This window comes from Dicentrarchus labrax, unplaced genomic scaffold (genome assembly GCF_905237075.1).
Source record: "Dicentrarchus labrax unplaced genomic scaffold, dlabrax2021, whole genome shotgun sequence".
Classification (NCBI taxonomy): Eukaryota; Metazoa; Chordata; class Actinopteri; family Moronidae; genus Dicentrarchus; species Dicentrarchus labrax.
Genome location: NW_026136723.1, coordinates 4292693 through 4581050, shown reverse-complemented (window position 1 = coordinate 4581050; position 288358 = coordinate 4292693). Strand labels below are relative to the sequence as shown.

The following is a 288358-nucleotide window of genomic DNA, read 5'->3' as shown; positions in this document are numbered from 1 at the left end:
CTTTCAACATTTTTACTCATCACTGACAACATTGGACCAAACATTATTAAGGTTATAAAAAGTAAAATAGATCAAATGTGGATTATAAGAAACTATCAATTATATAACTTAAGAATTTAAGAGTTGTCATTAGAAGTGTAAATTACAGTATGCTGTACATCTACATCAACTCCAGAAATATGTTGCTCTCTCTGTCACAGTGTTAAACTGGTTCAGTCCCTAACTGTCAGGAAGAGATGATGTAGTCTCACTTGGTTAACAGTCATCTGCTACTATCAACTATAATCCCACAAGGCTTCATCCTAGGTCCTCTTTTGTTCAGACTTTACATGCTGCTATTGTTTGATACTGCAATCTATGGTCTATTTAAATCACTCTATATCTTTTCAAAATATGCAGAATCAGTTAACATGTATATCTCCAAGTGCTCCCAAAATCCAGACAGACATTCTTAGATATTAGATATCACATTTTCTGAATGGTGTCCAGAATGTGTGCGTCCACAGTGAAATATCTTACTGTAGTAAGATGGAAAGTAGAATTTCATACTGTACGCACAACATTTACTACTACTGACAGTAATTGATTAAAAATCTCCAAAATATTTGCCAAACATTTACACCACCATACAATGTGCTCCCTCAACCACATATCACTCCTGTTGTCCAAAGCCTCCACTGTGTCATTGTCCCACAACAGATCCAATTTAAAGTCCTTCTCCTCACTCACAAAGCCCTCTATAACCAGGCCCCCTCCTACCTCACTGACCTGCTCCACTGCCGCACTCTGTCACAAAGCCTCCGCTCTTCTGATGCCAACCTCCTGTCTCCCCCACCCAGGACCAAGCATCCAAACCAAGCCTTCTCCATAGCTGCACCCCAACTCAATCCTCAAACACATCAGAGACTGTACAGATTCATCCACATTAAAATCACTGATCAAAACCAGTCTTTTCAGAATTGCTTCAATGTGTGATTGTATTTTTGGGGAGTTGTTTCGTGATCTTTTAACCTATGTATTTTAACTTATGTGAAGTGTCTTGGAGTACATGGAAACATATATATGTACTTATAAATAAAATATCATTATTATTATCATAATGTTGTCATTATTGTAAGAACTTATAATCTCTGTACTAAATATCAAAAATCAGTTCTCTGACAACCTTAATGTACTACATATCCAAACGTTGCTTCATATAATTTATTCTGTCCCAAAAACAATCAGCATTGTTTGGTTACAAACCTTTTAGATACTTGTAAAGATAGTTAAAGTAGTGCTTCAAAACCACCTTAGCTGTGTTAAAGTTCAAAAACCTTTGCAGACTACTTATGTCAAAATACTGTCCTTCAGTTTGTTCAGGATCAGAAAAACTGTCTGAGGTTTGTGGATCAGTGTCTGAAGAATGTCTGTTTAAAGTTCAGAGGTTGAAATTAATGAACGTCTCTTCTTTTGTGGACTACAGATGCAACTGCATTGATCTATGTCTGATCACATATTTTATGTTTTCAATATGTGAGTTTGTAATTTTATTTCAGCTTTATGATCTTGATCTCTCTCTTGGGTCAGTTTTTCCAGATGGAGGTCAGGGTGATGTTTGCTGGAGAACAGGGGAACCAGGCTTCATCTTAAAAAACCTACATACATTTTATTGATCACCTGTTGGTTCTGTGGAAATTAATATTTGTTGAGTGGACAATGATAGACATGAGTGATTTTAAATTCTGCAAAATATGAGGGCAGATATGTTGTGCTGTGAACATGTCTGGGTTGCTTCAGTGAACTGTATCAGTCTCTGCAGTAGCTTCTAGCTACACCAATGAGAGTTTCTGTTCAGTCTGACTGAGGGAGGTTTGTGTACGACGCTTTTTCACTGTGTGAACACATACTGACTGTTGATATAATGAAAACTCTGACAGTAGTAAACTGCTGTATCTTCAGCCTGGACTCCACTGATGGTCAGAGTGAAGTCTGTCCCTGATCCACTGCCTGAAAAACGTCCTGGAATCCCTGACATTCTCTCATTGGTGTAGCGAATTAGCAGTTTAGGAGTTTCTCCATGTTTCTGTTGGTACCAGGCTAAACAGTATGCACTGCTACAACTCCAAACCTCCTGACTGCTCCTACATGTGATGGAGACGGAGCCTCCCACAGCAGAGCTCACTGCTCCAGGCTGAGTCACTGTGACCTGGCCTCTGGACTCTGAGGATACAGAGACAAAAACATAAAGCAGCGTCATGGTTCTGTGGGCTTCATTTCAGAGGGACGGATGTTCATAGAGAAGAGGAGTTTGATTCTCTGGACTTTACCTGTGAAGCAGCAGCAGAGGAGAGTCCAGATGAGGACGGAGATCAAAGTCATGTTTTTGATGAGGAGGATTTCTGTGTCTTCTGTTGTCATGAAGGACAGCTGTCAGTCATCCAGTGTTCAACTCTCAGGACTATAAACTCTCCCAGAGCACTGGAGCATGGTGCTGCTGATGCAAAGTGGCTCTCTATGGAAATGCTCTGACTGACTCCAACAGGGACTTGGATTACTCTGATGATGCTGTTTCTCAATGGATCAATGACTTTATCAGAGTATTGATTAACAATGTATCAGTGATCATTTTAATGTGGAATGGGCTTGATGACTGCACAATGATTTTCTTTCAGAACGTCTTCTGTCTGCTTTAATTTAATGCTAGAGAGATCAATGTTACTTTCAGACATATGGAACAATAAATATGTAAAAATGTGATTCATTCTGAACAATTGTGGCACTGTTTGATAAATAGAACATGAAATAGTTCATTCTTTTAAAAACAGGAACTGTTGATGTGGACTTTGTTGTGTTCAAAGTCAGAGAGCCGTGTCTCTCTACAGTGAGAGGTTTTTGTACGACGACTCAATCAGTTTGTATCACTGTGGTACACGTTCGGTGGAGGAACCAGACTGGAGGTTAACTGTAAGTACTGCTCACTTCTACAAGAACTCAAAATTAATTTAAAATCTATTTTTATTGAATGAAAACTTTTCAGAAATAATTTAGCTAGTAGTAAAATTAAAATAATATTAAAGCGACCATTAAAGTCTTCATTGTAATACAGAACAAATTCTGTCTGATGAAAGAACTTTTGACTTGGCCTTAAAATGTTAAATATGACTTTTATTTAAAACGTCAAAGTTTTTATTGTTCTTAAGATATACAGCCACTTATTGAAGACAACATTCTGTTCAATGATTTCTCCTCTGACAAAGTTCTGTTTTCAGACTTATTCTATTTAAATATTATTGACTATTTAAATGAAATAATTTTGTGTGGAAGAAATGTTTCCAACATTTATTTAGTGAGTGTATTATCTGGAAACATTGTTTTACTCTATCTTCCTCCCAGATTGATGAATGTAATGATATGTGACATCCTCACTATAACCAATGAATATCATAATTTGGGCGGCAGTAGCACAGTGTATAGGGACTTGGCTTGGGAACCAGAGGGTTGCCGGTTCAAATCCCACAGACCACAAAATATGGAGTGTGAGGTGCCAGTTTCATCTCCTGTGCACTGCTGAGGTGCCCTTGAGCAACACCCCAAAACTTGCTCATGGGGTGTGATTAACATTGCAGCCCCATCACTCTCTCTCCTCTTTGCATGTCCACAAGTGCATGAAGTGTGCATTTCAGCCTGTGTGTGTGTGTGTGTGTGTGTGTATAAAAAAAAGTGAAAAGAACAATTTCCCCTAGGGCATCAATAAAGTATATCTTCTTCTTCATAATCTCACTACAGGTTCTTCAAACACATGCTGTGTTAGTAAAATTCATATTATGAGTTGGAAAAAGGATTTCAGCAGTGAAGTCTGTTCAATTCAATTCAATTTTATTTGTATAGCGCCAATTCATAACAGAAGTTATCTCAGGACACTTTTCAAATAGAGCAGGTCTAGACCGAACTCTTTATAACATTATTTACAGAGACCCAACAGTACCACCATGAGCAAGACCTTGGAGACAAGGGCAAGGAAACACTGCCTGTTAAAAGGCAGAAACCTAGGACAAGAGAGAGAGAGAGAGAGAGAGAGAGAGAGAGAGAGACAGACAGACAGACAGACAGACAGACAGACAGACAGACAGACAGACAGGTGCACAGCAACAACAGTATTGGTAATGGAAGTCAAGCAGGACCATGGCAGGAGGCTCCACCAGGATTGATAAGAACCTGCGAGACGAGAAAGCACAAGAACTCTGGGGAAGAAGTGAAGTTAGTAACATGCATTAATGGAACATGAATGAGTGCAGAAAGAGAGAGGAAGAGAGGAGCTCAGTGCACCATGGGAAATCCCCCGATAGTCTAGGCCTATAGCAGCATAACTAAGGGATGGTTCAGGACTCACCTGATCCAGCCCTAACTATAAGCTTTATCAAAGAGGAATGTCTTAAGCCTACTCTTGAATGTGGTGAGGGTGTCTGCCTCCAGAACCACAACTGGAAGCTGGTTCCACAGGAGAGGAGCTTGGTAACTGAAGGCTCTGGCTCCTGTTCTACTTTTTAGAGACTATAGGAACCACAAGTAGCCCAGCATTCAGAGAACGTAGTGTTCTAGAGGGGTAATAGGGTACTATGAGCTCTTTAAGATATGAAGGGGCCTGACCATGAAGAGCTTTAAAGGTGAGGAGGAGAATTTTAAATTTTATTCTACATTTTACAGGGAGCCAGTGCAGAGAAGCAAGTACAGGAGAGATGTGATCTCTTTTTCTAGTTCCTGTCAGTACTCGTGCTGCAGCGTTCTGAATTAATTGGAGCGTTTTAATGGACTTATTGGGGCAACCTGATAATAAAGAGTTGCAGTAATCCAGCCTTGAAGTAACAAATGCATGGATTAGTTTTTCTGCATCTGTCTGTGATAGGATGTGTCTAATTTTTCTAATATTACGTAAATGAAAGAAGGCAGTCCTAGAGGTCTGCTTTATGTGGGAGTTAAATGACAAATCCTGATCAAAGATAACTCCAAGATTCCTGACAGTGGTGCTAGAGGCCAAGGTAATGTCATCTAGAGTGACTATATCTTTAGACAATGAGTCTCTAAGGTTTTTGGGGCCAAGAACAAGAATTTCCTTTTTTTCTGAGTTTAACATCAGAAAATTGCAGCTCATCCAGGATTTTATGTCCTTAAGACATGTTTGTAATTTAGATAATTTATTAAGTTTACATTAGTTAAAGTTCCTGAACTTGGAGAGCCACTGATAACTGTTGATGGGAGTTGGTGACTAATTTTCTCTCTAATAGTAATAATTTTATTATAGAAGAAGCTCATGAAGTCATTGCTACTTAAGTTTATGGGGATATGTGGCTCAATAGAGCTGTGACTCTCTGTCAGCCTGGCTACAGTGCTGAAGAGGAACCTAGGGTTATTCTTATTTTCTTCTATTAGTGCTGAGTAATAGGCTCCTCTGGCATTACGGAGGGCCTTTCTATAGGTTCTAAGATTATCTTGCCAAATTGAGCGATATTCTAATAATTTGGAAGAGCGCCATTTCCTTTCAGATTTCCTAGCTATTTGCTTTAACTGGCGGGTTTGGTGGTTATACCAAGGTGCTAGTCTCCTATGTTTTAATAATTTCCTTTTTATAGGAACGATAGAGTCTAATGTTGATCGTAGTGAGCCTGCAGCACTATCAACAAGATTATCAATTTGGGAGGGATTAAAGTTATTATAGGACTAAATTCAGACATGGCATTGAATTAAACACTGAAGGAATCTCCTCCTTAAATTTAGCTACAGCACTGTCAGATAGACATCTGCTGTAGGAAGTTTTGCCTAATGGCTTATAATCTAATAATAGAAATTCAAAAGTTATTAAATATTGGTCAGATAGGAAAGGATTATGTGGGAAGACTATTAAATGTTCAATATCAATGCCATATGATAGAACAAGGTCAAGAGTGTGATTAAAACAATGAGTTGGTTTATTTACACTCTGACAGAAGCCAATTGAGCCTATTAATGATATAAATGCGTTACTAAGGCTGTCATTGTCAACATCCACATGAATATTAAAATCACCTACAATAATTACTTTATCTGATTTAAGGACTAAACTTGATAAAAACTCTGAGAATTCAGATATAAAATCAGAGTACGGTCCAGGAGCGCGGTACACTATAACAAATAGAACTGGCTGCAGTGTTTTCCAGTTTGGGTGAGAAAGACTAAGAACAAGGCTTTCAAATGAATTATAATTTAGTTTAGGTTTAGGGTCCATTAAAACGCTCGAATCATATATAGCTGCTACTCCACCTCCTTGGCCAGTGCCTCGAGGAATGTGAGTATTAATATGACTGGGGGGGGTGGATTCATTTAGGCCAACATACTCCTTGTGGGACAACCAGGTCTCCAGTAAGACAAAGTAAATCAATATCATAATCTGATATTAATTCATTCACTAAAACAGCTTTAGAGGACAGAGACCTGATATTTAACAGTCCAAATTTCATTCTCTTATTTTGTGCTACTGCGGAATTAGTTTTAATTTTTATTAGATTTTTATGTTGAACTCCTCTTGTTTTTATTTCTTTAAATAATTTAGGTGGTCGGGGGACAGACACAGTCTCTATGGGGTTTTGGGTGGGTGACTGTACTAAAGAAAGCGCAGAGAAGTGTGTAAGACAGCAGCTCTGCTTCCTGGTCCCAACTCTGGACTGTCAGGTTTTAGAAATAAACTTTGCCATATTTCTAGATAAGAGAGTCGCTCCATCCAAAGTGGGATGGATGCCGTCTCTCCTAATCAGACCAGGTTTTCCCCAAAAAGGCTTCCAGTTATCAATGAAGCCCACATCTGTTGTCATGGTTCAGTAGTGATGCCTGCGTAAATTAAGACAGTAAACACACACCGTCTCTTACGAGTTTTGAATTGAGCTGAAAATTCAAAAAATAAAAGGGTAATGCCTTTTAAACTTTTAATAACATGTAATGATTTTTTAGGTTTGTTAATTTAACCAAAGAAAGAGTTTCCGCTCTCAACTGTTTAGTAGTTTTAACTTTTTTAGTTGCAGTGAAAGAGTGCCAGTTTTAATGTTTTATCTTTAGTACTGAAACCTGTCTGTTGCCATGGTTCAGCAGTGATGCCTGTCTGTTACCATGGTTACTGGGTTCAGAGTGGGAAGTGAAACACTGAAGACCAGTTTCATCCAATCTGAGGAAGACCAAAAGAAGCAGCAGCCTGCTACTGGTTTTACTCTGCTACTGCTCTCACTGTGCACTCTGTAACTATCTCTCTCTTTCATTTGACATGTTTCAGTCAGAATATTTACTAGCTTGTTGCAGTGTTTCAATATTATTTCACTGTTTCCAGATAATAAAGACGTGTTCATCAAACAACTGTTTCTGCTATAATCATTACAGATTTGTCTGCAATAATAAATCTTTGGAATAAAGCCCATGGTAGCAACATTTTAACAATAAATCATCCAAACATCTTTTATTACTGAACAGTCTTAACAGGGTAAAAAATTATTTTTTAATCTGATATAAAAAGCACAATATCATCAGTTAAAGGTTATAATTTGCAGTTCGACCCCCTTTAACTATTCTAATTCAATTCAATTCAATTCAATTCAATTTTATTTGTATAGCGCCAATTCATAACAGAAGTTATCTCAGGACACTTTTCAAATAGAGCAGGTCTAGACCGAACTCTTTAAAACATTAATTACAGAGACCCAACAGTACCACCATGAGCAAGCACTTGGTGACAAGGGCAAGGAAAAACTGCCTGTTAAAAGGCAGAAACCTAGGACAGATCCTCCGGCTCTAGGTGGGTGGTCGTCTGTCTCGACCAGTTGGGGTGAGAGAGAGAGAGAGAGAGAGAGAGAGACACAGACAGACAGACAGACAGACAGGTGCACAGCAACAACAGTATTGGCAATGGCAATCTAGCAGGACCATGGCAGGAGGCTCCACAAGGAGCGACAAGAACCTGCGAGACGAGAAAGCACAAGAACTCCGAGGAAGAAGTGAAGTTAGTAACATGCATTAATGGAACATGAATGAGTGCAGAAAGAGAGAGGAAAGGAGGAGCTCAGTGCACCATGGGAAATCCCCCCGATAGTCTAGGCCTATAGCAGCATAACTAAGGGATGGTTCAGGACTCACCTGTTCCAGCCCTTACTATAAGCTTTATCAAAGAGGAATGTCTTAAGCCTACTCTTAAATGTGGAGAGGGTGTCTGCCTCCCGAACCACAACTGGAAGCTGGTTCCACAGGAGAGGAGCTTGGTAACTGAAGGCTCTGGCTCCTGTTCTACTTTTTAGAGACTATAGGAACCACAAGTAGCCCAGCATTCAGAGAACGTAGTGTTCTAGAGGGGTAATAGGGTACTATGAGCTCTTTAAGATATGAAGGGGCCTGACCATGAAGAGCTTTAAAGGTGAGGAGGAGAATTTTAAATTTTATTCTACATTTTACAGGGAGCCAGTGCAGAGAAGCTAGTACAGGAGAGATGTGATCTCTTTTTCTAGTTCCTGTCAGTACTCGTGCTGCAGCGTTCTGAATTAATTGGAGCGTTTTAATGGACTTATTGGGGCAACCTGATAATAAAGAGTTGCAGTTATCCAGCCTAGAAGTAACAAATGCATGGATTAGTTTTTCTGCATCTGTCTGTGATAGGATGTGTCTAATTTTTGTAATATTACGTAAATGGAAGAAGGCAGTCCTAGAGGTCTGCTCTATGTGGGAGTTAAATGACAAATCCTGATCAAAGATAACTCCAAGATTCCTGACAGTGGTGCTAGAGGCCAAGTTAATGCCATCTAGAGTAACTATATCTTTAGACAGTGAGTCTCTAAGGTTTTTGGGGCCAAGAACAAGAATTTCGGTTTTTTGCTGAGTTTAACATCAGAAAATTGCAGGTCATCCAGGATTTTATGTCCTTAAGACATGTTTGTAATTTAGATAATTGATTAATTTCATTGGGCTTGATTGATAGATATAACTGCGTATCATCTGCATAACAGTGAAAGTTAATGGAGTGATTCCTAATAATGTTGCCTAAAGGGAGCATATATAAAGTAAATAGTATTGGTCCAAGTACAGAACCTTGTGGAACTCCATGACTAACTGTAGTATTTATTGAAGATTCATCGTTAACATGTACAAACTGCGAGCGATCTGATAAATATGACTTAAACCAGCTTAGTGATACTTCTTCTGATGAACCACAAAGGAACCACAAAGGCAAACAGAAGATTTGACAAAGGGACAGAATCAAAATGTCAGTGATAAACATACTTCATTAATCCTTTTTTGGTTGCAGTAATAACACACGTGTGTTTGTTTGCTGGAATAGAAAACGGACAAAATTGGTAAATTATGTTATAGACATTTCTCGAGATTTGTTAAATCTTTTTTACCAGTGAGTATGTTTGAGTTCCAATCAAAAATGCTTGGATATAAAATACAAAATATATAATATTTATCTTGTTATTATTCATACTCCATGATGAAAGAATTGAATTCATACCTTGACAGAGGTTACCTTTGATGTGCAGCAGCCTGTTCCCACAAAAGCATTAAATATAACTTTAAACATATGGAATATTAAGTGTTTAAATGTTCAGAGTGAATTATTATTAATCATATTTTTCATGAAACCTCTGTTGTTTTTGTGTCAGTGCAGCTGTTGAGTCAGATCAGTTCCTCTCCAGCTGAGGGAGGTTTTTGTACGACGTTGTATCACTGTGTGAGTGGTGTGTAAGCACCCTGCTGACAGTAGTAAACTCCTGAATCCTCAGCCTGAACTCCACTGATGGTCAGAGTGAAGTCAGAACCAGATCCACTTCCACTGAAACGACTTGAAACTCCAGAGTGACGAGTTGTGGCTGAATAAATCAGGAGTTTAGGAGCTTCTCCAGGTTTCTGAAGGTACCAGTGGAGGTTGCTACTAATACTTGTACTGATTTTACATCTGATAGAGACAGTCTGTCCTGGAACAACAGACTGAGTTCCAGGAGACTGAGTCAGGGCGACCCATCCTGATGAACCTGAAAACATTAAACAGAGGAGAAGGGTTATTGAGACAAATCCAGCTTGGAGAAAGATGATCAACATCCAAACAGAAGAGTATCATTTCTTTAACATGGAGAATAGATGGAAGAAGGTAAATGCTGCTTGTTTCACTGTTTCTCCATCATAGCAGAACATCATTGTGGTGAACCTGTTTGCATCCTGAAGCAAAGTTTTCAGAAGAGAGTCTCACCCTGAACAAGGAGCCCCAGGGTGGCCAGCAGTAGAGTCAGTGACATCATCATTGTGCTGCCGGCGTGTCAGTGGCTCTGAAAGGCCTGGACAGCCACTGATCAACACTGGCCTCTTAAAGGCTGGGAGCAGAGAGGAAGGACACATATGCAAACACACAGAGTCAGTGAACTTTAGCTGTCCTCAACATATCATGCTGTTTCCTCCTCACTGCTGGGAGTACTGACTGTTTAAATCATCCTCATGCTGATTCACAGAAACTCACAATGCTGTTTCTTAATGTCAAACTAAGCATTTTTAGTTTACAGAAGTATAGAAAAGTCATATTATGAGAAAATCTGTTATACAAGAGAGGTTCTGCCAGGAAGGAACACATGAAAACAACTGTCACACTTTACACAAAAAAAATGGAGAAAGTGATGGTGCACATACAGGTAATTCAAATTGACAATTAATATTCAATATAGATCATAAGGAATTCAATCGAGGACAGGCTCAGGGTAGTGGGCAACAGACACATTTTATTAGTACGAGAAATTCCTTGAGATGAACCATGTGGTTTTTCAAGGGGGTCTTCAACACAAAATAGAGTAAAGTACAGTACATAAAGCATTGCCTCATTAGCTATTCCTTAGTAAAAGTTTTATGCTACATGGTTGGTTTGGATCGTGGATGCACATATCAGATCAACAACCTTCCTCAGCTTGAGACACAACTGCAAACATCAGGTTACGAGTGGAGTTTGGAGGCACCAGTTGTGAGCAGCATGCCCTCTTCCATTTCTGTCAGGTCACCAACTGCAGCAGAAAATACTTTTTTCTTTACCAAACAATATGAAGTCCTCCTCCCTGTAAAACAAGACTAGCTGCACTGGATGTGTTGTAGTCTCTGCTAGTGTCATATAAACAGCTAAAAGCTTCTTTCTGACAGATCCTAGAGGGTTAGTAACCATAATTTAATCTTGATACCATACTGTGGATATTGAACACATTATTGTTTGCAATGATTTTACCATCTCCAAGGCCTTCCAGCACATCAGGACTGATTGGTGTGTCACATATCGTTGACATATTGCTCTGGAACTGAGGTCTGATTGAGTAATGCCTTCTTTGTGTCTTTAATGGACAGATACTGGAAAAATCTTTCTTTTTTTCATTTATGGGAGAATATGGGGACTGACAGACCCATACACTCCTTATCTTAGTAATATAAATAATAATATAAGCAAAAACGTGTTCTTACAGCAGCAGAATATGTTGCAGTCAAACCTGTCTGGTCCTTTATATGCATGAAGAGCAGAGCAAAGAGGCAAGAAGACATAACGTAGACAACAAAATACCAGAGTGTGTGGTATGACACAGTTAGACTGTAAACGTGAAACAGGCTCTAACTATAAAAGACACAATACCAAACTACTGTACATATAGGGGCTCTTATATATGTCTGTTAAAGTGTCCTCATACATCAGGTATTACTTCATAATGAACAGGACTGTTGAACTGTGTGTTGTGTAAAACACTCCTCATAAATAAGGTGTGTATTCCTCTTAATGCACAATGCTTTTTAGTGCCATTATTGTGTGTTGTATAGCTACTGTCCTGACAAATTTAATGAGTTAGTGTGTGTGTGTGTGTGTGTGTGTGTGTGTGTGTGTGTGTGTGTGTGTGTGTGTGTGTGTGTGTGTGTGTATCCTCAGTGAAGTGTATCAGTCTCTGCAGTAGCTTCAAGCTGCAGCAGTCAGTTCAGTTTCTGTTCAGTCTGACTGAGGGAGGTTTTTTGTACGACACTTTTTCACTGTGTGAACACATACTGACTGTTGATATAATGATAACTCTGACAGTAGTAAACTGCTGTATCTTCAGCCTGGACTCCACTGATGGTCAGAGTGAAGTCAGTCCTTGATCCACTGCCTGAAAAACGACTAGCAATCCCTGATGCTCTTCGATTTGCCCAGTAAATCAACAATTTAGGAGTTTCTCTTTCTTTTGTTGGTACCAGGCTAATATGTAGTCAGAACCATCATAGTGCACAGCAGGACTGCTCCTACAGCTGATGGTGACGGAGCCTCCCACAGCAGAGCTCACTGCTCCAGGCTGAGTCACTGTGACCTGGCCTCTGGACTCTGAGGATACAGAGACAAAAACATAAAGCAGCGTCATGGTTCTGTGGGCTTCATTTCAGAGGGACGGATGTTCATAGAGGAGAGGAGTTTGATTCTCTGGACTTTACCTGTGAAGCAGCAGCAGAGGAGAGTCCAGATGAGGACGGAGATCAAAGTCATGTTTTTGATGAGGAGGATTTCTGTGTCTTCTGTTGTCATGAAGGACAGCTGTCAGTCATCCAGTGTTCAACTCTCAGGACTATAAACTCTCCCAGAGCACTGGAGCATGGTGCTGCTGATGCAAAGTGGCTCTCTATGGAAATGCTCTGACTGACTCCAACAGGGACTTGGATTACTCTGATGATGCTGTTTCTCAATGGATCAATCACTTTATCAGAGTATTGATTAACAATGTATCAGTGATCATTTTAATGTGGAATGGGCTTGATGACTGCACAATGATTTTCTTTCAGAACGTCTTCTGTCTGCTTTAATTTAATGCTAGAGAGATCAATGTTACTTTCAGACATATGGAACAATAAATATGTAAAAATGTGATTCATTCTGAACAATTGTGGCACTGTTTGATAAATAGAACATGAAATAGTTCATTCTTTTAAAAACAGGAACTGTTGATGTTGACTTTGTTGTGTTCAAAGTCAGAGAGCCGTGTCTCTCTACAGTGAGAGGTTTTTGTACGACGACTCAATCAGTTTGTATCACTGTGGTACACGTTCGGTGGAGGAACCAGACTGGAGATTGGAAGTAAGTTCAAGTTTAGATTTTTTTGAAATAAAAAAATGTTCTGTTCTGCAGGTACTTTTTTGTCTAGCCATTGAAATATCAAATGTTTATTTCTATTTTTCTCCAGTAGTTTTGTATAAAGAAAGTAAACTGTGAGTTTTCAAATCCAAATTAAATTATGAATGTAATTACTACAATTCCTCGGTGAAGAGCAGAAGTCATTTATTTCAGTTTTGAGATTAAAGTGAAAAGTTGAGTACTTGCAGTTTAAACTTTGTCAGACAAAGTCAGAGAGCCGTGTCTCTCTACAGTGAGAGGTTTTTGTACGACGACTCAATCAGTTTGTATCACTGTGGTTGACTTTTGGTGGAGGAACCAGACTGGAGATTGGAAGTAAGTTTCTGCTCAAATATTAAATATGGTATCATCAGTTAAAGTTTTAATTTCTGTGTCTGAACATTTGTAGTAGATATACATTTCCACTGGGCTGATCTAAATCACTTTAAAGACTCAATTTTATTGTTGTTTGGCCTTAAAGTTGAACTCAAGGCAGCTTTAGTGAACTTTTCTTTAAATGTTCCAGTTAATTAGTGAAATGTGAACAGCTTCAACTGCAGGAAAGATTAAAGAGCAACACTCGTACTGTACAAATGTTTTTAAAATTCAGTCATTTATTCTGCATTTTTAACTGCAGTTAAAATAACATTTAATAGTGTGAATGATAAATGTTAGGAATGATTCCAAATCTCTGATCTTCTAAAATGGCACAAATTGTGTTTTAACCTCAGTTAGAAATAACGCTGACACTTTTCTGAAGCTTTTGTGTTTTTCAGTCCGTCTGTTTAACAATTCAACTGTGGTTGTCAATTAGTTTTAGCTGATAATTGATATTCAAAGTCTTTTTTTCAAATAGTCTAAAATAAAATCCCACCAAAGACATGTTTTTAATGTTGATATTTATAATGTGCTTCTGTTATTTGCAGTGTAGTTTGATATATTTCAGGTCATATGAGGACTGTGTCTGTGCTGATGTGCATGAGAGGTTTCTTAAAGGGAAGTGAAACAATGTGTGAGTGAGTGACTGCTGGAGCAGAAAAACCATCTGACAGAAACTCCTTAAAGGAGAAAATCAACTCTCACACAGTAAAGGTGTCCAAGTGTCTGCTGGTTGATTGACAGCTGTGTGGTCCCTGTCCTCTAATCTGATTGGTGTCTCCTAGGTGATGTCCGTCCCACCCTGACGGTGCTGCCCCCTCCAGTGAGGAGCTGCAGCAGGGGAAGGCCACGCTCATGTGCCTGGCCAACAAGGGCTTCCCCTCAGACTGGAGTCTGTCCTGGAAGGTGGACGGCAGCAGCAGCAGCAGCAGCAGCTGGGAGCAGAGCAGGAGCCCCGGGGTGCTGAAGGACGGCCACTACAGCTGGAGCAGCACCCTGAGGCTCTCTGCAGACCAGTGGAGGAAGGTGGGCTCTGTGACCTGTGAGGCCACCCAGGGCTCCCAGACTCCGCTCTCAGAGACACTGAGGAGAGACCAGTGTTCCCAGTCCTGACCTGACTCACTGGGACTCTGCTACTGGTTTTACTCTGCTACTGCTCTCACTGTGCACTCTGTAACTATCTCTCTCTTTCATTTGACATGTTTCAGTCAGAATATTTACTAGCTTGTTGCAGTGTTTCAATATTATTTCACTGTTTCCAGATAATAAAGACGTGTTCATCAAATCAGTTGTTTTCATCTTTATTATTATCAAAGTGTCTTAATGATTTTCTCTTCATGGTGTCAGTGACTGGATTACATCCAGTGAAAAACTGAGTCAATGCAAAGAATATATATTATTCTTAAATCTCTAAAACCACAAAAGTATATAAAAAAGCATATCATCAACATAGAGAGATTTAAAATGACTTTGATCAGTAAGTTCAACCCTGGGAATATTTACATACTGCTTTTACTGAACAGCTCAACTGTACAGACAAATGAGTTAAAGTTTTAAGTTTTAAAGTTGCTCTGTGTGTAATAATTGGTCCTCCCTGTTTAAATACATGAGGATGTCAAAATATTAGAAGCACCTGAATATAATGTAATCCAGTGCAACAACATCACTGACGTCAATGCAAAAACATATAATTATCACCTCTATGACAGTGTGAACAAGAAGTGAACATTATCGGCATCATTGAAATAGATTTGTAATTCATTATTTATTTATACTTACGTATGGATTTCATTATAATGTACAGTTGTAATGAGTGTATGTCTGCTTCATCAATAATACAAAATGTCTTGGGTTAAAGAGGTACATTACTATTTTAAAAGATTTGTTCAAATAAAAGATTTATTTATCCTTCAGTTTTATTAATCTGCATTTTTAGTGTTAATTTAAAGGTTTTGTTAAGTACGGCCTAGACTCTAAACTTCTCTAAATAAAGTCTGACCGGAGATAAATTCTGTTATAATTTATCACTATACAAATCAAATTATTCTATAATAACACAGAATTTTCAGTGAAACAAGAATTAACCTTCAGAAATTATGAGATGAAAAATTTCTTTCACACCAAAACATTTTGTGTTTTTGTGTCATAATTCCTTCTTAAACTATTTATTTTCTGAATGAAGCTTTGCTCTAAAACTGTTTAAGTAAACTGTAGATGTGTGATAAAATATTGTTTCAGTGATAATAAAATGATGTACTGAATTGTATGATAGATATTTTCACAATTAAAATAATACTGTCTTATACAATCATGAGTTTTCATTGTAGAGAAGCTTCTGTTGTTTTAGTGTCAGTGCAGCTGTTGAGTCAGATCAGTTCCTCTCCAGCTGAGGGAGGTTTTTGTACGACGTTGTATCACTGTGTGAACGGGAAGCTGTTACTCTGCTGACAGTAGTAAACTCCTGAATCTTCAGCCTGAACTCTACTGATGGTCAGAGTGTAGTCAGAACCAGATCCACTTCCACTGAAACGACTTGAAACTCCAGACTGACGAGTTGTAGCATAATAAATCAGGAGTTTAGGAGCTTCTCCAGGTTTCTGAAGGTACCAGTGGAGGTTGCTACTAACACTTGAACTGGCTGTACATCTGATAGAGACAGTCTGTCCTGGAACAACAGACTGAGATCCAGGAGACTGAGTCAGGATGATTTGTCCTGATGAACCTGAAAACATGAAACAGAGGAGAAGGGTTATTGAGACAAATCCAGCTTGGAGAAAGATGATCAACATCCAAACAGAAGAGTATCATTTCTTTAACATGGAGAATAGATGGAAGAAGGTAAATGCTGCTTGTTTCACTGTTTCTCCATCATAGCAGAACATCATTGTGGTGAACCTGGTTGCATCCTGAAGCAAAGTTTTCAGAAGAGAGTCTCACCCTGAACAAGGAGCCCCAGGGTGGCCAGCAGTAGAGTCAGTGACATCCTCATTGTGCTGCCGGCGTGTCAGTGGCTCTGAAAGGCCTGGACAGCCACTGATCAACACTGGCCTCTTAAAGGCTGGGAGCAGAGAGGAAGGACACATATGCAAACACACAGAGTCAGTGAACTGTAGCTGTCCTCAACATATCATGCTGTTTCCTCCTCACTGCTGGGAGTACTGACTGTTTAAATCATCCTCATGCTGATTCACAGAAACTCACAATGCTGTATAATAATTTCATACTAATCTAAAACTAAATTAAACAGTTTATTTTTTATTTACTTAAATACAGAAAGAGAAAGACATGGTGCTCATACAGGTAACTGAAATTGAAAACTAAGCAACTAACTTCATTTTACAGAAAGTTACTTTCAACATTTTTACTCATCACTGACAACACTGGACCAAACATTATTAAGGTTATAAAAACGTAAAATAGATCAAATGTGGATTATAAGAAACTATCAATTATATAACTTAAGAATTTAAGAGTTGTCATCAGAAGTGTAAATTACAGTATGCTGTACATCTACATCAACTCCAGAAATATGTTGCTCTCTCTGTCACAGTGTTAAACTGGTTCAGTCCCTAACTGTCAGGAAGAGATGATGTAGTCTCACTTGGTTAACAGTCATTCAATTCAATTCAATTCAATTTTATTTGTATAGCGCCAATTCATAACAGAAGTTATCTCAGGACACTTTTCAAATAGAGCAGGTCTAGACCGAACTCTTTAACATTAATTACAGAGACCCAACAGTACCACCATGAGCAAGCACTTGGCGACAAGGGCAAGGAAAAACTGCCTGTTAAAAGGCAGAAACCTAGGACAGATCCTCCGGCTCTAGGTGGGTGGTCGTCTGTCTCGACCAGTTGGGGTGAGAGAGAGAGAGAGAGAGGCAGAGAGAGAGAGAGCGAGAGACAGACAGACAGACAGGTGCACAGCAACAACAGTCATCTGCTACTATCAACTATAATCCCACAAGGCTTCATCCTAGGTCCTCTTTTGTTCAGACTTTACATGCTGCTATTATTTGATACTGCAATCTATGGTCTATTTAAATCACTCTATATCTTTTCAAAATATGCAGAATCAGTTAACATGTATATCTCCAAGTGCTCCCAAAATCCAGACAGACATTCTTAGATATTAGATATCACATTTTCTGAATGGTGTCCAGATTGTGTGCGTCTGCAGTGAAATATCTTACTGTAGTAAGATGGAAAGTAGAATTTCATACTGTACGCACAACATTTACTACTACTACAAATATCTGATCAAACATTTACACCACCATACAATGTGCTCCCTCAACCACATATCACTCCTGTTGTCCAAAGCCTCCACTGTGTCATTGTCCCACAACAGATCCAATTTAAAGTCCTTCTCCTCACTCACAAAGCCCTCTATAACCAGGCCCCCTCCTACCTCACTGACCTGCTCCACTGCCGCACTCTGTCACAAAGCCTCTGCTCTTCTGATGCCAACCTCCTGTCTCCACCACCCAGGACCAAGCATCCAAACCAAGCCTTCTCCATAGCTGCACCCCAACTCCATCCTCAAACACATCAGAGACTGTACCGATTCATCCACATTAAAATCACTAATCAAAACCAGTCTTTTCAGAATTGCTTCAATGTGTGATTGTATTTTCTTGCTGGTTGTTTGATGATCTTTTTAACCTATGTATTTTAACTTATGTGAAGTGTCTTTGAGTACATGACAATATATATATGTACTTATAAATAAAATGTAATATTATTATTATTATTGTTAGGAAGTTGTCATTATTGGAGGAACTCTCTGTGCTAAATATCAAAAATCAGTTCTCTGACAACCTTAATGTACTACATATCCAAACATTGCTTCATATAATCTATTCTGTCCCAAAAAACAATCAGCATTGTTTGGTTACAAACCTTTTAGATACTTGTAAAGATAGTTAAAGTAGTGCTTCAAAACCACCTTAGCTGTCTTAAAGTTAAAAAACCTTTGCAGACTACTTATGACAAAATACTGTCCTTCAGTTTGTTCAGGATCAGAAAAACTGTCTGAGGTTTGTGGATCAGTGTCTGAAGAATGTCTGTTTAAAGTTCAGAGGTTGAAGTTAATGAACGTCTCTTCTTTTGTGGACTACAGATGAAACTGCATTGATCTATGTCTGATCACATATTTTATGTTTTCAATATGTGAGTTTGTAATTTTCTTCCAGCTTTATGATCTTGATCTCTCTCTTTTGTGTCAGTTTTTCCAGATGAAGGTCAGGGTGACGTTTGCAGGAGAACAGGGGAACCAGGCTTTATATTACAAAACCTAAATACAGTACATGTTGACAGACTGAACAAAATATAGGGGCAGTTAGATATATTGTGCTGTTAATATGTCTGGGTTGCTTCAGTGAACTGTATCAGTCTCTGCAGTAGCTTCCAGCTGCAGCAGTCAGTTCAGTTTCTGTTCAGTCTGACTGAGGGAGGTTTTTGTATGACGCTTTTTCACTGTGTGAACACATCCTGACTGTTGATAGAATGATAACTCTGACAATAGTAAACTCCTGTATCTTCAGCCTGGACTCCACTGATGGTCAGAGTGAAGTCAATTCCATTCCCTGCTCCACTTCCACTGAATCTGGAGGATATTCCAGATTCTCTGCTTGATGTTCTGTAGATCAGAAGTTTAGGAGCTTCTCCAGTTTTCTGATGGTACCAGGCCAGGTAGTATTGTGAACCAGAGTACAGAGCAACTTGTCTACTGGCTTTACATTCAATAGAAACAGTTTGTCCCGGTTGGACTGATTTGGCTGCTGGCTGAGTCACAACAACATTCTGTCCAACAGACCCTGAGGAGAGAGAAGAAACAATGGACATGAGATGGTGAGGTGAAACTCAGCTACACTCCAAATGATTTTCACAGCACAGAAAACTGATTTTCCTCACCCTGAGTGAAGCAGAGGAGAGTCCAGATGAGGACGGAGATCAAAGTCATGTTTTTGATGAGGAGGATTTCTGTGTCTTCTGTTGTCATGAAGGACAGCTGTCAGTCATCCAGTGTTCAACTCTCAGGACTATAAACTCTCCCAGAGCACTGGAGCATGGTGCTGCTGATGCAAAGTGGCTCTCTATGGAAATGCTCTGACTGACTCCAACAGGGACTTGGATTACTCTGATGATGCTGTTTCTCAATGGATCAATGACTTTATCAGAGTATTGATTAACAATGTATCAGTGATCATTTTAATGTGGAATGGGCTTGATGACTGCACAATGATTTTCTTTCAGAACGTCTTCTGTCTGCTTTAATTTAATGCTAGAGAGATCAATGTTACTTTCAGACATATGGAACAATAAATATGTAAAAATGTGATTCATTCTGAACAATTGTGGCACTGTTTGATAAATAGAACATGAAATAGTTCATTCTTTTAAGAACAGGAACTGTTGATGTTGACTTTGTTGTGTTCAAAGTCAGAGAGCCGTGTCTCTCTACAGTGAGAGGTTTTTGTACGACGACTCAATCAGTTTGTATCACTGTGGTACACGTTCGGTGGAGGAACCAGACTGGAGGTTAACTGTAAGTACTGTTCACTTCTACAAGAACTCGAAATTAATTTAAAATCTATTTTTATTGAATGAATAAAAGTTTTGAAAAATAATTTAGCTCGTAGTAAAATTAAAATAATATTAAAGCGACCATTACAGGCTTCATTGTAATACAGAACAAATTCTGTCTGATGAAAGAACTTTTGACTTGGCCTTAAAATGTTAAACATGATGCTTATTTAAAGTGTTAAAGTTTTTATTGTTCTTAAGATATACAGCCATTTATTGAAGACAACATTCTGATCAATGATTTCTCCTCTGACAAAGTTCTGTTTTCAGACTTTTTATTTCTTGACCATTTTAAATAATTAATTTTCTGTGGGAGAAATGTTTCCAACATTTATTTAGTGAGTGTTTTATCTGGAAACATTGTTTTACTCAATCTTCCTCCCAGACTGATGAATGTAATGATATGTAACATCCTCACTATAACCAATGAATATCATAATGTCACTACAGCTTCTTCAACCACATGCTGTATTAGTAAAATTCATATTATGAGTTGGAAAAAGGATTTCAGCATTTAAACAGTTTGTCAGCAGTGAAGTCTGTCTGTTGTCATGGTTCAGTAGTGATGCTGCGTAAATGAAGACAGCAAACACACACTGTCTCTTATGAGTTTTGGATTGAGCTGAAAAATAGAAGAATAATGTCTTTTAAACTTTTAATAACATGTAATGATTGTTTATGTTTGTTAATTTAACCAAAGAAAGAGTTTCTGCTCTCAGCTGTTTAGTAGTTTTAACTTTTTTAGTTGCAGTAAAAGAGTGCCAGTTTTAATGTTTTATCTTTAGTACTGAAACATGTCTGTTGCCATGGTTCAGCAGTGATGCCTGTCTGTTGCCATGGTTACTGGGTTCAGAGAGGGAAGTGAAACACTGAAGACAAGTTTCATCCAATCTGAGGAAGACCAACAGAAGCAGCAGCCTCCTCTGCTGCAACCAACAGGGTGGAGTTTATTTTCTCTCTGTATGAACTTTCTTCATATTGTCTCTCTGTCTCCTCCTCCAGTGGGTCGAGTCGTCCCCACCCTGACGGTGCTGCCCCCCTCCAGTGAGGAGCTGCAGCAGGGGAAGGCCACGCTCATGTGCCTGGCCAACAAGGGCTTCCCCTCAGACTGGAGTCTGTCCTGGAAGGTGGACGGCAGCAGCAGCAGCAGCAGCAGCAGCTGGGAGCAGAGCAGGAGCCCCGGGGTGCTGAAGGACGGCCACTACAGCTGGAGCAGCACCCTGAGGCTCTCTGCAGACCAGTGGAGGAAGGTGGGCTCTGTGACCTGTGAGGCCACCCAGGGCTCCCAGACTCCACTCTCAGAGACACTGAGGAGAGACCAGTGTTCCCAGTCCTGACCTGACTCACTGGGACTCTGCTACTGGTTTTACTCTGCTACTGCTCTCACTGTGCACTCTGTAACTATCTCTCTCTTTCATTTGACATGTTTCAGTCAGAATATTTACTAGCTTGTTGCAGTGTTTCAATATTATTTCACTGTTTCCAGATAATAAAGACGTGTTCATCAAATCAGTTGTTTTCATCTTTATTATTATCAAAGTGTCTTAATGATTTTCTCTTCATGGTGTCAGTGACTGGATTACATCCAGAGAAAAAATGTTTAAACTTCTCCAGAATGTTTAATATTATGTAATGTACAGCCATATATACTGTATATCAAAAGAGTTTATACACTCTGATAAAACTCCTCATTATTGTTTGATTAGTACAAAACAGTGATGGGCGTAGTATAAGTCCATTATATGTTGTCATAATCAATATGAATACCTTCATTGCTGTACAACTGTTTCTGATATAATCATTACAGATTTGTCTGCAATAATAAACCTTTGGAACAATGTAGGAACATTTCAACAATAAATCATTCAATCATCTCTTCTGAAAAAGAGTCTTAATAGTAAGCATTGTAATATTGTAATTGCTTTAGGTGTATCTAAAGGACACAAATTATTCTTTGAATAAAACCACATAAGTTAAAAAATAAACTCTTAATGTGATATAAAAAGCACAATATCGTCACCATAAGGACAAACATCATAAATGTGATCTGTTGTTCTACCCCTTCAGCTATTTACATACTGCTTCTGCTGAAGAACCATAAACACAAATAAAAGAGATGATAAAAAGACAAAATTAATTGATTAAATTGATTTACATACTTCATTCATCTTTTTTTTGTTTTAGTTATAAAACACATTTGTTAGTTAGAATAGAAAACACACAAAATTATTAAAATATGTTATCTACATTTGTATGTAATTCATTTCAACAATGAGTATGTTTGACTATGAATGTTAAGATATAAAATGAATATATAATATTATAGTTTTAGTGTTTATGTGTTATCATACTCCATGGATTTCACTTATCGATGAATTGAAATCATACTTCGAGAGAGGTTACCACTGATGTGCAGCAGACTGTTTCACACCCTGTTTTCCTGAAAGCATTAAAAATATGACTTTTTAAATACTGAATATTTAGTGGCAAAATGTTCAAAGCCAATCATTATTAATGATGGGGTGTTTTTTTGTGAAACCTCTGTTGTTTTAGTGTCAGTGCAGCTGTTGAGTCAGATCAGTTCCTCTCCAGCTGAGGGAGGTTTTTGTACGACGTTGTATCACTGTGTGAACGAGCTGTAACTCTGCTGACAGTAGTAAACTCCTGAATCTTCAGCCTGAACTCCACTGATGGTCAGAGTGTAGTCAGAACCAGATCCACTTCCACTAAAACGACTTGAAACTCCAGACTGACGAGTTGTAGCTGAATAAATCAGGAGTTTAGGAGCTTCTCCAGGTTTCTGAAGGTACCAGTGGAGCCAGCCACTAACACTTGTACTGGTTTTACATCTGATAGAGACAGTCTGTCCTGGAACAACAGACTGAGATCCAGGAGACTGAGTCAGGGTGATTTGTCCTGATGAACCTGAAAACATGAAACAGAGGAGAAGGGTTATTGAGACAAATCCAGCTTGGAGAAAGATGATCAACATCCAAACAGAAGAGTATCATTTCTTTAACATGGAGAATAGATGGAAGAAGGTAAATGCTGCTTGTTTCACTGTTTCTCCATCATAGCAGAACATCATTGTGGTGAACCTGTTTGCATCCTGAAGCAAAGTTTTCAGAAGAGAGTCTCACCCTGAACAAGGAGCCCCAGGGTGGCCAGCAGTAGAGTCAGTGACATCATCATTGTGCTGCCGGCGTGTCAGTGGCTCTGAAAGGCCTGGACAGCCACTGATCAACACTGGCCTCTTAAAGGCTGGGAGCAGAGAGGAAGGACACATATGCAAACACACAGAGTCAGTGAACTGTAGCTGTCCTCAACATATCATGCTGTTTCCTCCTCACTGCTGGGAGTACTGACTGTTTAAATCATCCTCATGCTGATTCACAGAAACTCACAATGCTGTATAATAATTTCATACTAATCTAAAACTAAATTAAACAGTTTATTTTTTATTTACTTAAATACAGAAAGAGAAAGACATGGTGCTCATACAGGTAACTGAAATTGAAAACTAAGCAACTAACTTCATTTTACAGAAAGTTACTTTCAACATTTTTACTCATCACTGACAACACTGGACCAAACATTATTAAGGTTATAAAAACGTAAAATAGATCAAATGTGGATTATAAGAAACTATCAATTATATAACTTAATAATTTAAGAGTTGTCATTAGAAGTTTAAATTACAGTATGCTGTACATCTACATCTACTCCAGAAATATGTTGCTCTCTCTGTCACAGTGTTAAACTGGTTCAGTCCCTAACTGTCAGGAAGAGATGATGTAGTCTCACTTGGTTAACAGTCATCTGCTACTATCAACTATAATCCCACAAGGCTTCATCCTAGGTCCTCTTTTGTTCAGACTTTACATGCTGCTATTGTTTGATACTGCAATCTATGGTCTATTTAAATCACTCTATATCTTTTCAAAATATGCAGAATCAGTTAACATGTATATCTCCAAGTGCTCCCAAAATCCAGACAGACATTCTTAGATATTAGATATCACATTTTCTGAATGGCGTCCAGATTGTGTTCCTCCGCAGTGAAATATCTTACTGCAGTAAGATGGAAAGTAGAATTTCATACTGTATGCACAACATTTACTACTACTAAAAATATCTGATCAAACATTCGCACCACCATGCAATGTGCTCCCTCAACCACATATCACTCCTGTTGTCCAAAGCCTCCACTGTGTCATTGTCCCACAACAGATCCAATTTAAAGTCCTTCTCCTCACTCACAAAGCCCTCTATAACCAGGCCCCCTCCTACCTCACTGACCTGCTCCACTGCCGCACTCTGTCACAAAGCCTCCGCTCTTCTGATGCCAACCTCCTGTCTCCACCACCCAGGACCAAGCATCCAAACCAAGCCTTCTCCATAGCTGCACCCCCAACTCCATCCTCAAACACATCAGAGACTGTACCGATTCATCCACATTAAAATCACTAATCAAAACCAGCCTTTTCAGAATTGCTTCAATGTGTGATTGTATTTTTTTGCTGGTTGTTTGATGATCTTTTTAACCTATGTATTTTAACTTATGTGAAGTGTCATTGAGTACATGAAAAAATATATATGTATATATAAATAAAATGTAATATTATTAATATTGTTATAAAGTTGTCATTATTGGAGGAACTTTCTGTACTAAATATCAAAATCAGTTCTCTGACAACCTTAATGTACTACATATCCAAACATTGCTTCATATAATCTATTCTGTCCCAAAAACAATCAGCATTGTTTGGTTACAAACCTTTTAGATACTTGTAAAGATAGTTAAAGTAGTGCTTCAAAACCACCTTAGCTGTGTTAAAGTTCAAAAACCTTTGCAGACTACTTATGACAAAATACTGTCCTTCAGTTTGTTCAGGATCATAAAAACTGTCTGAGGTTTGTGGATCAGTGTCTGAAGAATGTCTGTTTAAAGTTCAGAGGTTGAAGTTAATGAACGTCTCTTCTTTTGTGGACTACAGATGAAACTGCATTGATCTATGTCTGATCACATATTTTATGTTTTCAATATGTGAGTTTGTAATTTTCTTCCAGCTTTATGATCTTGATCTCTCTCTTTTATGTCAGTTTTTCCAGATGGAGGTCAGGGTGACGTTTGCAGGAGAACAGGGGAACCAGGCTTCATCTTAAAAAACCTACATACATTTTATTGATCCACCTGTTGGTTCTATTAACAGAGGTGATTTTGAAATGATGCCAAATATAAGGGTTGTTAGATATATTGTGCTGTTAACATGTCTGGGTTGCTTCAGCGAACTGTATCAGTCTCTGCAGTAGCTTCCAGCTGCAGCAGTCAGTTCAGTTTCTGTTCAGTCTGACTGAGGGAGGTTTTTGTACGACGCTTTTTCACTGTGTGAACACAGCTTGACTGTTGATATAATGATAACTCTGACAGTAGTAAACTCCTGTATCTTCAGCCTGGACTCCACTGATGGTCAGAATGAAGTCAACTCCATTCCCTGCTCCACTTCCACTGAATCTGGAGGAGATTCCAGAAAATCTGTCTGATGTTATGTAGATCAGAAGTTTAGGAGCTTCTCCAGTTTTCTGATGGTACCAGGCCAGGTAGTATTGTGAACCAGACCTGTGAGCAACTTGTGTACTGGCTTTACATTCAATAGAAACAGTTTGTCCCGGTTGGACTGATTTGGCTGCTGGCTGAGTCACAACAACATTCTGTCCAACAGACCCTGAGGAGAGAGAAGAAACAATGGACATGAGATGGTGAGGTGAAACTCAACTACACTCCAAATGATTTTCACAGCACAGAAAACTGATTTTCCTCACCCTGAGTGAAGCAGAGGAGAGTCTTCTGTCTGCTTTAATTTAATGCTAGAGAGATCAATGTTACTTTCAGACATATGGAACAATAAATATGTAAAAATATGATTCATTCTGAACAATTGTGGCACTGTTTGATAAATAGAACATGAAATAGTTCATTCTTTTAAAAACAGGAACTGTTGATGTTGACTTTGTTGTGTTCAAAGTCAGAGAGCCGTGTCTCTCTACAGTGAGAGGTTTTTGTACGACGACTCAATCGGTTTGTATCACTGTGGTACACGTTCGGTGGAGGAACCAGACTGGAGATTGGAAGTAAGTTCAAGTTTTGATGTATTTTATAAATTCATGAGCAACATTTTCTTTTCTGCAGGTACACTTTTGTCCAGCCATTGAAATATCAAATGTTTGATTCTATTTTTCTCCATTAGTTTTGTACAAAGAAGGTAAACGGTTACCAATTAAATTGTTAAATTATCAATGTCATTACTACAATTCCTTGGTGAAGAGCAGAAGTCATGTATTTCAGTTTTTAGATTAAAGTGAAAAGTTGAGTACTTGCAGTTTAAACTTTGTCAGACAAAGTCAGAGAGCCGTGTCTCTCTACAGTGAGAGGTTTTTGTACGACGACTCAATCAGTTTGTATCACTGTGGTTGACTTTTGGTGGAGGAACCAGACTGGAGATTGGAAGTAAGTTTCTGCTCAAATATTAAATATGGTATCATCAGTTAAAGTTTTAATTTCTGTGTCTGAACATTTGTAGTAGATATAAATTTCCACTGGGCTGATCTAAATCACTTTAAAGACTCAATTTTATTGTTGGTTTGACCTTAAAGTTGAACTCAAAGCAGCTTTACTGAACTGTTCTTTAAATGTTCCAGTTAATTAGTGAAATGTGAACAGCTTGAACTGCAGGAAAGATTAAAGAACAACACTCGTACTGTACAAATGTTTTTAAAATTCAGTCATTTATTCTGTATTTTTAACTGCAGTTAAAATAACACAAAATAGTGTGAATGATAAATGTTAGGAATGATTCCAAATGTCTGATCTTCTAAAATGGCACAAATTGTGTTTTAACCTCAGTTAGAAATAACGCTGACACTTTTCTGAAGCTTTTTGTGTTTTTTAGTCTGTCTGTTTAACAATTCAACTGTGGTTGTCAATTAGTTTTAGCTGATAATTGATATTCAAAGTCTATTTTTATGTTTTTTTCAAATAGTCTAAAATAAAATCCCACCAAAGACATGTTTTAAATGTTGATATTTATAATGTGCTTCTGTTATTTGCAGTGTAGTTTGATATATTTCAGGTCATATGAGGACTGTGTCTGTGCTGATGTGCATGAGAGGTTTCTTAAAGGGAAGTGAAACAATGTGTGAGTGAGTGACTGCTGGAGCAGAAAAACCATCTGACAGAAACTCCTTAAAGGAGAAAATCAACTCTCACACAGTAAAGGTGTCCAAGTGTCTGCTGGTTGATTGACAGCTGTGTGGTCCCTGTCCTCTAATCTGATTGGTGTCTCCTAGGTGATGTCCGTCCCACCCTGACGGTGCTGCCCCCCTCCAGTGAGGAGCTGCAGCAGGGGAAGGCCACGCTCATGTGCCTGGCCAACAAGGGCTTCCCCTCAGACTGGAGTCTGTCCTGGAAGGTGGACGGCAGCAGCAGCAGCAGCAGCAGCAGCTGGGAGCAGAGCAGGAGCCCCGGGGTGCTGAAGGACGGCCACTACAGCTGGAGCAGCACCCTGAGGCTCTCTGCAGACCAGTGGAGGAAGGTGGGCTCTGTGACCTGTGAGGCCACCCAGGGCTCCCAGACTCCGCTCTCAGAGACACTGAGGAGAGACCAGTGTTCCCAGTCCTGACCTGACTCACTGGGACTCTGCTACTGGTTTTACTCTGCTACTGCTCTCACTGTGCACTCTGTAACTATCTCTCTCTTTCATTTGACATGTTTCAGTCAGAATATTTACTAGCTTGTTGCAGTGTTTCAATATTATTTCACTGTTTCCAGATAATAAAGACGTGTTCATCAAATCACTTGTTTTCATCTTTATTATTATCAAAGTGTCTTAATGATTTTCTCTTCATGGTGTCAGTGACTGGATTACATCCAGTGAAAAACTGAGTCAATGCAAAGAATATATATTATTCTTAAATCTCTAAAACCACAAAAGTATATAAAAAAGCATATCATCAACATAGAGAGATTTAAAATGACTTTGATCAGTAAGTTCAACCCTGGGAATATTTACATACTGCTTTTACTGAACAGCTCAACTGTACAGACAAATGAGTTAAAGTTTTAAGTTTTAAAGTTGCTCTGTGTGTAATAATTGGTCCTCCCTGTTTAAATACATGAGGAGGTCAAAATATTAGAAACACCTGAATATAATGTAATCCAGTGCAACAACATCACTGACGTCAATGCAAGAACATATAATTATCACCTGTATGACAGTGTGAACAGGAAGTGAACATTATCGGCATCATTGAAGCAGATTTGTAATTCATTATTTTATTTATACTTACGTATGGATTTCATTTTAATGTACAGTTGTAATGAGTGTATGTCTGCTTCATCAATAATACAAAATGTCTTGGGTTAAAGAGGCACATTACTATTTAAAAGATTTGTTCAAATTAAAGATTTATTTATCCTTCAGTTTTATTAATCTGCATTTTTAGTGTTAATTTAAAGGTTTTGTTAAGTACGGCCTAGACTCTAAACTTCTCTATATAAAGTCTGCCTTGAGTTAAATTCTGTTATAATTTATCACTATACAAATCAAATTATTCTATAATAACACAGAATTTTCAGTGAAACAAGAATTAACCTTCAGAAATTATGAGATGAAAAATTTCTTTCACACCAAAAAATTTTGTGTTTTTGTGTCATAATTCCTTCTTAAACTATTTATTTTCTGAATGAAGCTTTGCTCTAAAACTGTTTAAGTAAACTGTAGATGTGTGATAAAACATTGTTTCAGTGATAATAAAATGATGTACTAAATTGAATGATAAATATTTTCACAATTAAAATCATACTGTCTTATACAATCATGAGTTTTCATTGTAGAGAAACCTCTGTTGTTTTAGTGTCAGTGCAGCTGTTGAGTCAGATCAGTTCCTCTCCAGCTGAGGGAGGTTTTTGTACGACGTTGTATCACTGTGTGAACGGTGTGTCGTAACTCTGCTGACAGTAGTAAACTCCTGAATCTTCAGCCTGAACTCCACTGATGGTCAGAATGAACTCTGTCCAAGGTGAACTTCCACTTCCACTAAAACGATCAGAAACTCCAGACTGACGGGTTGAAGCATAATTAATCAGGAGTTTAGGAGCTTCTCCAGGTTTCTGAAGGTACCAGTGGAGGTAGTTACTAGCATATGAACTGGCTGTACATCTGATAGAGACAGTCTGTCCTGGAACAACAGACTGAGTTCCAGGAGACTGAGTCAGGGTGATTTGTCCTGATGAACCTGAAAACATGAAACAGAGGAGAAGGGTTATTGAGACAAATCCAGCTTGGAGAAAGATGATCAACATCCAAACAGAAGAGTATCATTTCTTTAACATGGAGAATAGATGGAAGAAGGTAAATGCTGCTTGTTTCACTGTTTCTCCATCATAGCAGAACATCATTGTGGTGAACCTGGTTGCATCCTGAAGCAAAGTTTTCAGAAGAGAGTCTCACCCTGAACAAGGAGCCCCAGGGTGGCCAGCAGTAGAGTCAGTGACATCATCATTGTGCTGCCGGCGTGTCAGTGGCTCTGAAAGGCCTGGACAGCCACTGATCAACACTGGCCTCTTAAAGGCTGGGAGCAGAGAGGAAGGACACATATGCAAACACACAGAGTCAGTGAACTGTAGCTGTCCTCAACATATCATGCTGTTTCCTCCTCACTGCTGGGAGTACTGACTGTTTAAATCATCCTCATGCTGATTCACAGAAACTCACAATGCTGTATAATAATTTCATACTAATCTAAAACTAAATTAAACAGTTTATTTTTTATTTACTTAAATACAGAAAGAGAAAGACATGGTGCTCATACAGGTAACTGAAATTGAAAACTAAGCAACTAACTTCATTTTACAGAAAGTTACTTTCAACATTTTTACTCATCACTGACAACACTGGACCAAACATTATTAAGGTTATAAAAACGTAAAATAGATCAAATGTGGATTATAAGAAACTATCAATTATATAACTTAATAATTTAAGAGTTGTCATTAGAAGTGTAAATTACAGTATGCTGTACATCTACATCAACTCCAGAAATATGTTGCTCTCTCTGTCACAGTGTTAAACTGGTTCAGTCCCTAACTGTCAGGAAGAGATGATGTAGTCTCACTTGGTTAACAGTCATCTGCTACTATCAACTATAATCCCACAAGGCTTCATCCTAGGTCCTCTTTTGTTCAGACTTTACATGCTGCTATTGTTTGATACTGCAATCTATGGTCTATTTAAATCACTCTGTATCTTTTCAAAATATGCAGAATCAGTTAACATGTATATCTCCAAGTGCTCTCAAAATCCAGACAGACATTCTTAGATATTAGATATCACATTTTCTGAATGGTGTCCAGAATGTGTGCCTCCACAGTGAAATATCTTACTGTTGTAAGATGGAAAGTAGAATTTCATACTGTACGCACAACATTTACTACTACTAAAAATATCTGATCAAACATTTACACCACCATACAATGTGCTCCCTCAACCACATATCACTCCTGTTGTCCAAAGCCTCCACTGTGTCATTGTCCCACAACAGATCCAATTTAAAGTCCTTCTCCTCACTCACAAAGCCCTCTATAACCAGGCCCCCTCCTACCTCACTGACCTGCTCCACTGCCGCACTCTGTCACAAAGCCTCCGCTCTTCTGATGCCAACCTCCTGTCTCCACCACCCAGGACCAAGCATCCAAACCAAGCCTTCTCCATAGCTGCACCCCAACTCCATCCTCAAACACATCAGAGACTGTACCGATTCATCCACATTAAAATCACTAATCAAAACCAGTCTTTTCAGAATTGCTTCAATGTGTGATTGTATTTTTTTGCTGGTTGTTTGATGATCTTTTTAACCTATGTATTTTAACTTATGTGAAGTGTCTTTGAGTACATGACAATATATATATGTATATATAAATAAAATGTAATATTATTAATATTGTTATAAAGTTGTCAATATTGGAAGGACTTATAATCTTATCTACTTATAAATAAAATGTAATATTATTATTATTATTGTTAGGAAGTTGTCATTATTGGAGGAACTCTCTGTGCTAAATATCAAAAATCAGTTCTCTGACAACCTTAATGTACTACATATCCAAACATTGCTTCATATAATCTATTCTGTCCCAAAAACAATCAGCATTGTTTGGTTACAAACCTTTTAGATACTTGTAAAGATAGTTAAAGTAGTGCTTCAAAACCACCCTAGCTGTCTTAAAGTTCAAAAACCTTTGCAGACTACTTATGACAAAATACTGTCCTTCAGTTTGTTCAGGATCAGAAAAACTGTCTGAGGTTTGTGGATCAGTGTCTGAAGAATGTCTGTTTAAAGTTCAGAGGTTGAAGTTAATGAACGTCTCTTCTTTTGTGGACTACAGATGAAACTGCATTGATCTATGTCTGATCACATATTTTATGTTTTCAATATGTGAGTTTGTAATTTTCTTCCAGCTTTATGATCTTGATCTCTCTCTTGTGTCAGTTTTTCCAGATGGAGGTCAGGGTGACGTTTGCAGGAGAACAGGGGAACCAGGCTTCATCTTAAAAAACCTACATACATTTTATTGATCCACCTGTTGGTTCTGTGGAAATTAACAGAGGTGATTTGGAAATTATGCCAAATATAAGGGCTGTTAGATATATTATGCTGTTAACATGTCTGGGTTGCTTCAGTGAACTGTATCAGTCTCTGCAGTAGCTTCCAGCTGCAGCAATCAGTTCAGTTTCTGTTCAGTCTGACTGAGGGAGGTTTTTGTACGATGCTTTTTCACTGTGTGAACACAGCTTGACTATTAACAGAGTGATGACTCTGACAATAGTAAACTCCTGTATCTTCAGCCTGGACTCCACTGATGGTCAGAGTGAAGTCAATTCCATTCCCTGCTCCACTTCCACTGAATCTGGAGGAGATTCCAGATTCTCTGCTTGATGTCAGGTAGATCAGAAGTTTAGGAGCTTCTCCAGTTTTCTGATGGTACCAGGCCAGGTAGTATTGTGAACCAGAGTACTGAGTAACTTGTCTACTGGCTTTACATTCAATAGAAACAGTTTGTCCCGGTTGGACCGATTTGGCTGCTGGCTGAGTCACAACAACATTCTGTCCAACAGACCCTGAGGAGAGAGAAGAAACAATGGACATGAGATGGTGAGGTGAAACTCAGCTACACTCCAAATGATTTTCACAGCACAGAAAACTGATTTTCCTCACCCTGAGTGAAGCAGAGGAGAGTCCAGATGAGGACGGAGATCAAAGTCATGTTTTTGATGAGGAGGATTTCTGTGTCTTCTGTTGTCATGAAGGACAGCTGTCAGTCATCCAGTGTTCAACTCTCAGGACTATAAACTCTCCCAGAGCACTGGAGCATGGTGCTGCTGATGCAAAGTGGCTCTCTATGGAAATGCTCTGACTGACTGCAACAGGGACTTGGATTACTCTGATGATGCTGTTTCTCAATGGATCAATCACTTTATCAGAGTATTGATTAACAATGTATCAGTGATCATTTTAATGTGGAATGGGCTTGATGACTGCACAATGATTTTCTTTCAGAACGTCTTCTGTCTGCTTTAATTTAATGCTAGAGAGATCAATGTTACTTTCAGACATATGGAACAATAAATATGTAAAAATGTGATTCATTCTGAACAATTGTGGCACTGTTTGATAAATAGAACATGAAATAGTTCATTCTTTTAAAAACAGGAACTGTTGATGTTGACTTTGTTGTGTTCAAAGTCAGAGAGCCGTGTCTCTCTACAGTGAGAGGTTTTTGTACGACGACTCAATCAGTTTGTATCACTGTGGTACACGTTCGGTGGAGGAACCAGAGTGGAGATTGGAAGTAAGTTCAAATTTAGATTTTTTTGAAATAAAAAAATGTTCTGTTCTGCAGGTACTTTTTTGTCTAGCCATTGAAATATCAAATGTTTATTTCTATTTTTCTCCAGTAGCTTTGTATAAAGAAAGTAAACTGTGAGTTTTAAAATCCAAATTAAATTATGAATGTAATTACTACAATTCCTCGGTGAAGAGCAGAAGTCATTTATTTCAGTTTTGAGATTAAAGTGAAAAGTTGAGTACTTGCATTTTAAACTTTGTCAGACAAAGTCAGAGAGCCGTGTCTCTCTACAGTGAGAGGTTTTTGTACGACGACTCAATCAGTTTGTATCACTGTGGTTGACTTTTGGTGGAGGAACCAGACTGGAGATTGGAAGTAAGTTTCTGCTCAAATATTAAATATCATATCATCAGTTAAAGTTTTAATTTCTGTGTCTGAACATTTGTAGTAGATATACATTTCCACTGGGCTGATCTAAATCACTTTAAAGACTCAATTTTATTGTTGGTTTAACCTTAAAGTTGAACTCAAGGCAGCTTTACTGAACTGTTCTTTAAATGTTCCAGTTAATTAGTGAAATGTGAACAGCTTGAACTGCAGGAAAGATTAAAGAACAACACTCGTACTGTACAAAGGTTTTTAAAATTCAGTCATTTATTCTGCATTTTTAACTGCAGTTAAAATAACATTTAATAGTGTGAATGATAAATGTTAGGAATGATTCCAAATGTCTGACCTTCTAAAATGGCACAAATTGTGTTTTAACCTCAGTTAGAAATAACGCTGACACTTTTCTGAAGCTTTTTGTGTTTTTTTAGTCCGTCTGTTTAACAATTCAACTGTGGTTGTCAATTAGGTTTAGCTGATAATTGATATTCAAAGTCTATTTTTATGTTTTTTTGAAATAGTCTAAAATAAAATCCCACCAAAGACATGTTTTAAGAGGCCAGTGTTGATCAGTGGCTGTCCAGGCCTTTCAGAGCCACTGACACGCCGGCAGCACAATGAGGATGTCACTGACTCTACTGCTGGCCACCCTGGGGCTCCTTGTTCAGGGTGAGACTCTCTTCTGAAAACTTTGCTTCAGGATGCAACCAGGTTCACCACAATGATGTTCTGCTATGATGGAGAAACACTGAAACAAGCAGCATTTACCTTCTTCCATCTATTCTCCATGTTAAAGAAATGATACTATTCTGTTTGGATGTTGATCATCTTTCTCCAAGCTGGATTTGTCTCAATAACCCTTCTCCTCTGTTTCATGTTTTCAGGTTCATCAGGACAAATCACCCTGACTCAGTCTCCTGGATCTCAGTCTGTTGTTCCAGGACAAACTGTCTCTATCAGATGTAAAACCAGTTCAAGTGTTAGTGGCTGGCTCCACTGGTACTTTCAGAAACCTGGAGAAGCTCCTAATCTCCTGATTTATTCAGCTACAACTCGTCAGTCTGGAGTTTCAAGTCGTTTCAGTGGAAGTGGATCTGGTTCTGACTACACTCTGACCATCAGTGGAGTTCAGGCTGAAGATTCAGGAGTTTACTACTGTCAGCAGGGTGCCAGCTTCCCGTTCACACAGTGATACAACGTCGTACAAAAACCTCCCTCAGCTGGAGAGGAACTGATCTGACTCAACAGCTGCACTGACACTAAAACAACAGAGGTTTCTCTACAATGAAAACTCATGATTGTATAAGACAGTATGATTTTAATTGTGAAAATATTTATCATACAATTCAGTACATCATTTTATTATCACTGAAACAATGTTTTATCACACATCTACAGTTTACTATAACAGTTTTAGAGCAAAGCTTCATTCAGAAAATAAATAGTTTAAGAAGGAATTATGACACAAAAACACAACATTTTTTGGTGTGAAAGAAATTTTTCATCTCATAATTTCTGAAGGTTAATTCTTTTTTCACTGAAAATTTTGTGGTAGTATAGAATAATTTGATTTGTATAGTGACAAATTATAACACAATTTATCTCAGGTCAGACTTTATTTAGAGCAGTTTAGAGTCTAGGTTGTACTCAACGAAACAGTCAAATTAACACTAAAAATGCAGATTAATTAAACTGAAGGATGACTAAAATGATCTTTAATTTGAACAAGTCTTTTAAATAGTAATGTGCCTCTTTAACCCAAGACATTTTGTATTATTGATGAAGCAGACATACACTCATTGCACCTGAAATTCATACGTAAGAATAAATATGTTCACTTCTTGTTCACACTGTCATAGAGGTGATAATTATATGTTCTTGCATTGAGGTCAGTGATGTTGTTGCACTGGATTACATTATATTCAGGTGTTTCTAATATTTTGACCTCCTCATGTATTTAAACAGGGAGGACCAATTATTACACACAGAGCAACTTTAAAACTTAAAACTTTAACTCATTTGTCTGTACAGTTGAGCTGTTCAGTAAAAGCTGTATGTAAATATTCCCAGGGTTGAACTTACTGATCAAAGTCATTTAAATCTCTCTATGTTGATGATATGCTTTTTTATATACTTTTGTGGTTTTAGAGATTTAAGAATAATATATATTCTTTGCATTGACACATTTTTCTTCTGGATGTAATCCAGTCACTGACACCATGAAGAGAAAATCATTAAGACACTTTGATAATAATAAAGATGAAAACAACTGATTTGATGAACACGTCTTTATTATCTGGAAACAGTGAAATAATATTGAAACACTGCAACAAGCTAGTAAATATTCTGACTGAAACATGTCAAATGAAAGAGAGAGATAGTTACAGAGTGCACAGTGAGAGCAGTAGCAGAGTAAAACCAGTAGCAGAGTCCCAGTGAGTCAGGTCAGGACTGGGAACACTGGTCTCTCCTCAGTGTCTCTGAGAGCGGAGTCTGGGAGCCCTGGGTGGCCTCACAGGTCACAGAGCCCACCTTCCTCCACTGGTCTGCAGAGAGCCTCAGGGTGCTGCTCCAGCTGTAGTGGCCGTCCTTCAGCACCCCGGGGCTCCTGCTCTGCTCCCAGCTGCTGCTGCTGCTGCTGCTGCCGTCCACCTTCCAGGACAGACTCCAGTCTGAGGGGGAAGCCCTTGTTGGCCAGGCACATGAGCGTGGCCTTCCCCTGCTGCAGCTCCTCACTGGAGGGGGCAGCACCGTCAGGGTGGGACGGACATCACCTAGGAGACACCAATCAGATTAGAGGACAGGGACCACACAGCTGTCAATCAACCAGCAGCCACTTGGACACCTTTACTGTGTGAGAGTTGATTTTCTCCTTTAAGGAGTTTCTGTCAGATGGTTTTTCTGCTCCAGCAGTCACTCACTCACACATTGTTTCACTTCCCTTTAAGAAACCTCTCATGCACATCAGCACAGACACAGTCCTCATATGACCTGAAATATATCAAACTACACTGCAAATAACAGAAGCACATTATAAATATCAACATTTAACCCTGTAAGACCCAAATATAGAAAAACCTTTAAAAAAAATTATTTTACCTTTCAGATGTTGTTATAGTAGGCCTTTGATGCAGAAATTAAAGAGTTTTAAAAAAAATAATGTTTATGTAAGTTTATAGAGAAATGTTGTAATATTGCAACATTGGGCTTAGGTGGGAGCAGAATTTCTGTATTTGTACTCATGTTGTCTGAACAACAATTCAGAACAACTACGGGTTAATTTGCAGGGTTGATTGCTTACTTAGCCCCATAAAGGTATATAACATGAATAATAATCACACATTAGTCATATTTTTATGAAGTCATTAATTAAAAAAACTATTAAACAGGATAAAAATCCATCTTTTTCTGGCAACTTCTTCATTACTTTTTTTCTTTTCATGACTGACTTTCATTGTTAGTGAAAGTCCCAAAAACAGTTCTTGTCCTCTGAAAAGCAAAGGCGAACATCACACTTGCTGCATTGGTGTTGGTGTATCCTTTATTGCAGTGTCTGCAGCGTCCCTCCCTGTCTTCACTGGGAAATGTGCAACTAGGTCCTTGCGTACATCCAATGTAAGGTGTGCACATCTCTTGGATGGTCTCTTCTGAGCATTCAGAGGGCTTTCTGATGTCACTGTCTGTGATGCTGGGCTCCCTTTGCCTGAAGATGGTCGTCCTCTCTTTGGAGTTCGAAGTGTTGTGTTTACCAGGATGAGAGGGGATGCTAGCTGTGCCTGAAACTGTCTCCCTGTTCATTGTCTCTTTGCTAGACATCTTGAGAGCTTTGCCGTCCCGCTTGTAGAGGAGCCATGCATTGACCACAGCGAGGATGATGGTGTGCCAGAAGATGTACATGTACCAGTACCAGCGACGGGATTTGATGGGGAACTTATATTTGGCTGTAAATGAGTCCAACAAATCCATACCTCCCATGTACTTGTTGTAGGCACCAACAATGTAAGGCCTCTCAACTTCAATGTAGGTTCTGGTGGCTTTGTCCCAGCGTTGAATCTTCTGCACAGGTTCAGTTCAAGCAAAGGATGTGTGACGGCCCTGTTGCCATACCATTTGACAGCACAGATGTTGTGATTCCCCTCCACTCTGACGTCATAGCTTCATCTCCCCTTTTTCTTCAAGCTCTTCTCGTCTTCAAGGTTACAGTAGGGTAGGCGCACCTGCCTGGCTGTTCCCACGTAATGAATTCCCCGATCAAGGAGTTTCACTAATAATGGAACACAGGTGAAGTACTTGTCTGCATACATTTTCTAGTTCTGACCTTCTGGATGTGTGGAAGCAAGCTTCATCACAACATCAACTGACAATCCAAGCTCAGATTTGGCTCGTATTCCGTTGACATTGCCTTGGTAGACGTCACACATCATGCCAGAGATTCCAGTTCTCACCCACACTTTGAATCCCCATGGGTTTGGCTTGCCTTGCATATATTGCTTGATGCTGCTGAATTTCCCCTTGATAGGATACTTTCATACTGCCTTGACAGCTTGTTATGCTCTCTACTTATCATGCTAAAAGAAATTTGCATCCCAATCACCAGCCATTTAGTCAAACAATACTGCCTTGACATAACAATACTGCGTTTTGTGCTCTCTAATTATCATACTAAAAGGAAAACATGCATACCCCCACTTATATCCACACCCCACATTCAGGAACATTTTCACCTTTCCCAGAACTGAATTGTCTGTTGATATCCTCTTTGTGGACAAAGTCATGGCATTTTAGGTCAGTCTGGTCAAATTAACTACATTTTTTAGAGATAAAACTTTTAAATCAGTCAAATTTGACCAGAACACAACACAAGGTTAGAATGTATACTGTCCATGTATAAAGAAAATACTTTGTTAGAGGCAGTGGTGTAGTGGAGGGAATGCAACCTGTTTGGGCCCACTGCAACAAGCCTGCTATTTTGACTACCACACTCACCCAGTGTTGTAGAATTGCAACAAATATATAACAAGCTCTAAATGAAATTTGATGAATCTATTCCACAATAACTACATATGTACATGCTCTGGACATTGTAATAACAACCAAAAAAAATGTAAAAGAAATTTTACTTACTAGAATCTGATGAATTTAGTCCAATGAAACAAAGAGATGTTGTTCGAAAGAAACCTTGAGAAGTTGAGTGAGTTCATGGCCATAAGGCGGGACTTATAAACAAATGTACCATCCAATAGCATTGTGAGACTGAACAATAGGACCCAATGACTATGTAAATGTGGTAAAACATAAGATAAAATATAACAGATTGTTTTTTAGAATGGCTAAAGGTAACGTTGTAATTTTACAACAAGGGGTGTTACAGGGTTAAAGGCTGGGAGCAGAGAGGAAGGACACATATGCAAACACACAGAGTCAGTGAACTGTAGCTGTCCTCAACATATCATGCTGTTTCCTCCTCACTGCTGGGAGTACTGACTGTTTAAATCATCCTCATGCTGATTCACAGAAACTCACAATGCTGTATAATAATTTCATACTAATCTAAAACTAAATTAAACAGTTTATTTTTATTTACTTAAATACAGAAAGAGAAAGACATGGTGCTCATACAGGTAACTGAAATTGAAAACTAAGCAACTAACTTCATTTTACAGAAAGTTACTTTCAACATTTTTACTCATCACCAGTGTTGTAATGTAACGAAGTACAAATACTTCGTTACTGTACTTAAGTAGAAATTTCACATATGTGTACTTTTACTTCTATTATTTATATTTCTGACAACTTTCACTTTTACTCCACTACATTTCTTAAATAAAATGTGTACTTTTACTCCGATACATTTCTCCTGACCATCTTCGTTACTCGTTACTACAAATTAAAATCAGAAGAAATTTGAGTTGGTGACGTAATGCCTGTTTGTTGTCATGTCAACCGCCAAGCGCGAAGAAGAAGAAGTCCCGCTTGTCCGGGCATGTCACATTATTGATGCCATCATGGAAGCACCTGCTGCAGGCTCTGCTGCTAACGTTACCACTCCGGTAGCAGATGAGGAGCATCTCGACTACAGTGGCGAACTTGGTGAACTCCGTGGTGGTGACGAAGATAACGAAGATAACGTTACACACCCGTGGCCGTATTTGCAAGAAATAGTTTCTTACGTTGGAGTGAAAGATTCTTCCTATCGGATTAAGTGCCTGTTATGTCTACCGAGAGTCACTGAAATATTGGCATTCAAAAACTCCCCGTCCAACCTGAAGAAGCACATCGAGGTAGATTAAATTAATTTTTATTCAATGAAGCCATAATTTCAACGTTATTTAACACGTATTAGTTATCATAAGCCTGTTCAGATATCTGGCCAACGTGATAGCCTGGCTAACGTGTGCTAGTTAACTTTCGGATTAGCCAATGTGCAGATATTTAACAACACCAATGATTTTTCCTCCGAGTTAATTCAACACAAAACTCTTGAAGACATGTCCATAATATTGAAATGGTTAATAACGGTTTCTGGTATAGCCTAATATTTCCTTAGGTAAATTAGCGTTACACCGGTGGAGGAATTTTTTATTTTTTTTTAGACCACTGTAGGCTCATTAATGTGAGGTTACAGAGGAGCGTTCAGGATTACTCACGTCTTCAAAAACACCATGCATTTTATTAAACTTGAGATTTGCTTTGAATTAATTACCTCAGAACTCAATTGTTATCGGCTATTGTCAGGCTAATGTTATATATTGTGAATGTAGACTTGCATATTGATCAAAGTCAAAGTGCTTTTATTGCCACACAACGAGTTGGTGAAATTTTTTTGTAGGTAAGCTAGTAACAAACAGGAGACAAACGACCAGTTAACACAAATACAGTACAGGCTACACAACACTAACAACAGCAATGAATTTAAGTCCGAGTTAACTTAATAGTGTTAGTGACTAGGTGGTAGGGTTGGGCTTCCATGAGTGTTTATAATTCTTGCAAATAGGTAAAGATAATATCAAATAATGGTCATTTGACTGTTATTGTTGAGTAACTTTTAAACCCTGTAGCTTAAGTTGTTTTGCTTATAAAATGTCTTTCTCTCACTGTTTCAGAGAAAGCATGTAGGCCACCTCAAAAAATATGAAGAGCTGACATCAAGAAAGAGAAAAAGGGCTCCTGAGACTCCTCCCAACACCTCTACCATTAGGCAGACCACACTGGTGAACACCAGGACTGTGTCTCAGAGGTCCATTGACAAAGCTATCCTGAAGTATGTGGTCCAAGGGCTCCAGCCATTCCATGTTGTTGAACAACAACCATTTTGAGATTCTGTGAAGGAACTGCAGCCTAATGCAAAAATTATATCACGGCTGACCCTGTGCTCCATGATTGATGATGCCTGAGGCCATGAGGGGAGTCGACCATATCGCCACCACTACTGACTGCTGGTCTGCCAGAAGGCGGAGCTTCATTGGCGTTACTGGCCATTGGATTGACCCCAACAGTCTCAAAAGATGCTCAGCAGCCCTAGCCTGTAAACAACTGAGAGGTTCGCACACATTTGATGTGTTGGCAAGCGCCCTGAATGACATCCACTCCGAGTTTGAAATTCGGGGGAAGATTGTGCGAACAACAACCGACAACGGCTCCAACTTCATAAAAGCTTTCCAAGATTTTGGTGAAGATGAGAACAACAATGCAGTCGGAAGTGATGGTGATCCTGGTAATGCATCTCAACCAGGAGAGGATGAAGAGGATCAAGAGGGGGATGAAGAAGTGGAGTTTGTTGACGTGTCAGCGCTCCTGAATGAAGATGAGGGTTTAGAGTTCCAGCTCCCACAGCACCAGCGCTGTGCTTGTCACCTACTCAACCTAATAGCTAAAGTTGATGCCATGAAAGCAACATCCAATGAGGCGTACAAGAAAGTGTACCGTTCAACATTTGGCAAGTGTAATGCACTTTGGAACAAATGTGGAAGATCCACCCTTGCAGCAGAAACTGTTGAAGATGCTTGCTCCCTCCAGCTGCTGCGCCCAAATGCTACAAGGTGGAACTCCTTGTTCCTGGCAGTGGAAAGACTGGGAGGCAGTGGAGAGGGGGCCATCAGAGGCATCTGCACCAACTTAAAGGTTCAAATGTAAGTAAGAATTATGTGTGTTTTAATTCATCATAATTGAACATGAAGTCTTACTATTTATTTTTCCAATCCTTTTTTGGACAATGAGAAGTTTAACATTGTGTCCCAACTTCCACTTATCATTGATCCATTTTACTTAATTATTCATCCAGCAATTTTGTTGAATCCAATGAAATGGTTTTAGTGTTATTATAAACAATGGTGTTGTGTCTTTGTTTTCATCAATTCAATTCAATTCAATTCAATTTTATTTGTATAGCGCCAATTCATAACAGAAGTTATCTCAGGACACTTTTCAAATAGAGCAGGTCTAGACCGAACTCTTTAACATTAATTACAGAGACCCAACAGTACCACCATGAGCAAGCACTTGGCGACAAGGGCAAGGAAAAACTGCCTGTTAAAAGGCAGAAACCTAGGACAGATCCTCCGGCTCTAGGTGGGTGGTCGTCTGTCTCGACCAGTTGGGGTGAGAGAGAGAGAGAGAGAGAGAGAGACAGACAGACAGACAGACAGACAGGTGCACAGCAACAACAGTATTGGCAATGGCAGTCAAGCAGGACCATGGCAGGAGGCTCCACCAGGATCCATGAGAACCTGCGAGACGAGAAAGCACAAGAACTCCGGGGAAGAAGTGGAGTTAGTAACATGCATTAAAGGGACATGAATGAGTGCAGAAAGAGAGAGGAAGAGAGTAGCTCAGTGCACCATGGGAAATCCCCCGATAGTCTAGGCCTATAGCAGCATAACTAAGGGATGGTTCAGGACTCACCTGATCCAGCCCTAACTATAAGCTTTATCAAAGAGGAATGTCTTAAGCCTACTCTTGAATGTGGAGAGGGTGTCTGCCTCCCGAACCACAACTGGAAGCTGGTTCCACAGGAGAGGAGCTTGGTAACTGAAGGCTCTGGCTCCTGTTCTACTTTTAAAGACTATAGGAACCACAAGTAGCCCAGCATTCAGAGAACGTAGTGTTCTTGTGGGGTAATAGGGTACTATGAGCTCTTTAAGATATGAAGGGGCCTGACCATGAAGAGCTTTATAGGTGAGGAGGAGGATTTTAAATTCAATTCTACATTTTATAGGGAGCCAATGCAGAGTAGCTAGTACAGGAGAGATGTGATCTCTTTTTCTAGTTCCTGTCAGTACTCGTGCTGCAGCGTTCTGAATTAATTGGAGCGTTTTAATGGACTTATTGGGGCAACCTGATAATAAAGAGTTGCAGTAATCCAGCCTTGAAGTAACAAATGCATGGATTAGTTTTTCTGCATCTGTCTGTGATAGTATGTGTCTAATTTTTCTAATATTACGTAAATGAAAGAAGGCAGTCCTAGAGGTCTGCTTTATGTGGGAGTTAAATGACAAATCCTGATCAAAGATAACTCCAAGATTCCTGACAGTGGTGCTAGAGGCCAAGTTAATGCCATCTAGAGTGACTATATCTTTAGACAATGAGTCTCTAAGGTTTTTGGGGCCAAGAACAAGAATTTCGGTTTTTTCTGAGTTTAACATCAGAAAATTGCAGGTCATCCAGGATTTTATGTCCTTAAGACATGTTTGTAATTTAGATAATTGATTAATTTCATTGGGTTTGATTGATAGATATAACTGCGTATCATCTGCATAACAGTGAAAGTTAATGGAGTGATTCCTAATAATGTTGCCTAAAGGGAGCATATATAAAGTAAATAGTATTGGTCCAAGTATAGAACCTTGTGGAACTCCATGACTAACTTTAGTATTTATGGAGGATTCATCGTTAACATGTACAAACTGAGAACGATCTGATAAATATGACTTAAACCAGGTTAGTGCGGTTCCTTTAATGCCAATTTGATGCTCAAGTCTCTGTAAAAGAATATCATGGTCAATGGTGTCAAATGCAGCACTAAGATCTAATAATACAAGTACAGAGACAAGTCCATTGTCAGAAGCAGTCAGAAGGTCATTATTAACTTTAACCAGAGCTGTCTCTGTGCTATGATGAACTCTAAATCCTGACTGAAAATCCTCAAATAAACTATTGTTATGTAGAAAGTCACACAACTCTTTGGCGACTACTTTCTCCAGAATCTTAGAGAGGAACGGGAGGTTAGAAATCGGTCTATAGTTGGCTAAAACCCCTGGGTCAAGAGTGGACTTTTTAAGAAGGGGTTTAATTACAGCTACTTTAAAGGACTGTGGTACATATCCTGATAATAAAGAAAGATTAATCATATCCAGTAAAGAAGTGCCAATTAAGGGAACAACTTCTTTAAGCAGCCTAGTTGGGATCGGGTCTAATAGACAGGTTGATGGCTTCGATGAAGAAATGATTGAAGTTAACTGATGAAGATCGATAGCAGAAAAACAGTCTAAATATACATCTAAGTTTACATTGGCAGAAGTCCCTGAACTTGGAGAGCCACTGATAACTGTTGATGGCAGTTGGTGATTAATTTTTTCTCTAATAGTAATAATTTTGTTATAGAAGAAGCTCATGAAGTCATTGCTACTTAAGTTTATGGGGATATGTGGCTCAATAGAGCTGTGACTCTCTGTCAGCCTGGCTACAGTGCTGAAGAGGAACCTAGGGTTATTCTTATTTTCTTCTATTAGTGCTGAGTAATAGGCTCCTCTGGCATTACGGAGGGCCTTTCTATAAGTTTTAAGATTATCTTGCCAAATTGAGTGATATTCTGATAATTTGGAAGAGCGCCATTTCCTTTCAGATTTCCTAGCTATTTGTTTTAACTGGCGGGTTTGGTGGTTGTACCAAGGTGCTAGTCTCCTATGTTTTAATAATTTCCTTTTTATAGGAGCGATAGAGTCTAATGTTGATCGTAGTGAGCCTGCAGCACTATCAACAAGATTATCAATTTGGGAGGGATTAAAGTCATTATAGGACTCTGTTAAATTCAGACATGGCATTGAATTAAACACTGAAGGAATCTCCTCCTTAAATTTAGCTACAGCACTGTCAGATAGACATCTGCTGTAGGAAGTTTTGCCTAATGGCTTATAATCTAATAATAGAAATTCAAAAGTTATTAAATAATGGCCAGATAGGAAAGGATTATGTGGGAAGACTATTAAATGTTCAATATCAATGCCATATGATAAAACAAGGTCAAGAGTGTGATTAAAACAATGAGTTGGTTTATTTACACTCTGACAGAAGCCAATTGAGTCTATTAATGATATAAATGCGTTACTAAGGCTGTCATTGTTAACATCCACATGAATATTAAAATCACCTACAATAATTACTTTATCTGATTTAAGGACTAAGCTTGATAGAAACTCTGAAAATTCAGATATAAAATCAGAGTACGGTCCAGGAGCACGGTACACTATAACAAATAGAACTGGCTGCAGTGTTTTCCAGTTTGGGTGAGAAAGACTAAGAACAAGGCTTTCAAATGAATTATAATTTAGTTTAGGTTTAGGGTCCATTAAAACGCTCGAATCATATTTGGCTGCCACTCCACCTCCTCGGCCAGTGCCTCGAGGAATGTGAGTATTAATATGACTGGGGGGGGTGGATTCATTTAGGCTAACATACTCCTCGTGGGACAACCAGGTCTCAGTAAGACAAAGTAAATCAATATCATAATCTGATATTAATTCATTCACTAAAACAGCTTTAGAGGACAGTGACCTGATATTTAACAGTCCACATTTCATTCTCTTATTTTGTGATACTGAGGAGTTGGTTTTAATTTTTATTAGGTTTTTATGTTGAATTCCTCTTGTTTTTATTTCTTTAAATAATTTAGGTGGTCGGGGGACAGACACAGTCTCTATGGGGTTTTGGGTGGGTGACTGTTCTAAAGAAAGCACAGAGAAGTGTGTAAGACAGCAGCTCTGCTTCCTGGTCCCAACTCTGGACTGTCAGGTTTTAGAGATAAACTTCGCCATATTTCTAGATAAGAGAGCCGCTACATCCAAAGTGGGATGGATGCCGTCTCTCCTAATCAGACCAGGTTTTCCCCAAAAAGGCTTCCAGTTATCAATGAAGCCCACATCGTTTTCTGGACACCACCTCGACAGCCAGCGGTGGAATGACGACATGCGGCTATACATGTCATCACTGGTCACATTGGGCAGGGGTCCAGAGAAAACTACGGAGTCCGACATTGTCTTAGCATAATTACACACCGACTCCACATTAATCTTAGTGACCTCCGATTGGCGTAAACGGGTGTCGTTACCGCCGACGTGGATAACAATCTTACTGTATTTACGTTTACCTTTAGCCAGCAGTTTTAAATATGATTCAATGTCGCCCGCTCTGGCCCCAGGGATACATTTAACTATGGCCGCTGGCTTCACTAACTTCATGTTTCTGACTATGGAGCTGCCAATAACCAGAGTTGGTTCCTCAGCGGGTGTATCGCTGAGTGGGGAAAATGTATTAGAAACGTGAATCGGTTTGTGGTGAACTGTGGGCTTCTGCGTTTTAGTCTTCCTTCGCTCAGTCACCCAGCCTCCCTGTCTTCCCGGCTGCTCGGGAACTACCGGGGGATCTACCGGGGGATCTACCGGGGGAACTACCGGGGGAACTACCGGAGGAACTACCGGGGGAACTACTGGGGGGGAATAACTGAACATCTGACACACTGAGCAGGACAGAGGAGAGGGAGAGGGAGAAGCCATAGCTAACTGCTAATGCTAATGAAACTAGAGTGTATATTTTATTCTTGAATTTATTTTATATTGTCTTAACTCTTTAATGATTAATTTCAATTATATTCAAATGTCCTTTTCAAAATGTGTTACTTTGGCACTTTGTGTCAGTGCTTGTTGCTGAAATGTGCTATACAAATAAACTTGCCTTGCAGGTGGGAATCAAGAACCGTTTTGGCCACATGTCAGGCGACCCTGAGTTAATCGCAGCTGCAATTCTACTTCCAAAATTCCATACAACGTGGACAAAGGATGAATCCACAATCAAAACAGGTAAGACATCATGGGGATAGTGAAAAAATAAGTGTATATTTTTAATCTTTCCGCACAACAAATTTATCCGTGGTTACTAATAAATAAATCTTGAATTATGGATGCATGGATAGTACATAAAATTAAAATAACAAACCTTAAATTAAAACATAAATTTGGGATCATAACATGTTAGAGAGTTGCATTAGATCTAAAATTTAGATTTTCATTGTCACTATTTCAGGAATTGACTACATCAGACATCACATCGAAGAACCCTCCCTTCAGCTAGCAGATGCCAACAGGTCCAGTTCGTCTGATGACGATGACTTTTTCTCTGCCCTGCTGTCGTCTCAAGCGCAAGATGGTGCCAAACAACTGGATGGATACTTGGCCTGTTCAGCCGATCACATGGACTTGCTGAAATCCTTCCCAGCGGTGTGCAAGCTTTCCGTGAAGCTGAACACTCCTCTACCTGCCTCAGCGGCCTGTGAAAGGCTCTTTAGCATCGCAGGACTTGTCTTCAGTCCAAGAAGAGCGAGACTGAATTCTCGCAACTTTGAAAACCAACTTCTTCTGAAGATGAACAGACACCTTTTCAGTTTCAGTTAATAACTTCATGCCAGTTGAAAGACGTGGAGGTTGAGAGAGAGAGCTAGTCACCATTGATGATGGCAGAAGTTTAATTTTTAAAGTTGAAAAAGTTCAAGCCTCTTTCTCCTGTGCCTGGATATTATGCTTTCACTGTAAGGAAGCCACAATAAATTTATAAATAAATATAATATAAAATATATAAATAAAATTCTAACCGCTCACTTTTTTTAAAAATACTTTTACTTTTACTTTTAATACTTAAGTACATTTTATATTAGACAATTACTTTTGATACTTAAGTACACTAAATGTCAGGTACTTTAAGACTTTTACTAAAGTAATATTTTAAAAGGCAACTTTAACTTCTACCAAAGTCATTTTCTGGTAAGATACTTGTACTTTTACTCAAGTATCGCTTTCAAGTACTTTATACAAGACTGCTCATCACTGACAACACTGGACCAAACATTATTAAGGACATAAAAAGTAAAATAGATCAAATGTGTTATAAGAAATTTTAAAATCTGAGTCTGCTTCTGGGTCCATACCTGTGCACAGCTATAAAGTTTATTCCTGCCGGATCCTCGAGGGTTAGCAACCTCAAATATAAATGATTATGGACATTAAAGATGTTTTACCATCTCTCTAATCTTTCAGAAATCAGGAGTGGTTGGTGTGTCAGATTATTTTGGAGATATTGCACTTGAACTGAGGTCTGACTGAGCGATACCTTCACTGTATCTTTAATACTGGCAATTGTTTCCAGTTGCATCAATACCCAGGTGGATTGGGGTCGGCTCAGTGCAATCGAATCTTTGTGTTTGATCAGTTAGAAATACGAGATTCTCATGGAGATCCTTAATACCACTTTTAGGCGCTTTGAACTTTATGTTTTAGACCAAAGATGTTCTTCAACTGTGCACCTCCTGGAACTCTCCAATCAGCTTTATGAATGTCAGCAGCAAAAATGTGAGCCTGCGTTTGGTAGATATTAAACATAGGCCAGACTGTTCATAAGACCATTCTCTTGTACTTCATTACTTACATTCTTCGTTTGTCCACCATCAGACAAACTGTCTGAGGTTTGTGGATCAGTTTTGAAGAATGTCTGTTTAAATTTCACAGGTTGAAGTTAATGAGCTAACTTTTTGGTACTGACAGATGGAAGTACTAGAACTGTGGCTAGATCTTATTTTTATGTTTCATCAATCAATCACTTTATCAGAGTATTGATTAACAATGTATCAGTGATCATTTTAATGTGGAATGGGCTTGATGACTGCACAATGATTTTCTTTCAGAACGTCTTCTGTCTGCTTTAATTTAATGCTAGAGAGATCAATGTTACTTTCAGACACATGGAACAATAAATATGTAAAAATGTGATTCATTCTGAACAATTGTGGCACTGTTTGATAAATAGAACATGAAATAGTTCATTCTTTTAAAAACAGGAACTGTTGATGTTGACTTTGTTGTGTTCAAAGTCAGAGAGCCGTGTCTCTCTACAGTGAGAGGTTTTTGTACGACGACTCAATCAGTTTGTATCACTGTGGTACACGTTCGGTGGAGGAACCAGACTGGAGTTTGGAAGTAAGTTCAAGTTTTGATGTATTTTATAAATTCATGAGCAACATTTTCTTTTCTGCAGGTACATTTTTGTCCAGCCATTGAAATATCAAATGTTTGATTCTATTTTTCTCCGGGAGTTTTGTATAACGAAAGTAAACTGTGGTTTTTAAAATCCAAATTAAATCATGAATGTACTTACTACAATTCCTCTGTGAAGAGCAGAAGTCATGTATTTCAGTTTTTAGATTAAAGTGAAAAGTTGAGTACTTGCAGTTTAAACTTTGTCAGACAAAGTCAGAGAGCCGTGTCTCTCTACAGTGAGAGGTTTTTGTACGACGACTCAATCAGTTTGTATCACTGTGGTGGACTTTTGGTGGAGGAACCAGACTGGAGATTGGAAGTAAGTTTCTGCTCAAATATTAAATATGGTATCATCAGTTAAAGTTTTAATTTCAGTGTCTGAACATTTGTAGTAGATATAAATTTCCACTGGGCTGATCTAAATCACTTTAAAGACTCAATTTTATTGTTGGTTTAACCTTAAAGTTGAACTCAAAGCAGCTTTACTGAACTGTTCTTTAAATGTTCCAGTTAATTAGTGAAATGTGAACAGCTTGAACTGCAGGAAAGATTAAAGAACAACACTCGTACTGTACAAAGGTTTTTAAAATTCAGTCTTTTATTCTGCATTTTTAACTGCAGTTAAAATAACATTTAATAGTGTGAATGATAAATGTTAGGAATGATTCCAAATCTCTGATCTTCTAAAATGGCACAAATTGTGTTTAACCACATTTAGGAATAACGCTGACACTTTTTCAGTCCGTCTGTTTAACAGTTCAACTGTGGTTGTCAATTAGTTTTAGCTGATAATTGATATTCAGAGTATATTTTTATGGGGTTTATTCAAATAGTCTAAAATAAAATCCAACCAAAGACATGTTTTTAATTTTGATATTTATAATGTGCTTCTGTTATTTGCAGTGTAGTTTGATATATTTCAGGTCATATGAGGACTGTGTCTGTGCTGATGTGCATGAGAGGTTTCTTAAAGGGAAGTGAGACAATGTGTGTGTGAGTGAGTGACTGCTGGAGCAGAAAAACCATCTGACAGAAACTCCTTAAAGGAGAAAATCAACTCTCACACAGTAAAGGTGTCCAAGTGTCTGGTGGTTGATTGACAGCTGTGTGGTCCCTGTCCTCTAATCTGATCCGTGTCTCCTAGGTGCTGTCCGTCCCACCCTGACGGTGCTGCCCCCCTCCAATGAGGAGCTGCAAAAGGGGATGGCCACGCTCATGTGCCTGGCCAACAAGGGCTTCCCCTCAGACTGGAGTCTGTCCTGGAAGGTGGACGGCAGCAGCAGCAGCAGCAGCAGCTGGGAGCAGAGCAGGAGCCCCGGGGTGCTGAAGGACGGCCACTACAGCTGGAGCAGCACCCTGAGGCTCTCTGCAGACCAGTGGAGGAAGGTGGGCTCTGTGACCTGTGAGGCCACCCAGGGCTCCCAGACTCCGCTCTCAGAGACACTGAGGAGAGACCAGTGTTCCCAGTCCTGACCTGACTCACTGGGACTCTGCTACTGGTTTTACTCTGCTACTGCTCTCACTGTGCACTCTGTAACTATCTCTCTCTTTCATTTGACATGTTTCAGTCAGAATATTTACCAGCTTGCTGCAATCTTTCAATATTATTTCACTGTTTCCAGATAATAAAGACGTGTTCATCAAATCAGTTGTTTTCATCTTCATTATTATCAAATGATTTTCTCTTAACAGTGTCAGTGACTGGATTACATCCAGAGAAAAAGTGAAACTGAGTTGATGCAAAGATTGCGCATCATTCTTAAAATCAGACCACAAAAGTATATAACGTTTTCTAAATCTGAATTGAATAGGGGTACATCATCAGCATACCGAGATTCAAAATAAGTTGATGCAAACAATATGCATTATCCTTTAAATAAAACTACAACAGAATTATCATCTTAAATTGATAACAGCATATCATCAGCATAGATAGAGTTTGATGTGTAAGTTTATCGCTGTGAACATTACAACATATTGATTTTGCTGAAGAGCTCAACTACATAGACAAATTAGTTAAAGTTAAAAAGAGAAGAAATTAAAGTTTTACTGAATTACATACAGTATAAATAATTTGGACACATTTATTTGTTAGAATACATGTTGGCTCTTTCAAAATAACGACATTAGCACAGTAATCGAATCATAACTCCCTATTTACATACATGAGTGAATCAGAATATTAGAAATACTTTTAAATACAACTAAAAAGGCGCTATATAAGTACAGTCCATTTACCATTCATACTTATCACCTCTATGACAGCATCAACAAGAACTGAACATTATAGACATCTTTAAAGTTGGGTTATTTAATTTAATTAATTTTAATTTTTACTTGTATTTGGGAAGAACATCTTTCTTGGATTGCATTATAATACCTAAGTGACTACTGAGTATGTCTCTGCTGCATCATTAAAAAAATAAAAAAGTTAAAGAGGGCAATTACTGTTTCAAATATTTGTTTAACTTAAAAGTAACTTTATTTAACCTTCAGTTTTAGTCCTCTGCATATTTAGTGTGTGTGTGTACGTTTTTCTTTCTTTTCTATAATTTCAATAGGAATACATGCTAACTCTATACTGCTCTATCTGAAAAGTGTCCTGAGTTAATTTCTATTATGATTTGGGGCTAAACAAATTAAACAAAATTGAAAAAAATATTCTATAATAACACAATATTCTCACTGAAAGAAGATTTAGCCATAACAATTTAATGAGATGAAATATTTCCTCCAGACCAAATGATTTAGTGGTTTTGTGTTAGAATTCCCTCTTCAACCATTTTGTTTCTGATTGAAGCTTTGCTCTAAAACTGTTTTTAAGTAAACTGTAACAATGTGATCTATCAAACACTGTTTCAGTGTAAATAAAGTAAGGTAGTAATATAAATAGAAAATTAAAGCGGCAAGCAGCATTGGGTGGGACCTCGCAGTCGTGTCGTCCCACGCCCATTCCTCATCGTCAGAAGCTGAGGGAGACCGCTCTACACTGTCACGCGTTTCAGACACCGTGCAAAAGACTTATGCGTTCATAGCAAGACTCTTAACTGTGAACCATGGAAATTCAGTGCCACGCCACAGACACACCGTTTGATGCACAGTTAATATTTGATTAACTTTTGATCACCAATGTGTCTAGATTGCAGTGATCGAATTTGAAGTCAATCCGATCAAATCTGTAGGAGGAGTTAGTTAAAATTGAAGCAATGAAATGCCGGAAATGGCATCACAGTTTGACATTCGATTCAACGTGGCCAACTTTGACGGCACGCCACAGACACGCCCTTCAATGTACAGTCACAAATCGCACAACTTTTAATCAGCAACATTGATTGTACTGACCAATTCTGAAGCAGAACCGACAAATTCCCTGGGAGGAGATTGTTCAAATACAAGACCAGGGAATTCAAAATGGCCAACTTTGAGGGCACGCGACGAACATGCCCTTTAACGTAAAGTCACAAATCGCACAAATTTTAATCGTAATGGTGTTTACATCATACTGACCAAATCTGAAGTCAAGCCGATAAAATCTGTAGGAGGAGTTAGTTAAAATAGAAGCCCTGAAATGCCGGAAATGGCATCACAGACATACGATTCAAAATGGCCAGCTTTGATGGCACACCACAGACACACCCTTCAACGTACAGTCATCAGCAGCATGTTTTGACTGTACTGACCAATTTTGAAGCAGATCCGATAAGTCCCCTATGAGGAGTACTTTCAAAAACAACGCAAAAGAGACCACAGAATTCAAAATGGCCAACTTTGACATCACACCACAGAAACGCCCTTCAACGTACAGTCACAAATATCACAATAATTAATCAGCACTATTTTTTAACTGTACTGACCAATTTTGAACCAGATCCGATAAGTCACTTTTAACGGGTCTGTTCAAACATTATAGGGGGCGCTACAAATACAACAAACGTGATTTTTGGTATGTGAGCTACAGGCTCTAGTCTACACATGCCCTGTGAATTTCATGTGATTTTCAAGAGCGCCACCCAGTGGTTTGTTTTTTACACATTAGTTAGCGAGCCTCAGGGAGTCATGGGCAATCATTGTACCAAGTTTTGCTTTAATCACATATGCCGATGTGGAGATACAATCTTCTTCGTTTTAAAGAGCACCACCTTGTGGCGATGGCCTGAAGTTGTGCATGATGCCTAATGAAGACATGGGGAACTATGGACCTAAGGTTGGTGTCAATCTGACATACCAATGTGGAGAAATGGTCCACTTCTATTTTTGACAAAAAATCTACAGTAAGTGCTAATTTTTAACATGCTTATTTCTTGAAATATCAAAATACTTTAAATTACTTTTTTTGCCAGGACGTTTTCCAGATGCTACGTAAATAGTTTCATTCAAATCGGTTAAAAAACTTTGAGAAGGAACTCGGAACGTTGTTCATGGACGGCAGTAGCTCAGTGTCGCTGGAGGGTCGCCGGTTCAAGTCCCACAGACCACAATATATGGAGTGTGGACTGGTAGCTGGAGAGTGGCCAGTTACATCTCCTGTGCACTGCCGAGGTGCCCTTGAGTAAGGCACCTAACCCCAAAACCTGCTCATGAGGCGTTGGTATTATGCAGCCCCATCACTCCACCATCTCTCTCTCCTTTGCATGTCCACAAGTGTGTGAAGTGTGTATTTCAGCCTGTGTGTGCATGTATATAAAAAAAGAGTGAAAAGAACAATTTCCCCCTAGGGGATCAATAAAGTGTATCTTCTTCTTCTTCACGCTGTGGTGAAAAAAATATATAGGCAGAAATGGGCATGGCCTGTATAGGGAGATGCAGCACCATTCACTGAACGCGTGGATATAAGGTTTTGGAAGGTGCGACAAACGATGCGGGAGTTATTAGCCTAAAAAAATTGCTTAAAAGTGGCGCCGCCTAGTGGCCTTCCTAGTGGCCGACCTGAAAGCAACGCAAAGACAAAACAACTTTTCCAAATAAAATTGAAACATTGTAAATGTCCAGGGGATCAAAAATGCAGTGAAAGGATCTAATAATAATAATAAACATTCGAAAAACAATAGGGACCTTCCAGTTGATACTGGCTCGGTCCCTAATAAGCGTCTGCTGTTGTAGTGTCAGTGCAGCTGTTGAGTCAGATCAGTTCCTCTCCAGCTGAGGGAGGTTTTTGTACGACGTTGTATCACTGTGTGAACGGGAAGCTGTAACTCTGCTGACAGTAGTAAACTCCTGAATCTTCAGCCTGAACTCCACTGATGGTCAGAATGAACTCTGTCCAAGGTGAACTTCCACTTCCACTAAAACGATCAGAAACTCCAGACTGACGGTTTGAAGCTAAATAAATCAGGAGTTTAGGAGCTTCTCCAGGTTTCTGAAGGTACCAGTGGAGGTAGTTACTAGCATATGAACTGGCTGTACATCTGATAGAGACAGTCTGTCCTGGAACAACAGACTGAGATCCAGGAGACTGAGTCAGGGTGATTTGTCCTGATGAACCTGAAAACATGAAACAGAGGAGAAGGGTTATTGAGACAAATCCAGCTTGGAGAAAGATGATCAACATCCAAACAGAAGAGTATCATTTCTTTAACATGGAGAATAGATGGAAGAAGGTAAATGCTGCTTGTTTCACTGTTTCTCCATCATAGCAGAACATCATTGTGGTGAACCTGGTTGCATCCTGAAGCAAAGTTTTCAGAAGAGAGTCTCACCCTGAACAAGGAGCCCCAGGGTGGCCAGCAGTAGAGTCAGTGACATCATCATTGTGCTGCCGGCGTGTCAGTGGCTCTGAAAGGCCTGGACAGCCACTGATCAACACTGGCCTCTTAAAGGCTGGGAGCAGAGAGGAAGGACACATATGCAAACACACAGAGTCAGTGAACTGTAGCTGTCCTCAACATATCATGCTGTTTCCTCCTCACTGCTGGGAGTACTGACTGTTTAAATCATCCTCATGCTGATTCACAGAAACTCACAATGCTGTATAATAATTTCATACTAATCTGAAACTAAATTAAACAGTTTTTATTTACTTAAATACAGAAAGAGAAAGACATGGTGCTCATACAGGTAACTGAAATTGAAAACTAAGCATCTAACTTCATTTTACAGAAAGTTACTTTCAACATTTTTATTCATCACTGACAACACTGGACCAAACATTATTAAGGTTATAAAAAGTAAAATAGATCAAATGTGGATTATAAGAAACTATCAATTATATAACTTAAGAATTTAAGAGTTGTCATTAGAAGTGTAAATTACAGTATGCTGTACATCTACATCAACTCCAGAAATATGTTGCTCTCTCTGTCACAGTGTTAAACTGGTTCAGTCCCTAACTGTCAGGAAGAGATGATGTAGTCTCACTTGGTTAACAGTCATCTGCTACTATCAACTATAATCCCACAAGGCTTCATCCTAGGTCCTCTTTTGTTCAGACTTTACATGCTGCTATTGTTTGATACTGCAATCTATGGTCTATTTAAATCACTCTATATCTTTTCAAAATATGCAGAATCAGTTAACATGTATATCTCCAAGTGCTCCCAAAATCCAGACAGACATTCTTAGATATTAGATATCACATTTTCTGAATGGCGTCCAGATTGTGTGCGTCCACAGTGAAATATCTTACTGTAGTAAGATGGAAAGTAGAATTTCATACTGTACGCACAACATTTACTACTACTACAAATATCTGATCAAACATTTACACCACCATTCAATGTGCTCCCTCAACCACATATCACTCCTGTTGTCCAAAGCCTCCACTGTGTCATTGTCCCACAACAGATCCAATTTAAAGTCCTTCTCCTCACTCACAAAGCCCTCTATAACCAGGCCCCCTCCTACCTCACTGACCTGCTCCACTGCCGCACTCTGTCACAAAGCCTCCGCTCTTCTGATGCCAACCTCCTGTCTCCATCACCCAGGACCAAGCATCCAAACCAAGCCTACTCCATAGCTGCACCCCAACTCCATCCTCAAACACATCAGAGACTGTACCGATTCATCCACATTAAAATCACTAATCAAAACCAGTCTTCAGAATTGCTTCAATGTGTGATTGTATTTTTTTGCTGGTTGTTTGATGATCTTTTTAACCTATGTATTTTAACTTATGTGAAGTGTCTTGGAGTACATGGAAATATATATATGTACTTTTAAATAAAATGTAATATAATTATTATTATTGTTAGGAAGTTGTCATTATTGTAAGAACTTATAATCTCTGTGCTAAATATCAAAAACAGTTCTCTGACAACCTTAATGTACTACATATCCAAACATTGCTTCATATAATCTATTCTGTCCCAAAAACAATCAGCATTGTTTGGTTACAAACCTTTTAGATACTTGTAAAGATAGTTAAAGTAGTGCTTCAAAACCACCTTAGCTGTGTTAAAGTTCAAAAACCTTTGCAGACTACTTATGACAAAATACTGTCCTTCAGTTTGTTCAGGATCATAAAAACTGTCTGAGGTTTGTGGATCAGTGTCTGAAGAATGTCTGTTTAAAGTTCAGAGGTTGAAGTTAATGAAAGTCTCTTCTTTTGTGGACTACAGATGAAACTGCATTGATCTATGTCTGATCACATATTCTATGTTTTCAATATGTGAGTTTGTAATTTTCTTCCAGCTTTATGATCTTGATCTCTCTCTTGGGTCAGTTTTTCCAGATGGAGGTCAGGGTGATGTTTGCTGGAGAACAGGGGAACTAGGCTTCATGTTACAAAACCTAAATACAGTACATGTTGACAGACTGAACAAAATATAAGGGCAGTTAGATATATTGTGCTGTTAATATGTCTGGGTTGCTTCAGTGAACTGTATCAGTCTCTGCAGTAGCTTCCAGCTGCAGCAGTCAGTTCAGTTTCTGTTCAGTCTGACTGAGGGAGGTTTTTGTACGATGCTTTTTCACTAACATAAATATGATCTGTAGTTCTGCCCCTTGATCTATTCACACACTGTTTCTACTGAACAACCACAAAGACAAACAAAAGAGTTGACAGGGACAGAATTAAAATGTCAGTGATTTACTTCATTAATCCTGTTTTTGGATTCAGTTATTAAACACATTTGTTTGCTGGAGTACTAAACACACTGAATGACGTAAGTTATAGATATTTGTACGACACTAATAAACTACTAAATGCTTTTTTATTATTCATAATCTCAATAAACATATGTTTCATATCATTATTTATATAATATGATGTAGATTATTGACATTTTTCAGGATTTAATGGAGAGTTTCTCTCTAGAAATATTGTGTCTTTTAATGAAAGAGAAATGAATATTGCTTGTACACATTCTCACAAACAAAAGGTTGAATAAATATTCATAGTGTGTGAGTTGATTTTAATACTTTAACCAGTTATAACATAAACTGGGTAAACTGGGAATGTGTTTGGTGAGTTTGTTTGTGTCAAAGTCAGAGAGCGGTGTCTCTCTACAAAGAGTTTATGCACTCAGGGAAAACTCATAATCCATCTAAAAAATAACCACAAAGGCAAACAAAAGATTTGACAAAGGGACAGAATTTAAATATCAGTGATAAACATACTTCATTATTCCTTTATGGTTGCAGTAATAACACACATGCGTTTGTTTGCTGGAATAGAAAACACACATATTTGGTAAATTATGTTATAGACATTTGTAGAGATCTGTTAAAGCTTTTTTTTTTTTTACCAATGAGTATGTTTGAGTTTTAATCAAAAAAGCTTGGATATAAAATAAAAAATATATAATATTTACAATATTATTATTCATACTCCATGATGAAAGAATTTAAATCATACCTTGACAGAGGTTACCTTTGATGTGCAGCAGCCTGTTTCAATAAAAGCATTAAAGTATAACTTTAAAGATATGGAATATTTAGTGTTTAAATGTTCAAAGTGAATTATTATTAATTATATTTTTTTATGAAACCTCTTTTGTTTTAGTTTCAGTGCAGCTGTTGAGTCAGATCAGTTCCTCTCCAGCTGAGGGAGGTTTTTGTACGACGTTGTATCACTGTGTGAAAAGCCAGCTGTGACTTTGCTGACAGTAGTAAACTCCTGAATCTTCAGCCTGAACTCCACTGATGGTCATGTATATATAAATAAAATATCATATTATTATTATCATAATGTTGTCATTATTGGAAGAACTTATAATCTCTGTACTAAATATCAAAATCAGTTCTCTGACAACCTTAATGTACTACATATCCAAACATTGCTTCATATAATCTATTCTGTCCCAAAAACAATCAGCATTGATTGGTTACAAACCTTTTAGATACTTGTAAAGATAGTTAAAGTAGTGCTTCAAAACCACCTTAGCTGTGTTAAAGTTCAAAAACCTTTGCAGACTACTTATGACAAAATACTGTCCTTCAGTTTGTTCAGGATCATAAAAACTGTCTGAGGTTTGTGGATCAGTGTCTGAAGAATGTCTGTTTAAAGTTCAGAGGTTGAAGTTAATGAACGTCTCTTCTTTTGTGGACTACAGATGAAACTGCATTGATCTATGTCTGATCACATATTTTATGTTTTCAATATGTGAGTTTGTAATTTTCTTCCAGCTTTAAGATCTTGATCTCTCTCTTGGGTCAGTTTTCCCAGATGAAGGTCAGGGTGACGTTTGCAGGAGAACATGGGAACCAGGCTTCATCTTAAAAAACCTACATACATTTTATTGATCCACCTGTTGGTTCTGTGGAAATTAACAGAGGTGATTTGGAAATGATGCCAAATATAAGGGTTGTTAGATATATTGTGCTGTTAACATGTCTGGGTTGCTTCAGTGAACTGTATCAGTCTCTGCAGTAGCTTCCAGCTGCAGCAGTCAGTTCAGTTTCTGTTCAGTCTGACTGTGGGAGGTTTTTGTACGACGCTTTTTCACTGTGTGAACACATCCTGACTGTTGATAAGATGAGCACTCTGACAGTAGTAAACTCCTGTATCTTCAGCCTGGACTCCACTGATGGTCAGAGTGAAGTCAATTCCATTCCCTGCTCCACTTCCACTGAATCTGGAGGAGATTCCAGATTGTCTGTCTGATGTTCTGTAGATCAGAGGTTTAGGAGCTTCTCCAGTTTTCTGATGGTACCAGGCCAGGTAGTATTGTGAACCAGACCAGTGAGCAACTTGTGTACTGGCTTTACATTCAATAGAAACAGTTTGTCCCGGTTGGACTGATTTGGCTGCTGGCTGAGTCACAACAACATTCTGTCCAACAGACCCTGAGGAGAGAGAAGAAACAATGGACATGAGATGGTGAGGTGAAACTCAGCTACACTCCAAATGATTTTCACAGCACAGAAAACTGATTTTCCTCACCCTGAGTGAAGCAGACTTTTATTTTGGCATTTCTCCACACTGGTGTAGTAAAGATACTTGATATAAAGTGTTTTTTATTCATCAGGGGCGCATGAAACACTTTAATGTAACATATTTTATTTTAAATGTAGGTTTGCATTATAGCTTACTGTTCTAAATACCTTTATTTTGAACCGGAAGTTAATACGCTGTTTCTCCGCATTTACCATAATGCTGAGAATACTTGTACACTCGAAATTTAAGTGCGGCTGATTTGACCACGGAGATCGGACTCACGGCTGGATTGACCGCAGTCTACTAGCCTACTGTTTCTTCTCCACAGCACCGTCCTGTTAATGACAACATCCGGTCTCAGAATATGAAACAACAGGCCTTTTTTCCGTTTCTGTTTTCTAGTGATTTTATTTTTTGTTATATGAAATAGAAAATGAAAATCGAAATTTTTTTAAAATTTCGCTCATCCCTTTTTGACCATGAAAAAGAAAAACGCCATGTATTTCCATTTTAATTTTTGTATTTTAAAACGAAAATCAAATAACCACTCGTGTTTTTTTCTGAAAGGAAAATCCAATGACCAAAAGATACACGGACCCTGTACCGGACAGACAGTCAGACTCGTCAGATAAAGCACGAGGAAGGAAAGAGAGAAAGAATGATACAATAGTAATACATATTTAAAAATCAATTACCATCAGATCGATATATTGATGCATAGTATGGACAAAATAATAGAAACACCTCAGTATAACGTGATACAGTTCAACAGCAGCACAGTCACAGGGAAAAACTGCTAGCTTTGCTGCTTACAGTGTGTAATGGATGCATTATGTTTTCCTCTTAAAACACAAGTTGAAAAACCAACATTAATCTATATACATTTATGTGTTTGTATGTCTGCAGGTGTTTGCTGAGTTCCATCGCATTATAAATGTGAAGCTATGTAATCAGTTCTACTGTGAGGTTGACAGATACACACCTCAACTGATTGCCCTGTACAGAGAGACGGACAGGCAAGACAGCAGAGGCACTCCGAGAGATCTTCAGGATTTATGACCGCCATGGGAGTTTAAGATTAACTTTGCTGGGAGCACAATGATGGATCTTGATGATGACTCTATGATTATGTAAGTTGAACTGGCTTGATGTGCTGGTAAATATTTCTATCATGATTATTATGTTTTGGTTGTCAATCTAGGAACAACATGATGTAAACATGAGACGCAGTCTGGTCCTTCGTGCCCCCCCGGTGTACCTAAGAGAGGATGACTATGAGTTCTTCAAGACCTGGAATGTAAGTATTTAGTGCACTCAGAAATGTCAATATCAATGACATGTACCATGAAATATAGTATGGGAAACGCCTCTTTTCATGTTCAAATGGATGGATAGGTTGTTTTTTCTCTCTCAGTATAATGCTAAAATGTGGTATGTACAATGAAAGAGTGATTGGGGACCTCCTCTCCAAATTAGAGAGAAATCCACAGTTCTTGTTTCATGCAAATCTCTTTCTGTAAGTGTATTTGAATCCAATATGAGTCTTCAGCTGTCTGAGTTAGAATGATGTTGACATTGTTAATGATACATGACTTTAAACCTTTTTACTGGAATTATCCTCGTCATTGGATTGTTTGTATTTTTCAGCAAGAAGATGAGCCAGATGTTGCTGACACTCCTGTGGGTCTCCTTACTGTGGTCACTGACAACACAACCCATTTCAGCCCCACGAGCATTTCTGTTGTCATCGAAGATGAAATTGTTGTGAGTGATCTCCCTAGGTTGACTGATGTTAAGTTTTTAGAGAACTGTTCAGGAATCAGTGTTCTTAACTCCTGCTTTTAAAATAAATCAGGCTGTGGCATTTTGTTTTATTTCTCATCTTAATGGCATTACTAGAGAATCTCTAGCAATGCCAACCAATGCTAACCCTATTGATCAGCCCAGGTTTTTGTACTGAACAACTTGTGGGAATTGACTGTTTAATTCATGCACTATACATGTTTAATGTTCTGTTGCCTAATGCCTGCATTGATGCACTACCTTGATGTTGCCAGTTGAAGTACGGCACAGTAGAAACCAGTACTTTATTTTAATGTTTTATTTTAAAAAGTGAGTTGCAGCCTTCCAAAATTTTTTTTAACAGTGTTAAATGGCTCCACATTCTAATAGTTGTCATTGCTGTTGAGGATGGATTATATTTAGAATCTTATTGAATTTGATCATGAATCCTTTGTGAGTTTTTATCATAATGTTTACTGAATAATGTAAGATGGAGACCCAAAATACTGAATCTACCCTCTGTAGCAATGACCACTATCAGAATATGGAACTATTAACACTTAATGTACTTTAAAACACATTTAGTTTTTTTTTCTTTTAATTGATGACAAGCACTTTGTTTTGACTGAGCTCCTTCGATTCGTAACTTTTAAAAATCACATTGTGTTGAATAAAAAAAGTTGTTAAATTGTCACTGTGGTGTCACTTTAATGTTTTCTAACATTATTAGCTGGTTATAATTGTGAAGTGGGCTGACATGAGTATTTCAGTTTAGAATTATTTTGAGTGGATGTCCCACATTATGAGTGTATTACTCCCTAATGTAAGTTGAGGAATATCAATATTTATAAGATAACATTGAGATAATTTATGGCAACTGTAAATGTGATTTTTATTTTATGTAAACTTAAAACATTTAAAAACATCACTAAAATATTGTTGTGTAATCTGTTACAAAATCATTTTGGAGTTGTGTGAACTTATTAGGGTTTACAGTGTAGAATACAAAACACACAAAATTACTTAAATATGTTATCAACATTTTTAGTGATTTGTAATTTATTTCAACAATGAGTATGTTTGACTATGAACAATGTTAAGATATAAAATTAAAATATAATTATAGTTTTAGTGTTCATGTGTTATCATACTCCATGGATTTCACTTATCAATGAATTGAAATCATACTTCGAGAGAGGTTACCACTGAAGTGCAGCAGACTGTTTCACACCCTGTTTTCATGAAAGCATTAAAAATATGACTTTTTAAATACTGAACATTTTGTGTTAAAACGTTCAAAGCTAATCATTATTAAGTATGTTTTTAGTGAAACCTCTGTTGTTTTAGTGTCAGTGCAGCTGTTGAGTCAGATCAGTTCCTCTCCAGCTGAGGGAGGTTTTTGTACGACGTTGTATCACTGTGTGAACGAGCTGGAACTCTGCTGACAGTAGTAAACTCCTGAATCTTCAGCCTGAACTCCACTGATGGTCAGAGTGTAGTCAGAACCAGATCCACTTCCACTAAAACGACTTGAAACTCCAGACTGACGGTTTGAAGCTAAATAAATCAGGAGTTTAGGAGCTTCTCCAGGTTTCTGAAGGTACCAGTGGAGGTTGCTACCAACACTTGAACTGGTTTTACATCTGATAGAGACAGTCTGTCCTGGAACAACAGACTGAGATCCAGGAGACTGAGTCAGGGTGTTTTGTCCTGATGAACCTGAAAACATGAAACAGAGGAGAAGGGTTATTGAGACAAATCCAGCTTGGAGAAAGATGATCAACATCCAAACAGAAGAGTATCATTTCTTTAACATGGAGAATAGATGGAAGAAGGTAAATGCTGCTTGTTTCACTGTTTCTCCATCATAGCAGAACATCATTGTGGTGAACCTGGTTGCATCCTGAAGCAAAGTTTTCAGAAGAGAGTCTCACCCTGAACAAGGAGCCCCAGGGTGGCCAGCAGTAGAGTCAGTGACATCATCATTGTGCTGCCGGCGTGTCAGTGGCTCTGAAAGGCCTGGACAGCCACTGATCAACACTGGCCTCTTAAAGGCTGGGAGCAGAGAGGAAGGACACATATGCAAACACACAGAGTCAGTGAACTGTAGCTGTTCTCAACATATCATGCTGTTTCCTCCTCACTGCTGGGAGTACTGACTGTTTAAATCATCCTCATGCTGATTCACAGAAACTCACAATGCTGTATAATAATTTCATACTAATCTAAAACTAAATTAAACAGTTTATTTTTTATTTACTTAAATACAGAAAGAGAAAGACATGGTGCTCATACAGGTAACTGAAATTGAAAACTAAGCAACTAACTTCATTTTACAGAAAGTTACTTTCAACATTTTTACTCATCACTGACAACACTGGACCAAACATTATTAAGGACATAAAAACGTAAAATATATCAAATGTGGATTATAAGAAACTATCAATTATATAACTTAAGAATTTAAGAGTTGTCATTAGAAGTGTAAATTACAGTATGCTGTACATCTACATCTACTCCAGAAATATGTTGCTCTCTCTGTCACAGTGTTAAACTGGTTCAGTCCCTAACTGTCAGGAAGAGATGATGTAGTCTCACTTGGTTAACAGTCATCTGCTACTATCAACTATAATCCCACAAGGCTTCATCCTAGGTCCTCTTTTGTTCAGACTTTACATGCTGCTATTGTTTGATACTGCAATCTATGGTCTATTTAAATCACTCTATATCTTTTCAAAATATGCAGAATCAGTTAACATGTATATCTCCAAGTGCTCCCAAAATCCAGACAGACATTCTTAGATATTAGATATCACATTTTCTGAATGGTGTCCAGAATGTGTGCGTCCACAGTGAAATATCTTACTGTAGTAAGATGGAAAGTAGAATTTCATACTGTACGCACAACATTTACTACTACTGACAGTAATTGATTAAAAATCTCCAAAATATTTGACAAAACATTTACACCACCATACAATGTGCTCCCTCAACCACATATCACTCCTGTTGTCCAAAGCCTCCACTGTGTCATTGTCCCACAACAGATCCAATTTAAAGTCCTTCTCCTCACTCACAAAGCCCTCTATAACCAGGCCCCCTCCTACCTCACTGACCTGCTCCACTGCCGCACTCTGTCACAAAGCCTCCGCTCTTCTGATGCCAACCTCCTGTCTCCACCACCCAGGACCAAGCATCCAAACCAAGCCTTCTCCATAGCTGCACCCCAACTCAATCCTCAAACACATCAGAGACTGTACAGATTCATCCACATTAAAATCACTAATCAAAACCAGCCTTTTCAGAATTGCTTCAATGTGTGATTGTATTTTTTTGCTGGTTGTTTGATGATCTTTTTAACCTATGTATTTTAACTTATGTGAAGTGTCTTTGAGTACATGACAATATATATATGTATATATAAATAAAATATCATTATTATTATCATAATGTTGTCATTATTGTAAGAACTTATCATCTCTGTACTAAATATCAAAAATCAGTTCTCTGACAACCTTAATGTACTACATATCCAAACATTGCTTCATATAATCTATTCTGTCCCAAAAACAATCAGCATTGTTTGGTTACAAACATTTTTGATACTTGTAAAGATAGTTAAAGTAGTGCTTCAAAACCACCTTAGCTGTCTTAAAGTTCAAAAACCTTTGCAGACTACTTATGACAAAATACTGTCCTTCAGTTTGTTCAGGATCATAAAAACTGTCTGAGGTTTGTGGATCAGTGTCTGAAGAATGTCTGTTTAAAGTTCAGAGGTTGAAATTAATGAACGTCTCTTCTTTTGTGGACTACAGATGCAACTGCATTGATCTATGTCTGATCACATATTTTATGTTTTCAATATGTGAGTTTGTAATTTTCTTCCAGCTTTATGATCTTGATCTCTCTCTTGGGTCAGTTTTTCCAGATGGAGGTCAGGGTGATGTTTGCTGGAGAACAGGGGAACCAGGCTTCATCTTAAAAAACCTATATACATTTTACTGATCCACCTGTTGGTTCTATGGAAATTAATATTTGTTGAGTGGACAATGATAGACATGAGTGATTTTAAATTCTGCAAAATATGAGGGCAGATATGTTGCGCTGTGAACATGTCTGGGTTGCTTCAGTGAACTGTATCAGTCTCTGCAGTAGCTTCCAGCTGCAGCAGTCAGTTCAGTTTCTGTTCAGTCTGACTGAGGGAGGTTTTTGTACGACACTTTTTCACTGTGTGAACACATCCTGACTGTTGATATAATGAAAACTCTGACAGTAGTAGACTGCTGTATCTTCAGCCTGGACTCCACTGATGGTCAGAGTGAAGTCTGTCCCTGATCCACTGCCTGAAAAACGTCCTGGAATCCCTGACATTCTCTCATTGGTGTAGCGAATTAGCAGTTTAGGAGTTTCTCCATCTTTCTGTTGGTACCAGGCAAAACAGTATGCACTGCTACAACTCCAAACCTCCTGACTGCTCCTACAGCTGATGGAGACGGAGCCTCCCACAGCAGAGCTCACTGCTCCAGGCTGAGTCACTGTGACCTGGCCTCTGGACTCTGAGGATACAGAGACAAAAACATAAAGCAGCGTCATGGTTCTGTGGGCTTCATTTCAGAGGGACGGATGTTCATAGAGGAGAGGAGTTTGATTCTCTGGACTTTACCTGTGAAGCAGCAGCAGAGGAGAGTCCAGATGAGGACGGAGATCAAAGTCATGTTTTTGATGAGGAGGATTTCTGTGTCTTCTGTTGTCATGAAGGACAGCTGTCAGTCATCCAGTGTTCAACTCTCAGGACTATAAACTCTCCCAGAGCACTGGAGCATGGTGCTGCTGATGCAAAGTGGCTCTCTATGGAAATGCTCTGACTGACTCCAACAGGGACTTGGATTACTCTGATGATGCTGTTTCTCAATGGATCAATGACTTTATCAGAGTATTGATTAACAATGTATCAGTGATCATTTTAATGTGGAATGGGCTTGATGACTGCACAATGATTTTCTTTCAGAACGTCTTCTGTCTGCTTTAATTTAATGCTAGAGAGATCAATGTTACTTTCAGACATATGGAACAATAAATATGTAAAAATGTGATTCATTCTGAACAATTGTGGCACTGTTTGATAAATAGAACATGAAATAGTTCATTCTTTTAAAAACAGGAACTGTTGATGTTGACTTTGTTGTGTTCAAAGTCAGAGAGCCGTGTCTCTCTACAGTGAGAGGTTTTTGTACGACGACTCAATCAGTTTGTATCACTGTGGTACACGTTCGGTGGAGGAACCAGACTGGAGATTGGAAGTAAGTTCAAGTTTTGATGTATTTTATAAATTCATGAGCAACATTTTCTTTTCTGCAGGTACACTTTTGTCCAGCCATTGAAATATCAAATGTTTGATTCTATTTTTCTCCATTAGTTTTGTACAAAGAAGGTAAACTGTTACCAATTAAATTGTTAAATTATCAATGTCATTACTACAATTCCTCGGTGAAGAGCAGAAGTCATTTATTTCAGTTATAAGATTGAAGTGAAAAGTTGAGTACTTGCAGTTTAAGCTTTGTCAGACAAAGTCAGAGAGCCGTGTCTCTCTACAGTGAGAGGTTTTTGTACGACGACTCAATCAGTTTGTATCACTGTGGTTGACTTTTGGTGGAGGAACCAGACTGGAGGTTGGAAGTAAGTTTCTGCTCAAATATTAAATATCATATCATCAGTTAATGTTTTAATTTCTGTGTTTGAACATTTGTAGTAGATATAAATTTCCACTGGGCTGATCTAAATCACTTTAAAGACTAAATTTTATTGTTGGTTTAACCTTAAAGTTGAACTCAAAGCAGCTTTACTGAACTGTTCTTTAAATGTTCCAGTTAATTAGTGAAATGTGAACAGCTTGAACTGCAGGAAAGATTAAAGAACAACACTCGTACTGTACAAAGGTTTTTAAAATTCTGTCATTGATTCTGCATTTTCAACTGCAGTTAAAATAACATTTAATAGTGTGAATGATAAATGTTAGGAATGATTCCAAATGTCTGATCTTCTAAAATGGCACAAATTGTGTTTTAACCTCAGTTAGAAATAACGCTGACACTTTTCTGAAGCTTTTTGTGTTTTTCAGTCCGTCTGTTTAACAATTCAACTGTGGTTGTCAATTAGATTTTGTTGATTATTGATATTCAAAGTCTATTTTTATGGGTTTTTTTCAAATAGTCTAAAATAAAATCCCACCAAAGACACGTTTTAAATGTTGATATTTATAATGTGCTTCTGTTATTTGCAGTGTAGTTTGATATATTTCAGGTCATATGAGGACTGTGTCTGTGCTGATGTGCATGAGAGGTTTCTTAAAGGGAAGTGAAACAATGTGTGAGTGAGTGACTGCTGGAGCAGAAAAACCATCTGACAGAAACTCCTTAAAGGAGAAAATCAACTCTCACACAGTAAAGGTGTCCAAGTGGCTGCTGGTTGATTGACAGCTGTGTGGTCCCTGTCCTCTAATCTGATCCGTGTCTCCTAGGTGATGTCCGTCCCACCCTGACGGTGCTGCCCCCTCCAGTGAGGAGCTGCAAAAGGGGAAGGCCACGCTCATGTGCCTGGCCAACAAGGGCTTCCCCTCAGACTGGAGTCTGTCCTGGAAGGTGGACGGCAGCAGCAGCAGCAGCAGCTGGGAGCAGAGCAGGAGCCCCGGGGTGCTGAAGGACGGCCACTACAGCTGGAGCAGCACCCTGAGGCTCTCTGCAGACCAGTGGAGGAAGGTGGGCTCTGTGACCTGTGAGGCCACCCAGGGCTCCCAGACTCCGCTCTCAGAGACACTGAGGAGAGACCAGTGTTCCCAGTCCTGACCTGACTCACTGGGACTCTGCTACTGGTTTTACTCTGCTACTGCTCTCACTGTGCACTCTGTAACTATCTCTCTCTTTCATTTGACATGTTTCAGTCAGAATATTTACTAGCTTGTTGCAGTGTTTCAATATTATTTCACTGTTTCCAGATAATAAAGACGTGTTCATCAAATCAGTTGTTTTCATCTTTTGCTCTTGTTGGGCCCATGCGCCATCCTAGTGGTTGTCTTATCAGCCCAATTATCCTGCCTTTGTTTTGCTCACGCTCCATCCTACTGGTGTCTTACTTGCCTGCCCCGTCAGGCCTATGTTCTTATCACAGAACCCACAGGCTTCATGGCCTACACTAGTAGGCCATGACATTTTCTTTTGGCTCTCCTTTCATCATGATTACACCATTAGAATCTAGTTTGCTGTACTTCTATTTTTTAAAAACCATTTATTACCTTTTCCTTACACCATTATGTCACAGATGTCTTTTACTGTATTTTTTAAAAACTTTATAAACTTTATAATATGATAAGAAACTTGTGTTACAACCACACACATACATTTGGTATAATCAGTGCTCATTTCTAGTTATGATAAGAAAACTTGTGTTCCAACCACACATTCTATATGTTCCACACATTAAATCAAAACTTTACTAAATAATCATGGTGCTTACTACTGATAAGAAAACTTGTATTTGTGCTTATCATGAAATTATATAAACTTGAAACACATGCCTTCATTAACATCCTTGTGAGCTTATACCAATCTATTCTACTTAACACTCAAAATCATCATTACTTAAAACATAGTGCTCTCTACTTGATTTCCAGTTATCTGTGTGAACAAACCATAGTGCATTAGAAAACTTTTGTGTGATTATTGTGTGATGAATTGATTACTAACTTATAATATGCACTAACCTACACTAAATTTTATACTACACATCTTTATTATGATCAAAGTGTCTTAATGATTTTCTCTTCATGGTGTCAGTGACTGGATTAAATCCAGAGAAAAACTGAGCTGAGAAAAATGTTTAACTTCTCCAGAATGTTTAAGATAATGTAATGTACAGCCATATATACTGTATATCAAAAGAGTTTATACACTCCAACAAAACTCCTCATTATTGTTTGATTAGTACAAACCAGTGATGGTCATAGTATAAGTCCATAATATGTTGTCATAATCAATATGAATACCTTCATCACTGTACAACTGTTTCTGATATAATCATTACAGATTTGTCTTCAATAATAAACCTTTGGAACAATAAATAAATCATCCAATCATCTCTTATTACTGAATAGTTTATATAGTAAGCATTGTAATATTGTAATTGCTTTTGGTGTATCTAAAGAACACAAATAATTTTTTGAATAAAACCACATGAATTAAAAAACAAACTCTTAGTGTGATATAAAAAGCACAATATCGTCACCATAAGGAGAAACATCATAAATGTAATCTGTTGTTCTACCCCTTGAACTATTTACATACAGCTTCTGCTGAAGAACCACAAAGACAAATAAAAAAGTTGATAAAAAGAAGAATTCATTGATTAAACTGATTTACATACTTCATTAATCCTTTTTTCTTTTAGTTATAAAATAAATTAGGTTTCTAGAATACAAAACACACAAAATTACTTAAATATGTTATAAAAATTTTTAGGGATTTGTAATTTATTTCAACATTGAGTATGTTTGACTATGAACAATGTTAAGATATAAAATTAAAATATAATTATAGTTTTAGTGTTCATCTGTTATCATACTCCATGGATTTCACTTATCAATGAATTGAAATCATACTTCGAGAGAGGTTACCACTGAAGTGCAGCAGACTGTTTCACACCCTGTTTTCATGAAAGCATTAAAAATATGACTTTTTAAATACTGAACATTTAGTGTTAAAATATTCAAAGCTAATCATTATCTACGATGGGTTTTTTTTGTGGAACGTCTCTTTAGTGTCAGTGCAGCTGTTGAGTCAGATCAGTTCCTCTCCAGCTGAGGGAGGTTTTTGTACGACGTTGTATCACTGTGTGAACGGAAAGCTGGCACCCTGCTGACAGTAGTAAACTCCTGAATCTTCAGCCTGAACTCCACTGATGGTCAGAGTGTAGTCAGAACCTGATCCACTTCCACTGAAACGACTTGAAACTCCAGACTGACGGTTTGTAGCTGTATAAATCAGGAGATTAGGAACTTCTCCAGGTTTCTGAAGGTACCAGCTGAGGTAGCTACTAACACTTGAACTGGTTTTACATCTGATAGAGACAGTCTGTCCTGGAACAACAGACTGAGATCCAGGAGACTGAGTCAGGGTGATTTGTCCTGATGAACCTGAAAACATGAAACAGAGGAGAAGGGTTATTGAGACAAATCCAGCTTGGAGAAAGATGATCAACATCCAAACAGAAGAGTATCATTTCTTTAACATGGAGAATAGATGGAAGAAGGTAAATGCTGCTTGTTTCACTGTTTCTCCATCATAGCAGAACATCATTGTGGTGAACCTGGTTGCATCCTGAAGCAAAGTTTTCAGAAGAGAGTCTCACCCTGAACAAGGAGCCCCAGGGTGGCCAGCAGTAGAGTCAGTGACATCATCATTGTGCTGCCGGCGTGTCAGTGGCTCTGAAAGGCCTGGACAGCCACTGATCAACACTGGCCTCTTAAAGGCTGGGAGCAGAGAGGAAGGACACATATGCAAACACACAGAGTCAGTGAACTGTAGCTGTCCTCAACATATCATGCTGTTTCCTCCTCACTGCTGGGAGTACTGACTGTTTAAATCATCCTCATGCTGATTCACAGAAACTAAACATGCTGTATAATAATTTCATACTAATCTAAAACTAAATTAAACAGTTTATTTTTTATTTACTTAAATACAGAAAGAGAAAGACATGGTGCTCATACAGGTAACTGAAATTGAAAACTAAGCAACTAACTTCATTTTACAGAAAGTTACTTTCAACATTTTACTCATCACTGACAACATTGGACCAAACATTATTAAGGACATAAAAAAGTAAAATAGATCAAATGTGGATTATAAGAAACTATCAATTATATAACTGTTCAGACTTTACATGCTGCTATTGTTTGATACTGCAATCTATGGTCTATTTTAATCACTCTATATCTTTTCAAATTATGCAGAATCAGTTAACATGTATATCTCCAAGTGCTCCCAAAATCCAGACAGACATTCTTAGATATAAGATATCACATTTTCTGAATGGCGTCCAGATTGTGTGCATCCACAGTGAAATATCTTACTGTAGTAAGATGGAAAGTAGAATTTCATACTGTACGCACAACATTTACTACTACTAAAAATATCTGATCAAACATTTACACCACCATTCAATGTGCTCCCTCAACCACATATCACTCCTGTTGTCCAAAGCCTCCACTGTGTCATTGTCCCACAACAGATCCAATTTAAAGTCCTTCTCCTCACTCACAAAGCCCTCTATAACCAGGCCCCCTCCTACCTCACTGACCTGCTCCACTGCCGCACTCTGTCACAAAGCCTCCGCTCTTCTGATGCCAACCTCCTGTCTCCATCACCCAGGACCAAGCATCCAAACCAAGCCTACTCCATAGCTGCACCCCAACTCAATCCTCAAACACATCAGAGACTGTACCGATTCGTCCACATTAAAATCACTAATCAAAACCAGTCTTTTCAGAATTGCTTCAATGTGTGATTGTATTTTTTGGGGGGGTTGTTTCGTGATCTTTTTAACTTATGTGAAGTGTCTTTGCGTACATGAAAATATATATATGTATATATAAATAAAATGTAATATTATTATTATTATTGTTAGGAAGTTGTCATTATTGGAAGAACTTATAATCTCTGTACTAAATATCAAAAACAGTTCTCTGACAACCTTAATGTACTACATATCCAAACATTGCTTCATATAATCTATTCTGTCCCAAAAACTATCAGCATTGTTTGGTTACAAACATTTTTGATACTTGTAAAGATAGTTAAAGTAGTGCTTCAAAACCACCTTAGCTGTGTTAAAGTTCAAAAACCTTTGCAGACTACTTATGACAAAATACTGTCCTTCAGTTTGTTCAGGATCATAAAAACTGTCTGAGGTTTGTGGATCAGTGTCTGAAGAATGTCTGTTTAAAGTTCAGAGGTTGAAGTTAATGAAAGTCTCTTCTTTTGTGGACTACAGATGAAACTGCATTGATCTATGTCTGATCACATATTTTATGTTTTCAATATGTGAGTTTGTAATTTTATTCCAGCTTTATGATCTTGATCTCTCTCTTGGGTCAGTTTTTCCAGATGGAGGTCAGGGTGACGTTTGCAGGAGAACAGGGGAACCAGGCTTCATCTTAAAAAACCTACATACATTTTATTGATCCACCTGTTGGTTCTGTGGAAATTAACAGAGGTGATTTTGAAATTATGCCAAATATAAGGGCTGTTAGATATATTGTGCTGTTAACATGTCTGGGTTGCTTCAGTGAACTGTATCAGTCTCTGCAGTAGCTTCCAGCTGCAGCAGTCAGTTCAGTTTCTGTTCAGTCTGACTGAGGGAGGTTTTTGTACGACGCTTTTTCACTGTGTGAACACAGCTTGACTATTAACAGAGTGATGACTCTGACAATAGTAAACTCCTGTATCTTCAGCCTGGACTCCACTGATGGTCAGAGTGAAGTCAACTCCATTCCCTGCTCCACTTCCACTGAATCTGGAGGAGATTCCAGATTGTCTGTCTGATGTTCTGTAGATCAGAAGTTTAGGAGCTTCTCCAGTTTTCTGATGGTACCAGGCCAGGTAGTATTGTGAACCAGAGTACTGAGTAACTTGTCTACTGGCTTTACATTCAATAGTAACAGTTTGTCCCGGTTGGACTGATTTGGCTGCTGGCTGAGTCACAACAACATTCTGTCCAACAGACCCTGAGGAGAGAGAAGAAACAATGGACATGAGATGGTGAGGTGAAACTCAGCTACACTCCAAATGATTTTCACAGCACAGAAAACTGATTTTCCTCACCCTGAGTGAAGCAGAGGAGAGTCCAGATGAGGACGGAGATCAAAGTCATGTTTTTGATGAGGGAGGATTTCTGTGTCTTCTGTTGTCATGAAGGACAGCTGTCAGTCATCCAGTGTTCAACTCTCAGGACTATAAACTCTCCCAGAGCACTGGAGCATGGTGCTGCTGATGCAAAGTGGCTCTCTATGGAAATGCTCTGACTGACTCCAACAGGGACTTGGATTACTCTGATGATGCTGTTTCTCAATGGATCAATCACTTTATCAGAGTATTGATTAACAATGTATCAGTGATCATTTTAATGTGGAATGGGCTTGATGACTGCAGAATGATTTTCTGTCAGAACGTCTTCTGTCTGCTTTAATTTAATGCTAGAGAGATCAATGTTACTTTCAGACATATGGAACAATAAATATGTAAAAATGTGATCTTTTCTGAAGCTTTTTGTGTTTTTCAGTCCGTCTGTTTAACAATTCAACTGTGGTTAATTAGTTTTAGCTGATGATTGATATTCAAAGTCTATGTTAATGTTTTTATTTAAAATAGTCTAAAATAAAATCCCACCAAAGACATGTTTTAATGTTGATATTTATAATGTGCTTCTGTTATTTGCAGTGTAGTTTGATATATTTCAGGTCATATGAGGACTGTGTCTGTGCTGATGTGCATGAGAGGTTTCTTAAAGGGAAGTGAAACAATGTGTGAGTGAGTGACTGCTGGAGCAGAAAAACCATCTGACAGAAACTCCTTAAAGGAGACAAATCCAGCTTGGAGAAAGATGATCAACATCCAAACAGAAGAGTATCATTTCTTTAACATGGAGAATAGATGGAAGAAGGTAAATGCTGCTTGTTTCACTGTTTCTCCATCATAGCAGAACATCATTGTGGTGAACCTGGTTGCATCCTGAAGCAAAGTTTTCAGAAGAGAGTCTCACCCTGAACAAGGAGCCCCAGGGTGGCCAGCAGTAGAGTCAGTGACATTATCATTGTGCTGCCGGCGTGTCAGTGGCTCTGAAAGGCCTGGACAGCCACTGATCAACACTGGCCTCTTAAAGGCTGGGAGCAGAGAGGAAGGACACATATGCAAACACACAGAGTCAGTGAACTGTAGCTGTCCTCAACATATCATGCTGTTTCCTCCTCACTGCTGGGAGTACTGACTGTTTAAATCATCCTCATGCTGATTCACAGAAACTCACAATGCTGTATAATAATTTCATACTAATCTAAAACTAAATTAAACAGTTTATTTTTGATTTACTTAAATACAGAAAGAGAAAGACATGGTGCTCATACAGGTAACTGAAATTGAAAACTAAGCAACTAACTTCATTTTACAGAAAGTTACTTTCAACATTTTTACTCATCACTGACAACACTGGACCAAACATTATTAAGGTTATAAAAACGTAAAATAGATTAAATGTGGATCATAAGAAACTATCAATTATATAACTTAAGGATTTAAGAGTTGTCATTAGAAGTGTAAATTACAGTATGCTGTACATCTACATCTACTCCAGAAATATGTTGCTCTCTCTGTCACAGTGTTAAACTGGTTCAGTCCCTAACTGTCAGGAAGAGATGATGTAGTCTCACTTGGTTAACAGTCATCTGCTACTATCAACTATAATCCCACAAGGCTTCATCCTAGGTCCTCTTTTGTTCAGACTTTACATGCTGCTATTGTTTGATACTGCAATCTATGGTCTATTTAAATCACTCTATATCTTTTCAAAATATGCAGAATCAGTTAACATGTATATCTCCAAGTGCTCCCAAAATCCAGACAGACATTCTTAGATATTAGATATTACATTTTCTGAATGGTGTCCAGATTGTGTGCCTCCACAGTGAAATATCTTACTGTAGTAAGATGGAAAGTAGAATTCCATACTGTACGCACGACATTTACTACTACTAAAAATATCTGATCAAACATTTACACCACCATTCAATGTGCTCCCTCAACCACATATCACTCCTGTTGTCCAAAGCCTCCACTGTGTCATTGTCCCACAACAGATCCAATTTAAAGTCCTTCTCCTCACTCACAAAGCCCTCTATAACCAGGCCCCCTCCTACCTCACTGACCTGCTCCACTGCCGCACTCTGTCACAAAGCCTCCGCTCTTCTGATGCCAACCTCCTGTCTCCACCACCCAGGACCAAGCATCCAAACCAAGCCTTCTCCATAGCTGCACCCCAACTCCATCCTCAAACACATCAGAGACTGTACCGATTCATCCACATTAAAATCACTAATCAAAACCAGTCTTTTCAGAATTGCTTCAATGTGTGATTGTATTTTTTTGCTGGTTGTTTGATGATCTTTTTAACCTATGTATTTTAACTTATGTGAAGTGTCTTGGAGTACATGAAAATATATATATGTACTTATAAATAAAATGTAATATAATTATTATTATTGTTAGGAAGTTGTCATTATTGGAAGAACTTATAATCTCTGTACTAAATATCAAAAATCAGTTCTCTGACAACCTTAATGTACTACATATCCAAACATTGCTTCATATAATCTATTCTGTCCCAAAAACAATCAGCATTGTTTGGTTACAAACCTTTTAGATACTTGTAAAGATAGTTAAAGTAGTGCTTCAAAACCACCTTAGCTGTGTTAAAGTTCAAAAACCTTTGCAGACTACTTATGACAAAATACTGTCCTTCAGTTTGTTCAGGATCAGAAAAACTGTCTGAGGTTTGTGGATCAGTGTCTGAAGAATGTCTGTTAAAAGTTCAGAGGTTGAAATTAATGAACGTCTCTTCTTTTGTGGACTACAGATGAAACTGCATTGATCTATGTCTGATCACATATTTTATGTTTTCAATATGTGAGTTTGTAATTTTCTTCCAGCTTTATGATCTTGATCTCTCTCTTGGGTCAGTTTTTCCAGATGGAGGTCAGGGTGACGTTTGCAGGAGAACAGGGGAACCAGGCTTCATCTTAAAAAACCTACATACATTTTATTGATCCACCTGTTGGTTCTGTAGAAATTAACAGAGGTGATTTGGAAATTATGCCAAATATAAGGGTTCTTAGATATATTGTGCTGTTAATATGTCTGGGTTGCTTCAGTGAACTGTATCATTATCTGCAGTAGCTTCCAGCTGCAGCAGTCAGTTCAGTTTCTGTTCAGTCTGACTGAGGGAGGTTTTTGTACAACGCTTTTTCACTGTGTGAACACATACTGACTGTTGATATAATGATAACTCTGACAGACTGTTTCATTAATAATACAATAATGTGCTGAATTGTTAAAAGTTAAAATATATATTTTTTTATACAATCCTGAGTTTTCATTTCAGAGAAGCTTCTGGGTTTTTTTTGTTGCAGTACAGCTGTTGAGTTAGATCAGTTCCTCTCCACCTGAGGGAGGTTTTTGTATGACATTGTATCACTGTGTGAACGGGAAGCTGCCAGTCTGCTGACAGTAGTAAACTCCTGTATCTTCAGCCTGGACTCCACTGATGGTCAGAGTGAAGTCAATTCCATTCCCTGCTCCACTTCCACTGAATCTGGAGGAGATTCCAGATTGTCTGCTTGATGTCAGGTAGATCAGAAGTTTAGGAGCTTCTCCAGTTTTCTGATGGTACCAGGCCAGGTAGTATTGTGAACCAGAGTACTGAGTAACTTGTCTACTGGCTTTACATTCAATAGAAACAGTTTGTCCCGGTTGGACTGATTTGGCTGCTGGCTGAGTCACAACAACATTCTGTCCAACAGACCCTGAGGAGAGAGAAGAAACAATGGACATGAGATGGTGAGGTGAAACTCAGCTACACTCCAAATGATTTTCACAGCACAGAAAACTGATTTTCCTCACCCTGAGTGAAGCAGAGGAGAGTCCAGATGAGGACGGAGATCAAAGTCATGTTTTTGATGAGGAGGATTTCTGTGTCTTCTGTTGTCATGAAGGACAGCTGTCAGTCATCCAGTGTTCAACTCTCAGGACTATAAACTCTCCCAGAGCACTGGAGCATGGTGCTGCTGATGCAAAGTGGCTCTCTATGGAAATGCTCTGACTGACTCCAACAGGGACTTGGATTACTCTGATGATGCTGTTTCTCAATGGATCAATCACTTTATCAGAGTATTGATTAACAATGTATCAGTGATCATTTGGATGAGGCTTTAGTTTGAGTTTCATGGCCAAAGTTTCTCCTTCAATACTTTGTGAATTCCTCCTGATTCACTACGACACTAATAAACATCATTGTGGGAAACATTTAAACCAAATAGTCATTTTTTTATTATTCATAATCTCAATTAACATGTTAATTTGTGTGTCTATATATACACTTTTAACATCTCACAAACAAAAGGTTCAATACATATTCATAGTTTGTGAGTTGATTTTAAACACTTTAACTAGTTATTACATAAACTGGGTAAACTGGGAATGTGTTTGGTGAGTTTGTTTGTGTCAAAGTCAGAGAGCCGTGTCTCTCTACAGTGAGAGGTTTTTGTACGAAGACTCAATCAGTTTGTATCACTGTGGAGGACTTTTGGTGGAGAAACCAGACTGGAGGTTAACTGTAAGTACTGTTCACTTCTACAAGAACTCAAAATTAATTTAAAATCTATGTTTATTGAATGAATAGAAGTTTTACAATAATAATTTTGCTTATAATATGTTTAATTACATTGAAGTGACCATTACAGGCTTCATTTTAATATAGAACAAATTCTGTCTGATGAAAGAACTTTCTACTTGGCTTTAAAATGTTAAACATGATGCTTAATTAAAGTGTTAAAGTTTTTATTGTTCTTAAGATATACAGCCACTTATTGAAGACAACATTCTGATCAATGATTTCTCCTCTGACAAAGTTCTGTTTTCATACTTACAGAAAAGATTTATATTCAGCAATAAGAAACAACATGTAATGTAGGAACTACAACAGGGGTGTCCAAACTATGGCCCGTGGTCCGTTTTTAATTGATCCGCAGCAAATTCTAAAAAATATAATGAATATGGCCCACACATTGAACTTGCACTTAACTGTATTGTACTTCTTAGTTTTAACGCTAGGTGGAGCTACTGTCTTTAACACAGCAGCATCTCTACAAAACAGGATTAATCAAAGACCAGAATGACAGAAACAAAGAAACACAAGATAGCGAGTGAATGTAGAAAATTTCCGACATGGCGGGAAAATGAATATTTCTCCACATAAGCTAAGGGGAAATGTGTCTGTTTGATTGGTAATGAAACTGTTGAAGTGATGAAAGAGTACAATGTACAATGAAACCGAACATCAGACCTACACGTCCTATACTGGCGCCGAGCGAGGACAGAAAGTTAAACAAATGGCAGCTAGCCTGCTAGCTCAACTACAGTATTGTCCGTGCTAACAAAACACAGGAAAATGCCACAATAGCTAGCTACGAGGTAGCTCAGCTCATTGCCTGACACGGGAAGCCTTTCTCAGATGGTGACTTCATAAAACAGGGCCTCACTAACGTAATAATGTGAATTCAACAACGTTAGCCTGTCCAGAAACAGTTGTGCAGCGAATCGAAGACTTGTCAGCTAACATAAAACATCAACTGTCAGATAAAGCTTTTGATTTTTATTCCATTGCATGTGACGAGAGCACAGACGCCACAGACACAGCACAGCTGGTAATTTTTTGGTGCAGAGTTTGTCAAGGCTAGTTGACTGAACCCAGGAGCACACACAGACAAGATGGACGGTTTAAGGGTCTTTATTCCACACGCACACACACTGAGGGGGATGAGGGGCGGCCACGGCAGGAACAGGCAGGTGAAGGGGCAAGAGAGACCGGCGACACGGAGGCACTGGGGAGATGACTCTGGAAACAGAACTGCACAAGAGGATCCCTGGAGCTCAGGAGAGAAAGTGGTCAGACAGGAGAACAGGCACAGGAAAATCACAAGTTGACTGGAAATAGCAAGCTACACACTGGAAGGAGCCACAAAAGTACCACCAAGTTGGCTGAAACAATCTGGCGCTGAATGGGAGGAAGACCGGGGTTCTTGAAGGCTGAGGTTGATGAATTGATTGAGCGCAGGTGAGATAGCACACAGGTGAGGTGAATAGAGGCCGCACCCTCATCAAACACACACACAGGGAAGGAGGAGGAGCAAAGGGAGCAGGAGGGGAGCAGAGCCATGACAGAGTTGACGATATAACTTTTGCATTACGTAGGAGCTGCTTGATCTTAGGAGTCTAAAGGGCACAACAACGGGTAAAGACATTTTTGAAGCTGTGTCAGATGAATTGACAAGATGGGACTAACATGGAACAAGCTGTGTGGAGTTACAACGGATGGGGCTCCAGCAATGACAGGCGAGCACAAAGGAATGGCCTCGATGGTGTGCGCCAAGGTGCAAGAGAGTGGAGGCGAGGCTGTTGAAATGCACTGAGAGTCTGCAATCAGAACTTATCGAAATGCAGTGTGATGATTCTCTGAAGAATCAACATCAGCTTCTCTTCTTACCCAAATTCTACCGTAGCTTGGAAAGGGCCAAGTTTCCTCTGATGAGACGCCACGTAAAACGAATGATGTGTCTGTTCGGCTCAACATACATATGTGAGCAGGCATTATCTCTGTTAACTCTGAACAAAAGCAAACTGAGAACCAAAATGACTGACAGCCATCTCTATGATGTCCTCCGCATCTCAAGCCTGGCAGCCTGGTGTTCAGAGAATAACCTTGCTCTGAACACCAAGAAAACCAGAGAGATCATCGTCGACTTCAGGAAGCACAGCACCGACCCAGCCCCCCTCTACATCAACGGCGAGTGTGTGGAGAGGGTCCACACCTTCAGGTTTCTCGGCATCCTCATCTCCGCCGACATCTCCTGGACAGAGAATATCACGGCAGTCTGCAAGAAGGCTCAGCAGCGGCTACTCTTCCTGAGGGTCCTCAGGAAGTACAACCTAAACTCCAACCTGCTGCTGACCTTTTACCGCTCATCCAGCGAGAGCCTGCTGACATACTGTATCACAGTATGGTACAGCAGCTGCACCGTTGCAGACAGGGAGAGGCTCCAGAGAGTTGTAAAGGCAGCACAGAAGATCATTGGCTGCCCTCTCCCCTCCCTGATGGACATTTACACCGCCCGCTGCCTCAACAGAGCTAAAACCATCACCAAAGACAGCTCCCAGCCTGGCTTTGACCTGTTTGAACTGTTGCCCTCAGGGAGGCGCTAGAGGTGCCTTAGGACTAGAACAAGTAGATTCAAGAACAGCTTCTTCCCAAAAGCAATAACCACCCTGAACTCTCACATGCACTGCTCTTAGTTCAACCACCCCAACCCCCGGACTCTCTTCAGTCACTATTAAACACTGTTAATTACTGTGCAATACCATTCAATGTGCAAAATTCCACACCATAATGGGCAATATATATATATAATATATAATGTGCAATATATATATATATATATATATATATATATATATATATATATATATGTCTTACACTGTATATAGCACCATATTTATTTGCAAATGTACACACTCCTCAGGCCTGCACACCCTACCTCCCTTTGTTTGTTGTAATTATCACTTCATGTCCTGTGTTTATATTGTATATACTTTGATAATTGTACTGTTTTTTTGCAATGCCATTGGAGTTGACTATTTAATCTCATCGTACATGTGTACAGTGACAATAAAGGCATTCTATTCTATTCTATTCTATTTAACCACCAAACTTACTCCTGACCTGCCACTGCTCCCACTGAGTGCAACACTGTTCCCATCATAGGTGAGTTAAAAATATAATACACAGTATTCATGTTTTAACAAGCCCAATAACTGATTTGCATGACAAGCTTGAAATGTACTCATTCCCCTTTTCCCCTTATTATCCTGTATATAGGTGGAAACTCTTTATACAGGGCTGTGAAGGGGGATCACCATCCTGACTAAGAACCAATCTGAGACTGCTGTTTTGAGAATGAACTGAATTAAAACCCATTAATAGAAAGATGTGAGTGATGTAGACTGTTACAGTTATCAAGCATTATTTATCTACATTTGATTGATTTTGCCAACTTTAATACTCTATAGGTGAGGCGATATACCTCACTATAATGAGTAGGCCAGCCTTTCGTATATATTGTTTTATATTTATATAGTATGTGTCCCTCAGTGAAAAAAGTTTGAACACCCCTGAACTACGATGTCTGCTTTCACACTTCTGAAACGTAATCTGTCAACACATACACAGTGCAGGTGAGTCAGGGGTCAGGGTTTATAATTGATCACAATGAATAATAATCATAAGATATTTATACATGGGCCTATAACAATATTAAAGTGTTTTATAAACCATTTATTAATTCTGTATGTATTCTGTGTTCGGATGGGGGTTGTTTGAAGTTTGATTGTACACTGTGTGTGTGTGTGTGTGTGTGTATGTGTGTGTGTGTGTGTCCTCAGTGAACTGTATCAGTCTCTGCAGTAGCTTCCAGCTGCAGCAGTCAGTTCAGTTTCTGTTCAGTCTGACTGAGGGAGGTTTTTGTACGAGGCTTTTTCACTGTGTGAACACAAACTGACTGTTGACGAAGTGTTGACCCTTACAGTAGTAAATTGCTGCATCTTCAGCCTGGACTCCACTGATGGTCAGAGTGAAGTCAGTCTGTGATCCACTGCCTGAAAAGCGACTTGGAGTCCCTGTTGCTCGCTGATCAGCCAAGTAAATCAGCAGTTTAGGAGTTTCGACACCTTTCTGTTGGTACCAGGCTAGAACATCTTTTGTTTTATTTCTGGCAACAGTTACCCTCTGACTGTGTTTGCAGCTGATGGAGACGGAGCCTCCCACAGCAGAGCTCACTGCTCCAGGCTGAGTCACTGTGACCTGGCCTCTGGACTCTGAGGATACAGAGACAAAAACATAAAGCAGCGTCATGGTTCTGTGGGCTTCATTTCAGAGGGACGGATGTTCATAGAGGAGAGGAGTTTGATTCTCTGGACTTTACCTGTGAAGCAGCAGCAGAGGAGAGTCCAGATGAGGACGGAGATCAAAGTCATGTTTTTGATGAGGAGGATTTCTGTGTCTTCTGTTGTCATGAAGGACAGCTGTCAGTCATCCAGTGTTCAACTCTCAGGACTATAAACTCTCCCAGAGCACTGGAGCATGGTGCTGCTGATGCAAAGTGGCTCTCTATGGAAATGCTCTGACTGACTCCAACAGGGACTTGGATTACTCTGATGATGCTGTTTCTCAATGGATCAATCACTTTATCAGGGTATTGATTAACAATGTATCAGTGATCATTTGGATGAGGCTTTATTTGGAGTTTCATGGCCAAAGTTTCTCCTTCAATACTTTGTGAATTCCTCCTGATTTACTGCGACACTAATAAATATCATTGGGGGAAACATTTAAACCAAATTGTCATTTTTTATTATTCATAATTTCAATTAACGTGTTAATTTGTGTGACTATTTATGTTAAATTATTTATATAATATAGTGTAGATTATTGATTTCAGCATTGGTATTGTGTGCCTTTTAATGAAAGAGAAATGAATATTGCTTGTACACTTTTAACATCTCACAAACAAAAGGTTCAATAAATATTCATAGTTTGTGAGTTCATTTTAAACACTTTAACTAGTTATTACATAAACTGGGTAAACTGGGAATGTGTTGGGTGAGTTTGTTTGTGTCAAAGTCAGAGAGCCGTGTCTCTCTACAGTGAGAGGTTTTTGTACAACGACTCAATCAGTTTGTATCACTGTGGTTGACTTTTGGTGGAGGAACCAGCCTGGAGGTTAACTGTAAGTACTGTTCACTTCTATAAGAACTCAAAATTAATTTAAAATGTATGTTTATTGAATAAATAGAAGTTTTACAATAATAATTTTGCTTTTAATATTTTTAATTACATTGAAGTGACCATTACAGGATTCATTGTAATACAGAACAAATTCAGTCTGATGAAAGAACTTTCTACTTGGCTTTAAAATGTTAAACATGACGTTTATTTAAAGCCAAGTTTTTATTGTTCTAAAGATATACAGCCACTTATTGAAGACAACATTCTGTTCAATGATTTCTCCTCTGACAAAGTTCTGTTTTCATACTTATTCAGTTTACATATTATTGACTATTTAAATGAAATAATTTTGTGTGAGTGTATTATCTGGAAACAATTTTTTACTCAATCTTCCTCCCAGACTGATGAATGTAATGATATGTAACATCCTCACTATAACCAATGAATATCATAATGTCACTACAGCTTCTTCAACCACATGCTGTATTGGTAAAATTCATATTATGAGTTGGAAAAAGGATTTCAGCATTTAAACAGTTTGTCAGCAGTGAAGTCTGTCTGTTGTCATGGTTCAGTAGTGATGCTGCGTAAATGAAGACAGCAAACACACACTGTCTCTTATGAGTTTTGGATTGAGCTGAAAAATAGAAGAATAATGTCTTTTAAACTTTTAATAACATGTAATGATTGTTTATGTTTGTTAATTTAACCAAAGAAAGAGTTTCTGCTCTCAACTGTTTAGTAGTTTTAACTTTTTTAGTTGCAGTAAAAGAGTGCCAGTTTTAATGTTTTATCTTTAGTACTGAAACCTGTCTGTTGCCATGGTTCAGCAGTGATGCCTGTCTGTTGCCATGGTTACTGGATTCAGAGAGGGAAGTGAAACACTGAAGACCAGTTTCATCCAATCTGAGGAAGACCAACAGAAGCAGCAGCCTCCTCTGCTGCAACCAACAGGGTGGAGTTTATTTTCTCTCTGTATGAACTTTCTTCATATTGTCTCTCTGTCTCCTCCTCCAGTGGGTCGAGTCGTCCCCACCCTGACGGTGCTGCCCCCCTCCAGTGAGGAGCTGCAGCAGGGGATGGCCACGCTCATGTGCCTGGCCAACAAGGGCTTCCCCTCAGACTGGAGTCTGTCCTGGAAGGTGGACGGCAGCAGCAGCAGCAGCAGCAGCTGGGAGCAGAGCAGGAGCCCCGGGGTGCTGAAGGACGGCCACTACAGCTGGAGCAGCACCCTGAGGCTCTCTGCAGACCAGTGGAGGAAGGTGGGCTCTGTGACCTGTGAGGCCACCCAGGGCTCCCAGACTCCGCTCTCAGAGACACTGAGGAGAGACCAGTGTTCCCAGTCCTGACCTGACTCACTGGGACTCTGCTACTGGTTTTACTCTGCTACTGCTCTCACTGTGCACTCTGTAACTATCTCTCTCTTTCATTTGACATGTTTCAGTCAGAATATTTACTAGCTTGTTGCAGTGTTTCAATATTATTTCACTGTTTCCAGATAATAAAGACGTGTTCATCAAATCAGTTGTTTTCATCTTTATTATTATCAAAGTGTCTTAATGATTTTCTCTTCATGGTGTCAGTGACTGCTTAAATAATTTTAAAGAGAAAAACTGAGCTGATACAAAGAATATATATTATTCTTAAAATAAAACCACAAAAAGCATTTCATCAACATAGAGAGATTTAAAATGACTTTGATCAGTAAGTTCAACCCTGGGAATATTTACATACTGTTTTTGCTGAACAGCTCAACCGTACAGACAAATGAGTTAAAGTTTTAAGTTTTAAAGTTGCTCTGTGTGTAATAATTGGTCCTCCCTGTTTAAATACATGAGGAGGTCAAAATATTAGAAACACCTGAATTTTAACAGGGACAGTGTACATTAATTACACATTCCTGTAAATGCACACACATACACACACACACACACACACACTCTCTCTCTCTCTCTCTCTCTCTCTCACACACACACACACACACTCTCTCTCTCTCTCTCTCTCACACACACACACACACTCACTCTCTCTCTCTCTCTCTCACACACACACACACTCACTCTCTCTCTCTCTCTCACACACACACACACACTCACTCTCTCTCTCTCTCTCTCTCTCTCTCTCACACACACACACACACACACTCTCTCTCTCTCTCTCTCTCTCTCTCACACACACACACACACACACTCTCTCTCTCTCTCTCTCTCTCACACACACACACACACACACTCTCTCTCTCTCTCACACACACACACACACACACATACACTGTAAACCCTGAACAGTTCTGCTAACTCATAAGAAATATGGTCACAGAACTGAAAACCAGCTGATGAGTGAACAGAGCACACAACTATTAAGAGCTGTTAACTACTGATGTTGTTTTAATTTTATGTGGATACATTTTTCTGAGTGAACATTTGTGTCTGTCACGACGTTCAGGCTCGGACTTCACGTTTCTAAAACATTCAAGATGGCTGCCGTTTGGCGAGCGAGAAGAATTTTGGAGTAACGGAGGAAAACTTTTAATTTACTGTGGGCTAGTTACAAAAGTCAAGAGAATACAAACATATTCGTAGCGCTGTTAAAGAAAGATTCGTTCTGTGTTCCTTTGTATTTTACCGCCGTGCACTCGGTTTATCAGTATGAAGAAGCAGTTTGGCGCGTTACTGTTGCACTAACGTTACCTAAAGAGTAACGTAACGTCGACTTTACGTTACAGGTACGGTCCGTGTATCTTTTGGTCATTGGATTTTCCTTTCAGAAACGGGTATTAAAAAACAGAAAACGAGTGGTTATATAGTGGTACAAATATGGACTTTTATTGTTGAATTTCTCCAAATTGGTGCAGTAAAAATTCTTGGTATTAAGTATGTTTGTAGTCTCATATGTGTAAAAGTCAAATATACCATCAGTAGCCAGGAAACACTGAGCAATATGTTTTTACAGTACCTCAAATATGGTCAATAAGACTTTTATTTTGGCATTTCTCCACACTGGTGCAGTAAAGATACTTGATATAAAGTGTTTTTTTTATTCATCAGGGGCACAACACTTTAATGTAACATATTTTAATTATAGCTTACTGTTCTAAATACCTTTATTTTGAAAACCGGAAGTAAATACGCTGTTTCTCCACATTTACCATAATGCTGAGAATACTTGTACACTCGAAATTTAAGTGCGGCTGATTAGACCACGGAGATCGGACTCACGGCTGGATTGACCGCAGTCTACTAGCCTACTGTTTCTTCTCCACAGCACCGTCCTGTTAATGACAACATCCGGTCTCAGAATATGAAACAACAGGCCTTTTTTCCGTTTCTGTTTTCTAGTGATTTTATTTTTTGTTATATGAAATAGAAAATGAAAATCGAACAATTTCTTTAATTTCGCTCATCCCTTTTTGACCATGAAAAAGAAAAACGCCTTGTATTTCAATTTTAATTTTTGTATTTTAAAACGAAAATCAAATAACCACTCGTTTTCTGTTTTTTTCTGAAAGGAAAATCCAATGACCAAAAGATACACAGACCCTGTACTGTACAGACAGTCAGACTCGTCAGATAAAGCACGAAGAAGGAAAGAGAGAAGGAATGATACAATAGTAACACCTATTTAAAAATCAATTACCATCAGATCGATATATTGATGCATAGTATGGCATTTCATTATGATAGTACAAATATTTGAAAAAGTAAACATATACAAGTTGAGTAAATGATAAACACGCAACAAAACACATTTAGTGTTTGCATATAAAGCTCAACTGAACCAGTATATATTGTAACTATTTAACATATGTTTGATAAGTACTGTATGTATTTTAAGTTCACTTATATCTTTTGTAATTGATCTTTCCTTGTAGGTTCAAGTGGAAGCACAGAGTTTCCTCGAGCTTCAGAGACATCTCGGTAAGATGTATCCTAACATAGTGTTCATGGTTGAATGTACTTTTATTTTATTATTATAGGATGTAGTTTGTGGTCTGGTGAACTATATTGCGTTATACACAGAGGTGTCTTTATTTAGCATGGCCTCATTGATATAAATGGGATGGACAAAATAATAGAAACACCTCAGTATAACGTGATACAGTTCAACAGCAGCACAGTCACAGGGAAAAACTGCTAGCTTTGCTGCTTACAGTGTGCAATGGATGCATTATGTTTTCCTCTTAAAACACAAGTTGAAAAATCTACATTAATCTATATACATTTATGTGTTTGTATGTCTGCAGGTGTTTGCTGAGTTCCATCGCATTATAAATGTGAAGCTATGTAATCAGTTCTACTGTGAGGTTGACAGACACACACCTCAACTGATTGCCCTGTACAGAGAGACGGACAGGCAAGACAGCAGAGGCACTCCGAGAGATCTTCAGGATTTATGACCGCCATGGGAGTTTAAGATTAACTTTGCTGTGAGCACAATGATGGATCTTGATGATGACTCTATGATTATGTAAGTTGAACTGGCTTGATGTGCTGGTAAATATTTCTATCATGATTATTATGTTTTGGTTGTCAATCTAGGAACAACATGATGTAAACATGAGACGCAGTCTGGTCCTTCGTGCCCTCCCGGTGTACCTAAGAGAGGATGACTATGAGTTCTTCAGACCTGGAATGTAAGTATTTAGTGCACTCAGAAATGTCAATATCAATGACATGTACCATGAAATATAGTATGGGAAACGCCTCTTTTCATGTTCAAATGGATGGATAGGTTGTTTTTCCTCTCTCAGTATAATGCTAAAATGTGGTATGTACAATGAAAGAGTGATTGGGGACCTCCTCTCCAAATTAGAGAGAAATCCACAGTTCTTGTTTCATGCAAATCTCTTTCTGTAAGTGTATTTGAATCCAATATGAGTCTTCAGCTGTCTGAGTTAGAATGATGTTGACATTGTTAATGATACATGACTTTAAACCTTTTTACTGGAATTATCCTCGTCATTGGATTGTTTGTATTTTTCAGCAAGAAGATGAGCCAGATGTTGCTGACACTCCTGTGGGTCTCCTTACTGTGGTCACTGACAACACAACCCATTTCAGCCCCACGAGCATTTCTGTTGTCATCGAAGATGAAATTGTTGTGAGTGATCTCCCTAGGTTGACTGATGTTAAGTTTTTAGAGAACTGTTCAGGAATCAGTGTTCTTAACTCCTGCTTTTAAAATAAATCAGGCTGTGGCATTTTGTTTTATTTCTCATCTTAATGGCATTACTAGAGAATCTCTAGCAATGCCAACCAATGCTAACCCTATTGATAAGCCCAGGTTTTTGTACTGAACAGCTTGTGGGAAACAACTGTTCAATTCATGCACTATACATGTTTAATGTTCTGTTGCCTAATGCCTACCTTGATGCACTACCTTTATGTTGCCAGTTGAAGTACGGCACAGTAGAAACCAGTACTTTATTTTAATGTTTTATTTTAAAAAGTGAGTTGCAGCCTTCCAAAATGTTTTTTAACAGTGTTAAATGGCTCCACATTCTAATAGTTGTCATTGCTGTTGAGGATGGATTATATTTAGAATCTTATTCAATTTGATCATGAATCCTTTGTGAGTTTTTATCATAATGTTTACTGAATAATGTAAGATGGAGACCCAAAATACTGAATCTACCCTCTGTAGCAATGACCACTATCAGAATATGGAACTATTAACACTTAATGTACTTTAAAACACATTTAGTTTTTTTTTCTTTTAATTGATGACAAGCACTTTGTTTTGACTGAGCTCCTTCGATTCGTAACTTTTAAAAATCACATTGTGTTGAATAAAAAAGTTGTTAAATTGTCACTGTGGTGTCACTTTAATGTTTTCTAACATTATTAGCTGGTTATAATTGTGAAGTGGGCTGACATGAGTATTTCAGTTTAGAATTATTTTGAGTGGATGTCCCACATTATGAGTGTATTACTCCCTAATGTAAGTTGAGGAATATCAATATTTATAAGATAACATTGAGATAATTTATGGCAACTGTAAATGTGATTTTTATTTTATGTAAACTTAAAACATTTAAAAACATCACTAAAATATTGTTGTGTAATCTGTTACAAAATCATTTTGGAGTTGTGTGAACTTATTAGGGTTTACAGTGTAGAATACAAAACACACAAAATTACTTAAATATGTTATCAACATTTTTAGTGATTTGTAATTTATTTCAACAATGAGTATGTTTGACTATGAACAATGTTAAGATATAAAATTAAAATATAATTATAGTTTTAGTGTTCATGTGTTATCATACTCCATGGATTTCACTTATCAATGAATTGAAATCATACTTCGAGAGAGGTTACCACTGAAGTGCAGCAGACTGTTTCACACCCTGTTTTCATGAAAGCATTAAAAATATGACTTTTTAAATACTGAACATTTTGTGTTAAAACGTTCAAAGCTAATCATTATTAAGTATGTTTTTAGTGAAACCTCTGTTGTTTTAGTGTCAGTGCAGCTGTTGAGTCAGATCAGTTCCTCTCCAGCTGAGGGAGGTTTTTGTACGACGTTGTATCACTGTGTGAACGGGAAGCTGTTACTCTGCTGACAGTAGTAAACTCCTGAATCTTCAGCCTGAACTCCACTGATGGTCAGAGTGTAGTCAGAACCAGATCCACTTCCACTGAAACGACTTGAAACTCCAGACTGACGGTTTGAAGCTAAATAAATCAGGAGTTTAGGAGCTTCTCCAGGTTTCTGAAGGTACCAGTGGAGGTTGCTACCAACACTTGAACTGGTTTTACATCTGATAGAGACAGTCTGTCCTGGAACAACAGACTGAGTTCCAGGAGACTGAGTCAGGGTGATTTGTCCTGATGAACCTGAAAACATGAAACAGAGGAGAAGGGTTATTGAGACAAATCCAGCTTGGAGAAAGATGATCAACATCCAAACAGAAGAGTATCATTTCTTTAACATGGAGAATAGATGGAAGAAGGTAAATGCTGCTTGTTTCACTGTTTCTCCATCATAGCAGAACATCATTGTGGTGAACCTGGTTGCATCCTGAAGCAAAGTTTTCAGAAGAGAGTCTCACCCTGAACAAGGAGCCCCAGGGTGGCCAGCAGTAGAGTCAGTGACATCATCATTGTGCTGCCGGCGTGTCAGTGGCTCTGAAAGGCCTGGACAGCCACTGATCAACACTGGCCTCTTAAAGGCTGGGAGCAGAGAGGAAGGACACATATGCAAACACACAGAGTCAGTGAACTGTAGCTGTCCTCAACATATCATGCTGTTTCCTCCTCACTGCTGGGAGTACTGACTGTTTAAATCATCCTCATGCTGATTCACAGAAACTCACAATGCTGTATAGTTATTGTAAATTGATGTTTTAAGTAAAGAAAATGTTTGCTTCTTCATTTATTTAACTAAACAAAAGTCTTAAAGGGAAAATCTGTTTTATAAGAGAGGATGGGCCGAGGTGGCCTCATGTAAACAGCATTAGGTCAATAAATCCACTCACACACATATAGGCCAGGACAACTGTCAATCATTACACTAAAAATAATAGAGAAAATGAAGGTCCATAAACAGGTCACACTAAACAACTAACTTTATTTTACAGAAAGTACATTTCAGCCTTTTTTCCTCAGCACAACACTGGACCAAACGTTCATCAAACTGTTGTAAAAGACCTGAGATCAAATGTGGATTACAAGGAACTATCAATTGTATCACTATTGTATTTAAATGATGTCATTAGTAGAGTAAATTACAGTACACTGCACGTCCATATAGACTGTAGAGCTATGTTGTTCTCTGTTGTACACTGTTAAACTGGTTCAGTCCTTATCTGTCAGGCAGAGATGATGTAGTCTCACATGGTCAACATTCCTCAGCTACTATCAGCATATTATATGATATAAAGATGATTGACAGCTGTGCATTGTTACATCACAAAATGATTTCTGTCTGCTCAATAAATATGTTGATTTTTCTCTTCATTATTTATTATTATTCATATTTATTGTCCCAGTCACGGCTGTGACTTCACTTCTGTGTTTGCGTTTTGCAGAACTCACAATAAATACCTATTACTCATCTGAACTCCTGTGTGTGAGTCTGCTTCTGGGTCCAATCTGTGTTGGATCTATGCACAGCTAAAAGTTTATTCCTGCCGGATCCTCGAGGGTTAGCAACCTCAAATATAAAAGATTATGGACATTAAAGATGTTTTACCATCTCTCTAATCTTTCAGAAATCAGGAGTGGTTGGTGTGTCAGATTATTTTGGAGATATTGCACTTGAACTGAGGTCTGACTGAGCGATACCTTCACTGTATCTTTAATACTGGCAAATGTTTCCAGTTGCATCAATACCCAGGTGGATTGGGGTCGGCTCAATGTAATCGAATCTTTGTGTTTGATCAGTTAGAAATACGAGATTCTCATGGAGATCCTTAATACCACTTTTAGGCGCATTAAACTTTATTTTTTAGACCAAAGATGTGCTGCAACTGTGCACCTCCTGGAACTCTCCAATCAGTTTATGAATGTCAGCAGCTAAATGTGAGCCTGCGTTTGGAGATAAAACAAGGCCAGACTGTTCATAAGACCATTCTCTTGTACTTCATTACTTACACTTTCTTTTCCACCATCCAAACCTGTTTGTGACATTTTGATCATTTCACAGTTTTAATGAGCTAACTGTACTGACAGTGGAAGTACTAGAACTGTGGGTACATCTTATTGTTATGTTTCCAGCTGGTGATACGGATATGAAAATAGTTATAACTAATTATCATAGTGGTAAAACACTTTGTCCTGTCTTTATTATGCAACTGGAGATGCTCACATAAGGTTGAAATATGTACTGACACAAAGCTACAACCCTCCATTTTCAATGCTGCAGCATCTCTTTCTGTGTGTTGGTGGCACTGGTTGAACTGTGTGTCTGTCGTATCAGTATTTAGTATTCATTGTTCAAAATGTCATTCAATACAGACGAGTGAAGGCAAGAAGCTGCGTTTCTTGTTTCTTAATCCTTCTCTCGTTACTATTCACCTTGTTTAAAGTTACTGTGTGTGTGTGTGTGTGTGTGTGTGTGTGTGTGTGTGTCCTCAGTGAACTGTATCAGTCTCTGCAGTAGCTTCCAGCTGCAGCAGTCAGTTCAGTTTCTGTTCAGTCTGACTGAGGGAGGTTTGTGTACGACGCTTTTTCACTGTGTGAACACATACTGACTGTTGACAGTGTTAGCACCCTGACAGTAGTAAACTGCTGCGTCTTCAGCCTGGACTCCACTGATGGTCAGAGTGAAGTCTGTCCCTGATCCACTGCCTGTAAAACGAGTTGGAATCCCTGACATTCTCTGATTGGTGTAGTAAATTAGAAGTTTAGGCGTTTCTCCATCTTTCTGTTGGTACCAGGCTAAACAGTATGCACTGCTACAACTCCAAAACTGATGACTGGTCCTACAGCTGATGGTGACGGAGCCTCCCACAGCAGAGCTCACTGCTCCAGGCTGAGTCACTGTGACCTGGCCTCTGGACTCTGAGGATACAGAGACAAAAACATAAAGCAGCGTCATGGTTCTGTGGGCTTCATTTCAGAGGGACGGATGTTCATAGAGGAGAGGAGTTTGATTCTCTGGACTTTACCTGTGAAGCAGCAGCAGAGGAGAGTCCAGATGAGGACGGAGATCAAAGTCATGTTTTTGATGAGGAGGATTTCTGTGTCTTCTGTTGTCATGAAGGACAGCTGTCAGTCATCCAGTGTTCAACTCTCAGGACTATAAACTCTCCCAGAGCACTGGAGCATGGTGCTGCTGATGCAAAGTGGCTCTCTATGGAAATGCTCTGACTGACTCCAACAGGGACTTGGATTACTCTGATGATGCTGTTTCTCAATGGATCAATCACTTTATCAGAGTATTGATTAACAATGTATCAGTGATCATTTTAATGTGGAATGGGCTTGATGACTGCACAATGATTTTCTTTCAGAACGTCTTCTGTCTGCTTTAATTTAATGCTAGAGAGATCAATGTTACTTTCATACATATGGAACAACAAATATGTAAAAATGGGATTAATTCTGAACAATTGTGGCACTGTTTGATAAATAGAACATGAAATAGTTCATTCTTTTAAAAACAGGAACTGTTGATGTTGACTTTGTTGTGTTCAAAGTCAGAGAGCCGTGTCTCTCTACAGTGAGAGGTTTTTGTACGACGACTCAATCAGTTTGTATCACTGTGGTACACGTTCGGTGGAGGAACCAGACTGGAGGTTGGAAGTAAGTTCAAGTTTTGATGTATTTTATAAATTCATGAGTAACATTTTCTTTTCTGCAGGTACTTTTTTGTCTTGCCATTAAAATATCAAATCTTAACTTCTATTTTTCTCCATTAGTTTTCTATAAAGAAAGTAAACTGCGAGTTTTAAAATCCAAATTAAATTATGAATGTAATTACTACAATTCCTCGGTGAAGAGCAGAAGTCATTTATTTCAGTTTTGAGATTAAAGTGAAAAGTTGAGTACTTGCAGTTTAAGCTTTGTCAGACAAAGTCAGAGAGCCGTGTCTCTCTACAGTGAGAGGTTTTTGTACGACGACTCAATCAGTTTGTATCACTGTGGTGGACTTTTGGTGGAGGAACCAGCCTGGAGGTTGGAAGTAAGTTTCTGCTCAAATATTAAATATGGTATCATCAGTTAATGTTTTAATTTCTGTGTCTGAACATTTGTAGTAGATATAAATTGCCACTGGGCTGATCTAAATCACTTTAAAGACTCAATTTTATTGTTGGTTTGACCTTAAAGTTGAACTCAAAGCAGCTTTACTGAACTTTTCTTTAAATGTTCTAGTTAATTAGTGAAATGTGAACAGCTTGAACTGCAGGAAATGTTAAAGAACAACACTCATACTGTACAAAGGTTTTTAAAATTCTGTCATTTATTCTGCATTTTTAACTGCAGTTAAAATAACATTTAATAGTGTGAATGATAAATGTTAGGAATGATTCCAAATGTCTGATCTTCTAAAATGGCACAAATTGTGTTTTAACCTCAGTTAGAAATAACGCTGACACTTTTCTGAAGCTTTTTGTGTTTTTCAGTCCATCTGTTTAACAATTCAACTGTGGTTAATTAGTTTTAGCTGATGATTGATATTCAAAGTCTATTTTCATGTTTTTTTCAAATAGTCTAAAATAAAATCCCACCAAAGACATGTTTTAATGTTGATATTTATAATGTGCTTCTGTTATTTGCAGTGTAGTTTGATATATTTCAGGTCATATGAGGACTGTGTCTGTGCTGATGTGCATGAGAGGTTTCTTAAAGGGAAGTGAAACAATGTGTGAGTGAGTGACTGCTGGAGCAGAAAAACCATCTGACAGAAACTCCTTAAAGGAGAAAATCAACTCTCACACAGTAAAGGTGTCCAAGTGGCTGCTGGTTGATTGACAGCTGTGTGGTCCCTGTCCTCTAATCTGATCCGTGTCTCCTAGGTGATGTCCGTCCCACCCTGACAGTGCTGCCCCCCTCCAGTGAGGAGCTGCAGCAGGGGAAGGCCACGCTCATGTGCCTGGCCAACAAGGGCTTCCCCTCAGACTGGAGTCTGTCCTGGAAGGTGGACGGCAGCAGCAGCAGCAGCAGCAGCAGCAGCTGGGAGCAGAGCAGGAGCCCCGGGGTGCTGAAGGACGGCCACTACAGCTGGAGCAGCACCCTGAGGCTCTCTGCAGACCAGTGGAGGAAGGTGGGCTCTGTGACCTGTGAGGCCACCCAGGGCTCCCAGACTCCGCTCTCAGAGACACTGAGGAGAGACCAGTGTTCCCAGTCCTGACCTGACTCACTGGGACTCTGCTACTGGTTTTACTCTGCTACTGCTCTCACTGTGCACTCTGTAACTATCTCTCTCTTTCATTTGACATGTTTCAGTCAGAATATTTACTAGCTTGTTGCAGTGTTTCAATATTATTTCACTGTTTCCAGATAATAAAGACGTGTTCATCAAATCACTTGTTTTCATCTTTATTATTATCAAAGTGTCTTAATGATTTTCTCTTCATGGTGTCAGTGACTGGATTACATCCAGAGAAAAACTGAGGTGACGCAAATAATATGCATTATCCTTAAAATTAAACCACAAAAGTATAAAAAATATTCTGAATCCGAAATAAATAGGGGTCATCAGCACAGAAATATTTAAAATAAGTTGATGCAAACAATATGCATTATCCTTTAAATAAAAGTACAGAATGATCATCTTAAATAAATAACAGCATATCATCAGCATAGAGTTTGACGTGTAAGTTTACTGATTTTGCTGAAGAGCTCAACTGCACAGACAAACAATTAAAGTTAAAAAGGGAACAAATTAAAGTGTTACTGAATTACATACAGTATAAATACTTTTGACACATTTATTTGTTAGAATACATGTTGGCTCTTTTAAAATAAAGACATTAGCACAGTAATCTAATCATAAAGTTGCTCTCTGTTTAATTGTTTGCCCTCCATATTTACATACATGAGGGACTTTTACATAAAATTAAAAAGGCGTTATATAAGTACAGTCCATTTACCATTTATAATTATCACCTCTATGACAGCATCAACAACAAGTGAAAATTATAGGCATCATAAAAGTAGAATTATTTAAAATTGTTACTTTTATTTGTGAAGAACATCTGTCTTGGATTGGATTATAATACCCAAGTGACCACTGAGTATGTCTCTGCTACATCAGTGAGAAAGAAAATGTTAAAGAGGGCCATTACTGTTTCAAATATTTGTTTAACTTAAAAGTACATTTATTTAACCTTCAGTTTTAGTCCTCTGCATATTTAGTGTGTGTGTTACGTTTTTTTTTGTTTTCTCTCATTTTAATACGAGTACATCCTAACTCTATACTGCTCTATATGAAAAGTGTCCTGGGTGAATTTCTAGTTATGATTTGGGGCTATACAAATCAAACAAAATTGAAAAAGATAATAACACAGAATGCTCAGTGAAAGAAGAGTTAGCCGTAAAAATCTAATGAGATGAAATATTTCCTCCAGACCAAATGATTTAGTGTTTTTGTGTTAGAATTCCCTCTTAAATCATTTTGTTTATGATTCAAGCTTTGATCTAAAACTGTGTATCAGTAAACTGTAACAATGTGATCTATCACACACTGTTTCAGTGTAAATAAAATAATGTAGTAATATAAATAGTTTTACAGTTATTTTCACGAAATATCGTTTTTACACAATCATGATTTTTCATTGTAGAGAAACCTCTGTTGTTTTAGTGTCAGTGCAGCTGTTGAGTCAGATCAGTTCCTCTCCAGCTGAGGGAGGTTTTTGTACGACGTTGTATCACTGTGTGAACGAGCTGTAACCCTGCTGACAGTAGTAAACTCCTGAATCTTCAGCCTGAACTCCACTGATGGTCAGAGTGAAGTCAGAACCAGATCCACTTCCACTGAAACGACTTGAAATTCCAGACTGACGAGTTGTAGCTGAATAAATCAGGAGTTTAGGAGCTTCTCCAGGTTTCTGAAGGTACCAGTGGAGGGAGCTACTAACACTTGAACTGGTTTTACATCTGATAGAGACAGTCTGTCCTGGAACAACAGACTGAGATCCAGGAGACTGAGTCAGGGTGATTTGTCCTGATGAACCTGAAAACATGAAACAGAGGAGAAGGGTTATTGAGACAAATCCAGCTTGGAGAAAGATGATCAACATCCAAACAGAAGAGTATCATTTCTTTAACATGGAGAATAGATGGAAGAAGGTAAATGCTGCTTGTTTCACTGTTTCTCCATCATAGCAGAACATCATTGTGGTGAACCTGGTTGCATCCTGAAGCAAAGTTTTCAGAAGAGAGTCTCACCCTGAACAAGGAGCCCCAGGGTGGCCAGCAGTAGAGTCAGTGACATCATCATTGTGCTGCCGGCGTGTCAGTGGCTCTGAAAGGCCTGGACAGCCACTGATCAACACTGGCCTCTTAAAGGCTGGGAGCAGAGAGGAAGGACACATATGCAAACACACAGAGTCAGTGAACTGTAGCTGTCCTCAACATATCATGCTGTTTCCTCCTCACTGCTGGGAGTACTGACTGTTTAAATCATCCTCATGCTGATTCACAGAAACTCACAATGCTGTTTCTTAATGTCAAACTAAGCATTTTTAGTTTACAGAAGTATAGAAAAGTCATATTATGAGAAAATCTGTTATACAAGAGAGGTTCTGCCAGGAAGGAACACATGAAAACAACTGTCACACTTTACACAAAAAAAATGGAGAAAGTGATGGTGCACATACAGGTAATTCAAACTGACAATTAATATTCAATTTGATCATAAGGAATTCAATCGAGGATAGGCTCAGGGTAGTGGGCAACAGACACATTTTATTAGTACGAGAAATTCCTTGAGATGAACCATGTGGTTTTTCAAGGGGGTCTTCAACACAAAATAGAGTAAAGTACAGTACATAAAGCATTGCCTCATTAGCTATTCCTTAGTAAAAGTTTTATGCTACATGGTTGGTTTGGATCGTGGATGCACATATCAGATCAACAACCTTCCTCAGCTTGAGACACAACTGCAAACATCAGGTTACGAGTGGAGTTTGGAGGCACCAGTTGTGAGCAGCATGCCCTCTTCCATTTCTGTCAGGTCACCAACTGCAGCAGAAAATACTTTTTTCTTTACCAAACAATATGAAGTCCTCCTCCCTGTAAAACAAGACTAGCTGCACTGGATGTGTTGTAGTCTCTGCTAGTGTCATATAAACAGCTAAAAGCTTCTTTCTGACAGATCCTAGAGGGTTAGTAACCATAATTTAATCTTGATACCATACTGTGGATATTGAACACATTATTGTTTGCAATGATTTTACCATCTCCAAGGCCTTCCAGCACATCAGGAATGATTGGTGTGTCACATATCGTTGACATACTGCTCTGGAACTGAGGTCTGATTGAGTAATGCCGTCTTTGTGTCTTTAATGGACAGATACTGGAAAAATCTTTCTTTTTTTCATTTATGGGAGAATATGGGGACTGACAGACCCATACACTCCTTATCTTAGTAATATAAATAATAATATAAGCAAAAACTTGTTCTTACAGCAGCAGAATATGTTGCAGTCAAACCTGTCTGGTCCTTTATATGCATGAAGAGCAGAGCAAAGAGGCAAGAAGACATAACGTAGACAACAAAATACCAGAGTGTGTGGTATGAAACAGTTAGACTGTGAACATGAAACAGGCTCTAACTATAAAACACACAATACCAAACTACTGTACATATAGGGGCTCTTATATATGTCTGTTAAAGTGTCCTCATACATCAGGTATTACTTCATAATGCACAGGACTGTTGAACTGTGTGTTGTGTAAAACACTCCTCATAAATAAGGTGTGTATTCCTCTTAATGCACAATGCTTTTTAGTGCCATTATTGTGTGTTGTATAGCTACTGTCCTCACAAATTTAATGAGTTAGTGTGTGTGTGTGTGTGTGTGTGTGTGTGTGTGTGTGTGTGTGTGTGTGTGTGTGTGTCATCAGTGAACTGTATCAGTCTCTGCAGTAGCTTCCAGCTGCAGCAGTCAGTTCAGTTTCTGTTCAGTCTGACTGAGGGAGGTTTTTGTACGACGCTTTTTCACTGTGTGAACACATACTGACTGTTGATTTCATGTTCACTCTGACAGTAGTAAACTGCTGTATCTTCAGCCTGGACTCCACTGATGGTCAGAGTGAAGTCAGTCCTTGATCCACTGCCTGAAAAACGACTAGCAATCCCTGATGCTCTTCGATTTGCCCAGTAAATCAACAATTTAGGAGTTTCTCTTTCTTTTTGTTGGTACCAGGCTAATATGTAGTCAGAACCATCATAGTGCACAGCAGGACTGCTCCTACAGCTGATGGTGACGGAGCCTCCCACAGCAGAGCTCACTGCTCCAGGCTGAGTCACTGTGACCTGGCCTCTGGACTCTGAGGATACAGAGACAAAAACATAAAGCAGCGTCATGGTTCTGTGGGCTTCATTTCAGAGGGACGGATGTTCATAGAGGAGAGGAGTTTGATTCTCTGGACTTTACCTGTGAAGCAGCAGCAGAGGAGAGTCCAGATGAGGACGGAGATCAAAGTCATGTTTTTGATGAGGAGGATTTCTGTGTCTTCTGTTGTCATGAAGGACAGCTGTCAGTCATCCAGTGTTCAACTCTCAGGACTATAAACTCTCCCAGAGCACTGGAGCATGGTGCTGCTGATGCAAAGTGGCTCTCTATGGAAATGCTCTGACTGACTCCAACAGGGACTTGGATTACTCTGATGATGCTGTTTCTCAATGGATCAATCACTTTATCAGAGTATTGATTAACAATGTATCAGTGATCATTTTAATGTGGAATGGGCTTGATGACTGCACAATGATTTTCTTTCAGAACGTCTTCTGTCTGCTTTAATTTAATGCTAGAGAGATCAATGTTACTTTCAGACATATGGAACAATAAATATGTAAAAATGGGATTCATTCTGAACAATTGTGGCACTGTTTGATAAATAGAACATGAAATAGTTCATTCTTTTAAAAACAGGAACTGTTGATGTTGACTTTGTTGTGTTCAAAGTCAGAGAGCCGTGTCTCTCTACAGTGAGAGGTTTTTGTACGACGACTCAATCAGTTTGTATCACTGTGGAGGACTTTTGGTGGAGGAACCAGACTGGAGGTTAACTGTAAGTACTGTTCACTTCTACAAGAACTCGAAATTAATTTAAAATCTATTTTTATTGAATGAATAAAAGTTTTGAAAAATAATTTAGCTCATAGTAAAATTAAAATAATATTAAAGTGACCATTACAGGCTTCATTGTAATACAGAACAAATTCTGTCTGATGAAAGAACTTTTGACTTGGCCTTAAAATGTTAAACATGATGCTTATTTAAAGTGTTAAAGTTTTCATTGTTCTTAAGATATACAGCCACTTATTGAAGACAACATTCTGTTCAATGATTTCTCCTCTGACAAAGTTCTGTTTTCAGACTTCTTATTTCTTGACCATTTTAATGAAATAATTAATTTTCTGTGGGAGAAATGTTTCCAACATTTATTAAGTGAGTGTTTTATCTGGAAACATTGTTTTACTCAATCTTCCTCCCAGTCTGATGAATGTAATGATATGTAACATCCTCACTATAACCAATGAATATCATAATGTCACTACAGCTTCTTCAACCACATGCTGTATTAGTGAAATTCATATTATGAGTTGGAAAAAGGATTTCAGCATTTAAACAGTTTGTCAGCAGTGAAGTCTGTCTGTTGTCATGGTTCAGTAGTGATGCTGCGTAAATGAAGACAACAAACACACACTGTCTCTTATGAGTTTTGGATTGAGCTGAAAAATAGAAGAATAATGTCTTTTAAACTTTTAATAACATGTAATGATTGTTTAGGTTTGTTAATTTAACCAAAGAAAGAGTTTCTGCTCTCAGCTGTTTAGTAGGTTTAACTTTTTTAGTTGCAGTAAAAGAGTGCCAGTTTTAATGTTTTATCTTTAGTACTGAAACCTGTCTGTTGCCATGGTTCAGCAGTGATGCCTGTCTGTTGCCATGGTTACTGGATTCAGAGAGGGAAGTGAAACACTGAAGACCAGTTTCATCCAATCTGAGGAAGACCAACAGAAGCAGCAGCCTCCTCTGCTGCAACCAACAGGGTGGAGTTTATTTTCTCTCTGTATGAACTTTCTTCATATTGTCTCTCTGTCTCCTCCTCCAGTGGGTCGAGTCGTCCCCACCCTGACGGTGCTGCCCCCTCCAGTGAGGAGCTGCAGCAGGGGAAGGCCACGCTCATGTGCCTGGCCAACAAGGGCTTCCCCCTCAGACTGGAGTCTGTCCTGGAAGGTGGACGGCAGCAGCAGCAGCAGCAGCAGCTGGGAGCAGAGCAGGAGCCCCGGGGTGCTGAAGGACGGCCACTACAGCTGGAGCAGCACCCTGAGGCTCTCTGCAGACCAGTGGAGGAAGGTGGGCTCTGTGACCTGTGAGGCCACCCAGGGCTCCCAGACTCCGCTCTCAGAGACACTGAGGAGAGACCAGTGTTCCCAGTCCTGACCTGACTCACTGGGACTCTGCTACTGGTTTTACTCTGCTACTGCTCTCACTGTGCACTCTGTAACTATCTCTCTCTTTCATTTGACATGTTTCAGTCAGAATATTTACTAGCTTGTTGCAGTGTTTCAATATTATTTCACTGTTTCCAGATAATAAAGACGTGTTCATCAAATCAGTTGTTTTCTTCTTTATTATTATCAAAGTGTCTGGATAGAAATGATTGAAAACTGAACTGATGCAAAGAATATAGATTATTCTTTAAATAAACCCACAATAGTACATACCATTTTCTAGATCTGAAATGAATATGGGTACATCATCAGCACAGAGAGAATCAAAATAAGTGGATGCAAACAACATGCATTATCCTTTAAATAAAACTACAACAGAATCATCATCATAAATTTATAACAGCACTTCATCAGCATAGATAGTTTGATTGATAAGTCTATTGCTGTGAACATTACAACATAGTAATTTAAAGTTAGTGTAAAAATGTTTTTTTCCAGAATTAAATACTTGATTAATGTATTTGACACATTTGTTTGTTAGAATACCTGTTGGCTCTTTTGAAATAAAGACATTAGCACAGTAATTGAGTCATAAAGTTGTTCTCTGTGTAATCATTTGTCCTCCCTATTTACATACATGAGGGGGTCAGAATATGCAGCACACATTTACCATTTATAACTATCACCTCTATTACAGCATCAACAAAAACTGAACATCATAAAAGTAGATTTATTTCTAATTGTTACTTTTATTTATACAGAACATTTGTGTAGGATTTCATTATAATGTACTGGTGTACCTAAGTGACCACTGAGAGTTTCTACTACTTCCATAATACAAAATGTTGTGGGTTAAGGAGGTGCATCACCATTTCTAAGGTTTTTTTAAGTTAAAGTCTATTCATCCTTCACTTTAAATCCTCTGCATATGTGTTCATTTAATGGTTTCATCTTTAATATTCTCTAAATTTATAAGGAGTATGACCTAGACTATAAACTGCTCTATACAAAGCCTGTCCTGAGATAAATTCTGTTATAATTTGGTGCTATACAAATTAAATTCTTCGATAATAACACAAAATTCTCAGTGAAAGAAGAGGTAGCCTTCAAAAAATTATAATGATATGACAAATCTTCTCCAGACTGATATTGTATTATATTTTTTTGTTGAATAATTTGGTTTCAGATTAAAGCATTGCTCTAAGACTATGTTTAAGTAAACTGTAACAATGTGATGATATGTAAGACACTGTTTCAGTAATAATACAATAATGTCCTGAATTGTTAAAAGTTAAAATATATATTTTTTATACAATCATGAGTTTTCATTTCAGAGAAGCTTCTGGGTTTTTTTTTGTTTCAGTACAGCTGTTGAGTCAGTTCAGTTCCTCTCCAGCTGAGGGAGGTTTTTGTACGATGTTGTATCACTGTGTGAACGGGAAGCTGCCAGTCTGCTGACAGTAGTAAACTCCTGTATCTTCAGCCTGAACTCCACTGATGGTCAGAGTGAAGTCAGTCCCAGAATAACTTCCCTGAAAACGATTTGAAACTCCAGACTGAAGGTTTGTATTTTTATAAATTAGTAGTTTAGGAGCTTCTCCAGGTTTTTGAAGGTACCAGTGGAGGTAGCTTGTAGTAGAACTGCTTTTACATCTGATGGAGACAGTCTGTCCTGGAACAACAGACTGAGATCCAGGAGACTGAGTCAGGGTGTTTTGTCCTGATGAACCTGAAAACATGAAACAGAGGAGAAGGGTTATTGAGACAAATCCAGCTTGGAGAAAGATGATCAACATCCAAACAGAAGAGTATCATTTCTTTAACATGGAGAATAGATGGAAGAAGGTAAATGCTGCTTGTTTCACTGTTTCTCCATCATAGCAGAACATCATTGTGGTGAACCTGGTTGCATCCTGAAGCAAAGTTTTCAGAAGAGAGTCTCACCCTGAACAAGGAGCCCCAGGGTGGCCAGCAGTAGAGTCAGTGACATCATCATTGTGCTGCCGGCGTGTCAGTGGCTCTGAAAGGCCTGGACAGCCACTGATCAACACTGGCCTCTTAAAGGCTGGGAGCAGAGAGGAAGGACACATATGCAAACACACAGAGTCAGTGAACTTTAGCTGTCCTCAACATATCATGCTGTTTCCTCCTCACTGCTGGGAGTACTGACTGTTTAAATCATCCTCACGCTGATTCACAGAAACTCACAATGCTGTATAATAATTTCATACTAATCTAAAACTAAATTAAACAGTTTATTTTTTATTTACTTAAATACAGAAAGAGAAAGACATGGTGCTCATACAGGTAACTGAAATTGAAAACTAAGCAACTAACTTCATTTTACAGAAAGTTACTTTCAACATTTTTACTCATCACTGACAACACTGGACCAAACATTATTAAGGTTATAAAAAAGTAAAATAGATCAAATGTGGATTATAAGAAACTATCAATTATATAACTTAAGGATTTAAGAGTTGTCATTAGAAGTGTAAATTACAGTATGCTGTACATCTACATCTACTCCAGAAATATGTTGCTCTCTCTGTCACAGTGTTAAACTGGTTCAGTCCCTAACTGTCAGGAAGAGATGATGTAGTCTCACTTGGTTAACAGTCATCTGCTACTATCAACTATAATCCCACAAGGCTTCATCCTAGGTCCTCTTTTGTTCAGACTTTACATGCTGCTATTGTTTGATACTGCAATCTATGGTCTATTTAAATCACTCTATATCTTTTCAAAATATGCAGAATCAGTTAACATGTATATCTCCAAGTGCTCCCAAAATCCAGACAGACATTCTTAGATATTAGATATCACATTTTCTGAATGGCGTCCAGATTGTGTGCCTCCACAGTGAAATATCTTACTGTAGTAAGATGGAAAGTAGAATTTCATACTGTACGCACAACATTTACTACTACTGACAGTAATTGATTAAAAATCTCCAAAATATTTAACGAAAAAATACACACCACCATGCAATGTGCTCCCTCAACCACATATCACTCCTGTTGTCCAAAGCCTCCACTGTGTCATTGTCCCACAACAGATCCAATTTAAAGTCCTTCTCCTCACTCACAAAGCCCTCTATAACCAGGCCCCCTCCTACCTCACTGACCTGCTCCACTGCCGCACTCTGTCACAAAGCCTCCGCTCTTCTGATGCCAACCTCCTGTCTCCACCACCCAGGACCAAGCATCCAAACCAAGCCTTCTCCATAGCTGCACCCCCAACTCCATCCTCAAACACATCAGAGACTGTACAGATTCATCCACATTAAAATCACTGATCAAAACCAGTCTTTTCAGAATTGCTTCAATGTGTGATTGTATTTTTGGGGAGTTGTTTGATGATCTTTTTAACCTGTTGTCATTATTGGAAGAACTTATAATATCTGTACTAAATATCAAAATCAGTTCTCTGACAACCTTAATGTACTACATATCCAAACATTGCTTCATATAATCTATTCTGTCCCAAAAACAATCAGCATTGTTTGGTTACAAACCTTTTGGTTACTTGTAAAGATAGTTAAAGTAGTGCTTCAAAACCACCTTAGCTGTGTTAAAGTTCAAAAACCTTTGCAGACTACTTATGACAAAATACTGTCCTTCAGTTTGTTCAGGATCAGAAAAACTGTCTGAGGTTTGTGGATCAGTGTCTGAAGAATGTCTGTTTAAAGTTCAGAGGTTGAAGTTAATGAACGTCTCTTCTTTTGTGGACTACAGATGCAACTGCATTGATCTATGTCTGATCACATATTTTATGTTTTCAATATGTGAGTTTGTAATTTTCTTCCAGCTTTATGATCTTGATCTCTCTCTTGTGTCAGTTCTTCCAGATGGAGGTCAGGGTGACGTTTGCAGGAGAACAGGGGAACCAGGCTTCATCTTAAAAAACCTACATACATTTTATTGATCCACCTGTTGGTTCTGTGGAAATTAATATTTGTTGAGTGGACAATGATAGACAGGAGTGACTTTAAATTCTGCAAAATATGAGGGCAGATATCTTGTGCTGTGAACATGTCTGGGTTGCTTCAGTGAACTGTATCAGTCTCTGCAGTAGCTTCCAGCTGCAGCAGTCAGTTCAGTTTCTGTTCAGTCTGACTGAGGGAGGTTTTTGTACGACGCTTTTTCACTGTGTGAACACATACTGACTGTTGATAAGATGAGCACTCTGACAGTAGTAAACTGCTGTATCTTCAGCCTGGACTCCACTGATGGTCAGAGTGAAGTCAGTGTTTGATCCACTGCCTGTAAAACGTCCTGGAATCCCTGATGCTCGCTCATCAGCCCTGGAAATAAGTAGTTTTGGAGCTTCTGCACCTCTCTGTTGGTACCAGTGCAAATAGTGTTTGCCGCTTGAAGACCCAACAAACACTTTTGGATTGACCCTACAGCTGATGGAGACGGAGCCTCCCACAGCAGAGCTCACTGCTCCAGGCTGAGTCACTGTGACCTGGCCTCTGGACTCTGAGGATACAGAGACAAAAACATAAAGCAGCGTCATGGTTCTGTGGGCTTCATTTCAGAGGGACGGATGTTCATAGAGGAGAGGAGTTTGATTCTCTGGACTTTACCTGTGAAGCAGCAGCAGAGGAGAGTCCAGATGAGGACGGAGATCAAAGTCATGTTTTTGATGAGGAGGATTTCTGTGTCTTCTGTTGTCATGAAGGACAGCTGTCAGTCATCCAGTGTTCAACTCTCAGGACTATAAACTCTCCCAGAGCACTGGAGCATGGTGCTGCTGATGCAAAGTGGCTCTCTATGGAAATGCTCTGACTGACTCCAACAGGGACTTGGATTACTCTGATGATGCTGTTTCTCAATGGATCAATCACTTTATCAGAGTATTGATTAACAATGTATCAGTGATCATTTTAATGTGGAATGGGCTTGATGACTGCACAATGATTTTCTTTCAGAACGTCTTCTGTCTGCTTTAATTTAATGCTAGAGAGATCATTATACAGAGAAGACTTTGAATATATTCCAGTGTGAACTGTCGGCATACTTAATCGTTCATTGAGTACACAGTATACACTACAAGACTGACTGATGTTAGTATGTGATTTCAAAAACAGCCAGTGACTCTGAAAGGCCGGACAGCCACTGAGAGAGGGAGCAAAGAGGAAGGACACATATGCAAACACACAGAGTCAGTGAACTGTAGCTGTCCTCAACATATCATGCTGTTTCCTCCTCACTGCTGGGAGTACTGACTGTTTAAATCATCCTCATGTAGATTACGGGAAACCACCTAATACTTTCTTGGTAATCAAAATGTACTGTTTCACTTTATATTTAGTACTCATATGTTTCTGTTTCCACGGTTACTGAGCTCAGAGAGGGAAGTGAAACACTGAAGACCAGTTTCATCAATCAATTATTGGTTTTATTTTGCACCTTTATTTCCATATGCTTTCATATAAAGTGAACATGGTACAAAAGTCAAAATAGCAAACGTAAGCAGCTCATCAGTTTATGATAATGGCTCAGCTCAAAGATGTCGTATGGTAGAGTTTACCTACACTTCATGTGACCATTGGGACACACAGGTCTCGTCACATTACATAGAAGTTGTATCCTGTAACTGTAGTATTACAGATGACCACCTGGTGTTGAAGACGTCAGCGTCAACGTTTGGCCGTTATGTTTTCCATCAAACTGGCACTTTTGAACTTCTCCCACAACTGTTGGTTAGTAAAGATCCTCCCACTGTATTAAAACAAAGGGAAAATCCCGATACTGTTGTTCTCTGTCATCATTCGTAGCCACACAGGTAGTGATCGGGGTTGATGCTGTGGTATCGAGGTCATATGCTCAGCTGTCAATCATGATGTGAAACCCACTTTTATAGCCTCAAATAACGATTTTAAACCAAATTTACTTCTGTGTATTTCTTCTGCTAACATCGGCAACGTGTTTTATGACCTGTACTGCAGTCTGCATCCGGTGGATGATAATGATAATCATTTCTGATTCCCATTTCCTGTTTGGTTTCCATAGTATTTCCTGTTACCTTGACGCTGAAACAGAGAAAAAAGGCTTCAGCCAGATGTGTTTAAGGGAGAACAGCACTTATGTGCTTATTAAATATTCTTCAAGTCATTTTCATGGCTTTAAAATCATGACTAATTATCTGACCTATGTGTTACCATAAATTTAAGTAGTACAAAGACAGCAACTACAGTGTCTTCTTCTGACAAAATCTAACACTAATTTTATTTCTTTTACATTAAATCTGTATTTCCTATTGTTTGCATGTATAAAAAGTTAAAATAGTATATTTCAGAAAATCAAATATAATTTTGAGATGTTTAACCCATTAGGATGAAATAAATGAATAAGAATCAATAAGTTACTAAATGTTAAGTTACATAAATTATGACGTGTGCAGACAGAGAAACATTAAAAGTTCAGTTTCAGTTTGGATTAAAGTAGTTCCAGTGGTTTGCCTTTGTGGGGCAGTACAGGGGCTATTAGGCTCTTTTTGACATTGACTTTACTCTACTGCCACTCAGTGGTTGAACCGGGAACTTCTGCCCCTAATGACAGCTACCACCATTAATACTAGAATCTGCCCTTTAATGCACAGATATGTAAAATATGCTTCAAACAGGTGTTGGTTACTAAAAATAATGCTGGTTGTTTAAAAGAGAAAAGTATTTCTTCCTCCTTTTACATTTTGTTCCCCGGAACCTTTGATTTGTTTCGTGTCGACGCCTTTTCCTAGTCGCACCTCAGCCACTTTGTTTACTTCCTCACCGCCGGTTTGTCTCCACAGTTATCGGCCCGGTTGAGTTCTTCTGGCGGTAATTTATCAGCTCCTTTAACGACATTAACTCACTGACTTCTGTTACTGACTTTAACGAATAACCGCTTCGACCAGTCAAACATGTCCGCGGACCAGAAGACCTTCCCCCCGCAGTCCTCTCCGTTCCCCCCGCAGTCCGCTCCGTTCCCCCCGCAGTCCGCTCCGTTCCCCCCGCAGTCCGCTCCCTTCCCCCCGCAGTCCGCTCCGTTCCCCCCCGGAGCGGCGGAGCGTGTGGGCGGTGAGGACCCGCACATCAGCCCGCAGTCGGAGATGGAGACTCTGCGGATGTTGGTCAACGAGCGGCTGACGGCGGCGGTGGACGACATCCTGGGAGTGTTCATGACAACCGTGGCCCGGTACCGGGAGCAGATAGACCGCCAGCGGCGACAGCTGGACAGCCTGAGGTCCGAGGAGGGCGACCGGAGCCGGGCGGCAGGTCGGTGTGTGTCCGCTGCGCCTTTATCATGTATTTAATCCCACAGTAACACTTTATAAAGAGGTCATCAATCATACATGATTCAGTATGTGCTCACACACTACTAAAAGCTCCCTGCACCAAACTCCCTTTAAGAAATATCACATTTTAACAATTCCTTGAAAAACTCTAGAAACACGAGCTAAAGGCCGTCATATGTCCACAGTCTGACTGTCAATACAGGATCAATATCATCCATAAAGATACAGTGTATACTGATCAATATCATCCATAAAGATAAGTGTATTATATCATCCATAAAGATACAGTGTATACTGATCAATATCATCAATAAAGATACAGTGTATACTGATCAATATCATCCATAAAGATACAGTGTATTCTGATCAATATCATCCATAAAGATACAGTGTATACTGATCAATAATCCATAAAGATACAGTGTATTCTGATCAATAATCCATAAAGATACAGTGTATTCTGATCAATAATCCATACAGATACAGTGTATTCTGATCACTGATCAATATCGTCCCTCCAGACTCTCTGCAGACGTCCTGGATTAAAAGGTGCCCTGATGATCAGATCCTGAGCGTCCAGTTTGACGAGGCGGACGCCGGTTCGTCTGCGGCTCAGATTAAAACCGAGGTTGGCGTTGGGGACTGTGGAGCGTCGGGACCAAACGGGGACTTTGATCCGACCGGCGGCTCAGAAGAAGGAGCGAGCGACGGCCGACTCCTCGCCGACTGCTCCGACGACACCGACGACAGCGGGGACTACTGGAGGGAGCCCGCCGGGGTTTGGAGACTGGAGGAGACGGGAGCGGCAGAAGGACGAAGTTCATCTCCGAGCGGGAAGGCGAAGAGCTCCGGAGATCAGCCTCCGCCGCCGGCGTTCAGTTGCAAAGTGTGCGGCGAGTCCTTCCACAAGGTCGGCTATCTGATCACTCACTGTACGGCACATCTGAAGGACTGCGGCCTGTGCGGGAAACACCTGGAGCTCACCGAGAGCCTGAAGGTTCACCTCCGGGTTCACCGACACTCCACGTTCCGCTGCGGCGTGTGCGGCCAGAGCTTCACGCTGCGGGGGAACCTGCGGACGCACATGAGGATCCACTCGGGCGAGCGGCCGTACGCCTGCACCGTCTGCGGCAAGAGCTTCGGCAGGAGGGCGACGCTGGTGCGGCACGTGCGCAGCCACACGGGCGAGAAGCCGTTCACCTGCACGTACTGCGGCCGCGGCTTCGTGGAGAAGGGCAACCTGACCGTGCACCTGCGCACGCACACCGGCGAGCGGCCGTACTGGTGCTCCGTCTGCGACCGACGCTTCAGCCAGCTGGCCTGCTTCTACAGGCACCCCTGTCAGAGGAGGGCCGTGGACGCCGAGTGATCCGGTTCTGAGTAAACCTCCTTCATGAGCCCATCATGAAAGAATCTCACAATCAGCTTCTACAATCTTAACGCCACAATCACCTGAAAGGAGCAGCAGGTGTGTGAGGGCGGTCTGATTCCAGTCCTTCACAGAACAGTTTCCAGTCCACCTGTTGATCCAGCTGAGGTGGTCTCTGTGAACCTCCATGAGCTTTTACTTCAACGAACGATTCTTTCCACTATCAGTGAATCAGCTGATCATCCTCTCAGTGAATCAGTAAATGATTTAAAGTGTGTAAAATGTTTATTTAATATACACACATTTTTAGGGGCTTTGTGCCTTTATTGGACAGGACAGCTGAAGATTGACAGGAGGGGGGGGCCTCAGGTCGGACCCGAACCCACAGCTGCTGCAGCAAGGACTCAGCCTCGGTACGTTCCGGCTCCACCAGGCGAGCTACGGGGCGCCGAGCTCACGTCCTCCAATGTCCCAAAGATATTCAGTTTACTGTCGTAGAGTTTCACATTTTAGAATCTGTGAACCCCGAAACCTCAACGAGTAACTGAAAATCAAAATAGTTGATATAATAGTTCACAACTAATCAAATGAAGCTTCAAGTTCTGCTCTTATTTTGAAGGGTGACTTTGATATTTTCCGTGTTCTTCTTGCTGCTGACGGCTCAGATTGTATCACAACTGGAAAAAATGAAACATTTTTAGCACCTTTGGCTTTATCTGCTCGCACAGTCGCAGCAGCTGGTTCACCTCCAGCATAATCACAAGGTAGACATCCAAAACAGCACATTTGTACGTGAAACTACATCATCAATACACATAACGGCTACCGAGGTGTTTTGATGATTAATGCTGTGTCATAGCGAGCCCATTTCCAGGCCAGTGATCTGGATCTGTGCCCGGATGGTAAAGAACGGGTTGAGGGGTGCCTGGTGTCGTGTGCTCTGTGTGCGATGGCTTTGCTGTTGAGGTCTGAGAGGTTGGGGAGAACAGTTGCAGGTGCTGATATGAGTTTGTTCCTACAGGAGGCCGTTAACATGCTGAACAACCAGCAGAGGAGGATGGGTTGGATTGTGCTTTTATAAAGCAGCAGCAGGAGGTCGGGGGTTGTCCAGAGTGAGTCCAAGATATCTGAAGCCCTCCACCATCTCAGCAGCTTCATTATTGATTCATTATTTCAGTGTGGGCTTTTACATAAAGGAAGCTCCCTCAATACTGGACCCACAAACACAAACAGTACAGTTATTCTTTACGTGGCGTACGCAGCTCGGACGGGATTCTCCTCCAACCGTGATGATTTCTTCAGGTTATTCTGGAGCCAGCACACAGTTTCTATCTGTCTGTCTGTCTGTCTGTCTGTCTGCCACCAGTGACACTCAGCTGATGTTGATTCAATAAAAACAACACTGAAAGAGCATGTTGGTTGTGTAACGTGTTTTTTTTAGGTTTGATAGTCACAGAAAGTCAACAGGGAATATGTGACCTATAAAACATATATATAAACAGGGTGCGGGGAGTGGGATAATCTGAGATTAAAGGGGACATATTCTGCAAAACCAACGTTTTAATCATTTGATTATGTACATTTGGGACTCTATCAGCAGCAACGTGTGAAAAATAATGCCTCCGTCAGGTTAACTTTGGTAATAATACTTTCAAGTTAAAATATCAGACTATGAAATATGGATACAGTACAGTTAACAGTTGGTTACTGAGCAGTTTTTAAACCACATAAACAATTTACTTTATTAGATGAGTGATTCCTTCAGTTATGTTGACATGTTGTACAGGATAAAGTATTCCAGGCATATAATATGTTAAACTTCACTGAGCTGTGTAGACTGTAGGTCACTGCTCACTGCTGTACCTGGAAAGACAAGCATAAAACAGTGTTGGTTCTCATAGTTAAGGTATAAACACTAACATTATGTGATAGATAGCGGTTAATATATATATATATATGTATATGTAGTTAATATATAGCAGTATTTACCTGAGGAAAACGTCACAGAAAGCTGTAATCCTGATTGTTGATGTTGTTCATTTCTCTGTGATTTCAGGTCAGACTCCCGCTCTAACATGTCCGCTGGTGAAGTTTTTGCTTTAGAAGCAGTTATTGAATTAATATTGACGGTAGAAATGCAGATAAACTCAGTAACAGAGAGGAGCTACCTGCCGGCAACGAAGGGGAGGGGCCGGAGCGTCATCCGCGTCATAATGCCGACCAATCAGAGCAGACTGGGCTTTTCGGGAGGGGGGTCTTAAAGAGACAGGTGCTGAAACCGATCAATTCAGACAGAGGCTGAAAAGAGGTGCTCAGCTATTCGTGAATATCAGTCACGTGACCTTTTACGTCATCCGCTCTTTTCCCAGCTTACTAGCGCCATCTTGAGTTCCGACCGAGTACCGGCGCAGACAGTACTGACGAGCATTAGCTAGCTGGCTACGATTTACGGATTCGTATGGATACAGTAAACAGCTACGACAGACAACATTTCACACCTCGACTGCCATGAAAAGAAACGCTACTTTCAAAAAATATCATCGTTAGGCTGCCAACGTTATAGTGTGAACAGATTGGCTAACCACTTGCTAATGAGTAATTGAATAATATTATACTCCCAACACTGTTTGCAACAGACTTAGCGATCTCGCCGAATCAGGTACTCGACACGGCGGCAGACAAGTTAGAATGTGAGTGACGTCAGGTGATATTCATGAATAGGAAGTATGAGAAAAATAATGTGTGTTTTAAACATTAAAACATCTAAACCTATTGTGGTAGAGCCACAAAATAATAATAATATGTCTCCTTTAAAGATGGAAGTGTATTTTATTTTAATTTGAGAAAATGTTGGTTGAGGTTCAGTCTTTCTGCTATTTGTGCAACTTCTTCGGCATGAAGGGATTTTCTGTTTCGTTGTTTTGTGAAGTTAATCTCTGAGAATCCGTTTGGAGCACTTTTGAACGCATTAGTGAGTTGGAACCGACCACCAATTCATTGCCCACAGATTTTAAAGGCATACTATGCAGTTTTCCGGTTTTGTCAAACAGCTACCCCTAGAGTCGCTGCGGAGTACTTGTATTTAACGTTAACTGTCGCGAGATTAGGCGGGCCGCCACCTTTCAGACTTGCATTGCTGGTTCTGCCAGCGGCGTCCCTCTCCTGCGTTGCTATCGGGATGATTCGCTGTACTACGAGTTCGTTTACCATCGAAATGACTTCGAAGCTGTTCTATTAAGGTAAAAATCTTGCATAGTGTGCCTTTAATATAATATGTCTCTCTCTATATACAGTCTTTGTACACAATATAACAGTATCACATGAATAATTAAAAATGGTCACCATCTTAAAACATTACTTATCTGAATTGCAATATGTCGGCCTACCTGTGGTATTTTAATGTTAGAATAATAATGGCAATAATCAAACATTTGTTTCCGATCGCAGTGACTGCTGAGGATTAATCCATCCCGGCTGTTGACTGCACACAATAAATCGCCATGGTAACTCACAGCTAAATTGATCGTTTTCTAGGTTTTGTGTAATAACTTAAATAACTTAAGCTTATTAACTTCTGCTACTCTGGGTAATGTGTACGGAAGAGGATTGGGAATTTTGATTTAAACTCTGAAAATGTCAATAAATCAAAAAAGTGCAAAACATTACAGAAATGATCCTGTCATTAATTCACATTATTGGTATTTATTAATTACACTTGTTATATATTGTAGTATACATATTTTGCTGATCTAATTTTATATTTTGTATATACTGTAGTATATTTTACATATTTTAAATGTTTATATTTCTGTATATATTGTAATATAATGCACATATTTTGACATTTTAATAATTATTTATATCTCTTATAAAGTCGTGTTTAGTAACTTGACAATCTGATTTATTTATTTCAATATAACTGCTTTTCACTTCACTTTTGTTTCCAGGTTAGTTTTATTTTACTGAGACACATTTTCTTACAGATTTTTATTTTTAAAGTGAAATTTGACAACAATAATAATAATGTAGAGCGGGAAGCTGTATGTAAACATCCTCTCCAGCAGGTGGCGGTAAACACACCTCATCCAGTGAAGAACCTCACTGAGCATGCGTGCAGACACTTACCGGAAGGGTAGCAAGTAAACAACCGACCACGACGCTCGCTTCGGAGAGCGAAGTTCTCCGGTTCCTCTCCGCCGCTCCGCCGCTCCGCCGCTCCGCCGCTCACACTCCCGCTGAAATGTCTAAAATCGAGATGTTGAGGCTGCTGATCAACCAGCGGCTCACGGAGGCCGCGGAGGAGATCTTCGGGGTGTTCGGGAGAACCATAGCCGAGTACGAGGAGGAGATCTCCCGCTCCAAGCTGGAGATCGACCGCCAGCGCCGGCTGCTGGATCTCTCCAGGAAGCCGCAGATTTCTCTGCAGGTCGACGGTTCAGGTGAGGAACCGGTCCGGTGCCCGCAGGGAGCGACTCTCTGCCGGCTTACAGACCCCAGTGAGCCGCTGAATGGAGGTCATGTTTGTCCAAATGTGGAAACTACACAAACAGAAACAATAAACTTATCAATGCATTGATTCCCGAAAAATCACAGTTTTCATAAATATTCTAGTTATCAATAAGCATATTATTATTACTTCACAGTAAATATGATCAGATATTATAAATCGTACATTTATATGTAAATTGCAAAAGGTGCAATTTTTTTAAATGTATTTAACACTTACAGTAACAATTTATAATTCAATTCAATTCAATTCAATTTTATTTGTATAGCGCCAATTCATAACAGAAGTTATCTCAGGACACTTTTCAAATAGAGCAGGTCTAGACCGAACTCTTTATAACATTATTTACAGAGACCCAACAGTACCACCATGAGCAAGACCTTGGAGACAAGGGCAAGGAAACACTGCCTGTTAAAAGGCAGAAACCTAGGACAGATCCTATTATAAAAAGGGTACAAATCATAAATGAGTCATGGTGATTTAATGGATTAATACATACAGAATTTATCACGACAAGCTCCCTGCACCAAACTCCCTTTAAGAAATATCAAATTTTAACAATTCCTAACGTGTTCGTAAAACACGAAACTCTAGAAACACAAAACAATGTCCACAGTCGGACTTTCTCCAGATTGAAGAAAACATGTTTGTTTGGTAAAGACGTTTGTGTCACATCATCAGGATTTTAACAATTGTTTCCAACATGAATTGCAAATCATATCACAGTCACAATATCTGTCAAAAATAACCCTAATATGATGTTTTTACTGTATCGCGCAGCCCAAGGTATCAATAAGTACTTTTATTGATACTTGAGGACGAATATAAACCAGTTTTTCTTTCATTTAACAAAGTTTTCAAATGTTAAGCACAAACAGTTAATAGTTGATAACTCACTGAACTTAATCAAATAACTTCTCTGCTCCACCTTTACACATCACACGTGACCAGACTCTTAAAACTCATAAAACCATGTTAATGTTAACAATTTGTTTAGTGTTAATTAGCAGGGACAATACCTGCATTGTACCACTGTAGTTGTCATATTTGCTGAACAAAACTCAGGAGAAGCTGCACAATTAGTTAGTATTTCACATCTGTGCTGAAGGAATTAAAGGCCTGTCCCCAATAAAGGCAGCGGGACTTCAGTGATTTAAGCAAAAAAACCCGGGTTAAGTTTTTTGTTGGCTAAAAGCTAATGTTCATGTTCACTAATGATGTGCAGGTTACAGAGATAAAAGATCAGTCTTAATAAATACAGTAATAACAGTCCCTTCTAGTGGAAGCTCTCGTTAACCTTGAGCCAAGACTGTTTAAGAGGTGGTGCATTTTTGTGTCGTATCATAAAGAATATTGGAATATTGGAATATTTGGAGGTTTCCTTGACTAAAAATACAACCAGCTGCAGGTTTTGAACGCGTCCTGACTCTCTTCTTTGTTCTGGTTGGCAGCGCTCTCTGAGCAGCCGGAGTGGAGCTGCAGTCTGGACGAGATAAAACCTCCTCACATCAAAGAAGAGGAGGAGGACGCGGAGGAGGAGGAGGAGGAACCGTGGCCGTCCCAGCTGGAGGAGACGCCTCAGACTGCGGAGCAGAACGACGTCAAGTTTGTGTTGTTCCAGAGCGGCAAACAGGATAACGACCACATGACCTCCACACTCTCAAAGCTGTCGCACCAGGAGCTGGAGGACTCGGGGCTGGACCAGCAGCCAGGTACCTCAGTCCAGTGCTCGGACCTTGACGAGGACGCCCCTGAAGCTTCGGATCCAGCTTCAGGTAACGGCCAGCTCGACAGTGTCGACCTGGAGGCGCCGCTGTCCGAGGTGGTGGACTCGTACATTTGCACCATTTGCGGTCGTGCGTTCGCTCAGCGGGGCCACTGGGCCAAACACGTACAGGTCCACCGCAAGGTCGAGACCAAAGTCGACAAGTCGTACACGTGTGACATCTGCGGGAAGAGACTCACACGGTTCGACGGTTATCAGAAACACTTGAGGATCCACACGGGCGAGAAGCCATACTGCTGCGACGAGTGCGGCCGCAGGTTCAGCGACAACTCGAATTACAAACGACACATTCGCACACACACGGGACAGAAAACGCCGCAGAGCTGAGGCTGCGGGACAAGGACTGAGGACTCCTGTGGGACTGTCAGGGGATGGGGATCGAAAACTGGTTCCAGTTGAGAACCAGTTCAAAATCCATTGGAGTCATATTCCTCCGACGTTATCAATCCCTTTATCAACACTGGGGTGTTTTTGCACATTGCAACACAATGACGGCAAACTCGTGCGTCTACGCTGCTAGAAGAGTTTTCCTTCGACTAAGAAAACCTGAAGTCTCAGTTACAGGTTTTCACACAGAAAACTGGATCAGGACCTAACAAGGAAATCAATAAAGAATTGGACCAATTAGCAGAATTGAAAATGGCATTGGGATCAATGAAATCTCCTCCATTCCCATCCCTGTGACAGTTTAACCATCGTCAGAGGAGGTTTCATGCACATTACCCGGCGTAAAGACATGTCCCACCTGACGGATAGGAAATCTTTGCCCTCCCTCCACTCTGGTCTATTGACGATGACGATTATTCGGGGGTTCAAACTGAAACTTTATTATTAGTATGATTATTATTTCTGGCCCAATGACTGTAAAACATGAAAGTCCCACTGCTTTAGGAACCTCGGTCAACATCCATTCTTGTATTAGATATGCTATGTGCTAGGCTACGTCTGTCTTTAAAAGACAAGCACATTTCGTAGATGGTTAAAAAGTTCAAGCTGGCTAGTGAATTATCTAACAATATCTACCAGATGTAACTTGTTAGTTAATCAACATATGTATAATTAATGCTATTAATATAGATTATTTAGCTAGTGTTTTTGTCTGTAACAAATGATTAATGTACATTAACTTGCTAGTTAGCTGGCATTTTGCTAACATCGAGCCTAGCACTTTTAAGCCTATCTAAGTACAGGAAAGGAAAGTTGACCATGGTTCTGACCGAGGCTTTGCTCAACTGTTATTGGAGCACAGAGCAAAAAGGGGCGGGACCTAAGAAGGGTCAGTTGAGGGACAAAACTCAAATTTTTGGAAAGGCCACGCCCCTCATACTGTAAGTCTGACAGACGTTAAAAAAAGAGCACACTGAGCTTGTCTAATTTCAAGTCAGCTACTAAACCGTTGCTCCTATTGCTACCAAATCTTCTTTGGATATTGATTGGATAAAGCCTGTCAAAAGGTTGTTGATATCTTATTGAATTTGAAAGATATTGACCAATGAATTGTCACAAAACCTCGAGGATGTGTCCACATAAGTACCTGAAACATACCCTTAATGTTTTACTCAAATCAATCAGTAGGAGCTGCTACAAATGCCCCAAAAAATGGTCCAATCATTACAAACTTCACAGGACATGTTAGTTTTTCAAACCAGAGAAACACAAACTGGTTTACTGAAACGCTGATCGATCAGAGTCGGAGGAAAATTAACCGATCGGATTTTACAGCTTTTTTCTTGCGTCAACATTTCATTGTGAAAACTTTCAACATTTAAATGGTTTTCTCACATTTGTCCACGTCCGTGTGGACATGGACCAAGACAAGGAAGAAGAGACATATTGTATTTTTATATGCTATATATTTTAACAGACATTTATACACTGGAGGAAATGGCGATGTTGCCGTTTACAGATGCATCAAACATATCTGACTGTCAGGTGCAGCTCAGGCTTACCTTTGACTTGTTTGTGAAAGCCTGTGTCCACTCAAGATATTTTTATATTTTTATGTTGCTGGTAGTCGGCTGGGGGCAGAAGTCTGTAGCACAAACAGCTTCCATCAGTCAAGTTTTTTTATTAAGTCACAACAACACAGAAACCTAAAAGTCTGGAGTTTGTATTTGTATGTCAGGAACAGTTGAATTCAGGGCGTCAAATAAACATGGTTGCTGACAGTATATCAGTATTGCTGTAACAACTGACTTTTACTGAAGTAATAAACTCACATGATTGGAAACTCACTTTATGTTCCTCCCATTGATTCAAATGGTTTGACTTGTCTTTTAGTTTCAAAATCCCACATTTCACAACAAATTCATATTCATATTCCCGTGTATTTATGACCTCTCACTGCAACACATTTTAGTCAATTTTAATAATTTTATTTGCTGTGACACTATGGACTTTTTAAAAGTCTGTCTGGTGTGTTTTTGCCATCAAACCAGAATAATTTCCACATTAAAATCCTTAAAAAAGGCATCTACTCCTTCTACCTCATTAAATAATCATTAGAAACTTTCCAATTTTGAATTTGAAAACATCCTTCTAATGTCTGCACTTATCTGCACAGTGAAGCTCAAACATCTGTCTGTAGGAACAACAAGAAAAACTATATTTATTTTTAAGAAAATAAAAAAAAACACATTAAATTGGAATCAGTGCAGTCAACTGTTTGACCTGCTTATTTTACACCAGCAGATGGCAGCACAACACTTTATTTAAAAAAGCTTCTTTGTGATGAGGGAGTTCATGTTCAGCAATATAATTGTTTAAAACTCTAGAACTAGAACTCTTGTGTGTATATATATATGTACAGGTGTATATACACTACCAGTCAAAAGTTTGGACACACCTTCTCATTTAATGGTTTTTCTTTATTTGCATAACTATTTACATTGTAGATTCTCACTGAAGGCATCAGAACTATGAATGAACACATATGGAATTATGTAGTAAACAATAAAGTGTGAAATAACTCTAAATATGTTTCATATTTTAGATTCCTCAAAATAGCCACCCTTTGCTTTGATTACTACTTTGCACACTCTTGGCATTCTCTCGATGAGCTTCATGAGGTAGTCACCTGAAATGGTTTTCCAACAGTCTTGAAGGAGTTCCCAGAGATGCTGAGCACTTGTTGGCCCTTTTGCCTTCACTCTGCGGTCCATCTCATCCCAAACCATCTCGATTGGGTTTAGGTCAGGTGACTGTGGAGGCCAGATCATGTGTTCATTCATAGTTTTGATGCCTTCAGTGAGAATCTACAATGTAAATAGTCATGAAAATAAAGAAAAACCATTAAATGAGAAGGTGCGTCCAAACTTTTGACTGGTAGTGTGTGTGTGTATATATACATATATATATATATCTGTAAATGTACCTTGAGTTAATAAAGACATATAAAACCTGTACCATGCAATTTACAATTCAACAGTACTTGAATAGATCCTACTTTTGTATAAACAAAAACAATGTTTAACTGTTTTACAGTTAGTCTGTTTTGTTACATTCGGCCCCCTTTTGTAATAAAAAAAAGACACCAAGGGTCACTGAGTTCCAAAGTCCCAGGAAAACCCTGCTATGTTTTGCACTACACCTGGAACAACTTCTGGGACCTCATCCAAGGGCCCTTCAACCCAAAAAGGATTTTAGGAAGCCTCTTGAAGACTTCTTGCGCCTGAGTAATTCTGGTATTCCCCTTATGTACACTCTGCTCCTCTTTCAAGACTCTTGAATTCCTGGGACACCTTAAGGAACCCTTTCTACTTTCTCCTTTAGAATTAAATGGGACACACCGAGGACTTAGAGAACATCCTCAAGGATGTCTGGATGTCTTTCAAGCAATCCATAATTCTTCCAAGAACTACTGGGACACTGTCAATGACTGAGACTCTCAAAAAGATTCCTAGAACAACTTTAAAGACGTACACCCCCTCAATAACTTCAGAAAACTACAGGGACTACTGTAACATATACCAAAACTCAGTGACTCCCCGTAACCTTCTCTTGTGCCTCACCAAGGATACACAGGGAATCCCTCCCCAAGATTTAAGTAAAAAAACACATTGAATGTGACCAAAGATCACGGCACTGAATAACAGTATTTCAACAGAAGAGTGAGAGTTAACATTGAATGCTGTTTGACTCAGGAGGGAAAAGTGATTTATGTCCTTTGATTTATGCGACAAAAATGAAAATTAGAACAAAAAGAAAGAAAAATCCATTAACCCGCAGGGTTTTCTACTTAATCTACTGACAGTGACAGCAGAATATTAAATATGCTGCTCATTGTAACAAACTGGTTTTGGAATACTATTTTTATTAAGAACTTTGTCAAGGACCTCTAGATCCTCCTTAAGAACTACTAATCTCCTGAAACACCTCCAAGCTGTCTTGGGACATCCAGAAGCATCCCTGGGACGCGCACAAGAACTCCTGGACTTTTGGAACAACCTTCTTCTGGAGCTGCCCAAGGGGACTCCTGAAATACCTTTGAAGGGTCTTGCAACAACTTGAGAAGGACCTCTATCAATCTTGGAGAACATTCAGGGAATCCTAGAACATCCTGAAGGACCTCTGGTAGAAATCCCTCAAGGTCCCCTGGATCCTCATAAGCTGTTTTGGGTTGCATCAACAGATCCTGAAGCCTTGCCAAGGACAAGGGTACATCCCAGACAGTATGACTGGTTGTAAAAGTCTGTTGCAACTTTTTATTCTGTTTTTCACAATTTCAAAAGGAGGCCACATAAATAAGAATCACTCTACTTAGAGTAATATTCCACAGTAGCCTTTATTTACACCGTCATCCACATTGTTAATTAATAGCAGTAAGGTAAACATAATAGCCTTGACATTATTACATTGTCATTCTGGTGAGGCCCACCGAGTGGCGCTGTGAGTCCGTCATCAGTGGCTCACAGTGTCTCTGTTCCCCCTCCGTCTCTCTGGCTGAATCACAGAGAGCACGCTTTGAGGACGGGAACCGGGAACCACGAAAGGAATAAACAAATTTATTTTGAAGGTTACAAGTGCATCCTCATACAAAAACCCTTTTTATAAAATGAGCAATAGTGTTTATTATCTGCAGCGTTCCCGTAGTAGCACCCAGTGAAAACATTTCTAAAGGACCATAAATGAACTCCAGCATCTTTTTTTTTTTCAACAGCCTTTTGACAGTTTCTATTCAGAACAGATGGAGATTTACGTTCCTCACTTTGTCTTTTTAGTATCCGAATGCTGAAAAATCTGATGTTTTTGTCTGCTTCAGAACCTGACTACAATTGTATTTCAATGTAAAACATTTATAAAAGGTGACTTCTGTTCTGTGTACAGCAAGGTGAAAAATACTGACCTCTTACACTTAATTTGTAGGAATACCAGACTGGCTGTTTTTATCTGTAACCAGTTCAGTTTGAAAGTGACAATACTGCTGAGAGCCCCTATGGAGCGATTTGAAGGAACACACAGGTAGTTTTTTATTTTTGAGCCAATTAACTACAAGTTGCTTTTTCTTTACATCTCCACTGACCGTTTTCTAGAGCTGGGTATCGTTTGAAACGCCAGTTTCTGTGCCGATACCACAGTAATACTTTAGTAGATATGTTTGAAAAATACCCAAGCATTTGTTCAAGACCTTTGTCTAAGTAAAGTCTAAAATTGGGAACTACCTGAAGGAAGAAGATTTCTACAGGATTAGACTCGACAATCAAGGCCAATTTTTGGTATGTGACAGTTTTCTGACACATTTTGGTTGGTACCAGAAAAGTTCTTCGGTTTGATACTCAGCAATACTGTTCTCTGAAGTTTGTTAAACAAAATCGTCCAAACTAGGGCTTTAATTTTTCGACTGAAATTGATTGTTAGTCAGTGAAATGTCCGAAAATTGTGAAAAATGCTCATGTCCTAAAATAAAACGGAGAACACACAGGAGAAGCATAAAAATGAAAAATCTTTTAAGTACTAATCCAAATTCAAGTTCCACCTACTGGCTCTTTATTCTCATGGCCTTCTTTCATGACAGCCCTTGAATTCATCAACACTTTGTTACCTTTATGTTGTCATTTATTAAAAGTACAGCATCATTTTCAGAACAGAAAGTTTTTAATTTTCAAGAAGCAATCATTAATGTTTTAACATTCAGGTCGATGTATTACTGTTACTGTTTCAGATGTTACATTTCTAAAATATTTCACGAGCTAACTGTGCCCTTGAACCCACCAAGGAAAATGGTCACTGATTTGAGCTGCATACCCACTCATAGAAAAGGGTTATGTATAAAATAAGGATGACTTAGTGTTCAATTGTCTACATGCAGTTAGTCTCTGCAAGTTGACTTCCATTGAAAAGAGGAAAACAGAGGGAAACCAATTTAAATAGTACTTTGTATGTTTGAAAAATTGGTCAGCTTATGTTAAATAGACGCAACTCCAATTAATGTGGTAGAAAATTCTAAACCAGCAGCGCATTCCTTTAAATAGCACAAAAAGACCAGACATAACTCATTCTGTGGCACCAACATTTCTTTCTTATTAGAATCCTTTTAACCTTTTCAAAATGTTATTTCTTCCTCTGTAGACACTTGAGAAACAATCAAATCTGCCGCACAGAGGTGAAGATCAGGTTGGCTGTTCTCGTGTGAACACGGCTTGTTAATTTAGACTTTGATTCACACAGGCAGCTTCTTCCCAGTGACCAGAACAACACTAATCTCCGATAACTATCAAACACTTCAGTCAGCTGAGTGATTCAGGCCGGGAGATGAAAGAGGATGATGTAACATCTCCAAATACACAAATCCTCTCTTTACGTGAAGTAGAAATCAATACCAAACCGCTGCTTTGTCCTCCTTTTATTAAATCTGAACAAAACGATCACTCAGTCTGGGTTGGAGACGCCTGATGCAGTTTTACATCACGTCTCATTAGGCAGGCGCTTCACATCCCATATCCCCCCCCCCACTCCCTCCTCCCATCCGCTCCGCTCGACCGTCTGGTGCTGGCGGACTCAAAGTTGCATCATTTGGTGCAGAGGCTGCTTGCCTCCCGTCTCCAGCAGACAGGGATACTTCACTAACACTCTGCTGCAGCATCACCGCGGCTTCGTTATTGCTTAATCTGTGCCGGGAGCGTGCGTCCGGCGCGCTGAGCGAGTCGGATAAAACTAAAACCGGCTGCTGGATGTTTATCTGGTTCACCGGCAGCTGGGAACCAGACACTTAAAAATTCACAGAAAAAAGTTTGTTTTAATAACTGACATCAGGCTACTGTTTATTGATTTTTGTCTCTCAAGCCACATTACCCGAAACTCATTTTCCTGTTTCGATATTTCAGAGAATCCCTGACCGGGATCTAAAGAGCTCAGTGTTTATATCAGTTAACAGATCGGACTGGTGCTTTACATGAAATTCATCCTTTCTAAGTCAGGTAACATTTGAGAAAGCCTCGATCAGAACCTCTGTCAACTTCCTTTTTTTTCTGTACTTGAATATGCTATGTGCTAGGCTAATCTATGTTGAAAAGACAAAAACCAAGGCTCATTGATGCACGTGGGGAGTGAAGGCTGGCCCGTGTGGTCTGATCCAGCAGACAAGCTACTGTTCTCAAACTGCTGAAACAGTTAATGCTGGTTCTGATAGAAAGGGGTCAGAACACACAGTGCAGAGCAGTCTGCTGGTCTGGGACCAGTCAGGGAGTCCAGTGCTCACAATGTTAGTGCTGATTGGTGTATATATTAGGCTAGGGGCAAGGACCCCAAAAATACTTTTGGAGACACCTCTACCGGAGCTGGAACAAAGCACAACCATGTTTGTTACATTCTCCAAGATCTCCCATTCAGGAAATGGATTCTTGTATAAAAATATTTTACTGCAAAGCCGTAAAGCCAGGTCGAATGGGAGATGATACACCTGAACTCATGTAAACTTTGGCTGGGATAGTCCCAGGACCACCAACAAGGGTTTGCTAGACAGGTTTGACTATATATATGTATAGTCACATCTTAAGTTAGCCAATGTTAGCAAAACCCTAGCTAACTAGGTAGCTAATCTACATTAAACTAGCTAGCTCCTTACAACTGATAGCTAATGTAAGATGTGACTGTCTTTTCAACATAGATTAGCCTAGCATATCGAAGTACAGGAAAGGAGGAAGTTGACCAAGGTTCAAAAAGGGGCGTGGCTTTGGAAGGGTAAATTGCACAAAGTGTTGTTTAGTGTAAGAGTTTATCTTTGGAAACTGTTTTAACCAGTAACCATTAACCCAAGGTCCACTTACTAGGTTTAGCACAGTTTTTTATCCACACATCATGGTCTTCTTCAGCACACACACAAAATACAACCGTTACTGTGACGGGATGATGGATGGTAAATGGTAAATGGACCTGTACTTGTATCGCCTTTCTAGTGTTCCGACCACTCAAAGCGTTTTTACACTACGTGCCACATTCGCCCTTTCACACACATTCACACAGTGATGGCAAAGTCCATCGAACAGAAACTACCTCATTCATGCACATTCACACACCAATGCACAGCATCAGGGGTTCAGTATCTTGCTCAAGGATACAGCAGCAGGAGGCAACGACTAACAAAAGTCCATTGGCTGAGGAAGACCGTGAGATATGGTTTTAAACTCTGAAAACAACAGGTAAGTAGACCATGAGTTCATTTATTTTCTTCAAATCAAAGTAACATTTTTATATTACTGCAGACCATCAGTGTTTAGACTGATTACCTTCCTTTCTTCCAGACATGTGAAAATTAGTAATTTTGCATCAGAGATAATCCTTCACAGTGAAAATGACTCCAGACAGGGCTGGACGATGTGTACAGCACATTGTGTTAATCAAATCATTGCAGCATTTTAAAAATGTTTATCTCTTTAGCTGAAGGATGTGGTAATATCAGCCCATATCTATATAGGAGAGCCTGTAAAATTTGTGTCATAATGATAATGCTTTGAAAGTGGTGCAGTGCTTAAAAATAAGGTGTTTCACAGTTTAGTGTCCCTCAACTCTATGTCAGCATTATCATCGTATCATGAGCAGGAACTTGGTGAGTGTCCAAGGATTCCTTGGTCTTTGACATTTTTGAGTCAGTTGCTGATTAAAACAGTTTTGATGCAAGAAACTTTATAAACTTTATTATGGAATTCCGATCGTCCTGACGTATTGTTTGTGTTCTGGCTTGATTTTCTGTTCTGACATATCTCATTAATTCAAAGCTTACTGTCCATTCTTAGATGTCTGAGCCTCACTGAACTCAACATCAAGGGCTTCTTCACCACACGATAACTGAAAGGGGAGTGAATTTTGCCGGGATTAAAATTTTTTGCCGCTTTTAATTGATCTGCTGTTGCCTTTTTACTTCAAATGAGAGACACTACTGATGTTTTCTAACAGCTGAATACTCTGACATTAACGTCAATACTTTTTACTATTATTATTATCTGTCTTGAGGTGGTTGGGATTCTTCAATAACTGTTGTTTTTTGCATTAAGAAGGTCAGAAATCAGAATCAATACAAAACCATATGTTTTGGAACGTGGTCAGCAGTAATATAAAGTGTGCCACCAGTACGGTTCTTTATAGATGAGTCTTGGAAACAACTGCGAGATGACAGTGAGTCTCCGTTACACATTCAAGCTTGAGTAACTTTTCCAAATCTAAAGATCACATTCATTTGCCAGACATTTCCAAACTTAACCAAATCCGCACAGCAACACGTTTAAGCAACGCGGGCTGTCAACTCCGTCAGCTGTTGGAGTTGCAGGGTTTTGTTTTGTATGCAGGTATTTTTGTCCTGGCCGCAGCCTCTTATTGCTGTTGCTGGCTGTGTTGCTCACTTCCCCTGCCTGTTGCCTGTGTATTATACTGTTAACATTTGACCTCTCCACTTGTTTGGTTTCTCGTTCTGCAGTTTCAGGCCGAGTGCCCAGAGAGAGGAAGCAGCCACAGAATAAAAAAAGTATTCTTGACCGCTGACAAACACTGGGAGGTAAAAAGTAAAACAGGAAACACCAGATTCCCTTCACAGTCGGGTATTTATAGACCATCTGTGAAGAAACACTCCCACAGACTGTGGTCGCACTGGAAAGTCTGTAACAGTGAATTAATGTGAAGCAAAGTGGCTCAACGTTCACCCAAATTACCACAAAAATAAACACTCTTCCATTGAGGTATCTAGCCATGCACATGGTTTTTATTTGTCCACAGTTTTTGAGAGAGACAAGGGTTGAGCGAGTACTCGGTGGAAACTAGTATCCGGTACAGGTAATCTACGTTTTACAAGTACCAAAGAGTAAAATGTGTTGTTACATAGTTGTAAATATACGAACAAATAGTTCTTTTACATTTATGTTTCTTGTGATAAAAAACATTTCTCTCAAGCTTTACTTATGTAAAGTTTTCAAATAAATATAGCAACTTCTGATCAACGCGTATCAATTTAAGGCTGGTTGAACAGATACAAATAATGGCGTACTCGCTCATCCCCACAGTCCAGTAACCTGTTAAGTGTTTTCATTCACACTATTTACAACTGAAGAAATAGTCCTTCTAAAAATTGCTTCAGCGTAAAAACAATCTGAACTGCATGGCTAGAAACTTGCTAAAGCAGCGGTTCCGAAATTGTTTTAAACCATATCGTTGTCCCCAAAATACAAAACAAATAAGTTGATAATTTACATGTTACATCAGTGTTACAAGTTAAAGGTTAGAACTGAGATTTAAAACATTGATTTAGCAGCGAACAACCATTCTCTATATAAAGATACAGAGTCACATGGTGTCTCTCTCCCTCTGCCTGTGTTGTATCGCAGCCTCTCTGTGGTTTGTTTCCATAGCCGGTCTGCTCCGACTGAAACTCCTGTTTTTATCATCTATGTCGGTGAATTACAGATTTATTTCCACCAAACCGGAGTTGGTGATTGTTGGAAACACTAACAGATAAGTTTGGTGAGTTTTATTTTATTTCTGTCCAGTTTGATGTGCATTTTATGATTAGGTAAAATTACTTGTTTTGTCAATGAAGTCTGGCCGGCCATAGCGCCAACTGTTCCTATTTGAGATGCTGGTGCTCTTGTGCAACATTCAGTGGAAAGGGGATTTCGCATATATAACTTTTAAACAGATATGGCTGTATGTAGGTTGTCATTCACTGGCTGCAGACTCTTAGTTTTGCTACTATGGTAACTTTAATGTTTATTGCTTATTTTTCTCGTCTTTTTGACATATTTTAAGAATCAACATAAATTTGTAGTTAACGAAAATGTCAATTTTGGTAAATTGTACAGTAGAAACACTGAAAATGAACGACTCTTACACTCCCTTGGTACCCCAGGGGGGCAGGACACCCACTTTGGGAACCACTGCACTAGAACTAAATAAGAGAATTCATCTTTTTGTATTTTGGGTGAATTGACATTTTGAAAAAAAGCTGAATTTTATTATACTTTTCATTCTGTGAGCTGTCTTTTCTTTCCCCTTTTCTGTACTACCGTAAGCTGTAAATGACTACAGAGCTCAGTAAGGGATGAGAAAACATTTTTATTCCCTCAAATGTTTTAATTAATACCCTGAAGTTAACAGCGGACTTGATGGATTAAATACAGTTTCACTTTATCTTTCACTTCCCTTCAAACATATTTTATAGATCCTGAAGATGCCAGTTCATGAAAATTCTGCTCTGAGGTTTCAGAGCTCTTCACACATAAAGCCGGATGCAAAAGAGAGAAGGGAAGGGGCACATTAAGTCATTTGAGGGTAATTATTAATTCAAGAGAATCAATTAAATAATCTGAACATACAAATTACTAAATTGAAGGAGTGTATTGAGTGCATAAATTTCTAATTTGAGGCAGGCTTTTATCCTCCCTCGAACACCTACTGGGCTCCGTACAAAACACCGTCAACCTTAGTGCTTTCTTTGTTTTTCAGATACCAATATGGTATAAAAAAGGAACATTCATCTGGTTTGTATGGACTGTCAGGGTGGCTGTTGGATTTTGACATTTGGATTTAATACCACAGCTCATACAGCATAACCATCTTTTCCTCAAAGTGCTGCTGATGTGTTGGTGTACAAAAATCTCCATCTCTTGAACATCCCGTCATCTTGAAGCATTGGATGTGATAACAAAAACCTCATTGTAGTTTTTTTTTCTGTCCCTTTGGACTTTGACAGAAAAGGAGAGTGAACCGTCCTCTCAGTTTTAATTTTCCAGACCAGATTCAGAGGGACAAACAGACTTCCAAAGGAAAAGAAATACCCTCTGGGCGTTGTTTGACATTATATGACTTTTGTTTGATTTCTCCTGTGGAAAGAAATGCCATCGTTTGACTCAGAGTCCTGGAGAAACCTCCAACACTCCCAGCGGTCCCAGATTCAGTTCATGTCAGATCCGCAGCAGTCCGATTCCCTGCCTTTTTGAATCTGTGCAAATGAAATCCGGGCCCCGTGCCAAGGTGCAACAACTGGGGACATTAGATCAAAGCACTCATAAGAAAACTGCATTAATCAAGAATTTTTGAGGCCACTTCGAGCCTTGGGGACTCCTTTTGAATCATTAACATCTTTCGCCCTCCTTTTGGAATGTTTCTCAGACTCGTCTGAGCCGGTTTTGATCCGCAGTATGTTGTGTGGGGAAAGTCGCCACGAGCGGCCCCGCCTACCCGAAGAAATGAGTCAGAGATCTTGTTTATTTGTCGATCCTCAGAGTGTCTGTCTGTGTGGCTCTACTCTTTGAGCAAAGCAGCTACAATGCAGCGGTCGTGACTCAGACAGGCGACGGACGGCGTCCTCTCAGCAGCAGGAAAATAACCACAACTGAAGGGTCGTAATGAGGAGTGATGGGAACAAAAAGCTCTGAAGTCTCTTTTGTGTCTTTTCGTCCCATCAATGCCCTCATTTTGTTATTTCTCACAAGCCCTGCAGACACGGAGAACTTTGCTTTTTGAGGACTGTAGGAGCCATGTTGGAATGGCACCACTTCCTCTTTCAGTCTCAGTAGTTGTATTTTCCTGCCTCTGCTACCGGTGATGTCGCTGTGTTCGGAAGGAACAGCGGTTTGGGCGGGACTTGGGGTTTCAGCGACGCTGTTCTCCGGACGATTGCTGCCCGCTGCACATGTGGCCCTTCGCTGTAACTGTGCTGCCGTGTCAGGCAAGTGTTAGCGATCGATGGCCGCTGGTTCTCGTCGTTGGTGTTCCCATTAGCCGCCCCGCTCGCACCTGGGGGGCCGTTGCTGCTGCTGTTGGTGTTCATCCTGGCTAAAAAGTGTGCGTGCTGTGCCCCCCGTTGGTTGAAGCTGTGGTTGCGTGGCACAGCGCCGCCCCCACTGCCCATCTTGATGAGGGAGTGGCGCTGAGAGTGGTGGCGTGTCACTGAGACGCTGCTTCCTCCGGGTCTCTCTGGAATCACCTGCTGCTGGAGCGGAGTTGAGGCGGACGAAGAGGAGGAAGAAGGGATGGAGGTGGAGGAGGTGGGGTTGTTGGAGGATGAGGAGGAGGAAGAAGAGGAAGTGGCAGATGATGAGGTGGAGTTTTGAGTAGGTGCGTCCAGGCGCTTGGGGAGGCCATCCCTCGGCAACGTAGAGGTGCTGTAATACGAAGCAGATTCTGTTTCGGGGATCTGCTGCTGGTGATGGTGACTGCTACTGCCGCTACTGTTATTGTTGTGGTGGTTGCTATGGTGATGGCTGTGGTTGTAATGGTGGGTGCGGGTCTGGCCGTGGTGAGTATGATGATGGTGGTGATGATTATTATGTCCTCCAGAAGACGATGAGGAGGGCCCGGGGAATAGAGAGGATGAGGAGGTGGAGGTGAGAACCTTGATTCCTCCGGTCCCTGACGCGCTGACCTCATGGATGTGTTTGAGCAGCTCATCCAGTGCCGACACGTCCACCACTGTCTGGGGAAGGGACTGCTGGGAGTGGTGGTGATGTGGGACTCCCCCGCCACCTCCACCTCCTCCTGCTCCTGCTGCTCGCTCATCATTGGAGATTTTCCTCTCCTCTGGGAGGTGCAGTGAAGTCGAAGAAGCACCTGCTCCATGAGCTGCTCCGTTGCTGAAACTGTTGCTGTGGTGATGAGAGAAGGGAAACACCTGTTGGGTCAAAGAGTTCCCAACAACGGCCATGAAACCCAGACTGGATCCAGAGCAGCTGGGCCCAGACTGGGGGTTGTTGTCCTTGGCGTTGTTGCAGTTCTGGTTCTTCTCGTACTGATGGTGCCGCAGGGCCTTCATGTTCTTAATGGGAAGCTCCGGAGTGGAGTCAGGCGTGGGCAGGCCGGACAGCTCTCCATCACCCTGAGACAGAGACTAAACAGAGGTTAGACCGATGGGTTTTAAAACATTTTCAAGTCAAAGAGGGCATCGTTTTAAAAAAACGTTTGTGCTCGGTCTAAAAGCTCTACAGGAAATACGACTGATCTTTTACATAAAAGCCACAACCTCTGGCTGTGAATAATACCCAGTTCCACTTAATGTACATCTACAATCACCTTTCAGCTTTGCGATTCGTCACTATAAATTCTTGCCACCAAGCTTCTAATGATAGGATAAACGGACCACCATGGCATTAGAGCTGCAAATAACAACTTCATAAATCAATTAAGCAATCGTTACTGCCCATCGCAGTTTCACAGAGCTAACCATTACAAGAAGGGACCAGCTGCAGCCCTCCCCTCCTTAAGCCCCTATTTCCAGTCCAGTACAGTTAGCATATGCAACAGTGCACCAGTAAGAGACTTCCTGCGTTACGAGAAAAGATCTGTGTTGCAACAATCGTCTGCTACTTTAGTCCCGGTGACAACGTCAAACTCTGTTCAAGAGCTGCACCTTGTCTCTCTGACTAGGGGGCAGCCCTAGTTTTCACAGACTAAGATGAGTGGTAAATCGACCTTTAGGTATAAAATCAGTTTATTAAATGCAACAACAGTATTTTATCATGAACCAAACCAGGCTGACTCCGTGATGAGCTGTCCTACCTGGGAGAGGCTGAGGTCGGGGTCTCCCAGCGGCAGGCCCTGGTGTCCGGGGGTGTGGAGGTGAGGCTCCGACCGGCCATTGGGGATGAAGGAGCTGTACATCTTTGGGGTGGACACGTCCAGTTTGTCCTCCTGAAAGAAGACAAAAGAAAAATTGGAATGAGAGACAGTTTCTCTCTGCTTTCCCCGCCAGAGGTGGATAAACTCAGGGTGAAAGAGAAAATATATACATTGATTTTTAATCTTTAAAAAACAACAACCTGAGCTGTGAGGAAAAAACTTTTTCAGCAGGTGTTTCATGGTGCTTTTCAATTATCATATTCCACACCATATAATGAGGAACATTTGAGCAGAGGGGTCAGAGGTCAGCAGGAAGCCAGCAGCAGCACAGAGATTCAGTTTTTGCTCAAGGACACTTTGAAAAAGGGATGGAGTTCTTAATGAAACAGCCAATTGTAATGAGTGAATAAAAGACTGAAGTGAAGCTATTAACTTATCGTGTCCCCCCAGAGAGAGGATGAATATTAACACTGCTGCTCAGAATTCAGCTGATTATGTCGCCACTTCTCAGCTCGTTCTTCGACAGAAACCAGACAAATCTGCTGCAAATGTCTGTAGTGTAGACGAGGTAACGTGTTTATTCTCCTCAAACTGAGAGATGCTTCAGGTGCATGTATTCACAAATGAATCTGCACTTTCAACACACAATGACAACAGATTTGCTGATCTTTTCTGAAACCATCAACACTTTTTATATAAAAACGAAACCCTGAATATCGACCGAAAGGCGAAAAGTTGACCGAATGATATGCCTTGAATGACGCCCCTTATCTGTATCATTAAGCAAAAATGCATAATAACACAATAAAATACATAAATACATTTTCATTGTGTGTAAAAGTGTGGGCACAGACAGGGACTTCATGGTGCATTCAAGTGGACCTCGTAAACTCTGTTATCTGAACTCGAATGGCCTCAAGAGCTGTTTAAAATGGGACACTTTCTATATTTTTCTTATTTTCTTTGAGTAAAATAAATCTTTCATTTTTTTAATAAAATGCGAGTGTTCGTATTAAAGCAAATTCAGTAACAGAAACGTTTGAATCTCTTTGGGTATCACTGCTGTAAGACACAATCCAAGTATGGCAACTTCAGTTTCTGCTAAATGTCTGTTTTATGTCACTATTTTTTTTATCATAAATCAATATTTTCTGCTCTCTTGGTGAGAGTTTCTGGTTGGCAGCAGCCTCTCCTTCACCATAACGCATTGCATCATACATTGTCCCTGTCCAAAGAGTCCACCCACCTTCGGCTGTCCATCCAGCAGTCCGTTGAGCTTGGCGAGGGATCGCAGCGATAGGGCGTGAGGTAGCGACACTTCTGGGTCTTTCCCCATTCTCCTCGCTCGCTGAGCAGCGCTGCGGCTGCAGTAACACGACACAAGGAAACCTGACAAGATGGCGCCCAGGAAGAAGGCCACCAGCACGCAGGCGATCAGAAGGGTGTAGTGGACATTTGCACCAACCCGCTGGTCCATCTCTGGCAGACGACGAACACCTGGAAGACACAGGAGGAGGGAAAAGAAGGTTATGCACCTTTTTTATTACTGCCAAGAACCAGGAGTTGTGAAGGTAATCCTCCATCCATCTGACCAACAAATCGCCAACAGTGCCTGGCTTGTCAAACAAAGGGTTAAATCAAACAATGAACAACACCTTCGCCGGCAGAAGGAGGGATCTGTGGTGGGACGAGAATACGTTCTGCTTAAAGGAAGAAGACGAAATGGATGAGAGAAGGAGGAAAACAGAAGGAGGAAGAAAGGAAGGGAGAGACAGAGACGAGGATTGGACCTAATGAGAAAGAGGTGGTTCACAGGTGAGACAGGATGATGGAGGAGGTGAAGAAGGTGAGATGAGAGGAGGAGAAGAAAGGAAGAGGGAAAGACTATGATTGGATCTGAGAGAGAAAGGATGGAGGGATGGGAGCAGCAGGAGGAGGAAGAGAAATGAGCACAGGAGAAAGGACAGAGGGATGAAAGAGAGAGAGTTTATTGTTTGGCAGCGTTCGCCTCGTCAGGTCCAGATACAACATCAAAGCCTCTCAGATACAATGACTCATCAGTCTGTCCACCACACACACACACACACACACACACACACACACACACACACACTCACACACACTCACACACACACACACACACACACACACACACACACACACACACAGAGCGCCCGGCAGATTAATGCTGCAGTAATCAATAATACACAAACGCTGCTCGTGTGGAGTTAGATTTTAGTAAAGAATCAAGTGTTACGTTACATATGTATGTGAGTATATTTTATATTTATATATTTATATTTTATGTTTAATGTATACGTGTTTAACTTTATGTTTGTTTCACATGTGGATTCCATGAAGTTGATTATGTATTTTGATGTTTTATGTCTGTTTTTATGCATATATTTGATCTACTGTAGATACACTGTTATTGCTTCTGGTTTCAATATTTTTGTTTTTTAACATATTTGTTTAACATGTACATTTACTTATTTACTGTAGATTTGTTTAGAACAGAGGGCTCAAACTCAAGGTTCAACGTTCAAGTACTGCAAGAAAGCATCATTTTTATACATTTTTATATAATCTTTACTTATAAATCCCTGAAACCTGCTTTCTTCCTGTCAAGCCTTTGCTGGCATTTAAACACAACAACTTTCTAAAATAAAACAATTGTATATAAAGGGGAACATTTTTAATAATTACAAATAATCTTGCAGGTCGGATTATATTATTATTACATTTTTGACATCATCTAACGTGCAAGAAATGACCCCTGTGCCAGCAGTTTCAGTTTTTCATGTTACTGGGAAACAACGGGAAAAACAATATTTTTATAGACTAGTTTTCACTGCAGTAGCATCTAGTGGCCATTAAACAAACTGCAGCTGAACACACTTACACACAGACTTGTCGTTGTATTTGTGTTTGTGGTCTTTGTGTTTTTTCTGACAGCACTCGGTGACTGCAGCCGGCGCTGAGTCACCGCTGCAGTCCGTCCGTGTGATTAAGCACTTTAACAGATGAAAGCTGTGACTTTCAGGTAGCTTTTGTTTGTGTTAACCTCTGTTTTATCCTGACGGCTTGATTGAGCACCCACGGGAGCTCTTTTCATTACTGCCGCCCTGCTTCACATTCACAGCCACGCACTCACACCTGGCAGCCTCCCAGACCTGAGACTGACGGGTTGATTTACCTGCTGACACTCACAGTGCATTTTACAACGTGCTTTGAACGGTCTCAGCCAGCTGACAGGTGGTTGGAAATGTTCCCTGAAAATGTGGGATGATTTTATAAGGTTTCACTTCAAACTCTTTTTCTTCAGGCTCTACAGTGAAAGAGACTGTCAGATGTTGATGGATTATTTATATAAAGCTAATGTTAAGGGCCAAATGGATAGCACATGTATTTTAGAGTGTCTGAAATACTTTTACATATATAAAGATTTATTTTTTTAAGTTTATGGATTTCACATCACATGACCTGTTAGGAACAATATTTTGTTATTCATGATTGATTGAAATAAATGAATAAATTGAATGTATTTCCCCAAATTAACCTGGTTATAAGCCATGTTTAAAACTAAAACTGAGTTTAAAATGCCCATTATAATGTGGAAGGCTTCCTTTCAGGAAGTTGCAATCAGATCAGTCTCTAAATTCTGCGCGACCTTGCAATGTCCAATCACCATAACTATTGTACAAATTTCATCAATGACAGCAGCCTCCCCTGCAAAACGTTAAGCCATACATCACTAAACTACTAGTGATTTTAGTGTCACTGGAACAAGTTGCCTATGATTTATAATGAATTATACAAAAATAAATCACAAACATTATTGCAATTGTCACTTTTACTTGCAATTTAATTACAAAGAAATGCCTAAAAACATTGACATTAAAGAAGCTGCCATTAAATCAGGTAATTTAGGCTGCAGCAATTCCCCCCAAAAAGCCAGTGAAATCATGGAGGAACTGCTACTACGAAAACCAAGCTTGAGCAGCTTTCTGAGCTACGTCAGCTCTCACACAGACAATAATTACATTGGAGTCAATTGTTTCTTTTAAATAAAACTCAAAGATTTGACACATTTCCAGAGTTTGAAGGGCCTGCCGACTGACTGACTCAATTAATACCTTAGTAAAGACATAGTTTCATAATTCATATTTCATATGGAGTATTAAAGTAAGTGAAACTTATTTTTTCTATTTTCTGACAAGATTAGCTTTGAAAGTTAAATTGAGTCTCAGGTATTAGTTAGAACAGACGACTGAATGGTCGAGTGAAATTCAGATTAAATAGTAAATTAACTGTACTTGTATTGCGCCTTTCTAGTCTTCCGACCACTCGTGCTTTTACACTACATGCCACATTCACCCTTTCATACAGGGATGGCAGTCATCACAAACAGAAACTAATCCATTCATTAACATTCACACTGATGTTCTCTCCGACATGCAGTGGGAGGATCGAACCGCCAACCTCCTGATTAGTGGACGACCTGCTCTACCTCCTGAGCCACAGCCGCCCTAATTAACTTTTTTCGCAGGAGGACAAAAAAGAAAAGGAGGGCTACTTATTCTGAACTTGAGTTAATTAAGGAAGACTTTACTATTTGTATGAAATTACTAATAGTAGCATGTATCTGTCTTCCCATTAAAACTAACACCTGTGCAGCTAATATAAATAAGCTGAAGAGCTAATTCTGAGACAGAAATCATGGCAAGGTTCTAGTTGAAAGGTGGTACAAAAATATGGGCAAATGTAGGAGGAGACTATCGTTGTGTTTACATGGACTTCTGTCACTGGGTTACTTTCTGCGTTTTCTGCAGAAATCTGGATCTTAGACATCATCTAAACAGGAAGTTGGGGGATTGGAGGAAAAAGACTTAGTATCCCAGTGAAAGAAGAATGAAGGGATGAAAGGAAAGGTCCTTACAGGTAGAGATGTTTCCAATCAAAATAATTTAATTTGATGATTGGCATTAGTCAAAATGAACACTAAGTAGCCTCTAAAACAAAGAAATGTCCCCTAATTAACCTGGCTATAAACAAAAATAACATGGAAGGTTTCTTGTTCTTGCACAATTTATTTCAAAATCTCAGCAGGGTTTGTTTATCCACATCTGTATTACCAAACTTTTGTTTATCAAGTGCTGGCTGGCAAGTTAGAGCAGCTTTCTGAGCTACATGAGCTTTCACACAGGCAATAATAAAATCAAAGTCTTTGTCTGCACAGCTGAACACCGTAAGAACAATGCTTTCTTGAGTTCTTCCAGTAGCTTGGTTTCTTGTGTGCATGTAAACATACTGAATAAGTATTTGAAACATACAGATTGAGTGATTAAAAGAATATTATGCTGCAGAATCTGGTTGAGAAACATTTTTTCTTATCTTAGTCTGTATTTGAATCCATGCAAACAATGCTGCAGCCACCTTTCAAGCATTCAGGAGTTGAGTTTTTAATGCTGAAGGATTTATATTTGGGTAGAGTATCACTTTAAGGACCTGCTAACTCCCTGTTATTATTTCATAGTTCAGTTAAATTGCTCAGAAGGAGCAGCATGTCCCTGAAAACCTGATCAAAGGGCCAAAAATACCCGCAGAAACAAAAAGCTAATTTCATGCCCTGCACTGTTGGCCATCCGGGGGTTTTATTCCCCGCTCCCCCGCCAGTCCGGGACTCGAACTGGCAACCGTCTCTAACCTCAAAGCCAGCGTTGCCTCGAGGCCTCTGAGGCTTCGCTTTGATACAAGACGCCATGGAACAAATTTGTCTTTTATGCAAAATACTGTTGAAATAGAGCAAGTAGTCATTACACGTCCAGTCAGGATTAACACACACACACACACACACACACACACACACACACATCCCCCTGTGTTCAACAGAGACGATTTCATGTTCGTTATTTCCACTCTTTCATCTCCGTCCTTCACTCTGACAGTTATAAATAGGATGATGGAGACACACAGAGAAAAATATTATGCTAATTACAGCCCGACATGGAAATGTTTCATTCTCTCTCCCTCTCTTTGTTTCTTTCTCTCCTCCGTCAGTGTAAAAGTTTCTCTTTCTCTCTGCTGTCAGTCTGAATTGTAAAAAAAAGTTTCTGGGATCGGGGCTGAAATCTTCTGGGTGAAGTCTTTTCTCACTTTTCTGTCACCGTTTTCTGTTTTCTGTCAGTTGAAAACTTAAGAGTATTCTTTAACTCTCTCTGCCTGCTTTCTCAACCACAGAACTTCTTCCTCTTTCATCTCTCTGCCTTACATTTCTTTATACTTCTCTCCATCTCTCTGTCTTGCCTTCAATCACCTTCCTCTCTTTCCTCGACTCTTCTCTCTTTCTGTCTTAGAAAACTAACAAATGAATCATTCTAACTGGATTCAGTAAAAAGACAAATTAGTACCTCCAGGATGTCTGGGGCTTTTTGGGGGGATTGTTGAAGACTAGAATGCCTGAAATATTGCAGTGTTTTTAGGCAATGAAATTGTAAAAATAGCTGCTATTTTTTGGTATAACTCATTAAAAATTAAAGGCAGGCGGGACTGCTGTTTGGTGAAATGCAGGAAACTACAATAATTGCTGACATTTGTGGAAAGGTTGCAGTAACTGGACAAAACTGCTACGTCGTGTAGAATTCATGGGGACTGGATGAATTTGCTTTAATTGTCGCAACTTCCTGGAGGAACGAGTACCTCAACACACTCATCAGTTTCCAAATTAAAGAACTTGCTGTGTTGTGGTTAGACAGCCTAAATCTGAAAAAAAAACAGTGAAACTTGATGAAGATCATGCAATATGATCGAAAGCTCCAGTTTCACAATGAACATTGAGGTCAAGAAAAACTTTCAAGCCATCTTGGATAAGAAGTACTAAGGAAATTCAAACATCTAGGGGGCGCTGCTGAGCAGTGGAGGAGTAACACGAGTTTCCCAATAGGTCCAACAAATTAATACTTTAAATATACAAAAACAAAACTATATCTAACCTCTAACTACTCTTGCACACAACGGACATTAAGAACTAAATACACACACTTCAGAGAGAGTAACACGGGGAAGCCGGAAAGCAAGAAAAACAAATATGGCAAACAAGGCCCAGACCAAGCACCACGCTGTCCTGAGCAAGAGAGATATTGACACACACACACACACACACACACACACACACACACACGATCTTTCTGTTTTACTACAGAGGTACGAAATAATTAGTGAATGGGGCGTCATACGACATCAAATCTCTGACGCGTAACACAGTGAACTGTGGCTTTAAGACCGAGGCAGACGCTCCAAAAAGTCAAGCTCCAGAAACTTCTACCCCATTAGCATGTCTCTCTCTCTCTCTCTCTCTCTCTCTCTCTACTGCTCTCTCGCCCACTCCTTCTCCACAAGATCCATTGGTATTCACATGAAGGCAGACAGCAGTGACAGAGCCGGTGTGTGTGTGTGGGGGGGGGGGCAAGGAGGGCGAGAGAGAAAAGAAATGACAGCGAGATGAAGGAGAGAGAGAGAGAAGTGACAGACATGGATTAAGGGAGAGAGAGAAATGTTAGAAATGAAAATGAAAAAAGAGAGAGAGTGTGGAGAGCGAGTGATGAAAAAGGAGAGACCTTGTCAAGTTTGACTTTTTCGCTTCGCCACTGAAAATGCTGGTAACACACACTATCCCCTCACTTTAAAGGTCAGACAACACACCTGACACACAGTGTGTCAGGTGTGTGTGTGTGTGTGTGTGTGTGTGTGTGTGCTGAATAAGAATGAAGCTGTTTCTCTGCAGCAGGTGAACCAACAGGCTCCTCTCCTCCTCACGACGCTGCCGGTTTTTATATTTTAATTCAGTGCTCCTCGCTGGTTAGTGTCTACACCTCCCAGAGATCACCTGTCAATCAAACAGTGTGGGCGGGACTTGGAGTTTTTGGTCTCTTCCCTTCGGTAGAGATCATCATGGCTGAATGTATTAATAACACCCTGATTATACCAACATTTGCAAATTATTGCAAGTTTTTTAAAACTGTGTTTCACAAACGGGGGTACCCCTAGGGGTACTTTGGAGTACTGCAGGAGGTACGTAAGATTTATTTTTAATGTTAATGTAAAAGACATAAATCGTGCTCATTTCCTAAAATAATTATACTATAGTAAGCTAAATGTCAGTTCGGGAAAGATTCATATTTTTCGATGCACTCGTAAACTGCCCTAAAACCTCTGTATAAGGGTTTACATGCACAAAATATTCTGATTTTTACCCTTTTTCCGTACACTTGTGCGTACGTACTGTATGTCCTACAGAGGAATTTCCTTCCCTTTCTAACTGCAGTCATTGCTCCATGGTATAATTGGAACAGCTGGAGTTGCTTTGCCTCTTTGCATCAATAGAGGAGTTCAAAACCTAAATAATATCGGCATATTCCACACGTCTTAGTCGGAAAATGCTCCATTCAGACTAAGGCCTAATTAGGAATATTCAAACTGAATACACATAAAATAAGTACATGTAACTTTAGTCAGTGTCTCAGTGGCAATATGTTAATTCAGAGGACCTGAAGGCTAGAGGCCCTATGGAGTGAGGCTGTTCACATGCAGTGAAGGTGCTCTGTTGCAGGAAATGTGAAACCTTGATATATGGATTCAGGTGAGCGGTGCAGATGCTTGCTGACAGTCAGGTTTATTAATGTCAAAGGTCTTCACGGCGCTCACATTATTAAACAGTAAATGAAAAGTGTCACTGGATCAAAGTAACGTCTCCTAAAATCCTCATTAAGACAGAAAGAATGGGAGGAAACCTTGAGAAGGACGTCTGATCTCAGACACGGATCCTCCTCCAGGTGATGGTCAGGTGTGTAATTACTGCAGCCAGCAGCTAAACAGATGCTGGAACCAGAGTCCTCCGGCTGAAGGACAAACAAGGCAGCCAGGAACTTATTAGTTTTCTGCTGTTTGAGGTATTTAAGGCTGTTTGAAAGTCAGAGATTATATCCCTCCACCCAGTTTGCCTCACTTGTTATATTCCTATTGGAGGAAGGTTTGTGTGCTACTCCAGTTACTGCGATTAAGCTCCACATTAAGCCCTGATGTGGTGATAATGATGATGATGATGATGATGATGATGATGATAATGTTGATGGGAAGGGAAGCGCCACTAAACGCTCCCTCGGTGGTGTTAATGGACTGTTCACTCGACCTTTTAATGGAGATATTCTTGGCGTTGTTATTTCTATATTTCTAAGTGTGTTTTATACTCTTACACTGAACTGCCCCGGGGCCAGAGGGGTTCAGCTGGAGAGAGTTTTTGAGTCGTTTTGTGAAGCTGTTTGCACACCACTGAGTGTCAGACATTTTTAAAAAGAGCAGATTGCAGAGATAAACTGAAGAAACTCTGAAAACCACAAACTCCAGAACGAAACGTGTCTTTGTTGTCACTCCAAACTTTCTGCAGGAACATTTTGAAACCTGGAGTTTGTGTTTAAGTGCTCACTGCCATTTTTGCCAATTATTGAAAGCCAAAAATTCACATATTCACATAAAAATGTGACTTTAGGAAAAAAGGGAGGACACCTGCGTGTTGCTGTGAATCTATCGGTGTAATAGCCTCAGGTATCTCTCCATCAAGCCACCCACGCCCCAAAACATACTCATCTTTAAAGACCTCAACCTCAAACCTGGGTTTAAGGTCCAGTGTGTAGGATTTACTGAAATCTAGCAGTAAAGTTGCAAATTACAACCAACTGAATACCCCTCCATAGAAGAGGACCTGCTAGCTCTGTAAATACAATTCTACGGCAGAGCGGTTCTGGTTTGGTTAACCTACATAAAACCCATGCAGTTATCGGAAAATAATGCACATGCTGCAGCTAATGAGATTTTAGTATTCTCAGCAGAATCACAATGATATCGAACCTTGAGAGGCAGCTGGAGAATTTTCAGTTCCTGTGAGGAACTACTGGCTGCTATGACATTAGCTACGGTTTCAAAGCTAGGTGTATGCGACGATGGGAGGTGAGCGTATGAATATATTGTATGGCGATATTTTATTTTGTGGTATTATTCTCAACTACTACATAGCAGTGTTGTAAACTGAAGGCTCTGATGTTGGATGTTACAGTGATTTTTTTTTCTATATGACAATATGAGGTTTTCATGTGGTAATGACCAGCACATCGGTCTACACTGGAGCACTTGTACTGTATTCATGGTTTTATCACTGTGACTGAGCAGAGTGTGAACTTTTACACACACTTATCTGCATGTGTGAGTGCAATCCCCTATACGCCTGTAGCAGACTTTTAGTTTAGGTTTTAAAAGCAGCCATTTAGTCTCTACATTATCCAGATGCACATAATGGGAGCTGAGGGAGAAAGCATTAAATGCACTCAGAGGTGGAAATTCACTTAACTTCATAATGGTTTTGTTCAGAGTGAAAGAGTGTTTAAGTATGTGTTAAATGTTCTCTTTGGGGTTCATGTTAAAGACCTAAAGTCCCCTCCAGTCAGAAAACTCTTCTCGTTCCTACAGTTGTACAGTACATGCTGGAGGGTTTTACATTAACAAGCTCTCCATTATGAACCAATAGCTGTAGTCCCTGGGGTTTTAGGGAATATATTACTCAAGTGGAACTATTGAAAGATGGATGACATGACAGCTCTCTAAAAGTGAAGCCATCATTTTAGTGGATCTTTTATATGTCAGTGAGTGAAACCCGTTTGTGCTACATGTTAGCTGCATAAAATGTAGCATGTTTTATCTGATTCAGCCGACTCCAACTTTCAAAGAAAGGCTTAACATTTAACATTTTGGGAAATAAGCTTGTCTTTCTTTTTAAGAGTGAGATGTTAACAGATATCTAGGGCCATCCCTGACTTGAGATTTTCCTAGTAAACTATTCGTTGCACATTTATGATATAATTATTTAAACCTCTATATGTGAACAGCGGCCTGTTAAACAGAAACAGCGGTAATGATTGTGAATCAGAACAAGCAGCAAGGAGACTGAACATTTAGTTCATTTATTCCAACACAGTGTAACATCACACAGTCTGGTTGTTCAACACACGAATAAATAACTTCCAACTTCACTGAAACAAATCCTCTCTCTCTCTCTCTCTCGCTCTCTCTCTGTGAGAGACACACACACACACACACACACACACACACACACACACACACACACACAGGTATAGGGTGAAACAACTCCAACTGTGTGCTTCCTTGTTGTTGATTGATTCCCACTGAGCTCCATATTGTGCTTTTATCGACCGGGTCAATCAATGTGGGCGTCTCGCTGAGAGTGTGTGTGTGTGTGTGTGTGTGTGTCTCTGTCTCTGTGCGAGGCCCAGACAATGTGGACTGTTGATTGGAGTAAATCAAGACTGATGAGGGAAGGTCAGCACAGAGACAGCAGAGAAAATGTTCACCCACTCTCACAAACAGCAATAAAAGCAATCAGGCAGGTTACACAAAAAATCAGCTCTGAGAATGTCTGTGTGAGGCTACGAGTCCCCGCGGTTACATCGGTTAGCTCCTTTGTCATTACAGGAAAACTATCAAATAATCATATAATCATTCAAGTATTGATTATCTGAACAACATGTAAGCAACCGGTATACCTGACACCTGCAATCACCATCACAGCAGTGCACCTCATCACAAGCACCAAAACTTGTGTCAAACAAGTAGATATATGTGATTTATTTTATATATATACACACACACACACACATATATAAAGCTCAGTGTGGTTGGCTCTGGCCGTCGCCATCTTGGCAGTCGTAACTCCATCGGCTCCCAGCTAATCCGAAAATGGGCAAAGAGGTGGAGCTGAATGAAGCCTGGTTACTGAAAACAGTCGCCTGTGATTAGGGACAGTATACGATATGATTGCAAACTGTGATAAAAAACACACATATATATTTTATCATATATCACAACTGCAGGTTTTGTAAATTTAGTGTTGGATTTGCAGCCACGAAGGTTGCCACATGACCTGACCCGTCATTATGTGGTTAACGCTGTGAAATGCTCACAGTTTGGTTGGAATTAGACAACAAAAGGTAGTTGATTCGTTTCCAGGTGAGGACGGGCTGTATGAACTGTTGCGAGAACTTATAAACCACTGGTAGAACTTATAAACTACTGGTAGAACTTATGAACCACTGGTAGAACTTATAAACCACTGGTAGAACTTATAAACCACTGGTAGAACAAACCTTGGTAGAACTTATAAACCACTGGTAGAACTTATAAACCACTGGTAGAACTTATAAACCATTGGTAGAACTTATAAACCACTGGTAGAACTTATAAACCACTGGTAGAACTTATAAACCACTGGTAGAACTTATGAACCACTGGCAAAACTTATAAACCACTGGTAGAACTTATGAACCACTGGTAGAACTTATAAACCACTGGTAGAACTTATAAACCATTGGTAGAACTTATAAACCACTGGTAGAACTTATAAACCACTGGTAGAACTTACAAACCATTGGTAGAACCTATAAACCACTGGTAGAACTTATAAACCACTGGTAGAACTTATAAACCACTGGTAGAACAATTGCTCACATACAGGCACATAAACTTTGTATTCACTGTTATTTACAGCTCCATCATGAGCAATATGTGAGCTCGTACGGGTCCCCCAACACATCCCCATCATCATTCAACACAGGCCGGATGTTCGTAAACACAGAAACCTGAAACTCGTCCAGTGGAGCTGCTTTCATTCTCCGCCTCGTTCTGCTCGGGCGCGGGGAGAAGATGAAGATAATTAGCGTCGATACAACTGCTTTTGGCTGCTTCCTAACCCCCTCGTCCCCGCCTGTTCAGCATGAGCCTCGCAACACACTCAGTCCATCTGTAAGAGCTCCAGCTCATTAAAAAACACTTTAACGCGCTGTGATGGCTCTTTTGCCTGCTCGTCGATGAACACACACACATTAACACACAAAGACGCACTCGCAGAAAAAGCCTCTCGCCAAGCGACTGGTGCACACATGATCACACACACTTAACAACACTTTTACTTGATACACACTCTTGTTTTTGTGCTTGTGCGTGGAGGCACATCAGAGACACTCGTGCGGTATAATCACACTCTTTGTCTCTCTGTTACACACACACTGTAATTAGAATATCGTCTCTTATGAGAGCAGAGAGCTGGAAGTGAGCTTGTTGATTTCTACCGCTGAGATAAAGACTGTTTGTTAACAGTTGCAGAGTCCCACTGCTCCAAAACACCAACAGGCATTAAAGAAAAACTACAGTTTATGTTATTTTTGTAGTTACTTTATAACGTGGCCACCAGAGGCCGACACATTTTGGGGATTCCCGTGGGACTCTGTTTGACCTGAACTGACCCTCAACTATTTTCTGTTTAAATGGCTGCTGTGAAAAAGGTCTATTGACTAAGAGCTTTTTTTCCCAGGTTTTCCAGGATATGTGGGAACTTTGCACTTATTTTTCAGCAGTTAAAAACAACTTTATTCTGTATGAATTTTTAAAAAATGCTGTATAAATAAAGGTTTTGCTGGTTTTGTCATGATTTTGTAGTTTTTCAGCGACATTTTATGTATATTCTTTTGCTAAGTATGATGTTAGTAACAGAAATACGTAAGTATTGCGCTTTCTTGTAGCACTTGGGCATGGAAGTGGCCTCAAGACAATTTGAGTTTGAGACCCCTGATGTAATGAGTTATCTGAGGAAATAATTAATGCCAACTACCATTTCTTTGTAAAAACTGTCCTTCAGACTCCATTCAGCCTTTAAAAACTGTGAAGGTTTTGATACTCAGCCGTACTCAACAAGCAGAGCCTTTTTTAAATGGATATGTGGCATTTTGGAGAGTGGCTCTTTAGGGCCGACCCGGTGAAAAGGACATTCACCTGCAGGTTTTTTGTGGGTTTTTTTTCGTTCTCCAGCAGCAGAGAAGAGGATCTAATGGAGACGTCCTAACCTCCTTCACTGAGCTGCAGCCTCTTTTCACTTAGAAACACGCTTGTGAATACAGCTCATGCTTTTACCCACCGACACACACACACACACACACACACACACACACACACACACACACTCATGGATCTGAAGGTCTCTGGCACGCAGGGAGGAAATGCAGCTTTTCTTTGCGTGTGTGTATGTGTGTGTGTGTGCGTGCTCGGCTGCTGACTATAACAACAACTTCCCACGCTGCTTTGAGCTACAGGAGAGGTGGAAGGTGTGCCGGGAGTGATAGGTAACTAGGTTGCTATGGCGATGTGAACAGATGGGAGCGCAGGGGGTTGGATGGTGGTTGGCGTGCTTTAATGTGCCTTTGAGCAAGGCACCGATCAACTGCTAACAGCCCGGTGTGTGTGAGAGACCTGGTCTCGACTATATTAAAGAATATTTTTTGACGATCGAAAGGTTTGTGATGTTCATCATTCTTGGAAGGGAAGGGTGGTATTGGATTATGTCAAAGTTCTCAAATGAAGTGCCATTTCTTTCTGTTAATCATATATGATTGCCTTTCAAAACATATTCATTGTTTCACTATTTGTTGTATATAACATTATTTCTAGGGAACGGGTCACTAATTCTGGTTGTTTTTAGCTCCAACTTGCTCGGAACAGAAATTTGTGGAGAAATAACGAGATAAAATCTTGTGATTATGACTGAATTTCCACTGAAAGTTTGTAATGCTGAATTCTTTCCGGCCGTGTGTCAGACTAAAGGAACAGACAGATGATGGCTCTGGAATAAAACAGGAGTGAAGAGAGACTGAATATCAGTTTAATCTCTGAGGGAAGTCCATTATGAATGTTTGGACGAGTTTGCGTCTGATTTAACTCAAATGTCACGCTGACTGTTGCTGTTGAGTGATAAGACGCTTGACACTTGAATTAAACAGCATTTGAGCTGTTAAGAATCCTTTAAATGTCAAATTCTCACTTTCGTGTCATTAAAAAACACAAGAAGCTGTTGTGTCAGACGTGACGAGAGTCGCACCATCGTCTCCCAAGAGGCAACAGAAACTGGAGCAGAGGAGCAGCTCGGTGAGGAAAGGTTACCGACCAAAACACTTCGTCCTTCACGCGTATGAAGAGTTTTCTGCTAAAACGTTTAAACTGTAACTCGGTCATTGGGATGAACTTACATTAAAAGCCACAACACTGCTGGGACACGCTCACAGTGAATCTGTGATTTTTGATTTGGGGGATTTACAGGTTAAAGGATTTCATTTTCCACCAAAGGCTCAGTAAACCCTCTCTTATAGCCCTTTCTATGAAACAAGACTGCTTATCTTAACCTCAGCTGACATTTTCCACAACTGCCAAAAAATTAATAGAAGATACCACATTGTTTGGTGTTTTATGTCAGTGGTTCAGAACCTTTTCCCTTAAGGGACCCACTTTCTGTTATTGTGTAAACTGACTATGTGACTTATTTTATGTATATTTCACATTATATTCAATAATAACAACAACAGCAGAGAACAGCTGATAAACTGAACAATGAACCCAAACAGTGAACTCAAGAACTGCAGGAAGTTTGTGTGAAATCAGAGATATGGATGAATTTTGATTATTTTCAGATATTTTTAGGAACCTTTTATATGATGATGTCTGTATTACTGTATTCTTATAATTTCTAACAACCATACAAACTTAATATAATCTTCTCATTGTTCCATTAGCTCTTGAGCTCTTCAACTATGTTTTAAGTCGAAGAAGAAATTGGCCAAATTCTCTGATTTCAGCTACTCAAATGTGAATATTGGTGCGGGTCGGGGAACGAGAGCAGCGAGGCCTCATACATGAGACTTCTACAAAGAGAGCGAGGAACTCTAAACTTCCCGAGAAGTCGACTTTAAGGACATAAAACCCATTTTAATTGTTCATTATTAAGCCTGACACTCAGCAGAATAAACTTCATTTCCTGGATCAGCAGCATTACAATAAGTAATGTAAAGGTCACAGACAGACGGCGCACAGACAGCGCTCATGTCATCCAAGAACCATCATAATTTGCATTTGCAGAAGTCATTCTGCACAATGTCAACTCTCATCTAATATAAAACTACCCTGTAATGGCACACTGCAGCATAATGGCCAATTTGTGTCCATTCAGAGCCAAACTAAACCCACGGGGGCCTCCCTCGCAGTGCATTAAATAACCAATTTGCAGCGAAAACGTCATTACGGGAATAGTTCCCCACCAAACGATGTCATTACAGTAACGACAGCCACTCTAGCGTAGCGCGGCAGATAGATTCGGGCAAGCGCTGGCTAAAACATCAGTCACTCATTGTGTTCTGAGTCCTTCATGCCCGACTGCCCGACACCATGAAGTTAATGCCTTAGACGCCATTACGGAGGAATCGCCTGCTGTCAGTCCTACTGTATAATCGCACCAGCAACCATTCACTCCTGGTTTGATCGCTGCCTAGTTAACAATGAAAGCGAGAAGAATGCTGCATAACGTGGCTAATGTTACCAAGCGTGTGGCAGCTGCCGTTTTTTTTATCATTTTTTATTGTGTTATGGTGCTATTAACTCCATGGGTAATCCCTGCAGGCGTCAATAAAACCTAAAACTTAAATGACACGGTTAATCACGACACAATTAGTGCGAGTTGAGAGATGAATCTGTGGAAGTATGTAAATGAATCCGCGAGCGTCGTTCGAGTCTCCCGCTGCTTTACATCTGCCGTGCCTGTAATCGTGTCAGTCAGTCGAGGCTAATCACCGCACAGCGAGGTGTACTTCTGCCGGCAAAGTGATATTTATGGAGGGAGAATTCAGGCAGGAAGTCATTGTTTTATAACCTGCTATGTAAGAGGCTGTAGGCTCTCCCTTTCCTCTCACATCCTGCTGCTGTTTCAGTGATTAAGGAGGCGAATTAGAGGCTGAGGTGAAGCTACAGCAGCTACATATAAACACACCTGATCTCAGTTTGTGTGGAAACATTGTTAAGGTTAATATTTCTGTCCTCTGGCTGCTTTTAAGTGTGGAAATGTGCTAATTCTGAAGCAAGCTGAATAACACAGCGAGACAATGTGCATAATAAACGCTGAAGGTGCAATCAGTGATGTTTTACTGGTTCTTTGCAGGTGTTTGATTAAGAAAGTACTACATTTAAATTGAAAGTTTAGCTTTTAAATTCATGTTAAAAGTGTGTTTCTTGCTATAAATACCAGTGCAAGCATTTAAATGCCAGTAAAAAGGGAGAAAGTGCCAGAGTATAAACAATTTTAGGAACTCATTATGACCATTATGATTTATGGGGGTGCTGCAGCCCCCTCAGTACACATACTTCCAGCAGCCCTGCTTAAGGGCGGATTGCATGTGGTGACATTTAACTCATTTAGATTAATTTTAAAGATAACATGTTTAAAAAAATCATTATCTGTTCTGGACACATTTAAGACTCAGTTTTAGACTAAGGCTTAAGTTTGATTTAAAAAAAGGAACATATTTGGAATCCAAATATGGTCATTTAGGAGTTTCTCCAAGCAAATATTGATATATGTGATTGTTTGTGATTAAATCAGAATATATTACTGACACCCCATGAATATTTCTCGAGATCATCTTACATCATCTGAGTCACATGGTCTGACATTTGGTTTTCCTTCCACCCAAAACGCAGCAGATTTTTACAACTGAAACAGATTCAGCAGGCAGTTGTGTTCACTAAACTGCAGTTTCTACCGTGGCTCTGCTCGTCTTTTTTACAGGTACTTTTCATTCTGGTCGTCTAACAGGGCCTCATTTAGATGCCAGGTGAATGCAATTAACTTCCGCAGCAGAATACACAATGAGCCACTCTCTAAGCTCTGAGGACGCCGAGATCCACCGCTCTTTAAAACAGCGCCCACAGACGTCAGTGTGTTGAGTTCAGAAGCTCTCTGACGGGATCGGGACCACTCGGCTACAAACCTGCAACAAGTTCACACAACGAGACACAAAACAACCCGAACATGATGATGTCAAACCAAGCTGGTGATTGACTTTGAAGAGACTCCAAAAAGACGTCATTCAGAGCCGGATTAAGGGAAGTATTTTATGGTATGTGGAGACAACGAACAACTAATCATTTATCTCATTGGATTTTTCTTAATCCTCTTTATTCATTGTACTTTTCACAGCGTGGTGACCCTGTCTTCTTCACCTTCTTCCTCTTTATCAAGACTGCAGTGACTGCTGACGTGATTCAGGCACTTGAGTTCACATCAAGGAAGCTGAACCTAGTCCTCTCTGTCCTCTCTGTGGCTTTAATCACAGTAATGCAGCTTATAGAGTCTTAATGGATTCACTGCAGGGGTCTGCTGTTGCTCTGTGAATGACAATACCTCGGCTGCTTTACAAGCAGGAGTCCTGACAGTCAGGTAGCAGCTGAGGATGCAGCCATGAATTCAGAGCAGGCAGCTCGGTGAGGCGGCTCCTTGATCTGCTGGATCGTAATCTAGCGGAGGGTAATAATGTCAAACTGAGCGACGAGCTACCGTACATCAACATGAGTCAATCGAGCGTCAATAACCAAATTTCTTCCGGTTGAGTTTGAGCCTGTTAGCGGAGGGGTCAAGCAGGCCTCTCAGCGAAGAGTCGGGCCGCCTCCTGTTTCTCTCCTCGGCTGCTATGGGGCCGTTCTCCTGGTTTAAAGCTCCACTGTGTAACATTTAGGAGGATCTAGATTACAGAGGGGATGCACCTTCCCAGTATTTTGTTTGTGGTAAACCAAAGTATTTGAAACTCTGCACCGACATCATTCAAACGTCACACTGGAGGAACAAGAGGAGATTTCTGACTGACTTTAAAATCTGCTGCACTCTCATCTGTAACTGACTGAAGAAGTAATCAAAATGAAATTTTGATTTGAAGTCAATCTGAATCTCACTTTTTGTGCAAGCAGATATAAACTGCAATGAGTCTGCAGCTATTTGGGTGTTTAAATGGGCGTTTGTGGGCGTTAACAGGACTACTGACTGAAGGATGTCTATCCTACACATTTTGATACAAATCAAGTTTGAACTTTTTTAAATTATCAATTTATGTCCCTCAGGAGTACTCTTCAATTCTAATACAACTGATGCTAGCATAAGCTATGCTAACCTTGTTAGCAGACGCCATTGTTGTTTTAGTCACTCCTCACACACATTTAACCACACCCACGTTTGGAGATAGACCTTTTGTTTAACGAGAAACAGCCGTAATATCGCCATCGCCCACCACCAGACCCCATACACAAAATGACAATGTCACCTTGCATATCATCGTCACTCGCTAGTCCTCACAAGGTTAGCATTCGCTACTTGTTTCTGCTGAAAATACATGGCCAAATCAGTTTTTGCAGGTTTAAGTTTGTATTTGTGTAAGAAGAGTTTCTTACCGTAGGCGGAGTCGGCTGCAGACTCCTGGTTCCGTGTGGTCGCCGACACGTCGGCTGCAGAAAAAAACACAAACACAGTGAGATTCTGCAGCACAAAAATACATTTAAAATTCTCATCACGTCATTTATTGTCCCGTTTATTGCTGTAGTTTTACAATCCACTGACTTTTACACTGTTTACACCTCATATTATAACTGTTATCATTAGCATTGTGGCAGTAAAATGCCGGGTTTATCTTACCGTGGCAGCTGTCTGGGTGAAACGAGTGGTCGCCCTCGATGTCCTGTTCAAACCCCGCCCTGCAGAGAGACAGAAGAGGAGGAGAGAGAAGAGAAAGAAAGAGAGGAATTTAAAGAAACAAAAGAATAAAACATGGATTGAAGGACAGAGGCAGACACAGTGCCTCCTCCCATGTCTGTTGCCGTGGGTTACTGTTGCCCGGGCAGTTAATCAATGATGTGTATCCAGATAAAGAGTTAAGACAACGTTAATTAGATTATGTCACAGAGTTCATCTCCAGCTCATCATTTACTCTGAAGGCTGAAGACTTTCAAAGTAGAAAATGCCAACAAATTCACCTTTTTTTGGTCATCCAATTAGGGGTAAAGGAAGGTGACACTTGTCCAATCAGAAGACAGACAGTGACAGTCACACTGAGTTTCAGCAGCAGTAAAGTGAAGCGGTGTATATCTCACTGCAGCTCCAGTAAATGAAGCCATTTACTTTCCTAGCGGTGTCTCTGGCTCTCGGTTTGTGCCCCTGCTGTTTACTGTCTCTGCCTCTGTCACCACAGACGTTTCCATCTGACCTTCAAATCAATTTTAAAGGGCCAACAAATCAGGTTTTACTGCCACACGCTGCAAAATGACTGCAGTATGTGGTGTCAGAGATGAGTAGCAGGAGACTGATTCTGTCTGTGGTAGTTCACCTGCTGAAGGCGACAGAAATCATAGAATAATTAAAACCTCTCTGGGGGATGATTTTAAGTGACAGTGGACTTATTGACCTCAGTAATAGTACAATACCTTTGTTTCTTGTTGCAGAAAGCAGGTGTTATTTTTTATTTATTTTACATTTATTTACCTGTTAGGTCAATTAAGAAACAATTCTCATTTACAGCGATGAACTGGGCAAGAAGCAGCAACAGGAGGCAAGTCGATACAACAAGTAGAAAATACATACAGCTAACACAGAAAACAAAACAGTTTAACAGAGTTAAAACAGCACAATCCAGTCACTGGGAAGGCAGACTGAAAAGAGTGACAGGGAGGAGGTATGGACTTTAGGGGTGTCCAAGTAATTTGCTAGAACGCAAACTGTGGTTACTGATAGTAATGCTGAGTAAAGAACGGAGATATGGAGAGTGGAACTGGTACCAGTGGATCTGACGGTAGATGACGTAGTTTGTTGAAAAGAGATTTGGAGGCGAATCTGTAGATTAGGTTGCCACAACTGTCACTTTGACCAAGGTTAACGAGACTGTGGTCATTCACAGTAGATTAACAGCGATTGATAAAACGACAAAGTAGGATTGGAAATAGTCAGCCAGTATTCAATTCAATTCAATTCAATTCAATTTTATTTATTTGTATAGTGCCAATTCATAACAGAAGTTATCTCAGGACACTTTTCAAATGGAGCAGGTCTAGACCGAACTCTTTAACATTATTTACAGAGACCCAACAGTACCACCATGAGCAAGCACTTGACGACAAGGGCAAGGAAAAACTTCCTTTTAAGAGGCAGAAACCTAGGACAGACACTTCGGCTCTAGGTGGGTGGTCGTCTGCCTCGACCAGTTCGGGTGAGAGAGAGAGAGAGAGAGAGAGAGAGAGACAGACAGTTGCATAGCAACAACAGTAGCAACAACTACACCAATAGCAGTGACTGATGATGATGAACATGAAGAAGAAGTAGTAGTAGCCAATAGTTTTGGCGTCTCCATACAGATGCAGAATGTACCCTTTAGCATGTGCACTAGGGATGAACGAGTACACTGTTTTCTCTCTGATTATGCTCGTACTCGTAGAAAGTACATTATCTGTAACGGACACTCGTTTCAATGTAAGCTAACGTTCGTAAATCTGTCCACTAAATGTTGTTGTTTCTGGCACTGACAGGCTCAGATTGTGTGTCTGACAACATTATGAAAAAGATTCCCTACAGAGAAAGACCTAGTTTAACCAGAATATCACTATCGTTCTCCACCAGTCCACAGACAGAAAAGCTAATTTTATCGTAAACCTCATAACCTGTAACGAAACCAACAACTCACACATATGTCAATTTTAACCAATAAACAGTGTATTGTATGTAAATCTGGTAAACCAGCAGTTTTATCTCAGTCAGTGTTGGAAAGATGGACCAACATCACCATCCTCGGGGGGGAAAAAACCCCACAGGCAAAATGAAAAGTCTATCAACAATTATATTGAGTAGTTTTGGCAAAGTCCTTATTTTCTTCAAAAGGCAGACAGAGTTGTACATGACTCATTTTTCTATTCAAAGACAAAAACAAAATAGCAAACATTTGGCAAAGCTCCAGTGAAACAACTTACAGTCATAAACCATCAACAGGAAGCTGGAGTTGCAGCAAGGTTTCTGGAGGTGGACAGATATTTTCTCAGAAACATTTCAAAGAATGAAATGGTACTTTGTTTTTCAAACTGCTGCGCTCTGAGACAAAACCATTCATCAGTCTGATCATAATCAGCCCACGTCCTTATTTATTTGGCACCACATGTTTCCAGCTCCGTTTATCACGTTCAGCCTGTATTGGCAAAAACATTTTCCACCTGAGTGACTCCCCTCACAGCCCAGCCTGGTTCATGGGGTCTTGGTAGCAACAGTTTGAAGTACAAAACCAGGTCCATAAAGAAACGGTTTTCCCAGTTTGCTGTGGAAGAACACAACCGTAAATGGAAAATGGCTGCATCCTCTTATAGAATTGGAGGGTGTTATAGCCGCACAATAATGTCAGCAATAATGTCAGTTGTCCTTGTAGTGTCTTTTTTTCTTTTTTTTCTACATTCATAGATAACAGCTGTCTTCTCTCAAATGTCTCTCTACATATATTAATGCAGACCACATACTCCAATAAAAGATAAATGAATCATGCAACAGAAGAAGAGCTGCAGAACATTTAATACTCTCTACATGTTTGGATTTATTATGAAACCATTGTGCTTTCCTCTCCTCACTCACTCTATATTTACCTCTCTCCACCTCACTTATTTGCTAACTCCTCCACCCCCTCAGTCACTCAATATTTATCTCCCTTATCACTCATTCTCTCTCTCCATCACCATCTACCCTCCGTCTCTTGAGCTGCATTTCCACCAACGTGGGCTGAGCTGTAAGTGAGGGGAGAGAAAGAGAACGGGAGGAGGTCGTTGCGATGGCGAGTCGCTATAAATCCCGAACCCTCTCGGGCACCTAAACGCCTCGTTCATCTAGCGGGGAGCGACTCGGAGGTGGGGATGGAAATAGACTCAGTCAGTTATAAAATACAGTCAGGTTATCAGACGCTGTTGTTGCTGAATTGTATTTTCATGTTCTCGACGTTGAAGCTCTACAGTGGAGGCGTTAACAGGTTTCAGATGCTGTGAAATGTAATTACGATGTATAAATGGCTGCAGAAACTTTCAGTTAAATGAGAGAAGATTTGCAGGTTCTGTGCATTCATCTCTTCGGCTGTGAAGGGGCCTTGAAACTTTCTCTGACAGACTAGAGACTTTCTTTCAATTTGAAAATATCTAACATCAGCTCAGTATATAGAGCAGTATACAACAGACGCAGTGCTGACAATTATGCCAGTACTTTAGGTTTAAAATACAACACGCTATTATCTTGAAATGACAATGAATTGAATTGCCCCAAAATACTTGAATAACTCAGTTTGGACACTAAAATAGGGTTCAGTTCTTTTGGCCTAAAAACCTTTAGGCACTTGTCTTGAAAGATTTATCAAATGACTTAAGACTTGACTTAAGACTTTACTTGGACTTGTCTAGAATAACTTCAGACTTGCCCCAAAGGACCTGAAACTTAATGTGTCTTGACTTGAAAATTGACTTGAGACTTATATCACTTCATACTACGTATATATAGATTAGTATTACACAACCATGTCACGGTGTCACTGTTGCATACTGTATATCAAGATTCAAGCAGCAACATAAGTTATTTACCTTCAATAAATAGCCTGTTAATTTAAAAGGGTGTGCGGGTGTGTGAGTGCCTGAAAGCGTCACGTTACTGACGAGGAGCTCTAAAGGTTGTGTGATGTCGTCTGTGAATTCTGTTTGTTATTATGATTAATTATGTCTGTGTGTCACTGGCGCACTCAAGATGGACATTACAAAAAAAGATCAATATCAAGGCAATAAAACCAGAGATATTGATCTTTTTATTACATATTCTTCTTCCCTGTCAAAACATGGTGCCAACATTACCCACGATGCAACTCGACCGCCAACAGAGAGGTGTAAAGATATATTAAGTGAGCTTTAGAGGTGCTGGTAAGTGGATTTTGTTACCTTTGGACAGAGCAAGGCTAGCTGTTCCCCATGTTTCCAGTTTTTATGCAAAGCTAAGCTAACCAGCTGCTGACACCAGCTACATATTTACATATCATAGAGAAGACAGTGGGTTTTTGGTTAGCTTTTACGTGTCTTAAAGAAGGCAGTTGCTAACAAGTGTTCTTCAAATGAGACTACAGAGGTTGTCTGTAACAACACAGAGGCTTCTCTACTTACTGGTCCGACTTTACAGTCTCGCTGTGTTCATACGTTATAAGTGAGACTGTGGTAGTCTAACGTTAGCTTTTTACTTCTGGCAATTGCATTTATGCTTCATAAATCATAAAAGTGGTGTTCATTTGTGAAGATTATCTTGCTGAACAAAACGTATAAGAATCATAAACCTTTGTTCACCAAATAGTTTATTTTCTGCAATAATCCAAAATCCAACAGAAAAATTATCTTTTTGTCAAAAGAACCATGGAAGAAGATTGTCGTGTTGTTCATCTTCTTAGACAAATGAGATCCATTGCCACACTATTGAACTTCATGATTACTTTCTGAGCAAAGTGGCAGCACTAGCACTGACGTCATCGTAACTCGTTTAATAAAATTCACCAACAGTCTTTTCTAAAATCAATTACCCCACACTAGCTGTGATGTCTAACTCACAAAGGTCTGTGGGCTTGTGGGAAATAGTGTTTGCTTAAGACAACTAAAAGAACTATTGAATAAACATCAATATTAGATCATCAAAGCAATCGATCTGACAAACAGACAACTTTGTGCCTTCAACTGCCCTTATACTCCGTGGAGTTCCACAGGGCTCAAACCTTGGTCCCATCCTGTTCTCACTGATTAGATAGATCCTCCTCAATGTTACACCCTGGACCGTTAAATGACTCGAAATGGGATTTTGAATGAGGTTTTCTAACTTCTAGACCAGAACCTGGAAGTTTCAGTTTCACTTCAGTCTCCATCACAGCAGGTTTTATTTTAGGGACAAAAGTCTTTGTTCAGAAACTGATGCTTCAGTGTGTGTGTGTGTGTGTGTGTGTGTTGCTAAAGCAGCTGTCGCTCTACCTTTGGATCGACTTAAACAGTACAGACACACACTGTCTCTGACACACACACACACACACACTCTCACAGACGGTCTCCAGGGAAACGTCTGACTTGCTGCCACGACAACTAAGTCCATCTGGTCGGTTTGTCCCTCTTCTTTCTCTCCTCTGCTCCCACCTTTTTTCTCTCCATCCCTCTGTCTTTCTCTCTACCTGCTCCCCCCCCCCCACCCCGTTTTTTCTCTCTTCAGCCGAAGTTAGCTGAAGTTATGTAAGCTTTTCATTTTCTCTCCAACATTCCTTCACCCTCCATCTCTCCATCTCCCCCTCGCTCCCTGGAGGAAATCTTCCACTCATCAGCAGAAGTTTGAGAAGCTAAACTCTCTCCAGCTCAGAGGTTTTCAGTTGAGTGAAGCTCTGAATAATATCTCTGTCTTCAGAAACTCTTCTGTATTTATGCTTCCATCAGCTGTACTGAGGTCAGGCTGTGGTGGTTTCCTATGCTTGGTTTGTTTTCTAGAGGCCAAACTCCACTGTGATTGGCTCCTGAAACCCCCGATACGGCCAGTCTGGTTTCAAATGTGTCAAAAACGCTGCTGACGAAAACTTGTGCAATCTGTAGACAGAATGTAAATTACGAGGGTCGACCCCACTTTCTGCCCCCTGCTGCAGATGCAGGACGGGGACTCAGGACTGGACTGTATTGTGTATTTAGGTTTTTGACGCTAACAGAAGCAGATCAGATGCAAGACGAGAGACTTGTACTGCCATGATTTGATCTTCACTGACGCTAATAGAGGATAATCACCTAACTTGGTCAAACTTTCCTCGACTTCACTGCGGAGCACAGCACAGGACAAACACTGACTCTCCTCCCATCAGCCTCTGAAAACTGGTGCTGGTTACGTCCCAGACACGTTGGAACACATTATGATGTTGATTAAAGGCAATGATGTCTGCTGATGAGACTTCTAGAAGCAGAGAAAAGAAATCATTTTCTCACATCTGCTGGAAATCTATTCAGGAAAGTCGCTCACGTTGTCCCTAAATCCATCTTCTTCTTCCCTCAAATCTTTCTGCTCTAATGATGCTCTCAGTTATAAATCTTTTCCACCTCCTCGCTCGGAGCTGATTCTCTTCTTCCTTCCCTTTTCTTTTCACTTCTCTCTCTCTCTCTCTCGATTGCTCTGTGGTCGCTGTAACCTCATCAATATCCATCATAATTAGCAAGTGTTGGATGAACCTGGTTAAAACTATAAGCTATCTGCTAAACATCTAGTACGTTAGCATTGAGCGCAAGTTAGCATGGCTGTAGACTGGACTGGTTTTACATTATATAATGAGCTAGCATAACTTTTTTTTAGAATTATTATACTTTTATAACCCATTCATGATTATGCTAGTTGACATAACAAATCCAAAGGTTGAGGACTCTGTGACACCCTCAAAGCTCAACAAGAAGCGAATAAGTGGACCTTGAATTGAGACTGACAACTTTTAAGCTAACACGGATGAGATGTGACTGCTCAGTAACAATTCATCAAACTTCATCTGCTCGTGAGAACCGTGAGAACTTTCATAAGGTTCAGAATAAGCAAATGAACCTTGAGTTGTAACATGGAGGCTATGGCTGAAGCTCTCCAATGTTTCCTCTAACACTAACCATATTGATGGCAACTGCTGATTCACAATTTCTCAATGAGGAAGAAAGAGTTGATGTGCTTTTTTTAAGTGCCATTTTCAGTGCTTGTTTTTTACTTTTTATGTTAAACTAAATATTAAACATTCAAAGCAGAGTAATTTGACTTTTACACGTGTCTGGAGGGGGACTTAAAAGTTAGGGAAAGTGTCAAAGTCCTCAACTTCCTCCCTGTGACTTCAATTACAGCAATTATGTGTCCTCTAAAACAGATTTGGCAAGCAAATTAGTGGTATTATTAATAGTATTTTGTAGGAAACAGGGTTGACATTTTAATTAATAAAAGAGACAGAAGAGTAGAAAGACAAAAGCTATGAAGAATCTCTTAGCTAGCTAGTGTGTGAATCCACTGAAGCTTAAAGCCAAAGTCAGTTTATCAAAGGCAGAACTGACCGATACTAAAGCAGATAAAACACCCATCGTGTCTGGAAGAGAATTAACTGCCTTTATGTCTGTCTCTGTGTATCTTCCTGCTTGTTTTACTTCCTCTTCCTTTAACTCTGACACAGATATCTCTTTCTGAGCTTGCTTTTTGTAATTCTCCGTCTCTCATCTTCACTGTGCTTCTTCTTTCCTTTCCACCTCTTGCATCACACCTTCGCCTCCCTCTCTGTTTCCTTCCTCATCTCTTTTCATCTCCGCCGGCTCATCCTGTCCATTTTAATCTTCCTGCAGCTCCGCTGTCGTTTGTATTAAAAACGCCAGTCGTCTCTGTTGCCCCTGTAGATATTATTGTTTCCCCTGTGATTGTGTGCAGGTCTGTGTGATTTTCTGAAGTTAGGAAACTGCATTTCGACAGCGCCTCACCGCCGTTTTCAGCGGTTTTCCAGCTGAACTGAGTCAAAAGTAAATGAAGTGGACCAGAAGAAAGCTTCTGCTTCTGCATCAAACCCTCCATTTGGAGGAAGACAAGGAACTTTCTGCCTTATGAACCTCAAAATTAATCAATATCTCCCCAGGAGCTCTTGTCACTTGTTGCACATTGCCGCTGTTTCAAACCTTTCAAAACCCAGTATGTCAACTGTTTGAAATTCTGTCTTTGTGTTTCGGCCCCTCAGCTGCTCAACAAGGAAACATTCTGCCAAATCAAATGACAAGTATGTCTAAGTAAAAAGATCTATAATATAGTTTTAACAGGGATCACTGGAGCAATATTATTTCTTAAACCCACAAATTAATAATCCAATCACTGTAATTACTTAATGAGAGTAGCTCAACTTGCAGTACGTCATGGCGCATTAGGATATTCCTGCATAGTAAAATATAACAATTTAACAATTTTACCAAAATCCATCTGGTTGTATGTTGCTTCCATTTCAACTGGGATGAAAAAAGATGAAACATTAAAATCAGCTAATTAGCTCTCTGCTAACCAGCTTTAAACAAACTGACTCGTCTGAACTGCTCGTCTGACCAACAGTGTATGAAAAGTTGAATCTTTCACAGAAAAGACACACGACCCCCCCCCAGAGGCTCATGAGTCATAGATCGATGTGAAGAGACACATCAAGAGGAGACGGGCGAATATAAAGAGCTGTCAGCCGAGGAGAACATCACATTCAGGCCGAGTGTGGATCCATATAGGGATTATGTATGCCTGCTGGGATATTTGTGTTTGACATTGATTGTGTTCACGTTTGATGGAAGTCTTGAAGCGCAGAGACAGACTCAATTTATAAAACAAAAGCTGAAAATCTGAAGAGCTGCACTGAAACTGTGAGGGAGCCACTGCTGCGTATCAATCTGATTCTAAATGACAAAATCTAAGACCTTTAAGTTACAATCCTAAAGATTTTCTTCAAGCTAAACCCTCCATTTGAGAGGCAGCATGGCCATCGATCCTCCAGGGTGAGTGCCGAAGTGTCCTTGAGCAAGACGATGAACTCCCTAACCGCTCCTGATGAACGGCTGGCACCTTGCCGTCAGTGTATGCATGTGTGTGTGCTTTGAGTAGTCAGTAGACTAGAAACCATCCATTTATTAATTAACCCTTTCTATGCTCCGCCCCTTTTCTGGCTAGTTAGCTAGCATTTTGTTACAGAGAAAAACAATAGCTAACTAACGAGCTAATCTACATTAATTGTTAGCCAGGTACGTACATCTGATAGCTGGTTATTTTCAGTGTTGTTTTCATTTCTCTTTACAGGTATTATTTTTTGTTGAATTATTCAGATATACAAGACCTTATACATACTGTAACACCTTTTAAAGGAAACTGTCAACCAGTAATTACATGTTTTTAAGGTTAAGGCATGTGAGAAATAACCAAATAAAGAATAAGATATCTATATCTATCTATAGTTACAAACAGTGCCAAAAAATATGGTCAATAATATGTGCCAAAAATGATATAAATCTAATTTAATCTAATGTTTTTCTTTTGTTTTCCCTGTCACACCGAATCCTGACCCCAAACTGTGTATATAAAAATATTACATTTGGGAAAAGCTTCTTCAGTAATTTAAAGTGTAGATGGTTTAAAGTTAATGGGCTAAAACCTGCAGAGAAACTCCTTTAGGTGCTTCTTTAAACTCCCCAATGCTTTTAGTCCGACTCAAAATTCAAGACACGAGAGTCGAGCCTGAAGATGAAATCCCCCCGTGTTTCTGCGATCGGGTCCATCAATATGCCGAGACAAGATGAGATTTTAGCAGCATAACACACACACACACACACACACACACACACACACACACACACACACACACACACTGCAGCAAGTGGCTTGTGAAATCAAATGTGTTCCCTCGCGCCACCTTCCAATCAATAACTCCAAAGTGTCAGGTAGCTCGCGCCCACTCCACAACACTTCATGACCATCGATCTGCGGCCGAACCCGCCGGTTATTCTGCCATTCCTCCGCTCCCCTCGCACAAATCGAAGAGATATTATTTTCATATTTGTCTCTCCGGGGGAGGAGTTGTTTTAATCCTGGGAGAGCAGCACAGCATCTGCAGCCTCCTTGTCTGTAAATATCATTATTTATAAACTCCTGCAGGTCGACAGCCAACACAGAGTTGTTTTTCTGTCCACCGCTGCAGGAGAGACGAAGTAAACACATGACAGTCCTCGTAATGGCTGCACGGGTACATTTATGTTCTTATATCAGTCAAGGTTTCAGCCAGAGTGACTAAAAGGATCAGAGGTCCTACAACCTTGAAGTATTTAAGATTGGATCTTATACAGAACTTTTACATTTACTCTATTCAACTGTCTGGATGCTTTAACGCTGAGATCTGACGACACTGACGAACATGAGAGTCAAGTGCACCAGTTTCTGCTTTTGTGGAAGACGAGCAACGCAGCATCCAGGACTACAACCTCACGGACAGATCGGCCCATATTAACTCATTGCACATGATAAAGGACAGGAAAATAAAGACGTGTTTAAACTATGTGTCACCATCACAGTTTGTTATAGTTACAGAGCTGTTTATCTTTTAACTTTAAAGTCCACATGAAACAGAAACCAGAGAACGGCAGTTAGCGAGGGACCTGTTACAATAGCCAATAGCGCTGTGAGCAACGTCCCCCCCCCCCAGCGGACCCATTAGCTGACTCTGTCGGACTGGGAGCTCCCAGTGAACAGCAGGTCCAGACCGGGACTGAATGCAGCATCTGATGCTGACGGAGGACAGTTTGAATAAAGTACTGGGGTGGTTTTATTGCTGGTTTTGGGTTCTGCCAGGGCTAAGTTAGCTAACATTAGCTGCCCAAGCTAACAGCATAAGCTAAGCTGAGCTAATTTAGCTTTGTTAACGGCAGCCGGAGGGATCCAGTTTCACCCAAATCACTGATAAAGTTGTCTTTGTACTGTAATCAGTGAGCTCCAGCCCCAAAAAACAAACACTGTTGCTAGCCAACTAACCAATGAATCTGTTGGAAAGATTGATAAGTAGTAAAGCACTTTAGCTCGGTCAGCCATGCAGCTAACCTAACTGACTCAGTCCCGGGATACGAGGAGCCAAACCCGGCAAGAAAACCACCTCGGTACTGTCAGACTAGCACCGTCTGTGTCAGTCCTGCTGGGTCCAAGTGAGGGATTAACACACTCAGCGCTATTGGCTGCTGTGAATGCCAATCAATATCTGTGACAAGTCCTGCCCTAGCTGCCTGTTTTTATAAGAAACATGTAAATATGAGGAAGCAAACGGCTCTCTGCTTCCTGTTTCATTGGGATGTTTGATCAGGTTTTTACGTTATCTCAGCTTTGATGCTCTGTGACTGAAATGAGCATCAGGCAGCAGCTTTTAGCTCTTTTCATCAAGTGACCCTGAGGATGTTTACAACGCAGCAGGATGAACTGTGGTCCTTGAACATGTGTTTATGTGCCGTCATTCTGCTCCTTCCCGTGTCTGTTGTAGGAACTCTCGGAGCCGGTGCCGCTCAGCTGCTGCCGCCTGGTCTGGAACGAGGCACATCACCTGAGTCGACACTGCAGGGACGTAGGTTGTGTGAGCAACAGCGCAGATCGGTGATCAAGAGCCACCCGAGCACTGATGCTCGGCACGCCGGCTGTATGGCAGAGTCAGGACTCTGAAACAATCCCTCAGCTGAGCGTCTCCTGGGAAAACTGTTTCCCCTGACGATCATCAAAGCTTCATCTTATCGGATCTCAAACCTCCAGCATGTAAACACCACACGCTTCCTGTTTGCTTTTAAATATCAATCTAACTATTTATAGAGCGGTGAACAAGAACATGACTCACTTCCTTTATGAGAGTTGATGAGTGACTCAATAATCTGTTTGTTGACCGTGACAAACTGTTTACTGTGTTAATACGCAGCGTTCTTTGCTGTGGATCTCTAAACTCAACACTGCAGCCAGTAGAGCTGACCCCTGCCAGCCAAATGCAGGTTTAAGGCTCTTCCACATTGGCTTTACATTTCAGACCCAGAAGGTCGAAATTGTAGCACATTTTAAGATAAACACGTCATCACGTTTACACACCGACTCGAGTTTTCAGAACAGTTTCAGATTTCTGCTTTTTTTTTGCACTAGTGAAAAGAAATCAAGGGAGAGCGACAATGTGGAGACAGACAGCTCAGCCTCTTGTAATGTGACCCGAGCAGAGAGTGACGACAGCTTGTGGAGGAAATGAGTGAGAGCCAAGGCCAACATTTGGAAAAGGTTTCAAAGATGTCGTTAAGGCCTGAGATGCCCGACAACATTTCTGTAAAGTGACATGTAAACAATGGAACATTCAGAGGGTGCTTTGGTAATGTTATAGATGGGATGTTCTTTTATAACTAAAAAAAACTTCCCACTGAAAACATCAGCAGAACATTGCATGGTAACATTCTCAGAACATTTTTAGAGCCGAACATTTCTAGCTGGGTATTGACTGCAGGATAACGCGCCATGTCACAAAGCTCGGTGTGCAGACGCTTCCACAAGCAAAGGATCTGATTATGAAGAGCTGGAATGAGATGTGTGAGTGACAAATCGGCAGCCGCTGTGTGATGCTGTCATGTCGACCTGACATGTCAACGTGTATCTAACAAAGTGGCTAATGAGTGTGTCAGAAAATGACGAAAAACTAACTTTGAAGCTAAATAAGATGTGGAAGGAGTGTAATCTCCTGCTCCTGGATCTTTACTGCACTCAGAGAACAAACCGAGCTTCATTATGAGTCTTTTTCAACAAAGTTTTATAAAAAGAGATTTATACCGACAAAGTGCACGCAGTACATTCCCGCTGACATCCATTTTTACATTTGTTCCCATTATGTTTCCCCATCCGTCCTTTCACTTTGGCTGCGAGCGTGAAAGGCATCATGGATTTACATCTTTCAGATATACGAGCCTTTGCCCGCCGCGGCAGATATACGAGCAGAGCCGTCAAAACTTTATTAGCTGTCGGATTGATGACGGCTGAGAGGAAAGAGAGAAAAAAATGAAAAGAGAGAGTGACAAAGAGGAAGTGACACGTACTTGAAACCTGGAGCCATGTTGGCACAGCTCCCAGTCCGCAGCCAGATGCAGTATGGGTCACGAGAGGCCAGACAGGCTCTGAAGGGGGAGAAGAAGAGTGTGAATCAATATTGTTGTATACTTACATTATCCCAAATGTTTCCAACACCGCTCAAACTCATCGTCATTTTATTCAGGTAACGCTGCGTTTCACCGGTCGCCTGTCAATGGCGCCATACCCCCTTTGTGCCTGCATCAGCGTTGTGGTCGTCTGCCAGAAGCTGTCATACATTGACTGTTTACCATCCACTGTTTAGATCTTGGTGCTTTTTAACTCTAGATTTGAACTGGATGAAGGATTTTAGTCATCGGACGTCTGGATCTTAAGTTATCAGAGAAACAAGCTGAGCTAACGTTAGCAGCAGCTCGGCTCGCAGCCCCTCCGGGACGTCCTTTGTCTGTCCAACAGCGTGGGAGAAGCAGTGATTGTTAAGGTGGAACTGCTTTATTCAGTGTGTTTAAGGTGGAACTGCTTTATTCAGTGTGTTTAGTGGTTTTAATCAGCGGGTCTGTTTGTGTTGGAGAGGAGGAGACCTCTGTGGATCATTGGGCTCCCGGTAGAAACCTCCTGAACCACGAACACTGAAGGAATCCTAACCGGAGCTGACTGCAATGACGGCAATGGTGGTGAAGACAACAAACGATCAACAAACAACAAACAACTCCCATGATCCCATGCTGCTTCACCACCTCATCAAACTATATCTTTTCTTATTGTTTGGATATGAGAGAGCCCCTAGTGGCAGAAATTACAGACTGTATGTTTAAGTAAAACAAAAACCTCCAGAAAAATGAATGTTTAAACGCAGTAACAACTGATCCAAAACTATTTAAAGCAGCGTCAGTAGGAAGAGACAGGAGGAGGGAGAGGGACTGAAAGAAAGGATGGAGATTGACAGAGAATAAAGGGAAGACAGAAAGAGACCTAGAAAGATGGAATAGGAGAGAGATGGAAAGACGAAAGAAAGGCGGAGAGTGAAGAAAGAGGTGATACAAGAGGAAACAGTAGAGAGCGAATGAGATTGAGGCTTTACAACATTGAAATGCCAAGAGACAAAAGAGAGAAAGAGGAAACAGATGGAGAGACAAAAAAGGGAGAGAGAGGGAAGGATGTAGAGTTTTCTTCTGTATTGGTTGATGCCACGTGTGTGTCTGAATAGACAACTGTCTAACACACACACACACACACACACACACACACACACACACACACACACACAGTTGTTTTGGCTGGCCTGACTGTGAACTGTGTGATTGGCATGCAAAGTGTGTGAACAAAATGAACTGGTAATGGGTGACAGGCTTTGAGACAAGATGAAGTGGTACCCATAAGGAACGAGGACAAAGGCTCGCCCAAGAGGTGCCCAGGCTGAAATGTCAGGGAGAGGGATCAACTGGCGGGATCTCAAAATAACTGAGAGAGGTTTTTCTCCCTGGAGGAGCAAAAGGCTTCAGTCAGTCAGGCCATGTCGAATCTCAAGTGATTTGAGACAAGTCATGACTCGAGTCTGAGAGTAAGTGTCAAGTTCTTGTCTCAAGTAACTCAAGATAAGTTTCTAGTGAAGACCAAGTCCAAGTCTCCAAGTGTGGTCTCAAGTTCTTGATGGCAAGTCAAGTTCAAGTCTTAAGAACAAGTCTAAATTCAAGTCCTTCCTGACAGGTCTACATTTGAGGCTGAAGTCAAATCTAAACTTCTTCAGGGCAAATGGAACCGCCAGCATTTGAGTCCAGACCAGGTAGTCTAATGTCATCTGAGACAAGTCTCAATGCTCAAAGTTTTAGTCAAGACTCAAGTTCTTCATGGCAAGTCCAATTCAGGTCTTAAGTAATTTTAGACTAGTCTGTGACAAGTCTCACGTCTTCTTTCAAGTCTTTTAATGCAAGTCTGAGGTAAATCTCAAGCCATTAGAGACACATCTCAGTAAATACTAAGAAAAATCAAGTCTTAAGTCAATTAAGACATTAAGTCCAACTCACATCTCAAATCCAAGAGGAGTCCAAGTAGTCTAAGTCCCCTGAAGTTGCATTCATAAGACAAGACGTGTCAAGTCTTTAAATGTTGACCGTTTAAGACATTTGATCTGGTATTTAACATTTCACTTTCAAGGTTATAAATAAACTGTTTTTTAAGTATAAATGGGATTAAGTAATTTCAATACTGTTTAATGGTTCCAGCGCAAAACTACAAAAAAAAAAATTTTTAGGGAGGCAGTCACGCCTACTGTGAGTCCAAGTCCTCAAGTCCAACTTCAGTCCATTTTTCAAGCCTTCAGTTCTGCTCCCAGATGATGACAGAGATGAAGAGATACAGAGTGGCTACGTCTTTTTTTCCGTGATGGAGACACAGCTGGTGGAAGCCTCTGTGTACCTCTGCAGCTGTGTTAACACATCATTCATTCATCGTACTCAGTAATTAAAATGAGTCTGATTAGTGACTATGAGGGTTTGTGTGTGTGTGTATGTGCACGCTTCTCCAGTGATGAATGTGCTCTAATTTGGGAAGTGAGCTCTGTTCAGTCTATAAATGAGCTTCTTTTTGTTCATATTTAACTATTCAGACTCGGCATTCCCATTTCCCCCCGGCACACACTTGCTTCTACAATATTGATTATGTTGCCAAATTAAGCTCCGTAGATTAATGTTTAAAAAGATTTCCCCATTCTGATTTTTGGATGGTTTCCACAATTAACAAATTTATAGTCTTTTGCAGATGTCTGTGCTGCTACTTTTCAGAAAACTCAAGCTTCTACTGCTGAAAAATGGCTTATTAACAGTGTGTTTAACTGACTGCTGACAAGAATCGAAAGGGGGCCGTTTTAATCTGGTTTTAATAAAAGAAAGCTGGTTTCAGTCCTGTTGTCTTACTTTTTACAGGCTCCATGTTGGGTGCAGCGGCTGAGCGGCACTCTGATGACACAGCTGGTGAAGGCTACGAACAAAGCATGATGGTCTTTATCCAGCTCCAGTCCCAGAACCCTCCTGTCCTCCTGACCCTGAACGTTACACCTGGACACAGACAGACAGCAGATTATATGAACATGGTTATTAAAAGGTTCAGCGGTAGCAGCTGTAGTATTCAGAAGGGCGAGTACTACAATATTCCACTCAGGTCTTACTTGGACGGGTTGTAGACATCAATGTCCTCCAGCAGTTTGGATCCAAAGCTGTCGTTGGGATGCGTGCTGGCCAAAACCTTCAGGACTCTGCCGTCGTCTGAGCCCAGGAACATCACCGTCCGGTCCTTGTAGGGACCAGCCGAAACATCCACCACGATCTGGGTCAGCTTGGACCTCGGAGTGACAAGAAAAGACCCTTGGTGAGAAACTATAAAATCTATAAAACATTTCCTGTTGCGAAGAGAGTTTTGCTTTATGTGTAATGTCAAAGACCACTACAATAAAAACAAAACCTCTTCCTCTTTATTACCCATTATCATCGACAGTATCCCTGTCATATTTTTATAAAATGTGCAATGTTCCCCTGGGAACTAAAATCACAATTTGGCCTTGAAAGTAACTTTGTAATGAAACTGACAATGTGAAACTATTAAAATCTATTGCAAAATCTGAAGAGAAATAATTGATGATTCTAATTTATTTGCAAATAATCCAACAGCAACACTTCAGAAATGACAAATTTCGTACCCATCATTGTTCTGTTTAAAGGTCGGATGAACTTCCAGATATATTATTCTTTTACAAAGTTTGAGTGGTGTTTTCTCATTGGAGACTTTTGAGCTTTATTATCGGATGTTTTCTGTTTTTACGTGGCAGCTCAGCACATATGACCCACCCTACTCTAATTGGCTAGTACTCCTTACCTTTGTTGGTTAGGGCATCAGGAGTAAGATTGGTTCAGATATTAGGGTAAGGGTGGGTCGTGAGTTTGCTATCGTGGAGAAAAATGGGATGGGATGCTTGCTGTCAGGACGTAGCTAGATCCCATTTCGGGGCAAATAAAGTACACATTACGGATCGGTGCAAAGACTTGCATACTCTCCGATACCCAATCCTGCATTTTAGGTTATATCGGAGGTATTTACAATACTGGTATCAGGATCAGAATAATATAAACCCTGATTCCAACTTCGAAAACAGATTGAGATTGAGAGCATTTTTAATCCTTGCTGATAGGCATGAAGGGTAGCTTCAAATAAATAACTCCAAAAACAGGCAGAAATCTGTCTACCTGGGCTTAGGGCTAGTGTTTGTCGGTTTAGGGCATGCAGGCAATAACTTATTGTACATGGAGGACATTTACAGCTGTCCATGACAACAGACTGCTCTGACTGTCCCAGACTCGTATTATATAACAAAGTGAGTGGATCGGTGCAGCCCCTTGGACATCGACATTATCATTATCTAGGTCAGCTCGGGCCCTTCCAGAGCGGAGGCTAATTCGAACATGGAATTAAGAGTCTCATTCCTATTCCAGGCTGGTAATTAGACTCCATCAGAAACTCATTCGAAACCTGCAGACGCAGATTATAAAAGGTCAGAGATTTTCAGAGCGTCAAGGCAGAGACAGAGAGAGGGAGAGAGAAGTTCCTGTGAGCTGACGACTAATCAAAGCTGATACCAATGATTATCCTACTTCGCTTCAGGTCGGGATGGTGGATTCGCTGCCCCTCAGAGCAGCTATAACTTTAAAACTTGCCTCTTCAGGGTACAGTTGACATTCTCCACTTTCCTCTTGACATCTCGGATCTCTTTTCTCTATTAGGCTTCCAGGAGTATTTTGTTCCTCTTGTTATCTGTGTGGACTAAAGCCAGAACCTGACTTACTGCTGGATGCTGCTGATTGTGGAAATTAAATTTACTAAAGATTTATTTTCAGATGCATTTCTACATTTAGGTGCAAAGATATATTAAAAATTCCCATGACAGTGACGATGACTCTACAGTTCAATGGCTCTGACATTTGACGATGGAGATAATTTTACTGTTGCGTCTTGTAAATCGCTGTACCGGAGCCGCACGTAAATGTGTACAAACACAAAATGCAGATGTAATGATCCATCACAGAGTAGCAGAGCAGAGAGGAAGAAAAAGTCCTCTTATCATCCGCTATCAATCAGACAATAATAAAAGTAGCACTTATAATAAAATCAGTGGTGTCTGAGATATTTTTAATGTTCTGGGAGAAAAAAAAACCCACTAGTGATGAGTCAATATCTGCACTGTTGTAACAGTTTTAATAGATTAGGTGATCATGGATACATAAAGCAAGCATACTGTATGTGTGAAGAGGATAACCACCAGTATGTGATTGATGGCTTTAGAGTGACTGGTATCATATGAAACTAGATGCCCTAACGCATCCATCGGTACCAACCATGTCATGCTAGCATGTCAGGAAGGGGGCTAAATAACGCTTCAACATTAGCTAACGCAAACTCACATGTATTACAGAGGTTTTGTGATGCGAGTTTTATTTTTTAGAAACATGAAATTGCCCCTGAGGATCTGGGGGACATATGCTTTAAATCCACCGGGCCACAGGTCAGTGACATTGCATCTGCAACCAGGAGCGTTTCAGAAGTGGAGAGTTTTGCCCACCAGGTTTTGTTAACTTGCTCAGACATTTATGTGTTTCTACCATTAGTAAGTAGTTAAAGTGTTATGGTATATATCTGTATTTACAATCAGGGTCTGCAGACAGTGTTTTAATTTGAACTGAAAATTGTCTATGCTGGCTTCTTGCCAGCTTGATCCACTCACTGCTGCCAGATGCGTTGCAGCCGTCCCCACTGGAATCAAGCACTTACAATATATAGTATAGTATATAGTAGTTCCATTTGTGTTACCTGCTGGAGGTCCTGGTGAAGCAGGGCCGATCGTTGACGGAGGGAACGGCTTCGTCCATCAGCGGATACGACTTGATAAACGTCAGCATCTCGTCTGGGAACTGAATCGACGACTTGTAGTCCACAGCCGGACCGTCGCCTGCACATGTACCAGGCCTGGAGACAAACAAATCAACAAGTAATTCTTAAATGTGTCACACAGAAACACATTTCTTTTGGATTTAGATAAACCTGATGAGCCCATGATCTGTTTAGTGTCTCACCTTGGTCTTGGAACTTGCTCGTCCGGTACCGGAGTCCAGGATAAGTCACTGGTCCGCTGCTCCTTGAACTTCCCGTTGAAGACTTTCTCTATGTCGTCCATGTAGAAAGCACAAACTGCTGAGCCGGGGATACTGCAGAGAGCGACAGAGACAATCCCCATTAACAAGCCAATGATTCGTCATAATATTCAGAAGACTTTTGTTCATGTGAGGATGAAACTTCTAACCTACACTGAATGAACCAAATGAAACTAAACCAAAACTAAAAAACTCCAAAAGACTGAAAACATTAAAATGAAATGATTTTAGACCCGATGACAGCTGCAGAATTACACACATCATGTAATCCAGACTGAGGGAAAAGTCATAGAGATAATTCACTGGAAGCACATGGAGAGTTCATACATAAATAAAGGAAAATGTCCTCACTTTCAAAAAAATGTCCTCACTTTAAGATGTTAGACTCTCATTGGTCCTCACAAAGACAGAAGTACACACTCTTTCTCATGTACCTGTTGGCCTGAGTGGTGAAGACTCCGACCACCGCAGGTCTCTGGTTGATCTGCAGCACATTGGTGAGAGACTGAAGGATGTCGAAGTAGAAGAACGAGTCTCCGGGAACCGAACAGTTCAGACGGGCCTGAACAGACAGTAATGAGTGTAATGATGCAAGGTGTCCTGAAACATGCAGATAATAGACTCCAACAGCTTCACACTGTGAAGATCAGCTCCAGTGTGAGTTGACTTCATTCTTTTATTGATTTCATTCAAGAACACGCTAAGAATCAGAGGGTGACATCACCTTGAGGAAAGAAGTCCAGTATCTCTCCAGAACTCTAGGAGAACCTCCGTTATCGTTCTTACAAACCCGGGCGACTCGAGAAAACACCACCTAGACAGAGAGAGAGACAGAAGGGTTTACGGGACTATTTACAGCAGGCTATAATGTTAATAACTCTTATAAATGTCTTGTAACTGGGACTGCACTCAAAGGGAGCCAAAATTTGCAGATGATACAACAGTGGTGGGGCTGATTTCTGGGGATGATGATGATGCCTATAGAAATGAGGTCCTCTCACTGATTGAATAGTGTTCCATCCACAACTTAGAGCTCAATGTCTCCAAAACTAAGGAGCTAGTGGTCGACTTCCGCAGAAGTGGGAAGGCGTCCCAGCCCTTGTACATCAATGGAGAGGTGGTGGATCATGTGGACAGTTTTAAGTTTTTAGGCACTACAATATCATCCTCTTTAAAATGGGAGGATAACATAAACAACATTACCAAAAAAGCCCACCAGAGGCTTTTTTCCTTCGGCAGTTGAGGAAATTTGGGGTGGCCTGTAAGGGAATGTTGCAGTTCTACCGAGCCGCCATTGAGAGTGTCCTCACTTTTTCTGTTACTGTCTGGTATGGCAACTCTACTGTTCAGTAGAGGTTGCAGCTGGACAGGATAGTCAATACGGCCTCAAAAATCATTGGCTGCAAACTCTCCCCCATCTGTGAGATCTACGAGGCCCGTATCCACCAGAAAGGCTTAAAGATCCTTCAAGATGAAACTCACCCTGCCAACTCCCTCTTCACCATCCTCCCATCAGGGAGAAGGCTGAGGGCTATTAAGACAAAAACCTGCCGCTTTCTCAACAGCACATACTGTAGAGCCATTAAATATCTAAACAGCTCTTCATCCTTGAACCAGTACCTTAGGAAAAAAGGTTCTCCCAATGAGCATGTATAAATTGTATATCTTTTACATTGTTTTTATAATACTTCTCTATATGGGTTTATGCTACCCATACTAGTTTTATTGATTTATTTATTGTAAAGTCGTGGTTGCACTCTGCATCCCTATGCACCATGTCACTTTAACTTGACATCTGTCACTCTAGCCTTCTGGACTGTCATCCAGGTATGCTGTGAACAGTATGCCTTTTTATCTGCCTGCGTCAAGTGTGATCCTGTTTGGGATACCGTATATGTACTTATATGTTTTGGGGCCCTTGTGTTGTATATGTATTTACATGTTCTGTGTCCTTTTTTTCTGACTTTGTTGATGTCTTGAGCACACTGAAGCAAATCCCTAGCAACTTGCACCGAGTTGAATGGCAATAAAGTATTGAATCTTGAATCTTGAAATTTATCTTAATGGTTCCAACAATGGGAACCTTAAGGTGTTTCCAAAAAGTTAGGCTTTGATCAGTAATATTATAATAGTTTTAAAATATGATCTGGAAAGTCAGTTTGTTTATTTAGTTGGAACGTATAAAGAACGAAGTAAGAATGAAGAAACTAACAAACGTCACTGGTGCAAGATGTTTTTGTTTAAAGGAAGGCGAGAACAGAATCACAAGGAGAGAGTTTTCGTGGATGCATTTATTTTTATTAGATATTTTTTGGATAGCTGATGAAAGTTTTTAAAGGGTCAGTGTTTAGGATTATGTGGCATATGTAGTGGTGAAGTTGTAAATTGCAATCAACTGAATACAACTCAGCCTTCTGAGTATGTATGAGAAACTACTGTGGCCGGGAAACGAAGAACGAAGGAGAAACGACAGTTCAACATGGCGGACTCCGTAGAAGAGGACCAGCTCCCTCTGTACACTAATGAAAACAAACCTATGAATATTATATTCCATTTCTGACAACAGATTCTCCTAAATGTTTCACACTGAACCTTTAATCCTTAAATAACTGGTGTGAGTGTAGAAATCTGGGCCGACCAGACTACGACCTTCCCGTTATAAAACGCCTCTAATCATGATGCACAGCCAATCAGAACTGAGTTACTTCACGGCCATTAACTGATGTATAATATTGATCCTCACAGTTTGGGATAGAGTTTCCACCACCTTTTCCCATTACACACACAGACGTACCTTGCCCAGGGCGGTGTACTCCACTGCGATCTCACTGAGGAAGAAGTAGACGTAGTTACCGTAGTCGATGGCGTGCAGGAAGTGAGGCTCTGCAGAGAGGAGGGGAGGTGATTATTGATCTCTTCCATTTTCAAGGTAAAACTCTCCTCATATCTTCTTTCAATGTAACACCTCACCATCAGTCTGTCATGTTCAACACGTTCCAGCAGTTATCGTGTGATAAAATGCTGTTATTTTTCAGACGCTTTACCTTTACCTCCCAGGATGCCGTTCAAAATCCCACAGAGAGGAAACACGACTGATGAGCCCCATCAAACTGAGGCCTTTCACAGGACCAATTTGTGAGCAACGATTCGAAACAGATTGCAAATGGAGGCTGTATCACTTTTTAAAATTGACTGACGTTTGGAAATTGCAGATAAATGTGCGAGTCCTTATGTACGGGTTGCAAGATAGGTTGAAACAAGCTTCCATGTTCCATTTGATAAAGAAAGGACACTTTTATTTTAGCATGCATGATTCTACATGTCCATAAAATGTAAAAAGACCACAAGCCACCAGAGACTAAACATGTCTCCCTACAACCCGTAAAGTACTGTCGCTTGGTCAGTGGCCCTCTGCTTCAAAATATAATGCTGTGAGTATCCCTCTAGCGTTATTTATGGACGTGGCCACTGTCAAAGTCAGCTGGCATAGTATAAAGAGTGAAAAAGGCTGTTTGGGTGGATGGATGGCTCAAACAAAACAAAACAACTGCAGGACTTTAACCCAGGTGACTGCTGTTGGTGCCCCGTGTGAGACCAAAGCTCTGTCCTTTCCACTACCCCGCTCATTTGCTGTACCTACAGCGTCATATATTGAAGCGTAGGGCCACATGTATTGAAGTTTATCATGACATAGAGCAAAGAAAAACAAGCTAATCTCTGTAAGCTATAAGCTATAACTTCATCAGTAAATTTCATGGGTGGACTTGCTGTTGTTATGAAGGTAGCTGTCGTGGATGTTACCGGCACAAAACGTCAGAGTTGACTAAGCTTTCGTTGCTCAGGTCAAGTCTTTAGGCAATCAAGGCTCAAGTATTTAATGTCACGTTTATGTCACAGTGTGGTTGAAAAGTTTTGGAAAACAACAAGTAAGTTGAGTCTCGTGGTAAGAAATGTTTTCATCAAGTTGTTAACCATCAGGCTCAAACAGTGCAACCTACCTCTGAGCCACTTGGAGTCGTACTTCACGGTCCTGAGGACGGGTCGACCGTCTCCCAGACTCCTGTAGATGACGGCGTCGCTGGCCAGGAAATCCGTCATGGTGGCAGAGTAAAAATCTCCACCTGAGAAAGAGACACATGTTTATGGACCTTTATACATGTCCATTTTAGTACAAAGTACTTTGGTCTGTTATTGAGTCATAAATGTATTTTTTCCTAGTTGACCAAAGTAAAGTTATTTTTAGGCATTTCACTACTTTTATTTTAAACCCTTGAAGTCCGGACCTCAGTGAGGATACTCGTGTACAGAAGTGCGTGGTACTCAATACCGGTGAGTACTGGCCCATTTTGGGCACTGGGTGTATGTATAATAGATGGATTTGTAGTTTAACTGTAATCATTGTCATAGATTTGAACCGGCCCTTGTGATTTGTCAATCTATCAAGACATATTTATCCTTTGTTTTCTTTCCAGATTTACATAGTTGTCTGTGTTGTTTGGGTAAATTTGATCTATCAAATGTTATTTTTTCCCTATTTCGTTATACTTGCATTGAGCAGAGTGTGTGAATATGATAACTAAGCATATCACTGCAGGCTGTACTGTGAATAATTGCGTATTTTATGAATAAATTGTTCAATCTCACTAATTATTCACATCAATAAATATCACAATATGTCTTGAGCTGCATAAAAGAGCAGAAACCCATTTAATTAGATTAATTGAAAGCAGTCTTAGTTTTATGTGGCTTTTTGATGATTTTAGAGTCACTTTTGACTCACCAGCAAACAGTCCAACGTTGGACTGACCGGACTCGAAGGGACAGCGAGCCTGACCGACCACCTCCTCCCCGACCTGCTCCAAGGAGGTCATCTGAGGCAAGGAAGAGGAAACACATTAAACATTTCTTATATTTTCGAACAAAACACGAAATATGGAGTTTTAAAAGCTTCCACTACCCCGTCATTCGCTACCTCCTTTATAAAGTCAGTGAGTTCTAGTTTGGTAAATTGTGGATAATGTGTGCTAATATTATTCACGGCGCGTCAGCAGGGAGGATAATAATGCTGCTAATCAGCTGGTGTCAGTCAGCAGGGACTCGCTGCATGTTACTGTACCCGAGCTAATAATACACTGATAGATCTGCTGACAGCTCAGCTGATAATGCGCTGATGATGTGATCAGTATCTGATCAGGTCTGAAATAAAAAGTCACAGTCTGACCTTGTTCACCTTTTGTCTGACGCAAATCTCAGAGCGAAATAAAGAGAGTTGCTTTTTGTTCTATTTGTTGTCACCAAGCTTCTCTCTTTCACATCAAACACACAATTTAGACACACATTAGATAAACAAAAGAACACACACTTTCTCATAAACAGACAGATTAAATAGTACAGGGACGGATCATTTTATAGGCTAAATAATAAAATGATTACCAACTTTAAGATAACGGTGACAGTGCTGTCAGCACATTTTAGCTTTAAGTTGAATAAAAAAGGAAAAAATGTCAGAAGATTTGGAGGTAAAACAATTTATTGATTTCTAATGCAACATTTAGATATTTATATTCAGTGTTTTACTCATGTGTCACAATAAAAGAATTGATGTTGACGTCTGGATCTGAAGTTATTGGAGAAATAAGCTGAGCTAACATTAGCAGCAGCTCGACTCACTACATTAGCACAATATCATAATCTAGTTAGCTTTAGCCTAAGTAGCTGTTAACCAGGTTTAACCAGCATTTTTACCATCCACTGTTTAGATCTCGGTGCTTTTTAACTCTAGATTTGAACCCACATGGAGGATTTTAGTCTGGATCTTAAGTTATCAGAGAAACAAGCTGAGCTAACGTTAGCATTAGCTCGGCTCGCAGGTATCCTTTAGTCTGTCCAACAGCGTGGGAGAAGCATTGATTTTTAAGGTGGAACCTTTTTTGTTTTGTTGTTTTGGATACTATTTTATCTTTTAGACAAAGAATTTAGTCAAAAAAAACAACAGTAAAACAAAATGAAGTGCTAGTTTAAAAAAGAGCTACTGACAGCACGCTAGCTACTTTGATATGTGTTGTTTATTCACAGCCGAGTATCTGAGCTAATTATGCTGCTGATAACGTTATTGACATGTTGGCTCAGCCGATAGGACTCTGATTATATTTCACTGTCAGCCCGGCAGCTGCGTAGATAACACTGTGCTCCTAAGCTACGGTAGCTGAATTGCTAACGGAGGCTTGAGGCTGTGGGAGCGTTTAGCCTCCTGAAAAGCCTCATAAATACACCTGTCTGCTGTTTTCACCCCTCAGGGAGCTGAATCTGTTTATAGCTGCGAGCGCTGCACTCTCAGACCCCGTTCTCTCCACCGGCCTCGCTCTCTGTTTTCAATACTTTATCTAGCTCGCTCGCCCTCGCTCGGATTGACTCCGGGACTTCTCCATCACAAAGCGATACCAAACCGCTCCTCTTCCTCGCTCTCCTCTTTCCTTTAATCCACAACAACTGCATCTCAGTTGGTGTGACACTGTAGAATTCAGCGTGAATCTTACCTAAATTAAATCAAACATGTCATCGCAAACTTGAATTAAATTTTTTTTCCCTCCTCATTTATCTCTGTAAGTTTCTGCTTAGCAGTCACATTCAGTAGCGGTTGACCTTCATTTCCATCACTATCTGTGTCTGTGTACGTCGGCTGTCACACGCAGGTGTAATTTAAAGAAACCCTCAGTGGGACTGAACGGCGTCTTTATTCAGAGACATCACGCAGCGCTCATGATGACCTGCTGCTGTCCAATGAAAATCACAACAGGAAGTTTCCAGAATCAAGGTTATGAATTCTGGCCTGAAAGGTCCTGATGGTTCACAGGCATGATTTAGTTTTTATTAGTTTCACTTTTTAAAATGACTATATGTAGTTGTCAGAAACACACTATGTTACAATAGAAACACACTGACCAAGGCCTTCATTCCTGTTTATTTTATTTAAATTAGTTTTGTAAGTGAAAGACAATATTATTATTATATTTTTATAGTTAAAGCTATAATATGTAATATTTCTGCACTAAAATGTCTATAAACTCTATCCTATGTTCTATATGTAGTTGAATAGCATTCTTACAAACTCATCCACAACATCTGTCTTTTTATCCAGGTAACGAGCATTTCACCGGTCGTCTGTTAACCTTTAATGGTTTTAATCAGCGGGTCTTTTTGTTTTGGAGAGGAGGAGACCTCTGTGGATCATTGGGCTCCCGGTAGAAACCTCCTGAGCCATGAACACTGAAGAAATCCTAACCGGGAGAAGCTGACTGCAATGACGCCAATGGTGGTGAAGACTCTGATGATCCAACCGCACCTAGTTTTAGTTCTTCAGTTCAGTTTCAGTGACGTATAATAACACGGTTCTCTTGCAGCTCTCGGAGTCATTGAGTTGACTCAGCAGTGTGAACAACAACTCAAGAAATCAATATCAATTTTTCTGGAGCTTTCACTAAAGACCACTTTAATCCTAAATTAAAGCTTTGTTACTGATTCTCTTTACAACTGCAGCATCTTGAGAAACCTCCTTCACAAGCTAATTTTATTTTGTACCATCAATCATAAAACGACAGCAGGCATCGCTGTTGTTCCAAGTGCTGCGTGTCTCGTTTTAAACTCTTAAAGAAAGAAAGAAAGAAAGAAAGAGGAGCTCCTCTTCTTCAGGTGTTGTTTTTCTACTAAACGGGGTCAGCGTCTGTCAATCAAACTTTGAGCGCCGCGGCGGCATGAAAAGAAAAGGAACACGACTCTGAATTGACACCTGAAATTGTGGCTTTTGTGAAGGTGTTGTGTTTGGTCTTGACGAGGCGTCTTGAGCTGCCTGACACTTTCAATTAGGAGCAGACGCCACTGAACGGAAGGGGGGCGCCATCAGAGTGAAAGTCACCTCGTCCCTGCGCCCCGTCTCTCTGCTCATTAACCCGACGGTAGCAACAGTGTGTTTGGAAATTCCAACAGCTGAGAGGATAATGGGCATGTTAGCAAAAAGTGCAAACACACAATGTGTGAGCACCCTCATGTTGTTCAGGGAAGATTATATTTAAACTGCTGCTACTCCATTTGTTGTGGGTTCATTAATCAATTAATTATAAACTAAATTCAGTACACTGTAAAACTTAAACATAAACCAATCCCATGAATTAAACTCAAAAATAAACTGTAGAAGTAATAAGAAGACACTTTTCAAATAGAGCAGGTTTAAACCAAACTCCTTATAACATTATTTACCGAGACCCAACAATTCCCACCATGAGCAAGACCTTGGTGACAGCGGCAAGAAAAAACTTCCTTTTAAGGAGGCAGAAACCTTGGACAGACCCCTCGGCTCTAGGTGGGTGGTCGTCTGCCTCAACCAGTTGGGGTAATCATTTGTAATGATTTTTTATAGAAGAAGAAAACTGAGTAAATTTAACTTGGTAACATTTGTATGAAGAAGATTAATTTAAGTTACTTTATTCAGATTCTGTTCAAACAATTCAAATAAGTTTGGAGAAATTAAATTAACAACTTCTAATTAGTCCCGCCCACACCAGGTTTAAGCCACACCCATTTCAAGTACGGATACGGTTGCATATAATAGTGTACTGCCTAATAATTCTTAATCAACTGATTCTGGTCAGTCTGTATATCAGCAATATCCAGGACAAGCACTGGTTTGTTTTTCACCGACAGACGTTGGGTTGCAGTTAAGAGTGAAACTTAAACCAACAAGCTGCCGGTAGACTGACGACTGAAAAGGTTTAGACAGGAGGGAGGTGGAGGGACGCTGGAGCAAAATACTGATTTCACTGCATTTGTGAAAGAGGTGTGGTCAAGCTTGACAGGGTGTTAAGTTACTGCATTAAGTTACTTCCCACCACTACTGCCTACAAAGTAGGAAATCAATACGTATCCAGCTGGAAAAGAGCTTTAATTAATGGGTAAAAACACTTAAAGCTCTGGTACTGTTACACCGAAGCACCAACATATTAGTCCCTTGGACAAAACTGTCTCCTGAATAAATGTAACAGCTGTTGGCCTGGTCGTCTTTTCCTTTCAGGCTGGGACAGGTGAGTTTACCTTGTAGTTTCGGCAGGTGGGGTTGAACGCATTGGTACCACAGGCGAACAGCGTCTCGTCGTTTCGAGGCACCAACACTTTGACGTAGTTGTAGCACTCGTCCTGAAACACAGACACACACCAACAAATGGAAACCCTCATTCATCACGTAATGATAAAATCTTATCTGTACAAGGATGAAACGTCTTCAATACGATTGTTTTCCTGAAGCCATGAGAGTCGTTCTACCTTTATCTTTAGTGTCAGTGAACTTTGAAGAAAAAAGTAGCAATGGCTCTCATTTATCAAGTCTGTCAGACCCTGTTTACTCCTGATATCAACCTGCGTCTTGGGTGATCGGATCACAAGTGCATAGCTCTAAATAAACGACCGCCGAGACTCATATCTTTTATAGTGTAAATGCGGATGTGTCCTGGACCACGTTGAAGAACTGTCTACTCAACGGACACAATACTCACAATATTTTCTGTTTTTTATTTACAGAGTTTCCTGATGGACAGACAGCTTTAACTACTTGTTAAAGGACCTCTGAGACTAACAGGGAATAACGTCACAGTACTGAGGTCATTCACAATGTTTCCTGATGGAAAGATTGATAAGTAGCAAACTGCTAACCTAACTGACTCAGCCCCGGGATGCCAGGAGCCAAACCCAGCAAGAAAACCACCTCAGTACTGATCACCTGTAAAATTCTGTCTACAACAGAAATTCATGAGGTCTTATTTTGTGTAGGACCATTTGTCCCAGCATGTCGGAAGAACAACTTCCTCTCCTGCTGTCCACTGAGTGGCTCTTCCGTGAATGCGAGCTGGATGCACACTTTATTTTTCTCTGGCATTAATTCTTTGTCATCTGTGAGGTGAAAACATCAGATTTTCACACAGTTGTGTCATGCTCATAAAGGTCAGTTTATTAGCATTAGCATCATGCAGGGCTAGAGACATGCAACGAATAGTCAGATGTTTGTACTGAACAGGCAAAAGGATAGTAATAATGGACATCTGAGCAGAATACAGTCCTATTGTGTTCATTTGTGCATAGATCGGAAAAGTGAGATCCAATCCAAGTGTTAACTCGTGGCGTATTTTAATGCCAGGTGTAATCTGACGTACCGTTGTGATCGGATCACTGAAAACGCATGTTTATATCAGGTCTTAACAGGCTCTCAGGGATGAAACACTTTGTTTGGAGTCTCTCCACACAACTAAGAAAATGTGTCTGATTTCATCTGCATATTTTACTCTATGTCTATGTGTTAAAGCATTCACCTGTGAACAGAAAATTAAACTGTAAAATGAAGAACAAGTAGGAGGCAAGAGGTGGAAACTCACGCTGTTCTTCCCTCTGACGGTACACTTGCTGACGTCTTTGGATCGCCACGTCAGCTTCTGGAACACAGAAAGAAGAAACACAGGATGCAATCTGTGTGAAAGGTATAATTTTCTCGTCACCGTGGAGTCGCTTGTGCAAGAAGCCCTATTGATGAGATGTAAACGTTTGCGAGCACCCAGGTGAGGAGGAGAGTGAGTCATTATCTGAGTGCAGGAACACTTCAGGTGAGTCAGCGAGCAGTTCTTGAGGCTGCAGTTTAGATACATGTCGCCAGCCACCGGTGAGTAAAGTTACACCACAAATATGGTGCTGGTGCCAGATTTGTTTTAGGTTTAAATCTCTGAGAGTCACCTGATGAGAGTGACATTCATTTATAAATAAAAATCAATAAAGAGGCAGAACCAGCGGTGAGCTTGAACTTGATTGTTCTTTCAAAACCAGATTGATAAAATATTTCTCAGCTCAAGGTCAACTTACTAACTACTTGTTTTCGAGCAAACTTCTCAAACACTTCATCACATACCTAGCGCTAAACTGCCTGTAGTTCTTAAAAAAATGTGGATTGGTCTGAACCACTGTGGTTACATCGCAAGTGCATACCTTGAATCCTGGCAAGATGGATTCTAGTGATCTTACAGGCATCCATTTTGGTTCTCTGGCTCTTTGTTCCCTCAATGGTCACTATATATAATAAGAAGATATTGTTCCCTCTGACATGCAATAGAGAAGAATATCCATTCTGGAACAATACATGAAAAATCTCCATTGAGGGTAATGATAGCGATTATTTCCGGCTGAGAGACACATCCACAACTCAAACTGCCCTCTCGATAATTAAAATGTTAAAACTTAGCTTTAAAGACAAACAGAGAATGAATGGTGGAGCAGGAGGTGATGTGGTCCTGAGGTCGGATCACTGATAACGACAATAACAGCTCACATCAAAGAGCTGCTGTAGGCCGTCCCACAATGCACCGAGAGGAACATTACTACCAAGAGCCAACCTGTAACCTTTTCCCTTTGATCAGGAGGAGGTGTGCTGATCAAAGGCAAACGTGTCCTTTTGTGCCGCCTCACACATTACGAGCTGCTCTAGTTTTGTTCTGCCGCTCTGATATTTACTGCGTCTATTGTGCAAAAAAGTAAAAAGGCTCTTTTGCTGTGCTGTCAGCTGTCAGGTTTGATGTCGTTCTCGAAGCTTTGAGGGGAAGATTCTTATGTAAGACTAAATCACAGTGGAGCGGAGCTGTGGCGTAGACGTGACTGTGATGTTGATTCAATGTACCCAGCAAAACTGATGAAGAGAAGCTAAAAAATCATATTATGGCAGAGAAGAGTCTATGCTGACCTCTGTGGGTGTGGTCTGTGGTCAACACTGAGAAGCTAACAAAGCAGGGTTTTTAGAGCCTGAAAGGTCTGTTTTCTCTTCTACGTCAGTGATTTAAGGGTTTATTTCAACCAAACTGGAGTTGCTGATTGTTGGAAGGACTAACAAATACGGTTTTGGTGAGTTTTATTTAGTTTCTGTCCGGTTGGAAGTTGGATCTCGAAAAACACAAGATCACGCCATAATCATTCTTGCCAGGCTTCAATTTACTTGTGTCTAACCACAGTGGTTCGAACCAATCAGCTACAGGCATAGTTTAATGCTCGGTGTGTCTGAGACGTGACTGTGACAATGGCTGCTGCTAAAGAAGTTAGCAGCAGCTATATCAGAATTGGAGAATATTTCTTCACTTTCCCAATAGACAAGATGTTTTCTCTCTTCTCCCGCCTGGTTTCATTAAGAGTTTGACTACGTTATATGGTTCATTGATCTGATGGGTTGAAGTTCGCCCATGATAGACAGTGATAGATGGATGGTTCATCCAATCACCTGGCACTATTTTTTTTTGAAGTTCCTGCCAAGCAGTTTCCAATGACAACTTTCCACTTGGCTTGAAGTGTCACAAAGTAATGGTTATGGGTGATGATGCATTTAGCCCTTCAATTTTTTTTATTTCTTTCAGATTTCCATGAAAGTCAGCTTGTTACTGAGGTTTCCTCCTGCTCAATGAGTTAATGTTTGTTAGCATCAGTTGTCCTGCATTTTTATCGCTGTTAAATAGCATTAATGCAGTGCTAAAACGACTGCACATCACTTCTAACTCAAGGACCTCTGGAGTTTGTCTTCAAACCAAAAGCTGTAACCTGCCCGTCTACCTGGACGCAGAAAGATGTTTGTTTCCCAGAAACAAATCCAAAAAATAAAGTGTTTATCATATAATTCTACTCACCAGCTGAGGTACGAACTCCTCTGAAGCTGTCGTCAGGTTAACAGCAAACACGTGATCCCTGAAGAGTTCAAAGCACAGTCAACATATATATGTAGTACATCCCATCATGTCTGTCCATGTCTTTGTACGTGTGTTCTTGTTCTTCCTGTCCTCACTTGTTTAGTATCCTGACTTAATCTTCCTCTACTGCAGTTAGTGAATGTCTACAATTTAATCTTCCCTTTTACACACCGAAGAAGAAGGCAACAGAAAAATTTAAATCAGATCAAAGCATCTAATTTACAGTTAAAATAACATCCCACAAAAAACACATGAAATTCAAAAGTTAATCCAGATACAGACTTTGTAATTGCAGCCTTAAAACTAAACTGAGGATGAAGTCAAACATACAATATTTGCAAGAAAGTTAGAAAAAAAATGTTGCATCATTTATGCTGATATCTGTCAATATTTCCTTCAATGTGCATAATATTTATACAGTATACGGATAGTTGGAAGTTTTTGGCCTGCTCTTAAAGGTTGAAAATAGATCATCAAGAAACTTTTCACTCAAGACTTTGTTGCTCAGATTGGAACAACACTTGTCGCTTCACTGCAGAGGTTTGGACTCGAGTCCAATGATTTGGACTCAAGGCAGAAATTTAGCCTCGACTTGAAAAAAATCAAAAAAAGACTCGACTCAGACTTTAACACCAATGACTTCACTTTGACTTGAAAATACTTGATACCTTCACCCAAGTCCAAACAGTGCGCCACGAACCAATTAGTTTCCCATCATTTCCTGAATCAACTCACACTATTCATTCCCAGTCGACATTACATTTCACAGATCCACTTTGTTTGAACCGATCTGCCAGCGTCCAATCAACTCGCAGGAGAGAACCGCACAGAACTAATATTACGTTATGGAGTGCCAGTTGGACAAAATAACAACCAAAGATCATTTCGTTTGTGTACAAAAACTGCAAGGTGGCCACATTATGACTTGAGACTTGAGTGCAATCACTTGAGACTTGGTCCCACTTCTGCACTGCATTATTTGATGTGTTCCTTTCTCTTCAGTGGATTTCCATCTATGCGATTGTTGAATGTTGAACACCAAAATGGCTCCAGACAAAGTACCTGTTGACACTGAACAACTAAACCCAAAACCTCTGGTCCTACTCCTGATCTGTTGGATATCAAACTGCTGAAAACATCTGAATTAGACATCTATTTTGTGTGTGTTTACTGACCTGGCGGCAATGTACAACATATGGTTAATGCGTAGCAACCTCTGGAAGTCCAGGCCCAGACGCAGTGTGTCGTTGTCCTGAAGCAAACCCTGAAAACCTGGAAACTGATAGGACTCTGCAGAACGAGAGAACAGTAAGCATGTAAATACAGAGACAGAGCTTCCAGGAAGTGTCTCAAACCTACATTCTCTCTAACAGCCAGCAGGGGGCAGCTCAATGGGCTGATAGTATTGGGTTTTATGGAGAAGTTGATTGTTGAGCTCAGTAAACAGTTTCCTGATGAGTTTGTGGTCTTAATCTCTAGTTTCAGTCTTCTTCCATACAGCATGATGTTCATTTAGTAACTGATGGTCCCATTTAGAGTAAAACAGACCATAAAGCAGGGTATGCTTGTGTAAGTCTAAAATAAGGTACTTTGTTGGCAAAGCTGCTACCAGTTAATGACTGTAAACAGTCTGTAATGGAGAAACAAATAAAACGACCACATTTGAAATAGAACCAATCAAAGAGAGAGTCTGCTCACGGTCTGAGTTGACCACGTTGATTGGCTCCAGGTCTTTGGGGAAGGGCGTGGTCGAGGCCGATTCGGACGGGAAACAGGAAGTGAGGATGAGCAGCAGCAGCGGCGGCCGCCACAGTAACAGCCAGTCGGATGGAGCCATTTTGTTAGGAGAGAGAGGGGGAGGAGGAGGGGGGAGGACGGGGCGTGGTGATGTCAGCAGGTCATGGTGGGCGTCGGCTGTCAGAAAGAGAGAGAGACTGGTTTATCCTCTCTGTCTGCAGATATAAATGAGGGATTAGCATTTAGCCTAGCAGTTAGCTCCATATTAAACTACCAGGTCACAGAGCAAAACCAAGTCAAGTCAAATCTGTTTCAAAGCTGTATTATCTTTATTATTATGAATTATTCTGGGTAAAATATAAATGTATTTATTGTTTTCTTTATCCGTACAATGTACAGGTGACAGAAACACAGAGCAGTGAGAAATAACAAACAGAGGTTATCATCAATATATCATCAATATATATAACAAACATTTTCTATGCTATGATGAATCACTCTCTGACATCCTATTTGGACAACTAACTGTTCAGGATGGTGTTGGAGGACACGTACTCTTAAAATCCAGGTGAAATGAAATCAACCCTTTAAGATCACATTCTCATATATATTATATTGTTAACAATGGGTGACAAAACATTCACAAAAACTCAGGGACAGTTTGACGACAGCGGTACTGAGGTCATTTATGGAGTTTCCAGATGGACTTGCTAACAGAAGTTAATTGTCCCAAAACTGTAACGTTAGATGCCGTTAGCTACTTAGTTTGTGCAGCTAATGTTAGCCAACTGTTAACCGGCAATAAAACCCCCTCAGTCCTTTATTCGCTGCAGTCAAACTGTCCTCCGTCAGCATCAGATGCTGGACCCGCTGTTCACTGGGAGCTCCCAGTCCGACAGAGTCCACTAATGAATCCACTACATCTGCTGAACTGGGGGGGGTTAACACAGCGCTATTTACAGAAAATACATAAATATGAGGAAGCTAACAGCTCTCTGATTTCTGTTTCATGTGGACTTTAAATATGAGAGGTTGTGTAACAAATCGAGCTGAACCAAACCTCCATTTATTTCTGAGCGCTTCAACCTGCAGTGTTACATCAGGAGCTCCTCCTCCACAGCGTCCACTGCTCAGACGTCGAGGTGTAAATTACTTTCGGGAAATGGGACTCAAACGAAATGTCTCCAACAAGCCCTAAATAAAGCCACCTGTGTGTGTGTGTGTGTGTGTGTGTGTGTGTGTGTGTGTGTGTGTGTGTGTGTGTGTGTGTGTGTGTGTGTGTTGAGGAGAGAGAGAGAGAGAGAGAGAGAGAGAGAGAGAGAGAGAGAGAGAGAGGTGTGTGTGTGTGTGTGTTGCATGTGTGTGTCAGTGTTTGTTCATTAGAGCAGGCAGTTTGTCTCGGCCTTGTCTCGCTGAATGAGAATTGACATCGGGGCTGCTTTTGGCTCCGAGCAGCAAATTAATGATTTAAGGAATAAAACACACACACACACACACACACACACACACACACACACACACACACACTTACACACACTGAGGCGGCTCAGAGAGGCGCTTCATATTTTCATTACTTGCTGGTAAAAGGAGACGAAGAAATCCTCCAGGTTTGTCGGAGTCTCTGAATCATTAACACCACACCTGTCTGTGTACTCCCCCACACACACACACACACACACACACACACACACACACACACACACACACACACACACACAAATATTCCAATATGAAATTACAATAGAATAAAACAAATGAACCAACATTAACAATGTGAGTTTCCACACTGATGTATGTACATATACGGACCATATTATCATTTGTCCTTTTTATGTCCTTTGTTTGATTTTAACTTAAAATAAATAAACAAATAGTATTAATATTATTGTATAATATTTAGTTATTCATGAATTGAGTTAATGTAATTTTAATAACTGTAATTAAGTCTAAATGAAATAAACTTGTGTTAGAACTGAATTAAAATTGTTTAAATTAATTAAAAATGAAAAAAAAATGTTTTAAAAATTTAAATTTGAATTTGATGTATTAAATGAAGATAAAGGACATAATATGTTTGCAGTTACATAATTACAAGATTCATTATAATAAAGAAGAACACAAACTATTTAAGTTTAAACTGTTGACTGACGGGTAAAAGTAACGACACATCCATTCAAAGTCAAATTATAACAAAGTCGTTTGATATTTGTACTGAACAGCAGCTTATACAGGCAGAACAAATATATGAGCTGCTGATCACAACCAAAATCAGTCTGTTTTTGTCTTAAAACTTTATTCAATACCTTTTTTTAGTAACGTCAAATACATCGCACTTGACTTCACCACCACAGACTGTATGTAGCTGCTAGCTGTTGTTGCTAACCGCTAGCTGCTAGCCACTAGCTGTAGCTGCTAGCTGTGGGCCAATCACATGTCACTAAATTAAACATTAAATTGAAGAAAACAAAAACACATCTCAATTTCTACTCCAGTACCTCCTGTGAAAGTGTCGATACTTCAGATCAAGACAGATAAACGTAGACCTGCTCTATACAAATAAAATTAAATTGAATTGAATAAAGCAAGAGGAGAGGAAGCGTGAAGGGGGGAGAGAAAGATATCTATTATATCTATCAATTATTTTCTTTGTGTAGACCCAAGAAGAAGAAAAGAGAGGAGGAGGAAGAGGAGGAGCAGAGCTCGTCACCTCTGGGACCGCCTCTCTCCTTTTCATTTGTCACTCGGTGTGACAGAACAAGGTAGGAGAGGTGATGAAAGAGAGGAGCGTGTCACCTTCACGCCTCCTTATTTTCTGCTCCGTCAATGTGTGACATAACAGGAGGAGGAAGATGAGGAGGAGGAGGAGGAAGAGGGGAGGTTCTCCGTCCCTGACACAGACTGAGTATCTGTCTTAGGGCTCTATCTTGCACTCAGCGCAATTGACTTTGTACACTGGCGCTTGTATAATTCCTATTTTGCACTCGACAAACATTGTAATTTTCCCTCCACCGACGCACGAAGTATCAGTGAGAAGAAAACACTGAATTAAAGTGTGATGTATTAAGTTTGTATTATTGTTAAAAATAATACATATTTTGTATAAAAAGTTCCTAAAAATATAATAAAAACTCATCCCTGATGAAGTATTCAAAGGAAATTAAAAAAAAAGGATTTGAAACTTTGGTGATGGTAGACATAAACTGGTGGACGCGCCCCTTTTTTTTAACAGTACAGACTGTAAATTGTACAGAAATTCACCATCACACCATTAATCATTATTTTATTTTCATGTCAAAACTGTTTCTTTTGATGGTAAAAACTTGTAGTTATACAGTAAAATATGGATTCAAACTCAACAATATTAATATCCTGTTATCGTCGTAGTAGAAAATGTTCTACTGTATTTATTACGGTAAAGTTCTGACAACCACAGCTGCCAGTTTTTGACAGTAAAAATAAATTTCTTTTTAATCGTGTATGTATAAATTTTGATCATTATCATTTTATTTATATGAAACAACGAGAAAACAATAATAATCTTTATATTTTTGACATTGTATTGCGGTCCGGAGGGCCGTAAATGGCCCACGGGCTAGAAGTTTGAGACCCCTGATTCTTGAAACTGGACTAATTCCATCAAGAAAATCAGTTTCTGTCGGTCAGTTCAACTCGGCCTCTCATTATAATCAGCTCCGTCACCTCGGGCTGGATCCCGTTCGTCCCCTCAAACAAATGTCGATATTTGCTAATAAGAGCTCTCTGAAGGAGAACTAATTGACTCAGTTGAGACCGCAGGACTCAGTGACAGACAGACGGATGCATTTCATTTGATGTTTCTCATTTGTTCTCTTCTTTTTGTAATAAAATCAGACGATGCTGCAGTTTCAAATGAGAATAATTAATGAGATATGAATAAAATAAATAATGAGAAACCAAAAGGAATAATTAGGACTTTTAACCTTTTAATTGTGAATTTGTGCCTCCGTTGTCTTCTCTCTCGACTCTAACGAGCCATTTTACAGGCGCTTTCCTGCCTCCGTTCAGCATCTAACATCTCTTTCTCTTGTTATTTTTGTTTGTTTCTTGATGATCTTATCTTTGTCGAGTCCTGAAGCTGTCAAAACCAAACCTTTCTTTCTTCATCACCTCTCGGGCTGTTTTCAGACGTCTCTCAGGGTTTCTTTGTCTTCACCCACACACCTTAGATTCATTTTTTCTGTGCAGAAAAAGCTCAAAACAGTCTGGATCCTCTTTCCCCGAGCAGATAAACTGAATGTGACTTTCAGATTGAACAAATTGAGGAGCTTGATGCGATCCCCATCAGTTGGCCCGGACTCATTTAGATAATTGAAACATCTTGTTCTCCTCCTCGTTGTTGCGTGTTTTCTGCCGCCTGAACATGATCTTCCTGCCGGCGGGACAATCTGTCATCTATACGGAGGGACTAATCCGTCACATGGGGCTCAGACAGGAAGTTCATTTGTCCTCTGGGTCCCTGCGGAGGTTTACACTGATTTATATAAAAAGCTGATATTCAGATTTGATCATAAATCTGATTCAGTTCAGCCGCAGTAGTCCTCCCATCTGATGGAGTTTGATCGATTACACATTTAGTGAAGAACTAATCAATATTACACGGCTTTCTGTGGAAGTTGAGACATTAACCTGAACATGTTTAACCATTTAATGCCCACTGTTCTGCCTGCAGGACTGAAGCACTGCGTACACTCAATTACAAAAATGACTTCTTCTTCTTTCAGCAATAAGCATTTCTGTTGGTCCAACCTGATATAATAAGGTTTTTTCAACTTATTTACTGGGCTTGTGTCAAAGTTAATTTAATAGGGTTTAATAGGGTTTTGGCCACTATCTTTTTCTAACACTTCACCAACTAGTTTTAATAAACTTAATCAGAAACCAGTGTTCATTTGGGCCAGTTTTTGAGGAAATATTTTCTTGGATATGTCTGAACAAACATGCAGTCAAATATCTTTAATGCAGAACTATCAGTATTGGCCTTGAAAAGTCCTGATCAGTCTGTTTCACTCCTGTCTCTATCCATCAACCTGCCTCTGTTCAGCTCTCCATCCTAATAAACTCCAAACACTAAGTGGACGATCTGTGTCCTTTCTACATCCTCCCATTTGAAATATTGCAGCCGCTTTAATTTAGATAATTGATAGAAATCAGCTGGTCGCAGCTTCCTGTTTGTGTGCCAGACAGTTCAAACCACAAATCACTGACTGTGTCGGCCGAGCCGCTGGATCGCCTCTCCGGCCCTCCGGTGGCGTTGGATTAACTGTTATTGGGAGAACGTCAGAAGGACTTTGAGGTTTTAATGAGATTGGTGTCGGAGAGGTCACTGCGGCTCGGCAGAGGTGTTTATTATGAAGGCTGATAATTGGTAATGTGATTAAGGTCGGCAGCGTGAAGGCAAAATTACCAATTTGGTCATTTACAGCTTCCAGAGAGGAGGATGGAGAAAGGAGAGAGGTGCTGCTGGGTCTTTGGTCTTTGGTCCGGGGCTGTGAGGGGCAAACTGGAGTCTGAAAGTGTAGTTTTCTGCCCTGAGTATGTGCATGTAGGCGTACAGTTCATTAAACAAAGTTGAAATTTAATGGAAGTAATTATGAATCAGTAAAAGAAGATGAGACACCATAAAGCCCAAAGATAAAAGTAACATGAATGAAGTATCACCAGTAAAATTCAATATTAAGCAGGACAACCCCAACTTAGCTTAGCTACAGTTAGCTAGTTGAATGCCCCTGCCTCACATCGCTCTTGGCTTGTACAAAGCTACTGTTAGCTTTGTACCGCTACCTCAGTTATTGTTGGCTAGCATCAACAACATTTGTCAGAATACATAAGCAAACGAAAAGATTTTGATAGCGATAATGTTAGCAAGCAAGCAAGCTAATGTTAGCCATCTGCAAAAAAAAGTTATCTACCAGCTAACAAAGTAACCAAACAGCAAACCAGCCACATCAGCCCCGGGAGTCTGGATGAAACTAGCTGACAGTATTTAGCTATGGTAGGTAGCTAGTAATTCATCCATGTCAGCAACCAAGCTAACGTTATCCAGCTAAAAGCACAATCAGACAATATGTTCCACAAGCTTAGCAGTAATGTTAGCTTTGATTTTGGACTCTGTGTTGTGGACTCTGTGTTGTGGACTCTGTGTTGTGGACTCTGTGTTGGACTCTGTGTTGGACTCTGTGTTGTGGACTCTGTGTTGGACTCTGTGTTGTGGACTCTGTGTGGTGGACTCTGTGTTGTGGACTCTGTGTTGTGGACTTTGTGTTGTGGACTCTGTGTTGTGGACTCTGTGTTGGACTCTGTGTTGTGGACTCTGTGTTGGACTCTGTGTTGCCCACTGTTGGCACTCGGGAGCATAAAGGTCACAACCTTTGACCCTCATCCTACATAGAGACACATAGAGATCAGTCCACAGACAGCAGAGGGACAAAGCTACACTACAACCTGTTCACTCTCTGCTCACACACACTGATTCACATTGAAACATAAAATGCTTCAGTATCTTACACATGGAGCCTTTAAGTCCAGAAATTGGTCAGAATAAACTAGAAGTGAGTGCAGTATGTTTGTTGTGTGAATATGAATTGATTGGTGCTATTAAACCATTGAGGACGCAACGGGATGAAGAGCTCCAATCAAAGGTCAAAAGATTCTAATTATTCACTAATTCTGTTTCTGTTTTTATCCATAAAACAACGTTTGCACCTCAGACAAAGGCATACCAACAGTTATCTCAGCCCACCTGGTTCCCGTTCATTTACCCCACAGACAATGTTACAAGAGTTACAGTTGGAGCTCTTTTTACGGCTTTGATCGGCATCAAAGCCTCCTGGTTGAATCATCGGTACAGAAGCGGAAGTGTGTTAGAAGAGAACTGGTTCTTTGATAAAAAGTCAAAAGGTACAAGAAGCCTGTGGACATAAAAACTTTGGGAGGAAAGAGATTTAACTCTCAAAGGGTATTTCAACCTGTGCACAACCTTAACACTAATTATTTTGGCTTTTTTTATCCATCAGGACATTCTCAGCGCTGTTTTTTCAGCGCTAAGCTAGCTATGTGTTGGCTCTAATTGGCTCCAATGAACACTAGCCAATCAGACACAGAGGAGGGCGGGGTTCAAAAGTCAGAAGTAACTGAGAACAAATACTTTAATATTCTGTACTTTACTTTTGCCCCCTACATTTATACACAAATATCTGTACTTTCTTCTGCTTAAATGAAGGCTTGTTACTTTAGTTTTAATGCATATGATGGGAATTATTGATTATTATATTTTTTGCACACGACAGACAACAAGACAACAATATAAGACAAATACTGGAGACTCGAACCTATTTGAAGTTTCAGTGAAAACCAGAAACCAAGAGAGTACTTTTTACTTGTATAGATTTCAGAGCCTGTATTTTATCACTTTTAGTAGTGGAATTAAGAATCTGTACTTCTACTTTTACCAGAGTCGTCTTTTACACATCTGTACTTCTATTTGAGTAATGAATGTGTGTACTTTGGCCACATCTGGTACTGAGACACACCAGGAAGTGCAACAAAAGAAGTAAGGGCACGGGTTCGAATCCGACCTGCAGCCCTTTGCTGCATGTCATCCCCTCTCTCTCTACCCACCTTTTCTGTCTATCTAAAGCTGTCTCAATAAAGCCAATAAAAGGCCAAAAAAAAACACAAATAGAGCAACTTTTAATCATGATGGTCTTTAAATTGCACTGACCAAAACTGAAGTTGATGGAATCAATTCCCCAGGAGGAGTTTGTTAAAGTACGATGTGGAAATCATCAAGCATGACCACTAAACTAAAAATGGCTGACTCCCTTTTCAGGGTATGACCCATACCACAAGAGGCTTTTTTGTCAGGATGTGTATGTGATACATGTATGTAGCAATTTTCATACATATCAGTGAAATGTGCCTCAGGGGCTGCAGTTTAGGGGGCACTGTCAAGCCATTTTGCCACGCCCATGACTTCGTACCGAAGCGAGGGATATTCAGTCTTCAACATCACCGCCAGATGCCACGAAAAGTCAATGCTAATTTAATGATTTACATTATAAGGTCTTGTCCCCATAAATAAGGCGAGTCCCCGCAATGTGAGTGTGTAATCACATCTGTGTCCTCACTATACTTGTCCTCATACACACTCACACACACAGACACAGACAGACACGCACACACACACACACACACACACACACACACACACACACACAGCGGGAGAAGCTGGTGGATTGCCTGTCAGGATGAAAACAGATTCCACTTTCTCAGTCTGGCACTCAGGGCGCACATTCAAGGCCAGCAGACACACACTTAAAGACACACACTCTCGCCGGTGGCACAATTTACTGCGCACACACACACACACACACACACACACACACACACACACAGGTGATGCAGACGTGAGTGCACACATGGCTGCCAGAGGTGTGTGTCAGGATGAAGGACAAATTTTAAAAAAAGACATGGAGAGAGAGAGAGACAGACCACCCTAAAACCAGAGAATGACTCGGCCTCTTCCTCAGGCCTCCCTGTTCCTTCTCCTGTGGAAGTTTACAGTATTAATAACCAAACACAAAACTAATCCGAGCTGTAATCAATCTGCAGGCTCAGACTCGGGAGGCGCAGACACACAGTTTTTAAGCTCTGTGAAATCCTGATTTCACGCAGCTTGAAATCTGCTCTTTGTGTTTCTCTGCGGTTGGATCTCAGATCCTCAGCAGCCTGAGAACGCAAGAGGACGCTCGCCAAACCCTTTTCTGGCTTCAGTACTCATCTTGCTTCCTCTGCTTTTCACAGTAAAAGCCTTTAAGATAAATGAAAAAGCTCAGTTTGATCCGTTGTCTCCAGTTTTAATGCAAGGGATGCAAATTAAAGCGATTTAAGGCAAGACACTATACATCCAAAAACTGGATCATTTTGAGATCTATTTTGCTTCCATAATACGTCTTTTTCAGATTAGTGGAAAGAAAACGCCCAAAATACACATTTAGTGTTTATCTTCATATTTAAAGGTCCAGTGTGTCACATGGAGGAGGATCTATAGTCAGAAAGGGAATATAATATCCATAGGTATGTTTCCATTAGTGTATAATCACCTGAAAATAAGACTTGTGTTTTTATCTACAGAGGCCGCCATGTTGAACCGCCATGTTTCTACAGTAGCCCAGAGTGGACAAACCAACGACTGTACGATAGATAGATAGATAGATAGATAGATAGATAGATAGATAGATAGATAGATAGATAGATAGATAGATAGATAGATAGATAGATAGATAGAGTTTAAATGGATGTGCAAATGGAGGTAGAAATTGTCCCATTGTCTATTGTCCTCCCTGCCAGGAGCTGTTGTACAGTCTGATGGCCAGGGGGACGAAAGAGTTTTTCAGTCTGTTGGTGGAGCTATATTGGGACAGCAGTCTGCCACTGAACACACTCCTCTGCCTGGTGAAGGTGTCGTGCAGAGGGTGGTGGGCATTGTCCAGTATGGACAGCAGTTTGTCCATGGTCCTTCTCTCTGCCACTGTCACCAGAGAGTCCAGCTCTGTGCCCACTACTGAGCCAGCTCTCCTCACCAGTCTGTCCAGTCAACCGGTGTCTCTCTTCTTGCTGCTTCTTCCCCAGCAAACCACAGCATAAAAGAGGACGCTGGCCACCACAGACTGGTAAAACATCTGCAGCAGTTTTTTACAGATGTTGAAGGACCCCAGCCTTCTCAGGAAGTACAGACGGCTCTGCCCTTTCCTGTGAAGAGTGTCATCCAGCTGCAGCCCCAGATATTTATAGGTCCTGACCACCTCCACATCGACCCCCTCGATGGACACGGGTTGGAGATGTGGTCCACACCATCTCCTTGGTCTTGGAGGTGTAAAGCTGCAGATGGTTGGACATGCACCACCTTACGAAGTCCTCGACCAGGCTCCTGTACTCCCCCTCCCGTCCATCCTTGATACAGCCAACTATCGCAGTATCGTCCGAGTATTTCTGCATGTGGCAGAGCCCGGAGTTATACTGGAAGTCAGATGTGTAGAAGGTGAAGAGGACAGGAGAGAGCACGGTCCCCTGTGGTGCTCGGGTGCTGCTGACCACAGTGTCTGACGTGCACGCCCACCTTCTCCTGGAATTCAAACTGCAGTGGATCTTGTGCGTGGTGGACCTGGGGTCTGAGGACATGGAGCAGCAGCCGCTCAAATGTCTTCATAATGTGTGACGTCAGTGCTACTGGTCTGAAGTCACCCGGCTCCCTGGGGTGTTTTTTCTTAGGACCCGGGATGAGACATGAAGTCTTCCAGAGCACTGGGACCCTCCCCAGCTGCAGGCTCAAGTTGAAGACATGCTGGAGTGGCTCCCCCAGTTCAACAGAACAGGCTTTAAGCATCCTTGGACACACTCTGTCCGGGCCCCCTGCTTTCCTTGGACGAAGCCTCCTCAGCTCTCTGCTCACCTGATCCTTGGTGATGGTGGTGGGGAGGGGGGTTGAACTGTCCATGGGTGTGGAGGGTTGGGGTGGTCTGCAGTCTGAGGTGGTGGCGTTGGGGGAAGTGATGGACATGGTGGGGGTGTTAAGTGGGTCGTCGCTGGTTGTGGGAGCTGGAGTATCAAACCTGTTAAAAAACAGGTTTAGCTGGTTTGCTCCCCCAGCATCCCACTCTCCTGTGATGCTGCCCTTCTTCTTGCAGCCTGTGATGGTTTTCATGCCATCCCAGACCTCCCTCATGTTGTTGTGCTGCAGCTTCTGTTCTACCTTCCTTCTGTAGTCCTCCTTTGCCTCTCTCAGGTGGACCTTGAGTTCCCCCTGTACACGCTTCAGCTTGTCTCTGTCACAATCCTTGAATGCCCTCTCCTTCCTGTTCAGGATGTCCTTGACATCACTGGTGATCCAGGGCTTGTTGGGGAAGCAGTGTACAGTTCTAGTGGGGACCACAACGTCCATGCAGAAGTTCAGGTAGTCAGTAGTGCAGTGTGTGACCCCCTCGATGTCCTCACCATGTGCTTCCTGCAGGACGCTCCAGTCAGTACATTCAAAGCAGTCCCTCAGAGCCTCTGCTGCCTCAGGAGACCATTTCCTGAAGGAGTGTTTTCGTCGTGGACTGTCTCTGGATCTGTGGTTTGTACTGTGGCGTGAGCAGGACCAGGTTATGATCAGATTTTCCCAGTGGGGGCAGAGGTGTAAGTCAGTGGATCCCAACCTCTGGGACCCCTTTTCTATAGTTGAGTAAAGTGACCCCTGATTAAGTGACATATATTATGGACAGTAACAGTAATAGTTAAATGAACTGAACAATGAACAGTGAACCCAAACAGTGAACTCAATAACTGCAGGAAGTGTGTGTACAACCAGAGATTTGGATGAATTTTAAGCAGATTATTCCTGTGAATATCGATCAGAGTTTTTCTGATTTTTATACAATTCTGTCTGTATTATGTATTTTTAATAATTTTAAACAATCAATTCAGTCTTTTCTTCTTATTGTTCTATCAGCTCTTTGGTTGTTTGAACTTTCTTTAATGCAGGTAGAGGCTGTTTGAGAGTGAAGGCTCTGATCTTCAAAGGTTAGCTCTTAAATAATAATCTAAACTTGAAAAAATAATATTTCTTTTATATTATATATTATTTCACAGAAATAAATGAAATGTTGAGATATCGGCCCACTGTGTATATTTTTTTTGAACCCCTTAAAATCAAGAAGGCCCCTAAAATTAATTAATTAAAAATCTAATCAAAATAACATTATTTCCTTATTAAACAGAAAAATTCAATTGTCTAACAGATTCAAATATATAAAATATTCGGACTCTACGTTCTGTCGCTGTCTCTCTGATGACTCTCGCCACACAAGCCGCCATGTTGAGCAGAAAGCTTCGTCCAATCAGGTGCAGGCAGGAAGTGTTTGTGTGGTTGTAGGAGGATGCCTCGCCTCCAAAAACACCCCAGTGGACACGTCCCGTCACTTCTCGCTCACTCATCCATCCATCTTTCTTTTTCTGTTTCCATTAAACGGCAGTCCTGTTCCTCCAGAGGAACCAGAGGAGTTCTGCTTCTCTGTTCAAAGATTTCACCGCCACGCTTTCCCGATTTCAACCATCACTGAGCAGAAGATCTGAGTTTGGCCGGAGAGAACGAGAGTAAATGACGAGACTTTAAATGAGAACGAACGGAGGTTGATGAAAGAGTGAAGGAGGGATGAGAGAGGGAGGAAGGAAGATGAAGGAGTCAGAAAAGAAGAAAAGCCAATCAGAGACTGGAATCAGACAGCTGGAAGAGTGGAGGAGAAAAGACAGATTTGGATAAAAGAACGAATGAATAAGGAGATTTATCAGAAGAAAGATGAAGAGCAGCATAACTCCTCTTCCTCTGCTGTTATTCATCCTCTGTTCACCTCAGAAGTTCAACTCCTCCTCTCTTCTCTTTCCTCCTTTCTGTTTCTTACACTCTTTTTTTCTTCTCTCTCTTCCGTTCTCCACAAAGCTCGTTATTCCACCAGAAGCACTGTGGTGCGTCCCGAAGCATCTATTTTTGTTGGTAAGTGCACAAGCAGCGCAGAGCAGATCGCATTGGCAGAAACAGCATAGGGAATCCAGTCATTTCAAAATAAAAGACCCCACACAAAATCAACACTAAGGCATCATACAGGAAGTCAGTCAGTGGAGATGTTTATCTCAGAAGAAGAGAAACACCATTTTGTTTCGTTCTATGGACAAAATACACGAGTCAACAACAGCGTGTTGAGTGTGAAGCTTCAGAAGTTTCCACCTTAAATAATCATTAACACTTCAAAAATAAAGATTACATTTTTTTTTACAGAAATAATGCTAAAATTTAGACCTACTGTACATATTTAAAAAAAGCCTCGCCCCCTTGTGAAGCTTTGGCGCACCCTAGAGGCAGTGGACACCGCAGGTTAGGAACCAGTGGTCTAAATGGAGCCGATGTTTACTGACGTTACAATAAAGTGATTCATGTTGATGTGAATTTGACTACAAGAAACAACTTTATTATCACTGCAGACACTTTCTATTAACTTCCAAATTGTTTAACTTCAACCTGAAACACACTTTTATTATTTTATTTTATTTTATTGTATTTTATTATCTGTCATACTTTATAAAACACAGCGTAATTTCAGTCTTTTCCTCACTGGAAACTTTCAAAAAATCCTTTTCACTTTCCTTCTTTAATCTTTAATCTTTTCCTCACCTCCTGATGCCGTCGTGCTTTGATTAAATGAACTTCTGCTTAACTTATTTCAGCACTTCGTGGATGCAGATCCCAGAACGCTCAACGGCTCATTAACGAAGGCGTATTTTGGTGTTTGACATGTGGAAAAACGTACAAGATACTTACAGTGTAAAAATCTGCGGTGACGCACAGGAGAAGCTTCCAGCCAGTCAGGTACAGGAAGTGCTCACCACGTTCCAGGAAGTCAAGAGGCGGGGGTGGACCCCCTCAGACGTCCTGGGGAAATACAACAAACAAAATAAAGTTTGAATATGACGACACATTTTTCAGTGTGACGACAGAGAGCACAGATCAGATGAACTGAAAACATTGTTACCATCCACTGTTTAGATCTTGGTGCTTTTTAACTCTAGATTTGAACCTGATGAAGGATTTTAGTCTTCGGACGTCTGGATCTTAAGTTATCAGAGAAACAAGCTGAGCTAACGTTAGCAGCAGCTCGTTTGTTTTGGAGAGGAGGACACTCCCGAAAAAAAAAACTCCTGAACCATGAACACTGAAGGAATCCTAACCGGGAGAAGCTGACTGCAATGACGCCAATGGTGGTGAAGACAACAACTCTCATGATCCTACACTGCTTCACCACCTCATCAATTGTATTAATTGTTACATATTGTACGTTTGTACCATTGTGGAGTAAAACTGAGTGAAAATTGTTTAGTCTAGTTTTATTTCTAGTCGAGATTCCAGATGTTGGTGAAAGTCTGAAGTTCTGAATATTTAACTCAGTTTAAAGCTTTTTATTTTAATAATAATTATAAGTTGGAACAAACTGAGAAAGAAACCGGTTTAACTTCTGTCTAATATCATCCGGATGCACCAATGAGATTAACAGAAGCTCCACGTGTGGAACAAAGACGTTCTTTTTGTTGCTGAACAAGCTAATTGGATTTGTGCACCCGGAGGTTCGGCTCTCTGGAGGTTTCGTTTCTGGTCTGATGGCAGAAATCCAGACCGACTGAAATCCAATCAGCTGTTCTTTTGGCCTGAAGCCGATCTGTCCGACTGCTTTCATTCATTCATTCAGGAGCTACAAACAAACATCAGCAGAGCGGAGGAGAGAAATGACACAGCCAGATGTTCGGATCCCCAGCGAGTGAGTTTGACTTTAAAGACACACGAAGAAGAAGAAGAGTGACGCCGTTTGGTGAGTGCGATTCTCTCCACGTCCGCCTCCTCTCGGCTGTTTGCTCTCCTCCTAATAAAATCCTCCTCTTAACGAAGGCTTGTTAGCGAGGCGGTGGCAGGAAGTTTTGCATGAGTTAACCTTTCCTAATGCTAATGGCAGCCATTAAGACGAGCGGTGTCCAATTATTGGCGACCTCCCTTAACGAGGTCAAACAGTGGAGGATCATGGGAGAATGCAGAGCAGCACAGAGGCTCAGAAACAAAGGAAGAAACAAAGGAAGATTGACAGTTAGGCTGAAGATTGAAGCCTCTAAATGCAACAGCACTAAACGTAGATTAATCCACCGTTGAAAATAGTCCCCGACAAATGCAAAGTTTCCACTTTTTACAACATTTTCCAGAACTTTTCCAGGACTTTCCAGGACTTTTTCCTGACAATAAAGGACTCGCTCACAATAGTGGTCAGTCTTTATGGGAGCATAGTATTCATTATTCTTTCTTTCATATGTGAAACTGTTTCTTTTCATGGTAAAAAGTTGTATTTATACAATAAAATATGCACTAATATCCTTTTACCATAATAGTAGAAAAGATATTATTACGGTACAGTTCTGGCAACAACAGCAGACAGTTTTTGAGACAGTGTATGACTCAATTTCAGTACTTAAAATATTATGTTTTACTGACTTATATTAGGTTTTAGTTGAAGTTTCTACACATGGCTATGATTTATTGAAAGATATATAATATATCTATGTATATAAATAATAATATAAAGAAAAGACGTCACAATAAACCGACACAGGTAGTGAAGGCCGGTTTCACTGCAGAGGTTTAATGTTGTTTTAACAACATGACAAACGTCAGACCAATAAAGCTTACTGAATTTAATTGAATTTAAAATCAGACGCTCTGATTGGTCTCCATGGATACCGTTATGATGCTTCTCTGTTGATCCCTCTGTTACGATTTTAGTCATTCGACATATTAAACATTTGAACACTTTGTCCCAAAATAATCCCTCGTTCTCAGAGGTTAATCCTCTCTCTCCCTCCCTCTGTCTCTCCCTCTCTGCTCTTATCTCTTCCTCTCCTCCTGTTATCTGTTCAGCCGTCCGTCTCCTTCACTCTCTCCTTGATTTTTGAACCCTCTTCCTTTATTTTCCGTCTTTCTGTCTGTTTTCTCTTCCAGCCTCGTGACTTTTACGTAATCTCTCTGAAAAATCCAAACAGCCTAAAAGCTTTATTGGCAGGAACGGTGAGTTTCTGCTGCCAGGGATTTCACGAGAACGCGCTAAGTGATAAATAATAATTATCAAACATGGCAACATTGAAGTAAAATAGTTGAATCAGTAAACAGTGTCGCAGCAGTGGAGTCAGAGGGTCCTTAATAGACTCTGCAGGGGGCTTCAAAACCCATCTATGTTCATCCATCTGCTCCTGAAACACACTGCAAACACTGAACCCTGTAAATAACTGAAAGAATCACGTTACTATCTGCAGTGTCAATGTAGGAAGCAACCAACGCCAGACGCACACCGCGCCAGCCATTACACAGCCAGCCGGACAACCCCAGCTTAGCTCAGCTACAGTTAGCTAGCTGGATGCCCCTACCTCGCATCACTCTTGGCTAGTAGAAAGCTAACGTTAGCTTTGTACCGCTACATCATTTATTATTATTTAAAATCAACTCTGTTTGTCAGAATCACATTAGCTGGGGAAGCTAACGTTAACTAACATATCCACCCATAGTATTTTGCTTGTGATAATGTTAGCGAGCAAACTAAAGTTAACCGCCGCCCCCCCCCACGCTAGCCTACAGATAGTATTTTGCTAGCGATAACGTTAGCAAGCAAGTAAGCTAACATTAACCAACTATCATATGTACTCAGATAGCATTTTGCTAGTGCACTCAGGAGCATAAACGTCACATCCTTTGGATTTTACAAAATGTTCTTAACTTTTGAAAGTCTAACCGGATGTTATATATTTATTTTTGCTAACATTAATAACACTAGAGGGAAACCGACCGGCAGTATTTGTTGGGAAAGATCATTTCAATTAAAAAAAGACATTACAGACTCAATTTATTTCACGAGATGTTTTAAAACGTGAATTTACAGATTTTATCTCACGTACAGAAACCAACCGTCACTTGTGCTTTCTGATATTTCTCATGTGATGACGCAGCAAACTGAGAGCAGATAATCAATCAGACGGATCCTCGCGGTTCAACCCGTCTATCAGCTGGTTAATATTCATCTGCGTGTTGCCTAGCAACGCACGCAGCAGGAGCTCCACAGTATGTTTATGATGAAATATAATAACACCATATTATTCATGACATACATACAGAGAGAGACTGCACGACCCGCTCACATCCAGCAGGTTTAAAGCCCTCGTTCACATCTGCACATCAAACTGTCAGCTGATATTCAACAACGCTAAACCGAACTTCTCTTTATATCCTTCCAGCCTGTTCCAGACATTATTGACTGTTTCTGTCTGCACAGACTGAAAGGTTTCTTTGACCAGAGCTTTCTTAAATTCTTTTTAGAGGATCTCTTTCAGTTGTCTGGTTGAACCACTGTACAGCGCTTTATTGTCTGTGCACATTTTCTAAAATACAGAATTTGATGTTTTTTAAACTCAAAGATTTAAGTTTTTAAGAAGAAAAGCAAATTAAAATATTACAAGTTGGCAAAACTTTCTGTAGTTTATTTCAAAACTTAAAAGTTTGACTTTAAACTCAGTTGCCTTGAAATTCTCTCGCAGGTTCTCATGGATCCTGGTGGAGCCTCCTGCCATGGTCCTGCTTGACTGCCATTGCCAATACTGTTGTTGCTGTGCACCTGTCTGTCTGTCTGTCTCTCTCTCTTTTTTCTCTCTCTCTCTCTCTCTCTCTCTCTCTCTCTCTCACCCCAACTGGTCGAGACAGACGACCACCCACCTAGAGCCGAAGGATCTGTCCTAGGTTTCTGCCTTTTAACAGGCAGTTTTTCCTTGCCCTTGTCTCCAAGGTCTTGCTCATGGTGGTACTGTTGGGTCTCTGTAAATAATGTTTTAAAGAGTTCGGTCTAGACCTGCTCTATTTGAAAAGTGTCCTGAGATAACTTCTGTTATGAATTGGCGCTATACAAATAAAATTGAATTGAATTGAAATTATGAGTTTTTCCACTTTTACAGTGAAACAATTTGTGGTGTTTTTGGAAACGTTTTTCATAACTTTCATTATATGTTTGGTTGGTAGATGTTATCAATACTGCAGCTGCTGAAAACATCAGTTACCTCATGAACTAATCTTAATGATCAGACTTTATTTTTTAATAATTAGTCTCTTTATTATCTTAATGTCTCGTTTTATGGGATTGAAACTGATAAAAAAAACTCACAAATATATAAAAGTTGTACGAGTGAATGAAACAATATTGATTAAAGGAACATTACGCAGAATCAGACAGAACACTGAGCTCCTCCTCAGTGCTGATCAATACTACGATCAATAAACAATCGATCAAATGTGAACTACATTAAGATGGGTCGTCATCCCTCTGAAGCCTCAAACAAATCCCACTTCCTGTCCCCGTGGCAACGAAGGCCAGTTAATGAGCTGCATCCTTGTTAGGTCATGAATCCTCCTCTCCTCCTCCTCTTCTTCCTCCTCTTCCTTTAATGAAGGACTGCCTCTCTCTCTCACACTATTTCTCTTTCTTCCTGTCGATTCTCAGACGTTAATGAAAAGTCGTCCGCAGCCTCTTTGCTGTTCTAATAAACCTCATCTTCTTCCTCTCTCCTGTCTTTTTTAAGTTCTCCTCATCCTCAGTTCTCCTCCTGCTGAAGCTAATTGTACAAACCTCCATTAAAAGCTGAATAGCTTGAGTTCAAAGTTTTCTGTTAGAAATGTTCAGTTTGGTTCTCCAGCATTTAGGAACTGATGCTAACTTGCAAATGTTGGACAATTAGCATAATTAGCATTAATAATCAGCTATATGGACAATAGCGGAGTGGTTTTGGGGTTTATTGAGGAATCTGTTTCTGACATTTTCAAAATACAAAATGACTTTAAAACAGGAATTTCAACTCTTGGTGGGCTGATTTTAATTATTTGGAGTCGATTTTGAGGCTCAGAATAAATCAATTAATCAGCCCATTTGAAAATGTATTCAGTGAGCTATGAACCTGGATTTTCATTATTTGGGTGGTTTGAAAATTAAATAGTAATATGAATACTAAATCATTAGCAGTTTTGCACTTTAATAGGTTTTGTTTCTAAAACTAAAAGATCTTCTAAAGAACAAAAGTACAAATGATCATTAATAGTTTGACTTAAAGCTAAGAAAATTTGCTTTGAAATTGAGTTTTCTCAACTTTTTTACAGTTCAAATAATGAAAAATCAGCGCATTGTGAACAACTTGTAGACCACTCAATGATGAGTTCATTTTAAAAACTTAAAAGTTAAAGTTTGACTTAAAACTGAAATAATGATTGAATAGTGTTTTTAGAATGTGAGAGCACTGAGGGCAGTTAGTAAACTGTGAATCTACAGTCGTAGGCGTCTGCTCAAGTGAATCTCTTGGATGGCAAACATATTTAGAAGAACTAACCAGTACAAACAGAGAGAATTGTGGGAAATAAAATGGATTCTTTGTTTCTTTCCTCTTCTTCATTTTCTAATCACCGCATCGATTGAATCTTCCTGTTTACGTCGATGTCTCTTCAATAGAAGGGACATCTCTCATCGTCCCTTTTAATTAATTAGATTTCTCTTCCTCGCTTTTTCATTACTTTACGTTTTTCCTCATCTTCCTCTTGCCTCATCCCTCCATCACTCTCTGTCTCTGCTAATGAACATGCAGTAATTCACATCCTCCATCTGTCTTTGTCTCCTCATCCCATCATCTCCCTTCTTTGTCTCCTTTTCTTCTTCTTTCCATTTTCTAATTAAAATATTGAGTAAATACGTCCAGCAGTAATACAGCATGCGCTGCAACGTACCATTCATGTGTCGGACTATAAAACACTTGATCACAGTCTATATTTGATGGATCGTCTCTTATTAGTAAGGAAAGATTTCCCCAAATGTAATATATTTAACCCCTCCAAGTGTCAAGGAAGAAGACAATAGCTGGATGGTTCGTTAGAGGCTGTGTTCAGAAGGGATAAATATGAGGAATTAGGCCAGAAACCTGCCCGGAAAGCTTTCAAGAAAGAAGATGTTTGATGGCAAACTTTTTGATCATTACAGCGATAAGGGAAGCACTGAAATAGAGGTTAAATCGCTGTCAAACAATAGCCAGGCGGTTCCGAAATTGTCCGAAATGAACCGATTCAACATGTTAAAGAGTCGAACCATCAAACACTTAGATGTCAGTTGCAAACAGCCGTGGGAGTTCATGAAAGTAGTAATTTACAGCGGAAACATTGGAGGCGTTAAGTACAGGAAACTCATCATCTCTCTGCTAAATGACTAATAAAGTGTGAATGTCAGTGAGTGATTTTCAGGTACTTTCAGATCTTCCACCTGAGGTGTCTCATCCACTTTTTCTGCCTTGATTTTCTCTTTTCTCTCTCTGTTATTTTGGATTTAGAAAAAACAGAAGCTGTGACAGCCTCTTGATTTCTCAGCATCAGAGCGTCGAAGCCGGCCGGCCTGTCAGCCACAGTAATGTCTTTATAAAGAACAGCCGCGTTATAGTCACTGGAGAATCAGCAAGAAAAGCTTCCTCCAAAAGTCTCCAAATTACAGCCTTCGTTTCTGGAAATTTCACATGAAGCAATCATGAAGTATTGTTCTGCTTTTACGGACGACTGAATCCATTTCACAGGACACCATTGTGGGTTTGTCTCTTTGTTGATCGTCTTTGTCTGTTTCATCCTGCTGATCTCTCTTTCACTGTGATCAATGCCAGCCGCTCTGACCTCTTCACCTCGCCCGATCAATTGTTTCTATCTTTCCATCCATGCAGTCGTAGACGACCCTCAAATTGTGAAATGATCCTTCATCGGGTCACAGTGGATCAGAGACCTTTCAAATACGAGCTCATATTCTGATCATTGAGTCGCTTTGGATCCATCGCCAGTCGTCAAATTCAGTTTTGTTCATTGAAATAGTTTGTCAGTGTTTTAGGTTCCTCCTCCTCTTCAGATCAGCTGTTCAAGTTTTGAGCTCCAAATAAACGTTGTTTTATAAGATAAAGTTACGGAAAGAAACTCATTTTTGTTAGGATCAATAATCATTCTCTATCAGTTTCAGGTAATATTTTGTACAAATGTGAACGACTTCGGTATAATTGGACACAGCAGTTTGAACTTTAATAGTTTATATTATTTTAGTTTTTATTGAAAATGTCCTTGTTAATATGTAAACGCATGATGTCCGTGGCTTGGTGTTGAATTTCGACGTATTTGTCATGAAACAGGACATTGTTATCACTCCAGTGTATTTTGTCCAATCTCCACCAAACTTCACACGTCTGACAAGAGTCAAGCCCTGAACTCCCTGTTCTGGTTTCATACTTCTGATATTGGTAATAAACCTCTGTCAGACCAGGATGCATTTGAAATGTTGTTCTATTCGTTCAAGGGTTTCCTTCCACAACCAGCAGTCTGCATTAACCGACAGATAAAAGGAGGAAGAGAAGACTCTCAGAGAGAGTTTGAGGGTCAGAGAGGTCACAGACGGAGAAAAGTGTTGCCAACAACAAACAAACATCATCTTAATTGGTGCTTTTGCCTGCGGCCTTGAGGTCAAAGGTCAAAACTGGCTCAAAAACACACCCTGAACACAACGTTCAGCAGACTCAAACTAGGCCGGCTCTCGTCCCCGTAGTGCCAGGTCGAGGGTTCGAGGTCAGAGAGGGCGACCGATTCCCAACGCGGCAGCTTACTGCCATCCGACCACATGATTGGCCGACGGTCTGCAGTCTGATTGGTGGAGGAGGGTTAAAGGAGCCAGGACCTGATGCATTCTGGGAGGGTTTGATATGATTGATGATATATTTGGTGGATGAAATTGAAAAAAACTTCAACTGTGTTTCGTGCATCACTTTAAACACGACTTTGGGTTCTTCACTATAAGATTTAAATTCAGTGAGTTTGAACACTTCAATTAATCCCGAACTCATGCAGTTAAAGTAAAGTCTCTGGATATTCATCAAACATACACAGTCACCCGGTCAAGTTTAACTTTGTGTCAGAAGTCGGTCCAGTTTGTCACTTTGCCAAAGTTTTGCTAACGTTAGCTGAAGATTGGTGTTAGCAGGTGCGCTCAGAGAAAGGGTGGATGGATCAAGTTAAAAAAGCGTATCACATAGTGTAGAGCAGTGGTTGCCAATCTCTATCTGATATTTCATATTATATTCAATAACAGCACAGGACAGCTGATAAACTGAACAATGAATCCAAACAGTGAACAAAACACCTGCAGGAAGTTTGTGTAAAACAAGTTATTGTAATTTTGATCAGAGATTAGTTTTTCTGATATTTTTGGGACTTTTTATACAATCCTCTGTATTATGTAAATGCTGACATACTGTGTTCAATAAACTTAATGGAATAAGCACAATTAACTTAATTTACACAAGTTACCGTAACAAATAAAGGTCCTTCTACTCAGATCAAGTATCTTTCACGTTTGAGTTAATAATCCTCAAACAGTTTAACTCATTAGGTTTTACAGTGAATGTTTGTGTAAAACTGAGAGATGAAGTTTTCCCAGAGATCTCTCAGCTGCACAGACTGTCAGTAAATAATAACAGTGACTAACTGCTAACAGCTCGGCCTGCAGCGGGTTTTAAATCTCCATTAAAGCCTCTGATTTGATCCGTTTCCAGCCGAGCGTCGTCTCCATCTGTCGCTCATTCTTCCCTCGCCGCCGAGCGGACGTCAGCTGACCCACTGTGATCTGTCAGCGAGGGAACGGCTCCACCTGAGCGTGAGCGGTCATCACGTCAACACATAAAGAGTTTTATAAAAACAAACAAACTAAATCATTTTAATAACAGATTTATGGAGGCAGTCTGAGATTGATTGGTGATGTAACACAGCGTCATAGTGATGTCATCTGAAGCAACAACAGTGTATTGAGTTTAAAATAAACAATAAAAAACCAAAAAAGTATTTTATTGAACTTTTTAAAAGGATTAAAACCTTAGTGTTCTTCACATGTTCTTCATCAGTCTGTTACCATGGAGACCGATCTGATGACATGCAAGCTCAGTTATCATTAAATCATTAGTTTGAATAGATTTGATATTAATTATAATCTCCTGGACTATAAGTCCATGACAGCTGAAAGCCCGGGAAAAAACTGGTAAGCAGAACTTGAGTGAGGATTGTTTGGTCAGAAATTTGTTTGTGTGTTTGTTTGTTTGTTTGTTTGTTTGTTTGTTTGTTTGTTTGTTTGAGGTATTGTGTCTGATTCTGCAGGAAACGTCTCTTTAAAACACCCTGGGGGCACCGAACGCACCAATTCTCTGGTGGTGGTTGGTTCAGATACCGTCTGAGTCTGTAGACTCTCCACTTCCACGTCTGTATCCTCGAGAGATCGCCGTGATTCCCAGAGCGTCGTCTGCCTTTTCAGCGTATTTAACCTGCTCCGGCTCCATCGGTCCATCGGTTCACCACAACCGACCTCACAAACACCCTCCTGCCCTCCGGACGCCAATATAAGCCCCGCCCCTCAGAGGGGTCACATGTACAACTAAACTCATTTATTTGAATCTGCAGATTAATCGATATTTGCTGTGCACCTGTCTGTCTGTCTGTCTGCCTCTCTCTCTCTCTCTCTCTCTCTCTCTCTCTCACCCCAACTGGTCGAGACAGACGACCACCCACCTAGAGCCGGAGGATCTGTCCTAGGTTTCTGCCTTTTAACAGGCAGTTTTTCCTTGCCCTTGTCGCCAAGTGCTTGCTCATGGTGGTACTGTTGGGTCTCTGTAATTAATGTTAAAGAGTTCGGTCTAGACCTGCTCTATTTGAAAAGTGTCCTGAGATAACTTCTGTTATGAATTGGCGCTATACAAATAAAATTGAATTGAATTGAATTGAATATTAAAAACAATCGTCAGCTGAAGCTCTGCAGTGATGTCACAGCGCACTCAGTACATGCTGACATCACCGCTTGTCGTGGTCACAGGTGCGACAGACACCGTCGAGAAGAAGCTCAGTGTTTAATAACTTCTTAATATCGGATTGTTTTTATTGATCAACAAGGACTTCCTGCGGTGACATCGACAACACCACAGAAGAAGAAGAGGGGTCGTGTTGCGCCTGTAGGGGGCGCCGGCGAGACTGCGGAGGATTGGAGATGACAGGATTACACTGGATTCATACACAGCAGATTATCTACCCAGAGCGCACTCTGTTTTCTGTGTGTGTGTGTGTGTGTGTGTGTGTGTGTGTGTGTGTGTGTGTGTGTGTGTGTACTGGGGGTTTATAAGAGCTCAGAATTGGCAGGATGTTGACAGTGTGTGTCTGTTGCTGCTTTAACCTTCTGTCATATTTCAATCCTGTTGATGTCTGCAGGATGATGTGATTGTGCACTTCAGGGTCACGTGTGTGTGTGTGTGTGTGTTTGTGTGTGTGTGTGTGTGTGTGTGTGTGTGTGTAAAACGATATATTACATTCTGTGTGTTTATTGTTTGTTTGTTATTTTTTGTGAATTAGATAAAAAGCTGCTCGCTGTAGTTTGTCTGTTTGTTGGGGCCTTAAATTATCACTTCTTTAAACTTTGCCTCACATTATGACATTTTCTTGTAATATTATGTCTTTACAATCTTTTTTCTTCCCTCGCAGTGGCCCTTATATAATATTCAACATTAACAACAACAACAACAAACAAACTACATGAATTAACGGAGGACTTTGAAGGTTTAATTACTGAGTTAAAACTGGTTTGAAGCTTCACAAAGAGAAAAAACAGTCATTTTTCTCCTCTGACCCTTTAAAGCTAATGAGACACACACACACTCGCAGTCTCGTCCCTGTTCAGCTCCTCGGATGCAGGTTTCCATGGAGACGTCTCTCGCCTCCCCCCTTGCCAATTACATCTCTCCAGGAAGTTCAAAGACGACCAATGGGAGCCCAGCGGGAGTTATTTTTAACCTCTATGCGAGCGAGACGGACGGGTGGAGACGACAGCGGGCCGAGACGGGGGAGCAGGTGTCTGCTGGAAGTTTCTGCACAAACACACCACAATCAACACTTCTTCTTCTTCTTCTTCTCCTCTTCTACACAGACCACGTTGATGATGACATCACTCATCAGGATCGCCATGACGTCACGTCCCAGCTGTTAGAGCGACATCATTTCCGCTGATCTGTTTCTACAGATCCACATTAAGACGCTCTCCACCAGACTCCATTGACAAAAACAGCGATTTTACTTTGCAGCTCATTCTAACATCTTTACTTCATTCAAAATGGACAAACTATATAAAACCGTCTTTGTTAGTCTTTCCAATAATCAATAACTCTGGTTTGGTGGAAATAAACCCTCAATTCACCGTGTTGGATGTGAAAATGGCTGCTATGGCCGCAACGCAAGCTAACATTAATCCTTTGGAACAAATACACCGTCAAAGTCCATCCACTAACAGTAGTTGTTGTTTGTTCCACTAACAGTAGTTGTTGTTTGTTCCACTAACAGTAGTTGTTGTTTGTTCCACTAACAGTAGTTGTTGTTTGTTCCACTAACAGTAGTTGTTGTTTGTTCCACTAACAGTAGTTGTTGTTTGTTCCACTAACAGTAGTTGTTGTTGTTTGTTCCACTAACAGTAGTTGTTGTTTGTTCCACTAACAGTAGTTGTTGTTTGTTCCACTAACAGTAGTTGTTGTTTGTTCCACTAACACTAGTTGTTGTTTGTTCCACTATCAGTAGTTGTTGTTTGTTCCACTAACAGTTGTTGTTGTTTGTTCCACTAACAGTAGTAGTTGTTTGTTCCACTAACAGTAGTAGTTGTTTGTTCCACTAACAGTAGTAGTTGTTTGTTCCACTAACAGTTGTTGTTGTTTGTTCCACTAACAGTAGTAGTTGTTTGTTCCACTAACAGTTGTTGTTTTTCCACTAACAGTTGTTGTTGTTAGTTCCACTAACAGTAGTTGTTGTTTGTTCCACTAACAGTAGTTGTTGTTTGTTCCACTAACAGTAGTTGTTGTTTGTTCCACTAACAGTAGTAGTTGTTTGTTCCACTAACAGTTGTTGTTTTTTCCACTAACAGTAGTTGTTGTTTGTTCCACTAACAGTAGTTGTTGTTTGTTCCACTAACAGTAGTTGTTTGTTCCACTAACAGTTGTTGTTGTTTGTTCCACTAACAGTAGTTGTTGTTTGTTCCACTAACAGTAGTTGTTGTTTGTTCCACTAACAGTAGTTGTTGTCTACAGTGTAGTTTCTGCCACTGACAGACTCGGGTTGTTATTGTCAGTGTCTGACAGCATTATGGAAAGGATCCCTACAGAGATAGACCTTTAGTTTAACCACAAACAGCCGTAATATCACTATCACTCTCCACCAGACTCCAGAGACAAAAACACTCATTTAACCTTCAGATCAAAGAAACTTCATTCAAAGGGGACAGAAACAGAATAAAACTCATTAAAAGAGTCTCTGTTAGTGTTTCCAACAATCACCAACTCTGGTTTGGTGGAAATAAATCCTTAATTTATGATAGGTGAGACACTTCTAATCTCAGATATTTAACCTTTAACTGACACAGAAAATCTATGTAGAACGTAAATCTGAATAAATCAGAATAATAAAAGTCGCACCATGTTCGAGCTGTGAAACACCAGGTGAGGATTTGAAGTTAAAACCAGTGGTTCTGTCAAACTGTGGTGGAACATTTGGTGACAGCAGATCAGCTCAGGTGTTCCCCCTCACATCACCGCCCAGCGGAGGCTTCACACTGCCGAGCTAAACCGAGCCTGCTTGTATCCTATCATCTTAAATAACGGGCTGACAGCAGGGCCGGCTGATTTTCACGGCGCTCAAGTGGCCAATTTTCCCCCCGCCGTCGGCCGTCCTGTAGCTCGCAGACAGGCCGACTGAATCTGAAACACACCGAAGCAAAGCTGCAGAAAAGCTAAAAAGCTGCTCTGTCTGATGTTTCACAGCCTGGAGATCTGAGAGCAGGAGGATTTCTTTAAACTGGTCCTAAAAAGTGAAATATCTCACGTTCCTTCTGTCCTGTTTCAAGCTTACCTATCTTTTATATATTAGAAACTGCATCTGCATTGTCATACTGTCATAAAATATCTACTGGAATGATTAACATTCACCATGAAAAGCAACAAAACGTCCAAAACGCTTCAGTTTTTAATACTTTATTTTCTCAAATCAGAGTTGACAGGACAGACGGATCTGAATCAGTCTGAATACAGACAATAAATAAGCCTAAATCCTAAACTAGACTAAACTAGACCCATTTAAACCCATTTAAACCCGGACTAAAGTCCGGTTCAGTTTGGGCAAAAACAACAACATCAAGCCTAAACCCATAAACCTCTAAAAGCGCAGAAACAACAAACTAAAGCCAGTTTAAAATAATGGACAAACTCCGACCAATCAGAACGAAGCATTCTGTGTAACACTGACGCAAACTTTATAAGACATTGATTATTATAATAATTACAAACATTGATAGATTTCAGCTTTAAAGTCTGAATAATTCACTTTCTAAAAGTTCTACAGCAAATAAACAGACTGAGTCACACAGACGATCAATCAATCAATAGATTGATCGCTGATTTAGAAAAATATTTACAACTGATTCTCACCAACCAGTAACACACACACACACACACACACACACACACACACACACACACACACACACACACACACACACACACCTTCTCAGTGTGACATTTCTTGCTGGTGGTCATCTCTCAGACTAACAAGCTGAGGGAACAGCAGCTCTAACAAAGACAGATCGGCTGGTGACAACACTGAATGTCACTGTGTGTGTGTGTGTGTGTGTGTGTGTGTGTGTGTGTGTGTGTGCGTGTGTTTGGAGAAAATGACTTTTTGCTCATTTTGAGGAGATTTATCATGTTTTCTGCTCAAACATTGGAGGCGATTCAGTGCTGCAGTCACTGATTAAAATTCTAGCGATTCAGTGGATCCACGAGAGGCTGAGGAGGCTTCAAATAATAATTCATCACTTCATCATCTCATATAACCGCCTAATGGAAGCGGTTTCATTTCTACAGTCGTGCAAACACACAGATAAATTCACCGTCGTCCTCTGTGGTGCTTTATTTCACACACTGTGAATACAGAGTCTACACCAGCAGGAACAGATCTGCCCACAATGAAGCCTTCAGAATGCAAACAGAGGCTAAATCAGCAGTATGGCTGCTGGGTCGTTTTAAGCAGCTGCTAATGAAGGTTGATGCAACAAACAAATGACTACATTTTTAACGTTATTCAAAAGAACGACAGTCGGTCCCACAGGCTGCAGGACGACAGCAGCACAGAGACAGGAAATACCTGGAAAAGCTATTTCAACTTATTTTGTAATCTTGCAATAAAAGCGCCATCTAGTGGTCGATTTATGCCATAATCATTATCAGAGTCACCGCCTCAGAGGAGTTAAAAGAAAGTAAAGTTGCTGGGTATTTGGACGACAGAAGAAGAGGTGAGCCTCTTCGGTACATTTGTGGCTGAACAGAAACAACATAAAGCTCCGTACAGCCGAGAGCAGAGACACTGAACGTATGTTCACATTGTTGTTAAAGAAATGTCCTTTAAAGACATTAAATCCCCACAGAGAACAAATAAACACACACACACTCAAACAGTCCAAAGCAGCCGAGTGAAGAGTCGAGAACACATCAGATCTGAGCTCCATTAATTTGTCCTTCCAATCCTGCCAGACACACTGTCAGCTCTTAACACTGTGTGTGTGTGTGTGTGTGTGTGTGTGTGTGTGTGTGTGTGTGTGTGTGTGTGTTGATATCTCACCCACATACACTCACACAGAGGTACAAACATAATAAAGGCCACACATGGGCAGGCAGGTAGCAACGAAGCAGGAATAATCAACTACCTGCCAACAAACACACCCAGACAGACACACACACACACACTGCAGCTCAACTAATTCTTTCACACCTGAACAGGAAGTCAAACAATCTGTGTGAACATAATCCAACAGTCTGACTACATTTATTCCACCAGAAGCCGCAAGAGGAAGTCAGACACAGAAACAACAGAGAGAATCCGGTCGATTTTCAAAATAAAATATAGCATGCAGACTTGGGCAGGCAGTTAGGGAGGGACTAACTGGGTGATACATCCCCCCAGTCCAGCAGCTGTAGTTCAATTCAATTCAGTTCAATTTTATTTGTATAGCGCCAATTCATAACAGAAGTTATCTCAGGACACTTTTCAAATAGAGCAGGTCTAGACCGAACTCTTTATAACATTATTTACAGAGAACCAACAGTACCACCATGAGCAAGACCTTGGAGACAAGGGCAAGGAAACACTGCCTGTTAAAAGGCAGAAACCTAGGACAGATCCTTCGGCTCTAGGTGGGTGGTCGTCTGCCTGTAGTGGATTCATTAGTGGACTCTGTCGGACTGGGAGCTCCCAGTGAACAGCAGGTCCAGACCGGGACTGAATGCAGCATCTGATGCTGACGGAGGACAGTTTGACTGCAGGGAATAAAGGACTGAGGTGGGTCTTTTTTGAGGTTTGGCTCCTACCACGGGTGCTTGGAAGGTCAGCTGAGCTCACAGTACAAATCAGTTTGGGAGTTTTCCTGCTACTCCGGGTCTTAGGGTTCCCCCAGCTGCCAACCCCTGGATACAAAATTACTTTGACTTTTTGAAAATCTTAAGTCTCCTTGACAAACCAAACAACAACCAGCAGGTAAACCCGGCTCCTCCGAGTCCTGACCTGCCTCCTATCTGATCCTCCATATCGGCCGTGTCTGCCTCTATCATCTCTCCTCGGTATCTCAGTCTCCTCGGTCCACGTTCTGCTCCGCTGCTCCTGCACCAAACAGCCTGATCTCCCTACCGAGCATGCTGGGATACCGTGGCTGCCGTGGCAACCAAAAGATGGAAGGAAAGACTCATCGGAGGAGGGAAGGAGGGATGAAGGGATGAGACAGAGATGAGACGGCGACACTCAGTCTAAACCTGCAGGAAATCAGATTTACAGATCTGACGGCACAGCGGGACACACACACACCGGGGGCTCTCTCCCGTTGGTTAATCCGCTCTCGGTCTCCCCTCTCTGGGATTAGAGCGTCGCTGGAGATCAGGAGGGACATACACACACATCTTCAGATCAGATTTAATTGATCAGCATCAGCTTTAACTTTTTTTGTGTCTTTATAATTTTCTAAACACAAAGCTGCCACTGCGTGAGAGACGGACTGAAGCAAACAAACTGCTACTGGTTTGCACTTTACTTACAGGTATCTCTGCACAGACGCCGAACTCTACTGGTACCGCCAAATCTGAGACCTCAAGCTGGTAACCTTTAGTCTGTGGGCAGTTTTTCAGACCAGAATTTTGTCTGTAGGCAGTTTTTTTCAATGCCAATCGTTAGTCTTTTGTAGCATTTATTCTTGCCTAAACTTAAGTCTAGAGACAGTTTTTCTGTCCAAACTTTGGTCTGTAGGCAGTTCTTTTGCCAAAAATGTACACACACACAGGCTCCCATGAGCAGTGGGGTTAGGTTGCACTCGGCAGTGCACAGGAGGTGAAACTGGCACCTCTCCAGCTACCAGTCCACACAGGGTCTGGGGTTACTCTACCACTAAAATTTGAGTTTCAGAGACTTTTAACAACTGAAAAATCTAATTCTTCTTTGCAGAATGTCTGAAATTTGAGTGTTTCTTTCTCTTTTCTGACATTCTGGACCGTTCTGTATGTAGCAAACAAAGTTACATACTTTCTGTAATCCTGTAATGTGAGATAAGATAACAAGTTGGCACACAGTTTGAACGGCTGACTGACCCGCTCATCTGCGATGTGATCTCTGGATCTGCCAGCCGAGTGAACATGTGATCGAACACTACGAGTGCACTGGCGAGATTTAGAGCCAGATTATCCAGAGGCCACACTGTTAAAACTTGTGGTTGGAGTAAAGTTTGATTTAACCTTGCATATTACTGCAGTTTAAAATTTAAATCTTTCACTAGAACTCTGCAGATCGATATCATTTCTCTCTGGATTGGACGTGTCATCAGAGCAGATGGATGTTCTAGATGTTCATTTTGCAAAATCAAACCAACAGGCTGACAAAGCCCCCTGAACACCTGACTCACAGCAGAGACAGTTTGATGGAACAGTTGATCATTTCTTGCTGTTTAACCAGAAAACAGAGGGATTTTTTTGGCTCTTTTGTCCCAGAGGCGTCTGAGGCGGGGACGCAGTAAAGCCTCCCACCTGTGTGTGCTGTCTGCTGGCACGCTGTTTTGGGTCGTGTTCAGACAAGTTAACCTGGGAATTTCTCCATCTCGGCTCCGGTACAACTCACCATCTGGCAGATTAGCTGTTAAAACTCAGTGAAGTGAAGTTAAGCGGCGCTGGCAGCCTCACTACTGTCAGAGTTTACATTTGGAGGAGTCGAGGACAAAGACTGGGAAGTTTTTCATTTGCACCCAAAAATTGGTTTTTCATAGAAGCTCAGATTGTTTTAATCAGGTCAAACACTGCAGCTGCACATTCAGAAGACACTATAACAGTGTTTTACAATGAATATTAAAGCTATAATATGTAACATTTGGGCATTAAACAGGGTATAAACTCTAGAGCTATGTTCTACATGTAGTTTATTTAATCAATAATCCATAATCAATGGCGTCATATCCCCTTTGTGCCTGCGTCAGCGCTGTGGTTGTCTGCCAGAAGTCATACATTGACTGTTTATCCAGTCTGAAGCCACATTGTTACCATCCACTGTTTAGATCTTGGTGTTTTTTAACTCTAGATTTGAACCGGATGAAGGATTTTAGTCATCGGACGTCTGGATCTTAAGTTATCAGAGAAACAAGCTGAGCTAACGTTAGCAGCAGCTCGACTCGCAGCCCCTCCGGGACGTCCTTTGTCTGTCCAACAGCGTGGGAGAAGCAGTGATTGTTAAGGTGGAACTGCTTTATTCATTGTTTTTAGCGGTTTTAATCAGCGGGTCCGTTATCTGTGGATAATTAGGCTCCCCAAGACGACAATAGAGAAGCTGAGTGCAATGACAGCAATGGCGGTGAAGACAGCAACTCCAATGACCCACACTGCTTCACCACCTCATCAAACTTTCGTTGTCTTATGTTATGGTTTAGATCAGACATTAAATGTGTGATGGTAAAACCAGAGAAAATAACTGTTCACCAGTCAGACATTGAACATGTTGCTGTAAATCAACAGCAAAAATTCCCGACTAAACCTCAAACCATCTTTAATTAGTCTTCAGCCAAACTGGACCAAAGACCAAAGTGAAAACTGAACCTTTACAGATGACTAACTGCTTTTTGGCCCAAGTTGGTCTACAATCCAAATGGCATGAGAAACTCTAGAGAGGCTGATTACAGGTATAAATGAATATACAAACAATATGAAAAGGTTCCTGTACTAAAGCGCTGGCGATATGCATGACAAGTTTCAAAGTTTTGAAAAGAGGTTTTGGTTGAACTTACCTGGTGAGGAGGGACGGTCAAAGAGAGGACAGACACATGGAAAAAGAGACAGAGAGAAAGTCACGTTAGTTCACACTGCAGCTCAAACATTTAGTTAAAGTCAAGAGACCAAACAGTTGTCACCCTGTCCAGACATAAATGATACAAAACCCAACATAGAGCGCACAAATAATTCAATGAAGTTATCACTGCAGCATCGTCTGCATAGAAACTGAGATCAAATGAGTGGGCAAATTTTAAATCATTAATATTTAATTAAAACAATAATGGCCCTCAGATGGTTTCCTAGGGGACACCACAAGTAATAGATTTAAGCATCTACATAATTCACAAAGTAAGAATAATAATAATGTTATTATTGTAAAGTAGAAATAAAAATATCAAATAAACAAAGAAAGCAACAGATTTTTTATAAAAGAGACTTAAAAAGGCAAAAAAAAAAAAAAAAGGTAATTTAGGCATAAGGTTAAAGTCCAGCTGATTAGATTGAGGTAACAACTTAACAAATTTGAATTTTTTTGCCCCACTAGTGGTAAGAATCCAAGAATAGAAAAGTTGTTTTGCCATATTTCATCAATTCCTCCAGTTTTGCGGTGGGTAATGAGCAGCCGTTACTTTTTTAAAAACGAGGCCAGAGACAATCATTACAGGACTGTAAATGCCAAAACTCATGGGACAAACTGTCAGGAAGCAGTTTAGGCTCTAAACACCTGAACGGCCCCAAACCTACACAAACCGCTGCTGCTATTAATAAAGAAAACAGGTCAACAATCAGTGACTGAACAGAGTTAAAGTCTGAATACACAGAGGCACCGAGAAACAGCCTCAAACTGTCAGAATACATTCAAAACAACACGTTATCAGGATTGATTGGCAGCTCGGCATTTGGAAATATTTTGAGTTTGGAAGCAGTTTAAATGTATGCAGCTGGTGTTTCTCCAGGCTGTCAGAGCTGAATGTCTCTCTGACAGCTACAACACTGAAACACCACTGATACAGCAACCATGACTGACTGTGTGTGTGTTGCAGATGTGCATTTGTATTAAACAAAAAGTGTGTACAAGCATCTCACAAACGTCTCAAATATGTGCGAGTTCTCGTCACGCAAATGTTTAAAAAGGCAAAAAAAAGGGTACATTTTAAGATGAACTACATCTCCCAGAATTCATTTGTTCTTCTCTGTCAGATTCTACCACACATATTGCATTATTAGAGAGTTTGTATGCAGTTACATGTGTTTGTGTTTCATTGGTTCGATATCAGAACAGAGCCGACTCCCGGGGCATGATGGGAAATCAACCAGACGAGCAGCCATTACAGCAGCTGTACAGTGCGTCTATAATAATGATTGGACTGAGAGACCATTATGGTAATGATCCATCGCCTGAAAGGGGTCGAAGCTAATGATGGATGGGAAGGACAGAAAAGAGAGAGAGAGAGAGAAAGAGAGAGAGAGATTTTATCCACTGTCTGTCTCAATACAATCCATTCTACATAATATAAATAATAATAAAATTAATAATAATTTGTTTTTTTTGCTGATACAACCTATCTAAGTACAGTAAAGGAAGAAGTTGACTGAGGTGTTATTGGAGCACATAGCAAAAAGGGGCGGGGCTTAGGAGCCAATTGATTACCTGAGAAAATAATGCACAGATTTATTGATAATGAACAATAGTTGTAGCCCTGTAGTGTTAACAGTCGGTTCATCCTGGATCCTGAGGATGTTTCTAATCTAATATCCTGTTGTTTTAGTGTCCATGATGCTTTTACTGCACCTCCAACGTTGATTGATTTGAGAATCCATTCTCTCCGTTTTCAGTTCAGAATGTTTCTGAGGTCTCCAGCTTGGTGTGGCTGTTGGACTGTGAACACAATATTTAAGAGTGCTTTATAAAAACGTTCTCAGACTCAAATATAAAATAAGACTGTTGTCAATAACACAGAACAAACCAAATAAAGAATCAATATTCTTTTATATTTGAACAACTCTCTTCATCTGAAGTGTCTCGCCGTCGATACGAGCTGACTGTGGCGTCGCTCCACTGACGGCGAACAGGAGCTGGCAGTCAGACTCGGGCAGCTTTTACAGCCATTTTCCCATTTTCTGCTCCATCACTGCCAACATAAAAACCTCAGCGACAGAACGAGCTCCACTCCCACAGCCCTCTCTTCTCTCTCTCTCTCTCTCTCTCAGCTGAGGAGGATTTCATGCTCTCGTTTCCTCTGAGCAGATGTTCGTCTTAATTTCCTCCAAACGACAAAATCCACTTTGCATTTCTGATTCTAACTTCATGAATGATGGAGGGAATAATAAAGTCTGAGAATATGGAAGCACTTTTTATTTTGCTGCTTTGCAGGAGCTTCCATCCACACGTCCTGATACGTCCACAGAACAGGTCCCCCGTTAATGAAAACCAATCCAGACCTCGGAACAAACTAATCCTGGAGGGACGGCACATTTAGCAGCAGATAGCTACTTTAGCTAGTAGTTAGGCTAAAGCTATCTGTCCATCAGGAAACCTCGGGACTGGAAGACGGAAAACCAGGAAATATTTTCTCCATAAAATCTGATCCAGTTTCAGCAAAATCACTGATAAAAGTTATAAAGCTGAGCTAACTGCCAATTGACACAGATTCAGTAGCTAGTTAGATATAGTTTTGCTATTGAGCGCCCGAGTGCAGGATGACTCATCAAATACTGTTATTGATTATTTATTGTAAAACTTAAAAAATGACCGAAGCATTATAGTGACTCATAGCAGCAGACATCAAGACTTCATGGACACTTTAAATATTACGATCTGTGTCTAAAAGACTTCTTCATGATTTATTCGATTTTACAGTCTGAATTTAAACTGCAGTAAAACACACACACACACACACACACACACACACACACACACACACACACAGACACACACAGACACACACACAAACACACACACACACACACACACAAACAAAAACACACACACACACACACACACACACACACACACACACACACACACACACACACACACACACAGAAATCTGTCACAGCTCTGTATTCATGACATTATGAAACCACCATTAACTGCAATCTGGACTATAAACATCAGCTGTGTGTGTGTGTGTGTGTGTGTGTGTGTGTGTGTGTGTGTGTGTGTGTGTGTTGATGGCCTGTCGTCTGGGTTTTGCTGCCTCATTTCAGATAAATAGACACATCAGACAGACAATTAACAGTGATGGAGAGAGCGAGCGATAATGAGAAAACAAAAATAAAACCGACAGCAGCAGCACACTGTAAAAGATTTCCTTCAGATTCAATTTATAATAAACTGCTGTAACTGTACTGTAATGCACTTTACAGTATATATATCTACAAAACATCATTTATACAGTATTTTTTAGTGCATTTTGGTCTATTGTTGTATAATATTTAATTGTACACTGTAAAAAAATCTGATTTTTACAAAAGAATTTGTGTAAAATTAAAGCTAAAAACTGTATTTTAATTAGAAAATGATTGTATTTTTAGGAGTCAGTTATTTTCTGTTATTCTTTTGGCCCCACAGCTGCCGAGTCCATATATTAAAACACTGCACATTAAAGCCTGTGACAAACAATGCTCTTTAGTCTCTATGATTTAATGGATTAAAAACATATTGATGTGATCACAGACAGCATGGTGCAGTTCTGAATACCCAGATAAGGAGAAGAAGAGGGGTTTGAATGATGTTCAAGTGTTTTAAATGTTAAACATGTTCACATTCAGACCTAATTTCATCAAATGAATGCTCACTTCCTGTTTCAGAGATTGATCCACCATTCAAAGCACTTCAAAACAACTTTTTTTTTGCATTAGCAGTTAGCGGTTTTCCCTGCCAGTCTTTCATGTTTAGCCCCGGGGGCAGCTAGCTGTGCCAGGGCCGAGCTAACAGGGCTAACACTGTGTGACTCTCTATTATTGTATTATTCATATTGAATCACCCTCGGGCCCCCGGATCAATAATTCATACACACCTTCCTGTCAGGTGTGTGCCTCTATAATCTTTCAGCACATTCAGGAAATAAAAATGTCACAAAATGTGGATTCAAGTGACCGAACTGTTGTTTTTTCCTTTAATAGTGAACTCTTGAGAGCTTCCTCTGCTGTGAAAGACCTTTGAGTTCGGCTGTAAGCAGTATTTTGTTCCTTTCTGCGACCCGTCCCGCTGAGCGTCACTCCGGATGTAAAATCATTCTGACATTTACAGCAAAAAGTGAACCGGCGGAGAGAAAGCGCAGAGTGGCGGCACGAAGACGCTGCTGTCACTTAAACACACCACAGTCTGCCCTGCTGCGGCATCATGGGAAACAACTGTGTTGTGTTAAAGGTTTTTCTTCTGTTGGAGTTTGTCTCAGGATTTTATTTGTTTGGTTTCCTGGGAGATGAAGACAGACTGTCATGTGACTCTGAGATCAGCTGTGTGTCATTCAACATGTTTGCTTTTAGTGAAAGTTTAAGATGTGATTAGTACTGATTGATACTCAACCCCGCCCCTGCTACTCAAACCTGTAATTTCTGTATTTTTTAAATACATCATAAAGTTCATAACATTTACAAAAAGCCTGTTAAATACTTTTGCAAATCTATCAGTTTTCGGCAGATATCTATTATATATTGTTTATTTAATAGATCAAACTTCTAGTTTCATTCTAAAATTATGTAAAAATAGTGACAACAGTAAAATAAGTATTTGTTTTGTATTTTTTGGACGGAATATTAACGTTTTTTTATTTGGTCCATTTTGTTTGGTAATTTGTCCCCCGTGAGCTTCCATACTCTGTAAAAGTCCATAAATGTCTGCAGCACTTTTTAAAAGGATTTTAAGATTGAATTAATTAATAATTTTCTCAACTGTTTTGATGTTAAGAAACTCAGTTGTCTGCAGCGAAGGATAAAAGCCTCAATCGTTTGAGTATATAATGAAAAGATAAAAGTAGAAAATAAAATTCTGAAAACATTTCGTTTTTTCCAGCTTTTATATTCTAACAGATAAAGTTAAAATAAAAAAGGACGGAGAGAAAAAGCAGAATCACATGTTTATTTTAGCGCGCGTCTCCTCCGGCTCTATCTGCTGTTAATTTAATAAAAATCTGTCTTTAGAGAGTTCAATGTAAATATGACTGCAGGAAGTTTCTGCTTTTAAATAAAAGTTTGTTTCGGAGAGGAAGAAAGTCGGCCTGCGGCGACCGGACTGTGATTAGATTTAGATGTTTGAGGCTTTTTCTTCAAAGGAACACACACACACACACACACACACACACACACACACACACACACACCTGATTATAACTGGGATCATGCAGAGGAAGTTTGTGTGTGTTGACTTTCTGTCCTTCATTTACCCAGCATTCATTTGGAGCAGCCGTAGGGGATTGTGGGTAGATCTGATTGGTGCTTATCTAATTTGGCTGTTGGAGGGGGGATTAATTTGGGCACACACACACACACACACACACACACACACACACACACACACACAGTAAGTGAACATTTCCCTAAGTCCCAAACTTATTCTTCTGTTTCTTTTTTTAAGAGAAAAATGTCCTCGGGGCATTTTCTCATTCTGCTGGAGGGAGGAGATTTTATTTCTCATTAAAACGAACTCATTTTCTTTAACAGAAATGAACATTTTCTTTGTCTTTGTTGAACACATTATAAAATACAGCACTATACTCTCTCTATATACTCTCACTGTACCGACTCTCTATTCAGCTACAGTTGGTTCAACAACCAGAGTCAGTCTGGTGGAAAATGGGTCCTCCTGGTCCACACTTCTCTTCCTGTTTGGAGCCACGACTGCATCGTTTCTGACCCGTACATTTGACCTCCGCCCGCTATCTGACCATCACATTTTAGCTCCTAACTCATCATACATGAACGTAACAACGCAGCAGGGAAGTGAAGCTGTTATGTAAGGGATAACAACAAGGAGCTGCGGAGTAACTATCGTATATTGTCTCACTGTCTTAGCCTTCTCATTAGGACTCATCTTCTATAACACGATTACCTGTTTTCATTTAATTTAAGGTGTAAACTGTGCGGTGCAGTTCGCTGTTACTGGTTGTTTAAAAGCTGCTTTTACTTCTTGAATTCACCACTGACATCATGTTACGTCTGATTGTGATTGGACGGCCAGCTCTGACCATCTTACATTGAGGCCAAGCACTGACTCATTAGACGCTGCCAACGAGGTGACCATTATCAGTAATTAATGAATAATGTGGCCATTATTTCCTGATTATGTTCACTTGCCAAAGAAAACAAATTCATTATTTTACATTTTCATGTTTTTTTTTACATGCCATAACTCTCTGACGTAACTTAAGTAAGGAGCAGTGTGTAGGATTTAGTGGCATCTACCATCTACTACCTGGGAACGAGAACGGTTTGTAGGAGAAACTACGTCCCATCTAGAGTCGGTGTTTGGTTTGTCTCTTCTGAGCTACTGTAGAAACATGGCGGACTCCGTCAGAAGAGAACCCTCTGTAGATAAAAACATTGTAAAGTAACAAAAACACAACAATCCTTATATTCACTTTCTCTCGCTCTTTAAACTAAAGCTGCACGATACAGGGAAAAAATCCTACTGTGATATGATTGACGATTAGCATGGAAATTATAATATCTGCATCACAAATTCAAAGTTCACTGAATAAATTATTAAAGTCACAATGATGGGACATTTGTTGGAGTCTGTAAGACATTTTATACATTTGGAAAAGAAGATTTGTAAACCAGGACAGGAATTAGCTTCTTGGATTTTATGATTTCAATCATTGATTCATTAATTACGCCTGAGAAATGTCCACAAATGGCACTCGAGGGATTCCTACAGCGATATGTTTGTGGAGGGCGAGTTGAGGCAACATTATATATTTTATATATAATGTTAAACAAGAAGATGTGTCTTTATAGACTTAATTGTAATGTATTCTATTATTCTTATTTTTATTCTTTCTTGTTTGCTTAAAGTTGAATAAAGTTTTATGTGCTCAGATTTAGATACTTTTTTTAGATAAAAGTGTGAATATTTTACAGTTTAAAGAGATACATTTCCTCAGGCGAGTTTCACTGTGTTCAGATTGTGTTTGAGGAGAAAAAGTTTAAGTTTGAGACAAAAACATCTTTTTGTGTCTTTTTATGAGGATTAAAGAGGAAATGTGTTTTAAAAGTGTTTTATTTGTGTCGTCGTTTGTGCTCCGAGACCCCAGAGACACAAAGTGAGTCGGACTTAAGATACCTTCAGGGACACTGTGGGAAAACCTGATTTTTGGGTCAGTGGTTGTAGTTCGGTGAGTTTCAGGACTTTAATGTACGTTTACATCTGTCCTCAAAAGGGACATAAATAAACTACTGTGTGTGCGAATACTTGTATCAATATGGGGACAAAGAAAGATTAATAAAGCTTAATGATAACAAACAATGACTCAGCATAATCACAAGACAGACAAAACAGCAAGTCACATGACTCAGACCACCTAGCAACCACCTAGCATCTCCATAGCAACCGGTGGGGGATCACCTGGGAACCAAAACCAGCAAGAGGAAAGCAAGAGAGGACAAAAAGGAGGCGATAGTGTTAAGAACAGGAGGATGGAGAAAAATAGGGAGAGAGGGAGCAGAAAGAGAGATAATTAGAAGAAGGAGAAAAGGAAGAAGAGGAGGAGGAGGGACACAGAGGGAAATAGGAAGGAGAGAGAAAGAAGGATAATGAGGTGAAAGAAACAAAAAATTGAGGAGGAAGACGAACTGCAGTGTGTGTGTGTGAGAGAGAGAGAGAAAGAAAAGGAGAGTGATGGAGAAGATAAGGACAGGAAGGAAGGAAGGAAGGAAGGAAGTCCACTGGAATTAAAAGGAAAGCTTTTTTATTCTATTTTATATTTTTATTGTTGAATCCTGCAACAAAAACACAAAACAAACTGAAACTGAAAGAGCGTCTAAAATTACTTCTTCTTCCTCTTGTGGGACTGGTCGATAATAAATCCACCTCATGCCTCCACAGCAACATGAACAACATGAGTTACACAAACAGCTGCTGAAACATTGTCCAGCTGATTATTAATGCTAATTATGCTGATTTAGGCTTTAGTCCATCCACAGATGAAACTGTCTGTGTACAACTCTTCCTCACAGGTTAGTTAATGACAGACAGTCAGTGAGTGTGTCTGTGTCCAACTCTTCCTCACAGGTTAGTTAATGATGTTACTGAGTCAATGTGAGCAGATTGTGTCTGTAGACTGAAGAGAATCAGAGTCTCACTGATGGTGGAAATAAAGGTTTTACTTCCTTAAAACAGCCGTTTTTTGAATGGAGTTTGGTGTGACAGTGTGGCGCAGAGGGGATTTTCCCATAAACTGAGCTGACCAACCTTCTAATAATGAAGCTTGTAAACAACAGAAAGTAACAGGAAGTGTCTATGTGTGTGTGTGTGTGTGTGTGTGTGTGTGTGTGTGTGTGTGTGTGTGTGTGTAGATAAGCTGACATTCAGGAATGTTGTCGTTCGTTTTTTCTTCATGATAAACTTTGTTCCTGCAGTTTCCCAGCATTCCTCAGTGATGATGGCCGCACTTTCACACACACATTAAACTTTCTACCCACAATGCAGTCTGGTTGATTATCAGCGTTTAGGAATGAACGGACTGTTGGCAGCATTTTTCTGAAGGTCAAACACAGGCCGAACTCTCTCTCTGCCGACAGAACCGCAGTTCGTGGAGTCTCACTCAAATGTTAACTTATTCTGACAATGTGAGAAAGGCATGCTGGGAAAAACTGCCTCAATAACCTGTTCCGACAAGAAGCAAACAGCACTGAGCAGAACATTGGGCCTCATGTAAGAATCGCTCGTACAAACATTCGTTCTTCAGCAGCTTGACTCACCAGTTTCCTCTAATTTTGAATTTTCAGTCGCATTACTGAAACCCTTCGAAGTGCAATAGAAACAATCTGCCTACATTAGTGTTTGTGCTCACTGTCCTTCTTTAGAGAATCTTGAAATGATTCATATCCCTAAAATCTAAACAACAACAAAAAAATGAGACCTGTTTTTTTAGTTTGTTTCCCTCTCCTGAACTGGGCAGGATGTGCAGCCTTATATGGTAATATAATGATATATAATATAATATAATATGTAATATTATATAATGATATATAATATAATATAATGATATATAATGATATATAATATAATATAATATAATTATATATAATATAATATGTAATATTACATAATATTATATGTAATATAATATAATATAATATAATATAATAACGGGGAGAAAGTTCAATAAGCTTGTTGTTCTGTCTGAACGTCTGTTTCTGGGTTAAAGTCATTTAATTTACGTTGTGCTCATAAATATGTATGAAATTAATTTATTCAGACTGAATCTAATTAAGTTCAATTTAAAGTATATTTAATTATTGATGATTCAAATATTAGTTTCATTATTCATAATATATAAATATATAATATAATAATTGATTCCTATTGGCTCTTATGTGAATAGTAATGTGCTTTTCAAGGATTGTAAAATCTAATTTTATTATTTTATTTATTTTTATTTCACTTTATTTCATGTTTTTGAAACATAAGTCAATTCACTGATCAGTTAATCAACAATCATTATAAAAATTGATAAACTGTTAAATTTGGAACAAAACAATCAATGTATTATCAGCTTTTCTCCATTTTCCGCAAACATCTGAAGACGTCCTGCAGAAACTGAGATGGATTTTTATAAACAGATGAATTGATCCTGAATATAATTATTGTTTTAAGCTCTTCTTCATTTTCCCTCCACAGACGTCCCAGCGTCCCCCCGTCCGTCCCCAGGCCTCATGTTGAGCACCAAATCCCACCTCGCTAATAATCGCTCTGCCGGCGTCTTCTGAAGCCGAGATAAAGGAGGAAGACTCCCTGCTCACTTTCCCTCAAATGAAGCAGCTGCCAATCATCTGCCGGCCGCCCGAACACCCACGAAGAAGAAGACGCTCGCCGCTCGCCGTGGAGCCACTTTACAGGATAAATGTGAGGAATTAGGCGGGAAAAGCTGGAAAGCTGCCAGGAAAGCTTTCAACAAGGAAGAAATGTTTGAACTTTATCTGACAAAAGAAGAAGAAATAAATCAGCTGACTTTTAATGAGAGTTTGTGACCATGGGAGGAACATCAACGGGGGGGGGGGGTTTCCAGGAAGAGGGGGAGGAAAACAAGGAAAGAGAGGAAGAATGGAGGGGAGGAGGAAGAGGAAGCCCGAGGGTCCACTTAAGCTAATTAATGGATCGGCGTGCGCGCGTGGCGAGCGTGCACGTTGTGTTTAAAGGGGGCTTAAAGTCTTCATCCATTAGACAAATGAGAGGTCGGGGGGGGCTTCAAGTGGGACACTAATGGGCAACAACACGCACGCACGCACGCACGCACACACACACACACACACACACACACACACACACACACACACACACACACACACACACACACACACACACACACACACACACACACACACAGTAATCAGTCTTCGGCACTAATCAGGATTTTTTTAATGAACATACAATCTCTCACTGTGAGGCTCCAAAACACACTGATTGAATTAGAGCTACAACCAGGGGGGGTAGGAGAGAGAGAGAGAGAGAGAGAGAGAGAGAGAGAGAGAGAGAGAGAGAGAGAGAGAGAGAGAGGGAGGGGAGAGAAAGAAATGTGGGACAAAGAGAGAGATAGAGGGTGAGATAGATGGGGAAAGAGGGGGAGAGTAAGGGAGGCAGGTAGAGAGGAGGATGATGGGAGAGAAAAGATGAAGAATGAGCTGAACAGCTGATTGAATCAGTTTCAGTGTGAAAGTAAAACGCTGTTAGCTGTTAGCATCCACACTGCCTTGCTCAGAGGCACCACGGCAACAACAACAACAACAACAACAACAACAACAACCACAGCAGCAGCGGCAGCACAGAGCTTAAGTTCATTAATAAATATCATTATCACATTTTTATTTAATATTTTCTCGTTTTAGACGACTTAAAATCTTTTATTTCTCCGACTCTTATCGAGAACCAACGGTCAAGGTTTTATTATTATTAAATCATCAAATATTTCTAACTGATGTGCAGGTTCTTTGTTTTCTATATGGACAACGTGTCGCTGCCGTAAATGGAACAATCTCGCCCTAAAGGTTTGGCCTCAGCCCGAATGTTTACGCCTGGCTCCGCCCCTGATGTTAAATCAGTAAAAATGTTAATGAGGTTCTGAATTAGGTTTGCTGAGATTAATCTGAGCTCAGAGCAGTTTTCTTCCTGTGATTTAAATATCTGTGAGGAATCTGATCAAAAAATAGCTTCTCTGAGCCGTTTCTGTGGTCGCTGCTGGGTACCCACAATCCACTGCTTCAAACTGCATGTGGCAGAATGTCGACGTTACTGGAGGAGCCTGAAGTTAACGATAATGTGTGTGTACAGTAAACAGTGTATGAAACACGCTGCAGAGAGTTTAATCAATAACATACTGACATATAGACGCATATATTCCTAAACAGTGGCCCTAAAATAGTACATTTTCAACTTCTAGATATTTTATATATTTCTTAATTAAAGTTTAAATTTGTTTGATATAACCTGGCTTTAGGTTTAGCATCAGTCTGTTAGCATGATATCATAACCTGCGAACTGTTAGCTTTAAAACAGACAATTTGTTTTAACCTTCGTTGTCTCTTCTATATTCGTTTGTTTTCATCCTGTTTTCAGTTCACAGTTCTCAGATATTAACGTACAGTGTGATCATTACTCTCCACAACACCACAGAAATATGACCTGAATTTAAATCAGCTGTAATTTAAATTGGAGTAATTTATTCAGACGATAAGGAAGCAGCGAGGCAGCAGCGACCCTCCACAAGGAGGTGTTTCAAAGTCTCAATCGAGCCTCTTAAGTCCTCGCTTGACAAAATGAGAGCACTTTAACAGACCGGACCCTGTAGACTTCAGAGACGCTGAGAGATCACCTTCAGGTAATGATCCTTCTTCCTTCTCTTTTTTTTATATTTCCAACTCCCAGATGGGCACGAGGCACGTCTAACATTTGGAGTCATGAGTATCTCCTCGGCTCCAGTTTTCTGGGGCAGACGAGAAAACTTTGGCCCGCTCAAAATTTGGGACACGGTTAGAAAAACAAATGAATAATACCTGCTCAAAGTGGGCCACCTCCAAGACCAAATGACCACAAAAATTCTCCCTGAACACTCAATCTGCTTCCCTTCATATCCGCTCTGTCAGACGGGAGCAGCTGACGTGTGACGGAGGGTTTTCTGTTTTTGAGTGTCTGCAGGAAACGAGGACAAAGACTGAGACTCCAAAGTTTCAGGGTGAAAGAAAAGGCCGAACTGGGACAAAAAGCAGGCGGGATGAGACACACACTGACTGCACATAGCTGTACACAACAAAGTCAGTCTGTTACCATGATATCTCGTGTTTGATTTGTCCATTACGGGCTACTGTAGAAACATGGTGGTTTAACATGGCGGACTACGTAGAAGAGGACCTGCTCATAAATAGCATTTACGATAAAAACGTAAAATATTATGAATCCTATATTTCTGACAACAGATCTTCCTCAATGTGACACACTGGACCTTTAAGTCTGGGGAAATCAAACCATTTCACCAAAACCGGCAAACTGAAGCTCTGAATGTTTAATTGTAGTCGCTGGTTTGAAGCCTCAGACCTGACTTCCATTAAACATTTATTGTGGAAATGGCCTCGATTCTCAGACTTTAAACAGCTGAAGGGGTTAATCTCCTCCTGTGTGTGTGTGTGTCCTTGAGCAGTTGGCGGGGGAGGGTCGGGCTGTTCGTCTGTCTTTGGATTAAATCCGATAAGATTCGACCTCCGCCCCGTTTCCCCTCCAGCTTTTATCCCCAAGGCTGGAAAATGCCCCAACGCGCCCCCACTCTGTGTGTGTGTGTGTGTGTGTGTGTGTGTGTGTCGTACAAATTAGATTTCTATACAACTAATTAGCAACAGCAAATACGTTTTTTACTGATTCATTTTATGGACCTTTCCAGCCGATATTGAAAAACCGATAATTACCTGCTTCTAATGGCTGATACCAAGATTTTTAATTACAAACTGTATTTTAAAAATCCAATCAATAAAAGGAAGTTTCACACAGTGAGTTGGTATATTATCTCATTTGTTAATGAAGGGTTGTGAGAAAATGCAGCACCAGCATCCGATCGAGATTGTTTGGGGTGAGTTCAGTTTGGATCGTGTGTTTCACTGTGCGGTGGGGCGTCTCTGACCTCCAGCAGGACTGAGATCAGATAATCCCCACTGCCCTTAATCCCCAGACACCACCCTCTTATCTGTCAAATGTCTGGGTGCAGCGAGGTTCACCTGAATCCAGAGCTTCGTTACAGAACCTACAAACAATGATCATAACGCATACATACAGTAACATGAGTCTTAAAATACCACCTTAACGTCTCCGAGAACAGCTGGAAACAATCAACAAATCATTTCCAAATAAAACCTTTTTGTTAAATTCAAGCATTCGTAGCAACAACTTTCCTTTTGAGAAATAAAGTCCCACACAGCACACTCACATTGGACCCAAACACAGCAATGAATTATGGTCCACAGGCAGTCCAGATCTGGGAGGCCCCGAACATATCTCAACCATATCTGACCCTCTTCTGGTCCTGTGCTGGACCAGAGTTCGGACCACTGACCCTATATTGGATCAGATTATGACCACATCCACAACCATAGCTGGTCCTTTTCTTGGCCCTATGTTGGACCAGTGAACTGTTTATCTGGAGCATCTTATTGGCTGGTACATCACCGGTACATCACCACCACTGGCTGCAACAAACCAACACAGTGATGAAAATAAAGCCGAACTCAAGGCTTCATTGAAAAAAAAAATTCATTTTAACTCTCAGGAGTTTCACTGCTGCCTCGATGGGTTGACGTCTGGTGTGTTTGGGGTTTTCTTGCAACACATTTAAAGCTGAAGACAGAATTGATTTCCAAAAGATGTACTGATATTGTTTTAATTAGACAGAACTACTGGAAACATTGACATTTCAAATAGTTCTGAACAGCTGACAATAAACTGAATATTTCTCACTTGAGAAGTACGTTGGGACAGGAAATTAGGCTCCTTATTAATCTTTATTTTTACTGCTGACCCTCCTGGCTCACAGATAAAACCGCTTCTTGCCAAATTTTGATTTTAATGACAGCTTTAAATATCACTTTATATCCTGCCAAATAAAAACACTCCTCTGCACACCCCAAACACCAAATGCTGCTTCGGCTTCAGTTTCTTCTTCTTGGATCTTTCTCGCGCTGCCCGTCCTGCGTCAGTACGATGGAGAAACCGATGCCAAGCAGCACCTTCCTCTGACGGGCCAAGAGTCACCAAACACCCCAAAAATCACTCATGAAATCATTTCACACAAACTCCTACGCGCTTCGTTCTGACTAATGTTTTTTAAGGAAATAAAATAGATCAACAAAGTGATTTAAATTCAGGCAACAGATGCTCTTTAGTTTGCAGAATGATGTTGGATAAAGTTTATTTGTCTTTCTCACAACACATCAGCGCTGACCCTGCAGACGCCCTTTAACATTTCTTGGCTTAAAACGTCCTCAGAATAAGTGATGAAATGGACGTGGCTAATTCCTTGAGTCAATCACTGAGAGTCTAATCCCCAGCAGACCGATGGTTGTGTCTGTCGTGTTTTCAACTCAACTCAATCAGATTGGTCCCAATCAGAGTCTGAATGTCATCACTCCGGTGGCGATAAGTGACTGTGACACGGAGCAGAATCAACCAATCACAGCGCGGTACGCTGCCGGCATTCATCCGAACTAGCCAATCAGAAACAACATACAGTTCTTTATGTTTGTGCACGTTAACCTCGTTAATGAGTGATTCACCCTGTGAGTGTGTGTGTGTGTGTGTGTGTGTGTGTGTGTGTGTGTGTGTGAGTGTGTGAGTGTGTGTGTGTGTGTGTATTTGTTGCACCAATAAGAGCTGCTGGATTTCACTGAGATCACGATTGATCTGATCTGAGGTCTGTATCACAAACGTCTGCATTAAACTGAAGCTGGCTCACTTTTAACCGGGATAGCTGTCACCATGGTAACAAACGCTGCGGGGTTACAAAACCAACCCAAGAAGTCGTCACTTGGTCAGACCGTAACCAAGGAGACTGCTGTTTGTGTCCCATATGAAAAGTAAGAGCTGCTAGTTGTGACTCTTACTCCGATATAATTAATCTCATATCCTGCTAATGACATCATAAATAGGCTAGTTGATATACAGTAATAAGACACATTTATTATAATATTCTGAATTATATTCTTTTCTCCTTTTATTTTGAACCCTTGTGCTAATTTTCAATAAAAACATGTAACAATATATATATAAAAACGAGTGTTTCCCACATGTGACTTTACTCGAGCGGCTCATTCAGAGGATCCCAGAGAGAGACAGTAAAGTGTTATCTGGTACTCGGTGCAGGTAAAGCATTCGGTACCACGTTGGTTTCACTTTAGATCGTTTGCACAGACTCATTAACAACAAGCCTCCTCCACATGACGCTCTCCTGCTTTTATGGAATCAAAATCCAAAACAAGATGTTTTTTGTGGGCGACTTTATAAAACAAACAGAGACACAGAGAGAAACAGTAAAATATGAAACAATGGACGTTTCTCTATCGCCAGCATATACTATCATATTACACAGCCCCAGTATGAACCACAGACTAGCCTCTGCTAACAGTGACAGATATATGTTTATACATGTAACGCCTGCATCCTCTGTAACTACGATAAACTGATTTATGAGGGCCTAGCGCCCGGGCACACCCCCACAGGTTTCTGTGAGTATTAAATCTTTTTAAAATCAACGTCTCGATTTTAATAAGAAGTAAACTCACTGTTGGATTTTATTTAGAGCTGCGCAATTAATCGTAATATGGCCAAAAGCAATATGCAAATCACACAAGCTGCCATTCAAACATAGAAAATGATTTTATTTATAATAAAGTTCTGTAGAGCTACAAACCTCGACAGATTTAAGAAAACATGTTTGTTTGATACAGACTCCAAAAAAAGCATCATCATTTAAATTCTGTTTTTCAGAATTTCAGATTTTTATTTCAAAATGTTATTAGTTTATTAATCAGCACAGTATTGATTATCTATCAGTACTGTCATTTATTGATTATCTATCAGTACTGTGTTATTCTGTAGTTGATCTGAGTCTTCTCCCAATTAACAACTATTAATGGGAACGTGTCTCATAATGAGGACGGACGCTGCCACAACTCATCCGTCTTTAACACCAGAGAAGAAAAAGAGAGACAGAGGGGTCTAATTACCCAGAAACCATTGTGACAGAAAGAGAGCACAGAGAGAGAGACAGAGAAAGAGACAGACAGACAGACAGACAGACAGACAAGAGAGCAACAATAAGAGCAGTTTGTAGTCTGTGTTACGTACCCCCCCCCATCCAGCCGCTGTAGTGGATCCATTAGCGGACTCTGTCGGACTGGGAGCTCCCAGTGAACAGCGGGTCCAGACCGGGACTGAATGCAGCATCTGATGCTGACGGAGGACAGTTTGACTGCAGCGAATAAAGGACTGAGGGGGTTTTATTGCCGGGTTTGGCTCCTGACACCCTGAAGTTGAGTCAGCCAACATCAGCTGCACAAGCTAACTAGCTAACGGGATCACCTCGGTACCGCTGTCGTCAAACTGTCCTCTGTCTGTCTCTGAGGTTGTGTTCACTGGGAGGCTGCAGAGCCCCGTTCAGTTGCACGCTAATGGTAGCTACATTAGCAGTCGAGTCGAGGTGGAGCTCCATAAAATATGATCCAGTTTCACCCAAATCACTGATGTGTTGAGTGATAATAAAGTTGTATTTTCGTACATTTGATACTCTCATATTGTATTTTTACATCACAGTCTGTATTTATGCGGCACCTGATCACAGAGGAAACTGAACCTGTTCTCAGAATCTACAAACGACAGAAACATCATCTCTCTCTGATATTAATTTCTGCTCTCGCGCTGCAGCGTCTCGGCTGTCGCTCCAATAAAACACACAAACTGAACCGACAAAGAGACGCAGACAGGAACAGAGAGATTCAGAGGAGAAAATAAAAGTGTGGTGAGGAGGCAGATATCAAAGGCGCTCCCGGCGGGCGTCTGATGAGCTGATGTAAAAATAGGCAGCGGGTCGGCAGCGGGACGAGGAGACGCTGCTCCCGTCAAACTCCTTTCTGTGAAAGTACAAACGGTGCCGACACTCAGTTTCATTATCGTCTCTGTTTCGGGGACTGAACCGCCACTTCCTGTCTGCCCCGAGGGGACCGGCTCCCTGAGACTTAAGCATCACTTTAACCTCACCACACAAACGTGTCTCCGTCTTTATAAGCTCCTTAAGCTGTTTGTCCAAAGATCTGTTCAAAGCAACAGAACTTTATTTAAATTTCTATTAAGTTTCATAAGATACAGAATACATCTGCTGGAGGATCCATAAACAACACGGAAATACCTGAAATATCTCAACTATTACAGAACTCATGTATGTTTATGGACAGTTTTACGTTTCTACATTAATGAACAAAATCATTTTGATCAGTTCCCACTGAACCGAATCATCTTCCAGGAGTTCTTAATGACGATATCAGACAGAACTGATAGTTTCAAAATTCATCTTCTAGAAAATGAAAAATCTCATCACTGTACAGATATTTATCAACCCCAACAATAAATGTTTACTGATCATCAACCGTCTGTATGTAGATATCACATATATATATATATATATATATATACACACCAGACTTCTCTGAGACTTTCACTCATGGAAAAAATAGACTAGACACCAGAAAGATTGATGCAACTGTGCAGTTTATCCTGCCAACAGTCGAGTTTCAAATTAAATATGCACATAAGTTTATCTGAGGGAGGAGCTAAAAAACAATACACATATTCCATGACAACAGAGATTATTTCCAGGATATTTAATAACGTTAATCAATTTCCAGGTGTTTCCATCCCTCTGTCATTTCCACTCTGAGCTCCATATGTCTGTTCTTGTACTGTGTATCTATGTCACTGAGTTTGGTGAAACTGGATCATATTTTATGGAGACATGTAGCTGCTGTTAACTAGTTAGCTTAGCTCTATTGCAATGGATGGCAGTAGACGGAGCTTTGGACCGACGGGATGAGAAAGTCCTCTGTCGGGCTCAGCAGCTTCTATAGACAGAGCTAATGTCAGAGGATCAGAGGATGCTGACGGAGGAAGTTAGGAAGAGAAAAGAAAGAGAACCCAAGAGTGAATGTGGGACTGACTTTTAAGGGTTGAACTTGAGTGAGCTGGACTTCTGGCTGTTGGGCCAGTCAGTAATATCAACTTCTTGCTTGTTAGATGTTTGGCTGCGTTAGCAAAATTGTCGATTCGCTAGTTCTTGATCATAGTAATGTAATCATAACAAAAGTACAGCTGTCCATATTTACCACAGTGGGATTTGACTTGAAAAGTGGGGACATTATTGATCTGTGATAACAGCTGGATTTACTGAGGAGGGTCAGTCAGTCCTGTAGAAACTACAGAAACTGAACTGAAACTTCGATTTGAACTAACAGCAATGAAATTACTCAAATGTGACTAAAGCTACATTTTCAGAAAAAGAGTGAAATCAGGAGCAGAAGTTAACTGTGTGCAGCAGATAGAAGACAATTAGAAGTTAATTGTGTGCTGTAGAGACTTTATAAAGATAAAGTTGTTGTTACCTGCAGACGACCCCACAGATTCTCAACTGTTTGCAGTTTTTCTGATGAATAAAGGAGCCGCAGTGAAGCTTCAGCTGGCTGACAGTCAGAAAGGCTTCCAGCGTTTAAAACGCCAACATGCAGAAACTCCTTACTGTCCCAGATAACACACACACACACAAGTTCATGTACAGCTACACTTGTGAGGACTCAAGTTCACAAATACATGAATGAACTTTAACTGAACTTTAACCTCAACCCCACGTCTAAACCCTCAAACAGCTCCTACAAAAAGTGAGGTTGGGACAAAATGCCCTTCTCAACAATGTCCTCACTTCCCAGGTGTAAACTCAACTTGGTCCTCACAAAGACAGAAACAAGAGCGCACACACCGGCTCTGTCAGGTGACAAATATCATTTCTAACACACTTATTATCACATTATCTTTTATTATCTGTGCTTATGGCGAACTACAGGAACCAGAAGCACCCGATGATGTATCACACAACCTGTTACGCTAACAAGCTCGTTAAGTGAGTTAATTAATGCACTGATTAGCAAATGTTCCCATGTGAGCAGAAGTATCCCGGCCTGACCTGCCACTGCTGATCGTATCAACTGTACATCTTAATGCGTCGCAGAGTTTTTCTCTTGTTTTTTCCTCATAAAAATGCTAATTTATGCAGCAACAGACTCAAAGTCTGAAGATTCACTTGTGTGTGAGCGTTTTCGGATTTAATTTGACATTTTTTGCACAAAATATGGTGAAACAGTAAAAGCTCTCATCTCGTATCCAGAATGATATAAAAAGTGTGTTTGTGTCGTCAAGTTCAAGCAGGTCTTTAACCTCACTTTTCCTGTAGGATCTCTGCATCGCCTCGAGGCAAACTGGGAAAACTCCAACATGCTCTGAACTAACAGTTGGACGTGTCTCAGGAATCTTTTCATGGATTGAACTCGTACACTGAAACATTTTCCTGTTTGTGAGTCTGAGAGCAACAAAAGAAAGAAATGAAGACAGAAATGATTTCCAGAGGATTATTTTGATCTTTCGGGTCATTTTGTTCTTTGTGAAAGAACTTTCATTAAAGCAGAAATAATTTGTCTCCTCTCAGCTTGCACACAGGAAGCAGGTCAGACTGTCAGAATAAAATCTAGTTTGTTTATATGAACATAATGTGCATTGTTATAGTCAAAGATAATTATAAAACAAATAAAAAAACACAAAATATATTCTTCATTCACTCCTGAATCTACTGCAGCTTTTATGGTGAAACCCTCTAGAATAACTTAATTAAAAAACCTCTATGAATAAAGTAGATTTTAAGGGTTAAATCTGTCCCCTTCATTTGCAAATTAATTTTAGAAATGAACAAATTATGAATTGAAAGTGTTTTTATGGTGGATTTTGTGGCAATGTAATAAATATTCAGGTATTTAATCATCAGATGTGGCTTAAATTAAAGGACTGTATTATGGTTTTTAATGGATTTCTGCATAAATTATTGGGGTTTACAGGGTATCAAACACTCTTAAAGTGTCCCTAATTCATGTGGAGAAGCTATTAAAATCTAAAAAACATTAATTTATAGCTCTGTGTGAATCTTTTCATTTTATTGTTGCAGTTGGGAAACCAGTTTGCTTCTGTTTCTCCAGAACAAACAGAAAAACTTTCCACACGGCAACAATGTTATAAATTAAATTAAACAATCACAAATAACGGACGTTGAATTGTGAAAAATAATATTCGTTAAAAGATGCAACACCTAACTGTCCCAGATAACACACACATTCACGTACATCTACACTTGTGAGGACTCTTTACAAAACACATTCCTCAGCCTCCAATTTTAACTGAAAATGAGCCGAGACGAGCAAATAATTCAACAAAAACATTATGTTAACGATGGCAGAAAGTTCACAACCAAACTCGGTGCAGAGAGAGTAAAAGCACCAAAAACAGCACAGAATCATAAGAGGAGGTTGTGCAGGTGAAGCATCAAGATCCTGTTAAAGAACTGTATTCACATCATTATTAACAGGAACATTCCTGTAATTTTAAGACAAAAGAAGAGTTTCATGATGGAAATATTAAAGAAAAAGACAAAAAGGAGATGAAAATGACTCCTTACCTTGAATTCAGGACTGTCCAATCACAGGCAGCTGCACAGGAGAGCCAATCAGTGAAGGAGAAATGTCCAAATCCAGGAAGAGAAGGCGAAGAAGTCCAAATGTTGCTCTGGTCTGGATTAAGTCCTCTGTTTATAAATCTGCTGCAGAGAAAAGAAGAGATTGAGTGAGGAGTGCAGCAGGTGAGGAGGCTTTCATCTCTATCCAAATGCATTGTGGGACAAGCGCAGGTTTCCCTGAGAACTGGGACACGGAGAGATCAGACTACAGCAGACTGGAAGATCAGGTTTATATCTCACACACACACACACACACACACACACACACACACACACACACACACACTGGATATTTGTGCTTTTGTTAACTTTGAATATGATTTTTACAGTTTAGTCTGTAGTTTTGCAGCATTTTAACATTTCAAAGGTTTACAAGTTTTGTAAAGAAAAATAAACTTTCTATGGAGGCCCCAGAGTGCCAAAAGCGCCCTTTATTTTGATTACTGAGTTACATTTTGTGCAACAGTTATTAAAGTCCGGCAAGGCAAAACCTCCTTAAGAAAAACATCAATTTATATATGAAGATAATCTTTCATAATAATTCTTGTATCATAAACTGTAAAAACTTTAAACTCTTATACTTTAAACAGATTTTACTACAACTAAAACTGTCTGCTGTTTGGTTTAAACCTGTAATACTGAATGTCAATCTTTATATTTAAGGCATTATTTATTATATCTTTGTAAAGGACATGCAGCTTTAATTGTTTCATCTTGAAGAGTTAAATTTGAGTATTTTGCTGTCATAATAATACAAAAAGGTGTGTATTTAAATAAAAGAATGTTTAAAATAAATTAAATAGAAACATTAAGTGTAGGTGTGACTTATTTGTATACATTTTGTTTTCAAATCCTAGATAAAGAATAAAGTACTGAATGTGTTTTTATTGCAGTTTTGGCTCCTGCCACACCGGAGCTTACTTAGCTAACTGCATGAGCTAACTAGCTAACAGCATCTAACATTACTGTTACAAAAAATACAAAGGAACTGAGTTTTTGTGAATGTTTTTGTCATAGATTGTTCAATAGAGAAACAATATAACTGAGGATTAAACAGTTAAAGGACTTTAAATGTGTGAATGTTTCCTCTCAGTGAAACTAAAAACCAGCAGCAGTGAAAGTTGTGTGTGAGTTCTTCTTCTTCACAGCAGTCAACAGCAGCTTTAATATTTCTGACAGTTGCTGTGTTTCCTCGCCGCCGCCTGTCAGTCAGAGCTCGCTGTGGCTCAGATGATTCGCTGTGAAATGGACGGACGGCGTGCGTGATGATGGATCTCGTGTATTCCCGCCACACGCTCCGTGTGCCTCTTTGAAGTCCGAGACGTGCAGACGAAGAGCAGAAAATTAATGCGGCCAAGTGAAGAATCAAACAACGGCGTCCATCAGGATTCAGGCCTGAAGCTTTAAAGTCGGACACGTTGGAATACATATATACAGCCTTCAGTAAACTCACATTAGCAACAGTCATTGTGTCTTTAAGGCATTTTTTATTGTCAATTAAGGTTGTAGAATGAATTTTAGGTAGAGTTCCCTTTATGCTACTAGGAATTGTCTTTTTTAATAATTAATGAGAAAAATTATTAATTTGTACTGTAAAAAAAACTATTAAAAGAACTGTAAATAAAACTAATATTCCAGCAGCTGGGCACCAAAACATACTGTTAAATAAAAAAATTATACGTATTTTACTGCTAATTTTACATTATTTAATCACAGATAAGAAAACAATAATCTGAATTATCTGTAATAAAAGTCATTATGTGTGAAATTAATAATTTCTTCGCTGCTATTTATTGTTTTAAACAGTTAAATTCAAGTTTAATACTGTTGTGTGTGTAATTTTACACCATACAACAATTTATCAGTGTATAAGCATTGGTAAACTGTCAAAATACAGTTTCTAATCAGTGAAAACAGCAATTATTACTGTATTTCACTGATAATGACTTTTATTACAGTTCTGTAACTTTTAATAAATAATAACAGCAATCTGCTGTAAATTTAAGCTGATTGTTTGTATTATAGCAGCCTGTATTTATAGCTGTATGTACAGCATTGTTTGTACAGTGTAAATATCTTTAATTCAACATTGCATCATGGTGCGTCTGTATGAGCAGTTCCAGTCTTTAGATCGATCCTCCGTCCACAGAGACTGAATAGAGACTAAAGGTTACTGCTGGAGGAGGAGCAGAGAGACGAGCGACAGACTGCAGATGTTGACCCAGTACGAGTCTGATTTCCTTCACAATCTTCTTGTTCGTGTTTTCTCTCTTTACATATTTCACTAATTTCACACTGCTTGCATTATATTTCACTCACCAGACGTTTGTTCCGGGTCTCCTCTCTAATTAGCTGCTTAATTGGAAAATGAAGGCTTTGCTGTTTGTTTCGCAGCTCGCGGCAGTTTGAAAAGTCAAGAAAAGAGTCTGAGAAAAGGAGAATTGTTACTCTTTGTGTTGAGAATATACAGACGAGAGCAGCCCATCCATAAAATGAAAGCAGTCACAGAATCTGAGGTTTTTGCTAATTTAATAGCATAAAATTAGAATAGTGCTTTTTAGCTATTAGGAGCCCAGCAAGGCAAACAGTTACGCTGGGTCATTTCTAATCATCAATCTGAGTCGTTATATAGAAAAAATAAAGGAATAGTTATTGATGAGTGTCCTGAAAGATACAGCTACCTTATTGAATCTCATATTTCTGCCGTCTGTCCAATGTGACGTTACTATAAACTAATTCCATGGCTTGTGTTTATTAATCAACCCTTTACTACGAGACCGAGAATAAAGAATAAGAATAAAACAGGAGGGTTTATCTCCACTTCCTGTTACTTTCTGCTGTTTACAAGGTTCATTATTAGAAGGTAGGTCAGCTCAGTTTATGGGAATTATTAAGGTTCAAATCCCCTCTGCTCCACACTGTCACACCAAACTCCATTCAAAAAATGTCTGTTTTAAGGAAGTAAAACCTTTATTTCCACCATCAGTGAGACTCTGATTCTCTTCAATCCACAGACACAATCTGCTCACATTGACTCAGTAACATCATTAACTAACCTGTGAGGAAGAGTTGGACACAGAACAGTATTTTAAATATGCACTGATTGTCGATGAAGACCTGAATGATTCTTACACACAGAACTAAAATGTGCGTCATACGTTGACCCCGAACTCGCCTTTAAGCCCCACATTGATTTGACATTATAAAAAGAACATGTGGTCGCCTCATTTCACGTTATCGGTCAATTCACTGCTCAGAAGAATAATAATTTATCAGCTGATACGACCTATTATTGATTATGCTGACAATGTCTGTCAGAACACTTCTAAATATGTATCTCAAACCCTTTAAGGCTTTATATAATAAAATAATAAAATAAAAGTAACATGACCACCGCCGACTACGTGACATATTTTATGTGTATTTCCTATTTTATTCAACACATACAAACACAAACAAGATTTGAATGAATTTTGATTGTTTCCTGTGAATATTGATCACAGATGAGTTTTTCTGATATTTTCAGGATTTCTTTTAACAATTCTCATTCTTCATTGTTTTGAACAATCATACATATACACATACAAACAGGCTTCTTTTATTGACAAATGTAGTGTTTTCTTGTCCCTGTTGGACCGTTGTTGTAATGCAGGATGAGGCAGTTTGAAGTCTCTGTGAATAATGAAACTTTCTATCTTAAATAAAAATGTAAACTTAACCAACTTAAAATAATTAAATTTTCTTCACATAAATGAACTAAATGCTGAGATATATTCCTACTGTATTTTTATAGTCTTCTTACATGCCTTACAAGGCCTCGCGACGCCCTGTGAGTGAACCACTGCTTCAATGTATGAATCACCTGACTGGTTGCAGCCCAGATACAGAAGATAATGTCAGATGTCTTTATTTTATCTGAAACATGTTGATCTTCATATCCAGTTAGACACATGCAGCCTCTTTTTCCAGACATTTCAAAATAAAGCTCCATCTGACAGCAATAATCTTCCACTATTTATCTTTTCTCACCTGAAAACAACTTTTATGCTTTTAGTTTTTATTTACTTAATAATCTTCAGTACTCTTTGTTTCTTATCCAGTTTTCTTTCTGTTGAGTAGTGTTGGGAGTGTGGGAGGGAAGGGGTGAGCAAGTTGTCTGTATCTGTGTATCTGCAGTCTATGTTGGTTATGTAATGCAGTTTTTGTTTGATGCTGCATCTCAAGGGATTATCCTTTCAATAACCTCAAATAAAAGTCTTGGAGGAAAATAGAGATTTTAATAGTGTTTGTTTACTTTCACCACCAACGCTGCTGCATTACCAATATTTATTAAGGTATATATTAGCATTATAATTAAGGCCCAAATATGTTTGTGTATGTATGCTATTATTATTTTATTCCCCAATGAAACACATTTTTGGAGGCAGCAACAGGCTTGAAAACTTGCGGTCGCAAAGTTCAAAGGTCGCAGTAAGTTACGTATTCTGTGGGTCTCTCACACGCAGGCAAGTTTTACCGATCTGTATGAAAATCAATATGCACATGTATAGATGTCCAGACAAACAAAAAAGCCTCTTTGGCCCCAAACCCAACAGGAAGTCCTTTTTTTTTTTACTTCGTGGTCATTTTGGCAATTTTGTGCATTGTATTTTAACGAACTCCTCCTAGGGAATTGATCGGATTGGCTTCAGATTTCGTCATTGCGATCTAAACACCACCGCGATTAAAATATGTGCTCTTTGTGTCGGCGGTTGTCTCCGTGGCTTGGGCGTCAAATTTTAAACGCGTCTATAAGCCAATATTCAGACATAGTCATAGCGCCTTCTACTGGAAACAGGAAGTGAGGCTTGTGTGGCAATTTTTGTAGATTTCTGAGCTCAAATGTCTCTTTTGAAATTAAAGGTTGCTGACCCCCACAGTAGGAACAAAAGGGGGTGTGGTCGTTCTGAACACAGAAAGTGACGTGTGCCTGCTCTCATACATAAATCGACCTGTAACAAGATGGTATTATTGCTTTTACTGAAGTAAAGGATGAATACCTCCGCCACCATGGAGATGCTGTCACAGCTTCCATACTTCAGCTTTCTGTTGGTACATCTGATCCCGTTTGCTCTTGTTTGTCATTAATGAACTTTTTCACAGTCGGCGGCTCGGAGGCAAAACTCCAGCAGCAGTAAATAAAACAACGGACCGCACATGGGAACGCTCCATTGCTCACTCTGATCCGCGCGCCGCTTATTCATTTTAAATCACAGCCGACGCTCGGCGAGTCTCCACACGCCATTACCCAGCAGCCCCCGCGGCGCGGCTCTGACAGGAGGACTCACACAGAGAACGGGGTCGACTCATTAACCGCCCGGAAGCTGGTTCGTGATCTCGTGCTGAAATTCACACAACAGACGGAACGAGACCAAGTCTATTTGTCTCCATTAACATCTGGTTATAAACACACACACACACACACACACACACACACACACACACACACACACACACACACACAGCTTCCTGTTGACTTTCTGATTGGTTCGAGCTTCCTGAGCTTTCAACCACTGTGAGGACAACCTTCACACTGAGTCTCTCTGAAGTCTGCAGCAAGAGATCTGGATTTTAGTCGATACACTTTTGATTTGTCGAGTTCAGACTGAAAATCTGTTACAACCATTATGTTAATCTCAGATTCAAATATATATAAATAGTTATAGTTACTTCTCTCATAAGAAACTGAATTATGTTATCAATTAAAGCTGCGAGCAGCAACAAACTGGCCCTCGTGTGTCGACCACACGGACAAAATTTCACTTATGATGTTTTTCATCAACAACTTTCACTCCAGTAGGTGGTGCTACAACTATGACTAAATATTGTGTTCAGGGCCGGACTGACATCAGACAGGAAGCTTGGACACTGAAGTTATGACAACTTCCTGTTTAATGACGAAACATCGAAATTAGCCACACCACGGGCACGCCGTTGCACACATTGTAATCGTGATGCTCTTCAAATCTGAAGTCAATCCAATCAATTCCCTAAGAGGAGTTTGTTAAAATACAACACATGCAAATCTCCAGAAATTACCACTTAATTCAAATGGCCGACTTCCTGTGGGGTTCGGGGTTTGTGAGATAGAATACGTACATTAACGCCACACAGCATCCAAAAATATGATCCTGCTGGCAGAATAATAATCATTCCTTACATTTCAATACGGTCACTGCTGAAAAAGTCAAAAAGTAATTCCCGGGAGGAAGTGGTAATATTTAGACTTGGTGGAGAACCAAGAGGGAGCAGCTGAAACTGAACTCTGATGCACCAAAACGCCGTCGGCGAGCGGCTCAATGAACCAATAAAGACTCGCTCATCAGTGCTGAATACAGAACGCCGTCATTATGTGTGCAAATGAAGCTATTATCTGACTGCACTCCGGATAAGTCACTCATGTTCTGCTCTCTACACTTTTTCAGGTCTCCTGAGGCAGCAGTGGCAATGGTGGCGCCCGGAGGCCAGCGAGCGGTTCTGAAAGGGACAGTCAGTTCAGTCATATCATGGCAGAGGCCTTGGAGGGGAGCGGCTCTGCAGCTGTCAGTGGGAATAAAACAGAAGAGAGTTTGGGTGGCAAGGAGGAGAGTTGAGGGTGGTGGCGGCCGGCAGGTTCCAGCTAATGAGGCGAGAACAGCTTCAGAGGGCAAGAGCGAGGAAGCTGGGCAGCGAGGGAGAAAATGAAAGAAAGAGAGAGAACGACAGAGGAGAATAATAAAAGAGTCGGAGAAGTGGCGGCGCGAAGCGTGCAGAGGTGATGCACACCCAGAGGGAACCCTCCTGCTTCATGCAAACGTCGGTCCAATCAGATTCCACTGCGATTTGGTCGGTGGCGTGCGGCAGGGGAAATCAGCCACTTCCAGTTAAAGCTCCCAGAGCTCCTCAACCTTCGTGTTTGTTTCGGAGGAAAAAAGATGTCCTGCTTTACATGGAAACATCCAGCAGCAAATCAAACTCTACAATGTGATTGTTTCAAGGTTTAAAATGCTTTTCTTCAGGAGGAACAAAGCGCAGTAAAAACAGCTGATTAAAGACAGGAAGTACAAAGCCCTCAGGAGCTCTTCACTTTAGAGAACTTCTGCATGCGGCACAGAGAGAACATGGTCTACTACGTGTCTTATTATCATCAGAACAAAAAGTTTTATCACTTCACAGAAACTTTGCTGTGAACCTGTGAGCAGGTTTTTGGAGAAGCGGATGCAGACAGTCTCATTTGAGAGTTAATGTGAATGAATTAAGATGCTCTGAGACCCGATCGCTCAGAACCACATTCAGAGGTCTGAGATCTGGAAATTCTGTTGATTGTGAACAAGAATGTGTCGTGTAGGAATGGTTAGACTCATCGATTACACCAATTATAAAGTCAAAATGTATATTTTTATCTCTGTATTGTGCTGTCATCTCCAGTTTCTGTCCAACAGGGACAGGAAGTTCTGTTTCCGGTATTCTTTATGATATTTTAAAGTTTCATGAAAAACAATAAAAGTAGTTGATGACTAATCCTGCACTCGTACAATAATTTTGCATCCATCTCTTATGCCACTGGTGGAGTGTCTCTTTGGGCCGATGTGTTACAGACATCTATCATAAATCCCATTCTGGTCGGACTCTAACACCTTCTAATGCCAGGAAGCATTGGCAGTATATAGAACGGACAGAGCTTCCAGGAAGTGTCTTAAACCTGCAGATAGTATTGAGTCTTATGGAGAAGTTGATTTATTAGCTCAGTAAACAGTTTCCTGGTGAGTTTATGGTCTCAGTCTCTAGTTTCAGTCTTCATCCATACAGCATGATGTTCATTTAGTAAATGATGGTCCCATTTAGAGTAAAATAGACCATAAAGCAGGCAAATATAAAAAAATAACACACTAAAGAAATACACTTAAAACAGATCAAATCTGTTTCACCTCCGCTGGCTCCGACTAACTGTCATGGCAATGATCATAACGGCAAACTGGAGGCTTCAGAACTGACACTTAAAGGTAGGTTGCATATTAATCAGTGAACACGACTTTTGTTGTTACTATTCAGCCCTGAAAATGAATCCTTCAGTCTACTGTTTATATTAAAGTCCATTTCAACATCTGCCTTTAAAACTAAACAATTAATCAAAACATTATCTAAACAAATGATCACAATATGCACAGCTGCAATTTATTGATAAAGGTAACATGAGTGAGAACACAGCATCATATTGAAGTCCTGTAGTTCAGAATAGACATCCTGGTTTCACATCCATACATACAAAACACATTCAGGATCCAGCAGACTGGATCTGATCCAGCACGCGGTCCTGCTTCACGCTCACACCCTCTGCAGACTCGGCGGGTTAATAAGTGTAAATCCGCAGCCGCTTCTTTCAGGAAAACTGTCACATCTGTCACCACATGCACATCCACCACAGCGGCGTTAAACCCTCAGAGCGCGCTCTGCACACGCTCAGAATACGCTCTGCATGCTGCTGCAGCTTTACATCTGACGGCTGACCTTTGGCATGTATCACACATCTCCGTCTCTCGCCTCACATGGAAGACGCTTCCCGTGAGCCCCCGTACGGCTGAATGGAAAGCGTCATGTGACCTGCTGCGAGGGGGAACGTGAGAATGAACTGTTAATGAATGTGTAAATGTCTCAGTCAGACTGCGAGCAGCTTGTTGTGTGTAAGACGTTCAGATAAGACGTAAGATGTTCAAAAACGTTGGTGCAGTTTGTAGAACGACTCTCATGCACTCGGCTGTTAGCGTGCTAGCTAACCAGCAGAAGCAGCATGTTTAATGGAGTTTAAATAATCTAACAGCTTTTGCAAATTTATGACTTTTATGAGTTTCCAATAGTTGTCGTATACACTTTAAAAGGACTGTTATCTTTTAAGGTAACTCATTTTGTGAAGGAAATTCAGACTTTTTACCTGATTTTATTAATAATGAGCCAATAAACAGCTTTGATTATCATGAATACAATATGACAATATGTTTCCTGCAGTAAAGAAAAACAGGTAAATCTGCAGTTTATTGACACTGAGAGAAGATTAGGACTAAATGTGTAAATCCACACATTGTTCCGTATATACAGTGTGTTTGTGTGTGAATCTAACAGTGGAGAACTTTAAAATCTAAAAAAAGAAGAATAATAGAAAAAGTTATTATTATTATTATTATTATTATTATTATTATTATTATTATCATCATTAACTTTGTTGTGACCACTGCAGGCCTTCATATTAGTGGATGAAGCCAAGTTACTTCTGAATTGCAGGTAAATCAGAATTAATTCTCAAATAAATTGATTGTTTGCAATATTTGTATCACAGATAAATTATATAATATTGAACATTATCTTTAAATTAATTTTTTTAAAAGAAAAGTAGTTTTTGCAGTAAACAAACACTCATTATTATTTATGCTAAAGACCTAAGAAGAAAATGTTTTATGCTAGTCCCCTCTTGGTAGCGTAGACTGACAGTCCACTGTTGGTAATAAAATTGTGTATGTGTGTGTGTGTGTGTGTGTGTGTGTGTGTGTGTGTGTGTGTGTTATACGGCAGCGGTTTTCAACCTTTTTCCTTTAGGGACCCTTTTTCTATCATTGAGTTAAGTGACATATTTATTTAATATATTCAATAATAACAATAACAGCAGAGAACAGCTGATAATCTGAACAATGAATCCTATCAGTGAACACATTAACTGCAGGAAGTTTGTGTAATACAAGTTATTTGGATGAATTTTGAGCAGATTATTAAATATTTCATCAGGGTTTTATACAATTCTCTGTATTGTGTATTTAATTGACTTAATAAGCATCTTTTTAGACAAATCTAGTGTTTTCTTTTATCTGATGCTTTGCCATTTTGTGCTAGCGCTTCGGTCTTCTGTGTAGATTTTTAAAGTTTCTTGCAGCCCATAAAATCAAGAAGGCCATGCGACCCCCACATAAAGCCTTAGTGACCCCTAGAGGGGGTCCCGACCCCCAGGTTGGCAACCACTGTTGTGCACAGTGAATGAAGTGAGTTTGAATGACCGAAAGAAGGTCACAAAATGAATCTTCCGGATAAAACGGATAAAGTTACGAGACAGATGACATGAGCAGAGGGGTTGCTCAGTGAAACAACACACACACACACACACACACACACACACACACACACACACACACACACACACACACACACACACACACACAGCTTGAGTGTGAAATGTGCTGCAGCCGAGCTGCACATGTTTGGCAGCAAGTTGATCCTGGTAGCCTGGAGGTCAGCCAGCACACGCATGCACGCACGCACGCACGCACGCACGCACGCACACACGCACACACACACACACGCACACACGCACGCACACAAGCACGCACACAGTTTAATGGGTTTTATGCTTTGGATGTGAGATTCATGCATTCCTGACACACTGCACGTCGAGCCAACGTTGAAACAAACACAGGTGGCTGCTGACGGAAAACAGAGCGACTGCGAGACGCCACGAACCGGAACGCTTCACATTCCTGAACCTCAAAAAATAAAAAGTCTTTATCAGTCGGAGACACGTCGGATCGTCTCTGCGAGCGCTCAGCCGTGAACAGCAGGTAATGATCCTCCGCCCTCGCAGGGGGACGTACGTTGGACCTGCTTGCTGTACTGTGGCTGATTAACATGGACGCCCAGGATCCGTTTCCAGAAGCTGCTGACGAAGCTGAACAAACTGACAGGAAGGATAGAAGAAGAATACTAAAACTATCTTCCTCTCAAAGTGAGGCGGAAAATGAACCCGATTCCACATCCGCAGGGAATCAAACCCCTAACCCCAGAAGTGAAAGGCCACATTCACTCTGACATCAAAGGAATAGTTCATCATTTTTTAGTAATAATCTGATTTCTTTCCGAGAACGTCGACAGCTCGACACTCTTTAATCAATACTGACATACACAGAGGAACATCTACTCACGATCAATATCTACACTGTCTTTATTCAAAAAACATCTGGAAATGAAAAGAACACTTCTCAATATAATAATTTTATTTTATCTGCTAAAACAACTGTACATTTCTATCACTCTTGTTTTCATCTGTTTTTCTCTTTTTAAAGTCTGATTATATTTATAAAGCGGAGGAATCTTCATTAGACATCTTTGGCTCCTGCACATTGTTCAATTTTTTTTAAATGACCATATATATATTTATACACACCGCATTTGCAAATAAATGAATAAAGTAGACAGAAGCTGGAAAGCCAGTTAGCTTAAACAGGGAGAAATAAGTGAATATTACAAAGAACTTACTGGTCCCATCAAGAAACTAGTCCAGCGACCCACAAAAAGTCAGAGCAAGAAGTTTCCTGAATTGTAATAAAGAATCTTAGTTAGTGACAATCTTCCCAATATGGATTATTGTTCATAAGACAACCGCGGCATTTTAAACAAATGGTTCATTAAAAATTCCTGATTCCTCGAGAAATTGTTGCTATCTCCAACAACAGCTCCTCCAGCTCTCTAATTACCTGAAAAAGTTTTCGATGCCTGATTTAAAGTTTCATCATACCTGGAGGGTTCAGCATCCGGGCTAGCTGCAGGCATGCTAACACTAGCTGTGGCTGCTGCGGGTACTTTGCTTTCTGGCTATCAAACACGATAACGTTACACTCTCAGATGTGCTCTCAGGTACCAGAATTCGGCACAGATTTAACATGAATCGATACTTGGTAGTACAGACGTAATTCAGTCAGTACCCTTAAAAGAGTTCGGTACCTGGTCCTATTTGTTACACACAGAACACAAAAAGGAAAGTAAATGTGAGTAAACTCAACCTCAAAGCAGCAAGTAGACATTATTAGTCCATATTAGTTTGATAATTGATTACAATTACATAATTTTTCTGCAGTCAGTTTCAGCTGCGAACTGAAACAAACACAAAAGGAGGTGTGAAGCTGTCAGAGACTGATGGAGATGGTCGCTGCCGCCGCCTCCGTCAGCCTCTGGATTCCTTCGCCGCATGTAAAGGTCAGACAAATGAAATCAAAGAGAGCCGCAGGACACGTGTCCGAGGTCGGCCGCCGGCTCGCTCCAAAGAAATTTCATCTATCTTCATTTCACAGACGCAATTTACCAGAAACCCCAGTGACACTCTGCAGGGCGAGAGAGCATATGAGAGAGAGGGGGAGAGAGAGAGGAGGTCTGTGCAGGGGAGCAGAACGAATACAAAAACAGACAGAAATAAAAGAGGAAAGTGAGGACGGACGTCTGTGTGAGAGCAGACAGTCTCTACCAGCACAAACACTCAGAAAGGTTGCAGAAATATTCTGTTGGTACACACACACACACACATCACTGACCAACATCTGTCTGTATGTAGTGCTAACAGTGGATAATGGCTAACCTGGCTTGTTTGTTTTTCCAACTGGTTGTACTGGAACACGTTTATCATTCCCAACTAACTGTAGCGTATCACATGTACACCACGCCGTGCAAATTGTACGTAAATCAGATGAGGATTCCCATATATGGCTAACTTCCTGTTGCCAGTAGGTGGCGCTATGACTATGATGTAGACGTGTTTAGGGGACTCGTTTCAGACGGGCAAAATTTGGTAGAGATTGGACAAAGTAGACGGCAGTTACAAGAACTTTCTTTTTCTTGGTGAAAGAACAAAATTCAGTGCTACGCCACTTCAGCGATAACTCAAGATTTTGAAGACAGAGATGTTAATAATCTCTAATGTTATGCTACGAGCTGGATTTAAAGTCAGTAACACTGCGTACGGTGGACAAACAGTAAATATAATCTGTGTGTTTAACAACCAGCCAACAACCAACCACCAACGATAGCTCCGCTGTGCTGGCGACCGCAGACTGAAGCAGCGAGCTGAGTAGTGGACGGGATGTGAGAGGATCTCTTATAGAAAGTATGAGTGAGCTCAGAGGGGCAGTGTCGGGCTGTGGTGTTCAGAGGATGAAGGACGACAGTCAGATATAGTTTCACTGGTGTCCTACATCAGGAAGTCATGGACACCCAGCAGCCAATCAGAATCCAGTATTCACAGACGATGGTATCATAATTATTTCTGTAAGTTTGGATAAAAAAGGTCAAAAATAAGAGAGAAAAACAGAAGAGAAAAGCTCCTGAGGTGAGACGGAGGGAAGAGGAACGAAGAGGAGGAACAAATGATGTAGCACGAACAACCCTTCAAATATTCTTCTAGGATTCAGCTCCTGAATCTGTCTGTCTGTCTGTCTGTCTGTCTGTCTGTCTGTCTGTCAGTTCATCCACCTCCTAAAGCATCAACTAACCTCATCAGAGTTGACCTTGCTGCAGTCAGAGCAGGTAAAACAGCTGCTGGGACGTCTCCAGATAACGAGCTTCCTGATAATTAGTGTCAGTTTGTGCAGCTTTCAGATCAGGAGATAAAGCTTGTCACGATTCTGGAGGCGTTTATTTTCCAGTGTTCGAATTAAAGAGGTTTTGTAGCCTTCAATAACGAGATTCAGAAAATTCAGACGGAGCTTTCTGATTAAAACCTGTAGAAAGATCACAGTGCTGGTTGAGTCTGTTTTTAGATTCATTTCCTTCTTTAGAGGTTAGATTTTGGTAATATTTTATTTTACAGTCGACTAATTAACTGCTATTTACTAGCAGACAAGATGGTAACAAAATAAACTTATTAGGGACATACGAAAAGAAGTGAACAATGAATACATGGAAGTAAAGTTGCTTCCTGGAAAATGAAACAGGCAGAAATCCACCACAGTTGACGACTGTAAGTCAAAGTTCAATTATGGTGCGCCCTTAAAGTTGTTGTATTACGATGTAAAAGTTCTGAGAGCTTGTAAACTGTGCTGCAGGCGGATTTTAATAGAAATGAAGTGAAACAGCTGCGTCGAAAGTATCAATATAAAAACCATTGAATGATCAAGAGGAAAAAACACCAGTTTCATCTTTTAAATCCATTTTCTTCCTTTAACTGGTTTTATTGGGAAGTATAAACAGGACAAGCTGCATTAATGCTCAGTTTCCTGATCAATATCACAATGAAACCCACCAACTGGATCGAATCCATCCTCACAGACCGACCGCTCCAAGCTTTTCATCAACTCCATCGCCGTTGTTGTGTTTATTGGAGGAGAGTGAAGTAAAAAGTTGTACTATTGTGTCAAAACTTTCTGTATCGATATTCACACCTCGGCTGAGAGTTTTCACACGACTCCCACGATCCTCACGTCACTGCGAGAAGAACGAGGAACTTTTTTTTTCACAGCAGGAAGTCGACCAGCTGTCCTGGTGGAGACAATAAATATGGTTCAATTATTTTTATTCAGTTCGTCCGCACAGAAACGAGACTGAAGAAGAACCAGAGCCCTCCTGACATCTCAGGTGCATCTACACAGTCGAGGTCTTGCCTACTTTTACCGCGAGCCGTGTCGTTCCCACCTTCAGGACAGTGAAAACTATTCGTTCACAGTCCTATCGACATTTTACCAGCAACACAGTCAGCTTTCACTGCAATTTCTACGACTAACAAAGACCGTTTTATGTGTCTGTCCACTTTGAATGAGGTTACAATGTTACGGTAAAATGAGTGTTTCTGTCTCTGGAGTCTGGTGGAGAGTGATAGTGATATTACGGCTGTTTGTGGTTAAACTAAAGGTCTATCTCTGCAGGGATCCTTTCCGAATGAATTCATGATTTATTTCTACCAAACCAGAGTGAGTTGGCAACCGTTGGACAGACTAACAAAGATATTTTTGTTGAGTGTTTTGTTTCTGCCCTGTGTTTAATGATTATCTGCTTGGTAAAATTCCTGGTTTTATGAATGGAGTCTGGTGAGCTGTAGCGCCCGTTGTTGTGGTCTGAGATTCTGTTGCTCTGGTTGAATGAATTCAGTTTTTATAACCTTTAAAGTGGAGTGTGTATCTGTCCGTGGTTCCTGGTTTACATTCAGTGTGTGTAGAAGTTGTGGCGGTGCATTATGGGAGCACAGTCTCGAGCAGATGTGGGTGGACAAACACAGCTGTACTGCAGTTTACTCTCTCTGCTGTTGAACATGGCTGCTGTTTGTTTGAGTCAAACTGTGAATCTGTGGCAGTTAATAAGACATCTGCTGCCGAGCCTCTCGTCAGCTGCAACCTCGGAGCCTCGTCGGCTTAAGTCACAATCCGCCCAAATTATTCATGTTTAAAATTTTACAAATAAAGTAATAAACAGGAAGCTTTTTAGACATTAAAACTTCTGTCCATATGTGACAGAAGTCTGACACAAGAAGAAGCAGAAAATAAGTTTCTATCAAACATCTGAGAGAGGAGATCTGTCCTGATCTTGTCAGGATTTATCAGATAAACATAAAGACGCCCTTATTCTGGAGAAAAACATCTGTGGAAGATAGAAAGATCTCTACAGTCTAAACAAAGCAGGAGAAAACAACACGGACACGTTCAAACAAACCTCCGTGTTTATCACCCTGCAGGTCAGCAGCCACAACCACACTCAATGTGTAATGATGTTCCTATATTAACCGTATAAAGAAAATCAACATGACAGTGTCTCTAAAGGTTTCATTTTTACCTTTAAAAGATATTTAACATCTATTTTACGTCCAAAAGTAAGAAGAAAAATCAGTTTCACTTTCACGTCGGTTTGTAAAATCAGTGCTTTTGTCAATGGAGTCTGGTGGAGAGTGACAGTCACATTACGGCTGTTTCATGGTCGATATTTAAAATACTGCAAATCAAAGCAAGCTAGTCACAGGAAGTCAGTTAGCTTGACGCTGGCCGCTGCAAAGATGTGTCTAAAAAATGTTCGTTTTATAATCGCGATTATCGTTTTGATCATAATTGTGCAGCAATAATTCTGATTATTGATCTGTTTATTGATTCTTTATTTCACATTATTTGTTTCTTCCTCTCTGTAATGTCAGAGAACATCTTCCTCAGCCGAAGTATTGATTGTTTCTCTGCAGGCAGCAGGAAGTTGTGTCTGCTGTGAGCCAGCTGTCACACACACACACACACACACACACACACACACACACACACACACACACACACACACACCTGGAGAGAGGGCGGTGTGCGTTGTGTTGATCAATAGAGCAGGAAGAGAAGCTTCATAGAGACACAGAGGTCACCTGATAGAGTGTGTGTGTGTGTGTGTGTGTTTGGCAGGCGGCCATGTTGGAAGGTGTCTCAGTTAATACGAGCTGAGAGGAGAAGAACAGTCGACAGTTAACAGATTCTCACACCATCACTTCCTCTCTTTCAAAATAAAAGTTTTCTCCATCGTCCAGGATGTGAACGTCCAACAACTCAAGTACATAACTGTGTAATATAATGTTATTTATGTTCTGCGTTCCCACCAAAGGTGAATATAATTATTTGTGTGAGTAGATTAATTACAAAGACGCAAATTCTCGCCTGCCGACCTGCGATTGCGCGATTCAGGCGACACGAAACACATGTTCTCTGAGTGGATCAGGATCAGCTGTGCGTCTGTTTTTTGGAGAGCATCAGGTTCAAACACTGTACAAAGTTGACCTCATGTCTTTGGGCATGATCAGGAAACTGATCTCAGGAACCAGAGGAATCTCCCAACACGTCGGACTGTTGCTGGAATGTAAAATATGCATGTGAGAGCTTAATGTATTATGCAGCGGTTGTTTAGCGTTCATGCATGATTCAGACGTTACAAACACACGCCGTGATAACCTGAAGCTGGAATAAATGAACACGTAAGAACAGAAAGCAGGATGATATTAGCAGTCTGACTGTGACGACTGTTAAAAATTAACCTCAGACACAAAGGATTTTAAATTTACAGCAAGAAGAAAAATACGTCTGGTTTAGGCCCCGCCCCCTCCACGTACAGATGTGTTAATATGTATTCATCAGAGGTCTGTGACGCTCAGTGTGGTTGGCTGCCGGCTGATCCAAAATGGACAGAGAGGTTGAGCGTGGGTTCTTTTGAAGAAATAGTTTTCCGCGTTTCCGCGGTTTTGTGGCCAATTTTCCTGCTGCAGCGTCAGCGGAGGGAAGCTGCAGTTTCTGCCAAATTGACTTCAGTTTTCCTTCAACTGTAACATTAATTTAGCTCTTAAATAACAGTTCAAATCACATAGAATTCGTTTTATTTTATTAAATTCATCCTCTCCCCTGTTAGTCCGTTAAAAGAACATGCAGCTAGTGACCGTCTGCAGCAGAGCAACAGCTCTTCCCGGATATTTGGTCATTTTAATAAATTTCCAGATGTTTCACTGACTGGAAATAAGCCAATAAGAGTTTTATTTATTAGCTAGCCTGTATCTGCTCGTCCGCTGGGATGGAAACAGCAGCGCCTCCTCGCCAAAGCGATGGTCGTCAGACCCGGGGTAGCTGGTCTCTAACACAGACAGTAACACAGTCATTCTTCCTCTTTGGATTAAACATATTGCTGCCATGATGTTTGTTATTAATCTTTTTTTCACAGTTATTTTTTTGCTTCTTTTTTTTTAACACAACCCAAAATCCTCTCCCGGCTTCGTGTGAAACCTTTTCCTCGCGTTGCGTCACCATTACACTGCAATTACTGAGAGATGTCGAGATGGAAAGAGAGGAAGAAGAAAAGAAGGAGGAGGAGGAGTGGAAAGTGAGGAGGTAACAGGAAGGCAGCGCTCATCCCCGCCAGGTATGTTTGATTCATCGCACCGTTCCTCCCTGCAGCCACAGGAAACAGGGAGGAGAGGGAGTGGAAACCAAACACACACACAGATTAAAGGTCTGAGAACTTCCCGTCTTCTTCTTTCCCTCGTTTTGTATCACACACACACACACACACACACACACACACACACACACACACACACACACACTGAGCTGTGTGTTTTTTTTTTTGTGTGTGAGAGAGAAACTCTGCACTAATGAAGCTCTCGGAGGACGGAGAGAGTTAAAGTATTGTTATATTTTATATTGTATTTTTGGGATATTCTGCATATTTATAGATTTTTATATTCATTATTTGTGATTTTCTTTTAATATATTTCTGACAACTTGCTGCTGTAACAAAAGAATTTCCCAACTTGGGATCAATAAATTATATCTATTGATCTATCTATCAATGTATCTAGAAACAGGGTCTGTTGTCAGATGATGGTCGATACAGTTTCCTGCTGAATGCAGCACAAACTAACAGCTACTGACAGCTTTGTCTTCTACAGTTTTGTACACATTTGTAACAGGTAGAGTTGTGTATCGTCCAGAATCACCTGCGTACCTGCGGCCTCTCTCTCCTCCCCTGTTCCCTTCTCCTTTCTATCAAACTGTCACAGTCAAAAAAAGCAGAAAAAGCCTGAATAAAGTTTTTAATGCAACCAGAACAGATCTGCCTCTGTACTGATCACAGCCGCTGTAACATCTCCACACACACAGTAAGGATTAAAAAAACTTGGGACATCTCGTAAGAGACCGACAGAGGAAGTCTAATGAAACCCCAGAGCTTCAACACACACACACACACACACACTAATTATCTGTCAGCTAATTAACACCACTGTGTGTGTAACTGTGTGTGTATTCTGCCATCTGCACTTGATGGAAACTTGGAGGACGCCGGTGCCGTATTGTTGATGGTAAATTAGTGAACATTTATCCTGAATAATAAATAAATGTTTATTTTAAATGTTTCAAACTCCAGCAGTAATTGTTAGTTTTCAGCCCTAAAAGACTTTGACACCACAGACCGATCAATGATCATTTTATAAACAACTCACAAATTCAAAATTCCTAAATATATTTAGTTTCTTTTAAATTTGGGGACTTAACAAGAGTTTTAAATAAAAGGTCTGTGTTGCAGTTGTTCAATATCTGGGAATCATTACATTTACTTGTTGAACCTTCCATTTTTGTAGAAATCTGTTGGTTGCACGCCGCCATGTGGCGAGTATTTCTCATGAAACCGGATCAATTAAACCACTCCAGTTTGCTCCCAGTTCCTGGTTATCAGCTCCACTGCCTCGCTCCAGTGAGGAAGGAAGTGACGACAGAACCTCTCACCCTCTCTCACCCACTCTCACCCGCTCTCACCGCGGTCAGCACCAGATTTCAGGGAGAAAAATGCGTCATTAAGCTCAGAACAAAAGCAAAAAGCAGACAGCTTCACAAAGACAGCACCTGAGGCACAGAGACAATTCTATAATACCGGCACTTTATCTGTCAAATACAATTACAGTCTGATATGATGGTGGGGAGGCAGGGGGGAAGGCAGCGGGGAGGAGGGGAGGTCTGGCAGTAAAGCTCAGGCCTCAGGACAGCAGTCGTATTTTCAGGCCGATTATGGCGGCGGTTTGGCCTCCACGCCTGATTCTCAGCAGCGGACTGAAGCCAGAGCGCCGGATCATCAGACCACCTCGGAGGCGTCTTATAAACACCTGTTACTGATCCGGGATCTGCTCACACATTCACATCGTTCAGTGCTCCGGTAACGGGACCTGGTACACGCCTGCGCTGTCGTTTACCTTACACGTATCCCACAGTTCACAGCCCAGAATCACGATACAACACAGGAGAAGGTCATGTGACCTCCGCCTCACTCTCTCTACTTACACATGGTCCGTTCTCTCTTTTATTACAGTGGTTGTGTTTCCTTTTTACATAAAACTTCCATTATATAAAGTATGTTTAATGCGTCTTTCCGCATTAGTAAATCTGTGATCGACATCGTGGTGGGAAGAAAAACTGTGAACAAACATTTAAACCTGGCTTCACCTCGTCTCAGATTATCTGACGTCTGATAGTGTGACGGGATTATGAGGCGCCTTTAATTCAGGTGAACAGCTCGTTATTGGAGCTGAAGGACAAACTACTGTAAAACTACAGATAAAACTAGAGTTTAAAATAAAGAGTTTGTAATAACGGACGCACCAGTGAGGCAGGAACTAATCCTTTTTTTTACCTTATTTATGTCCAGTTTGTTAGTGAATTTCACCAGGATTGATTATTTATCTATTTGAAACAGTAAATTAAAATGATAAACCTTCATCAGTGTGACTCAGTGGTTACAGAGGATGAACTCTTTATACTGAACATGTGACTGCGTGTTGATTTACTGACTGACACCTTCTTCCCTTCCTTCCTTCCCTCCTTGTTACCTTCCTGCTCGCAGACAGAAAAGGAAGTGAGCAGGAAGAAAGGAAGAGGAGGAGGAAAGGAAGTGGGCAGGAGGAAAGGAAGAGCAGGAGGAAAGGAAGTGGGCAGGAGGAAAGGAAGTGGGCAGGAGGAAAGGAAGTGGGCAGGAGGAAAGGGATGTTTCCTGCAGTCAGGAGTCAGCTACATCACACAAACACACACATATGTCAACACAATCCCACTGCTCTTTGCTGGCTTCTGCATCAGCGGCACGCACACAGAGGATTAGAACAAAAGGCGAGTCCCGCGGCTCAGATTTGCACAGAGAACATAATGGCTGATGACATGCGGCAGTTTGGAGGCTTTCACAGCGACGCGGCTAATCTTCCTGCGCTGGAATAACATTATTCTCTACGCTTCCTCCTCCTCCTCCCCGCTGCCCGCCCGCCCGCCCACCGGGGACTCGCAGGTTATTGTGTCCAAACGCACCCCAAGGTTAACGCACACAATGGGCCGGCAGCGGTGAGCGCCCGGCTGCTCTGGTGACAGATTTGTGAGGCAGGTGCTCGAGTTGAAACAGCACAAAGAGACGTTTTAAATCATAACACCTTCAGTCAGTCAGAGAGAACAATGGAGGACGGAGCTAGACTGGGAGGGGTGACAGGAGGGGGGCATGCTGGGAAAACTGGGGTTTTGGTGTTAATCCTGGTTTATATGTGTGAACTTTGACCTCAATGTGGGGGAAAACAACATTATAGTAACATATCCAACAGCTACAGCTCCTTACAGTGTGTGTGTGCAGGATGATAATGTGTAACAATAAATAATAATACATTAAAAGTATGAAGGTAAAAGACAAACGTTCAGGTTTATATGTACGATTGTAAGGACCAAAAACAGAAATTTAAACAATGCAAAATACATAAAATGTCCAAAAGTATGTGGACAGCTGATCATTCCCTCCGTATTCAGTCTCTCCAGGACGAACAATTCAACCAAATCCTGTGATTTCTAAAAGTTTGACCAAACATTGTAGTCAATTACCCTGAAAACAGGAGATTAGTTGGGTGGCGTTACAGGACGGGGGCAGAAAGTCCGACTATGTGTTGCACAGTTTGAAAGCAAGGCGGCTGAAACAGGGACACACTGCTTTCACTGTTCTCATTCAGTTACTCAAATAAACATTAAACATGACAAATAAATGAAAATAAATGTATTAGAGCAGCAACAATTAGTCGATTGAAAGTTAATTCTCAAGCAAAAATGTGAAATATCTGCTGCTTCAGTGTTAACATTTCTTGGATTTCTTCGTCATTTGTGACAGAAAAGTCCTTTGAACAGTTTGCTTTATATTTCGACTCCCTGATAACATTGGCTGATTTAAGAAATGTGTTGCTTCAGTTAGGAATGTTTTTAACTAACGTTGATGTTTGTGTTCTTATTGTCTTTCTTTTTTTTTTACTCATCACTGAAAATGAAGGTTGAATTTAACTAATTTATGTCATTGTTATATATTTCAGAGATTCCTACTCTGTACAGGGTCAGGTAGATTTCTGACCTTGGAAAGTGTTAAATAAACGTTAAGGTGGAGCCCAGTGTTAATGAACTCTGTGTAATGTTACACTGATATCAGCTGAATATGAATAAGTGCTGCGTTTGGGTGCATCAGAGCATTTTACAACCTTTATGCCTGCAGGAGATTTCTTTCTACAGGAATTATAATTTTATGATTTAACCTCACGTAACTGCCCATCAGCTGAACTCGGCTCATAAACATTTATGTCGGCCCTTAAAAGCAGATAATACAGAGAGCGTAAAACCCATTTCCCATGTGGTAACTGTGAGTTTAACCTCCATTACACCCTGTCAGTTCACACACTGTTCACAAACACACTGGCATAAACTGATATTTCTGATCAATTAAAACCCTCCATGCAGCAGCAGCGGTGGCAGCTCTGCCTGCTGACTCAGTCCTGCAGCTTCACTGTGCCAAAAAGCATTCATATTGACATTAATAATTCAATATCTGGCTCATAATTGGCAGTTAATTGGTGGAACGGCGTCCTCTCCCGAAGTGACGGCTGTGTTTCGCCGACTCCACTTGACTTTATTTCAATAATGAAAACACAAACCGGCAGCAGAAAGTCGACCTTCAGACACAAGCGCTCTCTTTTATTCCACAGCGCCATAAACGAACCGTCGGTTAATGAGGAGCCAATAAAAGCCACTCGAAGACAGTTTGTTTACTGAGAATTTACTCCTAAATCCCCGATGAGAGTCCGATCAGAGGGTCTTATCAGGCCAGACGACCTGGTGTGACTTTACAACGAGGGTTTACACAGCAAGGAAGAGCTGCTGCTCCTTCAGTATCGACGCTTTAGACTTTCTAGTCGCTTCTTTAAGAGATTTATCAAAGGAAATACGGTTTTGAGGTTTAAATCCTTAAAGTCTGACGCCTCCAGGAATTGTTTTCAGCCTGTTCTTATTTATTTTTGGTGTTAAATTATTATCAATGTGGTTCATCCAGGGTCCCAAAACATGGCGTCTACTTTCACATAAATATGTAAAAATTTCACACCAAAATGCCTTTTGGACGAGCCCCCAAATCACATCACACAAAACAAACAAGTTCATCTTTAAAAATATAAATATATTCAATTTACTGTCACAAACAAACAAAACAACAACAAAAACACACATTTTACACATTTAAAAAACAGCAGCAAAATGATTGTGATGTTGTTTGAAAGAATTTTAACTTTAAATAAATTGATTATTTTCTGTCTCAACCGACCGATTCATTCATTCATTGATTACTGCTTTCAACACAGGGCAGCAATCATTAACCATTAATTAATCCATCTGTTTGTTGTATTTAAAGGTCATTTAATTGTGTTCAAATATCTTCAATTAAACATTAAGAAGATTTGATGTCAAATTAAAGCTAAAAGCTGTATTTTAATGAATGACTGTATTTTTAGGAGTTATTTTTTACAGTGAAGCTGGCGTCCCCAACCACAGACAGTTTACTGTCACACATCAGGATGTGATCAGCTGTCTGATCAGGGTTAGTTCATCAATAACTGAGTGTGAAACCCACAAACTTCTAGTCAGGAACCCCGAGAACCAGAATCCTCTCATCCCTCCATCCTCTCATCCCTCCATCCTCCTCCTCCGCGCTCATTCTGGATGTTTTAAGTGAAATGTGAGCAGGAGGGCTGATGGGAGGTTTTATCAGGAGGAGCCCCCCCCTTCCCCCCAACACACACACACACGCACACACACGCACACACACACACACACACACACACACACACACCAGCGCCAGCCTCAGTCCTGCAGACCCTGATCCTGAGTCCGTCAGCAGAAAGCTCAACTTAAAGCATCCGGATGCACGGAGGAAGGAGACTGGAGTTAATGAAGCCTCACACACACACACACACACACACACACACACACACACACACACACACACACTCGTCTTATTGCTGCTGCACGTGCTGACTGACAGCTGTCAATCAAAGCTGCCAGACACACGCGCTCCAAAAAACCAACACATTTCATCTCGTGACGCGTAAAATCCGCGTATATGCGCGTGCACACACATGCACTCACACACACACACACACACACACACACACACACACACACACACACACACACACACACACACACACACACACACACACTTCCTGCAGGAAAACGCCAGAAGAAGAACAAACTCACCTTTCTGAGTCCACATCCTCCGGATCAGAAGAAGAGGAGAACCGGGATCCGAACACACAGTCCACATTAATCCACAACAGCTCCTGGTTATTCCCAAATAAACGGGGACCGAAACCGGCAGGAAAATCCTCGTCCGGGAGCAGCGGAGCCCCGTTCAGGTATAAATCCACCGCGAGAGAGAGAGACACCGACGGACAGAGAGAGAGACGGTGCGTCCAGTCCGGGTCCAAACGACACAATGAGGCGGCTCTCAGCAGTCCAGCGTCTCCGGCTGCAGGCCACGCCCTCCTCATTAGCATAATAGACCCCCTGCAGCCAATCAGAGGGCGGGAGGCAGCGCCAGGCTCCGCCCCCTTTTTAATTTAAAGCAACTGAACGGATCAATAAATCCTCAGGATGTAATCACTGATCGATCAACAGACACTGTTCATCAATTTATTTGATCTTTTGTTTCTTTATTATCTTTTAAAAAGAGGAAAAATACATTTTTATTTAAAAAATACAACATAGATTTATATTCCTTTAAATATGATTTAATCAATAAAATACATTAAACAAGGAAAACAAAATGATTAATTAATATCACATTATTAATGATAATACAAATATTAAATTATATCATTGAAAACAAATAAAATAAAACATTAACACATCCAATAATAATAACAGCTGGAGATTAAACTGAAATGTAAAACAAACAGTGAAATGTTTTATTACTTAAAGTTGAACTAAAGACTGTTTCCAGGTGTTTCCAGGTGTTTCCAGGTATAAGGAAGTATAAAGCGCCTCCAGAGGGAGCTGTGTGAAATGTCCTCAAGTGATGTCACTTGAGTCAGACTGCTGCTAACGTTAGCTCAGCTTGTTTCTCTGATAACTTAAGATCCAGACGTCCGATGACTAAAATCCTTCATCCGGTTCAAATCTAGAGTTAAAAAGCACCAAGATCTAAACAGTGGATGGTAACAATGTGGCTTCAGACTGGATCAACAGTCAATGTATGACAGCTTCTGGCAGACAACCACAACGCTGACGCAGGCACAAAGGGGATATGACGCCATCGACAGGCGAGCGGTGAAACGCAGCGTTACCTGAGTACAGTGACAGATTTCTCTGAGTGTGAACATTGTTGGAAACATTTGGGATAATGTAATAAAGAGTATGAACCGTATATTGCCGGCGGTGTAAGGACTGTTAATAATCAGCGGCCCGTCCTCGGCGCTCCGAACGGCTGTAAAACAGTTTCCATGAGGAAACTTCAATTAGATTTCCGGCTGACGAAGAGAGTTTGTTTCTCTGCTGGATAATTAGAACAAAGTGGAGAAAGAAAAGTGAAGGAGATGCCTCGCACACAGCGCTGGGATTACAAACCAAATCCCTCCTGTTGTCAGCATCAGTCCGTCCGTCCTCGTGTCCGTCCTCCTCCTCCTCATCTCGCTGTTTATGAAAAACAACAAATTAGCGGATATGAGGGCTGGTGATGTCTGGGGAAATAAGCTTTTGATTATGCTTGAGTTGGCGTTCCTGTGTGCCTGATTAAACTGTGATGTCTGCATCTTCACTCTCATCCACATTTACTCTGAAAGACTGATCCAGAACCAGCAGCGGCTCTTTTATATGAACTCACTGAACAGGAAGTTCAGGACCTGATCTTTAAATGGGGTTTAGCTAACTGAAGCTAACGTTGCTATCAGGCTAAAATAATCAGTTTGATTATCATGAACAACACTGCGCTCTTATTTTGAAAGACAGGTGAAATTAGTTGAGAGTTGCATGCACTGGGGCAACAGATTCCACTGGCTGTGTTTGAAATCACATACTAACGTCAGCCTGTACTGAAGGAGGTATAAGAATGGCGACTGTTCACACTGCAGTTTATTAACACACATTATATTATATTATATTATTGTATTCTCTGTGTCACATGACCATATCGATCACAACGAGCTCCGACACAGCGTTACGGTCCGAGCTGACGCTGAATGAAAACATTTCCTCTCACACTCAATATAATATTCTCCAGGATTATTTTCAGGCAAACTAACGTAGAAAAGTGGGAGATAGGGGAACATACAGAAATGTTGCTGTTGGCTGAAGTGCTCTGTCTGACTGTTTGAACTCCCCCGCTGGGTCTTCTGCAGCTTCTCAACTACGAAATAGTTCAACAACTTTCTCGATTCACTTTCATAAAACTGTCGATATTCAGAATCTACGCAGCTGATTTCTGGATTCAAATATTCTCAAATGTGAATTTTCTGATGAAAACAGTACACTCACAGTCCACCATTGACCAGTCAGAAGAGACGCAATGCATTATGTGCTGTTTCTTGCTAATCTAGTTTACATTTGGGCATTTCTCAATCTGACGTCATTCTCAGTCTGAGTGGATATTATAAAATGTGGGAGTTGCACTTTTTTTTATGAATGCATTATAAATTGTGTGTCTGTGGATGTCTAAAGATCACTGCAGCAGTCGGTCCAGCTGGAAATATTTATTATTTACATATCTGACAGGAAATCCCCGAGTTAGTTTGTATTTGTGAGATTATAACAAGCTGCTTTAATGTGGATCACCACAGGTCATAGAGTTTCATTTAATATTTGAATTGTTAAATACAACATACAGACAGATACGTGGCAGATGAAGACGTCCAGTGGGTCGGATACTGCACCATATTATTACACTGTCATCATAAAAATGAAATAACCACCACAATATATAAAAGTTTATTACAGAACTCTGGAACATATATTACATATTGGTTTACAGGCTGTTTATTACAAAATGTTTATGTTTGTTTCAGTTTAGTTTTTATTAGTTTTAGGTATTATTATTATGTATTTGTCAGGGGCAACAGACTCCAGATCAGTATTCACAGGAAATAATCTGCAGTTATTGTATTATTATCAGTTTAATCAATGATAAAGGTTGTAACCAGCGAGTTAAAGCAGCAGTTTTAGTTTGCCTCCCACAGTCTGATGTAAGCAGCAGATTACAGCACACACACACACACACACACACACACACACATATACAGCTCACATATTAAACAACCTCACTGAGCTCCAACCGAATAAAATGCATGAAATAAATAAATGTATGAGCGTTTCCATTTCTTCCATCGTCTTCTGCGGCTTTAAGTCGTCGCTCTCGAAACAATAAATCGGAGGCGTTGGACCCCACGGGGCAGAAACACAGAATCACACTGACAAATGTCACAAAACTCACACTTTAGTTGGGAGGAAACCTTCATCCTGTGAGTGCAACCCCTCCGAGAGCTAATGAAGGAGGAAATGTTTCTGTTGTGTGTCTGTAATGTATGCAGGAGGAGCATCTCGCCATGGCTGGGAGTAGGAAACGGGGCCCATATGGTACTAAATCAAAATGAATGTTTTCATATAACACAGGAGGTCAGAGAGCAGCTGCAGGAGACTCTGAGTCTTCAGTGGGTAAAGGACCATAAACATCTGGGAAACCTGTTCTCCTCCCAGGTCGCTTGGTCCCGCCCCCTCCACATATAAAAGATGGACGTCTCCACTTCCTCTCTCTGGACTCTGTGCAGGAGGTGATCGGCACCGAGGTATCGAGGTCCTACACTAAATATTGCTTTTGTTATTTATAACCTGGTGTGTGTTTGTTGTGGTAATTTCTTTATGTTGAAAACAAAAAGCCTTTTGTTTGTACATAGAACTATGTTTTCATTGTTCCTTTTATTCTGGTTTATTGATAATTGTTACTCTCCTCTTGGATTTAAAGTCCAGACCTTTAAGGTCACATCCAATCATTGTGTCTTCCTGGAAAACACAATGTGATACGCGTTTACGTAACTGCCAATATAGCTGCCGTCAGCTAACTGCTAATGTCTGCTCCGACTGAAACTGCTGTTTTTATCATCTACGTCGGTGAATTTCCACCAAAGAGTTTTATTCTGTCCACTTCTCTTTAAGTGAGAAAAGCGACTGGGTTTTTTTATTTCTTCAGTTGCATTTCTGTGATTTAAACAGCAGAAACAATAGAAAAGGACTTAAATAGAGCATTTCTACTGTAGCAGACTTTAAAAAACGACCTTGCAGCTGCCTTAAACTCTCAAAACAGGCATTCAACTGACTAGTCCAACCTTGTTTCAGGGTCGTGTATCTCAGTTGAGCGCTTGTTCCAGTTTTTAAAGATCAGGTGTGTTAGTGAACTCTCTGTGCGCTCTGATGGATTACAGTCAGATAGAAAGTGATTATCCTGCAGCAGGAACCAGCTGTTTCTCTTTATATGAACTAACATGTGACTGATTGTTGCTGCAGCTGCAGGATGTTCATTAGCATGACTGCTAACACCGCTACACAACTTATGTACAGGTCATTTATTTAGTCATTATACAACACAAGTTGTAGTGCCTTCATGCTGCACACACAGAACAATTAATTAAGTTAGAATAACATAAAATAGAGTAAACCAATAAATATAGTTATTTATTTAATAGTTACTGAAAAATACACAAAACATACATTCACATAAAAACAAACAAACTTCCTCTCGTCGTGCCCATTTTATCCAAAAGCGACCATAAGCATGGCTGCTATCAGGGTCTCTTCCTCTCCTCTTGGGATTGATCTGACAGAGTGGATCGTCTCTTAAATCCAAACAACACGCTTCCTGCCCTGATGACTGAAGGCTATTCCTCATGTAGGTAATAATCAGCAATAAAACTGAAAACAGATTCAAACAAAAACAGAAGTTTGGAGTTTGCTGTTTTCCGGTAACAGCGTCTGTGATGTTTTCAGCAATAAAGTCAAAACAAAAATGTTACCGGACATAGCAACAATTATTTATAGCAATTACTACAATACAGATTACAATCTATAACATAACAATGCATAACATAGCTTTAGCAGAAATTCTCTTGCTCTGTAAACTTAATCCCAAAGATGCTTGTTGGCATATAAATTCAGTTTTTCTATCTATTACGTTTCAGATTAGCTTGTATGAGTCTTAAAACACAACACTAGTTAACTGTAGCTCCACTTTCTGCCTGGTGGCGTTAGCATTAGCGAAGCCTGAAAATCATCAGCGAGAGAGGTTGTTAAGCTTCTCTATGCTGCCGCCATACATCTAACATATTGCGGAGGTCAGATGCACTAGATAACAACACTGAAAGATTCAGACTTCACTACATATTCGACTGTAATTCACAGATTTCCATGAAATTTTGTTTGTTAGAAACGTGAGAAACTGAAGGTGATTCTGGTCACTGGGGGCGGAGCTAATCAGCTCTTCACCAACACATTAACCTTCGCTCCGATCTATGAACAGGAAACATCAGTGTAAATTATACATACATTGTTAAACAGAGGTACAATAATAACCGAGGATGTGATCTTAAAGAGTTGAAATGACATCTTCAATTTCACCTGGACTTCAACAGGATGAGAGGCGCACACAGTGCATTGTGGGTAATAAGCTGCGGTAATAATTCAACTGTATGTTTTGTATTTTTCATTGTGTCTGTTGATTGTCGCTGACGGAGCGGCGTTAATCACACCTCATCTTCCTCGCGCCGCCGCCAGCGAGCTCATCGAATATTCAGAGGACGAATGTAATCAGACCCCCCCCGTGTGCCGCCGCCGCCGCTTACTCCTTTATTCCCATAATCCTCCTCTTTCTCGCTTTGTTTACTCCTCCTTCATCTCTTCTTCCCGTCATCCTCATCTTCCTCTTTTTTCTTCTTCATCACCTCTTTCCTCACTGTGTGTGTGTGTGTGTGTGTGTGTGTGTGTGTGTGTGTGTGTGCGCGTGTGTGAGTGTGTGTGGCATATTTCCCTCTAATGCAAATCAACCCCCAACCTCTGTGTGTGAGAGAATAAGAGACAGCACACATCATGATTCAAATCATATTTCAAATTCAAATCACCGGCTGAGAGTGTGTGCGTGTGTGTGTGCGTGCGTGTGTGTGTGCGTGTGTGTGTGCGTGCGTGCGTGTGTGTGTGTGTGTGTGTGTGTTGAGGAGTCACCTTGAGGCGAGGATGTGGAGGACAGGAAGCCGTCAGTGTTTGCTGTCGTCCAGAGAAACACCTGCAGTCATGTGAACCTTGATGAGATTTCAATTAAACATAAAGCTGCAGTGATCAATATATTGTTTTATTAACAGTGAATCAATAAATGACTCTGCACTGTGAAACTGATGCTGCTAAAATCACAGATTCCTCAAAACAACAACAACAACAACAACAACATGCCTGAATGAAAAGGATTATGGAGGAATTCATATATTAACATAACACAGTTTATGGATCCATTCAAATACACTAAAATAACATTTATAAATCTGCATGAGATAAAGTGTCTGTAAAGAGGAACCTCATGGGAACCCATCTTGAGGTCAGAGGTCAGGAGATCCTTGTGAAAATGGCCATGCCAGTTTTTCCGGTTGGAGCGTTATTTCCCGACACGGTCTGTACCAACATCTAGTTTCATATGATACCAAAGATATGACCCAATCTAGCTTTAAAACAGAGTCAACTTCCTCCTTTCCTGCCTTTAGATATGCTATATGGTAGGCTAATCTATGTTAACAGATAAGTGACATATATACATAGTTACATCTTAAGTAACCTAATGTTAGCAGAATGCTAACTAGTTGTCAGATGTAACCGACTGATGTAGATTAGCTGGCGAGTTAAAAAATAAACTACAGATTAAAGGGCCAGTTTGCAGGATTTAATGGCGTCTAGTAGTAAAGTTGCAGATTGCAACCAGCTGAATACAGCTCAGCCTTTAAGTGTGGAGGAGAAACTTTGGCAGCTGGGAAACTTGAAAGATCCAGTGTTTGTTTTGTCCCTTCTGGGCTACCGTAGAAACCTGGCGGACTCCGCCAGAGGACCCGCTTCCTCTGTAGATAAAAACGTCTCATTGTAAGGAAACAACAACACGAGGATTCTTATTTTCAGGTGATTAAACAGGAATGAAAACACACCTATAAATATTATACTACAGTTCTGACAATAGATCCTGCTTTAACTTCTCTACCTGGAAACTGAGCTGAGGAGTTTGTAATGTTTGTTTCCAGCCCTGAGTTATAGCTGCAGGCTAAATCTGGGGCAAAGAAAGGCCTGTGATTCACCCGCTGTGCTCCTGAATCTTTATTTCTGCCGCCGACTTCATGAATTGAAAGTAATGAATTGAAAGCAAGATGATTTTACCGGCCATAAACCGGCATCACGCACTGGACTAAAGATAAAATAATGTGTTGCATTTGTAACTTGTAAGCATCATTCAGTGTCACTGTGGGGACTGCAGAGAGAGAAACCTGCACCAATCAGAGGCCTGTGTGGTGCCACATGTGACCAACTCTGTGACTGAACATTTTCCAACCAAATGATAAAATAATTGTAATGAAACCACACAAACAAACACACACACAAATGTATTTAAATTGATAAACAAATGTTTGCAAAACTGACAGAAACACACACACACACACACACACACACACACAGATCAATAAACCACATATACACACACAGATTTGCAAATTGAATGCGACACAGCGACATCCTCTCTCTCTCTCTCTCTCTCTCTCTCTCTCTCTGTCACTTTAAATCTGCTGACTCGCTCTTTCTCCTCTTGGGGTCAGAAGCTTCATCATGACTCAGCAGATAGTTTACTCTGTGAGATATCATCAGCATGGACGAAGACCACGATGCACCGGAGGATCATGGGGCAGATTTCCAGAAGATCTGCCCCCCCCCCTCCACAGCCCCCTAAAGTAAACCACAGAAACCCTGATCGGACTCTCTGCAAGCAGCCGTTATTCTCCTCATCAACTCATGAGGCTGTTCTTTTTTAACATGTCCTGTGTTATAAATGTCCGACCAACAGCCCAAAACCAGAAAATACACCTGGTGATCAATATTACAGACAATCAATACCACAGTGCTTCTAAAACAGAGGAAGACACATGATAAACATTTAATATCAGTCTGTGTGCAAAATGTTTATCCACATTGTATTAGAGACTTTTCCCCATTCACTTCAATACACAGCCCGCTGGAGCAAACGGAGAAAATGGAGAAAATGGTGGCGGGTGAAAACAAAGGGCACTCTGGGATGCCCTTCTGGTCGATAAAACAGCATAAATCGTCTTCCAGGGTGCTCTTTGAGCGGGAGAACATGAGAAAGTGCTTTTTCACCATAAATGTATCACAGTTTTCTGCATGCTGGTGCCCGTCTAACAGTCGGTGGTGGTGGACCAACAGACCGACGTCACCATCCGTCGCTGGCGAGGCTTTTCACAGACTTTGTTGTGTACAAAGAAACAATCCACTGCAGCTGCAGAGGATTGTGGGAAGTGTTCAACTTGTGGCAATAACAGAACTCTGACGTGCTTTTATTAATTAGAGCCGCTCAATAAAAAAGATAACGTGTAAAAAATGACTTTCTCAGGTGATTCACGGAACGATGAAGTTTTATTCTGCTTTAAGACGAGTGGACCGGCGCTCTCGTCCCGCGGGCCCCGCTGTAATAAATCTAACATTAAATCTCATTTTACAGTCCCATTTGTCTTCCTGTTACCGCGCCGTGAGGCTTTTGCTGAATCACCCAATATCCTGTGATTTAGCAGCGCAGGTTGACATCCATTAGCAGCGCGTGGGCGGCGGCCGCTGAGGAGAGGAGAGGCCAACGCAGACAGATTTGAACCTTTGACCTCTGGCTGTCAGACCTCTGCACCGCCCGGCGGGACAAAGTGCAGCTCATCCTCCGGAGTTATCCAGAGTTTAAAGCTCGCCGTCCCTCCGAGAGACACTTAAGGTGCTGTTAACATTTCTACACTGAGCCTGAAAACCCTGCGGGGGGACTGTGATGCTAAGTGGACGCACATTTCCCAGAAGTCTCGGAGGCTAGAATAATGAAGGGATTGAGGGAGTTGGAGCGCTGCAGAGGTCAGTGAGAGGTCAGTGAAGTCTCCATGAAGTCCACATTGATTTTAAAGTGTTTTTATCTCATCTGTCTCCGATCCTCAGCTGTGATCTGACGCAGGTCTGACTGAAGGGCTGAAGTAAAACATACAGTTGGATTATTTCCAGGATATTTGGTCATTTTAATTCATTTCCAGGTGTTTCCAGATTGTCCAGGACGCATGTGAACCCTATAGGTGCTGACGCTAGCTCACAGCGCTAGCTGCCTGTTCTTCAGGGACTTTAAATAAAGGTTGAATGTAAGAGACAGAACAAATGGACCCAAAAGAGCTCCACATATACCTAATGCTGCTGAACTCAGTGCGACCTTTTGTTGTTACTGTCACTAATGTACCGAAGTGTCCTAAAACCTGGACTGTGACAAAGACAGCAGGGACTCTGTTCTGGGGTTCAATCTTTAACAGTTTTTAGCACAGTAGCTTGCTAATAAAGCTTAAAGACGTTTCAAAGTAAAATATTGATGACGAGGACAGTCTGACAGCATTTCGTTAAGTCCCTCGGGGGCTATTTGGAACCTAATCTGAAATATATGGACTAAGACGGAGACTGCTCGGTCCAGACGGACATTTGACAGCAGCATTAGCCGTATTTGGCTAATCCTCGTGACTCCAACTGTCATTTCAGGGAGTCTTCGGCCCGTCAGCTTGTCATCACGCCGTCAGAGCCATATGGATCCTCACCGCTGCCAGGTTCACGCCGGGGTGAGGGGGCTAGTAAAAGGACTTAACGTCGCTAAGCCGCCCGGATCGGAGGACTTAGTGGCACCTCGATTTCTAAATATTTAGCCCTCCTTCAATTACCAGAAATGTGCTCTCATCTCTCCGTCCTGTCGGTTCTCTTCTGTTAACTTTCTCTCCATCTTATCTTCCCATCCTCCTCCTCAGGTATTCTGTCCTTTTGTTGTTTGAAAGTCTCTCTTCATCCTTTTTCTGCCTCTTCAGTGTCTGAATCAGCAGCAGCCGAAGCACTCAGGCTCATTAAAGTCCAAATCAGAGACATCTTCCTCCAAATAAACGTCATTTTCTCTCCCGGCTGACAGCTTTCTGTCTGACAAACAGGAAGTCATCCAGTTTGTGTGGATTAAACAAAAGAAGAATACCTGCATAAGCATTATTCACTTATTCATAGTTTTTAACCACATGACGGGCACGGAGGGCGGAAACAGCGTTCCAATATGGCGACCAAAAACTGCAGAACAGGCACGTGAATTATCCATTTATTTCAAGCCTTAAATATTTATATCACTTCTCAAAGTGCACGTTTTGGGCACTGATCCACATACAGCACCGACCGCAGTATTTCAGCAAAGTTCCTGCTAGATGTGTGTTACTTTAATCTGTAACAGCCGTCTAAATCTAAGTCTTAATAATATGTATTAAATATTTCTGTGATTTAATGTCAATAAACAGATCAATATGTTGCTGAAATAACTTCATCATGATGGCGATTTGTAAAAATTCAGACTGTCGGTCTGTCTGCAAGACGACGCGCAAACCACTTTTAAAATGCTTGTTTTCTGAATGAAGTTTGGTTGGTTAAAGTGAAACCGATAAATCGATCCACCAAAAAGAACACTATATCTTTACTGATGATATTGATCAGTATACACTGTATCTTTATTGATTATTGATCAGTATACACTGTATCTTTATGGATGATATTGATCAGAATACACTGTATCTTTATGGATAATTGATCAGTATACACTGTATCTTTATGGATGATATTGATCAGAATACACTGTATCTTTATGGATGATATTGATCAGTATACACTGTATCTTTATGGATGATATTGATCAGTATACACTGTATCTTTATGGATGATATTGATCAGTATACTTTATTGATGATATTGATCAGTATACACTGTATCTTTATGGATGATATTGATCCTGTATTGACAGTCAGACTGTGGACATATGACGGCCTTTAGCTCGTGTTTCTAGAGTTATTATAAAAATAATTTCTTAAAGGGATTTGGTGCAGGGAGCTGACAGGGCCGAGCCATAAAAACGACGTCCATGTTCCACCGTCACTAAACCAACAAAACCATTTCTCTTTTTTATCCATAAATGTCAAATGATTTGTACTGGAGCCGTGGCTCTCTGGTGGTTTCTGCTTTTATGAGTCCTGAACAGACGCACAGCTGGACGGACGGACGCCGAGTCAGCGACGAAGACGGAGGGCGGCGAATCGTCACGGTGACATTTTAAAAACTCATCTTCTGACGGATCGCTCTCGTGATTTATCTCCTCGTTCGTTCATCCATCTTTCCGTCCTCGCTGCATTCATTCATCTGTCCGTCCATCCATCTTCTGACCCATTCACCCGTCTATCGATCCGCGTCTCGATCGCTTTATCTCGCACATCATCCTCGCTGCCCTTCACTCTGGTTCACATTCATCTTCATTACGTCTCTTCCTCATTTCTCTCCATGTTTTTATCTCTCCTTTCATATTTACATCTTTTCTTCTGCACTTCTGTCTCTTCACGTTCTTTTCTCCTTTAACTTTTGAATCCTTTATCACAATTTCTTCCCATCTGCTTTCCTTTAAAGGAACCTGTTCTATCACAGAGACAGTATTGAACACATACAGATTATTTCCTGTGAATATTGATCACAGACAGTTAGCCTCCCTGAGCTGCTAGCTTAGCTACAACACAGTTTTCTGATATCTTCAGAAACTTTTTCTACAATGGTCTGTCCGTATGATGTTTTTGTTTTAATGTTCAGATCAGACAGACTTAATGAGCTGATATTAGATGCCATTGTTCTAATAGTTTGTGTTCAGGTCTTTAGGGTTTGGATATTAAATAATTCACTGTAATGTGATTATTTCCATCCGTCTGTCATTTTTTATTCCTCTCTTCTTTTAGCTCAAACTGCTGTAAATCAGTTTTTAGCCTTTTTTTCACATTTCTAGTTTCTTTTTGCATCTTCTGTCCCGCTCCTCCTCTTCCCTCCATCCTCCCGTCCATCCCGCTCTTCCTCCTCCTCCCGTCCGTCCCGTCCGTCCCTCTCTTCCTCCTCCCTCCATCTTCCCGTCCGTCCCTCGAGTGCAGCTCAAAGCTTAAAGACTCAAATCTCCCTCGTAAGCCGTTAAAAAGCCGACGTTAAAGTGGAGCTTACGTGCTGGATGAGCAGGCTCTCCGAGTTCAAATGTGCCTCACAACAAATCAGATAAAGGAGAGAAACAAACAACCCAGAAAGAACAAAGAACTCATTTCAATAATAGTTTTGTTGAAACACACGTTTGTATCCAGATATCTTCATTAAAGAGCACTTAAACCTCATTATTAAAATGTCTCCACTCGCCCTCTGACCCCTGCAGTGCTGACACAGAGTGACTCTACTTCAGACATTTATATAAAAAATACACAACACAGCCACTAGCTTAGCTACAAAACAGCTGCTAGTTTGGCTGGTTGGCTCAATTAGCTCAATTAGCTCCATTAGCTCAATTAGCTCCATTAGCTCAATTAGCTCCGTTAGCTCCATTAGCTCCGTTAGCTCCGATTACCAGCAGCAATTTTGCAGATTTACTCTAAAATTTGTGATGCATTTGCTAAAAGAATTTCCCTGTTATATTTCATCTCAAGTGCAGAAATAAAACATTAAATAGTGATTTTAAAACTGAATCCTCTTTAGTTCACAGATGGTGTCTTGTTTTTAATCACAGCCGAGGATGCAAACAAACAAACAAACAAACAAACAAACTCTCAGATAAAACTTCATCAGAAAGAATAAGTGATGAGCAGATCGACTCCTCCGCAGACGTTTTATGAATCACACTAGGACGTGAGACTGGAGGTGTGAGCTCATCTACATAAATTAATTATACTATAGAACATAATGCCTGTGATAACGTGATGAAGCTGAACACACACACACACACACACACACTGACAGCACAGTCCTAACGAGCTGCAGCACTTTCCTACTCACACCTTCATTAGAGGAGATTTACTGCACATTCTGGCAGCTTTTTTTACATTATGTGCTGGAGGGAAAGAAACAGGAGTGATGGGATATTTCTCCAAAATTGGACAAATCATTTTATAGCAAATAGTAGCTGAAATAGAAATGGGGCTCTGCTGATTGAATCTCTAATAATAAATCAGATGTTTTCTTTGAGGATTGGGTTCCCACTCTTTATAAGAAATCATTTTCTAGAAGTTTTCTTTCCGATACACAACAGGAATTTATTAAAGTTCAGGAGAAATTAAATAATGTCATTTTAACCCTTTAAGATCACATCCTTAGTTATATTGTTCCCATATTTACCAAAGTCTGACAACACATTCACAAAAAATCAATTTCTTTGTATTTTTATATAAAATCCAATCATTGTGTCTTCCAGTGAAACTAAATGTGACGCGTGCTTACATCAGCATGAACTAACTGATTTCAACCAATAATATCTGACATTCACCCGTCAATCAGTCTTCAACCTCAGAGACAGACGACAGCGGTACCGAGGTGATTGATGCAGTTTCCAGATGGACTTGTTGCTAAAAGAAGCTAACTGTCGCTAACAGTACCGTTAGCTGCTGTTAGCTTGTGCAGCTAACGTTAGCCACCTGTTGTTTTTTAATGATGAAGTTTTTTCCTCTAACCCAGGTTTATGTCGGCGATCAGAGGAAGAGGCTAAAATACAATAAACATTTTCCAGGACGAAATATTTGTTTCCAGGATAAAATAAAACAACATATCATAGATTTTCAAGGTTTTCAAGGACACATGGGAACTCTGAACGTCTGTTCTCTGGACAGTAGTAGATATATGAGGCAGATATAACGTTGACACCACAACATAATAGTTTAATAATATGTAAATGTAATTTGTTGGAATGAAAGGATTCAAACTGTTAAACTAAATCACTGGTTCTCGCTGTGGTCTGTGGAAGAATCTCTGGAATATATTTAAAAATACAACATACTAAATTACTACAAATGTTCAAATGAAAATACTTTTAATTGATTAAATGTAATTTAAGATAAGTTTTGCACTTCCTGTAATTAACCATTTCCTCGTTTTTTCATGTGATTTACTGAAAATAACTGAAAGTATTTTTTATTCCTGCATTTATCATCACACGACACCTTCATTATAAATATTGGATGAATATTTGGTTTGCAGAAATGAGAGAAACCAAAACAGATTTATTATTTTTGTTGCACTTATTTGACACAAAAAGGAACAAAATATAATAAATCTGTCATTATTTTTATTCTAGGTGGTTTTCTTTGTCCCTGAAACAGATTTTAGACATTCAACTCTGTTTCATTTTGAATTTAATATCGATCTAATATTCATTTCTAATAGCAATGATACATAAATGTCCATTTTATTTAAATGTATCATGTGTTGTAAGATATATTAATCATTTCCACCAGACTGTACAAAGTGTCTTTTTTTTAAGGGTTCGTGATGTGTTTGTTTAACCGACACTTCCCTTTACGACGTGTGGTACTCGGCATATTAAAGTGTCTCTGATTTGACTGCATAAAACTGATCTTGTGAGCGTCCTGTGAGCAGATAACAGCCGTCACGGTGCATTTCTGCTTCATTACGTCGCTAACACACAAGTCAGAGAGCAGCTGAGCTTTTAGATTGGACCTCGTCTGATAAATTGCAGCGTGAAACGCGGGGAGGCTTTTAAACCTGCACTGTGGAGCCATGTCACTGCATGTGTGACTGCAGGAGTCTGCACATAAGACGACATAAAGCACTCAGGGCGGAGGTCAAATTTGATTTTTAATGTTTATGTTTCTAAATGTATAAATCTTGTTTTATTTAATAAATAAATGTGATGAAAAACAGGTCATATGTGTGTATTTATGACTCAATTGCAGCATTTTCTTAAATTAATTCTGGTTAATTGACTTATATAAGCTTTTAGTTGAGGTTGTACAGATTCTAGAGATGTGAATCTTTTCAAGATACTCAAAGAAATGATTTCACAATAAGCAAAAACGCCAATGTAGGCACTTTCTCTCCTGCAGAGTTCAAACTTCAGCTCTGATGTGTGTTTATTTGTAATAAGATGATCTCTATGATCCCCGGAACAAACAGAAATAAAGGAACATCATCAGAGAAAAAGCATTAAAGAAGTAAACGAGCCTCTGAGCTCCTTCAGTGATTGAGCTCTTTGTTTACCTCCAACCTGTTGTAATAAATGACATCATTAGATTTCAGCGCACATTCACACATTCACACATTCGTCTTCGGCTCCGTCCGGATCCGTCAGTTCAGCATCGATCGAGATTAGAATCTGCACCTCCTGCAGGTTTCCTCTCCTCCGCTCAGACACAAACTTATTCCTACAAACACCACAATACACGCTCTGTTATCTGCAGAGATAATTGGCTTCAGGGTGCCGACACGATGCTGCATATTTTCTGTCGCGTCTATTTAAATGTAAAGTAGGAAGAGATTGAAAAACAAAAGAACAAATAAAAAGTGGCTTCATCATCATCATCGTCGTCATCTCCCTATCTGTTTAAAACCAAAGAAACAAAAGAAGAAGAATCTTACAGCAGGTAAAAAAGTCGGAGTCCTGTTAATACATACAGTGACTGTGACTGCAGGAGTGTGGGAGTCTTTAGATAAGACGACAGAAAGCACACAGGGCGGAGGTCGAATGTTGTTTTTTAACTTCAGAGTAATTTAACTGGACACAAAAACAACCACGGTCAATAAAACTTTACAGACTTTGAAAGAAATATAAGAACATAAATCATCGAAACCTTTTCCTGAAGGCAGTTTTCCGGAACAAACATCTGTGGTGAGAACAAACCAAGCTTACGTGTGTCATAGACGCTGACCACCACTGTGAGCTAAAACTACAGCTGTTTGTGTTTAGTAAATCATTTTCTAACATAAATAAAATATCAGCACGTGAACACTGTCTGCGTGAGCACGTTAGCATTTAGCTCGAAGAAGCGCTACGTTGTAACAAAGTCAGCTGGAGGATGGAGAGCTGCAGCGGGCGGCGGTTGAATAATACACAGCGGATGAATCACAAAGTGAATACAGGATGACTGAAGTGACTGAGGAGTAATCCAGGAAGACCTCCCAAGATGCACTGCTGCTCTGTGTAAAGCGCCGCTCCGCTCCGCTGGGCGTCAGATCTGAGCAGCAGGAGAGGCTCAATAAAACATACAGCTGAGATCAGATGGACACAGCGAGAGTGGAGGGTTCAATTCCCCAATTAGCTCGACAGCCTTCAGTATATATCCAACCAGGGTTTGTGAACAGAAGAAATGTTTCCCACCAAGATAATCTCTCTGGTTCCTTCAGAACAGAAGAAAAGATGTATAGTATCGAGGCCTATGGGTTGGAACCATAAACGTACAGAAATGAACTCGAAACGTTTTCAAAAGTACCTGGCTGCAGACAAAATGGCGGATCTCCTTCATTTTGGTTACTAACGGCTGTACAAAAACAATTTTATCAGTGATTCAGGTGAAACTGGATTGTATTTGATTGAGAGAATATTGTCTCCATTGGCTTACTGCTGTGCAACCGAACGGGGCTCAGCAGCCTCCCAGTCCTCCTCTGTCAGCATCAGATGCTATTTGCCATTTCTATATCCAAGCATGTCGCTCCATCTAAGTCTGGTTTACCAGAACCCGAACAGCATTCTGGGAAATGAAGGAACTCTCAAAAGGTGGAAAAATGTGCTTTCAATGACAAACTTCAGTGTTTAACGCCGGAGATTAATGAGATCTAACGGTGGAAGAAGATCTGAGAGAAACTTCCTCCTTTAATCGAATCCTCGTCACAGTCGACGGAGCAGAATTTATTTGCTCGACATTTATTTGAACGCTGTGAATAAATAAAACGAGTCGCGCTGCGTCTTCAGAAGGAAGATAAATCCACCCGGTTAGCGCTCTGTAATTTGTGACATTCATCCTGCTTGTTAAATCCAGATTTGTGCACAAAAATTAATCAGCTGACCAGAGTCCCTTTAAAATCTGTACAAATTGGCTGCAGAGCGTGAGCAGCTTAACCAGGTGTGTGTGTGTGTGTGTGTGTGTGTGTGTGAACGTCATTATGATAATAAAAGGAGGCCGTGACGCTCATACAAACTGATTCTGTTTGTACCTGTAATTAATTTGCAGTGTTGTCCACCCTCTCACAGTGGAGAGTGTAATTAAGTGGGTTGTAAACAGGGTCGCCTCCCCTCTGCCCTCCCTTCCTCCTCCCTCCTCGTCTGCCTCACCTCCAGCAGCAGGAAACAATCAGGTGAAGACAAATCGGTTCACGAGTTTGATGATATTTTTTATCCTGAATTAATAGTTTGACTGTTGATCCAGTGTGAAGCCACATTGTTACCATCCACTGTTTAGATCTTGGTGCTTTTTAACTCTAGATTTGAACCGGATGAAGGATTTTAGTCATCGGACGTCTGGATCTTAAGTTATCAGAGAAACAAGCTGAGCTAACGTTAGCAGCAGCTCGGCTCAGTCTGTTAGCATGATAGCTTAACCTGGACCTGTTAGCTTTAGCAGTAGGTTACATATTGTACGTTTAACTTAATGATGTCAGATTAGAAAAGGGTTTTATTTTTATAACGGTGATTTCAACCAGCAGAAGATGTATAAAACAACATGCTGTGTGTGTGTGTGTGTGTGTGTGTGTGTGTGGTAACTCTGCAGCCATTAATTATGCATGAACACGCACACAGATACATGCTACCATATGCACACATGCTGGAGACAGATCTCACACATGGGAGGCAGATGTTTGATTGGAAGTGTTACTGATGTTTGCAGCCTCAGCACAATCTGTGTGTCAGAAACCGGGTTTCGGTGCGGAGATGTGTGAAAGCTGCAGATGGACTGAAAAATATTAAAAAACATCTCGTACTTTCATCCTCGAGAGGACCAGTTTTAGGGGACAGATGTGGAAACAGCGAGCTAAAGATTTTAATCTGAGGCGGATTTTTGTTTGAGGCTGAAACCTTCTATTTTACATTCATCTATTCTTTGGTCTGACATTGGTTGTCCTAAAATGGATAAAATACCTTTTTTACATAAAGGGATGTAATTTATTTTATGGATAACTTGAAACATGACAATGAGAAACTATCTCAAAATAACAATATAATAAAGTCATTATTCTGAGATGCTAAGATCACGGCTGGTTGCAGCTTGAATTTTTTGTCTTGTTTTTTAGTTACCACTATTGTCTGCAGCTACGTTCCAGTGTGCTTTAGCATCATTTCCACCATTGTAAATGGATTTCTTTGTGTACTTCATGTTGACCTGTTTTGTATATTTTCTTTATGTCTCGTCTAGTACCTGTAGCTGCTCTGATTGGTCAGCTCCCACAGGTCTGAGCAGGTACCGCCCTCGCAGCAGGCAGGAATTATTCAGCATATATTAGTGTCTGTTACTGATGTTAACACACACATCTCTATCAGTCTCTGCTGGATACACACATTAATATGTATTAATATGGAGGCTGCGTACAAAAATGTATATTTCAGTGATCCCACACTGCGATGACTTCCTAATGCAACAGCAAGAAAACGCAAATATCTACCAAACACTTTATAAGGATCCTGCAATATTTATCATTGTTATTATTATTATTCACATATCTGCTGTTTAAGTTGTTATTGTTACTATAATTGTTGCTGCAGCCCATAACATAGCACATAACATTGGGGCTGGCTGTTGCTCAGAGGCAGAGCAGTTCGTCCGCCAATTGGAAGGTTGTTGGTTCGATCCCCGGCTCCTCTCCTGACACGTCGAAGCATCCTTGAGCAAGATACTGAACCCCAAATTGCAAAAGATGCTGTGCATCAGTGTATGAATGTGTTAGTTTCTATTTGATGGGCTTTTCCATCACTGAGTGAATGTGTGTGAAAGGTGAATGTGGCACGTAGTGTAAAAATGCTTTGAGTGGTCGGAGGACTAGAAAGGTGCTATACAAGTTTTACAATAACTTCCAACTTCACTGAAACTAATCCTGACTGATCGATACGCTGGATGATGGATGACGTTAACAGTTACTGATAATTAACTGGCTACAAACTGGCTCCTCTTCCTCCTCTTCCTCTCCTGTCGCTGCCTGAACCCGCCGAGTCTTCATCCCCAGAGTCAGAGTCCTGGTCGGAGCCGCTGGACATCAGCCGGCCTCCGTCGGTCCGCCCCGCTCCGGTTCTGTGGCTCATTCGGGCCCCGCTCCACGTTAGTATTCCCTGCTGGGTCCCTATGCTGCGACACTAGCAGTGTTTAAACTCCCCCCGTCCTTCCAGCTCCCAGACCGGGTACAGACTGCTAATAGGACCGCTAACTAGCTAATAGCAGCTAGCACAGTTAGCATATGCAGCAGTGCAGCGGTAAGAGACTTCCTGTGTTACAAAAGAAAAGGCCAGTGTTGCAACAATCCTCTGATACTTTAGTCTCTGTGAGGAGGACCAGCTCCTGACTTTCGGGACACACTGAACTTGGAGATTCCCCAGGATGAGCTGGAGGATGAATCCAGGAGGAAAGACTCTACCTTGCCGGCATCAGAAGCATCGGCATCGCTTGACTTCTTTATTCTGCCATGTTGATGTTTTATTTTAAGCAAAAGAACAGACAAAGACAGGACAATAACTCAACTGAAACCATGACAGTAACACAGCACTGTTGCTTTGTCCCTTTCCACTCAATCGGCTGCCTAATAAAGACATCCCGGTTTTAAAAAGTCACTTGCTGTAGAGTTGTCCATCAAGGAGCAAAGACCATCATGTATGAGCAGTCTGGATCAGATCTGTAATGAAACACCAGTGATGCTCTGACCTGCTGCAGCGTTTCAGCTTCGGGGGAAAGTCGTTCATCGTTCTCCGATATCGATCCGACCGTCTGAGACCAAACACCTAAATAGCCCCCATAAATATCACCCTGTTTGTTTTTCATGCGGTCGGTCCCTTTCAGAGGAGGGAAGCCCTCTCGAAGCGGTATCGATCAGACATGTGAGCGCCCCGGCGGGGTTCCAGGGATACACTGCCGAATGCAGCCGCCGTGTAATTCGAGCCAGCAGTCCGAGACATGACCTCCAGAAAGGACGAAGGACGCTCCTCTGTCTCTTCAGGACTGATTCTCTCTCGCTTTGTCTTCCTCAACTGTTAAAAGAAACATTTAATCCCACAACAAATGCACCAAGAGCATCAGTGGTCCAGCACAACACAATTATCAGACATATTTTATTTGTAAAATACCTGTGCATGGAAACCACAGTATGATTAAGGTTACAGAAGGACTGTAGTTGTGGTAGGATTAGGGATCTAAAAGACTTCAAGGCTGAGTAAAGATGGAGGTTTAAAGGTTAATTCCCTCCAGGAAGCTGCAATCACAACAATTAACCCAAAACCTTTCAAAATCGACACAAATTTGACAAGTCAAGAAAAAGGAAAAAAAAAAACGTAACTTTTTTCACAATTTCCACGTTCTCCCAACTTTCATTGGAAAAACTTTACGTGTACCTACCTGTCTGCCTACCTGTCTGCCTACTTGTACCTGCCAGTGAGCTGTGTCATCAATAAATCATCCTCAGACTGCCTCCGCTGACTGCGTTTGGGTCCCATTTAGTAAACTTGGAAGGACATTAAAACAGCAATGAATTATGGGTATTTCCTTTCATAGAGTGAGAATATGAGACGTTAGTTGTCTTCCAGTCAGATGGATGAAAGGAGACCGACTATATGACGACGGCATCATGGATGAAATGGAGAGAGAGACGAACTGGTTTTATAGCCTTGTATAAATCTCTCCATTATGTTGCCCTTTACCGCCTGGTAAAATTTATAGTAGACCGCAGGGGGGGAGGAGGGGGGAGGAGGGGGTGTAAAAGAAAAGGAGAAAGGAGAGTTTGTCTGTTTTAATGCAAAGAATGAACTAATATCAGTTATAGCAGATGATAGTCTGCACTTTACTGAACTGATGCCTTTATAAATAAATGTGTCTCACTCATACTGTTCCCAGCATGCACTGGGTGAGTGAATATTGCCAGAAGACAATCGTAATTTTACTTAATATTACTTTGGTAATACTTAATATCTTCCACAGCAGTAAACAGGTGGGAAGGGTCTTGTTGCATTTTTAAATCCAACATTCAAAAGCTGTTCTTTCATCCTCGTTATGTCTTTTTTCTGGAAATATACAGTATTACAAATCTGTGTAATTACTTTACAACTGTTCTCAAAATCTCAGACGTTTGTCCTCAATGATACTCAGATTACTGTAATCTTATTACATGTTGTCTGTCTGTTAGTATCACTTGGGTCAGCAGTTGCCTCCCCTCTGTCCTCCCCTCTCTCTCCCTCTCTCCCCTCCGTCATCCACTCCTCCTCCTCCTCCTCCTCCATCTCACATCGAAGCCTCTTTTTCTTCCTTCCCTATTTTTGGTTTTCATTTAAATAAACCTGTAATTAATACTGATACAGGGGCATTTCAATTTAAAAAGGTAAATAAAAAGACAGACAGGCAGACGGAGGAACAGACAGGCAGACAGATGTCTCACAACCCTTCTGCGAGCTGTAATTGGTTTGTCGCCTCGTCAAGTCGCTGCTTGACACTCAGTGTAATGGACAGAGACATTCAATTTAGCCAAAACACAAACTGAATGTCAATTAACTGCAGGACGAGAGGAAGAGGAGAGAGAGGAAGAGGAGAGAGAGGGAAGGATGGGGGATAGGAGAGGAAGGATGGAGGGAGGAAAACAGATGTGGAGGATGAAGGAGATGATGAAGAAGGAGGAAGGAGGTCACTGGCTGAAGAGAGAGAAAAAGGGAGAGTGACAGGAAGTCATCTTTCAGGTATTTTAGAGTTTCCTGGAAGTCATCTTTCAGGTATTTTAGAGTTTCCTGATAATCAATTAAAGTAGTTGATGCACTAATGCTGCATCCAATGAAACGTGTTCTGGCTCCATTGCGGCCGCTGGAGCTGATGGCGCCCGTTCTAGACGATCCTCTTTTGATGGAATCCATAAATAATGTCAACAGAGTCCATTTTTTAAAAATAAAATACTGCGTGCAGACTCCGGATCGAACTTCACATTGCATTAATATTGTGTCACCAGCACATAACTCAGAGGCAGGTTAGAGATTTAAATAATAAAATACAGCGCGTATAGCAGCAACGCGCTCTGAGGAGGCACGACCACGGAGCAAAACCACATTACAGACGCATCGTTACAGAACCGTGGACCGGAGAATGTCAGGGTGAATGGTCAATGGACCTGTACTGGTCTAGTCTTTCTAGTCTAGTCTTCTTGACCACTCAAAGCACTTTTACACTACGTGCCACATTCACCCTTTCACACACATTCACTCAGTGATGGCAAAGTCCATCGAACAGAAACTAACATTCATACACATTTACACACTGATGCATGGCATCGGGAGCAATTTGGGGTTCAGTATCTTGCTCAAGGATACTTCGACATGTGGCACCAGGAGCTGGGGATCGAACCCACAACCTTCCGATTAAGGAATGACCTGCTCTGCCTCTGAGCCACAGCCGTTGTTCAAGTTTGAGATTCAGCAGTAAAAAGTTTAAAGTGTAAATCTTGAGCAGAATATCATCCACACAGTGAAACAATGTGGGGACAGTATTTACTGTAACACAATGTCCTGACAGACACAGCGAGGCTCAGCACACCACGCTCTCAGTCTGCTTCTCCACAACAAAACTAAACCAATATACAAACACGTCAGAGCAATAAAGTCGGTTACAGGTGAAAAATAGAAAAAGAGGGTGAGAGAGGGTGGAGGAGGGAAAGAGAAATAATAACAGTGTGGAAACAGACTGAAGGAGAATGAAATGAAGGTAAAGCAATAAAAGAGAGAAGATTTAACGGACTGATAACAGGAGCAATCAGAAAAACTGTGACAGGAGGAGGAGGGAGAGAAAGGGGGAGATTTATGAAGGAAAATAGGAGGAAGAATAAGAGGAGAGACTGATCCTGATTACAGATCAATCACTCATCAATAACATGGCCAACTTCGACCTTCATGAGTTCTTTAATCATCCTGTTGAACTCATCTTCCATCTTTTAGATCAGAGAACAGAAACTTTACCAGCAGATTCTCCATTTTCATTCCTTCTTTGAGCGGAAGAATAAAGTACGTTGACACAGATGATCCCAAACCTAAAAGTGAACTTCTGTGAACTTTTATTTCTACTCTCATTGATATTTTTAATCTGATATGAGCCAACTTCCTTTAAATCAATAATAATAATAATAATAATCATAATGAGCTGTTTTATGTTGAGAATAAATAATCTTTAAAGTTTTATGAAGCTCATGTTGGGTTTATTCCTTTATGGGGCGACATCGACCCTGGAATAACGATGAGTAATGAAAGTTATTATTAAACGGGGTGATGGTAACCTCACACGCTGCCTGATAAATGTGCTAATGGTGTCATTTTTTATGCAATATTCTTAATCGTCCTTCGCCAACAGAGCTGACATTGCTCCGTCTTTTTTTATTTTTATCCTGTCTGTCCTCCCGAGCCCTGACACCGCTCTTCAATCTTTCATGTCCGTAATAATATCTCCTTTTCATCTGTCTTTTGTATTTGACGGAGGGTGAAGAGGCGGCGGAGGACTGTGAATGAGGAGCTGCATTTTCAATCTTCTCCAGTTGACTTTGAAGCCGATCTTTTAGCCTTTTGAAAAAAGAGGCAAAGTGAAAATGAAAGCAGGGTTTTTCTTTCTTTTTCAGAAAACTATAAAGAAGGAAAATGAACAAAGTGTCAGAGGAAGAGGAGGAGGTTGCTAATGGAGTCAATCAGGGAGGTTTACTGACTATCAACATTATTTCATCTGCACACTGAAAGATAGTTAAATGTAAATCTTTTAGCTGATGAACTAAAGGTTCACTGATGTTTGTTTACTGACTTCCTGTCTGGTGACACAATGTTGATCCGGAGTCTGCATATGGTATTTTATTTTGAAAATTGCCTGTTATTGTCTGACTTCCTGTCAGTGCAATCCGCTCTGTACTGTTGGACGTGAGTAGGTCGTAGTTTCAGCAGTTTCGAGCGGAGCCGAGCAGAAAGATGCTTATGGTGGAATTTAGGGAGTTTCTGGAAGGAACAGCTCCGACGACAGCAGCAGAGCCACTCGTGGCCATGTCCGGTGGAATTTGGGGATTATTCAGCAAACATTTCAATTTCATTTCGGATAGTTGCAGAAAAACAAACAAAACAACGTTAAACCCTGTGTGGCCAGTGTACTCAGCGGACAACGGATGTTTGTTATGAAATGACAAAACCAGGAAACGACTACGATTTATAAATATGGGAAATACGGGCGTTTTTTTTTAAGTATGTTTTGGGGCTTTTATTGCCTTTATGATAGTGACAGCTGGAGACAGACAGGAAAGGGGGGCAGAGAGAGAGGATGACACACACCAAAGGGCTGCAGGTCGGATTCGAATCCTGGGCCGCTGCAGCAAGGACTCAGCCTCGGTACACGGGTCGCCAGCTCTACCCACTGAGCTAACTGGCGCCCATACGGGCGTTTTTTTATTTTCAAAACAAAAAATGTAAAACAGCTAATTTAAAAGTTTCAGAAGATTGTTGCAACACGGACCTTTTCTCTTGTAACACAGGAATTCTCTTAGCGCTGCATAATGCTAACTGTGCTAGCTGCTATTAGCTAGTTAGCGGAAGGACAGAGGGAGTTTAAACAGTACTAGCGTAGCAGCAGAGGGACCCAGCGGTGAATGCCGCTGGGGAGCGGGGGCCCGAATGAGCCCGATATCGTCTAGTCGACTAAGAACCTCGTTAGTCGTGAAGTGTCTGATGCCGAACTCCTGGACTTTGGATGTTTGAGCTCCTCACGCTCACTGAGGACGCTTCTGAACTCACAACTCCAACAGCAGCAACAAGGCCAATGTCTCGCACAACACAATGACCTCAAGTTAACGCCAATGAGACTGACAATAACTGATCGATTGATCTGTAGCAATCAAACAGAAGCAGATGGATGAGCAGTATGAAGAACACAAACAGAAATCTAATTACTGTTGTTGTTCTGCAGCTTAAATGAGTTTCATCATTAACAACAGAAAAACGACTGGAAACTGTTTGTTTGTTTGTTTGTTTGTTTATAAGGGAATTAAAGGTGTAGATTAACTGCTATAAAATCTGAAGGGATTTATGATTTAACTCCTTTTATGAATGATAGATTACAGATAAAAGGATTCCTTTACAGTATTGATTAAAGTATTGATCAGGGGCACTGGAGGAATTGGGCCACAGACACTTAATGGAGTGAAGCCTATGAGCTCGTTCTGTCAGTCAGCTCATGTCCGCTGCTACTAATGACTTCCTCCTGTCACTGCATCATATATCCAATACACCTTATTAATCCCGACGCTGTAGTTGAGTCATCCGTGCTCGGCTCACTTTTTGGCTGCGTGCCTGCTGCCACACGGCTCACTTGAAAGCTAAAAGCGCCCAGCCATACGAGTACTGATCACCAGGAATTTGTAAACTTCTGGTGCTACTTTGGGCAGCTTAATTGATGATGGATCATGTATGAACAGTACGAGCAGCACGAGCAGCCTGCTGTTTCTAACGACTACAATGGAAATAGATTTGTTGTTAGTTTGGCTCCCACATTACGTCTCCAGCTCAGATGTGTTGTTTCAGAGCTGATGAGGACACTCATATCTACAGCTGTCTCTATTCTATTCCCATCTATCCACTTCAAACTGCTATGAAACTCGCAGCCATCTCTCGACATGAAACAGAGCCAGCAGATGGAAATCTCACCGTTTCATATCTCCCCTATCTCGAGTTTCTGTTCCGTGAAAACAGCAGCGAGCTCGTCCTCCTCACTCTGCTGCTGCTGCTTGCATTTAAAATGTAAAAGAAATGACGGCTCGCCCTCACTCAGCTTTTATTCCACTTCTCTGGGAGTAAAAATAACCCCAGCTCTCTCAGCTCCACTCAGTGTGTTTGTGTGTCGGCCCTGACCCTGTTGTTTGAAACCAGAATACAGCATGAAGTGTGTTTGTGCTCCGACTGTTATATCACTCATTACAGGACGAAAGAGTGAATCTGCAAATCTCATTTCATGGTTTTACTGAACAGCCAGTTTGGACTAGTTGGAGCCATTAAAAGACGCATCTCCATTTCCTGCTGCTGTAAAAAAAAAAAATTCTAGCTGAAACATGTCGGATACAGCCGCTCCCAAACCAGACTGATGATAAAAATTAACATTTAAACAAACACAAGCGGGATGAGAACGACCTGAAGTTGACTTTGATGTTTTAGTTTGTCCCATCTGCTAACATGGAGGCTTTATGAGCTATACTGCAGTCAGCCACCAGGGGGAGAGAGAGAGGGTCTGGCTTCACTTTCACGGAGCAGTCATGTTGTTTAAGAGAGACAGTAGATTACATACAAAATCAACACAAAGAAACAAATTTGCGGACACATTTATGATTATTTGACAGTTGAAAATATTAAAGAAAGAGCAGAGGAAGTTGGGAAATATGTGTTTGTTACTTGTTTCCAGGTATGGGTTTTGCTATGAGCTAAGTTAGCATAGCCCTGATCAACCAAACTTGCAGACAGACCTGACGAAGTATGACTTCTTACAAATCACTACTATGAAGTTATATGAGCATTATTTTGGCTCATACGTCTGTTGTTAGCCAGATTAAAGGGCAAATATTCGCCTTGCGATACTCACGCGAGAAGCAAGATTAAATACAGGTGATCCAACAAATAATGTATTCTATTCTATTCGCAGTTTTTAATAGTTAAACTTTAAATCTTTACATTTAAATCTGAGTCACATATGAGAAAATGTAATTATAGTTCTCAGTAAAAGTCTCAGTCAGGTAAACAGATGTTGTCTCTGTTCAGTCTCATGTTTATATAAATGACTGATTGTCTTTTGATGTGGTGAGGTCAGTCCGATGTTATTGGACTGTAGTAAAGTTTATGTGTTTCCAGTGGAAGTTTGAGGAATAAACAGCAGACGGTCTGTGTGGTTGCTACGGATCAACCTGAGGTTGCCTGGGTGAAATATGAATCCTTCCTGTTAAAACAGCACCGGACAAACAATGAAGTATGACTTTGTTTTCCGGCAGCTGACAAATGAAGACGGAGTGTGTTTGTATTATTCATTACAGGGATTAATAATTAACTTGTTTACCTCACACATCAGCCTTTCTGGACCAATCACAATCAGGGAGTGAAAGACGGATTATTATCAAAGTTTATACCAGAGTTTGGTGCTCGAACACAGACGTAAAGTATCTCCCTCGCTGCGAGAGCTTGGACCTGCACAAACAAGAGAGCACAAAGACGTGTATATGTTTGGGGTTTGATTTGGTGTTAATTGTACTTTCTGTACGTAATTCTCTTATAAAAATTCCCTAATTGAACAGCTCAAAAGTGGATGGATGTTTATGTATGTTGCTTTTCCAACAATATTTAACATTTGTATAATACTTTGCAATTTCTCTTCCAAATGTGACGCTGTAGGTTTCCTTCTAGTGTACAGTCTTTCAGTGGCTGGATTTTTATGCTAGTTTTAAGAAATCTAGTCAAGCTAAATTGGCATTTTTTCGGTTTAGGAAAGTAAGTTATCTTAAGTTATGGCAATCATAATGAAATAAGTATATAAATATAATTTCGAGGAGAGCATGCTGACAGAGGTTCAGCCTGTGAGTGTTCATGAGATCCTGGCATGAAGCCACTTTCAAAGTTTG

General features: G+C 40.3%; 3 protein-coding genes, 2 long non-coding RNA genes and 15 gene segments (V, D, J or C); 8 read left to right on the top strand and 12 right to left on the bottom strand.

Moving 5' to 3' along the window:
* LOC127358110 (immunoglobulin kappa variable 6D-21-like) overlaps positions 1-10352 on the bottom strand; it is an 11669-nt gene extending 1317 nt beyond the window's left edge. Inside the window, 1 exon segment of the V gene segment in view lies at positions 10232-10352. Coding sequence covers positions 10232-10283 — 52 coding nt within the window.
* The window catches only part of LOC127358289 (Ig kappa-b4 chain C region-like), a 41094-nt gene extending 13146 nt beyond the window's left edge, over positions 1-27948 (top strand). The window contains 1 exon segment of the C gene segment in view: positions 27445-27948. Within this exon segment, the coding sequence occupies positions 27445-27776 (332 nt within the window).
* LOC127358096 (Ig kappa chain V region 3547-like) lies at positions 1848-2529 on the bottom strand. The segment is given in 2 exon segments: positions 1848-2202; positions 2310-2529. Coding segments are annotated over 2 exon segments (423 nt in total).
* Positions 14296-14795, top strand: LOC127358119 (Ig kappa-b4 chain C region-like). The segment is given in 1 exon segment: positions 14296-14795. A coding segment is annotated over 1 exon segment (258 nt).
* LOC127358107 (immunoglobulin kappa variable 6D-21-like) lies at positions 14796-16534 on the bottom strand. The segment is given in 2 exon segments: positions 14796-16232; positions 16448-16534. Coding segments are annotated over 2 exon segments (360 nt in total).
* LOC127358109 (Ig kappa chain V region 3381-like) lies at positions 22682-23358 on the bottom strand. The segment is given in 2 exon segments: positions 22682-23022; positions 23238-23358. Coding segments are annotated over 2 exon segments (357 nt in total).
* LOC127358103 (immunoglobulin kappa variable 6D-21-like) lies at positions 27900-29860 on the bottom strand. The segment is given in 2 exon segments: positions 27900-29391; positions 29607-29860. Coding segments are annotated over 2 exon segments (366 nt in total).
* A 4066-nt stretch (positions 29861-33926) lies between these two features.
* Positions 33927-94403, top strand: LOC127358075 (Ig kappa chain V-III region MOPC 63-like). The segment is given in 4 exon segments: positions 33927-34057; positions 34273-34569; positions 66043-66078; positions 93897-94403. Coding segments are annotated over 4 exon segments (720 nt in total).
* Positions 69302-70375, bottom strand: LOC127358106 (immunoglobulin kappa variable 3-11-like). The segment is given in 2 exon segments: positions 69302-69962; positions 70178-70375. Coding segments are annotated over 2 exon segments (360 nt in total).
* On the bottom strand, positions 75642-76731 carry LOC127358100 (immunoglobulin kappa variable 4-1-like). The segment is given in 3 exon segments: positions 75642-75658; positions 76104-76400; positions 76498-76731. Coding segments are annotated over 3 exon segments (387 nt in total).
* LOC127358118 (Ig kappa-b4 chain C region-like) lies at positions 77064-83953 on the top strand. The segment is given in 2 exon segments: positions 77064-77209; positions 83450-83953. A coding segment is annotated over 1 exon segment (270 nt).
* LOC127358102 (immunoglobulin kappa variable 6D-21-like) lies at positions 88862-89690 on the bottom strand. The segment is given in 2 exon segments: positions 88862-89271; positions 89487-89690. Coding segments are annotated over 2 exon segments (360 nt in total).
* On the bottom strand, positions 91594-92417 carry LOC127358095 (Ig kappa chain V region K16-167-like). The segment is given in 2 exon segments: positions 91594-91938; positions 92046-92417. Coding segments are annotated over 2 exon segments (423 nt in total).
* Positions 94404-95251: 848 nt separating the features above from the next.
* Positions 95252-96420, bottom strand: LOC127358111 (immunoglobulin kappa variable 1-39-like). The segment is given in 2 exon segments: positions 95252-96055; positions 96271-96420. Coding segments are annotated over 2 exon segments (357 nt in total).
* Positions 96421-104407: 7987 nt separating this feature from the next.
* Positions 104408-105382, bottom strand: LOC127358094 (Ig kappa chain V region 3547-like). The segment is given in 2 exon segments: positions 104408-104991; positions 105099-105382. Coding segments are annotated over 2 exon segments (429 nt in total).
* A 1883-nt stretch (positions 105383-107265) lies between these two features.
* On the top strand, positions 107266-110573 carry LOC127358039 (zinc finger and SCAN domain-containing protein 2). 2 transcript variants are annotated; one of them, XR_007882337.1, is made up of 3 exons: positions 107266-107771; positions 108313-109573; positions 110182-110573. XR_007882337.1 is itself a non-coding variant. In XM_051390906.1 (2 exons), exons 1-2 carry the CDS (start codon positions 107417-107419, stop codon positions 109158-109160), a joined length of 1203 nt encoding a protein of 400 aa, XP_051246866.1. In that variant the 5' UTR covers positions 107266-107416; the 3' UTR covers positions 109161-110573. The 2 variants fall into 2 exon arrangements, 1 of the variants encoding a protein (XP_051246866.1); XM_051390906.1 differs by having other exon boundaries at positions 108313-110573.
* A 2696-nt stretch (positions 110574-113269) lies between these two features.
* On the top strand, positions 113270-117687 carry LOC127358057 (zinc finger and BTB domain-containing protein 49-like). The gene is made up of 2 exons (XM_051390940.1): positions 113270-113599; positions 115119-117687. Exons 1-2 carry the CDS (start codon positions 113401-113403, stop codon positions 115778-115780), a joined length of 861 nt encoding a protein of 286 aa, XP_051246900.1. The 5' UTR covers positions 113270-113400; the 3' UTR covers positions 115781-117687.
* Positions 117688-120217: 2530 nt separating this feature from the next.
* On the bottom strand, positions 120218-260897 carry LOC127357965 (semaphorin-6D). Of its 4 annotated transcripts, XM_051390624.1 has the most exons (24): positions 260654-260896; positions 236760-236900; positions 234649-234781; positions 197144-197254; positions 183715-183930; positions 183192-183306; positions 181957-182014; positions 179680-179736; positions 178349-178450; positions 174045-174135; positions 173263-173385; positions 172059-172147; positions 169989-170078; positions 169699-169826; positions 169187-169318; positions 168924-169079; positions 166234-166407; positions 165983-166123; positions 163079-163156; positions 150102-150160; positions 149861-149914; positions 131736-131986; positions 130430-130561; positions 120218-129761 (listed from the first exon to the last, which is right to left on the bottom strand). In XM_051390624.1, exons 5-24 carry the CDS (start codon positions 183851-183853, stop codon positions 128445-128447), a joined length of 3486 nt encoding a protein of 1161 aa, XP_051246584.1. In that variant the 5' UTR covers positions 183854-183930; positions 197144-197254; positions 234649-234781; positions 236760-236900; positions 260654-260896; the 3' UTR covers positions 120218-128444. The 4 variants fall into 4 exon arrangements, with proteins under 4 accessions (XP_051246584.1, XP_051246586.1, XP_051246582.1 ...); XM_051390626.1 differs by lacking the exon at positions 234649-234781 and having other exon boundaries at positions 120218-129749; positions 260654-260897; XM_051390622.1 differs by lacking the exon at positions 234649-234781.
* On the top strand, positions 200867-207210 carry LOC127358143 (uncharacterized). The gene is made up of 2 exons (XR_007882373.1): positions 200867-201139; positions 207026-207210. It is a non-coding gene; the product is annotated as an uncharacterized LOC127358143 (long non-coding RNA).
* LOC127358144 (uncharacterized) lies at positions 236841-244355 on the top strand. Its single transcript, XR_007882374.1, has 2 exons — positions 236841-237043; positions 237996-244355. It is a non-coding gene; the product is annotated as an uncharacterized LOC127358144 (long non-coding RNA).
* Positions 260898-288358: the final 27461 nt, after the last annotated feature.

Coding starts and splice junctions, on each gene's coding strand:
- LOC127358039 (XM_051390906.1), top strand. CDS start 107,417: ATGTCCGCGGACCAGAAGACCTTCCCCCCGCAGTCCTCTCCGTTCCCC. Junction 107,772..108,312: donor CGACCGGAGCCGGGCGGCAG/GTCGGTGTGTGT, acceptor TCGTCCCTCCAG/ACTCTCTGCAGACGTCCTGG.
- LOC127358057 (XM_051390940.1), top strand. CDS start 113,401: ATGTCTAAAATCGAGATGTTGAGGCTGCTGATCAACCAGCGGCTCACG. Junction 113,600..115,118: donor TCTGCAGGTCGACGGTTCAG/GTGAGGAACCGG, acceptor TCTGGTTGGCAG/CGCTCTCTGAGCAGCCGGAG.
- LOC127357965 (XM_051390624.1), bottom strand. CDS start 183,853: ATGGCTCCATCCGACTGGCTGTTACTGTGGCGGCCGCCGCTGCTGCTG. Junction 169,080..169,186: donor GAGCAAGTTCCAAGACCAAG/GTGAGACACTAA, acceptor GTTTGTCTCCAG/GCCTGGTACATGTGCAGGCG. Junction 150,161..163,078: donor AACATGGCTCCAGGTTTCAA/GTACGTGTCACT, acceptor GTCTCTCTGCAG/GGCGGGGTTTGAACAGGACA.